The following is a 288,358-nucleotide window of genomic DNA, read 5'->3' on the forward strand; positions in this document are numbered from 1 at the left end:
CTGGAGCCATACCTGATGCAAATTTTCAAAGTCATCTTGGCCTTTAGGATGCTCGGCTTGGGTCACTGTCTGTGCGGAGTTTGCACATTCTCCTTGTATCTGCGTGGGTTTCCTCTGGGTGCTCCGGTTTCCTCCCACAGTCTGAAAAATGTGCTAGTTAGGTACATTGGCCATGCTAAATTCTCCCTTAGTGTATCCAAACAGGTGCTGGAGGTGGTGACTAGGGGATTTTCACAGTAACTTCATTGCAGTGTTAATGTAAGCCTACTTGTGACAGTAATGAATAAACTTAAACTTAAGCATTAGATCAAGCCTGGGAGGGGGTGCCATGCCTCTTCCTGTCAGCTTGCATCTTGTTTGATCAAGCCCAAGATGGGGTGCAATGTTTCATCTTGTCAGTTTGGATTTTGTTTGTAGAATTATAGAATCCCTGCATTGCAGAAGGAGGCCATTTGGCCCATTGTATCTGTACCAACCACAATCCCATGCAGGCCCTATTCTTGGAACCCTCATTTACCCTTCTAATCCCCCTGACACTAGGGTCAACCTAACCCGCACACCTTTGGACTGTGGAAGAAAACTGGAGCACCCGGAGAAAACCCACACAGACATGGGGAGAATGTGCAAACTCCACATAGACAGTGACCTGAGGCCAAAATTGAACCCGGACCTCTGCTACTCTGAGGCAGCAGTGCTAACCATTGCACCACCATGCTGCCCCTGGGGTGGGGATGTGGGGACCATGAATTGGGTTCTTTGGTTGGCATAAACAAACCAAAAGGTATTAAAAAGAACTTTACCTTTAATGAGGTGCTTACTTTTGAAGAGTAGTCACTGCTGTAATGTGAGAAATGTGGCAGTCAGTGTGAGCACAACAAACTCTCACGAAGACAACAACGTGATAATGACCGGTTTATCTGCCTTTTGTTGATTGAAGGATAAATATCGGCCAGAACACCAGAGATAAGTGAACTCAATCAGCAGCCAATGCATAGAGAAACCAACCTCAGATTGAACAAGCAGCTTCTTAGCCTTTGTCAAATCTTAGCCTGTCCTTCAGCGAAACTCCTGGATGTATCCAATTGAACCTTAGGGTTGTGCCGAACCCAGTTGGAAAAACCCAGATACATTGGATAGACGTTCTGGCAAGAGGCCATGAGAATCCAACATAAATCTTCCCCCATGGTGCTCAGGAGACAAGTACAAGATTGTAAAATCTGTACAAATATCCTCTCCCAAATTAAGTTGGAAGCATGACCAATGCCATTGTGGTTTAAGTAATATCAAGGGTTAGGGGAAAAATGGGAGAATGGGATTAAAAAACTTATCAGATATGATTGAATGGTGGAGCAGATTCGATGGGCTGAATGGCCTAATATTGCTGCTATATCTTTTGGTCTAATTTTAAGGTGACCTTGTGGTGTCTCTGAAACAGTTGCTGTCTCCCTTGTATACATTAATGTAAGGTCTAGCATCTTTTTTCTATTCATTTCTGGGACATGGGCATCACTGGCTGGTTCGCATTTATTGCCCATCCCTAGTTGCCTGACAGTAGTTGAGAGTCAATGACATTACTATGGCTCTGGATTCACACTTAGGCCAAACTGGATAAGGATGGTAGATTTCCTTCCTTAAAGGACATTAGCAAACGAAATGGTTTTTTACAACCATCGACAATGGCTTTATGGTCATCGGTAGATTCTTAGTTACAGATGTTTTTTATTGAATTCAAATTCCCCCATCTGCTGTGGCAGGATCCGAACATGGGTCCCCGGATATTAGCTGAGTTCCTGGATTTATAGTCTAGCAATAACACCACTAACTCCCTTACGTGCTCTTCCAAAATGAGGACTGCTTTGCCCAATTTTTGGGTTTCTCTGCAGCCTGCCCAGCAATCCATAAAGAAACTGTTAGAGATTGCTGATAGAATGGTTTAAGTTTTTTTTTAAATGTAGTTTTACACAGAGCTAGTATAAGTACTTCTGCAGGATTGGAATCCAGCAGCATTGCTGCAGGCTACTGTGAGCCCATGCAGATCTCTTCTGTTTACTAACCCTGCCCCCAGCACCACTCTCTGAAACTTACCCCAGTGCCATGGTAATGTTTGCACAGATTGGCATTGAGCAGACTGGCAAGCTGCTTCAGGATGCCCAAATAACTTTTACACCTTGACAAAATAATGGTCTGAGGTTCACATGAGTTAAACCTGAGGCCTCTAACTTTTCATAAGCATATGGAATATATTGCCAGTCTCCTCCCCAAAATGGACCATAATAATATTTCCCATGTTATGGCATTTTCCAGTGGAGCCCTCATCATCTGATGACAAAAAGACAATCTAGTCTCTGTTCGTAGGTGCTGACTGTTGTATATTCTATATTAATGAAGAGATGGCACTAGTTTTTATGTCTGGATCATATTTTTATGGCATACTTGGAAATGTTTATTCCATGCTTCAAGCCCCAGCCTTCCAGCTCGTTCTACTTACTTTTCTCTGAATCCACACCCACGCTTAACCAATCAAGTCAATGAACATCAAAAGAAAACAGACTCACATAATCAAACACAAAACAATTGAACATTACACTAAAAAATGCTTCCAACGTTTTCTATTGTTAACTAAGCTTTAAAGGAAAATAGAAAAATTTGGATTAACCGTACAGACCAAGAATGTTGTTTTTTTTTACATGAATTCATGGAAAATGGACATTGCTGGTCCTGTCCACTCTCTGAGAAATAGAAACATTATAAGATGAATATTGAAGTTTCCTTTCTGCGATCTGGATGAGGAGGAGTGTTCCTTCAGGTCCCACAAAGAAAGTAGGTCTCTGCTTGTCAATAGTCCTCACTTTCTCTCATTGAAACCATGTAACAATCCATTTCTCCACTCCATAATTAACCTGAGTTGTCATGTTGGGAAGATGGAGGTAGAGTGACATAGTCTTGAAGCTGACAATCCCTGAAATCCATTCTCAGCTCAACCCACCATAAATCTACACAAAAACTCAAACATTTGTAATATTACTTACAATTTCTGGGTTTGGATAAATACTTGAAGGGAAAAATAAAAGTGCAGGAGCGTCTGAGAGAGCAAGAGAGTGGGATTAATGGGGTAGCTTTTTTCTCTCACTTTCTATGCCTTTTAGCTTTGACAAAGGGTCACCTGGACTCAAAACGTCAGCTCTTTTCTCTCCTTACAGATGCTGCCAGATCTGCTGAGATCTTCCAGCGTTTTCGCTTTTGATTTTAGCCTTCTCTGAGGTCAGGCAGAGGCACAATGGGCTGAATGGCCTCCTCCTTCTGTGCTGCACGTTCCTCCTGTACATTTCCATCACTGATTAATGGCTATTATCCGTTTTAACAGCACACCAGATTAGTTTTACCGTTTCTAAGCTACAGTAAGAAGCTCAGAGCAAGGTAGTATGAAGAGTTTGTGCTTAAGGGTTACGGCCGGATGAAACAGAGGGAAGTGGAGGGTATATCAGAAAATAAGAGCACTGAATGAGCACTATTCCAAACAGGCACGCAGTGACTGGTTTAATGACTGGTCAACAGGAACAATTTCAGTATTTGTAAAGCCTATGTCCCCATAGTGATAGATAATTATAGCCCTGGTTTCCATGTCAGGATATAATCCAGTTCTAAATACTAAGGGCTGCTGAAAATCTGAGCAGAACGATAATGTGCTAATAGCATTCAATCATTCAGGATCAACTCATTGTTTGTAAGTTTGTATAGTCTCCGCTGCGGGTTTATGGTGCAGCCATCAGACTTCTGTTGGGAATGTGTAATTAAGCATCCCTGGTAGCCGTGTTTTCAACTGCCCTGAGCTGGTATTCACTCCAGTCATTAAACCTTTTCCTCTTTCCAACTCTCCTTCAGTCCTCCTTTAAGACAGCCCTTACAAACTATCTCTTTAACCAGCATTTTTCCAACCTGTCCTCAGACTCCATGTGTATGAGATTGGATTGGTAATTCTTCTGTGAAGCACATTGAGATTCAGTCACAGTAATACAGCATGGAAAACAGACCTTTCAGCCCAACCGCTCCATGCCGACCATGGTGCCCTCCCAGCCTGTCCCAATTGTCCGCGTTTGGCACATATCCCGCTAATCCTTTCCCACCCATGTACTTATCCAAATGCTTTTTAACTGTTGCTATTGAACCTGCCTCAACCACTTCCTCTGGCAGCTCATTCCATATACGCACTACCCTCGGCGTGAAGCAGTTGCCCCTCAGGCCCCTTTTAAATCTTTTCCCTCTCGCCTTAAACCTATGCCTGTTTAAAGGCGTCACATAAATGTATGTTGTCACAGATAGAACTTGAAGGGAGAAGAATAGGCAAGGAAGTTCCTGCAAAGGCTCCAAAAAGGTATCTTAACCCGATGGCAGCCTTTGCCAGGCTGGAGTAAGAAGAGGATTAAGGACCGACAGGTTTAATGATAAAGGGTAAAGAATCTCATTGTGGAAGAATAAGTCTGATGTCAAGTAACAGAGCATACCCGTATCCAGTTTGATTGCTGCTCGATCGATGAAGTGGCTGCATGCTCTTGATTGATTTGATTTGATTTATTATTGTCACCCGTATTAACATACAGTGAAATGTATTGTTTCTTGCATGCTACACAACAAAGCATACCATTCACAGAGAAAGAAACAAAAAAGTACAGAATGTAGTGTTACAGTCATAGCTGGGGTGTAGAGAAAGACCAACTTAATGCAAGGTAAGTCCATTCAAAAGTCTGACAGCAGCAGGGAAGAAGCCGTTCTTGAGTCGGTTGGTTCATGACTTCAGACTTTTGTATCTTTCTCCTGGCAAAAGAAGGTGGAACAGAGAATGTCAGGGGTGTGTGGGGTCTTTAATTATGCTGGCTGTTTTGCCGAGGCAGCAGGAAGTGTAGACAGTGTCAATGGATGGGAGGCTGGTTTGTGTGATGGATTGGGCTACATTCATGACTTTTTGTAGCTTCTTGTGGTCTTGGGCAGAGCAGGATCCATACCAAGCTGTGATACAACCAGAAAGAATGCTTTCTATGGTGCGTCTGTAAAAGTTGGTGAGAGTCGTAGCTGACATGCCAGCGATGCCTTTAGATGCCCTCATTCCATGACACCATCAGCAGGCACAGCAGCATATCAGCACAAAGGCAGCGAAGCAGTGTTAAATCCCACTCATAAAGTGTTCAGAGTTAAAAAGTGATGCTAGCAATTAGACCCTGGAAACTTTCAATGACAGAGCTGAGGGGAGGCCTGTACCATTTACACTGCAAGATCAGAGGCCTGCGCAATCCAGTGGCATCACACATGGCCAACTTAAAATAGCTGGATATAACTGCTGGTGACCTGAGACTGAAATTTAAATCTATGTTCTCTCCTCTTGGCTTCTAATATTGAGACAACATTTAAAATGGGTTTTCTAAAGTTATGCTGTAAAATTAAATATAGGCACATCATAAATAGCCTGCCTTCTTGATTGAGATTGATGGTTTACATTCATACATTCTCCAACAGGAAGGTCATTTACAAATCATAAAGAAGCTAAATGGGGGCGGGAGAGTTAAATAGAGAGTCCAGTGACATAGTGGCACTGTGATCAGTGTTGCCTCACAGTGCCAGGGACCCATGTTCGATTCCCGATTTGGATCATTGTCCGTACGGAGTCTGCACGTTCTCCCCATGTCTACATGGCTTTCCTCTGGGTGCTGCAGTTTTCTCCCACAATCTGAAAGATGTGCTGGTTAGATGCATCGGCCATGCTAAATTCTCCCTCAATGTACCCAAACAGGTGCCGGAGTGTAACTTCATTGTAGTGTTACTGTAGACCTACTTGTGACACTAATAAATAAACTGAAGAGAGAGGGAGACACGCAGGGAGAGAATTAGAGAGATTCATATAGACACTTGAAGGGAATGAATAATACAGGCAAAGGCTGAAAATCAGTGAGTTTGAGATGTTTCCTTTTCAGCCTTTTTATATCATCAAGGAGAATTTGGATGTAGTAGCATGGCTGTGGAAGTGGATGTAATCTGAGGGCCATGTGATCGGCAAGGACTCTATGGATTGCCCCAACAGGAAGCTGAGCCAACCAGCAGGAGGGCATGGACCACATGGCAAGGAGGGACTGGCAGTCAGAACCCGGGAGTCCAGAGGAATAGTCGCACTTGTAGTCTAGTCTTACCTTGTTGTACATGTATATACAAAGACTCTGTTGGCAAAAAAACCTTTATAGTCAAATGTGAATTGAGTTGCCCTCGATCTATTACACAAAAGCTGCATTTTTTTAGCAGTAAGACTTGATTAACAGAAACCTTTATTGGACCAGGCACATTTTTCAGATGTCACAACAGGAACAGTAATTTCCCCAACCCGTGTATCAGATGGTGCTGCTGTAGGAATGAAGATCTCGGGGCTACAGACTGTTCAGATATCAGCTGGATAATCCTTTTATTCAGCAGGCTGTCTGTTCAGAGATGTTAAGTGTGCAGCGAAGGTCCATTTTGTGTGCGTGCCGGCCCATGTTTCGATTTGTTTTGTGAGCTGCATCACGCTGCTATTGGCAAGGCTCAACAATCTGACCACTCTGATCATTCATCACTGCGAACTGTTACTGTAGCAAGGTCAGATGAAGTATTGGTTACCTGATACAATGATGAAAGGGATGTTGGATTAAGTGTCCATCATCGCTTTGCTCTACGCACAGCTCAACAATGAGTTAGGTTTCAAAGGGTTTGGATGGATTGACAACCAAATTAGCACCTGAGGGCTAAAGTGTACAAGCATGCCGGGAGTTTGGACAAGCTGCCAGTCCCGGCAAACACTGTTATGGACCAGATATGTGCATTGTGCAATATGACCAGGGAAGAGACCAGGGATGCCATTGTAATTATAATCCCACAATAGATTTTTGAATGTGTACATTAATATTAGGGGTTTTACTGTTGTTTCAGCACCTTCCCTCAGATCCACGAAGCTGTGCTATTTGGTTACACGCTTGGCAACTTGTCCTGTTACAGAGGGATAGGAATTGAAGAAAGAAAGGACATGAGAGAAAAACAGAGAGAGAGTGAAGAGATACAAGCTCTGAGAAAGAGAAAGAAATGAGTAGGGGATCCAAATGTGCAGTGAAGATGAGATAAACAGGTGGAGGGAGAGACAGTTACTAAGTGAGTTCAGCAGAGATAGGCCTAGACAAAGGAAAATATAAACTGGGAGACATGGAAGATAGTGTAAAAGGTGTCATTAAACAGCAGAAGAATGAAAGAAGGCAACAGAGATTTATAATGAGGGTCAGGGATATAGATTGTAAAGAGAGAGACAGGATAAAATAAGGATGGTACTGGCCAACAGACAAGTAGATGGAACAAAAAGGATTGGCACAGGCAAATACAATCCCTAATGCAGAGGCGCTGAGCATAATTTTCCTGCCGGGCTTCTGTATCCAGAACCTGCAGAATGAATCCCAGGCCCTGATTTTCATGGCTAAAGATTGTTAATTGACTGGAGGGTAGGTTGGGCAGTCAATTAGCAGCTGACGGGGTGGGAATGGAGGGGGAACTGAAAGAAAGTAACCGATTCTATCTAATTTTCATAGAAACATAGTACGAGAAAGCCATTCAGCCCATCATTTCTGCACCAATGCTCCGACAGAGCATCTTTCCCAGGTCCACCATCCCCATCTCTGCAACCCTAAGTGTTTATCCCACCAGACTGCCCTAACCTACTCATCTCAGAACACTATGGGGCAATTTAGCACAGTCAATCCACCTAATCTGCACATCTTTGGGAGGAAACCGGAACATCTAGAGGAGTGCTTTTGAGGTGCCATTGGTTAAAGGTCAAACCAGGGATCTTTGATGTGACAGTTGCATAATGGCCAGAAAAACTGGAAGGTTTGTTGTCTTCAAAAGTGATTTTTGTGGGCCCACTTTAAACATGGATGTTCATTCTCCCAGCTGCATTAAACAGATCCCATTCAAGATGGGCTCCTCCGCCTCACACAATGAGCACCCCTTCCCCAAGTCAATACTCATGGCTCACCTCTGCACCTGAGCTGTTGCATCTCCCACCTCTCAACACTGGTTTGCCATCCATGTTAATATGAGGGCCCACCATTATAATGCCACTAGGTCTTTTGCAAAACCACTTCTCCTCCCACCATCCACACGATATCTGTCCATGGTTAAAATTGGCACCTACGTGTCTCCTGTGCATCCATCCCTTTGGTCTGGCTCATGAAACAAGTATAACACGTTACTTCTTGACGATGATGAGACTACAGAGCTGTGACATGAAAAATGCCCCATTCGATTGAGCCATTGATCCGCTGAGCTTAATAAATAAAACATACTGTGTATACTGACAGCACTCTAGGTGAAGACACTAAGGTCCAGCCAAGAACAATTACTCCCAGTGGGGCCTTTTATTATGTTGCTGTTCATATATTTGAACATATATATTATGAATATTACATGAAAAACCCCATTAGCGGTTCTCACTCTGCCGCTGTGCTACAGGGACTATGAGGTGGACATACTTATATGCCTGTTTTAAGATCATGTGCTGGGTTTGAAAGCAGTAACAGATATGGTGCATTAGCAGATCTCCCGTGGTATACCTCCTGGCAAGTCGATGCTGATACTTTAGCAAGGGTTTCATGTGAAATAATTTGGAAAGAAGATATTGGGAAAGAAAGCAAACATTTTAAGAGATCTCCTTGCATACAATGTTTTTCTGTAGTCCCTGTAAAATACATTGATCCTGAAATCGCAGAGGTTTCTCCTGGTCATTTTTAAATTCACTCTTGAGATGCAGACATTGCTAGTGAGGCTAGCATTATTTATCCATCCTTAATTGCCCTTGAGAATGTACTGGTAAACTGTCCTCTTGAATCGCTGCAGTCCTTGAGGCATGGGCACACCCACAGTGCTGTTAGGGAGAGATTTTGACCCAGCAATAGAGGAGGAATGGCCACATTGGAGTGACACGGTGGCACAGTGGTTAGCACTGCTACCTCACAGCGCCAGGGACCCGGGTTTGATTCCTGGCTTGGGTGACTGTCTGTGCAGATCTGGACATTCTCCCCATGTCTGCGTGGGTTTTTTCTGGTTTGCTCCCACAGTCCAAGAGGCATCCTGGTTAGGTGCATTAGCCATGCTAAATTTTCCCTCAGTGTACCTGAACAGACCACTAGGGGATTTTCAGAGTAACTTCATTGCATCGCTAATGCAAAGCTACTTGTGACGCTAATAAACAAATTATAAACTTTATATATTTCCAAATCAGGATGGTGAGTGGCTTGGATGAAAACTTGCAGGTGATGATGTTCCCATTTATCTGCCACCCTTGCCCTTCTAAATAGCTTTGGCTGTGATTTTGGAAAATGCCGTTGAAGGAGCCTTGATAAATTTCTGCAGCGCATCTTGTAGACGCTGCTGCTACTGTGCATCAGTGGTGGAGGGAATGAATGTTTGTGGATGTGTTGCCAATCAAGCGAGGTGTTTTGTTCTGGATGGTGTCAGCTTCTTGAGTGTTGTTTGAGCTGCACTCATTTAGGCAAGTGGAAAGTATTCCATCAGACTCCTGACTTGTACCTCGTAGATGGTGGACAGGCTTTGGGGAGCCAGGAAATGAGCTACTTGCTGCAGAACTCTTATCCTCTGACCTGCTCTTGTAGCTGCACTGTACATATGGCTAGTCCAGTTCAGTTTCTGGTCAATGGTAACTCCCAGGATGTTGACAGTGGGTGATTCAGTCATGATAATGCTATTGAATGCCAAGTGGCAATGGTTAGCTTCTCTCTTGTTGAAGCTGATCATTGTCTGACACTTGTGTGGCGTGAATGTTACTTGCCACTTGTCATTCCAAGCCTGGATATTGTCCAGGTTGTTGTGTATTGGAGATATGATACGCAGGACAGGTTCTGATTAAAAATGAACAGAGCTTTATTAATTTGTGTGATCTCTTCCATGGCTGCTGCTTCTCTCTCTGTTTCCCATGCTACGTCTATTACATCATTTCCAGCACACACAGCAGAGCTCCAGTGAGCCATTAGAAATTAATACAAGTACAAAGCACAAGCCTTGCTGCATTTGAACATGAACTGCTTCAGTATGTGAGTCATCGCAAATGATGCTGAACCTTGTGCAATCATCAGCAAACATCCTCTTTTCTGACCTTATGATGGAAGGAAGGTCATTGATGAAGCAGCTGAAGACGGTTGGGCCTAGGACGCTGCCCTGAGGAACTCCTGCAGTGATATCCTGGAGCTGAGATGATTGATCTCCAGTATCCAGACCAACTTGCCTTGTACCAGCTTTGACTCCAACTGGTAGAGAGATTTCCCCTGATTCCCATTTATTCCAATTTGCTAGGGCTCCTTGATGCGACACTTGGTCAAATGCTGCCTTGATGTCAAGGGCTGTCACTCTCACCTCACCTCTGGCATTCAGCTCTTTTGCCCATGTTCAAACAAAGGCTGTAATGAGGTCAGGAGCTGAGTGACCCTGGCTAAACCCAAACTGAGCGTCAATGAGCAGGTAAATGTAACTTGATAGTACTATTGATGTCCTTTCAATCATTGCACTGATCATCGAGCATAGACTGATGGGGGGTAATTGGCCAGGTTGGATTTGTCCTGTTTCTTGTGTACAGGACACACGTGGGTGATTTTCCACATTGCCAGGTAGAGGTCAGTGTTGTAGCTGTACTTGAAAAGTTTGGCTCAGGCATGGCAGGTTCAGGAGCACAAGTCTTCAGTGCTTTTGCCAGAATATTGTCAGGGCCCATATTTTTTTGCAGTATCCAGTGCCTTTGGTATCCCTATATCAGCCATTTCTTGCTATCACATTGAGTGGATTGAATTGACTGAAAAATGGTACCTGTGATGCTGGGGACTCCTGACAGAGTCTCAGATGGATCATCCACTTGGCACTTCTGGCTGAAGATTGTTGCAAGCCTTACCCTTTGCACTGAATTCAATAAAAAAAGATCTGGAATTCAGAATGTACTGATGACCATGAAACCATTGTCAGAAAACCCATCTAGTTCACTAATGTCCTTGAGGGAAGAAAATTTGCCATTCTTATCTAGCCTATACATGACTCCAGAGCCACAACAATGTGGTTATCTCTCAACTACCCTCTGAAGTGGCCTAGCAAGCCACTCAGTTTCAAGGGCAGTGAGGGCAATAAATGCTGGCCAGCCAGCAATGTTTATGTCCCGCCAAAGAATAACAAAAACGCAGGGAATATGACAATTGGAGAATCGATCACTTTCCACTTTGGAGATCTAATCAGGAATAATACTGGCAGATACTGAATAAAGCTCTGAAGAAGGGTCATATGGACTGGAAATGTTAACTTTGCTTCTCTCTCTACAAATGCTGCCAAAGCTATATTTTTCATTTTTTTTAATATAGCTACCATAGCGTCAAGGTGTAAATTCTTACGGCCGTTCCCGCCAATGGGATTTTCTGGTCCTACTACAGTGAATGGAGATTTGCCTGGGCACCAAACTCCCCCTCCTCACTTACAGTCGGGTGTAAACAACCAATAAGATAGTACCCATAGAGCTTTACAGCACAGAAAGAGGCCCTTTGGCCCATTGTGTCTGCAATGGCCATCAAACATCTATCCATTCTCATCCCATTTTCCAGCAATGGGTTTGGAGCCTTGTGCGCTATGGGGACGGATTTTCCCATTCCGCCCACCACGGAAATCATAGCGGCTGAAGGGTGGACTATGGGAAGGTCTGTTGACCTCGGGCAGGATTTTCCAGTTTCAGGGCAAGTGTGCCCATAAAATCCTACCCCATGGTCTTCCAAGTGCTGGCTAAATGCTTCTTGAAGATTATGAGGAATTGTTGTCTCTGCCCTAACACTATGCCTCCATCTGAATTCCAACTAAAAAGCCCAACTCCTCCAGCTTGACATGTCTTCCAGTTTCTATACCAGCTACACTCTATCTCCTCTGACTAAGATTATCAATTAGTGCTGGATTAAGGAATGCTCTTTGTTATAAGCCCATGAGTATCAAAAATGATATAGAAGTGTGGCGGCACGGTGGCACAATGGTTAGCATTGCTGCCTCACAGCACCAGGGACCTGGGTTCACGTTCTCCCATATCTGCATGGGTTTCCTTCAGGGGCTCAGGTTCAAAAGTCAGTGGGGCAGAATTTTACAGCTGCATTCGCCCAAGACCAGAAAATCCCTCCCACGGTCAAGGACTTTACAAGGTCCCCCCACCTCCCCTCCACCAGCTATAATTTCCATGGCAGCGGGACGTGAAAGTTCTGCCCATAGTGAATACTAGGTGGAATTCTGAGACTGGACAGAATTTCAGTTTTGGGAGTCAGTTAGCTCACTTGGCTGGATAACTGGTTAGTGATTCAGAGCGACGCCAACAGCGTGGGTTCAATTCCCGCACAGGCTGAAGGTTTTCATGAAAGCCCCACCTTTTCAACCTTGCCCCTTGCCTGAGGTGTGGTGTTCCCCAGGTTAAATCTCCACTAGTCAAATGGTCAGCTGGTCAGCTGGGGGTATGGCAACTTTAGCTTTATCAAAACCAATGCTACTTATGTATATATAGAATCATTACAGTGAAAGGAGAAGGCTTAATTGGAATTAAGAATTGATAGGGAAATCATTTTCAATAGTTTTCTGTCATTATTGAGAAATCTTAGCTTTTTTCAATCGAGATATTTTTCTCATGTTTAGCATCTCAAACCATTTTAGTCAGACACTATATGCTGGCACAGTGGTTAACACTGCTGCTTCACAGTGCCAGGGACCCAGGTTCAATTCCTAGCTCAGGACACTGTCTGTGTGGAGTTTGCACATTCTCCCTGTGTCAGCGCGGGTCTCCTCCAGGTGCTCCGGGTTCCTTCCACAGTCTGAAAGATATGCTGGTTAGGTACAGTGGCCATGTTAATTGCCACTTAGTATCAGGGGGGCTAGCAGGGTAAATATGTGGGGCTACGGGGATAGGGGCTGGGTTGGATTGCTATCAGTGCAGACTCAATAGGCCAAATGCCCTGCTTCTGCACTGTAGGAATTCTAATGTCACCTTCAACAGATTCACATCTAGGTAATTTATAATGTCCATGGATTGAACGCAAAGCCTGTGTCACTGTATTTCTGCTTCTTGTAGCTTCACCTAATTATCTGTGAGTTCAGTAGACAATATGAAAATCTTTTCATTTGACCTAGGTCTAAGTTAAAATTACCAGACAGATCAGTTAAATACACTGTGCATTTACAATCATTTCAATAAGGGCTTTGAAGAAAACCTTTGTGTGGTCATTTCTGTCTGATCCTCTGTGGACTCTCTCATTCCCTTTCTGAAGGTTTCAGACAAACTCCCAATAAACAGACTCAATTCAGTCGGCCTAGAAACACAAACCTACAACATGCAACCCGCGGACCAGATCTAAGCTCTGCAGTCCTGCCACATCCAGTCGTGAATGGTGGTGGACAGTTAAACAACTCACTGGAGGAGGATGCCCCACAAATATCCCCACCCTCAATGATGGAGGAGCACAGCACAGTGTCATGGTCATCAGTACATTCTTAATTCCAGGTTTTTTTTTACTGAATTCAGATTCCACCTCTGCCATGGCGGGATTCAAACCCAGGTTCTCAGAACATTAGGGGACCGTCTGACAAAGAGTCATCCAGAACCAAAATATTGGCTCTGTTCTTGCTCCACAGATGCTGTCAGATCTGCTGAGATTTTCCAGCATTTCCTGTTTTTGTCCCCGGAACATTAGCTGAGTTTCTGTATTAATAGGCGAGAGATAATACCACTAGGCCATGTGATAATCCCTCATTGATCAAACGCAAGCAACAAAAGAGTCGAGCTAAAATGGATATTAAACTAAAAAGGGTCATAAAACAGTCAGTAAATTTTAAAAGTTGCTGCCCAATCTCTCTTGACTTTTTCTGACGAAGCAATATCACAGGTGAACTGCAGAAAGTGTTAGGCTTAGTGATGTAGCCAGAAAGCATTTGGCAAAGTTTTGCATTTTACATAAATTAAGGCAGTGGAGTTTCAAGGTAACAGCTTGAAACATACATGAAGAAGAAAATAGCAGCAAGTGGGAAGTGATGTTGAGTTTGGGGAGAAGCATAATTGGATTGCTTCAGAGATTGGTATTGGTTCACCATTGTCTCTAATCTGCATCAACAATTTAAATTAGGTTAGGTGGATTGACCATATTAAATTGCCATTGGTGTCCCAAGTTGTATAGGATAAGCCATGGTAGTTATGGGGATAGGGTGGGGGAAAGGGCCTGGAAAGACGCTCTGTGAAAAAGGGTCAGTGCAGAATCAATGGGCCGAATGACCTCCTCCTGGACTGTAGGGCTTCTATAAGAATTCAGAAACTCAAAACTAATGACTGTTTAGAGCCACAAAGATACTAAATGAAGGGGACACTATAGTCTGACGAAGATTTTTAAAAAGAAAGAAATGTATAAGTGGGTGAAACAATAGTGGATTAAATTCAACACAGCTAAGTATAAAGAGAAATAATGATGTCCAACCAGCTAAAGTTTGGGAGATCCAGGGTTATGAGGGACACAGGTTCAAACCAGTATTTATTTGTTTATTTCATGTCACATTAACACTGCAATGAAATTCCTGTGAAAATCCCCTAGGCATCCCAGTGCCTGTTTGGGTTCACTGAGGGAGAATTTAGCGCAGCCAATGCATCTAACCAGCATGTCTTCCAAACTGGAGATGAATGGGATCAATGGGGAAAACTGGAGGACCCGAGGAAACCCACACGCACATATGGAGAATGTGCAAGCTCCATACAGACAGTCACCCAAGCCAGGAATTGAACCCAGGCCCCTGGCGCTGTGAGGCAGCAGTGCTAACACAGTGCTGCCACAGAGAAAAGCAAAATTTCAAACTTCAATTGGAAGATTGTACCTCAGGAAAAGAGTAATCAACACTTGAAACACATTTCTGGGTAATTCAGTGGAAGCAAAACTTCCTGTAATTTAAAAGACAGTTGGACACCATCGGATGCGAAGATGAATGAGCTAAGATGCACCAAAGCCTCCCTTCATCCATAATTATTTTTTGACGTATCTAACACAAGTATATTTGGAACTTGCTGTTGTGTTATCAATGAATTATTACATTGCTATATTGGACCATCTGACTTGACGACAGCATAACCATGAGCACAGTGAGTGCAAAGTATGAATCATTTAAACAAGCTGTATTATTAAGGAATTTCCATAATTTATAAACTGGTAGCTAGTGTATAATGTTATTGATAGCAAATGTCTGAACTGTTTCACATTCTCAGAGCGTCTCAGATTATAACTGAGCTTTCTTCAGCTATCTTTCTCTCTGTCTAGCTCTGCGTCTTCACAGAAACATAGAAACATAGGAGTTAGCAGGAAGAGGCTATTCGGCCCTTCAAGCCTGCTCCACCATTCATTATGATCATGGCTGATCATCCAATTCAATAGCCTAATCCTGCTTTTTCCCCATAACCTTTGATTCCATTCCCCCCAAGTGCAACATCCAGCCACCTCTTGAATATATTCAATGTTTTGGTATCAACTACTTCCTGATGCCAATGAATTCCACAGGCCCACCACTCTTTGGATGAAGGAATGTCGCCTCACCTCCATCCTATATGGTCCACCCTGAATGGTCTACCTTCCAAAGACATGCTTGGAGTAAATATTGCTTATTCTTAATGTACCTGCCCCACGTATATGTACACACTCCTGGGGGGGACACATTTTCTCATCCCGCCCACCACGAGAATTGTAGTGGGCTGGACACGGATCATGCAAAGGTCTATTGATCTCAGGCAGGATTTTCCAGTCCTGGGGCAAGTGCGGCTGGAAAAGCCCTCTCCTTCTTTGGTTATGTTGATTGGCCACGTTAAATTAACCCTGGTGTTAGGGGGTTTAGCAGGGAAAATATTAAGGGTTACGGGAAAAGGGCCTGGGTGGGATTGTGATTGGTGCAGACTTGATGAGCTGAATGGTCTCCTTCTCCAGGCGCCACACCTGCGCAAAGATATTTTGGCCTTGGAGGGAGTGCAGAGGTTTACTAGGCTGATACCGGAGTTGAGGGGGTTGAGCTATGAGGAGAGGCTGAATAAACTGGGCTTGTACTCGTTAGAGTTTAGAAGAATGAGGGGAGATCTCATTGAGACATATAAGATGATGAATGGGATGGATAGGATAGAGGTGGAGAGACTCTTCCCGCTCAGAAAGGACAGTAGGACTAGGGGGCACAGCCTCAAGATAAAAGGGGGGCGGTTTAGAACGGAGTTGAGGAGGAACTTCTTCACTCAAAGGGTGGTGAATCTCTGGAATTCTCTGCCCGTTGAAGTGGTGGAGGCTGCCTCGCTAAATATTTTTAAGACGCGGGTTGATGGGTTTTTGATAAGAGAGGGGATTAAGGGTTATGGGGAGAAAGCGGGAAAGTGGAACTGAGCCACGACAGATCAGCCATGATCTTATTGAATGGCGGGGCAGGCTCGAAGGGCTAGATGGCCTACTCCTGCTCCTATTTCTTATGTTCTTTCTTATGTTCCATTGTAGGGACTCTATGGACTCTATAACTTGCCTCTGTTTGGGTAGATGCCTGGGATATTTGTTGCTCACAACAGTACATGCTCTTTGTTGGGATCAATGGATCTTGCTGGCTTGCTGAAGTCCATTCCTAGGATACAATTTTGCAGGCATCAGTAATCATCCAGTATCGTACACAGATGTGTCTTTTTTTTCTTATTCAATTGGGGGACATGGGTGTCACTGGCTGGCCAGCATTTACTGCCCATCCCTAGTTTCCTTCAAGAAGATGGTAGTAGCTGCCTTCTTGAATCGCTGCAGACCATGTGCTGTGGGTTGACCCACAATGACATTAGGGAGGGGATTCAGCATTAATCTCTTCCATTAATCATGTTCCAATCCTACACAGTGAAGATTTGAAATCTGATCTCCGAGCCTTCTAATGGGCTATGGTGGTCTGCATCTTTTAATGGGAATTACACTAGTCATCCAATGACAGGAAACTGGGAAACCACCAAGGAATTTCAGGTTCTGAGTGCCAGTCTGAGGCTGAGGATTTTGAATGCGGGGGAGTGGTGGTAGGGGAGGCAGCACAACCCAACACGTTCTAACCTGGCCCACCATTCTCACACACACGTCTACCCTAGCAGAGGTTAGCCAGTTTTAATAGAAGGCTGACAGTTCCCTTCCCTGTCCTGGGGATGCTATGGGATAGGGATAGCCTCGGGATAGCCCACTGTCTGCCCCACCCTCTCCATCACCATTCCAGCAAACCTCAAATCGAACCTGGGACCTTTCAAGGATTTATGGCTCATTATCTCTAGCACTGTGCCACTGGGGAAGAAGGAGCAAAATTATCTTTCATATGCAGTAGGTTGTTAAATTTCTAAAGAATTGAGAATGTTGATCTCTCCTCTCTAGGCAGCTTCACATTGAATTGCAGAGGTGATGTTTGTGACCTTGCTCGGGGCATGATTTTCACCAGCTCAGCACTGGGGCGCCCAACTCTGAGTTCCTGCAAAAAGGCAGGTCAGGCGGAAAACTACTGTGGTTGGGGAGGATTACATTACAGCAGCTCTGTGGCTCCCAGGAGTTAAAAATTAAAACAAGTTTGTTCATTTTAATGAATATTACGAGTGCAATGAGAAATGACTTAAAGTCACATCGGTGATGTTAATGGAGATTTTTTTTTCTGGATTGACGTGTGTTTCTCGGATGCAGCCCAAAATTTAATTTGACACGCATCGTATTGATCTGATCTTGAATGTGTTTGTGTTCACGTGTGTGTATGCATGTGTGTGTAAATGTGTGCATGTGAGTGTGTGCATGTGTGAGGGTGTGCATGTGTTTTCTTCCTCCCTATCACTATCCACCATCCAGTGATCTGACTGCAACATTCTCATGATACCTCCAGCCTTGGCTATTGCAACACCATTCACAGAATCTGCAGGTTCACCTTGTGTAACACCATGAACATATCCACACGCCACCAGCCTATTGATTTACTGTACATCTTTATCCGACTTATTTTCTGGATCCTTGCTTGCCTTCTTACGTTTGACTGCACTCACTGAACATAGCGCAGTAAATTTAACCAGTTCTCTCTGAGAATTCCTCTCTCCTTCCTCAGATGAGTGATGAAGGAGCAGCACTCTGAAAGCTTGTTGTACCAAATAAACCTGTTGGACTTTAACTTGGTGTTGTGAGTCTTCTTATTATGTCCGCCACAGTCCAACGTCAGCATCCCACCTCATTTCAGGAAGCATAAAAGAGAACATGCCCCTGTCTATATCAACAGGGGCAAAGTAGAAAGGGTCGAGAGCTTCAAGCTTTTAGATGTCCAAATCACCAACAACCTGTCCTGGTCCCCCCCGTGCCACCAATGCCCCTACTTTCCCAGAAGACTAAGGAACTTTGGCATGTCAGCTACAACTCTCACCAACTTTTACAGATGAGCCATAGCAAGCATTCTTTCTGATTGTATCACAACTTGGTATGATTCCTGCTCTGCCCAAGATTGTAAGGAACTACAAAAGGTCGTGAATGTAGCCCAATCCATCACACAAACCAGCCTCCCATCCATTGACTCTGTCTACACTTCCCACTGCCTCGGCAAAGCAGCCAGTATAATTAAAGATCCCATGCACCCCAGACATTCTCTCTTCCACCTTCTTCTGTTGGGAAAAAGATACAAAAGTCTGAGGTCACGTACCAACCGACTCAAGAACAGCTTCTTCCCTGCTGCTGTCAGACTTTTGAGTGGACCTACCTTGCACTAAGTTGATTTTTCTCTACACCCTAGCTATGATGTAACACTACATTATGCACTCTCTCATTTCCTTCCCTATGAACAGTATACTTTGTCGGTAAAGTGCGCAAGAAACAATACATTTCACTGTATGTTAATACATGTGACAATAATAAATCAAATCAGATCAAATCACACTTCAACCTTCAGCCAAAGGGATGATGTGATAGGCGTGCAAGGATCCTGAAAATAATTCAGATAAAGATGTATAGCAAATTGATAGGATGGTGGTGTATGGATGTGTTCACAGTGTTAGAGAAGATGAACCTGCAGATTCTGTGAATGGCAAAGTAATAGCCAAGGCTGGAGTTATCGTGACAATGTTGCAGTAAGATCACTGGATGGTGGGTGTTGCCTCAATTATATATGGGGAAACAGAGGTGGTTTCAGTTGATCTACTTTTGTATTGTTAAATATTAGAAATAATGACAGATGAGGAAGTTATTAGCCTGTGCAATAGTTCATAGTGATGGCATTTAAATCCTTTTGCTCCTTGTCTCTCTCCATTCAGAAAGTATTCTGATTTCTTGTCCTCAGTTCAAAGTGCATTACCCCCCACATTGGCGATGACACCATTAACTTCAATAGCAATGGACAGCTGTTTCCAGAAAGCTGCAGAGAATCATTTGTCCGGAAAAATAAGGAAGACTTACTTAGCTTTTTAAAACACGCCACAGTGACTAACTTTCAATCAGAGCATATGGCCCTGGTATTTACTGGAGCAGGACTTCCCAGCGAGGAGGGAAATGAGGAAGTTGAGGTTTCTCCAGATGACATAAGGTTTTAAATCCATGTAGTGTGTAATTTTTTAAAAACGTTTCCAGTGACATTCTTGCCACACAAGTTCCAGGCAGTGACCATTTCCCACAACAGAGAATCTTACTATCTCCTTCTGAAGTTCAAAGAATTACCATGCTGAATCATGCACCATCAACATCCCCTGGAGGTGACCATGGACCAGAAACTGAACTGGGCTACACAGAGAAATATGGTAACTATCAGACCATAACTCACTTCCTGACTCCTTCCACAATCTACAAGGCACAAATGATATGTATCTTACGTTGCTCGCTCATCTGAATGAATGCTATATGCATCAGCAGGGCCCAAAAATATAATTTGCAGATATCTGATAAAGCATATAAGTCCCTACAATGCAGAAGGAGGCCTTTTGGTCCATCATGCCTACACTGACAATAATCCCATCCAAGTCTTTTCCCTGTAACCCAACATATTTACCCTGCTAGTCCCCCTGACATTAAGGGGCAATTTAGCATGGCCAATAAACCTAACCCACACATCTTTGGACTGTGGGAGGAAACAGGAGCACCCGGAAGAAATTCACACAGAAACGGGGAGAACGTGCAAACTCTGCACAGTCACCCGAGGCCGGAATTGAACCCGTGACCCTGGCACTGTGAGGCAGCAGTGCTAAACACTGTGCCACCGTGACTGTCACATCTGTATCACCTACTGCAGTAACAAAGACTGAAAATATGTTGAAGATCTGAGATTTCAATGAACTTAGACATCGGAGGGAAAAGAAACAATCAACTTCCTGTCAAACTATCAGGATAAAAAGGAGAGATGATTTCCCAATGAGTTTCTGGGAGGACCGTTTACTGTGAACATATCCACTCACCACCATCTTATTGATCCACTGTACATCTTTATCTGATTTATTTTCTGGATCCTTGCACGCTGATCACATTATCCCTTTGGCTGACAGGTTGAAATGTGATTTGATTTAATTTATTATTATCACATATATTAACATACAGTGTTTACTTTCTTCAAGCAGCAGTAAGGCAGCCACAGTTCTCTCTGGATAAGATTGCCCCATTACGGGCAATGGGAAGAATTGCTGAGAATATGGAGATAGGACAGCATCATCTTTTGTAGTGAGGAAGACTTCTTGTGGATAATCACCTTTGGGACAAGACAGCGTCAGATGTGCTAAAGATTCTGCCGTAGCTTCTGTGTTGACCTCCAGTTCTGAAAAAAAGGTAGCCATCGAGCTGGGACTGAGGTATGAGTGGAAATTTACTTTCACTCTGGGAATGTACCATAGAGATAGTCACAGTCTGCTGCAGTGCCTTCTGTATCCTCTAGCCCTGGCCTTAATTCATGAAGGACTGAGGGATTATTTATCTGCCCTGGATCTAGTGGGCAGTGTCTCTGTGAAAGAGAGGGATCTTGCTGTTGATTGTACAAACTTCCTGAGCTTCTGGAGGCACAGTGGTTAGCACTGCTGCATCACAACGCCAGGGACCTGGGTTGAATTCCAGCCTTGGGTCTCCATCTGTGCAGAGTTTGCACATTCTCTCCATGTCTGCGTGGGTCTCCTCCGAGTGCTCCAGTTGCCTCCCACAGTCCAAAGATGTGCAGGTTAGGTTGATTGGCCACGCTAAATTACCCCTTAGAGGAATTAGCAGCTTAAATACATGGGGTTACAGGATTAGGGGCTAGGTGGTATTGCTGTCGGTGCAGCCTTGATGGACTAAATGGCTCCCTTCTGCTCTGTAGGGATTCCGTGATTCTATGATTTCTTTGCTTCTGCATAAAAGGTGGAAGGCTGTTACACCGAGCGTAGTGAATCAGTCAAATGAACAGGAGTGTCTGGTTCAGGATTTCTAGAAATATGCCAACATCACCACTCAATAAAGGCTGTACACTGAACATAGAATCAATGACCTGTCACCCTTTGTATCTAAAGGAGCAATAATTCTACCTTTATTTGGAAGGTAAGTGCTAACTAGATCTTCTAACTTGTTGTCTGATGGATAAAGGGTCATTGACAGAAGCCTGTCCAGGTAATTTCTAATATGTAAACAACTGCTCCAGTATCAATTATAAAATATATATTCAAGTCTCAAACCTGTAACTGACCAGGTCCAAATTCTCCAGCCATTCACAATGCAGGATTCTCTGGTGGTGCTGAATAGTCTGGATTAACTGCCACTCATAACTCTATAGGGCCATTGTTTTCTGCACTTTCTATTTCTCGGCTTGGTTTTAGTTTAATTCTTAGTGTCACAAATAGATTTACATTAACACTGCAATGAAGTTACTGTGAAAATCCCCTCATTGACATACTCCAGCACCTGTTCGGAGAATTTAGCATGGCCGATGCACCTAACCAACACATCTTTGGATTGTGGAGGAAATTGGGACACTCGGACGAAACCCATGCAAACACGGGGAGAATGTGTAAACTCCACTCAGACAATGACCCAAACTGGGAATTGAATCTGGGTCCCTGGTGCTGTGAGGCAGCAGTGCCACCATGCTGCCCAATGAACGAATGTGTTTCATAAATACTTGTTGGTCTTTGATTTTGATTAAAATGGCTGGATGTGCGGAAATGCTGGAAATGTGCAGTTTTGCCACATTGAAACCACACCCAGCTGGGGCGAATATGGTGGATTTTCACATCATGGCACGAGCATCTCATGATGGCAGCTCCTGCCTTGTGTTTTCAGCCCTTTCAGTTTGTTTGATGGTATTTCATATGGACGGGGCTTGGGTCCCATGCCGTTGGGCCTACCCAATTTATGGAGTCATGTGGAAGCATCACTATTACCATGTGTTATGGCCCAGTTAAATGCTCTAATGATACAATCCCAGCTGATGTTAAAATTGGACAAGTCAGATCTCAGAGGGAAACTTGCTTGATAGATTCTAATTTTTTTTTGAAACTGTGTAGTTAAGTTACTGAACAAATTCACAGAAACTTGAAACACACGAAAAAGATAACCAGATAAAAAGGTTGGAAAAATCACAATGTCAACAGAAAAAAAGATTCAAATCACACTATTCATTTACTCCACCAACATCATCAGACAGATAAACAACGTATAATAACTATCTTAAACTTAATATGAGGTACATATAAATTAACAGGTAAGCTGTTACACCACACTCCAAAGTAAATGACAGATGTTGTAGGGAAACCTTAGGGAATATGGGCTGCAGTGGGAGAGGAATGAATGGAGAGGGTTAAACAGACAGTAATATTCACACTCACTGTGGGCAGACACAACAAATTACCATATTCCAGACAGCACTAACACAGTCACCCCCTAGGTGAGATCTTTCCAAGGTTACAGCAACAATAAGAGAATTGATCAAGGCTCCATAATGTCTATAGGAACCATTGTGCCTCTGGAAAACTAATTAAGTATTATCAGCGAGATGGGGCAATTAACACATCAGTTTGACAATAGCAATGCTTTGATATTGTAAATAGAGATTTTGAAAATGATTAAAACTAAAGCACACAGGTCAATGGATTGGTATAATGTGATCAAAAACAGAACTGTAACCAATTCAAAGTAATAGTATAATGACCTAATGTAAATGTAGCAAAAAACTATAACAATATGTAAGAATCAATGATTAGTAGAGTAGCTTGGAAGAAAGCTGGAATTACAGCAATGAGTTCTGCTCTCCCACATACATGTTGAAAAAAGCCATTTTTGTTGAAGTTCTACATGGTCTCTGAATACTCGGTTTGTTCATTCCTTCCAACAGCAGATATTACCAAAGCTGCTCCATGGATTTTTGAACAACCCATCCTGATGTTTGTCAACCTGTGAGCCATCTAGTCTCACTAAAAAAAGTCTTTCTCAAAAGGGTTTCCGATCTCCAATTTGAGGAACTTGCATTGTGATTCACTTCAAGTGTCTCTTTAGCTTTGACGGCTGATGTTGCAGCTTCCATTGCAACTTGCTGCCCTGCAAGCTCAGGTTGCTGCCAGCATGCCTGTGGATTACAGTGTGTGAATCCAAGAGATGACTCTGATTGTTGAGGTACCACACCAGTAGAATGCATCTGTGCTGCATGAATCTATTGCCCTCTCACAGGAAGACAGCATTCATCCTCCCACCTTTCCTGTCTTCAAATGTGCTCATTGCTTGTCAACCAACCAGCCCAGGCTGCTGCCACCCATGCCAAGGTGGTGCAATCTAATTATTTCTAACTAGCTAATAGATTTATAGGAAGAATGTAGTCTTTCAGAGGGTAAGGAATCAGTAAAGAGTTAAATTATTGGGCAAGCTAACACAAACAGCTTACACATATGTGAATGCAGTAAGGGAATCAAAACAAGTAATTATGGTCTTACAACAGATATGCTGATATTTTAAACGTATTCCAAATTCATTGTTCACTTTGGTCAAGTGACCTTACCGAAAGGCATGATGGTAGAAGTCAATAATTTAAAGCCAAAGGCCTGGGGATGGGTTAGTCAGCAAGTCTTTTCAGGTAGCATTGCTAAGAAGGTATACATTATACAACATTATGAATAGATGTATTCATTGCCCAGACACTGGATAGATATGAACCTGGAGGCCAGAACACATATCTAGTCAACTTGGCAGTGAGCCAGTGGAAACGTCCCTTTTGACTTTGCAGCAGTGTCTGCTGTTACCCAGTAACAGAGAGTTAGTTAGTGCCAAAAGGGGAGGCTACATTCGGAATCAATTGAACGAATAAGATATCATCATGCTATTAAATATCTTATGTTTGGCTGAGATAGTTGACAGAGATCTGTATTAATGCATAGCTATTAAATGGAATTGATTTTAAGCTAATGAAAGGTGGGATTATTGATGATGAAAAAGTATAATTGATCTGTATTTGGCCCTGTAATTCAGTTTTTTTCAGAGCAGTTCTGTCGCTCTGTCCGTAGAGCTGTTTAACCCTTCATCAGACTCTGGTCTGCTGTATGATTGTATTGCCTTGTGTTTTTTTTGTCTAATGTTAAATAAATTTGTTACACCTTTGGCACAGAGATATTTGCCTTGCGAGTTTCGAATTGTCTTAAGACGCAGTTGGCCACCTCTTGAAATTTCCCCACAACAAGTATCAAACTAGCACAGTTACTGAAGCACTGCTGAGTTCATGTTATGTGGTTCAGATGGTGGCTTAGTAATTAGCAAAGCAAAATAACAAGGACACTTTCTGTCAGTAAAACAGAGAAAATACACAGATAAGCAGCAGGTTCAATACTGAAGGACAGAAAATAAAAACATACACCTGAACTTTCACCTTTAAATGCTAATCTAAGTATTTATATTATTAAAAAAAAATGTTTTCTTCATAGTGAGAGGATTTCAGAATAGGGATAAGGATGTTTTATTGCAATTGTATAGGGTGTTGGTGAGTCCACACCTGGAGTATTGTGTGCAGTTTTGGTGTCCTTATCTGAGGAAGGATGTGCTTGCTGTAGAAGGAGTGCAGCAAAGTTTTACCAGGCTGATTCCTGGGATGGCAGATCTGTCATATGAGGAGAGACTAAGTCGTTAGGATTATATTCACTAGAGTTTAGAAGAATGAGAGGGGATCTCATAGAAACTGATAAAATACTAACAGGATTAGACAGGGTAGATTCAAAAAGAATGTTCCCAATGGTGGGGGAGTCCAGAACTTGGGGTCACAGTTGAGGATAAGGGGTAAACCTTTTAGAACTAAGGCGAGGAGAAATTACCACAGATTGTAGTTGAGGCCAAGAAGAAATTAGATGTTGCTCTTGGGGCTAAAGGGATCAAGGGATATGGGGGAGGGGGGATCAGGAAATTGAATTTGATGATCAGTCATGATCAAAATAAATGGCGGAGCAAGCTTGAAGGGCCAAATGGCCTATTCCATAAGACCATAAGACATAGGAGCAGAATTAGGCCACTCGGCCCATTGAGTCTGCTCTGCCATTCAATTAAGGCTGATATTTTTCTCATCCTCAGTCTCCTGCCTTTTCCCCATAACCCCTGATCCCCTTATCAATCAGGAACGTATCTATCTCTGTCTTAAAGAAACTCAATGACCTGGCCTCCACAGCCTTCTGTGGCAAAGAGTTCCACAGATTCACCACTCCTGCTTCTAGTTTCTACGTTTATATAAGAACTGCAGTGAGGCGCACCACTAACCTTTCAGGCTGACAATGGTTGAGAAGTTTGTGGGATTGAATGTGGTGGGGGGGGAAGAAAGACAATAAATGGAGCTTTGTCAACATCACCTACACCTTGACAACAAAAATAAAAACACAAACTGGCCATTCACCTCATTTACAGCACGTTCTATCTGACTATCACAATCGCCTGTGTGAAGCTGATTGGGATTTTGAGGCTGTGATATGTCGCTGTTTAAAGGTCAATTCCTTCAATCTTTCAATAATGGGATAATTCCTTTGAGCAAAGAGTCCAACCCACAAAAACATGCCGTTTACTCTTGCTGTGGAAATAAATAGAGTGAAGGCTACAATGTTTAAAGATGGTAAGTTCTGACAATTCAGTGAGATGCAAATCCTCTGCCAGCAACTAGTTTCCAAATTTCCTGCCATCTGCTGTATTCATGAAAATGGAAAACCTGAGGTTTAATGACTTCACAAATGATGATTAATTTAACAGCTAGGTACACTGCCTAAAATCGTGCTGAGTAGTTTATAAAACACCTTGTTGCTGTTACACTGAGATAGCAGCGCTTGAGACATTGTGCTTCTCCCTTCCACAAGTTTTCCTGTGTGACACCAATCCTCCATTGGAGAGCCAACAGAAACGTCTTTCTGAATCTTCAACTTCCCCTCACATAGATGGTAAATGTTGGTCGCTGTAGCAGAAGGACCTGGCACATATCGGGTTAATGTGGGACTGTGCTCAGTACCACCCATACAGCGATGGAAGGGAGCACATGACCCATGCCCAGGATCAGTCTAGTATTGGACAGAGATGTGTGTACCAGCAAGCACGGAGACAGCTCCTAGCTTGTACCCTTCAGTGCATACAGTGTATAGTTCTAAGAGATAATAAAGATTTACTGTTAGTCTATGTATGACTACAAAGCATTCTTTGGACCTACTGAACTATATCCAATATCTAACAACAGTTCCCAAACTCTTAGTGGGACTCGGAGGTTACTTCAGTCATATTGTTTTGTTTTGTACTCCTACCACTGTCAACAAAATTACAGGCACAACCCCCACTGACAAGTTACTGGGATACTAGAGACCCAATCACTTGACTTTTGTCTCCAAAACATACTTGTCCTCTCTTCTCCACCGCCTCAGTTTCTCTTGCTGTTTTCCTATAAGTTTGATTTGATTTGATTTATTGTCACATGTATTGGGATACAGTGAGAAGTATTGTTTCTTGCACTATACAAACAGAACATACCATTCATAGAGTAGATAGGGGAGAAGGGAAGGATAGGATGCAGGGTATGATGTTACAAGTACTGAGAAAATGTACTTTCATCATTGAATACCAAAATCAATCAATTTTGAACCTGGAACTGGAGTTTGTCCAATGTAAATGGGATAAGTGCTGATCCCAGACTGGGTTATATCAAATGGAGCATTTGCAATTCAACCAGAGACCCCTCAATCCCAGCTGTGAGTTCCCAGAGACAAAGAAATTTTTTTTAAAAATTGCGCTACTTAGTCCCTTTCTGTTAGACATTGATTGAAGTTCAAGTCCCAAAAATGTGAAAGTCAAAGTGCGCAAACTCAACATTATACCCAGTCCTATCAAAGAAAGTGAATTGTATTTACCACTTCTTAGACCGGACTCAAACTTTACAACCAAGTGAAAAGGTAGACTGGATTCTCCGGCCGTTCACGCCAGTGGGATTCTCCGGTCCTGCTGGCAGCGCACACTTGCCTGTAGGTTACCTGCAGTGTGGGGTGATGTCAATTCTCATTGGCAGTGGCAGGAACAGAGAATCCCGCTGCTAACCAACTTCGCGCCACCTCCTGCCAGTGGGAAACAAGTGGCTGGGAGGCTGGAGAATCTCACCCAATGTGTCTGATCATCAAGTCCAAGAAATTAAACAGGATCCCTAAAATGAGCGTGATTTTTAACCACAGGATTGTTTCAGTGCAGAAGGAAGCTATATGGCTCACTATGTGTGCACTGGCTCTGTGAATGAGCAACTCACCTAGTCCCATTCACCCGCCTTCTCCTCAAAACCCTGCACACTCTTCCCTTCCAATAACAGTTTAATTCCCTTTTGAATGCTTCAGTTGAACCTGCCTCCCCCGCACTCTCAGGCAGTGCACTCCAGAGCCTAACCACTTCACCATTGCTTCTTTTACAAATTAATTTAAATCTGTGGCCTCTCATTCTCAATTCTGTCATGAGTGGGAACAGAGGCCAGAACTTTGCCGCCCACAGGATTCGGAGCGGGTGAGGGACGGACTATGGAAACGTCCACTGACTTCAGGCGGCATTTTATGGTTTCAGGACGAGTGAGGCCGTAAAGTCTGCCCCAGTTTCTTTCTATCCACTCTGTCCTGACCCCCATGTTTTGAACACCTCTGTCAAATCTCCTCTCAGCCATCTTTTCTCACCGGCCTTTGCATTTCTGGTCTGAATGCAAGATTTAGTGAGAGGAAAGAACTGAGAGAGATCAATATTAGTAGAGAAATGGTGCTGGGAAAATTAGTGAGATTAAAGGCGGATAAATCCCCAGGGCCTGATAATCTACATCCCAGAGTACTTGAGGAAGTGGTTTTAGAAATAGTGGATGCATTGATGGTCATCTTCCAGGATTCTATAGACGCTGGAACAGTCCCTACAGATTGGAGGGTAGTGAATGTCACTCCAATATTCAAAAAAGGAGGCAGAGAGAAAACAGGGAATTAGAGACCAGTAAGCTTAATGTTGATAATGAGGAAAATTCTTGAACCCATTATCAAAGACATTATAGCAGAGCATTTGGAAAGCAGTGGCAGGATCAGACAGAGTCAGCATGGATTTATGAAGGGAAAATCATGCTTGATAAATCTGCTGGAATTCTTTGAAGATGTAACTAGTAGAGTTGACAAGGAGGAACCAGTAGATATAGTATATTTGGACTTTCAGAAAGCTTCTGACAAAATCCTGCACAGGAGATTATCGTGTAAGATTAAAATGCATGGGATTGGGGGAAATGGATTGAGATGGATAGAAAACTGGTTGGCAGAGAGTAGGAATTAATGGATGCTTTTCAAATTGGCAGACAGTCATTAATGGAATGGATTTGATGAAGGAACAAAATGTAACGTCTCAAAGTTTGCAGATGATACCAAGTTGGGTGGGAGCGTGAACTGTGACAAGGGTTCAGAGATCCTTCAGAATGATCTGGACAGATTGGGTAAGTGGACTAATCAATGGCAGATGCAGTATAATTTGGATAACTGTGAGGTTATTCACTTTGGAAGCAAAAATAAGAGGGCAGATAATTACCTGAATGGCTGTAGATTGAGAGAGGAGGGTGTGCAGTGGGACCTGGGTGTCCTTGAGCACTAGTCACTGAAGGTAAGCATGCAGGTAGAGCAGGCAGTACAGAAGGCAAATGTCATGTTGGCCTTCATTGTGAGAGGATTCGATACAGAAGCAGGGATGTGTTATTGCAATTATACAGGGCCTTGGTGAGGCCACAGCTAGAATATTGTGTGCAGTTTTGATCTTCTTTTCTGAGGAAGGATGTTCTTGCTCTCTCAGGAGTGCAGCAAAGGTTTACCAGGCTGATTCCAGGGATGGTTGAACTGATGTATGAGGAGAGGTTAACTGGGTTAGGATTGTTTTCGCTGGAGTTCAGATGAATAAGGGGGGATCTCATAGACTTACAAAATTCTAACAGGATTAAACAAGGTAGATGCAGGGAGGATATTCCCGAAGGTGAGAAAATCCAGAACCAAGGATCACAGTCTGAGGATTTAGGGTAGACCATTTAGGACAGAGGTGAGGAGACATTTCTTCACCCAAAGAATGGTGAGCCTGTGGAATTCATTACCACAGAAAGTAGTTGATGCCAAAACATTGAATGCATTCAAGAGGTGGTTGGATATAACTCTTGGGGTGAATGGGATCAAAGATTATGGGGAAAATGCAGGATTAGGCTATTGAGTTGGATGATCAGCCATGATCGTAATGAATGGCGGAACAGGCTTGAAGGGCCAAATGGCTTCCTCCTGCTCCTATCTTCTATGTTTCCATGTTTCTATGTTTCTACAGTCAAGCTGCCCTTTGTTAAAAGACTTGACAAAGACCACGTAGCCTACAATAACAACACTGTCCTCATTAACTTTCCTTGTTACCTCCCTCAAAAAATTCTATCAATTCGTTCGGCCACGACCTTCTCTTGGTATATCAGTGGTGACTGTCCTTGATTAATCCCTGCCTTTCTCAAATCATAAAATCATGGAATGATCACACCACAAAGGAGGTCATTTGGTCTATCATGTCAACGCTAACTCTCTGCAAGAGTAGCTCAGTTCATCCCACCCCCACCCTTTGCCCGTGGTTCTGCTAGCTTTCCCCCTTCAGATGGTTAGTTTTGAAAACCACAATCGACTGTGCCTCTGTCACTCTCAGGCTCTGCATTCCAGATCATCACCACTCGCATCGACCTGTCGAGTCCTGTTAGACTTTTATAGGTTCCTGTGCGATCCCACCGCTGCCCCACAACCACCCGCCCTTCAACCACACCACCACCTCACCCTTCTGAACTCCAGTGAATACAATCCTGACTGTATCAATCTCTCCTCATCAGTCCCGCCGTCTCAGGAATCAGTCCGGTGTTGATGCCACTCCACCATTTAAAGGACCTGGGGCAGGATTTTATGGCCTCGCTTGTCCCAGGACCGTAAAATCCCACCCCAGGTCAACGGACCATCCCACCCCTCACCCGCTCGGATTCCCTTGGCGGAGCAGGATGATAGAATTCCAGCGCTAGTGTCTAGACGTCATCAGCAGCATTGACGATGAAAAAACAGCTTAACCAAAATTACCGTCAAACATTGTCATTGCCTCAGCTTTATTCACTGCTCAAACTGTAATCTGCTCAGCAAACGCCTGTGGAAAGGGATGGGAGTTGTCTCATCTGGTGTTTAGTAAAGGTCAATAAATAGCAAATAGTTGCAGTGGCTTGTAATGATAATAATATTGGAATAATTAAAGTGCCAGATTTGCAGCTTAAATATATCTGAGTCCCTGCATACAGGCCTTCCAATTCAAGATGCTTTACTTCCCATGATCAAATAATCTCTCAGTTACATTGGTAATGGGCCAGTGTGGACCTTTAAATTGATTGCGTTTAAGCAGCGTGACTAATCTGAAACGTGGCCGCCTTAATCCAGAAAATCCCAGGGTTGGGCTGTGCTACTGCTGTTCAGTGGGAAAAATAGCTGCTAGGGTGAACTCCCTGCTTTCAGAAATTATTCGCCCTAATGGGCATTCAACCTAGTAAATGAATTGCTGAGTTTAAGCATAATAGTTCAAACACATTAACCAGAATTTAAGCCAATAATTAAGAGATGAGGCAGCTTCGAAAGAAGCACAGACAGATTTTTTTTTAACCTATTACACTTGCTTCTGGGGCTCGTTGGTGTCACTATTTAATCGCTCTTTTCCATAAGAGGTACAAATCTGCCACCTTTCTGAAAGAGAAACCCCCCCCATGCGCCAAATAGTGTGCCAGTCTCTGCATGGGTACTGGGTTCAAATGGAGGTATGAACGGGAGTGGAAGGTTGCAGGACTTGATCAGTATTTTGATGCAAAAGGAGCAATTATCAATTAGCAGCACTGTTTCCCCACCTCCAATATTTCCCTGGATTTCTATTAAAATTGGCCCTCGGAATTACTGCACAAAGAATTCTTCAGAATTGGTCCTCAGAAAAATTATACAGTACAAAGCAGCCCTCTTGATTGGCATCCATTCCACAAACATTCACTCCTTCCATCACTGATGCATAGTGGCAGCAGTGTGTACCCCATTTACAAGATGCGCTGCAAGGCTCCTTAAACAGCACCTTCCAATCACACTACTGTTACCATCTAGAAGAGGTAGAGATGCCAGCGTTGGGCTATGGTGGGCACAGTAAGAAGTCCAACAGGTTTATTTGGAATCATGTTCCATCATCAGGTGAGTGGAGAGGTAGGTTTCACAAACACAGCATATATAGACAAAGACTCAATTGCAAGATAATTACAGATTGGAATGTGAAGAATGGTTGGAATGTGAGTCTTTACAGGTAATCAAATCTTTACAGGTATGAATAGTGGGGGGTTGAGCTACAAGGCACACAACAACACAGAATCACCATTTCCTCCCCTCCAACCACACCCCCCTCCCTCCCCCCCGCTAAGCCATTCACCGTCCTGACTTGGAAAATGTATCACTGTTCCTGCACTGTTGCTGGGTCAAAATCCTGGACCTCCCTCCCTAACAGCACTGTGGGTGTACCTATACTATATGGTCTGCAATGGTTCGAGAAGGCAGCTTACCACCACTTTCTCAAGGGCAGCTAGGGATAGGCAATAAATGCTGGCCTAGCCAGTGATGCACACATCCCATAAATTAATTTTAACGTGCTCTTACAGAAAATACGTACGGGCTTGATGGGCTCCTCAATGGCTACAACCTTTCTGGGAATCTATGAAAGATGATAGCTTCATCATTGAGTACGCTTCTTTAATGTATCAATGTCTACACTTTCTACCTCAGAGCAAATGAGATGGTGAATTATTAAACAATTACATTCATTAACAGTGACTGCTGCAATCCTCCAGGAGTGTCACAATTCCTAACTCATCTATATTTGCAAGCAGGTTCCAGGAATTACAATACATCATGTTCTGTGATGTACTTAAAGAAATTGTGGTGAATGTTATACAGAAATTGTACTCAATCTAACCAATTCTATTCCAAAGGAACTAAGCAGATAAATGTCATTTACGTGCCAGAACATTCCAGAAATCAATAGCTCGGGATGAGAGTGGAACCCAGCACAGGCTCCATAATATAGTCCCAAAGTAAGAAGGTTAAAGTCCAACAGGTTTATTTAGTATCAGGAGTTTTCAGAGTGCTGCTCCTTCATCAGGCGAATGGAGAGCTGATTTCACAAACGGGGCGTATATAGACACAGACTCAATTACAAGATAATGATTCTATCTTTTCAGGTAATCTTTTCAGATTACTTTTCAGGCAATCAAGTCTTTACAGATACAGACAATGCGAGTGGAGAGAGGGACGATCACAGGTTAAAGAGGTGTGAATTGTCTCAAGCCAGCACAGTTAGTAGGATTTTGCAAGCCCAGGCCAAATGATGGGAGTTACAGGCAGTGTGACATGAACCCAAGATCCTGGTTAGTGTGCCTAAACTGGACCAGATACTGGGCAAGACGACAGCTCAGTGACTATCGCTGATTGCTGTGCAGACACATGGATTTGGGCCGGTGTCTGTGGGAGTTTGCGCATTCTCCCCGTGCTTGCGTGGGTTTTCTCCGGGTGCTCCGGTTTCCTCCCACACCCCAAAAATGTGCTCTTAGGCTGATTGGCAGGAATAAATTGTCCGTAAATCAGATTCCCTCAATCTGGATGGCCATAAAACATTAGACAGGGGTCGTGGGTGGAGTAGAGGGACTGGTGGTGTTGAGATGGCGGCGCGGGCTCATTGGGCCGAAGGGCCTGTTTCCCGGGCTGATTTTGTTCTTTGTTCCTTGGTTGAGGCTGTCCTCATGCGTGCGGAACTTGGCTACCATAGTTCACATCATAGTCCCAAAGGGCACACATCTCAGTTTAAGGATAGAAGGTTGGTTAGCTAACAGGGAGCAGGAAGTGGGAAAAATGGTCTTTTCCAGTTACGAAAAGAAATGACGAGTGAAGTGCCACAGGGAGGGGTGCTGGGGCCTCAACTTTTTACAATTTATATCAATGACATTATTATATCAATGGATGAAGGGACTGAATGAAAATATAAATTTGATGATGATACTAAGTAGGAAAATCAGTTGCAAAGAGTACATAAGGGCTGCAATTTCATAGCTGTGTTTGCTGTCTGGGAGATTCCTCTGATAAGTTGCATACAAACCTTGAGATTCAAAGTTGCCCCCCACCCCCCACCCACCAACCCCGGCAGTGACATGATCAAGTTCACGCCCAGATATACATACTTTTAAATAAATTATAACATAACTAAAATGTCTGCCTTCAATGCATCTCTCCCACCCCCCACCCCCCAACCCCCAGCAAGGTGGCGTCACACCAGCATGAATCATGATTGGTTTTCAAAATCTGGGATATTAAAAAGCGTGCAATTATGGAAAGGAAAGGTGGAATTCTGGAGTTCTTCATATACTGTGGGGTTTGAAATATGTATTTTAAATACACAGTGTGCCTCCTTATTCACTGACAATTCTACAAACCAGTCAGTTTGATTGGCAGTCTTTGCTTCCAATCAGAATGGAGAATACATCAGAGGCAGTGAGCCCAGTTCATGCCCCCACATCAGGGATCTGATGGTCAACCCTGGGACAGGTTTGATCCCCAATCCATGAAAAATATGGAAATGTTCTCTTCATCCCACTATAATTAGTCCAAGCAACCAAACTGATTTGTATTAATTAGCATTTCACTAACTTTGAAAGCCCAAGTGTGAATGAGGGACCTGTCCTCTCAGCTATGGTTTGGCTACTCCTTCAGAAGTCAAGAAATGGCTTGGGAGTGCCAGAGACATGTCTCCTGATGATCGGACTTGGTTTTACTCCCCCTGGAACCTGTCAGCTATGAGGGTATCACAGCCATGCCTGCCATGTTTCCCCTTCTCCATGACATCATTGCAGACGTGTTGTCCATCAGGAACTCCTGGCATTTCTGCACCTGCCTCATCTTCATCATCCAGGAGGGCTTTTCCTCCTCCCGTTTACCCTCTGGCAGGGACTTATCTCTCTACATAGCCGGATTGTGATAGGCACAGCAAGCTGCTATCATGCAGCCAACCCTCTCCAGTGCATATTGTAAAGAGCCACCTAAGACCATAAGCTCCGGAGTAGGCCATTCAGCCCTTCAAGTCAACTCCACTATTTAATAAGATCATGGCTGATCAAACGCTCACCAAGTCCACTTTCCTGCCTTCTCTCCATAACCCTCAATTCCCCCAATGATTAATAAAAACCTTTCAATCTCAGTTTTGAAAATGTTCAAGGACTCAGCCTCCACAGCTTCCTGGGGTAAAATATTCCAAAGATTCTCTACTCAGAGAAGAATTTCTTCTTCAAATCTGTTGTAAATCACATTCCGTGACTCTGCCCTCTGGTCCTACACTCTAAAACAGTAAAAAGTCTGACAACACCAGGTTTCAGTCCAACCAATATCCTACACTCTCCCATGAGTGGAAACATCCTCCCAAGATCTACCCTGTCTAATCCCCCCAGGAATCTTCTATGTTTCACCTGAGCAGTACTGACATCTGAATCACATCTTCAGCAATCCAATGGTCTGCTGTATGAGAGAATGTGTGGTGATGTGAGCAGCATTGTACCTTCCTCAGCTGGATTCTGAGAGTGAGGTACCAGAGTCAATAGCCACTGTTTATATGGTTTGCCCTGATCCCCCAGCGACCACCCCTCCAGACTTTCTGGCCCCTTGAAAATCCCAGGCACCTGGGAGTGATTGAGGATGTCGGAGTCACGGTGACTCCCAGGGAACCATGCACACACGTGCAGGATGTGCTTCTGATGGTCACACAGCGATTGCATATTGATGGAATGGCAGCAGCCTTTGTTGTTAATGGACATCAAGGGTTGCTGCCAGGGTGCCTATATCTGCATGGGTGCACTCTATTGCTCCCTACACCCAGGGAACCCAGAGATAGCTGAAAAGCCCATGAATCTCTGTGCCTGGCTATCCTCATCCACAGCAAAGTTCACATAATGATGGGCCCTCCCTAAAGGACATTGGTTACCTCCTGAATGCACCGATGTGTTGCTGACTATGAAATGTCGCACAGGTCCCTACTTACTCCTTGGAAAGACCCAGAGGCAAAGAAATTGAGTGTTCCTGTCACTTCAGGCTCACTGCCAGTGAGAAGCCTCCAAACACACATGGTGTCAGGTCTTCTTGGAGCACGGGGTGTATGTGGTGGACCAGATCGCAGAACTATCGCAGCCTTGTTCTGAACTGCCTCTCACTCATTGTAGAAAGGGCATTCGTGAACAATAGACCCACGGTGTTGCCAGTCACCTCTGCAGTCTGGGTCTCTGCCCTGTTGATGCTCACACTCTCCTTGGCTTGGTCTGCCAGGAAGTGCCCTGTGCTGGAGTTGAATGCACAGAATGTTTCCTGCCTTCACCTCCTGCCACGAATGAGGAATCGTATGAAACTTCCTGGATCAATGAGTCTATTTTCATGTCTGAAAAGATGTATTGAAGAGCAGAATGGTTAAGGAGTGCTTAAACCACGGGTGTGAATGAGAGACCTGTGGGAGAAGTTCACACCTTAGATCACATTGTTCCTCGTGCTACCTTCGTCCTGGACTGTAGCACACATTAGGGTGAGCAATAGTCCATTCCACAGACACAACATCTGGAATCCATTGGGGGATAACAAAGGGCAGTGGGGGCAGTGAGATTTTGTGAATTATTTCATTGAACCAATGTGGCTTTGAACTCCACTTATTGAGTTAGCTTCACTATGAGCTTTCATTTGCTCCTGACGAATGAATGGAAACCCATTTGGCCACTGACAAATTACATTAATTGTTAACCTGTGACTCCCCTTCACTGATGGGACGGCGCAATTGATGCAGCTTGGTGCTCCCTTCACTACAGTCTTCACTCTCTGAGGCTGCATTCCTGTCTTCCACACTTTGGCGTGAATCTATTGAGTTCCAAAGCACAAAATTAAAAATCTGGCCTGCTCTTCCTTCCTGGGCAACAAACTCTGTGTCCTGCAGAATTGAACTGGACCCTATCCGCTGTAGTGGCACCAACAAGTGAGAATGCATCCCAAGACGCAACTCCAGAGTCCAGTTTAGCAGTCCTCTCACACTTCATCATACCCCGCCCCCCTCCAAGGAGAACACACATACTTCCAATTTTGAAAGATGGCATTTTAGCTGAGTGTTGGTGTTGCACCTTCATGACAGGATGGAGTTCAACCCTCCCTCCCTCCCTCGTTCACTGTCTGTGTGCCTCTGATTTATCTGGGAACTCATGATGTGCAGGTAGAGATACCGCCTCTGGATTTCCAGCTCTGAAGAACAGTCAAATGGGACTTGAAACATCAAATCTGTTTATCTCTTCACAGATGCTGCCAGGTCTGCTGAGCTTTTCCAGCATTCTGCGTTTTTATTATTAGAGATGTCACCCATTATTCTGCAGACTCTCTCTCTAATACTGGACTCTGTGCTGATGGATATTGACATTCTCTCCCCCACAAGCCCATTCATCCCATGGACCAGTACATCCACCCCATCTGGAATCTTCGTGCACTGTCAGTTACAGGGACCTTCCCCGCCCTAACAGCTTCACATATCTCCCACTGTGTTATCTGTTTCCTCTCTACAGGCTGCATTTTGCCCATCACCACACCCTCTGCTGCCCAGCACAGAGCCCGCCACAACCAGGGACATTGACTATTGACAGTCCCTGCACACCAAGCTGTGTATTTTTACTTTGCAGCACACAGCCCCTGTCCCATTCTGAAGTACACCATGCTCACGATTACTCCTGCTGTATGCCCGCTGCTCTCCTCCACCGTCTCCTAACTCTGACTTCAGATTGTGAAGTCCACATGGCCCCTGGATTGCCTATCATTTGTGACCCCTTTCCATTTTACAGCAGGAATGTCTGCACTCTCCGATTTCTGTCTGCCAACCCCTGAATTGAACAGGAGCTTGGGCATTGTTCCCAGTCCCAAAGAGGACTACACAAACCTTCACAAAGCACTGCAGCCCTGACCTGTTTAGTGTTTGTGTGAAGGACCCTTAATGTGCCACACTAACAGGCTTCCGCCCCATAATCTGCATCCATTGCCTTCCAGTAATACATGTGCCAGCCCTTACACCACATTGCTTGTGAATTTTTCATGCAGCTTGGGTCGGGTCCAGATTCCCACCCCTCCATCTTCCTTCTGCCTTCCATTGTATGTCTTCTTCACCCACCTCCTCGCCCATCTGCCCATTGTGAGCCCTCACCCTTCCCGTTTTGCACAGCCAACCATCTATATTGCCCCTAGTGTTTGCCCTTCCCAACTCCCTCCTTGCACAGACCCCCTCTACATTGCCCTCTAGCCTTCATGAGGACACCACCCACCCCAGCTTCACCCCGCACAGCACCCCTGCCATGGCACCAGAACCTTCAAACTCGCCAGCTGAGGGTAGGCAGACAAATCAGGAATTCTGGGGCTCCAAGTGCAGTATCTGGTACAGGGTACCACCATTCCAGCCAATGTCTGTGGAGTCTGTATGTTCTCTCCGTGTCTGTGTGAGTTTCCTCCCACAGTCCAAAAGGCTAGGTGGTTAGGTGGTTTGACCATGTTGAATTGGTCTTTAAGTGTCCCAAGATGTATAGGTTAGGGGAATTAGCGAGGTAAATACAAGGGGTTATGGGAAAGGACTTGGGTAAGATGCTCTATTGGAGTCGGTGCAGACTCGATGGGCCAAATGGCCTCCTTCTGCACTGTAGGAATTCTACGATTCTATGATTAGCCTCAAAATGGGTAGCACAGTGGTTAGCGCTGATGCCTCACAGCACTAGGGACTGGGTTCAATTCCCGCTTGGGTTACTGTCTGTATGAAGTTTGAATGTTCTCCCCATCTGTGCGTGAGTTTCCTCCAGATCTCCAGTTTCTTCTGACTGTCCAAAAGACATGCTGGTTAGGTACATTAGCCACGCTAAATTCTCCCTCAGTGTACCAGAACAAACACTGGAGTTTGGCGACTCGGGGATTTTCACAGTAACTTCATTGCAGTGTTAATGCAAGTCCACTTGTGAAACTAATAAATAAACTCTAACTTTAAACTTTAAAGGGAGAATTCCAACCACTGTGTGGGAACCAAAATGTGATACTAGATGCACTGGACATAGTGACAGTTTAGCTGTGAGAATAAATGTACTGGGCTTGCCACAAAGGTACATCAAAGATGTCAAAGCAAGTTTGATGGGCAATAATCCTCAATAATGCTCAAATACTAAGGCAAGTGTAGTCAGGAGATTGATGAGACAGAAAAAGACAGCATATTGAGTTCATAATATATAGAGAATGGATGATCATCAAACACTATACCTGGAGTGAACCTTCATTATTCTCCCAGCACATCCTAAGGGGCTTGCAGAACTTTATTACATTTTATGTCTGCAATTTCAAGATTTCAATTTTAAGTATAAATGTATCCAAATGGGATTGGTAAGATATTTTTAAAAAAGGAGTAAATATAGGCATTTCTGTAACAAGTACGGCTTCCTTCTCTTAAACTACAAATTCAACAGATTGATACATATTTAATATAAAAGGAGACATTCATCATGTTTTAATTCACAAACCTAGAGATTTTAAGTTTTCTAGATAACATCGAAGGTTTATTTTATTCATCTCTGATCTTGCGCAACTTCTGAGCAGCAAAGTATAAATAAGATGTGTTTTTACAATCAAAAAATTAACCCTTTATGTGTTTCTTCATTTTTACGAGTTCCACAGCAACCTAACTAAAGCTTAAAGCTTTTTCATTCCTGAGAGCTTTGATGGGGGTGGGGAAATGCTTCATAAGGTAAGTAGTAAAGTCACAGTGGAGGGCCGTGATTTTTTGGAAAAGAGATTGGCATTAATAATTCAGGTTACTTTTACTCATAACGTGACTGTCATGTAGGATGGGAGCATCCGTAATGAATTCTGCTCCTGAGAAATGTGAAACCATTAGGAACACACTTAAAAAAGACAAGATGCTGAATTATTACAAAATTCTAAGTGCTATATCCCGGAGGGATGAGTACACCTTTCAATCTTCTGTTTGTGGTCCCCCAACACCATAGATTTAAGGTTGACATTCTCGTACTTAAACCCTTCTACTGACCTGCCCGTCTCTGGCTATGAATTGGTTAGCCCCCGAAAATGGGCATGAAAATTGGGATGTGTGATTGAGTGGAATACAAGCATCATGCCAACTTCATGCCACCTGCCAATTATATTGATTGCTGCATGTAGCCAGCAGTCCTAATTCATTAGCTACATGCATCAGCAGCAGATGACGGCCGAGTGATATTATCACTAGACTATTAATCCAGAAACTCAGCTAATGTTCTGGGGCACCTGGGTTCAAATCCCACCACTGCAGATAGTGGAATTTGAATTCAATAAAAAAATCTGGAATTAAGAATCTACTGACGACCATGAAACCATTGTCGATTTCGGAAAGACCCATCTGGTTCACTAACGTCCTTTAGAAAAGGAAATCTGCCATCCTTACCCGGTCTGCCTCACAAGTGACTCCAGAGGCATAGCAATGTGGTTGACTCGCAACTGTCCTCCAAGGGCAATTAGGGATGGGTAATAAGTGCGGGCCAGCCAGCGATGTCCATGTCTCATGAATGACTGAGGCTCAATAAGGCTAGGATCATGCCTACTGAACACTACTTAAGAGCTAGAGAATCTCTTAAAGGGGAAGTGAATTGTGGTTGGAGCAGACAAGAGGATTTTGTTCTGCAACTGAATCTGATCTGTGAAAGAGACAAGACTGGCTAACCATAAGAGACAGTAGGCACTAGGTTTTCTGACACCACAATGGGAGTCTCGGTAGAGGTGGTGGAAAGAAGGAGATCATTTTTTAAAAGTTTATTTATTATTGTCACAAGTAGGCTTACGTCAATGCCACAATGAAGTTACTGTGAAAATTCCCTAGTTGCCACACCCAGTGTCTGTTCGGTACACCAAGGGAGAATTTAGCATGGCCAATACACCTAACCAGCACATCTTTCAGACATGTCCTGTTCATCAGTGTGGAAGGAAGCCCTCCAGTCACACAATGAGAAATCAGAGGGTACAGATGACTGTGGAGGTTAATGCCAACCCCCAAGAAACACCATGCTATGCCAGAACCAATTTAATGGCCTCACATGAGTGTTCAAGAAATGGCATGTTCTACCATTTGCACCACTAGGTTACAGCGCACCCATTACTGACTTACTAACAATCATCAGTCAGCATCAATGCTCCCCAGGGTGGTGAAGCTAGAACAAAGGAGCACAGTCTTAGGGTAAGGAGCTGATTATTTAGCACTGAGTAGGGAGAAATTTCTTCACTCAAAGGGTTGTGAATCTTTGGAAATTCTTCACCCAAGAGGGATGTGGATGTGCCATTGTTGAATACATTTAAGGCTAGGATAGTCAGATTTTGGATTACTCAAAGAATCAGGAATATGGGGAGTGGGTGGGAAAGGTGAGTTGAAGCCGAAGTTTAGCCATGATCATATTGAATGGTGAAAGCTCAAGGGGGCTGTATGGTCTCCTCTGCTCCAATTTTTTTAATGTTAGATTCCTTCTAAGCTGTGCAACTATGCAGCAGCCCCAAGGTCCTGGATCATCGCAGACAAGTCAGCACCAATAAGTTGCTGTGTGTGCAAGGCCACATTAAAAAAACCTCAAGTGAATGTTGGTCAGGGCTGGAACTTCCATAATGATCTTTCACCTCACTATCGGCATTGTTCAAGCCTCATGCTCATGTCTCACAGCTTGTGCGCACAGGATGGCCATATCACTCAAACAGATTGTATAATATTCATAGACACATTTCCCCCTCTCTTGCCCACAACTGGAGGCAGCAGGAACTAATGGGTTTGGGAGAGGCAATCTGTGCATTCTAATCCGCATTCTGGCTACTGGGGACACGATGACCACCAGGAGACGTGGAATTCAGTGAAGGACATCCTTACTGTCGTTTTCACATTAACTTAACTCTCTTTTGACTTTCAAGCACTGGATGGTGTTGGAATGCACTTCTTACTTACACTCTTCACCTCACCATAAACCAATCCTTGTCCCGTCTCCACCACTCCTTAAGTGCAAGATTTGTTGATAATTTCAGCCTCAGCATTGGTCCCTGTGCCACCCTACTAGATAGTTTGTCAAACTGAAAATGATCTATTTATCCTGACTCTTTGGCCTGAGGAGATGGCATAGTGGTATTGTCACTGGACTAGTAATCCAGAGGGCCAGGGTAATGCCCTGGAGACCGAGTTCAAATGGGGAAAAGGTGCAGAGGAGATTCACCAGGATGTTGCCTGGGCTGAAGTGTTCCAGCTATGAAGAGAAGCTGGATCGGCTGAGGTTGTTCACCCTAGAGCAGCCATGACTTGGGGGGAATTGATAGAGGTGTACAAAATTATGAGGGACATAGATAGAGTAGATAGAAGCTTTTCCCATTAGTGAAAGGGGCAATAACTAGAGACATGGATTTAAAATAAAGAGCAGGCTATTTTGAGGGGATTTGAGGAAAAATGTTTTCATCCAGAGGGTGGTGGGAATCTGGATCTCACTGCCTGAAGGGGTGGTAGAGGCGGGAACTCTTATAACATTTAGGAAGCATTTTAGATGAGCGCTTGAAATGCCATAGCATACAAGGCTATGGACCAAGTGCTGGAAAAGGGGATTAGAATAGATAGCTGCTTGATGGCTAAAAAAAGTGGAACAAATCCAGTGAGCCTTTCCATACATATAGAGTTCCATTAAACAAAAATCTTCTAGATTCTGCAAAAATAAGCAAGTTCCAGGTTTAAAAAAAGTTCTGCGTCAATAGATTCTGGCTACTAAGTAACATATCCCGGCTCAGAGACTGCAGACTCAGTCAAACCCTGGTAAATACATAACTAATTTGCTGAGGAATGTTATGCTTGGACCAGCCCTATGCCTCAAAAAGAGCTTCTGTATAATATGAGTAAATGGAAATGATACATTGGAATGCTTTCCTGGATCAGGCACACACCAAGTTAAAGCTCACAATCTCTTTACTATTAGCTGACCGTGTCTTTCCATGGGGAATTATTCTGTGTAACATTCCTAAATAACTTTTCAGGTAATATGGAAACTACTTCTTGGGCCAGTAATATTCTGGCTGTGATGAGATGCACATCAACTAGTATAAAAATGGCAGCACCATTAATTAGTGCTGATTTCTGAATGTGATTCGAACATACGAACTAGAAGCAGGAGTAGGCCACTTGGCCCCTCAAGCCTGCTTTGGTATTCAATAACATCATATCTGATCTGATTGTAACCTCAACCCCATTTCCTGCGTACCCCAGATAACCTTTCACCCCCCACTGTAAATCCAGTGTCTTGCTCTGCCTTAAAACTATTTAAAGATTCTGCTTCCACTGCCTTTTGGAGAAGAGCGTTCCAGAGACTCTCTTTCTGAGACAAAGATTTCTCTTCATCTTAGTCACCTTGTTAATGAGAGCAATTTAAAGATGACCTTTAGTCATAAAGCCAAGAATCACTCTTGATGAAAGCCTTATATAATTTTTCAAACAAGCATGTTTGCACAAATCTGTGGTGTAGATCTGCTTCACCTTTTTAAGTAAATAATTTTTAATGGTTGTGCATATTCAGCGATCACCAAATAAATAAAATGAGTAGAAACCAAGAAGGCATCTTAAGGGACAAGTTCTGTAATAGGATATCAACTGACAATGTTTTCAGACCAACAGGCATTAAAATAATGATTTAATCTAGATTTCAATTACACAGAAAAATCTTAAAGTCAGGTAACCTTACTGTAGTTGCTGGCCCCTTAAAGGGGTGGACACTGAGTGGGTCATGTGGCCCGATCATCCAATGGAGAACGAGTGAGGGGATCTGGGTGCAGAGCGCAGGCTTTTGAAGTCACAACTGATCTCAGAGCTGGAAGTATTAACATTGTTAAAGTACTCTGTGTATTTATCTGCTTGTAAATAAACCATTATAGTTTGTCCTAAACTAACTGGTGGTCGCCAATCCTTTCAATTACCACATTAGCGATGTTGTAAATGAGAGCAAGTCTATTTGCAGCAAGGAATTGGAAAAGAATCTCATTGCAAAACTGCAGAATGAATCAGATCAATCAAAGCCTAAGAGGGAGCAGTCATGCCTCTCATTGGGAAGCTCAAAGCCTTTGACTCCCCAGAAGTGTGTTGATTTAGAGGAACAGAGTGCTTTGACTGTGGATAAAAAGATCATTTAAGGCACAAATGTAGAAGCAAGGAGGGCTAGCCCAATACAAGCAGAGTAACTAATTCAGCCCCAGTGCAGTGTGGATGATTGTCCAGTGGGGGAGTGAAATGTTATGTCAATAAGAAATGGTGAAGCGAGTAAGGCAGTCTGTTTCACAGTAGTGTTGTAACAGCTGGCATCTGAACATAGAAGTAGACAGAGGAACATCAGCTACTGTTATGAATGAGCTGACCAACCGGTATCTTAAACAAAGTGTTCAACCCCTGAAGTTGATGAACACTGAAGCAAGACTCACTATGTATACCAGAAAAGCCATGAAGATAGTAGAAACAACTGCAACCCCTGTGAGTTACAGACGGTAGTTGGCACAGCTATCTCTGGTGTCTGGACAAGGACTGAGTTTAATAGGGCGTGACTGGCTCCAGCAAGTTAAGCTGAATTGACTGGAGATCTTTAAGATGAAAGAAGGTGGCAGCACCACAAATTATTTGAAGAGCAACTTGGGAGGAGGATCAAGGGATTGCAAGCTAGGTCATATGTAGGTCCGAAAGTCACAGCAAGATTTTTAGAACAAGATTATGCATTAGTAGGAAAGTAAAGATGGAGCTAAAATGACTGGAAGACTTGGGCGTTATCAACCTGTACAATTTGCAGAGTGGGCAGCACTATTGTGCCAATAGTTAATCCAGACAAGTCCATCCATATCTGCCAGGGCTACAAACTGGATTGATATCCCATTCCCAAGAGAGATCTGTATGCGAAATTGGCCGAGAGTCTGAAAATATGCCAAATTACACATGAGCCACACTTACTAACAGTTAGAACTGGATGAACCATCAAGCGTTAATGCCATTCTAAATACACATAAAGAGCTATATCAATATATAATCTACCATTTAGGGTCTCATTGACTTGTGCCATCTTTCAGCGACTATGGGGAGAGTTTACCCCAGGGTTTGCCCAGAATTGTCATTTATTTGGATGATGTCATAATAACAGGGTCCACCGAAGAGGAACATTAGACAAATTTGGATGAAGTTGGAAAAAAAAGTTCCAGAAAGCCAGAGCATAATCAAAAAGAAGTGCACTTCCCAGGCAGATGAGGTGGCTTATCTTGGTTAACACTGTTCAGGGGTCACACCCAATAGAGGACAAAGTGAAAGCGATTAAAGAGGCACCTGCCCCAGGAACATCTCAGAGGTCAGATCCTTCCTTGGGATGGTCAACTATCATGGGTGGTTCCTGCCAAATTTATCAATATTGAATCATAGAATCCCTAAGGTGCAGAAGGAGGTCATTCGGCCCATCGAGTCTGCACCGACCACAATCCCACCCAGGCCCTATCCCCATACATTTACACTAACTCATCCAACTGACACTAAGGGGCAATTTAGCATGCCCAATCCACATAACCTGCGCATCTTTAGATCATGGGAGAAAAACAGAGCACCCAGAGGAAACCCACGCAGACACAGGAAGAATGTCTGTGTGCAGTTTGCTCAATCACCCGAGCAGGGAATCAAACCCAAGGCCCTGGCATTGTGAGGCAGCAGTGCTAAACACTGTGTCACCATGCCACCCCACCAAAATGTGTTATTAAAGGACATAAGAACATAAGAAATAGGAGCAGGAGTAGGCCATCTAGCCCTTTGAGCCTGCTCCACCATTCAATAAGATTATGGCTGATCACTGTTGCCGTTCCTGGAACTCCTTCCATATCAGCCTGTGGAAATATCTATACCACACAGAAACATAGATGTAGAAAATAGAAGCAAGAGTAGGCTATATGGCCCTTTTGTCCTGTTCCATCATTCATTATGATCATGGCTGATTATCCAACTCAATAGGCTGATCCTACATTCACCCCGTGTACTTTGATTCCTTTAGCCCCAAGAACTATATCGAACTCCTTCTTCAAAGCATATAGGGAATGATTCTCCCAACCCGCTGTGCTGCTTTTGTAGAGCAGTGGGCTGTGAGACTCGAGCAGAGGCCACTTCACAAGCTCCCCTCTGGGTGCCATGGCCTCCTCGAGTCACTGGCAGCTGGATTTCAGTTGTCATCAGCTCCACCCCACAAATAAGCACATAATTGCATCATTTATGCAAATACTTATTCAAATCTAATTTTACATTTAATTAGCGGGCCCGGAACTGAAGTCTCCAAGCCGGCAAGCATCTCCCCCACCCCTGCCAGGAGTGGTTCACGGTGGCAGGGTTTACTATAACTTCTCACTAATGGGGAACTAGTGGCCGAACCCCTGTGGAGTTGTGGGGCAGTTAAGGCTCCCCAGAAGGCCGATGGTAAGGAAACGTGCCCCCTAGGCAATGCCATCTTGGCAGTGCCAGGCTGGCCCTGACACTGCCCAAGGGGCAAAGTGCCAATGCCCAATGGGCTCCTTGTCACTGCCCACCAGGCAGTGCCAAAAAGGTGGGGGAAGGGGCAGGGGGGAATGGAGAGAGGCTGGTGAAGGTCCCACTGCTACTCTACACTAAGCTGAGTGACAGAGGGAGGGTGGCTAGCGATCAGGGCTAGGTGTCAGGGTGGGGCCTGGACATGTTTGAGAAGCAAGCGATCGGGCTGTGGGGAAGTCACAAGGCCAATGGTGGAGGGTTGCGGGGCTTGCTCACAATCCAGCTGCCCAGTGATCATGAGGCCAACAGTACGGGGCTATTGTGTATGTGCTGATCTCAGCACTGACAGATTGGTGCATGCGCAGTGGCCCACTCAGTGCTATGCTGCTGGCCTCTCCAGCAGGCGTAGGCCCGCACCCTGATTTCTGGAGAGATTCATGCTGAGGCACTCTGCAGTGCACAGAATGTGACAGATGCATTTTAAACTCCCGCTGAAAAATCAGTAGGATTTACTCTAATTTTTACGCAAATTCGGCACATAGCTTTTTTTGGGAGAATCGCTCCCATAATGTTTTGGCCTCAACTGCTTTCTGTCTGAGAGAATTCCACAAGTTTACCATTCTCTGGTGGAGAAATTTCTCTTCATCTCAGCCTGCCTTCATAGCGAGGGGAATTGAATATAAAAGTAGGGAGGTCTTGCTGCAGCTGCGTAGGGCATTAATGAGGCCACAGCTGGAGTACTGTGTGCAGTTTTGGTCGCCGCACTTACGCAAGGATATTTTGGCCTTGGAGGGAGTGCAGAGGAGGTTTACTAGGCTGATACCGGAGTTGAGGGGGTTGAGCTGTGAGGAGAGGCTGAATAAACTAGGCTTGTACTCGTTAGAGTTTAGAAGAATGAGGGGAGATCTCATTGAGACATATATGATGAATGGGATGGATAGGATAGAGGTGGAGAGACTCTTCCCGCTCAGAAAGGACAGTAGGGCTAGGGGGCACAGCCTCAAGATAAAGGGGGGGGGGTGCGGTTTAGAACGGAGTTGAGGAGGAACTTCTTCACTCAAAGGGTGGTGAATCTCTGGAATTCTCTGCCCGTTGAAGTGGTGGAGGCTGCTTCGCTAAATATTTTTAAGACGCGGGTTGATGGGTTTTTGATAAGCGAGGGGATTAAGGGTTATGGGGAGAGGGCAGGAATGTGGAACTGAGCCATGACAGATCAGCCATGATCTTATTGAATGGCGGGGCAGGCTCGAAGGGCTAGATGGCCTACTCCTGCTCCCATTTCTTATGTTCTTAAATATCCTTAGAACGTAATTCTTCGTTCTAGACTCCCGGGCGGCACGGTAGCACAGTGCTTCACAGCTCCAGGGACCTGGGTTTGAATCCCGGCTCAGGTCACTGTCTGTGCAGAGTTTGCACATTCTCCCTGTGTCGGCATGGGTTTCCTCCGAGTGTTCCAGTTTCCTCCCACAGTCCAAAGGTGTGCGGGCTAGGTTGATTGGCCATTCTAAATTGCCCCTTAGTGTCCTGGAATGCATAGGGCAGAGGGATTAGTGGGTAAATATGTAGAGATATGGGGATAGGGCCTGGGTGGGATTGTGGTTGTTGCAGATTCAATGAGCCGAATGGCCTCTTTCTGCACTGTAGGATTCTATGATCCAATGGGAACATCATTCCTGCAACTACCCTGAGTAATCCATAAGAACATAAGAAATAGGAGCAGGAGTAGGCCATCTAGCCCTTCGAGCCTGCCCCACCATTCAATAAGATCATGGCTGATCTGTCGTGGCTCAGTTCCACATTCCCGCCCTCTCCCCATAACCCTTAATCCCCTCGCTTATCAAAAACCCATCAACCCGCGTCTTAAAAATAATGAGACTCCCATCATTCCTCTATGCTCCAGTGAATATAATCCTAATTGACTCAATCTATTCTAATATGTCAGCCACACTATTCCAGAAATCAGTCAGGTAAACCTTTGCTGTACTCACTCTATAGCGAGAATATCCTTCCTCAGATTAGGAAACCAAAACTGTACACAACACTCCAGCTCCAGTCTCATCAAGGCCCTGTATAATCGCAGCAAGACATCCCTGCTTGAATCCCAAGTACTTGAATCCTCTCCAACATGAAGGCCAACACACCATTTGCCTTCTTTACTGCTTGTTGCACCTGCATGCTTACCTTCAGCAGCTGGTGTATGAGGATATACCCAGGTGTTGTTGCACATTCTCCTCTCTCAATCTATAGCTATTCAGTTAATAATCTGCCTTCCTGTTTTTGCTACCTCACATTTATCCACATTATAATGCCATGCATTTGCCCACTCACTCAACTTGTCCAAATCAACCATTCAAGAATGTAGCTCGCCACCACCACCTCAAGGACAATTAGGAATGGGCAATAAATGCTGGCCCTATCAATGACACCCATATCCCAAGAACAAATTTTTAAAAATGCTAATTCTTTCATAGAACAACCCAAATATGATCCTGCAATAATCCTGTATAGTTATCAAAGGTCAATACAAGTGTTTTATTTAACTTGCAACCTATAATCTGCAGGCTGTACAGCATCATGAGTGTGAATCATTTGTCAGAAACCTACCTGGTAAAAACAATCATGACCATAGACACCTTCTCACTGTCTCTTGATGGCAAATCCACAACTTGCCCAGAAATAGATTAGCCATGTCAGCTGTGGCTCAGTTGGTAGCATTCTTACATTCAAATCAGAAGATGAGTAAAGGCTAACATTGCAGTACAGTACCGGGAGAGTGCTGCACTCAGAGTTGTTGCCTTTCCAGTCAGACTTTTAACCAAGGCTCTGTCTGTCTTCTAGGGCAGATATAAAAGATCCCATGGTACTATTTTGAAGATGAGCAGGTGGGTTATTCCTAACACCATGGCCAATGTATATCTCTCAGTCAATATCACAAAACCAGATCTGGTCACACTGCTCTTTGTAGGACATTCTTATGCATTAATTGACTGCTGTTTTCTACATTACAACAGTGGCTACACTTCAGAAGTATGTTGTTGGATGTAAGGGACTTTAGGCCCTGGGGTCGTGCAAGCCAGTACTAAAATAGAAGCCTTTTTTTTGAAAAAGAGAGTGCTGCCACTAATCTCTCTCTGCTTTCCAAACAGCAAAGCACATAATGGTCTGACTATTAAAACAGTTGTACCTTTTCAGGTGATTATTTCAATTTATAATTTCACAAATAATTTTTTTACTTGATAATTTCCAATCACATTATATCTGGAATCTCTGCAGTATCGAACAGTAAGAACAAAGAACAATACAGCACAGGAACAGGCCCTTCAGCCTTCCAAGCCTGTGCTGCTTGTGAGCCCAACTAGACCATTCGTTTGTATCCCTCTATTCCCAGTCTGTTCATGTGGCTATCTAGACAAGTCTTAAATGATCCCAGCGTGTCTACCTCAACCACCTAGCTTGGCAGTGCATTCCAGGCCCCCACCACCCTCTGTGTAAAATACGTTCCCCTGACATGTGTTGAACCTTGCCCCCCCTCACCTCGAACTTGTGACCCATTGTATTTGTCGTCTCCGACCTGGGAAAAAGCTTCCCACTGTTCACCCTATCTATGCCCTTCATAATTTTATACACCTCTATTAGGTCTCTCCTCATTCTCTGTCTTTCCAGGGAAAACAACCCCAGCTTACCCAATGTCTCCTCATAGCTAAGTCCATCCATACCAGGTAAACCTTTTCTGTACTCTCTCCAAAGCCTCCACGTCCTTCTGGTAGTGTGGTGACCAGAACTGGACGCAGTATTCCAAATGTGGCCTAACCAACGTTCGATATAGCTGCAACATTATGTGCCAACTTTATACTCTATGCCCCGTCCAATAAAGGCAAGCATGCCATTTGCCTTCTTTACCACCCTCTCCACCTGCGTTGCCACCTTTAAGGATCTGTGGACTTGCACACCCGGGTCCTTCTGTTTGTCTATACTCTTGATGGTTCTACCATTTATTGTATAGCTCCCTCCTTGTAGGTGACAAGGATACATTTGATTATTTAAATATCCAAGTTAGGCACATCACATTACAAAATACACCGAATCATACAGAAGAGGCCCTTCAGCCCATTGAGTTTGCACTGACAAAACTACACTGACTCTACAAGAATTCCACTTTCCAGCAGTTGGCCCATAGCCTTGAATGTTAAGACATCTCAAGTGCTCATCCAAATACTTTATAAAGGTTGTGAGGTTTCCTGCCTCTACTACCTACCCAGGCAGTGTGTTCCAGACTCCCACCACCATCTGGGTAAAAAATGTTTCCTCAGATCCGCTCTAAACCACCTGCCCCTCACCTTAAAATTATGGCACCTCATTAGTGACCCGTTGACTGTTCTAAAACTGGTTTAATTTAATGGTTGCACCACTTCAAGAACAGTACAGCACAGGGATAGGCCCTTTGACACTCCTGGCCTGCACTGATCACGTTGTCCTATCTAGACCAACTGCTTATATCCCTCTATTCCCCATTTGTTCATGTTGATCAAGATAAGTCTTAAATGTGGCTAAGGTATCAAAGGATTGGATAGGGTGGACAGTCACAGCCTTTTTCCTTGGATGGTGATGGCTAACACGAGGGGACATAGCTTTAAATTAAGGGGTGGTAGTTACAGGAGAGATGTCAGAGGTAGGTTCTTTACTCAGAGGGTAGTAAGGGCGTGGAATGCCCTGCCTGCAGCAGTTGTGGACTCGCCAACTTTAAGGGCGTTCAAATGGTCAGTGGATAGGCATATGGATAACATTGGAATAGTTTAGGATAGAGGGTCATTAGACTGGTTCCACTGGTCAGCGCAACATCGAGGGCCGAAGGGCTTGTACTGCGCTGTAATGTTCTATGTTCTACGTAACTGCCTCAATCACCTCACTTGGCAATGCATTCCAGGCTGCCACCACCTTATGTGTAAAAAAACTTCCTTCGCTCATCTGCAGTGAACCTTTCCCTTCTTACCTTGAACTTATGCCCCCATGTATTTGTCATTTCTGCCTGGGAAAAAGCTTGCAATTGTTCACCCTATCTATACCTCTCAATTTTATAAACTTCTATCAGGTCACCCCACAGCCTCCATCTTTCCATGGAGAACAATCCTAGTTTATTCAATCTCTGCTCATAGCTAATACCCTCCATACCTGGCAACATCCTGGTAAACCTTTTCTGTACTCTCTCCAAAGCGTCCACGTCCTTTGGTAGTATGGTGATCAGAATTGGACACAGTATTCCAAATGTGGCCTAACTAACATTTTATACAACTGTAACATAATTTGCCAACTTTTATACTCTATGCCCTATCCAATGAAGGCAAGCATGACAGATGCTTTCTTCACCACTTTTCCACCTATTATCTATGTTTACTCTCTTCCACCTATTCCAACAGAAAAAAGATACAAAATTCTGAAAATACGTACCAACCAACACAAGAATAGCTTCTTCCCTGCTGCCAGACTTTCGAATGGTCCTATCATATACTAAGTTGCTCTTCCTCTTCACCCTATCCGTAGCTGCAGCACTATATTCTGCACCCTATTGTTTTCTTTTCTCCCTATGTACTCTATGAACGGTATGTTTTGCCTGGAGAGCATGCAAAAAACAATACTTTTCACTGTATCCAGGCACATGTGACAATAAATCAAATCAAAATATTCTAGAAATGCAAGAAGAATGGTTGTTGGAACAAGGCTACAGGACCTCAACTGCCTTTACTGAAACTGTATCCAATATCAGTTTGTGCCTTTCAGGAAGGAGAGAACATTGGAAGGGGCAAGGTTGGGTAACGTCAAAATAAGTTAGGACTTAATGCAAAGTGAAATGTATTACATTTTTTAATGTATATGATGCGAATAAAAAATCTTCTATAGGAACTATAATTAAAGATAGGCACTCTTAAGTTTTATTTATAGCTTCTTTTGCCTGACCCTCCAAAAAGATCAATCATCTTCTCAGTTGCAACATTATAAATAATTTTTGGAGGCAGTACTGTATAAATCACCCAAAGGTTAGAACTTTGGTAAAGATGGTCCAATACAGTTCAGTGTTCTTTGTATTTAAAAATATGATAAATTATGAGTTAAAAAATACTGTTTTTCAAAATAGCACACCGAGTTCTCTCAAATACAAGTTAACATAAAATCAGCAGTAACATAAGCGGCAAAAAATGGAATACACATAGTTTTGCCTTGCAAATGATATGCAAGTCCATTCACCAAAGGAGTTTTTTCTTTAAGGATTGGCCATTAGCTTTCATAGTGTTAATATTTCAGAGCTACAAGAAAGTTTGAGACAATCTCCTGAATTTGGGTCAATTATATATAATTGCAGCCCTTCTTCAAATTCAAGTTACTCAAGTCCTTCAAATGAGTAACATATTTAACTGAAAAAAAATACATTAAAGTGCTTTACTATAACTGCAATCCTATGGATCAACAATTCCAAATTATAAACCAAAATGGCACCGACAGCTCACTGTTCTGCAGTTTTACTCATACAGGGCAAGCGGAGAACTATCCGACGCCTATTGCTGTCCACTCGCAGTGCAAGCCATTCCTCCTGATTTACTGCTAAATAAGACTCAGGATGTCCAGTTGCTCTAATTGTGCTCAGTAGATCAGAGCCTGTGGAGGTTTTAGGCTGAAAGCTTGCTCTGTTCCTTTCAGTCCGCAAATCCAGGCTGTCAAGACTGTTTAAGCTCCCGTGACTGAAGTCAACTGTCCTGGTGGAAGAGGAGCCTACAGCAAAGTAAAGAAAATCATATTAGTAGAGTTCTAAGGTCAAAGAATCAAAGGCCAAGCACAACCTGTTCTAGCAAACCCACGAGGGATCAAAAAGAGGTTAAAATGCTTGAACAACAGAGTGTGTTACACAGTAAATATTAATAATAAAGGATCCCAAAGTTTAAAATCAGAATTTAAACATCACCTTTCATTCAAAGATAACACCAATTATTTTACTTCAGACCAAGTAAACTGTCTTTCAAATGTGGCATCAAACAAAAGTAGTAATCGGGAAATTCCTACCAGAGAAATTTCCACTCCCCCCCGCTGTATACTCATCAGCATAAGGAATGTTGAGGGTTTGATGGTTTCTAAAAAGACTATTTTCTTCAAAGAGAACAATATCTGTACATAAGCACACTCTGTATTGAACACCTCCCTTTCAAAAATGCTTTATTCTGTTACCTGTCTCAATGATTTTATTTCAACCTGCAATTGAAGAAGCCCTCCATTGAGATCAAGATAAATTAATTAACAGTAGCACAGGAGAAATGTTATTGGGCTGGTAATCCAGAGGCCTGGATTAATGCTACAGAGTTTAAATCTCACCACAGATTGGGAAGTCCGAAATAAAAAGCCACTATCAGTAATGATGATCATGAAATGACTGTAATTTTGTAAAAACTGATTTGGTTCACAAAGGTCCTTCAGGGAAGGAAATCTACCATACAATCTGGCCCACGTGACTGCATACTCAGCAATTTGGCCTTCCAAAATAGTCTAGCAATCCACTAAGTTGCATCAAACCATTAAAGAATGCAGATGGACCATTGTGCATTGAACTTGGCACATAAGAACATAAGAAATAGGAGCAGGAGTAGGCCAACTAGCCCTTCGAGCCTGCCCCGCCATTCAACCAGAAACATTAAAGGCACACTCAGCCCAGTTAGCCCTGGAAAGTTCTCCTCACTAATGCCAAGGGATGTTAATTGGGAGAGCTGACCCACAGATTAGTCAGTGAAGCAGTCTGTCCAAATGCGCCAAGACCTGGACAATATTCAGGTTTGGGCTGATAAACGGCAAATAACATTTGCACCACACAAGTGCCAGGCAATGACCAACAAGAAAAAAATCAATCCATCTCTCCACAGCATTCAATGGCATTTCGTTGCTGAATCTCCAATATCAACTTCCTACTGAACTGAATTGAACCAGCCATATAAATACTGTGGCTACAGGTCAGAGACTGGAAATTCTGTGGCAAGTCATTCACCTACTGACTTTCCAAAGCCTGTCCACCACCTACAAGGCACAAGTCAAGAGTACAATGATATACTCTCCACTTGTTTGAATGCTACAGCTCCAACAACACCCAAGTAGCTCCACACCTTCCAGGACAAAGCGGACACTTGACTGGCACCCAATCCACTACCTCGAACATCCACTCCCTCCACCAGCACAGCGCATCATCTACAAGGCAATAAGTGCTGCCCAGCCAACAATATCCATGTTCCATGAATGAAAAAAAAGGTACACTGCAGCAACTCTTAAGCCTCCTCTGATGACACCTTCCAACCTGTGACCTCTACCACAAAGAAGAGCAAGGGCAGTTGGTGTTTGGGAACTCCACCATGGAACTTTCCCTCTTAGCTATGCAGCATCTTTATTTGAAATTCTATGAATCCACTGTCGCTGGGTCAAAGCCCTGGAATTCCATTTCTAACAGCGCGGTAGGTGCACCTATGCCATAGATCTTGGTGAGTCAAAAAGATGGCTCACTGTCACCTTTCCAAGGGCAATCAGGATTGGGCAATAACAATTGGGCCTTGCCAGCGATGCCCACCTTCCATTAGAAGATAAAAAAATCTCCAGCATGAGCAGCGATCCACTCCATCGACGGTTAATGGCGGTTTATGTTTTTCCATTAGATATAACAAAGAATGGTCTTTGTTGAGTGGAAACGAAATGTGCTTTGTAATTCTCAGCCTCTCACTATAGAAAGGCACGGGCTGGAGATTGTTTCTTGAAAGGAAGGTTGAAGTTGGAATAACAAATGCAATGAATGGAGTTAATGTCACGGTTTAAAAAATTAACTTGATAGCGTAAAGAATATGTCAACGTTTTCAGGCTAATGCAACAATGGCCTTCTTGTGGATCTCTAATCCAACCCAAAGTTAAACAGAGCAAGCTAAAAACAGCTTCATCAAGAAAGCAGACTGTACAGCAACTCTATGCTGACAGGATAGGGGGAGAGATTTTGCTTCATGCTGTAACCTGAAGAGTTCCAATAATATTTTGGTGGTTGGGATAGAAGCTGTTAGAGTGGAGACTGAAACATTTGCCAAAAAAGTTACCTGCAATAATATTTTAAAATTCTAAATTCCTACAACAAACTTCTACCTTGTGCTAGGCTAAGTATACTGCTGAAAATTTTATTCACAAATCTGTTGCTGCTAGCCCTATTACTCATTTCAATATTCTGTATTCTAACTCGCCTTGTTCTGTTCTCCCATTTCCCAATGTACTCACTGACCTATACTGACTCTCCAAACAGCTATGTCTCAATTTCTATATTCACATTCTTGTTTTTAAATCCTTCCATGGCCTCATCCCGCCTGCCTCATTCCCATAATTCTTCATGCTCCTCAGAATCTCTGATATCCTCAATTTTAACTACTATACCAGTGACAGCAGGATCTTCAGCTGCTTGGTCATCAGCTGGAATTCGCTACCAAACCTCTCTGCCTGTTCAACTTTCTCTCCTTACATATTGTAAGGTGCCACTCGAAAAGAACAAGGTCTCATGGGATTTAGAGTAACATATTAGCACAATAGAGGAATTGTTAAAGGATAAAACTCAGGGGCCTGGATTTTAACTCCTGAGGTGGATGCTTAAAGTTGGGAAATTTTCTGGCTTGCAATAGCCTCCTTGGGAAAATGTGCTTTGAATTGAGAGATCTTCAATCCATCTGACGGAAGTGGTGTTGGATGTGCGTACGGGACAAACGTTTTGGAGGTGGTCTAATTAAAATGTTTGCCTCGGTTCTCTGGGACTTTGTCTCACCTTCTCAAGAGCAATTAGGGATGACAATAAATGCTGGCCCAGCCAGCAATGCCCACATCCTGTACCCTCTTTCACCCTACTCAATGTCCATGTCCTATGACAACTCATGCCCCAACCCAATACCCCAATGATCCCTTATACCCTCCATGCCAACCCAAGCCCAACCATTCATTCCCATGGCTTCTTTTTACCAACTTAGTGCCAACTCTTGACTCTCCACTTTCACCCGTGGCCCTATTGAAGCAGGCAGGCCGCTTTCCCCCAGAAAAATTAAAAGGCAGAGGATCTAAATAACTTGACAGCTTGATGGTTCCAGTCCTTTTACCAGAATTTACATCCACTGTAAAAAAGTCACATATTACAGGATAAGACCCTCACTACAGTGAAATGCATTGAATTCAAACGGTGCTGTTGGGTTGGCATTCCCCCCACATAAGAACCACGTATTGGTGAAAATAGGATCTGTCAGAAATGGGAAATGGAAAATCCTAAGCCTAAGAGTCAGAATAAAGAATGGCAGTGATGGTGGGCAGTAGTCAGGGAAATAGATTCTCTACAGCCATGATCAGGATTTCTAAAAGTTGTATCGCCTGCAGTGTCGGTGTTTAAAACACGAAGGCCAAAATTTTCTGACCATTTCTGTTGGTGAAATCTTTGGGTTCTATTGACAGTGACCCATTGCTATGGGTTCCCTAGTGGCAAAGGGTGCAAACAACAGGAAAACCCATAAACAGTAGCAGGACCAGAACATCCCACTGTCACTTCTGCAAAACATGCCATGGGGGGAGGGGGGCGGAGAGAATCTCACTCCTTCTCGTGCTAAAGACAAATTTGGAATGGGACAGCAAAGAATCCAGCTATCATAGTCCACATAGGAATGGACAATATAGGTAGAACTGTTGAGAGAGTTTGAGGAGTTAAGAGTCCTAATTAAAGGTGGATTGTCGCTGCAGCCACAAGCCAATTGGAACAGCATTAGGCAGATTGAGAATTAAATACGTAACTCAAGGAGTGGTGAAGCAAGAAGCGATTTCAATGGAGGGGGCACTGGCAACAGCACTGTACAAAGAGGGAATAGGCCTTGCTTAAACTGAGCCGGAATCAACATGCTTGCAAATTGGAGATGGCTAGGGGACATAGCTTTTAATTGAGGGGTGATAGATAAAGGACAGATGTCAGAGGTAGGTTCTTTGCTCAGAGAGTAGTAAGAGCATGGAATGACCTGCCTGCAACATTAGTGGATTCACCAACATTAAAGGCATTTAAATGGTCATTGGATAAACATAGTGATGATATTGGAATAATGTAGGTTAGATGGGCTTTAGATTGGTTTCACAGATCGGCTCAACATCGAGGGCTGAAGGACCTGTACTGAGCTGTTATGTCCTATATAGGGCAGTGGATAAGGCTTTAGGCTAAAAGAGGATGCGGCAGGTGAGGGAGAATTAGAAATTTAAAGACAAAAATCAAGGCAATAGAGCAGTGTAACGATCTGGTTAAATACAAGCAGAGTGGGACAGGAAAGGACAGTGACGTTAACTTCAATAGTGCAGCAGTGGATAAAGTTTGTGTAAAGAATATAGCTATAATAACCATTTATATGGTTGCAAGGTGCCCAAGGTTTGGAAATAAATATTCAAGGGTAGACAACAGTTTGGAAGACAAGTGTAATGGAAAGGGAGAAGGAGTACCCATGGCAATAAAGGATGACATAAGGACTGTAGTAAGAAGGGACCTTGGCTTAGAAACTCCAGAATCAGTATCAATGGAGATTAAGAAAAAGTATCAGAAAACACAAATGGCAATAGTTCTAGACCCCTAATAGTTTTATATTATTGGACAGAGTATGATGCAAGAAATAATTGGAGCTTGTGACATAGACTATACAGTAATTGTGAGGACTTTGACCTTCATATAGAATGGGCAAATCATATTAGGAAAGATAGCAAAACGTAGGCAAATGTTTTCATAAGAGCTTCCTAGAACAAAACATTGTAGAACCAAATAGGAACAAAGCTATTTTAGATCTAGTATTATATAATGAGACAGGATCAATTAGTAATCTCAAACATAGTACAAATATCCTCTGGGTAAAATTGGCCACAATACAACTGACTTCCATACTGCAACATACACGAGTCCAAAACAAAACCTTAAACTTTAAATATACCAGTAGCTATAAGGGACAACTGGTCAAGGTTAATTGTGTGAATATGCAATGGGCAATATTTAAAGAAACAATTCAAAGGGTTCAACAAAAGTATGTTTCATTGAAGAACAAAAATGTTGAAATGGAGGACAGTAGCTAAAGAAACATTAGCACCGAAGAGATGGAAACAGGAGATATATCATGAGAATTGAGGTTATGGCAGAGACAATGAACAAATATTTTTTGTTTGTCCTCAAAGTAGAAGTTACCAGAAAGAGAGAGAAATTAATGGGCTAATAACAGCAAGAAATGATAGGAATCTTCAACAGTGCTATGAAATAGCTGTTATACTCTGATAATCCGTTCATTGATGGCTCAGACTTAGCTCAAACATATGAACTGGGAGCAGGAGTCAGCCATATGGCACCTTATGCCTGCTCTGCCATTTGATAAGATCATGGTTAATCCGATTGTAGCCTCAGCTCAACTTTCCTAACTACCCCTTATCAATCAAAAATCTATATAACACAGCCTTAAAAATAATCAATGACCTAACCCTCCACAGCTCCTGTGGGGAAAAGAATTTCACAGTCCAACAAACTTCAGAGAAAACAAAATTCTATCTCTGTCTTAAATGAGAGATCCCTTAATTTTAAACTGTGTCCTCTAGGTCTGTAACTTCCTGGCTCCCTGGATTTGAGGAGTACCCTAAAGATGTGTTGGGGAATCCCTCTTGGAAGTTCCCAGGTCAGGGTTGACGTGGCAATTACCATGGACAATTATACTGCACCGGGCATCAGCTATGGGAAAAGCAATTTAAACCACTAACCTCTGATGGTGCTGCCAGTGCTACACTAATAATTATTTAGAAAAGGATAAAAAAAATTCCGCTAACTTCTGTGTAACTATTTAAATAGACAGACTGATTCTTGCATTAGAACCTTCACCCATGGTATTCTCACCACTTGACACCCACAAGGGATTCCACCCACTCAACCCAACTCTTATCCCCATCCCGACAAGAACCCTTCCCACCTCAAACCCTGTTGGAGACACCCTACACATGCCCCATTTCATCAGTGAGTATCTGCACTTCTGAACTTGTGAATGGAAGGAAGGAAGCATCTGAAGATGTTGGGCCTAAGATGTTGAGGAACGCCTGGAGTGATGTCCTGGAGCTGAGATGATTGACCTCCAACCATAGATCGATACATTTCTGAACAGTAACGGAATTAAGGGTTATGGTGAGCGGGTGGGTGAGTGGAGCTGAGTCCGCAAAAAGATCAGCATGGACTTACTGAATGGCAGAGAGGTTCGAGGGGCCAGATGGCCTACTCCTGCTCCTAGTTCTTATGTTCTTATAACCACCACAAACCATCTTTCTTTGTGGCAGTTATGACTTCAACGAATGGAGAATTTTCCTGAATCCTACTGACACTTTTGCTATGGCTCCTTGATACCACACTAATTTAAATGCTGCTTTGATGTCAAGGCAGTCACTTTTACCTCATCTCGGAAGTTCAGCTTTTTTGCCCATGTTTGAACCAAGGCTGTAAATGAGGTCAGGCCTCTGGGACTCTGGCAAAATTGTGGCATCAACTGAATACCACCCCCCATCGTCACCCATTCCCATCCACATTGCTTCTCAGGTGAAAAACTGAAAGCTGTCAGTTGATAATTACACCTTTTCTTCAACATTTCACATCAAGAAGTGATGTACTGTTACATTTATCAGAGAACTGAAAGATCATTCAGGTGAAGCTGCACGCATCAGCACTAACTTGTTAAGAATTGTACATTGACCGATTCTCTGACTGTCCCCAAAACAACTGAAATATAGAAATCATGGATAAAAGTTTGAGTATCAGCTGGAGTGGGAGATGGATGGAACTAAAATTGCCAAACTGGTCAGTGTGCTAGTATGCTGGCTTCATCCCATCTCTGGGCCATTTTTACAGAGGTGTGACTGGGGGCACAGCAGGGCCACCACAGCTCAGTAAGGTCCTGTTGAGTTCAATTAAAGATGGCTAGCTGAGATTTTCACTCAGTCTTCAGGTTTCTGTCTGTGTTAATAAGCAGTTTACGTGCCTGGAGGATCCTCCTGACAGTATACTAGTGCTACCAAATAAACCTGTTGGACTTTAACCTGGTGTTGTGAGACTTTTTACTGAGAACATTGGGGGCCCAGTACTCCAGACAGGCACAGAAGCCCTCCCTGCCTGCTTGGGTGCAGAAGTAGCTAAAGGAGAGGGCAGCCTCTCAGAGCGAAGAGCTAGCTGCTGGATCCTTTTTTTTATTTAAAATTTTAAGAAGTTAAAGAGGATACCCTCTCCCTTACTTATTCTTTACTGCAGTCTGCTGCTCTTTTCATGCTTGATGCACTCTGATAGCCCTCTAGTTTTGAGATCCTTACTTAGATGCCATGTCCAGGCCAATTCAGGGGATGCCCCTATGAAAATCACAACGAGTGCCCATTCAGCAGACGAAAACCCCTTTTTCCTGTCCCCAAAGTAAAAATCCTAATCCTTGTTTTGTAGAAAGCCATATTGTTAATTGTACATCAATTGGATCTTAATTATGTCCAGCCATTAATTGGACACTGACCTGTTCTTAGCTCTGCAAGTAACAGTTTTTAAATTAATAAAGGTTAAACTCCAATATTCTTCTTTTCAACACTTGGCTGACTGAGATTTGATGCATACAACCCATTTCACCAACATACAAGACTAAATCAGAATTTACAAATAATAGAAAGTTACTTGATACGTACAACAGCTCCTGAATGGCTCCCAGGTGTTTGATGGAAAATAGACCTTCCTAGTAGGTTGCTGAAGGAGGCAGATAATGGCATTGTCCACTTGATGGAAGACCCGGAGAGAAAGAATAGCCTGTCTGACTTCTGATGAGAGTTGCTGTTCGTCAGAACAGATCAAGTCTCTGATTATGTCAAAATCCTGCTTCAGCTGCAAGGCACCCTGGAGGCTAAAGGACACAAATAACAAATTCACAATTTAATAGAACAGTTACATTGAATATTATAACATAGACAGTATGTGTCTTACATACATAATAAAGTGATTAGCAATCTTTAATTAAATAGTTTACAGTAAGGCAATAGAAGTAAATAACCGGAACAGATTCACAGGGTGGAATTTAATGCCCTACCCTGTTGTGTGTTTGGTGGGGAAGGGGCATTTAATCAGATCAGAGGTCGACCAGTGGAGTCCCCGCTGCCTTCCTGCTTCCGTGGCCAATTAAGTCTGTGGTGGGAAGGCCCATGGGTGGCTTTCCCATCCCACTGTCAACTGAGACCTGAAGTAGCCATTTGCAAGAGCTGGAGTGCATGATTCAGCCAGCCCTTCCTCAAAGAGACGATGCAGGGCTTTGCTGGCTCTGTAGCTGGTAGACAAGACCCCAGCAGTGTTCATTAAACACCACCCACAGTGTCTATTTTTATGTATTTCATTAAACACTCAGGTTTAACAACAATTAACAGCTATAATGGTGTTCTAATTACATAATTTAAAGTGAGCTCAAATTTCAGCAAAGCAGTTTGAGGACTTGAATTGACTTTTGAAAATCTGGAAATAAAAAGTTGGTGTCACTAAAAGTGGCCATCATAGCTAATGCATCATCATGAAACCAACAAGTCCACTAATGCACTGCAATATATCAAGGAGGGAAAAGATACCTGGGCACTTTTTACTAGGAGGCAGTCACACCCCTTAGGATAGATGTTCTTACAGCCTGTATGATGAAAGCAGGGGCTTCAAGGTCAATCAACAAACTCACAGAGTTGCTAAAACAGTCTCTAGGGAAGAGTGATCATAACATGCCAGAGTTTTACATCAAGTTTAAGAGTGATGCAGTTCAATATGAAACTAGGCTACAACAAGGGAAAATATTAAGGCATGAGGGCAAATTGAAAACTACATTAAAAAGTATGATTGCAGACAGACAATGGCTAGCATTTAAGTAATTGATTTATGTCTTAAAAGGGAAAGATGATCCGACCACAGTTAACAAGGTTCCATTAAAGGGAGAACAAGTTGGCAAAAAAGTAGTAAGCCTGCAGATTGAAAGTATTTTAGGATTTAGCAAGGAGACCCAAGAAACTATAAACAGGGAAGAAATAGAATATGAACGTAAACAAGTGAGAAACACAAAAATGTGTAGGTCAGGCGGATTAGCCATGGCAAATGTGTGGCGTTACAGAGATACGGTGGTGGGGAGAACATGGATGGGATGCTGTTTCAGAGAACTGGTGTAGACACAATGGGCTGAATGGCCACTTTCTGCACTGTAGAGATTTTGTGGTTTCATGGACTGTAAAAGCTTCTACATCTAAGTTAAAAGGCAAAGAATAGCAAGGACAAATGTGGACCCATTACTTGCAGAGACAGGAGAATTTATAATGAGGAATGAGGAAATAGCAGAGAAACTAAACAAATAATTTCCATCTGTTTTCATAGAAGATGCAAAATATCTTCTAGGAATAGAGAATCAAGGGACTAGCTAGAATGAGGAACTGAAACTGAGGAGGCTATAGAGATAGAAGATGTATTCAAGGTCATCTTCCAAAATTCTAGACATTCTAAGATCATTCCTGCAGATTGGAAGATAGCATGTGTAACTCCATTATTTATGAAAGAAGGGTGAGAGAAAACAAGGAACCACAGACCTCTCAGCCTGAAATCAGTAGTAAGGAAAATGCTAGAATCTATTATAAAGAATGTTCATTATGGAAATAATGGTGGGATTGAGCAATCAACACTGATTTATGAAAGCAAAACCATATTTGACAAACTTGCCATTAGCTAGATATTGCACAGAACTCAAGAGTTTCTGTGAATGTCCCTACTGCAAGTCATCATCATCCTCCTGCAATATAGGGACTACGGGCAACCACTGTATCCCCATAACAGGAGCCTTATCACAGAGAGTGTGCACTGCTGTCAGCCAAGTGGAAGAGCAATGCTCACTGAAGGCATCTGAAGATAATAGGATGTCCTCATTGGGTCTCATCACCCTCCATAAATCTAACAGTGATGAGCATGTCCCAAGCTTGTCTGCCTTGTCAGTATATTGCCATTGCTTCACGGTTGACGCCCTCTCCCTCGAGGGCCTCCTCAGCCTCATCCCCTCCGAAGGAAATGAGCCACTCCTCCATCTCCTCTTCAGGCTGTTCCATCCCCCATTGCAACACCAGGTTGTGTAGCAAGTGACCACGATGTGCAACACCCTCTGCGGATTGTACTGCAAGGCTCCACCAGATGAGTCCAGGCACTGGATCCTCATCTTTAGTATCATTATGGTCTGCTCCAAACAGTTGTAGCATGAGCCTCATTGTATGTTGTCTCAGTTTCACAGGCATCAGCAGCCACATCCTCTGTGAGTAGCCCTTGTCGCCGAGGAGCCAAACTGGCAGTCTCTGTGGACTCTGAAATACGTCAGGGATCTAAGAATGGCTCAGAATATAGGAGTCCTGGAGTCATGCACACTCACTGAGAATTGAGTGCAATATCAACGTTTGGTGCAGTCATAGACCAGCTGAACATTCAGCGAGTGGATGCTCCATGTGATTCACATAGTTAGTTTACTGCTTAATGCCCCAGAGATCTGAATTTGACATGAATGGAGTTGACCGCACCCTACATCTGTGGAAAGTCAGACATTTGCACAAAGCCCATTGCTCTTGCATACTGGCTTGCCTTATCCTGGTCGAATTGTGTCCGTCACTTCCTGGATGCCCTTGTGTGCAGAGGCTTGTAAAATCCTGCAGAGGTCATTTGTGGAGTCCTGGAAGGTGCTATTGATGTAAGACTTGAGCCCTGCTGTACCTTTCAGTGACACTGGCAGTGAGTGCCCTCCAAGTTCTCATGGTGCCAATTCCTGCTAAAGTTGGCAGATGTGACCACGTTTCCCAGTCTTTGTTATAGATCAAAATTAAATTATAAAGAAGCAGTCAGAAAATATTGGCATTGATGACATGATTTCCAATGGCTAAGTATGAAAGGAGAAGTTTAATACCACAGAAAACAAAAATATTCAAACTGCCAGTTTCAGTTTATTTATTTATTAGTCACAAGTAAGGCTTACATTAACACTGCAATGAAGTTACTGTGAGATTCCCCTAGTCGCCACGCTCTGGTGCACCTAACCAGCACATTTTTCCCAGAGCATCCAGAGGAAACCACGCAGACATGGGGGGAACGTGCAATCTCCACACAGACAGTGACCCAAGCCAGAATTGAACCTGGGTCCCTGGCGCTGTGAGGCAGCAGTGCTAACCACTGTGCCACAATGTCACCCACCAGCATGCCATCTATTACAATGTTTTAACATGTGCCCACAAAGCTTATTTCTTTTGTAACATCAGTTGTTATTTTGCTGTATAATAGCGCAAAAGGTTCCATTTAATTGCTTTAAGTTTTAGTAAGAAATGATTAAAAATATTTATTTTGCCAGGATGTGATTTAGTTTTTCCAGATAAAATTGAGCATGGCAGTGGCTGGCTTTGAAGTTTTTCCATGAAATACACAACATATAATAAAATTATGTGGAAGATTACCTAAATTTTATCTTCTGTCTCAGTATATAATCCATCCAGGCCTCCATAAAAGCAGTCAGGGCCTCTGTTAATGGAATAATTTGAGCATCTTCTGGAAGTGGTTGAATTCCCTCCAGAACCTGACCAATCACAGTCTGTGCAGCAACAGTTGCATATTCATTGGGTTTACTGGGGAGCTCAACTGAAATGAGAAAAAAAAATAATATTCACAGTTTATCTGAAAAACAGAACTTAAGCACATCTACTGTTTCTTCAATGAGGACATTTGGAGAATACCTTAATGATGTTAAGTTTGTCCAAATCAGGTGACTTTGTTGGGGGGGGGGGGGGGGGGGAGTTGTGTGGTGGAGGTGGTGGCGAATGTTAAGGGAAAAAAACAAATATGCTTAGCAATTGCTCTAATTAATCATGTTTCATTCATAAATTGTATGACTTTGATTTCTTCAAGAATTCAAGCAAAGAACAAGGAAAATTATAGCGCAGGAAAAGGCCCTTCAGCCCTTCAAGCCTACTCCAACCATGCTGCCTGACATAAGTAAAACTCCCTATCCTTCTGGGGATCATATCCTTCTACTCCCATCCTATTCATGTACTTGTCAAGATGCCCCTTAAAAGTCACTACTGTATCCGCTTCCAGTACCTTCCCCCGGCAACGAGGTCCAGGCACTCACTACTCCCTGTGTAAAAAATCTGCCTCGTACATCTCCTTTAAACCTTGTACCTCGCACCTTAAACCAATGCCCCCTAGTAATTGACTCTTCCACCCTGGGAAAAACCTTCTGACTATCCACTCTGTCCATGCCTCTCATAATCCTGTACATTTCTACAGGTCTCCCCTTTACCTCCATCACTCCAATAAGAACAAACCAAGTGAGATAACATACAGGGTACATGTTTTTGTTTTGCATGATTTAAAAAAGTCAGGGGTAACTCAACTCAGCATTCTTCATAAAAGTCTGACCATCAAATCTTTACTCTCCTGTCTTCCATTGTTTCATTGACCGACTTAAAACCTGTGAATGAAAAAAAAATTATTATTGTACTATATCCATTTACCTTTGCATGGTAAATGGATACGGTACAATAATAACGTTTTTTTTTTCTTTTCATTCACAGGTTTTAAGTCGGTCCGCCTTGCGTCCAACGAGGGGCACGCACGCGATGGGTCGTACTTGGGCTGCTCTTGGTTGTTTGAGATTGGCCTAGTGCTTCATGTCGTTAGTGTGTGCCTAGACTGAACCAGATCCAGGGCAAGACGACAGCTCAGCGACTATCACTGATTGCTGTGCAGACACATGGATTTGGGCCAGTGTCTGTGGGAGTTTGCACATTCTCCCCGTGCTTGCGTGGGTTTTCTCTGGGTGCTCCGGTTTCCTCCCACACCCCAAAGATGTGCTGTTAGGCTGACTGGCAGTAATAAATTGTCCCTAAATTAGTTTCACTCAATGTGGATGGCCATAAAACATTAGACAAGGTTCATGGGTGGAGGGGGGGACTGGTGGTGTTGGGATGGCGGCGTGGGCTCGTTGGGCCGAAGGGCCTGTTTCCGGGGCTGTTTTTGTTCTTTGTTCATGTCTCGTACACACACACACACAAATTTGTCTCTTGTATACACACAAATAAATGTGTGCAGAATGAGTTCATACAAATATTAAGAATAGTAATTTTGGCATAATTATTAATTGAGATGAGGTGTCATGAGTCATTAAATCACAGAAAAAGTCAATAATGGTTTGATATGGCTTATGTAAATTAAGCTACCTTTATTTTATTTTTAGACAAATGGAACAGCGATTTGTTGTGCGAGACTAGAGGATATTTATCTTTCCTAAGGGTTGTCTTATTTGTTGGCTACTGCACTAGGAGTTGTCAGCTATATTTCTAGAGATAAAAAATACTATTAATAGTGGAAATAATGTTGTATTATTGCTTTGGGGAGTGGGGAGCGGGGGTGTCTTTGGAATAGAAAAGGGTGCATGGCATAAGTTGGAGAGATGGTGAATTAGAGTTTAGTTTATCAACCATGTGTGATGTTTGGTGAGCTGCTGAGAAAGTGTAAAATTGCTGCTAAAATCTATAGTGTTGATGCTCCAGTTATGTCCTGGCTTGAAGAAGTGCAAACAACTATTGCCTTGCCTCTGTGGTTCTCCTTGTAGGAACTGAACTCCTGCTTTAGCTTTTTGCTGGAATTAATTATTTTCCAGCTGTCAAATAGTTGTTTTTCATATATTGAATCTGCCACTGGGATTTTGAGTGCAGTGTTTTCTACTTGTAAAGCTTACTTCATATTAAAAGTGGGACTGAATATTTTTACCTTGTGCTCAGTTGAGTACTAAAAGTAAAGCACATGTGAACATATATAAGAATACATTAAACTGGTTGTACACCAATAAAAATCAAGCAAACAAAAAGGGAGAAACATATACCCTGTATGTTCTGCACATGGCTTAAGAAATAAAATTAATGAGTTAGAAGTATAAAGTCAGCATAAAGGATATATATTGATTACTGTATAGATTTAGCAATAAGTTGAGCATGACTGGAAGCTATAGGATCTTTAGAAAGGGAAGTGAAGAAAGGGGAATGAAATTATTGGCAAAAGATGCAATTGCAACAGTAAGGATGATTATTACAATCTCAGTTGAGGTTATAACTGGAAGGAAAATTCCAGAATGGAATGCTGGCTCAAAAGAGTATAACTTTTACTTTTGTTTATAAACTGTGGAGCAACAGAGGACTGCTAATTAAGTTTAATAAGACAAAATATTAAATATGAAAAATTGGGTTACGATAGAATACTCATTTCATCCTGTTACATTGTTTTAAGAATGAGTCACATGACTTAATGGTGATGTCACTGGGGTGTTTCACAGGTTCTTACTTTTACTTTGATTTTCTACTCTGTACAGGCAAGGACATCCAGAATGAATCTGTTGTTAGTTTGAATGTGTGTGTAAACCAGGTCTTTTTCTTTAAAAACTACAATGCCTAACATAGTTAGGACATCACAATTGCACACTCCCTCCCCCTTAGTTTAACAAATATGCACAGATTTTATTACAACAGAGTATATTTTAAACTACAATGGTCTCAGGAACACAAAGTCCCCTTAAGCTGACAGATTGACTGTTGTCAAATACACACTTTGCTCTGAACCCAAGTTAGTGTCTGTGGATTTCTCCTCAGAATTCCCCCAGATGATTGTCACATGAGAGCTTCCAAACTCCAATCCCAAAAATCGTGTTTTAAAATCTTCTCTCAAAATATTGCTTCCCTTAGTGATTTGCATTCCAAAATCCAGTCCAAGTTTTCCAAATGACACTTTGAAACAAAGTTTTCATTATACTTTTAACAGCAAATCCAGTCCTAGATTTACACCACCCCCTTTTAGGATTTCTTTGTCTCGACTGCTGTACAAACAGCTTTCTCTCATATCCTAGACTCTAGCAAAATGGCATCAAACATTTGATATAGCTCTGAAATCTGCATTTCCAGTGGTTGCTGCAATTATTCCTTTAAGTCAGAACCTTATGTTTATTTTTCCTTGATTTAATCTGAATAGTACTTGGTCTCTGTTCCCTTAACTCCAGTCATCTAAAAATACTCTTTCAGTCTCAATTCCCTGGTTATCTGGACAGCAATTGGTTCTTTAGAAAGCCTGCCTCTTTGCAGCTCTCATGCTGTCCACAGTTTCTTCTGGCAGAGTTGAGAAATGTTCAGTCCCTGATGTCATGTCTTCAACATAACTACCTAAAACTGAAACTTAAAACTTTCCCTTTATTTATTTCATTTTTTCCATTGATTCATTTTTCAATCCCTTCTTTTTATATCCCGCTTTCTAGCTTTTTCCCCTTATTATTATCGCCCCTTCCCCTACCCCACAGGGTCATCTGTTACTTGGCCCAGGTTGTCCTTTGACACGCTGCTCACCTTTGTTCCGCCATTAACACATTCTGATTTCTTAATATGCCACTAGTGGCACCCTTCTTACACATGATCACCATCATTTACATTCCCTACGTCTTGATGTCGATGACATCTTTGTAAATCTTCCCCTTGTCTCCACGTGCTGCTGACCCTGTATATGGCTCCCCCCCCGACCCTCACCACAACAGTATAAATCCCAACCTATTTTCAATTGATTTCAGCTCTGATGGAGGGGAGAACGTGCAAACAGTCGTTCAAGGCCAGAATTGAACCCAGGTTCGTGGCGCTGTGAAGCAGTAGTGCTAACCACTGCTTTTTTTAAAAGTTCATTCATGGGACATGGGCAGCACTGGATGGCCAGAATTTATTGCCCATCCCTGGTTGCCCTTGGAGGGCAGTTGAGAGTCAACCACATTGCTGTGGTTTTGGAGTCACATGTAGGCCAGACCAGGTAAGGACAGCAGACTTCCTTCCCTAAAGGACATTAGTAAACCAGATGGGTTTTTACGACAATCAACAATGGTTTCATGGTCATCAGTAGATTCTGAATTCCAGATTTTTTTAAATCAAATTCAAATTCCACCATCTGACATGGCACGATTCAAACCGGGTTCCCAGAATATTAGCTGAGTTTCTGAATTAATAGTGTAGTGATAATACCACTGTGCCATAGCCACCCCACCTGCCACCCTCTTTGAAACATTAGTTCTGTTCTCTCTCCACTAATGCTATCAAACTTGCTGAGGTTTTACAGTATTTTCTGTTTTTGTTAAAAGCTTTCCTACTTTACAAGAGCCCCCAGTTGCTAAGTAACCACCGTTAACACTACGTATTCTTCATGTCATAACCCTCTCTAAGCACAACAGAATCATAGATGGAATTGAAACCAATCTCCACATACACAAACACCTTTGCCCAGCTTAAATCTAACGACATACTAAATCTACTACTCTTAGGCACAGAAACTTTAGTTTTAATTATGTTTAATTTAATTTATCTCATTTCTAACATTTACCAATACAAATATAAATCCCTTAAAACGACATTTGTTTTCCAAACAATGATTGAAAAGTCGGAAACATTACAGGGTAGATATTTAATTGTGCTATACTATAAAGTGAGTGATAGTGAATCAGCAGCCCATTCTAAATCATACTCGATTTTTATTTCCATTGACTTCAACAAAATCAAAATTTATGGGTAGAATTAAATATCAGAAAATGATGAAAACAAAATTAAAGACATGCGTGTTTTTCATGACTTCAGGGCATCCCACAATGTTTACAGTTAGTGATGTATATTGTTTTTGGAAGTATACTAACTGTTGTGATGTAATGAACTATGGCTTCCAATTTGTGTTGCGTAAGGTCCTAGGAACAACAATAAAATACATGATCAGACAATCAATTCTGGTGATGTTGTTTGAGGGATAATACTTGGCTATGACATTGGACATGACTCCCCTGCTCTTCTGTAAACAGTGCCATGGGCTTTTTAGGAATGAAAACAGGAAGCACTTCCTTACATAAAGCGTGGATTTTGACCCAGCAACCGTGAAGGAATGGTGATATAATTCCAAGTCAGGATGGTGTTTAGTTTGGAAGGGAACAAGCTATTGGTGGTGTTCCTACGTATTTGCTTTTCATGTTCTTCTAGGTGACTATGGATAAACGTCAGGAGATATATAGAGATGAAAAAGAAAATAAACTTTCTACAATCTAATAGAGGCATCAGTCATTGAGAGTGAAAAAACTCCCATTCATGAAATCTAATTTAAAGCTTTAAAATTCCTTCACATGGTTAATTTTTTATAAAAACAAAAACTTCTATTCAGACCCTACATTAAAGAGAGCTAATGCTTTAGTAGCCCCTTCAAACTGTTAAACAAACTGAACTGAGAAGCCCTGCTGGTATAATTGTAGATTTTGAAACTCAGCCAAGTATTCAAAGCCATATTAATAGTGCTTGGGAAATGTTAACAAAGACCTCTATTAAACTACAAACAAAGATTTGTTTTTGTCAAACAAAGCAGTTCAAAGATTTATCTTAACTCGCACGGAAAACTTGAGTCTATTCCTTTCTCATGTTTTAAAGAGCGGGGGATTTTAAAAAATTCAGCACTTCCATCTTTAAGAGTATTTACGTGTACTCTATCAATTTTTGACTCCTGCACTGCAGTTTAAGGCTCTTGAATAATTGAAAATGGTGTCTATTTGAACTCAGTACGAAGTTCATATGTCCCTGCTGTAATTGGTTTCCTGCTTGTGTGAGTCACATCCTGACCCGTTCCCCACGCTGGCAAAAATTTGATCTGTCAGAAATGGGGGGCAGAACTTCTGCGTTTGGGTCCGCCTGCAATTTTTGAAGTTCAGCAGACTCTTCTCAACTCTGTGAGAATCTGGTCCTTAAACTTGAGGCATCATTCTGATAAATCAGTGCAACACTTCCTCCAAAACCAATATATCCCTTCTGAAGTATGATGCTTAGAACAGTTCACAATACTCCAGCTGTGGTCCAACTAAGGATACAGATTTAAAGTGATTGGCAAAAGAGTCATTGGGGGCACAAGGAAACTTTTTTTTTTAAACAAGTTGTTGAGATTTGTAAAATACTACCTGGAAGGGTGATGGTAGTAGATTCAATAGTAACTTTCAAAAGGGAGTTGGTTAAATGCTTGAAGAGGGAAAAAAGGGCTATGGGGAAGGAGCAAGTAGTGGGATTTATTGGATTGCCCTACCAAAGAGTAGATACAATGAGCTGAAGGTATTCATTTTCTGTTGTATTGTTCTATACTTCTAGGATTTGCCTGCACAAAAGGTATATATCACTTTAACAATGCTAAGTAACAAATATTACAATCAATGTCACAACAAGGCATTTTTGAAAGAATGAGGAATCTAATTACCTGATCGATAATTTACCCTCCACTCTCTTCCCACAGGCATTGTCTGCTCAAATATATCAATAGCCATCCTTTTACAGCTAGTTGAAAATACTGTTAGTGCTTTTACTGAGAATGTCTGTAAAAGGAACATAATTTGAAGTGATATTTTCAGTTTGGCATCTGCATGCACACATGCATAGCTTTTATTGTACAACTAATGGATCTTCTCGAGTGTTGCGCATGGTAAATGCTTTATAGGGAATATATAACACCACATTGTTGCCAAGGTGAATCAGTGATCTTTTAAGGACAAAAGTTTAATTACTGTTAAAGGAGGTTACATTTTAATTGGGCTTCAGGCGACAGTTCATATCCATGGATTTTTTTTTGGGTGTATTAATTAGCTTTCAAGTTACATGCGTTCTAGCATCTGTCATAGAATCCCTACAGTGCACCAGTAGGTCTTTGGTCCACTGAATCTGCACTGACCCTGTCCAAAATAGCATCTCAACCAGACCCTATCTCTGTAACCCCAAATATTTATGCCAATAATCCCCCTAACCTACACATCTTGGGGCACTAAGAGGCAATTTAGTTTGGCCAATGAACCTACCCTGCACATCCATGGACTGTGGGGAAAACACCAGAGCACCTGGAGGAAACCCATGCAAACAAGGGGAGAATGTGCAAACAGTCATCCAAGGCTGGGATTGAATCCGGGTCCCTGGCTCCGAGGCAGCAGTGCTAACTACTGTCACACAATCTCTAACGTGGCAGTTAACGTGTGAAGAAAAGAACAAGTAAACTATATATTACGAGTACATCTCCGAAGGTTTTTCACAGTGAGGCTGAGAGTTTGTAAGGGCAGATTACTATGCTATTTGGCATTACCAGAGACAGGTTTTTCAACCTTTGAGAATATTCCAGGGGTTGGAACACACTGGAGGTGGGTCTCAGGTTCCAGCACTATTAGACATGGTCCCAGGATCTGGGAACACATGTAAGTAGCAGGCAGGGGTGGGTGTGTGCTAAGAACACTAGAGATGGGAGTTCTAAGAAATCTGGTACATGAATACTAGATCATTAGTACAGGGTTCCAGAGATCTAGGAGAGTTAGGGTGGGTTGTCTCAACATTGGAGGTTGAATAGATTCAGGGAAATTAGGTCTCGAGATTTTAAAAAATGATTTTCATGGATGTGAGAATCATTGGCAAGGCCAGCACTGTTACCCATTCCTAACTGCCCTTGAAAAGCTGATGGTTAGCTGCCTCCTGGACTGCAAAGGGTAATGATTAGAAGTGGCTTTTAGCCTATTAAGCAGATCCCAGTTGTCCTGTATATCAACTGTAAATTCTAAAAACACACCTGGTAATTGTGCAAAAGTAAACTGCAGAATCATGAATCATTCAGATCACAAACCTATCAGTCCAGGACAGAATGTATACATATACGTTTTGTAATGTGTCAACGAGTTAAGGTCAAATATTAATACTACTTCCATTTGTTGAAAAACATGTCTGTTTGGAGGAAGTATAATAGGATCATTTTGGTTCACTTTTGTCTAAAACAGAGGAATGTTAATATGAAAATCCATTATAAACCTCTGTGTATGGCTGGTTCTCTTATCAAAATATTTTTCAATTGATTAGACCCATCTAATGAAAGCCCTACACATATTAGTAACTATGTTATATGGGGGGGGAAAATGTACAAAAACACAAAACAGTATTAGAATGACAGCACTCAAAAATACCTACAGCAAAATATGTTTAAAAGGGAATGTATCAGGTTAGGGATAAACAATTGCTCAGTTCACTACATGTGGCAACATATTGGTCTGCAGTTTTCTATAAATTCGTGCCAAAAACCGCTTAATTTTAAGCAATTAATTTATGGAATATGGGATTAGCTGGCTAGACCAGTTTTACTACCCATCCCTAGTTGCCCTTCAGAAGGTGGTGGTGAACTGATGCAGTCCATATGGCGTAGGTACATCCATTGTCCTGTTAGGGAGTGAGTTCCAAGATTTTGACCCAGCGACATTAAAGGAATGATGCTACACTTGCAAGTCAGGATGATGAGTGACTTGGAAGGGACTCTCCAGGTGATGGTGTTCCCAGGGGTCCGCTGTTCTTATCCTTCTAGATGATAATGGTTGTGGGTTTGGAAGGTGCTGCCTAAGGAATCTTGTTGAGTTCTTGTACATGGTACACACAGCTGCCACTGTTTGTTGGTGGTGGAGGGATTAATTGTGGCACAACATCCATGTTCAGTTGATTGGTAAACTGCTAATGTGTAAGTTTAACAGCATTCTGTTTTACAAAGCAATGAACTGTTTGTGTTTCCTTTTATAAAGGAGCACTTTTTCACAACCCCCAAATACAACAAAGCATTTCACAACAAATTAGTTACATTTGCTATGAAGGCAATCACTTTTTACATAAGGTTCCACCAACAACTTTTTTTGGTGCAATTGGTTGAGGACCAAATAATGACCAGCATGCCAGGAAAATTACAATGGAATTTTTTTTACATCCATTTCAGCTTCAACGCAGCCTCAATTTCACATCAAAGGCTGGCTTTTATTGACTGCATATCTCCCCTCACACCCAAGGCTCAAACGCCAGCAGGGAGTCTGCCAATAGAAGAATGGCTACGCACTGACATTTTACAGACAACAGGACGTTAATAGGCTGGAGATGGGATCTTTGCCCTTCAGGGACAGAAAGTCCTGATTCAGATTGGGCAATCTAACGTCGGCAGCTCTTCATGCTACCAACACCAGGCAGAGCAATGGCAGCTGGTGACAATGCAACTACCATGATTGCCAAGGATGTATGAAAAGGCAGGATGGGATCATGGGGTGGAAGTCACAGGACAGATGAAGCAGGGAGTTGCTTTCAGCCACACCCCCCTTCCCGATGCTGAGTCCCTTGATCAAGCACACATTGCCTGACTAGGAGAAAGCCCCCCCCTCCACTCTCCTACACCCAGCCCCGCACACCTCCCACTCCACCAGGAAGCTGTAGGCAAACCCAACAGTTTGCTTGGTGGCCTTCAGAAGATGCGCAAAACAGTGCAGCCTCGTAGCCACCATTAAATTGCAGTGGCCTCAAGAGATAATGGGTGTCCAGCGGCTTATTAATGAGCCTAACTGACATCCTGCTGATGGTGACTGGGAATCCCGTGTCAACCATCCTGCCCTCAGACTTAATCGGGGGGGAGACTTTGCCGGGAGTCCCGGGATTAAGTAGCTATTTTTCTCTCAGTGCTGGGCTGTATTAAACCCAGCCTAATAAGTCCGGGAAAATGATATTGACCATGGATTTCAAATTTAACTCCAGTTGGTCAGGTTTCCTGTGCTTTGCAAACTCTGGTAGCTGGATCCATCAGTAAGCGGTTTTCTATTTACCTGAATCCAGCCTACTACCACAGCTTCCACCTCCAATCTCTATTATAAGGCCTTTCAACTCCCTTACAGGGCCTTCGATTTCATGCTCCAGGCCTCCAAACTCCCACTGGTCTCCAATTCTGTAGGCTACCTATCTCTCTCATGATGACCTCACAATTTTCCAATCTTCAGTTTCCTCACCACTCCCCAGTTGTACCAGCCTCTCAGTCTGACATTGATCATGTCCTGCTGTTAAATTTGACAGGACCTTTGGGATAGCTGTCAATATTCCCGTTCCCTCCCCACCTCAGGCTACAAGTACAATCCAAAGTCTTTTTGTGGTATCTTGTCACTCTAATCTTAAGTTTGTTATGTAAGAATATTTATGTAAGAATTTTGTCATTTGTGTAGATTGGACAGTCAAACAAGCATTTTGCTGTATCAATTCATCCAGTGCAAAATTGAAGTTAAGTTTGAAGAATTAAATGCATGATTCCTTACATTGCAGATGGCTGCAACACAGCTGAGTTCTTTCACTAGTGTAGTTACTTGAGCCAAAAGCAAAGTCTCCTGGATTCCTTGGCTACTCTTTTCTTCAAAGCATAAAGTTTCTGCAAGCTGCAACATCTTCGATGCCATAATCCTGAGAAGCTAAGTTAGGAAAGAAAAAAATTATTAGCAACCTAAAAACTTTTTAGGTCTTTTCCAGAAAAATGTAAACCAGGCTGAGGACCCCATAATGTCCGTGAAACATAAGCATTCAGCATATTAAAAAATACAAAGGACAACTGGTACTTGTGCCAGAAATAAAGTGAATATAAATCCGAGCCAATTTTGGTTAGTCAAACCAAGCCAGTCTTGTTAAATTAGAGCATTCTTTGCTGAACAATAATTTACACCCAAATTAATGATAATTGGGACTATGCTGTGATTGATACCACTGAATTTAAACAATTATTTTAGTTATTTAAATGATGCTAAGAGTTCACTTTGAGTAAGATTTCTCTTCACTGTGTCTGTCCATCACAGTGTTCATTTACATATGTTCTGTTCACACCTTGATGAGCAGCTTACACATACAGGCCTCAATGCAGAGGAAAATGTCAGGTCTTGCAGCTTAGCTGCAGCATGCAGATGTGACCTTTTCCTTGGACCTCTGTGTGGATGTGCCAAGCTCCCCTGCCTTGCTGTAACATAGCAGGTCATTGAACGTTTTCCAGCAGTGAATCCATGAGCTCTCATGGGTATCCTGCTGTGCTCACTACAGCTATAATCTGAATCCAGTTCTTCTTGATTGTCACAGGTACATTGGGCTAGTCAATAGGATACAGGACTACTCTCCTCTATTGGACCTTTTCAACAAAACCTGAAGGTCCTAATGAGAGAAATGTGGATCAGCTGGACTCATCCCTTTCTCACATTTCCTTGTGTGATATTCTATGAAAAAAAATGTAAGGCAAAAAGAGTCACTCAGGTTATAATGCTCTCATTCACATTTGTACGTTTGCATGCACTAACCATTTTCATCATATCATCAATAATTACTGTAAATGGTGTGGAGGAGAAAATGGCTCTGCACAAATACTTGATGCCATGTGTGTTATGTTTGTCACTCCAAGCTAGCATTCGGTGCTCTGTGACCACTGATCCCTGTAAACCCCTACTGGTTTACTCCCTCACAGTCACACTGTTGTTCCATGACAGTGTGTAGCTATGAGGGACCAGAACAAAGGTCAACTGTGTGGGTGCATCCTGATAGTGGCAAGAGGGGAATTGAATGGGATAATGAACATCGTTCACTCACCCACTGAAATTTGGTAACTAACTACATGACTGCAGAATATCTGGTAGTGGTGACTAGATGATGCCATCTCCGTGTAGTAGTGTTATATGAATTTCAGCATCAGTGTGATGCCAGGTATAAAGGCTATATGTCCCAATGACTGGTCATAGAGGTTTAGAGCATGGAAACAGGCCCTTCAGCCCACCTTGTCTATGTCACCCTTTCTTTTTGAAACCCCTAAACTAATCCCACATTTGCCAATATCCCTCTATACCCATCGTACCAATGTAACTATCTAAATGCTTTTTAAAAGATAAAATTGTACCCGCCTCTACTATCATCTCTGGCAGCTTGTTCCAGTCACTTACCATCCTCTGTGTGAAAAAAAATTGCCCCTCTGGACACTTTTCTATCTCTCCCCTCACCTTAAACCTATGCCCTCTAGTTTTAGACCCCCCTACCTTTGGGAAGATATTGACCTTGTCTATGCCCCTCATTATTTTATAGACCTCTATAAGGTCACCCCCTCAGCCTCCTTCGCTCCAGAGAACAAAGTCCCAGTCTATTCAGCCTCTCCTTATAACTCAATCCACCAAGTCCCAGTAGCATCCTAGTTTAATAATATCCTTTCTATAATATGATGAGCAGAATTGCATACAGTATTCCAAGTGTGGCCATACCAATATCTTGTACAACTTTAACAAGACGTCCCAACTCCTGTATTCAACGTTCTGACCAATGAAACCAAGCATACTGAATACCTTCTTCACCACTCTGTCCACCTATGATTCCACTTTCAAGGAGTTACGAACACGTACCCCTAGATCTCTTTGTTCCATAACTCTCCCCGACGTCCTACCATTAACTGAGTAAGTCCTGCCCTGGTTCAGTCTACCAAAATGCATTACTTCGCATTTGTCAAAATTAAACTCCGTCTGCCATCTGTCAGCCCACTGGCCCAATTGGTCAAGATCCCGTTGCAACTGGAGCTAACTTTTTTCTCTGTCCATTATGCCAACAACCTTATTGTCATCTGCAAACTTACTAACCATGCTCCCTATATTCTCATCCAAATCATGAATATAAATGACAAATAATAGTGGGCCCTGCACTGATTGCTGAGGCATACCACTTTCACAGGCCTCCAGTTTGAAAAACAACTCTCTACAACCACCTGACAGAAGCCAATTTTGTATCCATTTAAATACCTCACCCTGGATCCTGTGAGATTTAATTTTATGCAACAACCTACCATGTGGCCTTGCTAATGTCCATGTAGACAACACCAACTGCACTGCCCTCATTCACCTTGTTGGTTACCCTTCAAAAAACTCAATTAAATTTGTAGACATGATTTTTCATGCTGTCACAAAGCCATGCTGACTGTCCCTAATCAGTCCTTGCAGCTCTAAATGCCTGTAGATCCTTTCTCTCAGAATACCTTCCAACAATTTACCCACCACAGATGTGAGGCTCACTGACCTGTAGTTCCCAGGCTTTTTCCTACAGCCCTTTTTAAACAAAGGCATAACATTTGCCGCTCTCCAATCTTCAGGCACTTCACCTGAGACTATCGATGATTCAGATATCTCGGCTAGGGGACCCGCAATTTCCTCCCTAGCCTACCACAACATCCTGGGATATATCTCATCAGGTCCTGCAGATTTATCTGCCTTGATGTGCTTTAAGACTTCCAGTACCTCCTTCTCTGCATTATATACACTCCTCAAGACATCACTATTTATTTCCCCACATTTTCTAACATCCATGCTTTTCTCAACACTAAATACTGATGAGAAATATTCATTTAGGAACTCACCCATCTCTTGTGGATTCACACATAGATTACCTTGTTGATCCTTAAGAGGCCCTACTCTCTTCCTTGTTACTCTTGTCCCCTTTATGTATTTGTCGAAGGTCTTTGGATTCTCCTTCGCCTTATCTGCCAAAACAATTTCAAGAGCCCTTTTTCCCCTCCTGATTTCTCTCTTAATTCTACTCCTACACCCCCTATACTTTTCAAGAGATTCTCTTGATCCCAGCTGCCTATGCACATCATGTGCCTCTTTCTTCTTCCTGACTAGTGGATCATAGCAAACAGCACATCGCTTTGGCTGTCTGCAACGGATGGAATACTGATCCTACCCAACAAGTCCATGCTTGCAAAACTCAAACTACAGTGCCACACATTAGATCCTGTGATTGCACAGCAATTGTTAAGCAATCCTGATTGTACTAATGTAATGTCCTATGTAGTCTGCACTGCACAGAGCACAAACTGAAAGTAAAACAGCGGACTCTGCAAACCCTAATGATATTACCATCAAATCATGTGATCAGCTCTTAAAACAACCTGCAACCCTTTTAAATATATAACATTGCTCCCCCTTTACTTCTATGGTCAATAATACCGTAGCCACAATACTATGCATCATTAAACAAAGTCACTTAGAAAGTCAATTGGAAGGATATCTATACCTCTTTGACCGTATACAATGTCCGAGAATTTGGTTGTCCTTGACCCTAGAAATATGATTTGGAACTTCAGTAGATACTTCTCTTGGAACTAATTCTGAGTCATCCTCTCAAGGTATAGTAGCATTGACACAAACAGGCAACTCAGATTCAACTGAGTCTCCTGTAGAAGTACTCAACATGAGGGACTTAAGAAGTTGATAATTCTGGAGAGAATTCTGAGAAATCATTTTAAAATGACATTAATTGGTCAGCATGGTGTTGCCAAATTAGTTCATCTTCAGTTTGAACCATGTCAGAAATTGGACCTGTTCTTGCTAAAACTATGGCTGATACCCATTTTTCACTTGTGGTACATTTACACGTTAAACACTCGATCTCCTTGTTGAAATTAGTGTTTTGCCATCCAGTCCCATCTAGCAACTTGAGATTGTTGATGACACTCTAATGTTTCTGAAGTTTCTGGAGGTAATAACAAATCAAATGTGGTTCTCAACTTCCTCTTTAAGAGTGGTAACATTTGGGGCATTCGCAGGAGTAGTATTTCTCCAAGATGTGCACATGCTAGTCACACAATGTGATAATGAACATTACTCTTTTGAAGCTTTCAAAGAACGTTTCAAGGATTGTACAAATCTTTCAGCCAAATCACTGGTTGACGGATGATAAGGTGCAGGTTTTTTATGCTGAAAACCATTTGCTTTGAGATTGTCCTCAAACTCTTGGGACGTAAATTATGAACAATCCGCTCCAGTTTACTTGCAAATATTTTATTGAGTTTTTCAATGTTTGAACAGATATAGTAGATGCCACGACAATCATTTCTGGCTACTTTGAGTGTGCATCATTCATGACTAAGAACAGCAAACCCTCAACAGACCAACAAAATCTACATGTAATCATTGCCTTGGCATTTCAGGTTACTCTCAAGGGTGCAAAAGATATAACGGAGGTGTATTTCTTATTTATGTAGAGGACTGTCCCACTTCTTCAATCTAGCATCCTGATCCAGCCACCAAAAATAACAACATTAAAGACCAAATGAAGGAATTACAATGTAGTTGTTCAGCCACACAGACTAGAAAGAATGATCACTTGGATTCCCCACAACAGGCACTCATCTTGGACAGCCCACTCAAGCTTTCTCGACACAAGCTTTTTAGATTAGTAATGTGGACCAAATGCTATTGTTCCTTCCAATATCATATCCATCATCTTCCCTCAGTAAACTCTGTAAGATCCTAATGACATCACCATCAAATCATGTTATCAGCTCTTAAAGCAACTTGCAACCCTTTTAAATATATAATATGAATTGCATAGATAACAGATATAAGTGCGGTTCACTTATACACGCTGGAAGCTTCAAATATTCACACACAGCACCCTTCGTATTTGCGGACAGAGGAGCACATCCAAGCATTGCACCTTTCTCAATTAAACAAAAGCTTGGGGGCCTGCCATTTTCTGGTTCACTCCCCATGGCAAATCCTTTACCAGAGTCAACCTGCTTGGTTTGAAATGAAAAGGTTGGCGGTTAAGTGTTCCCTGGTGTGGCTGCATGGTGGCACTGCGGTTAGCACTGCTGCCTCTCAGCGCCAGAGACCCGGGTTCTATTCCAGCCTTAGGTGATCGTCTCTGTGAAGTTTGCACATTCTCCCCTTGCCTGTGTGGGTCTTCTCTGGTGCTCTGGCTTCCTCCCATAATTCAAAAATATGCAGGTTAGGTGGATTGACCACACTAAATTGCCCAAGCGTCCCATGATGTGTAGGTCAGGGAGATTACTGAGGTAAAGGCAGGGGGTGGATCTGGGTAAAATGCTCTGACAGACAGTCAGTGCAGATTTGATTGGCCGAATGGCCTCCTTCGGCACTGTAGGGATTCGATGATTCTAACTAATCATCCGATTGCTAACTGCTGCTTTTCTTGTATTCACATGAAATCCCAATTACGTCTCGAAGGCTTGCTCCCTCCTTTATGTCTTCATAGTGCCAGCAGAGTGATGACTCCCTGTGCTGCCCATACACCTACTCTCCCCTTTGCTGACTCAATGATACCCTTGTGTGCCATCAGACAAGTTCTTCTCTACGCTGTTCTCCCTTTCATAGGATCCACCTGATTCATTGAGCACCCATGAATAGCACTGTGTTGCTGCCTCCACACACCTGATCTGCCTCAGATCTAGTTGGGTTGAATTTACCTGCTGTGGCCAGAAAACCAGTGACATCTCCACCGTGACTATTTTTGGGGGCCCCAAATGGATTAAATGTCACTTAGGAACCTGCTGTTGGGGTTACTGTGCCTTTAAAGGCAAAGATCTTGTCTCTAAGCACTGCCAGGCAGAAGACTGATATCTTCTCAGCCCCAGCAAAGCCACTGGGCATGGTGGCCACTATTGGAACTGCAGGAAGCCTGGATCAGCAGCCATTTAGGAGGCCCTAGAAAAGCTGAGTGGGGCAGGATCACGAGGCCAGTCTGACTCTCTTTCAGCAAGGATGGTTCTTGCTTGAACAAGATATCCTACCCCTTCCACCACTGCAGTAGAATAGCAGCAGTGATGGGATAACCTTCTTTCCCCATCATAAGAAATTAGACCCAAGGCGAGTTTGGAAGGTGATGGAGCTCTCACGCTGTGCTTTCCCACCTGATTATATGGCTCCCCTCAGCTACACCTCCCATTCCACTCCTAGGGGCAATAATTAAATTCTACCTACCATGCCTTCCACTGTAACATAATTCATTTGCCCTCAATTCATAACTTCATATTGGCCTGACTACTGTTGCATTGTAGGGAATATACTGATCTAAAAATGAGCAAAAGGCAATGTCAAAGACCCAGGATGTGGTTGTTTCCATCTGCTAGCTTCTCTCATATGGGCTATAACTGCAAGAATTCTGGAGGAGTAATGCGGAGTGCCTGGCCTACACTGAGTGAACAGCTGTCCAGGTGCTGTTTAATTATGGTGCCAAGACTTTCAACCATGAGGTAAGAGAGTGGTGGACAACTTTCTGCCCAACTTTCCACGAGATTGGCTGTGCTCCTTGCTGATGCATAATTAATAAACTGAACAGCGGAGGATCGCATGTGTTCAGTTGTCCTGCTGCCCAGTGGGAATCACGTTGATCTTCCCGCCTGCCACTGGACTTGCCCTATATTGCTGTTCCTTCATTGACTGCTGGGTCAGAACCCTGGAACTCCCTTCCTAACAGCACTGTGGGTGTAATTGCAGCAAATAGACTGCAGCAGTTCAAGAAGACTGCTCACCATCAGCGTCGCAAGGGCTATTAGGGATGGGCAAAGAATGCTGACCCCCCTCAATTACATTTTTCTAGTGTTTTAATGGTTCTTTGATCAATATAGCAATCCCCCCAATTCCCACTTTTTCCCTTCCCTTCCATAATGCCTTCTTGCCAGGAATATTAAATTTCCAATCTTACATTTTTTGAGTCAGTCTATTATTTACCAGTAGATCATAGATTCATATGACAACTTGCGCCCACAACCTTCTTTCCCACACTCCATTCATTGCATTCATGCATTCCAACCTTCACCTAGACAGATTCGTATTTGCCTCCGAATCCTTCCAATTTCTGAACTATAAAACGAATCATAGGAAAACTTTATTGAAAATAGCTTATTGCAAGGAAAATCTTGAATTGGAGAATTTTTGAGCTAGGCTCAAAAAATATAGGCAACAAGTCTGTAATAAGAGTATGTCTGCTAACAATGTTGCTGCTAATTATGATGTTTAGTATAAATACTGCTGTTGATAGCTATATAGAAGCTTTAATTGCAGAATATCATTGGCTTCTGAGTTTTTAACCTCTGTAAATTAACATTTTATGCAGCTCATTGGAAACCTCTGATCTGATTAATGGCTTTTCTCTTCTTGGTTTCAAGGTCATTCCAGCAACTACAGTTAATAATTACAGCTGAAGTGTAAGGGTGAAAAGGTCACAGAATTCTTAATTATTATTGACTACATTTAATAGTAGGTAGGACAGCACAGTTACAAGTAGATCAAAGTAGGTTTTAGAATTTACACCATGCGTGCCAATAATAGTTGATTTTTAAGCAGGGAGTGCCAGTTGAGTTCATAAATGTAAATTGAGTGATAGTTTAATCTGGTTGTTCACATTGTCCCACTATCCCTGATGGCTTTATTAATGCATCAGTTTGGCAGCAAATCAATCCTGATAGGATTCAATTCAGGCTTCTACCAAGAGATTTTGAATAGAGGCATAAGGACATAATTAAACATCACACAACCATTCGAAAACAACTGCAAAATCATTTAGTATTCTGGATGGAGATTAATGCTGGGGGCTTTTTATTAACCTAGTACTACAGTCTACACATAGATCCTTTTGAATTTTAAGTTAGAAGTTCAATGAATCAATACATTTCTCATTTATCTATCATATAAATCATATATGATAAACTCATGTATAAATTTAGGTTTTTGTATATGTAAATAAAAAAGCCACAAGAAAATAAATGACCTAGTTCGGGCACCAAGGGTAAATGTCCATCTCATCCTGATCCCCTCCTCACCCTGCTGGCTCAAATTCAAAATTAATTTCCACTCGGCAGGGGGGTATTTGCACCAGGTCCGGCAAAGTGATAAAATCCCACCCTGTATCTGCCAAGCTTGCTGGCAAGAAACAACACGAAATGTTCTCTTCCTGTTGGGGAACACTTCAGCAGTCACGGGCGTTCGGCCTCTGATGTTCAGGTAAGTGTTCTCCAAGGCGGCCTTCATGACACATGACAGCACAGTGTCGCTGATCAGAGACTGGTAGCTAAGTTCCGCATACGTGAGGACAGCCTCAAACAGGATCTTGGGTTCATGTCACACTATCTGTAACCCCCCACAACTTGCCTGGGTTTGCAAAATCTCACTAGCTGTCCTGGCTGGAGACAATACACATCTCTTTAATCTGTGCTTAACGCTCTCTCCACTCACATTATCTGTACCTTTAAGACTTGATTACTTGTAAAGACTCGTATTCCAACCATTATTTTGTAAATTGAGTTTGTGTCTTTATATGCCCTGTTTGTGAACTGAAATCCCACTCACTTGATGAAGAACAAGTGAGCGCTCCGAAAGCTAGTGGCTTTTGCTGTCAAATAAACCTGTTGGACTTTAACCTGGTGTTGAGAGGCTTCTTACTAAGAAGTAACACAAGCAGGGCAATTTTCAAATAGAACATACAGTTCATGGAGTTTCCTTCTCAAACTATGACAGATATAATGGAATTGCATAATATCAAAATTCAAAAAATATAAAAATACAATTTTTAAAATACCATAAATTGAGAAAGTTTATAATTTTAAGTGTATAAAAGAGTAGTATGCTTGAACACCTATGTTGACTATCTGAGTGGGGCTATTTGAAGCAATGTACATGGTAAAGATGCACCAGCTCCCCCAAAAGGAAAAATAATGAAAAGCTGACACATCAAGGAGAGTGTTTGTATATTTCAAAGCAGCACTGGCACAGGCTAATTTTTAGATAGCCTGTCTACTCTCGTTTGTTTTAAACTATAGAGAAGTAAATAAGGAAAACAAGAATAGGTTAAATGCAAAAATCCCTTTTTAATTATTATATTTTAAAAGCTAGGAAGTCATCATGCATTTTTGGTTGACTTAATGTACAATATAATGTCAAAACTAAAGTTTGTACCAATGTGTTAACATATCAGAACAGCCATGTTCTGATATACCCGCAACAGGTCCACAGCAGATGCCATCTTCCTGGAACACCTGGATAACAAGGACACCTATGTCAGACTCCTATTTATTGACTACAGCTCAGCCTTCACCACTACTATTCCCACAAAATTCATCTCCAAACACCATGGCCTGGGCCTCAGCACCTCCTTCTGTGACTGGATCCTGAACTTCCCAACTCAGATCACAATCAGTAAGGATAGACAACACCTCCTCCATGATCATCCTCAACACCTGTGGCCCACAAGGCTGTGTTCTCAGCCCCCAACTATACTCCTTATATACCTACGACTGTGTGGCCAAATTCCCCCCCAATTCGATTTTCAAGTTTGCTGACGACACCACCATAGTGGTTCGGACCTTAAACAACGATGAGACAGAGTACAGGAACGAGACAGAGAATCTGGTGAACTGGTGAGGCAACAATAATCTCTCCCTCAATGTCATCAAAACGAAGGAGATTGTCATCAAATTCAGGAAGCGTAAAGGAGAACATGCCCTGTCTACATCAATAGGGATGAAGTAGAAATGGTCCCGAACTTCAAGTTTTTAGGTGTCCAGATCACCAACAACACGTCCTGATCCCCCCATGCCAACATTACAATGAAGAAAGTCCACCAATGCCTCTACTTTCTGCTTGTGTCACAGCTTGGTATGAGTTCTGCTCTGACCAAGATACAATGAACCACAAAAGACTGTGAATGTAGCCCAATCCATCACACAAACCAGCCTCCCATCCATCGACTCTGTCAACATTTCTCGCTGCCCTGCAAATCAGCCAGTATAATTAAGGACCCCACACACCCCAGACATTCTCTCTTCCACCTTCTTCCGTCAGGGGAAAAGATACAAAAATCTGAGGTCACATTCCAACAGACTCAAGAACAGCTTCTTCCCTGCTGCTGTCAGACTTTTAAATGGACTTACCTTGCATTAAGTTGATCTTTCCCTACACCCTAGCTATGACTGTAATAATACATTCTGCACTCTTTCACTTCCCTCTCAATGAACGGTATGCTTTATCTGTTTCGCATGCAAGAAATAATACTTTTCACTGTATGCTAATATATGTGACAATACTAAATCAAATCAAATCATGGAGTTGAGGTGAAAGTGGCATACAGCCATTATCTAACACCCAAGATAGGATGCGGTAAACAGTGACAAATGATATCCATTGGGGAGTAGGGCAGCAACAAGAAGGCACAAATTTAAGATAATCACAAAGAACTAAACAGGAGGTTAAGAAAGTAGAATACTATGTTACAAACAGATGTTGAAGCACAATTCATAAATTCTGAAGAGAATTAGACAATTACCTGAAAATAAGAATATTAAAGGATATCAGGAACAAAAGTTAAGTGAAATAAACCAGGTGACTTGTGACAAAGAATGTTGCTGCAAAATCAATAGATAAATCTATTTTTTGGACTACTGCTGGTGGACAATATCATGCAATCTATCAATAAGCCATGACTAACTCACTTATTAGACAATGAATGAAACTATATAATATAATTTGATACTGAATTATAGAGGAATATCATAACTTTTATGTATTTTGTTATGTTACCATGTTTAAATATTTTTGAGTATTTTAGTGATAGCGGTTAAAAGATGACGGCTTTTATTGACATTGCTGTTTGTCATCTGCGATTGAGGGAAATAGAAGTAGGTGCCATCAAATTAAATACGGACCCTCACCTTGTTTCTATGGATTACATTGCCATGTTCAGTGTTCCTTTTTTTGTTTCATCTTGTTGGTCTTCATCCTATTCCTTTCTTTATCCCTGGCCATGATAAATTGATGTGGAGATGCTGGCGTTGGACTGGGGTAAGCACAGTAATAAGTCTCACAACACCAGGTTAAAGTCCAACAGGTTTATTTGGTAGCAAATGCCACTAGCTTTTGGAACACTGCCCCTTCATCAGGTGAGTGGGAGTTGTGTTCACAAACAGGACATATTTAGACACAAACTCAATTTACAAGGTTATGGTTGGAATGCGAGTCTTTACAGGTAATCAAGTCTTAAAGGTACAATGTGAATGGAGAGAGGGTTAAGCACAGGTTAAAGAGGTATGTATTGTCTCCAGCCAGGACAGTTGGTGAGATTTTGCAAGTCCAGGCAAATCGTGGGGGGTTACAGATAGTGTGACATGAACTCAAGATCCTGGTTGGAGCTGTCCTCATGTGTTATTTTCAGGCTATCAGTTTCTGCCCAGCAATTCTGCGTTGTTGTGTGACATGAAGGCTACCTTGGAGAGCCCGAAGATCAGAGGCTGAATGCCTGTGACTGCTGAAGTGTCCCCCAACAGGAAGAGAACACTCCTGCCTGGTGATTGTTGAGTGGTGTTCATTTGTCCGTTGTCGTAGTGTCTGCATGGTCTTCCCAATGTACCACGCCTTGGGACATCCTTTCCTAAATTAACCTTAGTGTCAGGAGATTAACAGGGTAAGTATGTGGGATACAGGAATACGGCCACTGGAAACTCAAGGTCAGGCTTGCAGACTGAAAGCTATTTCACAAAACACAATTTCACAAGTCACTCGTTCTGCATTTGATCTCTCCAGTGTATAGAAGACCACATTGTGACCAGCAAATATAGCATATTTAATTGAAAAAAGTGCAAATAAATCACTTGCTGGAGTATTTTATTCTGACTCTCGATGTCACCGTTTAAGAAACATGTCAGAGCCTTTGGAGAAGGTGCATGGAGACTTACTAGCATGGCATCAGAGATGACTGACTTCAGCTACATCGAGAGATTAATTGTCATTAGAGCAGAGATGATTAAGATGAGATTTGATAGAAATGTGCAAAATCATGAATAACTTTAATAGAGCAAATAAAGACAAACTGTTTACAGTTGCAGGAGGGTCAGTAAGTATCTTAAGTGACTGGCTAAAGAACCAGAGAACATTTTTTCACACAGTAACTGTTGAGACCTGAATGCATTTGGCCCACTGCGTCTACACCAGCTCTCAAATGAGCATCATGGTTTAATGCTATTCCGTGCCGTTTCCCTGTAACACTGCACACTGCCTAAAAGGGTGGTGGAAGCAGATTCAATAGTAACATTTCAAAGAAAATTGCATAAACACTTAAAGTATGCATGGTTATAGGAAAAATGCAGAACAGTATAATTAATTGGATAGTTGTACTAAAGGGCCAGCATAGGCACAATGGGACAAATAGCCTCCTTTTGGGCTGTATCATTCTACAGTTCTGTCTTTCAATAACAAAATGCAAAACTCCTTAAAATGCCATGCTTACTTTCAGGCTGAAAATTGGTTACTTTGGCAATTTAACAATCTCTCGATTTATGTGAGCAACTAAATGAATATTTGGATGGATTAACATAGAACATAGAACACTACAGCACAAACAGGCCCTTCGGCCCACGAGTTGCGCCGATCACATCAACACCTATCTATAACCCCCAATCCCATAAAACCCCATATACTCATCCAGAAGTCTTTTAAAAGACCCCAGCGAGTTCGCCTCCACCACCACTGACGGCAGCCGATTCCACTCACTCACCACCCTCTGAGTGAAAAACTTACCCCTAACATCACTTCTGTACTTTCCTCCCCGCACCTTAAATCTGTGTCCTCTCGTAGCGACCATTTCAACCCGGGGAAATAGCCTCTGAGAATCCACCCTATCCATTCCTCTCAACATTTTATAAACCTCTATCAGGTCGCCTCTCAACCTTCGTCTCTCCAGGGAAAAGAGACCCAGCTCCCTCAACCTAACTTCATAAGGCATGCCTCCCAGTCCAGGCAACATCTGGTAAAGATAGGTAAAGAGCACATCATTACAAAATTCCCATGATGATAGCATCTGGAGCTAAACATATTAACCAAATGAAGATCTCACAAATCCCTGTTTCTATGTATATAAGTAAAACAAGGAAGACATAGTCTGAGAAATACCTGATCTTACACGTTCACTGTGAGAATCATGGCTATCTCCATGCCAAACCTGCCCTTGAACACAAGCTAAATTTATTTCCTTACATAGGAAGGCTGTTGCAATGGGTGGTCATGTGGCAGATGAAATTTAATGCAGTGAAGTGTTTTGTGATAACCTTTAAAGGAAGGAGGGGAAAGGCAATAAAACACAAGAGTACAATTCTTAGTGGGGGTGGGGGGGGTGTGTGGAGAAAGGGTTCTAAAACAAGAGTCCTTGGTATATGTGCACAAGTACTTGATGGTGGCCATGTAAATGACTCTCCCTTTCTCACACGGCCACTCGCACTCACCTATTCAATCATTCACTCAGGCTAAGAAAGGTATATGGGATCCTGAGCTTTATAAATAGGGGCATCAAGTACAAAAGCAAGGAAAATAGGGTAAATCTTTACAAAACACTGGCTCTGCCTTAATTGAAGTACTATATGCAATTTTTGGTGTTGCACTGTAGGAATAATCTGACAGTTTTAGAGAGGACGCAGAAAAGATTTACAAGAACATTTCCATGGATGAGAGGCTTCTGTTGCATGGGTAGATTGAAGAAGCTATGGCTATTATCCTTAGAGAAAAGAAAGTCAAGAGAAAATTGATAAGACATATTCAAAATCGCGAGGGATGTAGAGAGAAATAGCTCCCTTTTGTGCAAAGGTTGAGACCAGAGGACAGTGATTTTAAGATGATTGAGAAAAGAACATGGGTAGTATTTAGGATCTGAAATACACTACCTAGAGTGCGGTGGAAATAAATTCAATTGGGAGTGGGATAGCTTGATCTTGGGTTCGGACACAGCTCAGCACAATATCGAGGGCTGAAGGGCCTGTACTGTGCTGTACTGTTCTATGTTTTAATTGTGATTTTCAAAAAAAGGATTGGACAAACACCTGAAGAGAGAAAATTTGCAGAACTACCGACAAAGTGCAGAAGAAGCTAAATTGTACTTGTAAGGAGTTGGCACAGGCCCGATGAGCAGAATAGCCTCCTTCTATGCTGTAATCATTCTATTGCTGGCATCAAGCAGCTATAGGAAAGTGCACCTTCTAGCCAGTGCACCATAAATACACAGGGATCTCTCAATGAGCTATGAAACCCACTGGGAAGCTATCAGGTTTCATGTGAGGTCTCCTCACATGACAGAGGGGCCCCCCAGAGTTGACAAAATGCTTGTAGGAACAGGAGTTGGCCATTAATTTGCTATTTAATTGGCACAATTAGCCACATTGTTGAGGTTCCAGCCACTAGTCGCAGGCTTTTTCGTGTTTCTATTTTCGCGGGCTTTTTAGTGTTTAGTAAGAACTTACCTTGTAGAACTGTTAGATTCATTTAAAAGCATTTTCGCGGGCTTTTTGTGTTTACCGCTTTAAGAATTCAAAGGGAGTGGATAGCAGGGATTTGCGGGTAAGCAGTCTTTTAAACAGCGCTAGGTTTAAAAGGAGGCCTGGTGTAGACAGCGGGCAGCAGAGTGAGCTGCTAGGGCTTAGGATCTAAGGGCTGGGGAGAAAAGGGCCAGGTAAGTTTGCGTTGAAATCAGTGCTCAGTAGTACTACAGGGAATAATGGAGGGGCACGTGATGTGCTGTTTCTGTATGATGTGGGAGCTGGTGGACCCCAGGGTCCTTCCCAGTGACCATGTCTGCAGTAAGTGCAGGTAGCTGGAGGAGCTCCAGCTCAAGGTAGATGAGCTGGCCTCTGAGCTACAGACACTGAGTCTCATCAGGGGGAGGGAGGGTGGCATTGATAATGGGGTGCAAGAGACATCCACACCCCCTAGACTGGCTAACTCTAAGGGTCAGGAGGGTGGGGACCGGAGGAAGGAGGGTGGGGACCAAATGCCCCAGCCTCTCAATCTGCATAACAGGTTTGAGGTTCTTGCTTCCAGTGTGGACGAGAACGAGGGCTGTGAGGTTGGTGAGCAAACTGCACACGGTACAGTGATGCAGACACAGGACACAGACAAAGAGAAGGTGAAAAGGAATGTAGTGGTAATTGGGGATAGTGTGGTTAAGGGTATTGACACTGTCCTTTGTCACAATGACAAAGAGCACAGAAGGGTGTGTTGTCTGCCTGGTGCCTGGGTCCAGGATGTCGCATCTGGGCTGCAGAGGAACCTGGAGTGGGAGGGTGAGAACCCAGTCGTTGTGGTACATGTGGGTGCCAACGACTTAGGCAAAATGCGAACTGAGGATCTGGGGAGGGAGTATGAAAAGCTGGGAACGGAATTAAAAAGTAGAACCGACAAGGTGGTTATCTCTGGACTGCTGCCTGAACCGTGTGCAGACGGGCGTAGGGTTGATAAGATTAAGGAAGTGAATGAGTGGCTCAGGGATTGGTGTGGGAGGAATGGGTTTGAATTTATGGGGCATTGGCACCAGTATTGGGGTAGGTGGGACCTGTTCAGGTGGGATGGGGTTGGTCTGAACCGTGCTGGGACCAGAGTCCTGGCGAATTGTGTAGATAAGACTGTAGATAGGGCTTTAAACTAATTGCGGGGGGGGGTGGTGGTGGTGGTGGTGGTGGTGCGAGGGTAGGTGAAATTACAGGGTCGAAAGTAAAGGGGAGGGTACGGGTACGGGAAGAGGCCACGGATATCCCAATAATAAAGGGAGTAAGGGGCGTGCGTAAGGTTGGTGACGTTCCCACAAATAGGGTACAGGTGAAGGCTGGGATGAAGGCACTTTATCTGAATGCACAAAGCATTCGGAATAAGTGAATGAGCTGGTGGTGCAGATCAGCACAAATGGATATGATCTGGTCGCCATTACGGAGACATGGCTGCAAGGTGACAGGGACTGGGAGCTGAATGTACAGGGGTATCAAGTGTTTAGGAAGGATAGGTGGGAGGAAAAAGGCGGGGGGGCGTAGCTCTGCTGATTAAGGATAGCATCAGGGTGGTAGTAAGGGATGATGTAGAAGCCAAAGAGCAGAAAGTGGAATCGTTGTGGGTGGAGATTAGGAACAGCAAAGGGAGGAAGACGCTGGTGGGTGTCGTCTATAGGCCCCCAAATAATGATCTGGAGGTGGGGCGGGCTATTAACACGCAAATAAATGTGGCGTGCAGGAATGGAACGGCGATAATTATGGGGGATTTCAATCTGCATATTGATTGGTCGACCCATGTTGGACGCGGTAGGCTTGAGGAAGAGTTCTTGGAATGCTGCCGGGATAGTTTCCTTGAACAGTGTGTGTTGGAGCCAGCGAGGGAGCGAGCTATCTTGGATCTGGTGTTATGTAACGAGGCAGGTAGAATTAGGGACCTTGTGGTGAAGGATCCTCTTGGGAAGAGTGATCATTGTATGGTGGAGTTTCTGATGCAGATGGAGGAGGAGAAAGTGGGTTCCCGGACATGTGCCCTTTGTTTGAACAGAGGGGAGTACGATAGGATGAGAGAGGAATTGGCGAATGTTGATTGGGGGAGCGCATTGGAAGGTAGGTCTGCTGAGGAACAGTGGAGGATCTTTAAGGAAATCTTTCTTGGTGCTTAGCAGAAATTTATTCCGATGGTTAAAAAGGATCGTAGGAGGAGAGATGATCAGCCGTAGATAACGAAGGAGGTAAAGGAAAGTATTAAATTAAAAGCGGATGCGTTTAGAGTAGCTAAGAGTAGTGGACGAGAAGAGGATTGGGGGAGGTTGATATGACGAAGAAGTTGATAAAGAAGGGTAGGAGAAACTATGAAGCTGGGCTAGCGCTTAATATAAAAAAGGATAGTAAGAGCTTTTATAAATATATAAAAAGGAAGAGGCTGACTAGGGTGAATGTTGGGCCCTTAGAGGATGAGAGAGGGGACTTAGTGGTAGGGGATGGGGAAATGGCTGAGGCCTTGAATAACTTTTTTATTTCAGTCTTCACGGAGGAGGATGTGAATAGTTTGCCGGGTGTTAACGATGGAAAGATGGTAGGAGTGGGGGGCCTGAATGACATTATTGTTACTAGAGAGGCAGTGCTCGAAAGACTGGAGGGACTGATTGTGGACAAGTCCCCAGGACTGGATGGAATGCATCCAAGGGTTCTGAAAGAAATGGCGGAGGTGATAGTGGATGCCCTGATAATTATTTTCCAAACGTCGCTGGATTCTGGGGAAGTGCTGGAAGATTGGAAAACGGCTAATGTTACACCGTTGTTTAAGAAGGGTGGCAGGCAAAAGGCAGGGAATTATAGGCTGGTTAGTTTAACATCTGTTGTAGGTAAAATGTTAGAATCCGTGATCAAGGAGAAAATAGCGAGGCATCTTGAGGAGAATTGTTTGATAGAGCAGACGCAGCACGGTTTCGTTAAGGGGAAGTCATGTCTGACGAATTTATTGGAGTTCTATGAGGATGTGTCTAGGGCGGTGTTTAGAGGAGAGCCGGTGGATGTGGTCTTTCTTGATTTTCAGAAGGCATTTGATAAGGTGCCGCACAAGAGGTTATTACAGAAGGTTAGGGGGCATGGAGTTGGGGGTAGGGTGTTAGCGTGGATAGGGGATTGGCTGTCAAATAGGAGGCAAAGAGTGGGGGTCAATGGGTGTTATTCGGATTGGCGGATGGTGACTAGTGGAGTGCCCCAGGGGTCGGTGCTGGGGCCTCAGCTATTTACCATTTATATAGATGATCTAGAGAAGGGAACCGAGTGTATGGTGTCGAAATTTGCTGATGACACCAAGATTGGTGGAACGGCAAATTGTGCGGAGGGTGTGGAAAGTCTGCAGAAGGATCTAGATAGGCTGGGTGAATGGGCCAGGAACTGGCAAATGGAATTTAATGTTGGCAAGTGTGAAGTTGTCCACTTTGGTAGGAATAATGGTAGGAAGAACTATTACCTACATGGCGAAAAACTGCAGCATGCAACGGTGCAGAGGGACCTCGGGGTCCTTGTGCATGAGTCGCAAAAACCCAGCCTGCAGGTGCAGCAGGTGGTCAGGAAGGCAAATGGGATGCTGGCCTTTATAGAGAGGGGGGATTGAATATAAAGGTAGGGAGGTCTTGCTGCAACTGTACAGGGCACTGGTGAGGCCGCAGCTGGAGTACTGTGTGCAGTTTTGGTTGCCGCACTTACACAAGGATATTTTGGCCTTGGAGGGAGTGCAGAGGAGGTTTACTAGGCTGATACCGGAGTTGAGGGGGTTGAACTATGAGGAGAGGCTGAATAAACTAGGCTTGTACTTGTTAGAGTTTAGAAGAATGAGGGGAGATCTCATTGAGACATATAAGATGATGAATGGGATGGATAGGATAGAGGTGGAGAGGCTCTTCCCGCTCAGAAAGGACAGTAGGACTAGAGGGCACAGCCTCAAGATAAAGGGGGGGCGGTTTAGAACAGAGTTGAGGAGGAACTTCTTCACTCAAAGGGTGGTGAATCTCTGGAATTCTCTGCCCGTTGAAGTGGTGGAGGCTGCCTCGCTAAATATTTTTAAGACGCGGGTTGATGGGTTTTTGATAAGAGAGGGGATTAAGGGTTATGGGGAGAAAGCGGGAAAGTGGAACTGAGCAGCGACAGATCAGCCATGATCTTATTGAATGGCGGGGCAGGCTCGAAGGGCTGGATGGCCTACTCCTGCTCCTATTTCTTATGTTCTTATGTAGAAGTTTAAAAATGTTGCATGCAATTGCTACTTAAATGGTCAATGTGGCCCACTCAATAAAATACCAGCCACAATTAAAAAAGGTTCAGTACAATATTGCAGATGAACTTTCTCTCTTGTTGGCAGCATAACAAATGTGATCAAATAGTCTCATGCTCTAGAAAAAAGATTGGACAAAATGGCTTCAACAGCACTCACTTACTTAGAAATAAGTGGTTATAATTAGAATCAAAACAGCACTCACTTTTAGATCCGCTTGAGTTACCAGCAGAAACTGATTCATGGACCAAGAAGAAAGAAATTGGAAACCTTTCATCACAAGCCAATGGGATGATGTTTGCACTGTTGTGATGCAATGACTCATTGTCCGCAACAAGATTGATGGCACTACCAACTTTTGAACTACTCCAGTTCTGGCACCTGCAACCAGGAACACACAAAGTCCACGTTTAATATAAGCGTGAGAAAAGGCCAATCGTGCCTTCAAGCCTCTGCACAATCTATATTTTTATGGATTGTATCCCAACAATTCAATCTCTGCATATTATTATATAATAATCATATTGTAGCAAGTGGTATAATTAGTTGAGATTCTTAGAAAGTATTTGTTCAGGAAATAATCTACAGTATAAACAATCTTGTTAATAAGAAAGTCTCATGACATGTATTTATTTCATGTGATCTTGGAAATTTGAATGATTAAAAAATAAGTTTCAATTCAATTTCGTTCAGAAGTTGGAGTTCATAAGAGATTTGGAAGTTTGGCAAAATGTGTGACGAACTCTGAAGCACAACTTTTCTGGACTATAATTGGGATATTATTGAAGTCCATAGCTTTTGCTGAATCAAGTGTCTTCGGGAACTATTTCACTGAATGTGAATTGAGTTGGCTGAAAGCTGGCTTTAGTGACAGGGTCCTCAGGAAAGGCCAAGATGGATCACCCACATGACACTTTAGGCAAAAGATGGTTGCAAATGTTTCTTTCTTGTTCTTTGCATTGATGTGCTGAGTTCCACCATTTCTAAGGATGGAAATGTTCACAAAACCTTCTTCCTCTTAATTGTCCACCACCATTCACAGCTGATTGTGGCAGGTCTGAAGGGCTTTGATCTGAGTTTGTTATGGAATCGCTTAGCTCAGTCTATAACATGCCCCTGCTGTTTAGCATGTTTGTATTCCAGTATTGTAGCTTCACCAGACTGATACCTCATTTTTAGGTTCTGTTTTTGTCATGCTCTCATACACTCCTCATTAAACAGATATTAAACAAATGAATATCCGCTTACTAAATTAGGTAACAGGAAACATGCTAATGATTCACAACTGCTTTATGTATAGCTCAGTACAAACAAGAAGATCCACTGTTGTTGTCTGGATCCTCTTCCTATTCAGAAACACTCTACACCTGCGGAGAAACTCAGCTTTTAAGTACAAGTTTCAATGAGATCACCTGCTCTCCATTCATTCTGAAGCAAGTCTTAAAGGGACTTACATTTTTAACATTGTTAGATTCCCTTTCCAAGAAAAAAGATTAGATAACAGCACACAGACATAAATACAGAAAAAAACCTAAAATCAGATTCTCCACTTACATCATGAGACATCCTACTTCTCGAACCTTTAGAGCAATCCAATAGCTGATGATTGGTATCAATCCACCTTAGCTCAGAGATTTCTCTTCTCTCCAACATCTGCTTTTAACTTCAATGTCTATGCTAAGCATTTATTCATTTTCACTTGTTGCAGAATATATGTTACCCCACAAAGATCATTTATCTCTGTAACATTGGTATTGTTCTTTCAGTCTGTTTTTGTACATCTTTTCCTCCAAGATCTTGGATATATCAACAGTATCAACAAGAACAAGAGATTCAATGTCTAGTGTGCTCTTTACAATTCCCCTTATTTTCTTTGCCTCTCGTGCTGAGGACAACTTTTCCCATTCTCTCTCACAAGAAGTATCACAAATCCTCTTGCGTGTGGGAAAACACTTTGCCAAGGTTTGCATAAGAGGTAGTCCTAAAAAATGATTAATTGCATGTTACTGGGGTCACCCAAAGCTGGGAGCTTTCAGCACACACCTCTCTGTTTTTATTTAAACGTGTTCACTTTAAAGATGTCCTCCACCTTCAGATTTTTTTACATTAAGACCAAGTTCCAGTACATCAAGACTTGCAACTGGTATTATTTGTGCGCCTAACAAATCGAGCTGTCCAATGAGACTCCTCAGCTGTTCTGGCTCATCCTGGTGGCATTTGCATCTTAATGTCTGGACCTGGTATGACTAATGGTAGCGGGGCTAAATATCGAAGTAAGATGTTGATGTAAATTACATCTTACTCACCCTGCTTAATCTCCAAACCCACATATTTGAAGACCCCGGAAGCTTGCATACCAATCTTAAATTCCTTCCTAGTTTGATTAGCAACATTTTCTTCAATGTCACTAGCGCCCCCCACAAAAAAAAAACAAACATCATAAAGGTGCTCGCATGTCTCTCTTGTGTTTTGTGATATTAGAGTTTAGTACAAGCATTGGTTTCTACTCTTCCCTTCTAGATCTCTCCCTGTTGAGAAGCACCTCCCAACTGGGGAAAAACTCAGCTCTTAAATACAAGCTTCACTGAGCATCAGTCCGAAGCAAGAACAGGTTCACTCTCAAAGGGACTTACTTTTCTAATATTGTCAGTTGGTCCCTTAACTTAATGGTTTTGATTTGATTTATTATTGTCACACGTATTCAGTGAAAAAGTATTGTTTCTTGCGTGCTGTACAGGCAAATCATACCGTTTAGAGAAGGAAACGAGAGTGCAAAATGTAGTGTTACAGTCATAGCTAGGGTATAGAGAAAGATTCAAAAATGATGGCAGCAGGGAAGAAGCTGTTTTTGAGTCAGTTGGTACGTGACCTCAGACTTTCCCAATGGAAAAAGGTGGAAGAGAGAATGTCCGGGGTGCATGGGGTCCTTAATTAAGATGTTTGCAGGCAGAGTCAATGGACAGGAGGCTGGTTTGCATGACGGATTGAGCTATGTTCATGATCTTTTGTGATTTCTTGCAGTTCTGGCAGAGCAGGAGCCATACCAAGCTGTGATACAACCAAAATAATGCTTTCTGTGCTGCATCTGTAAAAGTTGGTGAGAGTTGTAGCTGATATGCCAAATTCCCTTAGTCTCCTGGGGAAGTAGAAACATTGGTGGGTTTTCTTAACTATAATGTTGGCAATGGGGGAGAACCAGGACAGGTTGTTGGTGATCTGGACACCTAAAAACATGAAGCTTTCGACCACGTCTATTTTGTCCCTATTGATGAAGGTACGGGCATATTCTCCACTACGAGGGAGAGATTGTCATCAAACCAGTTCACCAGATATTCTATCTCATTCCTGTACTCTGTCACATCGTTGTTTGACATCTGACCCACAATAGTGGTGTCATCAGCAAACTTGAAAATCGAGTTGGAGGGCAGAGGGGAGTTTGGCCACACACTCATAGATATACAAGGACTATAGTAGGATATATAGTCAATGGAAGCATGAGTGATATCAGATTGTGGTTAATATAGTTCTGCTGCTGTTGAAGGCAGACAACACTTGCAGGAAATTATTTGCCTGCGCCTTGGTGTAAAACTGTGCCAGGAAGCCAAATTGACAATCTGGAGAACGAGTAAAATTTGTTCCTTTTTACACAATAATACAAATAAGACGATTCTAATAATTATTCAGTGAAAATTAGTTACTCTGTGAAGAAGAAAGAAGCAAAACCAATGAAATAGCTCTAAATATATATTAAAATCCTTTCAAATCAGTAACTGCCATTTGACTAAGCTGAAGAATTATCACTGGAAATAAAATTATCATCATGTAATTAGTGTTTAACTATCTACTTGCAATAGGTAAGGAAAACTAAATACTTTTTAAGAACTAAGGAATTATCTTACACACCTCTTTCCAAATTCTGTTAGTGGAACATTGCAACCCACCCCCCATTTCTCCCCCCAACTTCCAAATGCAATATTTAAGTATATCTGAAAATGAGAAATGCCATTAAAGGTCAAAAACAGACATCCACAAAATAAAATACTATATCTAAAAAAAACTACCAATTTCAATGCACTCCTATAAACCTCGGTTAACACCATTCTGCTACATAATACTAGGCTGCAGGTAACTGTGATCATGATTACTTTTACATTTCCCTTTTCTATTTATTGAGAAGCCAAAATGCAAAGCCAAGTTCTACAATGTAAGTACCATAAAGGTTGGAGAATATGGGAGAAAAAAAATGAGCTCAATCAGAAAATGATAAGCTAAACGAACCATACTCCATGTCATTCCATTTCTGAGAAGGAACTTCTTCAGCAGAGAGTACTGAATCTGTGGAACTCCTTGCCGCAGAAGGCTGTGGAGTCCAGATCATAGAGTGTCTTTAAGACAGAGAGAGATAGGTTCTTGATTAATAAAGGGATGAGGGATTATGGGAAAAAGGCAGGAGAATGGGGATGAGAAAATATCAGCCATGATTGAATAGCAGAGCAGACTTGATGGGCCAAGTGGCCTAATTCTGCTTCTATATTTTATGGTCTTTATGTGGGAAATTCTGCCATTATGAACAACTAACAAATTAATTTACATTTAAACAAGCGCTAATGAAAAATTGTGCAATGTTTTAGAATATAAATGGACCATATCCCAAATAATTCTTAACTAAAGAATCTTTTGCATACAGACATACAATTTTAATTTCTGGTGCTATTTGAAAAAGTTATGGCGTTAATTTCCATCTGCTAAATTTCTACTTGCAGCAAAACCCACCTTAGACATGCTTCAAATTCTTCTATACGAGAAAGATGAGTACAAAGAGAAAAATGCAAGATTCCCTGTTGTCAAAGCAGAAATCTTTGTGATGTCATTCTGTGTAATTAACTTTATGTTGCTGACTTATTCATTGTGGTGCCATTCCTTTAATTCTTTTAGTCATTTGGCTGGGGAAGCACTTACCATCAATGTTGTGATTAACAATCCATTCAAGTGGCTTCATTTGATTCAGTGTGAATAACTGTGATGCCACCAGGAATGGGTCTCTCAGAACAGAGCAGAAGTTCAATATGTGGACTGCTTTGGATAGCCAGTTTGAGCATGTGTAAGGTGATTGTGCTGCAAATAGAAATGGGCAGCACAGTGAGATAATAGTTAGCAGTGCTGCCTCACAGTGCCTGGGACCAGGGTTCGATTCCTGGCTTGGGTCAGCGTCTGTGTGGAGGCTGCACACTCTCTTCTTGTCTGCGTGGGCTTCCTTCAGATGCTCTGGCTTACTCCAACAGTTTGAAAGATATGCCGGTTAGGTGCACTAGCTATGCTAAATTCTCCCTCAGTGTACCTGAACAGGCGCTGGAGTGTGATGACTAGGGGAGTTTCACAGTAACTGCAATGCAGTGTTAATGTAAGCCTATTTGTGACACTAATAAATAAACTTGAACAAAAAAAAATGTATGCTATAAATTCTTCGGCTGTTGTCTATAGACAGTAAATACTGGAGAGCTCAAGACAAAGCAAACCAAAGAATAATCATTTGATATTAAAAATGTAGGGTATTTTTATGTAGGATATTAAATGTATAGCATATTAGATACCAAAAAGTTAGATATACAAAAGCACCAATTGTAGCCCTAACTGCATACATGTCTATCACTAAAATTCTGATCAAAATCGTTTTAATGCAAATTAAGATTAGGTTTTCATTCACAATCTATTTAGTGAATTATTTGTCACAGCGTAACTATTTCAAATGCATTTTAATGAGTCACAGTAAGGACGGATGGAAACAAAAGAAAAAAAATCAACCCAAGATAAACTAGTATTTTTCATAAAAGTTGCATATATAGTAAATTGGGAGTTTTGCCCAGACACACCTGTTCAGAGATATCTACAGTTACATTCAGTGCTTGTGCATTTGGTTTATTTTCACTTGACTTGATTTGCTCTATTTCCCAATCCATAAAGACTGGGTTGATGTGTGGTGAAGTCAGATGGATGTTACCAGTAACTAAAGTAAAAAAAAGGCTGAAGAAAAGTCATAACAATAAAATTACCTCCTCATTAAAATGCAAAGCCTTGGCCCAAACTAACTGTCCTGTTAGAACATAAGAACATAAGAAATAGGAGCAGGAGTAGGCCATCTAGCCCTTCGAGCCTGCCCCGCCATTCAATAAGATCATGGCTGATCTGTCGCTGCTCAGTTCCACTTTCCCGCTTTCTCCCCATAACTCTTAATCCCCTCTCTTATCAAAAACCCATCAACCCACGTCTTAAAAATATTTAGCGAGGCAGCCTCCACCACTTCAACGGGCAGAGAATTCCAGAGATTCACCACCCTTTGAGTGAAGAAGTTCCTCCTCAACTCTGTTCTAAACCGCCCCCCTTTTATCTTGAGGCTGTGCCCCCTAGTCCTACTGTCTTTTTTGAGCAGGAAGAGTCTCTCCACCTCTATCCTATCCATCCCATTCATCATCTTATACGTCTCAATGAGATCTCCCCTCATTCTTCTAAACTCTAACGAGTACAAGCCCAGTTTATTCAGCCTCTCCTCATAGCTCAACCCCCTCAACTCCGGTATCAGCCTAGTAAACCTCCTCTGCCCTCCCTCCAAGGCCAAAATATCTTTGCGCAGGTGCGGCGCCCAAAACTGCACACAGTACTCCAGCTGCGGCCTCACCAATGCCCTATACAGCTGCAGCAAGACCTCCCTACTTTTATATTCAATCCCCCTCGCTATGAAGGCCAGCATCCCATTTGCCTTCCTGACCACCTGCTGCACCTGCAAGCTGGGTTTTTGCGACTCATGCACAAGGACCCCGAGGTCCCTCTGCACCGTCGCCTGCTGCAGTTTTTCGCCTCGTAAGTAATAGTCCTTCCTACCATTCTTCCCACCAAAGTGGACCACTTCACACTTGCCAACATTAAATTCCATTTGCCATTTCCTGGCCCATTCGCCCAGCCTATCTAGATCCTTCTGCAGACTCTCCACACCCTCCGCACAATTTGCCGTTCCCCCAATCTTGGTGTCATCAGCAAATTTCGACACCCTACACTCGGTTCCCTCCTCCAGATCATCTATATAAATGGTAAAAAGCTGAGGCCCCAGCACCAACCCCTGGGGCACTCCACTAGTCACCATCCGCCAATCCGAATAGCACCCGTTGACCCCCACTCTCTGCCTCCTATTTGACAGCCAATCCTCTATCCACGCTAACACCCTACCCCCAACTCCATGTCCCTCGACCTTCTGCAATAACCTCTTGTGAGGTACTTTGTCAAACGCCTTCTGAAAATCTAGAAAGACCACATCCACCGGCTCTCCTCTATCCACCGCCCTAGACACATCCTCATAGAACTCCAGTAAATTTGTCAGACACGACTTCCCTTTCATGAAACCGTGCTGCGTCTGCTCTATCAAGCAATTCCCTTCAAGGTGCCTCGCAATTTCCTCCTTAATGACAGATTCTAACATTTTACCTACCACAGACGTTAAGCTAACCGGCCTATAATTCCCCGCCTTTTGCCTGGCACCCTTCTTAAACAACGGCGTAACATTAGCCATTTTCCAATCATCTGGCACTTCCCCGGAATCCAGCGACGTCTGGAAAATAACCACCAAGGCATCCACTATCACCTCCGCCATTTCTTTCAGAACCCTCGGATGCATTCCATCCGGTCCTGGGGACTTGTCCACAAACAGTCCCTCCAGTCTGTCAAGCACCGCCTCTCTAGTAACAGTAATGTCATTAAGACCCTCCAGTCCTACCACCTTTCCATCGCTAACACCCGGCAAATTATTCACGTCCTCCTCCGTGAAGACAGAAACAAAAAAGTTATTCAATACCTTAGCAACAGATCAAATTTGGCAATACAAGTTAAAGAAGATCCCAGGAGTCCCAATTTATTAGTAATATTTTATTTTAATCAATGAGTCAAAGGTTCATTCCATAAAGTATTTCCTCTGCCTAACAACATTTTTCTCAACTAAATTTAACTGCTCTGGACTGCGCAGACTGTAGGCAAATTCTTCTGGACTTAAAGCATCAGACAATAGAAAAGAACCTTCTGACACCAAAGAATGGCTTTTTAGTTTATGGCTGGCATCCTGATGTCTGTCCAATTCCAGGACCTTACTCTATTCCAAGGGTGAAGCAATCACATGATGCAATTTTCCTAAAGATTGGTGCCAACTGGCTGGAAAGTGAGTTTGGCAGCCAATTAAAAGCAGCAGGCAAGGTGAGTAAAGTGCAACGCCCAGATGACAAGCCTCCAGGACTAAAAGCACCAGCTGAGTCGTTTGTGGGCAGATGGTGTCCCTGACATGGGAGAAGGATAATTACTGACCTGTGAACAAGACCCAATTCCTTAATGCTGCTGAGCAGCTAGCATCTGAGATGCATGCAGCACCACGTTTAAATAAGCTGCACTTCTCCCTGTGCAACAGTGTGCCAAAACTTCAGTTGCATTGGAAAGCTTCAGTTCTGCAGAGATATCTTTTGTTAGAGGTGAGTTATTATGATCTTCTTATGTCTCCCACAGGGCTAGTTGTGGAGAAGGGAGCATACCAATGCCATGGCAACATCACTGGTGTCCACTAGTGAGATGAAAGCTATAGGCCAACAGTACCATATCATTCAAGCATGTCATTCATCAGCGCCAATGCACTCATAATGGTGATGCTCAAGCATGGTTAAAAAGAGTGGCACTGAAAAGTATGCCATGAGCAAGCAGGAGGTGAGAATGGCAGAATCAGCAGAGGGCAGCCTCCATCAGAGGATGGAGGCCAGACACAGTCATGCTTAGCTGAGCACAAATGCACACCCTCAGCAGTCACAAGCAAGGTGGTCTACTTTAACCAGCATTGTACCCGTATGTTGGTCTTCCCGGAGATTGAAAATGGAGGAGTCCATTCAGTGCATTGCCATGGTTCAGGGGTTCAAACACATGGTCGCCTCCTTGCAGGCCACCTCATGGAAAGCCATATGCTGCAACACACTGACTGTTGCAGAAACAGTGCACTAATATGCATAAAATGCATACTACACTCAGTAGTACTGACTCACAACATCAGGTTAAAATCCAATAGGTTTATTTGGTAGCACAAGCTTGATGGAGGATCAGCACTCCGCAAGCTTGTGCTATCAAATAAACCTGTTGGGCTTTAACCTGGTGTTGTGAGACTTCTTACTGTACCCACCCCGGCATCTCCACATCATAGTATTGACAGGTTAGTGGTGACGATGGCACAAAGATACATGGAGTGGATGCCAGTTTCACCCCAGCTAGTGGTCTACACTAGCAATCCAAGGTGCCATCAAATGGCTGAGGCAGTCACCAATGAGTGTAAGGATGCCACCCTTCATGTGGTGCCATCATCATCATTAGCCCCCTTGGTCCCTGTGACTGAGTGACCATCTATGCAACCCCACTGACACCTCCAAGATAAGGACAACAACCATGAAGATCTCGGGGCGAGCACACACATACACGAGCAAACTGCCTGCACTTCACTGGCTACCACAAAGGCTCACCATATAGAAATGGTTAAGAGCGAAGGCCACTGCGTCATTTATTGCTCTGATCAATTCACTTGCGTGACTTTCATTTGTGGTTGTGTAAATTTTAAATTCGTAAATTACTTTGGTGATATTGTGCCCTGATGGCAAAACTGCAAAAGTCAGAAGATGTGCTGAGTCATTGAATCCCTATTATGCAGGAGGCCATTCAGCCCATGAGTCTGCACCAATTTTCTGACAGACCATCTTGCTCAGGCCCCATCCCTGTAACTCCCCATATTTACCCCACTAACCTAATCGCCCTAACCCATGTATCTTGGGACACTAAGGGGTAAATTTAGCACGGCCAATCCACGTCTTCGGAGTGAGAGGGGAAACAGGAGCACCCAAAGAATACCCATGCAGACGCGAAGAGAATCTGTAAACTCCACACACAGACTTACCCAAGGTCGGAATTGAATTCGGGGGCCCTGGCGCTGTGAGGCAGCAGAGCTAACCCCTGTGCCACCGTGCCACCCATAACGAAAGCAAAAGACTTTGAATGAGGATATTGAGACCATTTGAGAGATGTGTACCATGCAATGTTAGTAAAAATGGCACTACATCCCCTGTATTAAAAGTTGTGTGTTTAGTGGATGTGTTGTCACCAGAGCAAAGCCATGCCAGAGCATGCAGTTCTGCTGGAATGTGTCTGGTTCAGATGTGCCTTAGCATTCATGTTGCCTTGTTGACTCTTAAAACATTTCCAGTCACCTGCCCATGCAACATAGGCACTGCTCCGCATCCTTCTCCTCTGATGAGTTCTGTTAAGCTAGCACTTCAGGTTCGCACCTCTCTGGAGAGTCATGTTATGAAGAGCGCAGAAATCATCACAATGCATGATATCCTTGTAACAGTGTACAGTAGGGTGCCACGTGAATGGTCTATGCACCAGAACCACATGTTCAGAAATCCAATGGACTAGTCAAAGCAGTCTTTTTAAGCGAAGTACTTTCGTTATATCTCTGTGCCTCAGTTTCAAGATCATGTAAAGGTGTGAGATGCCCTCTCTTCAAGGGATACCCCTTGTGCCCTAGAAGCCATCTATTAAGTTTTGATAGTGACATGAAGAACAGCAGCACTGGTAACATAATTACATTTAGACCTTTTAGGGAAGATTCACTTGACTAATTCTTGGGATGAAGGAGTTAGCATATGAGAAAAGGTTGAGCAAGTTGGGCCTTGAGTTTAGAAGTATGAGTAGTGAACTGATTGAAACATACAGGATCGTGAAGTGATTTGATAGGTGGATGCTGAGAGAATGTTTCTCTTTGTGGAAGAGTCTAGAACTAGGAAACACAGTTTAAAAATGAGATATTTCTCATTTAAGACAAAGACAAGAGCATTTTCTTTCTCTTAGAGAATTGCTAGTCTGTGAAATTCTCTTTCCCAGAGAGCAATGGAGGCTGGGTTATTAAATATATTCAAGGTTGCATTAGATAGATTTCTGACTGACAAGGAAATCAAGGGTTATGTGGGGCAGACAGGAAGGTTGAGTTGAGACCACAATCAAATGAGCTATGAGCGGACTCGAGGGGCTTATGCCCTATTCCTGCTCCTAATTCTTGTGTTCTTCCTGTTGAGGAATCACACTGGCTGCTCATTCTATGCCTTGATGGCCACAGAGGTATAATCGATACTCTGAGGGAATCTAATTTTGGAGGGTGAATCTCATTGCTCTTTGTGCCTACAAGAGCCCATTGGTTTGAAATTGAATGTACTGCCATATGAGAGACACCACCAAGGTTCACTACTGATCGCTGGAACAAGCCAAAAGGTGAGCAAGTTGAAGGCTACAGTGACTTTAACAGCTACTGGCAGAGCAGGATGACCAGTCCAGCAAAATCTGAGGTTTTCTTCAATAAGGGCATAAATTTTAGATATTATTTGCATAACAAGACAGTTTCCTGTAGCACTGATTCTCTGACATGTCTAACAAGCTTCCCTAGCTCACCTCTAGATGAACATCCCTCTCAACCTTGCATTCTTTTATGAACCCCATCTCTAGTAATGACATGGCTATGACTGGTTCCTTGCTACATTGCACGAGATCCTTGCAGAAAGTAGGTTGCCACTGAAATGGTCAAGGCCACCTTCTACTTGATGTGTTCCAGATCCAGTGCCTTCCACAAAAATACAGACTAGTCCTTAACAAGTTCCAAGTCTGACTGGTCAGAATCAGGCAGGCTGCCAGGAGACATCTGCCTCCTTTATCTCAAAAATCCATCAGAACGGCATTGGGATGTGGCACATCAGCATGCCTCAATTCCCACTCCTGTTTGGCCACCAAACCCCTGCCCCAGAAATTAATAAACAAATCAAATAAACCAATCCTACTGACTAAAACTTGTCTTAGAAAATCAAGAGAGCATCAAATCATCTCATGAGCCTTTCTTAATTTGTTGAGTAGAAATTTCAGGATTAATGTCATCACTAAAACAGCAGACAAATCTGACACAAACACTTTAGTGTTTATAAAATAACATTAATGACAGTAATTCTATCTTTAAAATATTTAAGGGAAACCCATTCTAGGTAAGGGTTTCATCATTACACTGGGAGCAACGGCAAGAATTACAAGACAGTATAATCAATTATCAACAGAGCTTATGAAATCCATATACCTTTCTAATAATCAGAGCAAATACTTTCCCATGAGCATTAAATCACAAAACATGTGTTTTGCCATTGCCAGAGAGCACCAGGTACATGTTTCTGTTAATTCTCACCAGTTCATTCCATATTTTATAAAACATGGTCAGTCGAGTCTCCCTCCTTTGCTGGAGTGACTCTCATTACAAATCTTTGATCAAGAATGTGACACTTCTTTATTTCCCATGCCAATTCACGCAGAATTGTGCATCATGTCTTTGGTTGCTTCAACCTCTTTTATATCTCATGCCACGTAATGGTCTCGCACACAACTTGCATATTCCCATGACTGGACAAATGTTAGGTGAGTTATAATTCTGACATTTTTGTTGCAATACCAAAGATTTCTCCTCAGAAATCCAAAAGCCCCGTTTGCTTTAGATGTTACCTACGGAAATATGGAATCTTCATTGAAGATTGTTTTTAAAATTAACCCCCAAGTTGTGTATCTATCTGTAGGAGAATTTGAATACAGAAATCAAAGTTGTGTTGGTGGTTCATAAGAACATAAGAAATAGGAGCAGGAGTAGGCCATCTGGCCCTTCGAGCCTGCCCTGCCATTCAATAAGATCATGGCTGATCTGTCGTGGCTCAGTTCCACATAAGAACATAAGAAATAGGAGCAGGGGTAGGCCAACTAGCCCTTCGAGCCTGCCCCGCCATTCAATAAGATCATGGCTGATCTGTCATGGCTCAGTTCCACATTCCCGCCCTCTCCCCATAACCCTTAATCCCCTCTCTTATCAAAGACCCATCAACCCGCTTCTTAAAAATATTTAGCGAGGTAGCCTCCACCACTTCAACTGGCAGAGAATTCCAGAGATTCACTACCCTTTGAGTGAAGAAGTTCCTCCTCAACTCCGTTCTAAACCGCCCCCCCTTTATCTTGAGGCTGTGTCCCCTAGTCCTACTATCCTTTCTGAGCGGGAAGAGTCTCTCCACCTCTATCCTATCCATCCCATTCATTATCTTATACGTCTCAATGAGATCTCCCCTCATTCTTCTAAACTCTAACGAGTACAAGCCTAATTTATTCAGCCTCTCCTCATAGCTCAACCCCCTCAACTCCGGCATCAGCCTAGTAAACCTCCTCTGCACTCCCTCCAAGGCCAAAATATCCTTGCGTAAGTACGGCGCCCAAAACTGCACACAGTACTCCAGCTGTGGCCTCAACAATGCCCTATACAGCCGCAGCAAGACCTCCCTACTTTTATATTCAATCCCCCTCGCTATGAAGGCCAGCATCCCATTCGCCTTCCTGACCACCTGCTGCACCTGCAGGCTGGGTGTTTGCGACTCATGCACAAGGACCCCGAGGTCCCTCTGCACCGTCGCCTGCTGCAGTTTTTCTCCACGTAAGTAATAATCCTTCCTACCATTATTCCTACCAAAGTGGACCACCTCGCACTTGCCAACATTAAATTCCATTTGCCATTTCTTGGCCCATTCGCCCAGCCTATCTAGATCCTTCTGTAGACTCTCCACACCCTCCGCACAATTTGCCTTTCCACCAATTTTGGTGTCATCAGCAAATTTCGACACCCTACACTCGGTTCCCTCCTCCAGATCATCTATATAAATGGTAAATAGCTGAGGCCCCAGCACCGACCCCTGGGGCACTCCACTAGTCACCATCCGCCAATCCGAATAGCACCCATTGACCCCGACTCTCTGTCTCCTATTTGACAACCAGTCCTCTATCCACACTAACACCCTACCCCCAACTCCATGCCCCCTGACCTTCTGCAATAACCTCCTGTGAGGTACCTTGTCAAACGCCTTCTGAAAATCAAGAAAGACCACATCCACCGGCTCTCCTCTATCCACCACCCTAGATACATCCTCATAGAACTCCAGTAAATTTGTCAGACACGACTTCCCTTTAACGAAACCATGCTGCGTCTGCTCTATCAAGCAGTTCCCCTCAAGATGCCTTGCTATTTCCTCCTTGAAGACGGATTCTAACATTTTACCTACAACAGACGTTAAACTAACAGGCCTATAATTCCCCGCCTTTTGCCTGGCACCCTTCTTAAACAACGGCGTAACATTAGCCATTTTCCAATCTTCCGGCACTTCCCCAGAATCCAGCGACGTCTGGAAAATAACCACCAAGGCATCCACTATCACCTCCACCATTTCTTTCAGGACCCTCGGATGCATTCCAAATTGACCCCTGAATCTGGCTAAGTCAGGGGTTCTATTTGTAGATACGCAGGGTAGAATCGGTGTAGGGTGATGCGGCGGCGCAGGCTTGTTGGGCCGAAGGGCCTGTTTCCCGTGCTGGGTTGTTCTTTGTTCATTCCATCCGGTCCTGGGGACTTGTCCACAATCAGCCCCTCCAGTCTGTCGAGCACCACCTCTCTAGTAACAGTAATGTCATCGAGACCCTCCAGTCCTACCACCTTTCCATCTCTAACATCCGGCAAATTATTCACGTCCTCCTCCGTGAAGACGGAAACAAAAAAGGTATTCAAGGCCTCAGCCATATTCCCATCCCCTACCACTAAGTCCCCCTTCTCATCCTCTAAGGGACCAACGTTCACCCTAGCCAGCCTCTTCCTTTTTATATATTTATAAAAACTCTTGCTATCCTTTTTTATATTAAGCGCTAGCCCAGCTTCATAGTTTCTCCTACCCTTCTTTATCAACTTCTTTGCATTCCTGCCCTCTCCCCATAACCCTTAATCCCCTCTCTTATCAAAAACCCATCAACCCGCGTCTTAAAAATATTTAGCGAGGTAGCCTCCACCACTTCAACGGGCAGAGAATTCCAGAGATTCACCACCCTTTGAGTGAAGAAGTTCTTCCTCAACTCCGTTCTAAACTGCCCCCCCTTTATCTTGAGGCTGTGCCCCCTAGTCCTACTGTCCTTTCTGAGCGGGAAGAGTCTTTCCACCTCTATCCTATCCATCCCATTCATCATCTTATACGTCTCAATGAGATCTCCCCTCATTCTTCTTTCATGACAGCACTGTTGGCATTGAATGCCATTTCATATTGGTTCTGCTATTTCTGACATTCCAGAAGGTTTTCCATCCCTTTCCACGAGCAGGATATTTTAGTCCCGCCAAAGTCAACCCCCACGGTGGGTTCCCTGGTGGCGCAGCCAGCAAGCAACGCAAATGACCATTGATTTCTACAAGACTGTAAGATCCTGCCAATAGCAAGCTACCTCCGATGCCAGAAAATCCCTAATATCTGCAGCCAGTAAAATTATGGCCTTTTCTCAGTAAGGAACAGAAACACAGTTATAAACATCATCTACCCATCCTGGGGCAAGATGGAACATGTCTGGGCAAGTACTCTCTTGTTTTCCATTCAAATGCTTTCATAAGTCATTCTAATTCATTTCCTGCTTGACTGGTCGGAGGGGGTGGGTGGAGGGAGAGACAGCTGGAATTCAGCTGCCGTCCCGCCAGTGAGGATAGAGAATCTCTGCCAAATCTCTGTTCACTGTAGTGGAATGGGAGAATCCCGGCTGCAAGCAAGATCGGAGAATTCGGCTCATCCTCTCTACATCTACCTTGTCAATCCCCTTTAGCATCTTACATACCTCATTAAATCTTCCCTCGTTCTTCTAAACTCTAGAGTCAAAGTCTAAACTGCTCAAGCTCTCTTCATAAGACAAACCCGTCATCTGTGGAATCAATTTAGTGAACCTTCTCTGAACTGCTTCCAATGCAACTATATCCTTCCGCAAGTAAGGGGACTAAAATTGTGCACAGTACATAAGAACATAAGAAATAGGAGCAGGAGTAGGCCATCTAGCCCTTCGAGCCTGCCCCGCCATTCAATAAGATCATGGCTGATCTGTCGTGGCTCAGTTCCACATTCCCGCCCTCTCCCCATAACCCTTAATCCTCTCTCTTATCAAAAACCCATCAACCCGCGTCTTAAAAATATTGAGCGAGGCAGCCTCCACCACTTCAACGGGCAGAGAATTCCAGAGATTCACCACCCTTTGAGTGAAGAAGTTCCTCCTCAACTCCATTCTAAACCGCCCCCCTTTTATCTTGAGGCTGTGCCCCCTAGTCCTACTGTCTTTTTTGAGCGGGAAGAGTCTCTCCACCTCTATCCAGGTGTAGTCTTATTTGTGCCTTTTACAGCTGTCCTGGAGATATCTATAATTCTAGGTGGATTCAAAACATGAAGAATGGAACATCAGTTGGAATCAAGTCAGAGACAGAGACAGTTGCTGAAGGAGGTAGTATGTTGTGATGGTAAGTTTTGGTAAACACCTTGTCAAGCACCAGGAGGGAAATGGAAAGCAACGAAGATGGATACAATAAAAGCAACAAACGGAAATTCCATCAGAGAGAAGAGCAGTACTTCTTTAAAGTAGGCATTCCTGGAAGAGAAGTGGCAGTGAATTAAACTCTAAGATGAAAGCAAATTACTGTGGATGCTAGAATCTGAAACAAGAACAGAAAATGCTGGAAATCTTAACAGGTCCGACAGCATCTGTGGAGAAAGAATAGAGCCAACGTTTCGAGTCTAGATGACTCTTCGTCAGAACTGAAGACAAAGGAAATAGGGCGAGATTTATACTATAAGGGTGAGAGTTGGGTTTGCGTAATTGACCAAGCTGTCAGAGATAAAAAGACAAATAGAATGTTCAAGGTGGTGATAACGGCTGAGCATAGTACTAATAGCATGCAATAAGAGATTGGAATGTGTGAATGGCAGAAGAAAGGTGCACAGTGTCAAAGGACAACCTGAGGCATGTGGCAGATGGCCCTGCTGGGGTGGAAGGGTTTGTGCAATTGAGCAATCTGGGGGCCCTGGGTTCAAATTCTATCACAACAGATGATGATATTTGAATTCAATAAAAAAATCTGGAATTAAAAGTCTAATATGACCATGAAACCCTTGTTGTTATAAAACCTGTCTTTTAGAGAAGAAAATCATGAATGTCTTTTAGAGAAGAAAATCTGCCATTTTTACTTGGTTTGATTTACACGTGACTCTAGATCTACAGCAATGTGGTTGACTTTCCAATGCCCTCTGAAATGGAGGGCAATTAGAGATGGGCAGTAAATGCTGACCCAGCCAGTAGCACTCACACCCTGTAAATGAATAATAAAAAAAAATCCTGCAAAAGAAGGCCAACATTCTATTTGCCTTCTTAATTACTTACTGTGCGTACATGCTAGCTTTCAGGGACACAGGCACAAAAAAAAATCAACAATTTCTAATCTCTCACCATAACAGTACTAATGCTTGCCCCACTACCACCTGCCACAAACTAATCTCCAGTTAAAATACTACCAATCTCTCATATCGTAACTAATATATTTTTCTTCAATACAAGCAAAAACCAATCATTCTTCTTGCTACTTATGGGATGTCATGGCAGAGGCATTTTTTCTGCATTAAATAAAGTCCTACACTTCAAAATAATTAATTGTGTAAAACACTGAACATTACAATGTTTTGAAATCTCTCTTTTTTATTAACTCATTGGGCTATGAATTACCATCTCCCACACTGTCAACAGCTATGCAACATCAGAACATGAAGTGGATATAGCAAATTATCTTTATGTAAAACATTCCTTGATTAGTATAGGATGATAGCCAATTCCTTTGGTGTTGCATCTCAGCAATAATGAGATTTCCAAAATTGTGTTTTCTAAATACGACAGAAGCTCAGACATTTCCTGTACTAATCCCCCATCTGTAATTTACTGTGGTCTAAAAGAAAACTAAAAACAGACCTACAATTAAAAGTATTACAAAAACAATGTCAAGAGAGGCCTGAAGGCCAATTAGCTGTCATTATTAAAGAACATGATGACCTGCTTCACGCTAATATGAGTAATTATATGGCAGATAGAAACAAAAGTTATTGCAGTATTGAGACCAGCGTAGGCAGACAGCAATGGATATTTAGCACCAAACACAAGGCAGCAATAAACTGAAAGATTATGATAGCACAATTTTATAACAACTATTTGCATTCCATTGACTAGGTTGTGAAAAATACCAGCTGATGTGCAATGGGTTATAATAAACCACTTTTAGAGTTTGGAATGGCATCTAGTTGCTAGAATCAGGTGCACTACAGCCTGTTAATGATAGATTACAGATTATCTGCGAATGAACATCCATTTTTTGAAAGCAGAAAGCTTTGCAATGAAACATAGACAATTACCCCAGTACCTCATTCAAGTAGCCGCTCTTCAGTGAATGTAGGAGTCAATATTAGTAACATATTCTCCAAAACAGTCGTGACCCAGAATTCAAGCCTGGAAAAACTCAGAAGAAACCACTATACAGCTTTCTTGTAAGTGAACCTTGGCTCAATTAAAGCATAATTGTCATATGCTGGAAGGTCTTGCATTCAAGCCTAACCTCCAAAGGCGTGAACTCAGACTGACATTTTATTGCGAAACCGAGGGAATGCTGCATTGTTGGAAGAGGTATTAAACCAAGTACCTTCTGCCCTCTCATGTGACATTTGATTTGATTTATTGTCACATGTATACAATGAAAAGTATTGTTTCTTGCATGCTATACAAAGCATACCTTAAGTAGAGGAGAGGGTGCAGAATGTAGTGTTACAGTCATAGCTACAGCATAGAGAAAGATCAACTCTACAAGAGGTAGCTCAATTCAAAAGTCTAATGGTTTAGTTGACAACACTCCAGACACTTAAGTGCAAAACCCTAGACTTATCCCCCGTGCAAAATACTGCACAGTTGAACACGTTAACTGAATGTTAAAGCAAGACTCCGTCTTATCTCTCGGAAGGCTATAAAAGGTCTTGTGCTATTATTTCAAACCATAGCTGGCTATTATCACATTGCTGTTTGTGGGTCTGGCTGTGTGCAAATTAGCACACAGTAGCAGGGAAGAAGCTGTTCTCGAGTTGGTTGGTATGTGACCTCAGATTTTTGTATCTTTTTCCTAATGGAAGAAGGTGGAAGAGACTATGTCCGGTGTGCCTGGGACCCTTGGTTATGCTGGCTGCTTTTCCGAGGCAGCAGGGAAATGTAGACAGAATCAATGGATGGAAGGGTGGATTGCGTGGGGGACTGGACTTCGTTCATGACCCTTTGTAACTTCTTGCGATCTTGCACAGAGCAGGAACCATACCAAGCTGTGATTCAACCAGAAGGAATGTTTTCTATGATAAAAGTGAGAGTCATAGCGGACTTGCCAAATTTCCTTAGCCTCCTGAGAAAGTAAAGATGCTGGTGGGCTTGCTGAACTATAGTGTCAGCATGGAGGGAGCAGGATAGGTTGTCCATGATCTGGATACCCAGAATCCAGAAGCCCTCCACCATTTCCACTTTGTCCCCATTGATATAGACAGGGGCACGCCCTCCACTGCACTTCATGAAGTCAATGACTATCTCTTCTGTTTTGCTGACACTGAGGGTGAGATTATTGTTGTTGCACCAGTTCACATAAAGGATCCCATAGCAGTATTCAATCAGGGGCAGAAGAGTTCTCCCGGTATGGACAACGTTAATCAACTACATTTTTAGCTGTCTCAGCTATCTCTGGGACCTTGCTGTGTACAATGTGGTTGATAATTTTCCTTAAATTGTAACAATAACTATACCTTGAAAATTACTTCAATAATTGTGAATACTTTGGTTTCTGAGATTGTGAATAACTATGTAAAATTATATTAATTTGCAAGATGTCAGTGTCATGAACAACACCTGCATAGATTGGACATCCTTAGTTGCCCTGAGATGAAGGCACATGGCTTTTTTTTGAACCACTGCAATTATTTGTCGTGGTCTGATACAGCTGAGTATCTGCTGAGGCTTTCTAGGCTACTTCAGAGGGCATTTAAGAATTAACCACATTGATGCAAGACCCTTTTCACACAGAGGCCAGATGGCAAAAGGACAGCATACTCTCTCTTCCCCAAAGTGCAATAATAAACCACTTGTGGTTTTTATGATTATCTAATAGCTTCATGGTCACTTGTACTGTAATTATTGTGTTTTCACTTCTAGGTTTATTTTTTAAGCTGAATTCAACATTAGCTTCTTTCCTACTGCCATCAAACTTTTGAATGGACCTACCTTGCATTAAGCTGATCTTTCTCTACACTCTAGCCATGACTGTAACACTACATACTGCACTCTCTCGTTTCCTTCTCTATGAACAGTGTGCTTTGTCGGAACAGGGTGCAAGAAACAATATTTCTCTGGATTACTAGTCCAGTAACACAACCACTACACAATCGTACCTGTCCAAGCAGTCCTTTAATCTCTTTAAAAATAAATCAGGTGTATTGGAATTTGCTTCTTCTCTTGGGTGTGTGATTTCTTTTCTGTTAGCATTACCATTAGAGTTTAAATTGCAGAACATTGATTTGCTTTAAATCTAAGGTTAAAAAAATTCAGTAAAGAGAAAAAAATATTTTTATCAAAACTATTGTATTCCCCTTTACTAGGTTAGAATATATGTATTCAGTCCATGCTTTAGTATCTTTGTTGCACCATTTTTTGTACATGTTCATAATGAATAATAACAAAAGCTTATTACATTCCAACAGCAAATGGACATGAAGTACAATTTTACTGCATAGTAGTTCACGGGATTTCATTGCCATGTATCATGTTAAAATCACAATTATTCAGCAGTTCAAATTAATTCAATAAAAATGCTACTGAAATCCAATTACTGTTTGGACAATAACATTTCATTTTAAACTATGTAAACTTCATGCAGAATCCAAGGTGAAAGTCCAAGGTCATTGTATGGTCAACATAAAGGTTTCTTTAAGCTACATCAAGGTGTGATCAGAGATAGTGCTCTAAAAGCCAAATTATTGTAGGGGAAGAAAAGACAGGAAAGTAAAACATTCTTCTTAAGGTCTTGGAAATTAATTAAAAGCAGAGGATATTGTGATGATTTGCAAAAATGACTATTATGCTAAAAGGTATATTTGATTTGATTTATTATCACATGTATTAACATATAGTGAAAAGTATTCTTTCTTGTGCTCCATACAGATGAAACATACTGTTCATAGAGAAGGAAACAAGAGAGTGCAGAATGTAGTACTACAGTCATAGCTAGGGTGTAAATCAACTTAATGCAAGATAAGTCCATTCAAACGTCTGACAGCAGCAGGGAAGAAGCTGTTCTTGAGTCGGTTGGTATATGACCTGACTTTTGCATCTTTTTCCTGAAGGAAGGTGTTGGAAGAGAGAATGTCTGGGGTGCGTCAGGTCCTTAATTATGCTGGCTGCTTCGCTGAGACAGCAGGAAGTGTAGACAGAGTCAATGGCTGGGAGGCTGGTTTGCGTGATGGGTTGGGCTACATTCATGACCTTTTGTAGTTCAGTGTGGTCTTGGGCAGAATAGGAGCCATACCAAGCTGTGATACAACCAGAAAGAATACTTTCAGTGGTGCATCTGTCAAAGTTGGTGAGAGTCATAGCTGACCTGTCAAATTTCCTCAGTCTTCTGAAAAAGCAGAGTAGTTGGTGGGCTTTCTGAATAGTAGTATCAGCATGGGGGGACCAGGACAGGTTATTGGTTATCTGGACACCTAAAAACCAAAAGCTCTCGACCCTTTCTACTTCATCCTCGTTGATGTAGACAAGGGCATGTTTCCCTTTATACTTCCTGAAGTCGATGACAATCTTCTGCGTTTTAACATTGAGGGAGCGATTATTGTTGCTGCACCAGTTCACCAGATTCTCTAAATCATTCCTGTACTCTGTCCCATCATTGTTTGAGATCTGACCCACTACAGTGGTATCATCAGCAAACTTGAAAATCGAATTGGAGGGGAATTAATACCATTATTATCATTTGTATATATATTTGCACAATGGTGGACCACGTTCAGAGCAAACAAAAACAGAAAATGCTGGAAAAACCCAGCAGGTTTGGCAGCATCTGTAGATAGAGAAAAACAAGGTCCAATTTGACTCTTCTTTGGAAATTGAAAGAGATAGAAATGTGATGGGTTTTTTGGTTGTTGAAATGGGGAGGTGTTGGTAGATCAAAATAGAAGATCCAGGGTAGTTTAGAAGGCAGGAAAAATTAAACAACAAAGATGATGTGGAACACAAGACAAAAGGTGTGGTAATAATAGTATTAAAGACTAAAGTTTTGTTCCAGAGTGGGGTTAATAGCAGAATAGCACTGAAGTTCAGAGCAACTCCGATGAAAGTAATACTCATAAAATAATAACAAAGCTCCAATCCCTAACCTTGAAATAAATCTTTCACAGACAGATGGCCTACAGTAAGATATCCTTGCATTCTTTGAGATGCAAAAAAGCCTCCACAGGTTTCGGAGCAGTCAGTATGGAAGTCTTGAACAGTTAAAAACTGTTAAGAGGAAATTAAATGCATAGCAAGAAACAGAACTCTCAGAATTTAGTAGGCAGCTTTAAAAACAAGAAGTTCTAGCATTTTTGTTTAAGATTAGAGGAGATACCAAGGCAAAGAATGTCAAAAGATGAATGGTGAAATGCTGAAAAGTAATAGGTGCTGCTGGCTAGAGTTACTAGTGGTGTAAAAAATTGCATGTTTGAAGAACAAAGAACACAGAAAATTACAGCACAGCAACAGGCTCTTCAGACCTCCAAGCCAGCACTGATCATGCTGTCCGACTGAACTAAAATCCCTTCCAGGGACCATATATCTCTCTATTCCCATCCTATTCATCTATTTGTCAAGAGCTGAAAGAAATTATGGTTGGAATTTAACATGGGTGATGGGGTTTCACCCACCAGCCATATGTATATTTAAGGCTGAGATAGAATTTTGATTACTGAAGAAATCAAGGGTTACTGGGAAAGAACAGAAAGTGGACATGAGGAATGTTGGATCAGCTGTGATCCTATTGAACGGCGGAGCAGGCTCAAGGAACTGAGTGGCCTACTCTGCTCCTATTTCTCATGGTTTTATAAGATAATTGGCAGAAGAAGCAAAGGCAACATGAGGAAAACCATTTTCATGTGGCAAGTGGTTAGGATCTGGAACACATTGCCTGAAATTATGGTGGAGGCAGGTTCAACTGAGGCTTTTAAAAGGGAATTATCAGAAAAGGGAACATTTGCAGGGTTATAGAAAAGGGCTGGGGAATGGCACTGGGCAAATTACTCTTTAGAGGGTCAGCATGGACACCATGGTCTAAATGACTGCCTTCTGTGCTACAATCATTCTATGAATTACAATCTTTGATCATAAAAAATGTCTATGAACTATTGTCATTTCGCCAGATAAGTGATCGCTTCAAACTTCATGTTTCTAGCACCTTAATTTGAAGCAATATAATTCTCGATCTCCCAAATGTTCATGAATTTTTAAATATGTATTATGTTTATTAGCTATTTAATTATTTAAATAATCATTCTGCGGACATCAGTATTTACAGCATGATGTTAGCTATGCATGGTTCATTGAGCAGATGTCCAGTTTAATCAAGTACTTTTGAAAAGATTATCTCATTTAATGAGCTACAGAGATGGCAATTCTAAACTGAAAAAAAAACCTATGCTAATATTCCAAATTGCAGAAGGTTATTTTAATATAATTTTTATTTGTATTAACTCAGGATTTTATAGTTCCTTTCTGTTTGATTTTCCTGATTTTTTTGACAAAAGTAACAGTGAAATTGCTTGCAAAAGTGATTAAGCATTATTGTATTAAAGACTAGATCAGAAACCCCAAGGTATGTTATGAAGTTAGACTAGGCCCCAACTATGTTTTGGATTTTAGCATTACTGTGAGGATAAGGTGTTTCACTCCAGGTGTAACTGACACGCGAAGAAGCTTCTATCAAAACAAACTCTATTTCATAATGAATGAACTGGCTTAACTTGTACCAATTTTTTTTTTACCAATTAAAATACTTAAACAGTCCAAAGATGTGCAGGCATAGATTTCATTTTTAAAACTGCACATTTTGATGTTCAGCCAGCATTTCTTTGTCTTCATTACAGATAAATAAGTATCATAATAAAAATATATTTACAGAACAGGTATGGTCTGCAAAAATAGAATAATTTTACTGTGAATAAATTTTACAGATTACCAAAATTAATTAGATTTTAAAAAATTTATGAATGAACAATATATGTAAATGTATTTTATCTTGTTGCAAACAGCATATTGGCTCTGCTTCATATGGAAACAGGTTGACCAGATTTGGGATATTTTGTTTACTGATATAAACATGTGAAGTAACAAAACTTATCAACAAAGAAGTGTGAACCTCAACACCGGCGCCCCACAAGGCTGTGTCCTCAGCCCCTTACTATATTCCTTATACACCTATGGCTCTGTGACCAAATTCCCCTCCCACCTCGATTTTCAAGTTTGCTGACGACACCACTATACTGGGTCTGATCTCAAACAATGATGAGACAGGAAAAGAGACAGAGAGTTTGGTGAACTGGTGGAACGGCAATAGAGAGAGTCATTGACTTCAGGAAGCGTAATGGAGGACATGCCTCTGTCTACATCAGTGGGGACAAAGTGGAAATGGTGGAGAGCTTCAAGTTTCTAGGTATCCAGATCACCAACCTGTCCTGGTCCTCCATGCCGACACTATAGTTAAGAAAGCCCATCAACATCTCTAATTTCAGTATGTCTACTATGCCTCTTACCAACTATTACAGATGCACCAAAGAAAGCATCCTTGGTATGACTCCTCCTCTGACCAAGACCACAAGAAACTACAAAGAGTTGTGAACGAAGCCCAGTCCATCACACAAACCAGTCTCCCATCTATTGACTGTCTACACTTTCCGCTGCCTTGGAAAAGCAGTCAGCATAATTAAGGACCCCACACACCCCAGACATACTCTCTTCTATCTTCTTCCGTCAGGAAAAAGATATAGAAGTCTGAGATCACCTGCCAACCGAAGAACAGCTTCTTCTTTGCTGTCATCAAACTTTTGAATGGACCTACCTCGTATTAAGTTGATGTTTCTTTACACCCTAGCTGCGACTGTAACACTATATTCTGCAATCCCTCCTTTGCTTTTCTATGCATGTTATGCTTTGTCTGTATAGCATGCAAGAAACAATACTTTTCACTGAATTATAATACATGTGACAATAATAAATCAAATATGTTACAGGATATCAAGGAAAAGTCCAGGATGAGCCTTTATGAAAAGATACAGAGATTAGTGCTTATCCAGCTTCAAGCACTGACCATGTGTTAATGATTTGCATTGACATCTATCATACACATTTTCTGATCTCTGGAGTGCTCAATATCAATTGACAAGAAGGGGTGGGCGGGCCTCTTCCTTGAACCACCATAGTTTCTGGGTATATGGTGTCCTTCACAACGATCTTACGTAAGGACTGAATGATGATGGCAAAAGACAGCAAATCTTCAGGTCTGGGTTGGGTATGGACCTAAGCTATTGTTCCCATGTGATGCTACATCAGTTTGACAGAGATTTACACACACATTCTAGACTGACACTCAAGGTAGGACTGAAGAGAGTTTTTCAATTGACATATTAAAACAAGACCCCCATTTGTTCTTTTAGGGGCACCATCTTGGACAATATTTATCTTTTAATCAATGCCAACAGGAATGCTGAGTTGCCATTCCAGCCATGTTTCAGTAATAGCTACGATACCTTACTTTGAAATGGTTATGCTAGGATTGTCCGGTCCTGTTACTGGTGGGTAGTAATGTTGGAGGGGGCGGTGAATCCAATGAATCTAAACGTGGGACATAATATAATTAGGGAGCTTCCCTATTATTAAAATGTATGGCGATGGGGTTTCCGACCTTTCACGGCACAAATCCCATTATGCCACTGGTGGGTGGTAGACAGGGAAACCCCAACAGCACGAAAGCCGAGAACTCCCACTGGATTCACCACTCCTTTTGTGGTACTGAATTCCACAGATTCACCACTCTCTGGGTGAAGAAATTTCTCCTTACTTCAATTCTAAACGGTTTATCCCTTATCCTCAAATTATGACCCCTAGTTCTGGACTCCCGCACCACTGGGAACATTCTTTCTGAATCTACCCTGTCTAATCCTGTTGAAATTTTATAAGTTTCTGATGAGATCCCCTCTCATTCTTCTAAATACCAATGAATATAATCTGAACCTAATCTCTCCTCAAATGATAGTCCTGCCATCTGAGGAATCAGCCTGGTATGCCTTCACTGCACAACCTCTATGGTAAGGATATATTTGTCAGATAAGGAGACCAAAACTGCACACAATACTCTAGGTTTGGCGTCATTAATGCTCTAGACAATTGCAATAAAACTTCCTACTCCTATGCTCAAATCCTCTCACTATAAAGGCCAACATACCATCTGCCTTTACTGCTGCCTCACAGCGCTAGAGTCCCAGGTTCGATCTGAGGCTTGGATCACTGATTTGTGTGAAGTTTGCACATTCTCCCCATATTTGCATGGTTTCGTCTGGGTGCTTCGGTTTCCTCCCACAGTCTGAAAGACATGCTGGTTGGTGCACTGACCCAAATAGGTGCTGGAATGTAGCAACAATGGGATTTTCACAGTAACTTCATTGTAGTGTTAATGTAAGCCTTACTTGTGACTAATAAATAAACAAACTTTTCACTTCTTTACTGCCTGTCGTATCTGCATGCTTACTTTCAGCAACTGATGCACAAGGACACCAAGTTTTGCTAACTGTCCACCTCTCTCAATTTACACCCATTCAAATAATGATCTGTCTTCCTATTATTGCTACCAAAGTGGATAACCTCACATTTATGCACACTATACTGTATCTGCGCATGTCCACTCACTCAGCCTGTCCAAATCACGCTGAAGCAGCTCTGTATCCTCCTCATAGTTCACCTTCCCCCCCAACTTTGCAAATCTGGAGATAGATTTAGTTCCTGCGCCCAAATGATTAATATATAATGTGAACAGTTGTGGTCCTAGCACAGACCCCTGCCACCCCCAATTTCTTCTTCCTCCCACCACATGCAGAGACACTGCCAACTGGGGTCTTTGTTTGCCAGTAAGAAGTCGAGATTATTTTTTTACTTGCCCTTATCGTTTACTGGCACCCTTGACACTGTCAAGTTGGTCCCTGTCATGGATCCTATCCAACCTCTAGAATTCTTGTCTTTATTTTTAAAAACAAAAAGAAATTCTGTTTCTTTTCTTCTTTGTGATTTGTTGATCCCACCTTGCCGCCAACTAAATTGTTGTATTATCCATGACCGGACAACGCAAAGACCGGTTCTATATAGGAGGCCCATGAAAGTTTGAAGTGAAAAAGCAGACAACTTTATTATTAGGGGTGCATCGTACTTGAATTTTCCAACTGCCAACCACCTGGGAAAACGCTGATAATGTCACAGAGTGATCATGTGACCATCGAACTTAACTTAAATGTTTAACTTTAAACCTAACTTCTCTATCCCTCCTTGCGGTCTAATATCACTTTGCGATTCTTTTCCTGCTGTGTTGCTAATCTCTTTCTCCTGGTGGTTTGTTGTGTTTCTGTTTAAATCCTTTGAGCTGTTTTGGCAGTGCTCCTTGCACTCCCAACTCTCTACAGCTGCTTCGCCTCTGTTTTAATTCTCAGGATCGGTCCTGTGGTTCTGCTCATTCTCCTGTCTCTGCTTTGCTGCTCTGTCACAATTCTGTTTTGTCACTTGCTACTACAGGTCTTAATTATTGCTGAAAAGAGAGAAATGCTTTTGGAGCTTATCATCTTGTGCTCATCAGGACAAACATAAATTTCAAACAGTTACACATGGAAAATAGAAGCAGGAGTAAGCCATTCAGGCCTTTGAACTGGCTCCGCCATTCAACATGATTATGGCTAGTCTTCTATCTCACATCAGCACTCTCATCATACCCCTCGACATCACTGGAGAGATCTATCTATTTGCTTCTTAAATATATTCAGTGATTTGGCCTCCGCATCCTTCTGTGGTAAAAAATTCCATAAGTTCACCATCCGACAGCAAGGTGGCACAGTGGTTAGCACTGCTGCCTCACAGCTCTAGAGACCCAGGTTCAACTCCCAGTTTGGGTCACTATCAGTACAGAATCTGCACGTTCTCCCTGTGTCTGCATGGGATTCCTCCTGTTGCTGGTTAGGTGCATTTGCCATGCTAAAAATTCTTCCTTAATGTACCAGAAGAGATGCTGGACTATGGGAACTAAGGGATTTTCTCAGTAACTGCATTGCAATGTTAATGCAAGCCTACTCTCACACTAAAACAAACTAAACAAAATACCAAGTGAAGAAATTTCTCCTCATGATCTAATCCGCATCCTGAGATTGTGGCCCGTTGATCTAGACCCACCAGCTAGAGGAAATAACATCCCAGCAATCAGTCTGTCCAGCTCTGTCAGATTTTATATACGTTTCAATCAGATCCCCTCTCATTTTTCTAAATCCCAGTCAATATGAGCCCAATCTTTCCCCATCCAACAATACTGCCTTCCCAGGAATCAATCTGGTGAACATTCATTGTACTCCCTCTATAGTGAGTATATCCTTTCTTAGATAAGAAGGCCAAAATTGCACACAATACTTCAGATGAGGTCTCACCAAGGCCCTGTAGAGCTGTAGTAAGGTTTGCTCCTACACTCAAGTCCTCTTACAATGAAGGCCAACATACAATTTGCCTTCCTAAACTGCTTCTTGTCTTCACCCAGGTCCCTTTGTATTTCAACATTTCCCAATCTATCACCATTTAAGTGGATACCACAGGGGAAAAAGGGTGTTATTTGGTTGGCAAATTGACTCTGATTGGCTGAGATGTTAGCTGAAAGATCCTATTAGTGAAAAATACCACTCACATCACCACTATACAGAGCAGCGTGGAACTGCTTGAAAACCTGTTGTTCATTTATTTTCAGTCAAGCTCATTATGTGGCTCATTTAAGCTTGTTGGAAGTGACATATTAATGTGCAGGGACCTACATATATTAATATATAAGTGACATATGTTAATGCACAAATCAGATGCACCTTTCTCTGATTTGATTTATTGTCACATGTATTAACATACAGTGAAAAGTATTGTTTCTTGAGCGCTATATAGACAAAGCATACTGTTCACAGAGAAGGAAACAAGAGAGTGCAGAATGTAGTGTTACAGTCATAGCTAGGGTGTGGAAAAAGCTCAACGTAATGTAAGGTAAGTTCATTCAAAAGTCTGACAGCAGCAGGGAGAAGCTGTTCTTGAGTTGGTTGGTACGTGACCTCAGACTTTTGTATCTTTTTCCCCCAGAGGAAAAAGGTGAAGGAGAGAATGTCCAGCATGCGTGGTATCCTTAATTATGCTGGCTGCTTTGCTGAAGCAGCAGCAAGTGTAGACAGAATCAATGGATGGGAGGCTGGTTTGCGTGATGGATTGGACTACATTCACAACCTTTTGTAGTTCCTTGTGGTCTAGAATAGAAGCTATACCAAGCTGTGATTTTACCAGAAAGGATGCTTTCTATGGTGCATCTCTAAAAGTTGGTGAGAGTCATAGCTGACATGCCAAATTTCCTTAGTCTTCTGGGACAGTAGAGGCGTTTGGTTGGCTTTTTTACCTATAGTGTTGGCATGGAGGGACCGGGACAGGTTGTTGGTGACCTGGACATCTAAAAACTTGAAGATCTCGACCCTTTCTACTTCGTCTCCATTGAGGAGACAGGGACATGTTCTCCTTTATGCTCCCTGAAGTCGATAACAATCTTCTTCACTTTGTTGACATTGAGCGAAAGATTATTGTTGCTGCACCAGTTCACCAAATTCTCTATCTCATTCCTGTACTCTGCCTTGTCATTGTTTTGATATCCGACCCACCACAGTGGTGTGTTGAAAATCAAATTGGAGGGGAATTTGGCCACACACAGTCATAGGTGCATAAGGAGTACAAGTTGAAATGGGGAACCGATAGGTCCCTGTTGCTTTCTCCACTGCAATGCCTCAAGCAATAAATTCAACTCGCCAACCCATTAGCATCCCTCTTCTCCTGTAGTATAAACTACTGTGATCATCTGAAATTTGACATTCTTGTGCTTGCCTTGATGTGTGCAAGATGAAAAGCTTTAGCAACATGTCTCTTTTCCGCAATATTCAGTTTAAATCCTTAAAGTTGCTCCCATGGTTTGGCTTGGCAATTTCTTGCAAGGGAAAAGCATCAAATATAACAGTATTAACTGGCAACATCTTTTTTGATGTACATTCCGCCAGACAGACAGTATGGTAAATTTTCATTTTCACGACTTGGAAGGTAATCTGATGCAGCAGATTCAGTCTGACTTTCATTTTAATAATTTCAGTCACTGATCAGGAAAAAGAAAATTACCCCATACAATTGTAATATAGTATTTTCTGATTGATAAGGTCTACACTCAAAAGTTTTGTAACACATACATGTCAGAAAATATATTTAAAGCTAGAAGAGATAAATCATAAACAAGGTCCTGCAAGGAATAGCAATTTATTCAAAATTTATTTGCTGACCGTTATTTTGAGCTTGCTCCATGTTCAACCAGGTCAGCATCACACAGAGTGGGTGAAAGAGTTCCAGGAAAAGCCCAGCTGTCCTGCTTCTCACTGTACCTCCCTTCCTCTCAGGATCAGGAAAACATTTATCCTTCAACGTTGATCCCAAGGCACTGCAGAAAACTAAAGGAAACATTAAAAAAAATGTAATGGCAACTTTGTGGTTCCTTTAGTTTCAACTGATGAACTCATAGTTTCTTGTTTTATTTGCAAATTTGAATTATTTCAAGTATTTACAAATAACCTGAACTGAAGCAATATGCTCTATTATTCAGATAGTGTTAGGGTCAGTTTGTGGGGAAAAGACTTCCTGAAGAAGGGCAAAAAAATCAATAATAACTGGAATTTATGTAATGTCTTCAATGTAGAAAAACATCCAAAGTTGCTCCAGGGAACCACAATCAGACAAAGCTGAATGCTGTGTCAAAGAAAAATAAACTAAAAGAGATGACTAAAGACTTGGTCGGACAGGACAGTTTTTTGAAAATGTACTGCTTGATTTCAAAACAATTTGTTTAAAAAGTAACTTTGTCAGATAACACCACAAGGAAATTTGAGGGTCAAAATGTAAATGTTAACTTAATAAATACAAAATCTAAAGACATTCACAAGCTTTGCTATCACCACTACCCCACAGGAAAGTCACTGGAGAATATTGTGGACATCATTGAAATATCACTATTTTCATGTTTTATTGGCTTAAAACATATTCAAGTTACTTTAGTAGGCTTATGAAATATCTTTCTTCAGTTTGTACATTTATTTCCCATTTAAAGTTGTAGGTTTTGATTTCTTTCTCCTGCCCAAATTACAGATAGGACATGCCAGCAACCTGCTCATTGCTTTTCTCCAAATACACTTGCCTACAGCCCACCGTTAACACACACAGTTCTCATTTCTTTCTTCTCATGATTCTGTGTTGCTGAAGAATGAAAGATATACAAGCCCCTGGAAGCTATGTACCATAACAAATATAATTTCCCAAATTATCACATTTCATGTGCACCCTGCCAGAAAATGAAATATATATTTATTCATAAAATATGGGCAAAACACCCTTACATTGTCATTATGACATCCAATGCTTTTTATTTTTTTTACATCAGCTTGCTTCACTAATGCTTTGGAAGTGAATATGTTGCATTCGACTAAGTCAGAAATGTGAAGGCCCACGTATGACTTTTGATGCATGTTAAATTAAAGACCTAATCTTACCTTTGATAAGAGTGGAAATTTACATTTACCTCAGTGTCTCCAAATAAGGAAAAGGAAAAATCAATCAGAGCTCTTGTTCTGATCTTTCCCAGGACCTTACATGTGTCAAGTGACAACAGGATAAAGTCAACAGCCAAAACAACATTCAATATCTGTTAACTCACATATGTAAAACGGCCAGTTAGATGGGATACAGAGGGCTTTCAACACCCACAGAACCATTCCCTTGAATCATATCTTTGGAGAAGACCGAGAGTGAGAACAAAAACTGGAAAACCTAACTGTGTACCATAACAGTCTCCGCTGTTAATACTAATTGTGTAAAAACAAACAAAAAATACTGAAAAAGAATTGAGTAATCTAAAAAGACTTACTTTACCCACTAAGGCCCAGTTAAATTGCACTGCTCTTAATTATCGTTCCTAGTGTTGAGAAGAGGCTAAATGTTAGCCTTCATGCCCTTTTGTATGAAACCTATCACACAAAATTGTAGCTTTGGTTAAAAGCAAGCCTTTAAAATATCTCTATTATATACCAACACTGTTTTACTGAATTGCCACCATTCATAATGCCATATAAGCTGTTAAAATGCTGCCCTCTGCTGATAAACTTTGTTAATAGATGACTTGTCCTTTTTATTTAGATACCTTGATCCCAGTGAACGAGAGCAATCCGTGAAAACATATAGTGGCAAAGATCCTTTACAAATGGCTCAGAATCTCTTGGCAGTAACCCTGAAAAGAAAGAAAACCAACATTTAAATGTAAACATTTAGACACAGGAAAAAAAATTGTAATAGGGGCAGCAAGCTTCCACTCCCAAACAAGATCACGACTGGTCTGCAATCTCAACTCCGCCTTCAAACACTATCCTGATATCTCTTGATTCCCCTCATATCATAAGCATCCACAGTATTCTAGGGTAAATAATCATGAAGATTCAGAAATTTCTTCTCACCTCAGTCCTAAATGGCCAACCCTTCATCCTGAGACTGCGATCCCCAGTTCTAAGATCCCCATGTTCCCAACATTCCAAAAATAACTACATGTTTCAATGAGATTACCTCTCCCTTTTCCAGCAAGCTGAGAATACAGACCTAATAAGAACATAAGAAATAGGAGCAGGAGTAGGCCATCTAAGCCCTTCGAGCCTGCCCCGCCATTCAATAAGATCATGGCTGATCTGTCGTGGCTCAGTTCCACATTCCCGCCCTCTCCCCATAACCCTTAATCCCCTCTCTTATCAAAAACCCATCAACCCGCGTCTTAAAAATATTTAGCGAGGTAGCCTCCACCACTTCAACGGGCAGAGAATTCCAGAGATTCACCACCCTTTGAGTGAAGAAGTTCCTCCTCAACTCCGTTCTAAACCGCCCCCCCCTTTATCTTGAGGCTGTGCCCCCTAGTCCTACTATCCTTTCTGAGCGGGAAGAGTCTCTCCACCTCTATCCTATCCATCCCATTCATCATCTTATACGTCTCAATGAGATCTCCCCTCATTCTTCTAAACTCTAACGAGTACAAGCCTAGTTTATTCAGCCTCTCCTCACAGCTCAACCCCCTCAACTCCGGAATCAGTCTAGTAAACCTCCTCTGCACTCCCTCCAAGGCCAAAATATCCTTGCGTAAGTATGGCGCCCAAAACTGCACACAGTAGAAGTGGATTATGGAGATCTGAAATAAAAATAGAAAATGCTGGAAAATCTCAGCCGATCTGGCAACATCTGTGGAGAGACAAATGGAGTTCCAAGAGTCACACTGGACTCTGTTTCTCTCTAATTCTCCTATCAAACTGCATAACTCTACCCTACTTCACATTATATTTCATCTGTCACCTATTTGTCCAATCACCTAACCAATTTAAATCCTTTCACAACCTCCTTGCATCCTTCGCACAGCGTACTTTCCCACCTAACTTTGTATTGTCAGCAATCTTGGACACAGTAGTCAGTCCTTCATACAAGTCATTGTTAAATATTGTCATAGCCGAACATCGTCATATCTGAGACCCTAAGCAATTATCCTTCCAGTATCTAACTGATATTTCAATGTTTAGAATCCAATGGTGAAATCATGCAAAGTTTTAGAGGATTTTGTATATTTGAATTTTATAAATCAATTACCTCCTATTCTTTAAAAGTTATTCTCTTTGTGTAATGCACCATATCTGAATTAAGATGGTAAACTGGTCTCCCTATTATCATTCCTGAGTTAGCTGCTAGATGGTGCGCATCTGATTTCCTGTTCCTGGAGGGAGCTGTGGGGCATTTGCTCGCCATTCATTATGTACAGAAATCGATAAAAGTGTCTCAGAACTATAATCACATAACTGCAAAAACTCTATGAAAATGTCAATTAATTCAAGGTAATTTACAGAAATTCAATATTAAAGAACTGCAGATTGAATACCTGAAACTGCCAGTCCAATCTTTGTCAATATTACTGCTTGCATTTTTATTCAAAAGCATTACATATATTGAACACAACTTTAGATCTCCAATGCACTTAAAATACTGATAATTAGAACTCCTTCAGTGTTTGGAAAGGGAAAGGCTTGAAAGGACGTCACAAAGCACCTGCGGCGTAATGGTTAGCACTGCTGCCTCACAACACCAGGGACCTGGGTTCGGCTCTTGGGGCTTGCCAATGACTGAATGCTGAACTGGACTAGCCATATACATACTGTGACTACAAGAGCAGGTCACAGACTAGGAATCCTGCAGCGAATAAATCGCCTCATGACTCCCCAAAGCCTGTTCACCATCTACCAGGCACAAGTCAAAGATGTGTTGGAATACTTTCTGCTTACCTAAGTGCAACTCCAACATTCAAGAAGCTCAACACCATCCAGGACAAAGTAGCCTACTTAACTCTTTCCACAAAGATTTATTCTCTCTACCACTATCTATTAAGGTAGCAGTAGGTAAGAGCACTAGTTCAGGTAAGAATAGGCAGCATGGGAATACGCAGGGGTGATTAGTTAACTTTTATATGTAATATAGCATGGCTAATTTATAAAATGGGTTTTATTTAATGGCGCTCTTATTGTTTCATTATCTCCAAGCAGTATCTGTAATGGCCAATGATGGAAGGGAAGTAAGACATTTTTTATTCTATGGCGAAAGATGAATTGCTGAATCATACCTGGATGAATTCTTCACAAGGGCAGAAAGGAACTGTCTGGGTTACTTCACTTTTTCTTTCTGCTCACTGTGGGCATTGGTTTAGCTGCTGATTCAAAGTGCTAAGATTATGCAGAAGGTAGCAGACCAGCAAAAATCGTGATGCCAATTCTGCTGAGTGAATGTTGCAGTGTGCCTCCAAAGTGGCAATGGAAACACTTTTAGTATGTCAATGGTGTGGTTCTATCACATTTTGTGTGACAGCATAACTTTTACTCAACGCATGCTGCACAATTGAATGTGGATATCACACCAGTCATTATCCATGTCTTCAGTGAACAACCAGTGCCAGCCAGTAACCCCTCTTGGTTTGCCGTGATGTTTCAAATACAGCAGGCATGTTGCAGAACGAAAGGAATCTTGATTGCTCTGAGGATACTAGAGTTTGATGTGCATAATTTGCCTCTTAGGAGCATTTCAGGAGTGGGAACCTTTTTGGTTCCATGTTAAGCAGAACTGGCATGAGAAGCTCAAAGTAATGTGAGTGCGGTCACTGGCAACCTGCACAAAGGGAAAGTCTGCAATTCTATCGAAACCTCATGCTTGCTCTGGCAATAAAGAATGTAATATTGTTGGTTCTCATTGAAGAGTTTCAGCGCACTCCCTTAAACAAGCGTGGATGTCAAAGTTCAAGATGCTGCAAATATATCAAGCTCCTGCCGAGTTGTAGTTATACAAAAGTTCATCACCATGGTTACTTTAACAGCATTGTGGACCTTGCCCCACTGAGATTGCAACTATGGTTGCAGCAAATGGCAGAATTCAGTGAGGATTTAATTAATCTCACACATTGTTCCTCACTAACGATCAGATGGAATGAATGCTCACAAAGCACCTTAGGCAGGTATGATCCTCTACTGAAAGCCGCACACACACCCCCCCCGCCCCATGCTTACATATGCAAGGTTAAGACATAGCATTAGCTGGAACATTGAGCTCCAAAATGGCAACACAAGTATCAAATCAGATTGCAGCACATTACTGTGCAGACTAACTGCACATTTTCAGTGTGTGGCTGGACCCTGTCCTTTGCAGACAGAAGGAGCATGTTCACACAAAGAACAAAGAAAATTACAGCACAGGAACAGACCCTTCGGCCCTCCAATCCTGCACCGACCATGCTGCCTGACTTAACTAAAACCCCCTATCCTTCTGGAGACCATATCCCTCTGTTCCCATCCCATTCATGTGCTTGGCAAGATGCCCCTTAAAAGTCACAACCATAACCACTTCCACTACCTCCACCGGCAATGAGTTTCAGGCATCCACCACCTTCTGTGTAAAAAATCTGCCTCGTATATCTCCTTTAAACCTTGCCCTTCACACCTTAAACCTATGCCCCCTCATAATTGACTCTTCCACCCTGGGAAAAAGCTTCTGACTATCCACTCTTCCATGCCTCTCATCATCTTGTAAACTTCTATCACGTCTCCCCTCAACCTCCGTCGCTCCAGTGAGAATAAACCAAGTTTCTCCAACCTCTCATAGAACATAGAGCATTACAGCGCAGTACAGGCCCTTCAGCCCTTGATGTTGCGCCGACCAGTGGAACCAATCTAATGACCCTCTAACCTAAACTATTCCAATATTATCCATATGCCTATCCAATGACCATTTGAATGCCCTTAAAGTTGGCGAGTCCACAACTGCTGCAGGCAGGGCATTCCACGCCCTTACTACCCTCTGAGTAAAGAACCTACCTCTGACATCCGTCCTATATTTGTCACCCCTCAATTTAAAGCTATGTCCCCTCGTGTTAGCCATCACCATCCAAGGAAAAAGGCTCTCACTGTCCACCCTATCTAATCCTCTGATCATATTGTATGCCTCAATTAGGTCACCTCTTAACCTTCTTCTAACAAAAACAACCTCAAGTCCTTTAGCCTTTCCTCATAAGACCTTCCCACTGTACCAGGCAACATCCTGGTAAACCTTCACTGCACCCTTTCCAATGCTTCCACATCTTTCCTATAATGCGGCAACCAGAACTGTACGCAATACTCCAAGTGCGGCAGCACCAGAGTTTTGTACAGCTGCAACATGATCTCACGGCTCTGAAATTCAATCCCTCTACCAATAAAAGCTAACATACTGTACGCCTTCTTAACAACCTTATCAACCTGGGTGCCAACTTTCAGGGATCTATGCACATGTACACCGAGAACTCTCTGCTCATCCACACTACCGAGAGTCCTTCCATTAGCCCAATACTCTGTAATCCTGTTATTCCTTCCAAAGTGAATCACCTCACACTTTCCCCCATTAAACTCCATTTGCCACCTCTCAGCCCAGCTCTGCAGCTTATCTATGTCCCTCTGCAAACTGTAACATCCATCCTCATTGTCTACAACTCCTCCGACTTTAGTATCATCCGCAAATTTACCAACCCATCCTTCTACACCCTCATCTAAGTCATTTATAAAAATGACAAACAACAGTGGCCCCAAAACAGATCCCTGCAGTACACTACTAGTAACTGAACTCCAGGTTGAATATTTCCCATCAACCACCAACCTCTGTCTTCTATCAGCTAGCCAATTCCTGATCCAAACCGCTAAATCACCCTCAATCCCATGCATCCATATTTCCTGCAGCAACTTACCACGGGGAACCTTATCAAACGCTGTGCTGAAATCCATATACACCACGTCAACTGCTTTACCCTTATCCATCTCTTTGGTCACCTTCTCAAAGAACTTAATAAGGTTTGTGAGACACAGCCTACCGTTCACAAAACCGTGTTGCCTATCCCTAATGAACCTATTTCTCTCTAGATGATTATAAATCCTATTTCTTATAATCCTTTCCAAAACTTTGACCACAACAGAAGTAAGGCTCACCGGTCTATAATTTCTAGGATGGTCTCTACTCCCCTTCTTGAACAAGGGGACAACTTTTGCCATCCTCCAGTCTTCCAGCACTATACCTGTAGCCAATGATGACATAAAGATCATAGCCAAAGGTTCTGCAATCTTCTCCCTAGCCTTGCAGAGAATCCCAAGATAAATCCCATCCGGCCCAGAGGACTTACCTATTTTCATACTTTCAAGAATAGCTAACACCTCCTCCTTATGTACCTCAGTCCCGTCTAGTCTAAAAGCCTGTATCTCAGTATTCTCCTCAACTACATTGACTTTTTCCTGCGTGAATACTGATGAAAAATATTCATTTAGTGCCTCTCCTATCTCTTCAGGCTCCGCGCACAACTTTCCACTACTGTCCCTGACTGGCCCTAATTTTGCCCTACTCAATCTTTTATTCCTGACATACCTATAGAAAGCTTTAGGGTTCTCCTTGGTCCTACCTGCCAAAGTCTTCTCATGTCCTCTTCTGGCTCTTCTTAACTCTCTCCTTAGTTCCTTCCTGGCTCATTTGTAACTCTCCAGTGCCCTAACTGAGCCTTCATGTCTCATCTTTACATAAGTCTCCTTCTTCCTCTTCAACAGAGATTCAACTTCCTTAGTAAATCACTGTTCCCTTGCTCGACCACTTCCTCCTTGCCTGACAGGTACATATTTATCAAGGACTCACTGTAGCTGCTCCTTGAACAAGCTCCACATTTCAATTGTTCCAATCCCCTGTAGTTTCCTATTCCAACCTACGTATCCTAGATCTCACCTAATCGCCTCATAATTTCCTTTCCCCCAGCTATAACTTCTGCCCTTCAGTATATACCTATTCCTTTCCATCACTAAGGTAAACTTAACTGAACTGTGGTCCCTATCACCAAAGTGCTCACCTACCTCCAAGTCTAACACCTGGTCTGGTTCATTACCCAGTACCAAATCCAATGTGGTCTTGCCTCTTGTTGGCCTATCTACACACTGTGTCAGGAAACCTTCCTGCACACACTGGACAAAAACAGACCCCTCTAATGTACTTGAACACAGCTTTTCCAATGAATATTTGTAAAGTTAAAGTCCCCCATAACAACTACCCTGATACTTTCGCTCCTATCCAGGATCATCTTTGCAATCCTTTCCTCTACATCTCTGTAATTTTTTGGAGGCCTATAAAAAACTCCCAGCAGGGTGACTTCTCCTTTCCTATTTCTAATCTCAGCAATGGGATGGATAGGATAGAGGTGGAGAGACTCTTCCCGCTCAAAAAAGACAGTAGGACTAGGGGGCACAGCCTCAAGATAAAAGGGGGGGCGGTTTAGAACGGAGTTGAGGAGGAACTTTTTCACTCAAAGGGTGGTGAATCTCTGGAATTCTCTGCCCGTTGAAGTGGTGGAGGCTGCCTCGCTAAATATTTTTAAGACGCGGGTTGATGGGTTTTTGATAAGAGAGGGGATTAAGGGTTATGGGGAGAAAGCGGGAAAGTGGAACTGAGCAGCGACAGATCAGCCATGATCTTATTGAATGGCGGGGCAGGCTCGAAGGGCTAGATGGCCTACTCCTGCTCCTATTTCTTATGTTCTTATGTTCAGCCCATACTACCTCAATAGATGAGTCCTCGTCAAACATCCTTTCTGCCACCATAATACTGTCCTTGACTAACAATGCCACGCCTCCCCCTCTTCTACCACCTTCCCTGCTCTGACTGAAACATCTAAACTCTGTAACCTGCAACAACCATTCCTGTCCCTGCTCTATCCATGTCTCCGAAATGGCCACAACATCAAAGTCCCAGGTACCAATCCAGGCTGCAAGTTCATCCACCTTATTCTGTATGCTCCTAGCATTAAAGCACCCTTCAAACCACCCTCTCGCCTGCCAATACACTGCTGCGACCTTGAAACCTTATCCATGTCCTCCCTATTCTCAACCTCCTGTACATTGGAGCTACAGTTCAGGTTCCCATCCCCCTCTGAATCAGTTTAAACTCTCCCGAAGAGCACTGGCAAATTTTCCCCCCAAGATATTGGTATCCCTCTGGTTCATGTGTAGGCCATCCCTTTTGTAGAGGTCCCACCTACCCCAGAATGAGACCCAATTGTCTAGGAATCTGAAACCCTCCCTCCTGCACCATCCCTTTAGCCACGAGTTCAAACGCTCTCTCTCTATTCTCCTCGCGATCCTGTGGCACGTGTAACAAACCAGAGATAACAACTCTGTTTGTTTTAGCCCTAAGCCTCCACCTTAACTCCCTGAATTTCTGTCTTACAACCCCATCCCTTTTCCTACCAATGTCACGAGTACCTATGTGAACCACGACTTGGGGCTGGTTCCCCTCCCACTTAAGGATCTCGAACACACGATCGGAGACATCATGGACCCTGGCACCTGGGAGGCAACATACCAACCGCGAGTCTCGCTCGTTCCCACAGAACCTCCCATCTGTCCCCTTAGCCAATCACTAATCCTGTACTCTTCTTCCCCCTTCCCATCTGAGCATCAAGGACAGGCTCTGCTCCCGAGACCTGTACCCCATGGCTTACCCCCGTTGAGTCGTCCTCCCATAATAGTATCCAAATCAAAGTACTTGTCTTGCAGAAGAACAGCCAGAGGGGATCGCTGCTCTGACTGCTTCTTAGCCCTTCTAGCAGTCACCCACGTATCACTTTTAGGAGTAACTATTTCCCTGTAGCTTTTATCAATAACTGCCTCTGCTTCCCGAATGATCCTTTGTTCTCCAGTTCCAGCTCCAGGTCCCTAATGTGGTCCTCAATGAGCTGGAATTGGATGCACTTCCTGCAGGTGTACTCAGCCGGGACACTACTGGTGTCCCTCCCTCAAACATCCCACAGGAGGAACATTGCACTGCCTACAGTGACATCCCTGTTACATCCCTTACCAAGAAACAAAGAGAAAAGGAGAAAAAAATTTATCTGCTCTCACTCCGAGTCCTTTTTTTCAGGTTGGGGGGGGGGGGGGGATACTCTACACGAGTAGAGTATCGGGATTCCTCAGCATTCCAATTTATGACGCGGGGGGGGGGGGGGGGGGGAGAACACCTTCCCAGGCCTCCCCGCAAACTCCTTCCGGTTTAAACTTTAACAAAAAAACTCCACTAAAAAAAAGTTAGTTAAAAAAAAAATCAATCTAGCTTACTCTCAGCACTCCTCTCACGAATCGCTCCCTCTCTGCTGTGCTCTGATGGAACAACTCCTCATAGCTAATGCCTTTCATACCAGGCAACATCCTGGTAAATCTTTTCTGTACCCTCTCCTCTCCAAAGCCTCCACATCTTTCTGGTAGGGTGGCGACCAGAATTGAACACTATATTCCAAGTGGGGCCTAACTAAGGTTCTATAGAGCTGCAACATGACTTGCCAATTGTTAAATTCAATACCCCAGCCCATGAAGAAAAGCAAGTCATATGCCTTCTCGACTACCTTCTCCACCTGCATTGCCACTTTCACTAACCTGCGTACCTGAATACCCAGAATCCTTTGCCAATCAATACTCTTATGGGTTCTGCCATTTACTGTATATTTCCTATCTCTATTAGGCCTTCCAAAATGTATTACCTCACATTTGCCTGGATTAAACTCCATCTGCCCAAGTCTCCAACTGATCTATATCCTGCTGTATTCTCTGATGGTTCTCATCGCTATCCGCAAATCCACCAACCTTTGTGTTGTCTGCAAACTTACTAATCAATCCAGTTACATTTTCCTCCAAATCATTTATATATATTACAAACAGCAAAGGTCTCAGTACTGATCCCTGAGGAACACCACTTGTCATAGCCCTCCATTCAAAAATGCATCCTTCCACAGCTATGCCTTTTCAGCTTAATAATAGCTTGAGGTGAAGTTATAGAATCATACAATGCAGAAGAGGCCCTTTGGTCCATCGAGCCTGCCCTGACCTATTAGAACTGAACTCCTCCCTAATATATATATGATACAGCAGGATATAGATCATTGACCAGCATTGTGAAAGTGGAAAAATGGAAGTATCCGAGTACCTTAGGTACATTCGCGTACCTTATCCAACGGATAAAGTGTCCAGCTGCATAAAACAAACAGTATGAATATTTAGATTTGACTGTGTCAGTCATTCCATCTTTGAATTGATTGACAGATCTGACATCTGTTCCCCTGCTTTTAAGTTTGATCAGATGGTTGAGGTCTTTCACTGACATTAAAAGTTTTAATATATTCAGATCTGGACACTCTGTTTATATAGCTGTGTCATCAAAGTGTATTATGCATTCTTAGCTGAGCTCCAAACCCCACCAATGGATTCAGCTCAACAGAGGTAGCTGACACAGCTGTAAAAGAGACTGCTAGCTTGCCAGCTTTATAACCATTTTATAGAATAATACATTTTTAAAGTGCTTTCTGAATGACTATTTACTTTGGCAGTTTATGACCATCGCAACAACTTTCCAATATTACTGTAGTGCTCAGGAGTTATGTACATAGTGAATACTCGATAAATGGACATGGTGAGGGAGGCTACCAGACTTGAGGGACATGGAGGGGCTTAGGGGTGATGGGGTGGGCGAAAGGGTCAGGGGCCTCACACCCATCTGTACAGCTGGGGTGACAAATCAACAAACGGAGGTGGGCCTTCTAGCCTGGCTGTCTCGTTAGCCGACAGCATCTTTGCCCTTCAGAGTACAGGAATGAGATAGAGAATCTGGTGAACTGGTGCGGCGACAATAATCTCTCCCTCAATATTAACAAAACAAAGAAGATTGTCATCGACTTCAGAAAGCTTAGTAGAGAACATACCCCTGTATACATCAATGGGGACGAAGTAGAAACGGTCAAAAGCTTCAAATTTTTAAGGAGTCCAGGTCACCAACAACTGTCCCGATCCATCCCATGCCGACATTATAATTAAGAAAGCCACCAACACCTCTACTTTCTCAGAAGACTAAGGAAATTTGGCATGTCAGCTACAATTCTCACCAACTTTTACAGATGCACCATAGAAAGCATTCCTTTTGGTTGTATCACAGCTGGTATGGCTTCTGCTCTGCCCAAGACCGCAAGGAACTACAAAAGGTTGTGAATGTAGTCCAATCCATCATTCAAACCAGCCTCCCATCCATTGACACTGTCTCTACGCCCTGCTGCCCCAGCAAAGCAACCAGCATAACTAGGGATTTATCCTGGACATTTTCTATTCCACCATCTTCCACCAGGAAAAAGACAGAAATTGCATTAAGTTGATCTTTCTCTACACCCTAGCTATGACTGTAACATTATTTTCTGTACTCTCTTGTTTCCCTCTCTATGAATGGTATACTTTGTCTGTATAGTGCACAAGAAATAATACTTTTCACTATATACTAACACATGTGACAATAATAAATCAAATCCTTCAGGAGACCATAGACACCCAATTGCAGGCTGCCTTCATCACTGAAGGAGAAAAATTCAGCGGATGGGCAAAGCCATTTAGGGATTGGGATCACAAAACTTGAGAAATGCCCTGACTTGCAAATCCCTCTCAAAAGGGGAAAATGGCCCCATAGAGTAGAAAAGCAAAGGAGTTATGGTGAATCTTTATAAATCACCAGTTCAGCTTCAACTGGAATACTGCATCCAATCCTGGAAGTGAATTGCAGGAAGTGGGTAAAAGCAGGAGAGAAAACATGGTTCCAAGGATGATGGAGTTCAGTCACAGGATAGATTAGAGAAGTTAGAGCCAATCTCCTTCAGAAAGAAAAGTTTAAGGGTGAGATTTAAGAACATAAGAACTTGAGAAATAGGAGCAAGAGTAGGCCATCTGGCTCCTCGAACCTGCCCCACCATTCAATAAGATCATGCTGATCTGGTAGTGGTTCAGTACCACTAACCCACCTGCTCCCCATAACCCTTAATTCCCTTATTGGTCAAAAATCTATCTGTGACTTAAATACATTTAACGAGGTAGCCTCCGCTGCTTCAATGGGCAGAGAATTCCAAAGAAGTTCCTCCTCAACTCTGTTCTAAATTGACTCCCCTCTATTTTGAGGCTGTGCCCTCTAGTTCTTGTTTCCATTTTAAGTGGAAATAATCTCTCTGCTTCTACCCTGTCTGGCCCCTTCATTATCTTATATGTCTCTACAAGATCTCCCCTCAGCCTTGGAAACTCCAACGAGTACAGGGCCAGTCTACTCAATCTCTCCTCATAAGCTAACCCCCTCATCTCCGGAATCAACCTGGTGAGCCTTCTCTGCACTCCCTCCAAGGCTAATATATCCTTTCACAAATAAGGGGACCAAAATTGCACACAGTACTCTAGTTGCGGCCTCACCAGTACCTTGTACAATTGCAGCAATATCTCCCTGCTTTTATACGCCATCCCTCTCGTGATAAAGGCCAACATTCCATTTGCCTTCTTAATCACCTGCTGCACCTGCAAACCGAGTTTTTGTGATTCATGCACAAGGACACCCAGGTCCCTCTGCACAGTAGCATGTTGTAATTTTTCACCATTTAAATAATAGTCCATTTTACTATTATTCCTTCCAAAGTGGATAACCTCACACTTGCCAACGTTATACTCCATCTGCCAGATCCTTGCCACTCACTTAGCCTGTCCAAATCTCTCTGCAGACTTTGTGTTCTCCACACAATTTGCTTTCCCACTCATCTTTGTGTCATCCGCAAACTTTGTCACCCTACACTCGGTCCCCTCCTCCAGGTCGTCTATGTATATGGTAAACAGTTGAGGCCCCAGCACCGATCCCTGCAGCACGCCACTAGTCAGTACCACAATGGGGCTAGACAGAGTTGATACGGAGAGTCTACCATCAGTGACAAAAGGGTTAGGAATAAGAGAATGTGGATCTAAAACAGATGGCAAAGGGATCAAACTGACATTAGTAAAAACACTTTTATGCAGCGTGTGGTTAGGATCTACACTGTGCTACCTGAGAATATGTTAGAGGTCGACATGACAGGCATAGACAGGATGGCCTCCTTCTGCGTTGTAATCAGTGGTCCGCTGAGCTATTGTTTAGAACCACAGAAAAGTTAGTGCAATAGGAGGCCAATTGGCCCATCTTGTCCATGCCATCCCAAGGACATCGAGGTGCCCTTTCTAATCTCACCTTCGCGCATCCAGCCCATAGCCTTATCGTTTACAGCATTTAAGGTGCAGATCCAGATACTTTAATACTTTACCATCCCTGCCACAATCACCAACTTAAACAGCGAATTCCAGACAAGAACTAACCTCTGTGCAAAATAATTCTTCCTCTTGTTATCTCAACACTTTCTACCACTTGATGAACGCAAATTACTGCGGATGCTACCCACTTTCTATGCCTCTTAGCTATGATAAAGGGGCATTGTATTCGAAATTTCAGCTCTTTTCTTTCCTTACAGATGTTGCCAGACCTGCTGAGATTTTCCAGCATTTTCTCTTTTGACATTCTGCCACTTATCTTGAATCTATGTCCCTGGTTCTAGAATTCTCCATCCAAGAAAATAATCTTTATCTTGTCCAATCTACCTCTTCGTAAGGGACACCTATGTGCACCTGAATCAAGTCAACCTTCAGCCTTCTTTGTTCCAAGGAAAATAACCCTAAACTAACCAATCTCACCTTGTAGTTACACTTTTCTTACCCTGGCAACACTCCTGTAAGAAGTCTCACAACACCAGGTTAAAGTCCAACCAGTTTATTTGATAGTAAACCCACAAGCTTTTAGGGTTTGCCGCTTCGTCAGGTGAGTGGAGAGGTCTGGTCTACCAGAACTCTCCATTCACCCGACGAAGGGGCAAACCCCAAAAGCTTGTGGGTTTATTATGAAATAAACTAGTCGGACCTTAGCCTGGTGCTGTGAGATTTGTTACTGTGTTTACTCCAGTCCAACACCAGCATCTCCACATCATGAACACTCTTGTAAACCAGCCCTGCACTCTCACCAGAGCAATTACATCCTTCCTGTATTATGGTGGACAGAACTGTACACACTACTTCAGTTGTGGCCTTACCAATGTATTATATAATTCCGACATTATAATCATGCACCACTGCCAATGAAGGAAGCATTCAATATGCCTTCTTCCCAACTTGTCTACTTGAACTGCTGCCTTTAGGGACTTGTGTACTTGAGTGCCAAGATCTCTCACTTCATCTACCCCTCTTAGGATATTCCCATTGATGTGTACTCCCTCTAACTGTTTGACTTCCCTAAATGCATTATCTCACAATTCTCTGCGTTAAAATCCACCTGCCATTTTACCACCCACTCCACCAACCAATCTAAATTGTTTCAGAGATTATAGCTATCTTCTACACTATCCACTTCTTTGTGTCTATAGAATCATATAATCCCTCCAGTGCAGAAGGAGGCCATTCAGCCTATCAAGCCTGCACTGACAACAATAACACCCTATTCCCATAACCTCACGTATTTAGTATGCTAATCCCCCAACACTAAGGGGCAATTTAGCATGACCAATCCACCTAACCCGCACACCTTTGGAGTGAGATGGGAAACTGGAGCATGGAGACATGGGGAGAACATGCAAACTCCACACAAACATACAGTGGCCTAAGGCCAGATTGAATCTGGGTCCCCTCTACTGCGAGGCAACAATGCTAACCACTGTGCTGAGTCGTCTGCAAATTTCCCAATCATGTTCCCCACTTTCACATCCAAATCGTTAATATATAAGACAAACGGTTAGGGTCCCAACAACAAGCCCTATGGAATACCACTTGAAACAACTTTCCATTCACAAGGGCATCCACCAATCATTCCCATTTGTTTCCTGTTACTAAGACAGTTTTTTATCTGGTTTGCCATCTTATCTTGTATCCCACGAGGTTTTACTTTTTTGACCAATCTACCATGTGGGACTTTGTCAAACACTTTGCTAAAATACATGTACACAACATCTCCTGCGCTACCTTTATCAATCCATCTTATTACCTCCTTAAATAATTTTCCTATATTAAAACAGCGAATACACTCCAACAGTACTTCACCAGCTGGACAGAGCTTTGGGATGCAAGATGGTCATGAATGACACTATATTAAAGGCAAGTCCTTTTTTTTTTCAATATTTTGCAGACAAGCTTACCTTTGTAACATGCTTCATGCAATACCTGAATAAGTAATGCAGTAATTTGGGCTTTGCACTGGTCTAGCTTTCCAACAGAATGTTTAGAGGTTGCATAAGAAAGACATGGTTGGAAGTAAAACCGATCACTCAGGTGAGTGGCAAAGGCTTTCCACATCATGGTTTTGTATTTAGAATACAGCGCAACTTTTCCTTCATTGTGCGAAGAATCCTGCCAGTGCACAGATTTTCTTCTGACAGGGGGGACAAAAGGATGTTGACTGTGTTTTTTGGCTTCCAAATCTCGTTGAGGGCTATTTTCTGCTGAGAAGAAACTCTGCTGCAATTGCAAATCTTGAGCTTTAGCTTTCTGTGGTTTATCAGACATGGGTCTATTGAGAACATGTTGCCACAGCATGTTGGACGTAGCAAGACCATCAACAATACGGTTCAGAAGCACTTCATCTTCTATGCAGAATTCTTGGATGGACCTTTTACAGGTACATGGTTCTAATTCTTGGTGATTGTCCTCTAATTTTGGTCTACATAGGCTAGTTTGTATATCTTCATCACAAAAAATATTATGACTTTTTGTAAAACTCTGAAGAAGAGACATTTTTATATTTTCCCAATCCAAAGCTGGGAGGTTATTATCTCTCGCAGTTGAAAGAAATGTTCTGTTTGTTGTGATGACTTCATAGAAACATTGGGATGCTATTCTTCCTCTTTCATTGGCTAAAACACCCAATACCCTTTCTACTAGGAATGGTTCAATTTTTGAGTTCCAGCTCTTTCTACATAATGTTACTTCCAATCTTTGAGACAGTAAATCAGATTCATTTATATTAATTTCTTCAATGCCATTCTTCAGTTCAAGGTATGACTGATGCATATTAGATTCTGAAACAATGCTATTGAATATTTCCAGACCACGGAAAAATTCCCACAGTGATTCTGAGGGAAGAATATATGGTTTAGCATATGCCAAAGTACAAAGTACTGTGGAAATATATTGTTCCATGAGGAAAACAGCAGATATGCCCAACAATGTCAAAGCCCGCTTCATACGATTAAAGGTTTCATTAATATGTATCAGCTGACAATTTAACCAAGGATCATTCTTAATTTTTTCACTAAGGCATTTCCAGTGGCTTGTATGGTATCTCAGTTCTTCACACAGACGTCCAAGTCTCTTGACAGATATGCCACTTGAATGATCCTTGCCCAAATTTAATTTTTTGGACATTTCTTGCTCTTCAGTCAACAATTCTGTCAGTTTTTTAATAAATTTAGAAGCTCCATTTACACTCATGGCATATGCTTTATTAAGAAGAATACAAGATCTACGTTCTAACAGTTTCTGAAGTCTTGCGTAATTGTTCGCTAAACTTGAAATGGTCCGATGATAATGGAAATCAGTAGTGCCCAGAATATCTGAGGGCAATGATTTTACATGACCGTGAAAAAAGCCTCCTTTGAGACTTTGTTGCAGCTGGCAACATTTACCTAGGTCAAAGGCAATCTGTTCCGCTTCCGCCAGTCTCCCTGAAAGAAATCTATTATCCAAATCGGGAGATAGCAATGAATCATCACTGTCTGTATCTGAACAGCTGTCTTCTGCTTGGTGTTTAGTCATTAGCCATTTCCATCCAGGTTGAAGCTGATTCCACAGTAGAGTTTCAGCTTGCTGCAGAGATTTTGCAAAACTGCTTGGTAATCCTAAACATAGAAATATAAAATTAATTAATATAATCTGAAACATTTTTAATAAGATAAAGTTTGATGTACATAGCTAAAAATAATCTGTATATAATTAACCCGCACCACAGTTACATTCCCTGATGCAGTAAGGTTGTTTATATTGTTGAAATTCATCCAGCTGTGGTACTCTTTGATTTGCACTGAAAAAATATCTAAAAACAAACTTGTATGAGGTCAAGTCATCCTTCAGTATTCTAACCGGTCGAACTGCCTTTTCCCAGCAAAATGAAAGGTCAGTGCAAAGCAGTGTAGAAATTCAACAGAGTTTCAAAGCTTTTAAAAAGAACAATAAAAGGGATACAAAGGAAAGAAATGGGAAGAAAAAGGAATAGAAAAAAACTGCAAGGGAATGAATAGCAAAGTTTTAATAAACGTATTAAGAGTGCGGTAATGGAAATACAGTTGAGTTTGGTTGAGGCTCTTTTGCCAATTGCCTTTAACCTGTCCTTTGGTTTCTGGTCCTTCTGTCACTGTAAACAATTTCTCCTTATTTATTCTGTCAAATCCCTTCAGAATTTTAAACACATTCATTAAACTTGTATTCACATGAGAGCAAAGCCAGCTTCTCTACTCTGCATACATAACTGAAGTCTATCGTCACTGATACCATTCTAGTAAATCTCTCCTCTCTAAAATTCTATTGGACTTCCTGAAGTGAAGTCAGTCAGAATTGGTCAGGCTACTTTAGCAAGGGCCTAACCTATGTTTTATAAAGATTTAGCATAACTTAATTGTTCTTGTACTCTATGACTTGACTTCTAAAACCGAGTAGCCTAAATGTTAACAGCCTGCTCAACTTATGTCCGTAAGTTGGGGTGGCATGGTAGCACAGTGGTTAGCACTGCTGTCTCACAGGGACTTGGATTCGATTCCCGGCTTGGATCACTGTCTGTATGGAACTTGCACGTTCTCTCCATGTCTGCGTGGGTTTCCTCCGGGTGCTCTGGTTTCCTCTCACATTCTGAAAGACATGCTGGTTCGATGCATTGACACCAGACTGTGGCAATTAGGGGAATTTCACAGTAACTTTGTTGCAGTGTGATGTAAGCCTTACTTGTGACTAATAAATAAACTTTAAGTCCTAGGTCTCTCTGTTCTTGTGCCTTTAAGTGGTTCCGTTTTGTGTATAATGCCTCTCCTCATTCTTCCCGCACTAAAATTGATCACATCATATTTCTGTGTTAAATTTTATCTTCCAGACTGCTCTTGAGGAGGACTAGCCCTGACACAATGGGCCAAATGGCCTTCTTCCACGCTGTAATTATTCTCTGTCCTGACGATGGTGTAGGAGGAAGCGGACGTAAAACCCATTCCTGCCCATGACCATATTGTTAATGCAACATTACACTGGGTGGCCAATTAATGGCCATCTAATGTACAACACACCATATGATAGGCTGAGCACTGTCAGGGAGGACAGGAAGAAGGTGGGCACTGAGAAAAGGGAATGTACAACCTGGTAGATCACTCAGAATGACAGTCTGAAGGAGTTGCAGATCTGTAAGAATTATCAACGGATAGACTGTGCTACAAGTCTCTACGCAATCGTACACAGACGTATTTCCCAGGGGCCTTTGTTAATTTTATTGAGCCCTAAATTTCATCCTGCCCTCGATTGAGAGTGGAGCCAATCGGTCCATCCACCAACCATAAAGGCAGATCGCAATGTAAAATTACAGTAAATTGTTGTTTAATTAACTTAACTCGGTTTCTTGATTATCAACGGACTACTTCTGACCTGAATACACGTGCGCTGACCGAAACATTATGATAGGGTGTGATGACACATTGAGACACATGCCTGACACATTTTTGCATCATTTCATTCACTTCTATATCCAGCACATGCAACACAAAATTCTGGCCCATGATGTTACGTACCTGTCATAGTCTCAAAGGTTTACAGCATGGAAACAGGCCTTTTGGCCCAACTTGTCCACGCTGCCCCCTTTTTATTAAACCCCTAAGCTAATCCCAATTGCCCGCATTTGGCCCATGTCCCTCTATATCCATCTTAGCCACGTAACTATCTAAATGCTTTTTAAAAGAGAAAATTGTACCTGCCTCTACCACTACCTCTGGCAGCTTGTTCCAGACACTAACTACCCTCCGAGTGAAAAAATTGCCCCTCTGGACACTTTTGTATCTCTCCACTCTCACCATAAACCTATGCCTTCTAGTTTTAGACACCCCTTCCTTTGGGAAAAGATATTGATCTATATAGCTGATCTATGTCGCTCATTATTTTATAGACCTCCATAAGGTCACCCCTCAGCCTTCTACGCTCCCTAGAAAAAAGTATCAGTCTATTCAGCCTCCCCTTATAACTCAAACCATCAAGTCCCAGTGGCATCCTAGTAAATCTTTTCTGCACTCTTTTCAGTTTAGTAATATCTTCCTATATTAGGTGACCAGAACAATACACAGTATTCCAAGTGTGGCCTTACCAATGTCTTGTACAACTTCATCATGACGTCCCAACTCCTGTATTCAATGTTCTGACCAATGAAACCAAGCATGTTGAATGCCTTCTTCACCACTCTCTCCACCTGTCACTCTACTTTCAAGTATCTACGAACATGTACCCCTAGATCTCTTTGTTCTGTAACTCTCCCCAACGCCCTATTAATTGAATAAATCCTGCTCTAATTCAATTGACCAAAATGCATCACCGTGCATTTATCTAAATTAAACTCTATCTGCCATTCATCAGCCCCACTGGCCCAATTAATCAAGATCCCATTGCATTGGAGATAACTTTCTTCACTTCCACTATGCCACCAAATCTTGGTGTCATCCGCAAACTACTAACCACGCCTCCTATATTCTCATCCAAATCATTAATATAAATGACAAAGAACAGTGGACCCAGAATTGATCCCTGAAGCACACTGCTGGTCACAGACCTCCAGTTTGAAAAATAACTCTCTACAACCACCCGCTGGCTTCTGCCAAGAAGCCAATTTTGTACCCATTTAGATACCTCACCCTGGATGCGTGAGATTTAACCTTCTGCAACAACCTACCATGTGGGACCTTGTCAAAAGCCTTGTTAAAGTCCATGTAGACAACACCAACTGCACTGCCCTCAATTACCTTGCTTACCCCTTCAGAAAACTCAATCAAATTTGTGAGACATGATTTTCCACTCACAAAGCCATGCTGACTTTCCCTAATCAGTATTTGCATCTCTAAATGCCTGTAGATCCTGTCTCCCAAAATACTTTCCAACAACTTACCCACCACAAATGTGAGGTGCACTAACCTGTAGTTCCCATGCTTTTCCTTGCAGCCCTTTTTAAACAAAGGCACAACATTTGCCACTCTCCAATCTACAGGCACCTCACCCATGACTAACCATGATTCAAATATCTCTGCTAGGGGATCTGCAATTTCCTCCCTAGCCTCCCACAGTGTCCTGGAATACACTTCAAGTCCCAGGGATTTATCTACCCTGATGCGCTTTAAGACTTCCAGCACCTCTTTCTTTGTAATATGTCCACTCCTTAAGACATCACTACTTATTTCCCCAAGTTCCCATCTGTATGTCCTTGTTAAGTTTATCTCTTCCCTCTTCACTGTTTATTACATTTCTGAGTTTTGACACATCTGCAAATTTTGACATTATGTTTGTATATCCAGGTCACAATGTATAAGCGAGAAAAAATTTTTAAGTTGCATTTGTAAATCAAACCACAACCATTAGCAGACATTAATGAATTCTGATTTTCACTTCACAAAGGTTTTAATTTTGGAAAATACAAAACCAAAAATCTAGAATGGTATTAAATAGTTCACAACTTTTGATATCCAAAATTAATGCGTACTATTTTCAACTCACCTTTAATTAATATCTCCAAATATTGTAAATGTACATTTATTTTAAATTTAACCATTCTATACCTGAGAATTCTTGTGGTTGATACTGGATACAAAGAAAGTGTTATCTATACAGAGTGCTATCTGAAACCTGTACAATAGAAAATATTGCACAGAATCACCACCCATTCATAGATAGGATTCTCAAAGCAAAGAAGTTTGTATATAAAACTCCTTTTTAATGTGGGATAATTTCAAAAATGGAATTTAAGCAGAGATGTGAAATACTTAGTGAAACTACTGACAATCACTGAGGAGCCCGTGGTGAAGATTATTTTATTTTCTGTGCTGCCAATAAACTAAGGCATTATGATTTCTTTCAAAATTTAGCAACATCAAACATTCTCAAGTCAGATAACAGGATACAGTGTTGGTCAATTTTAAAATGGGGTTCCCTCATCTGCTCCCATCCATACCAGCAAAACACTCGATCCTTTACGACAGGAATGTTTTTGTTTCTGACAAAATCATCTTTGTGGTCTAAGCGAGCAAATTTAGAGGTTGGGAGCAGGTGAGAGAGCAAAGATAAAGTATGTTGATTTACTTCAAAAAAACGTGCACAAATTTCTCAATATCCCATTAAAGCGAACATTTTTCATTTTAACTAAATTACCTGATCCAGTTAAATAATCAAGTTTTTCTTTTTGTGTAGATTCCTTTGATGGAATAGATGTTAGAAGGCTAAATGAGGATTGTGATCTGTTGTCCTCTGTGACTGCAGTATTCTGGAATAAATAGATTAGAATGTAAAGATAAGTTACAACTTTCATTTTAAAAATAGTAATGCAAAGAACAGGGAAAGAGTAGAACGTTAAGTGTTTTTAATGGATTCCAGGATTGAAAGAAATTGCAAAAATTAAAGTCCTATATTGAAAAATGCACTGAAATCATTTTAAATGAGTAAAGTACTGAAACTGATCAGAGGATTACAAGAGAAATTTTAAACAGGCAATTTGTATAATTTCATTCCATGCATGTTTAAAATTCTTCAAAATGAACCTCAATTCCTGTACCCAAATCATAGGTAATGCTCAAATGAAAACAGAAGATGCTGGAATAACTCAGCAAGTCTGGCAGCAGCTGTGGAGACAGAAACAGAGTTAACGTTTTAAGTTTGTATAATTATTCTTCATGCCGGCATCTGCCGGTAATTTACTTATATCAAAGATAAGTTTGAGTCACTGGAAGGCACAGGAAAACAAAATAGGTGAATCACCTTTCAATTTTCTTCCTTTCCATTTACTTTCCTGAAGTCAATAATTTATATGATGGGAAGAGTGTCAGCAAGGTAGAAATTACTCATTTTCAAATCTAGCTGTTGAGTGTTACAGAACCGATTTACCCCATGAGGCACTACAAGAAAGCCTAATCTTGATTCTGTCCAAAATACATGCTTCTAGTATAGATAACTGAATGATTATCAGGGTGAGAGCTCTGTCCACTTCTCGCTGTTTCATATAGAAGCATTTAAACCAACTGTAGCATTTCTATTAATTCTCTGTGAATTGCACCTAACATAGTCCAATGATTGAAACCATGCCGCAGAGCTCAAATACTCACTGCATTTCTGAACATGCCAACTGATCTTCCAACTCTTAGTTCTTGCTCAGCTAAAATTGTTAAGATCAGCAACACAGCACAAGGAAAAATCACTGTGGTGAACCTGTGTATCAGCATTCCACAATGCAGTGCATTAGCATAAACTAAAAGGTCAAGTCACCATAGTACCAGATGACCACAGGTCTGAAATAGAGGGCAGTTAGAGATGGGCAATAAATGCTGGCCCAATCAGTAATGCCCACATCCCATAAATAAATTTGTACACAATATTATACTATTGGATCATGGTAATATTTGGAACAGCCAGTTTTAGTGTTGGCCTTCCGAGTTCCAACAGTGAATCTCCTTTACAATCTTAGCAAAGCCATAAATAGAATATTGTGCTTTGTGGCCAACGGAAGGAAGTGGGACAACTACAGTCAATCAGAACCAGATCAATAAAAACTGATAGAAACATGATTGGCCAGCACTTCACCAACCAGCAAGGGAAAAAAGATTCTAAACACAATATCACATACCCATGCAATATGTGCTCTTTAAAATTGTTAAAGGCATAGGACCATTAGCTTACTTTGCATCTCCTGATAGCCATTTTATGAAGATCAACTTGCATTTAAATAAAAATCTTATTATCCTATGAATCAAAATTTATCAAACACAAGGAGACAAGCTACCAAAAGCTTTGTCAAAAAGGTAGGTTTTCAGGGACATCTTGAAGAAGGAAAGAGAAACAGAGGGGTTTAGGGAGGCAACTCAAGATCTTAGGACCAAGGCAGGTGCGAATGGTAGAACAATTAAAATTGGTGATGAGACCAGAAGTGGGTGAGCATAGAAATCTTAGAGGGTTCTAGAGCTTGAGGAGGCAACAGAGATTGTGAAGGGCAAGGCCATGGAGGAATCTGAAAAAAGGAACAGCTCATGTTCACGGAGGGTGAAAAATGGGAGGCTGGACAGGACAGTATTGGAAATACTCATCTACAGGTAAAAGAGGCATTGCTGACAGTCTCAGCAGTAGATGGGCTGAGGCAGGCATACAGACAGATGATGTTACAGAGTTAGAAGTAGGCAGTTTTGGTACTGAAACACACATGAGCTTGGAAGTTCATCTCTTGTTCGAATATGATCTCATGGTTGTAAGCAATGAGGTCCTGCCTCAGAAAATGGTGAGGATGATGGCTGGAGCTATGGCTAGGGAACAGAGTTCATGATGAAGACAATGGCTTTGGTTTTCTTAATATTAAGGTAGAGGAAATTTTCACTACTGAACGCTAGACAGCAATAAAATCAGAGACAACGGAAAAATCAAGAGAGGTGGTGATAAGGTAAGTTTGTTGATGATGGTACAGGTGGAACCTGACGTTGGATTTTCAGGTGATGTTGCAGAAGAACAGCACTTAGATAACAACAGATCAAATACCTTGGACAAAAGTGACCAGCCACTCACCTATATAACACTGACAAACAAGGGAGACCAGAAGAGGAAAAGGGAGAGGGAAATATTGAAGAAACTGAATAGAGTATTGCTTAATAAGGTAAATTTTGTATGACACTGCCCACTGATGCAAAAGGGTCTCCCAAAACTTACCCTTATGTGCAACAGAGGCCAGCAAAGTGTTCACTTTCAACACATTATTTAAATAAATTATTTTTATCAAGCTTACTTTATCTTCAGCTGAGGAAGTCATTGCCAATTCCAGTGTCTTTTGAAATGATTCTTCCTTACCTAAGTAAAAGAAACTCAAAATTATCTTCATCACTTATTTCAGTACATGCCAGACAAGCTTTGAGTCTGCATTTTGTTGAATAAGGTGGTACTGCTTTTCATGACCAGAGACCATCATAAAACATTTTACTGCTGAGTACTTAATTTTTGAGGTGGAGTTACTGCTGTAATATAATGTGCAATGTTGCACAAACATATGCAATAAATTATCACCTCATTCTTTCATGGATGCTGGTTGAGGAAATACATTAGGTAGGACATCAGGAAGAAAATAGTGGTGTGGGATTTGTTATGCGACGGAAATAGAGCCTGGGTTTAACATCACATTTGAAAGACACTTGTTCCAAGATTGCATTGCGTGCTGACGTGCCATCAAATTTCTAGGCAAAAGCATGATAGAATAAGGCATGGCAGAATACAAATTGTGTACTTTCGGTTTTTATACCTCAGAAATGGGTATAAAGGAAATGAAGTTTACTGAAACTTAACATAATCAAGCTTTGATGGCATCCCTCCAATGATGACTGCAAGGGAAGCTACAAATAAGAGTGGTCATAATTTTCTAAAATTCTTGGAAAGGAAAATTTCAGAGGAATGGCAAATGTGATATCATCTTCAAAAGAAAAGGAGACAGCGATTAAGCAGCAAGTTAAAGGCCTAACAGCCTTCCTTCATATATTGGTAAACTGTGTGAATCTGGAACTATTGAATGAAATTACTGAGTGCTAGGGGGAATGTGAGTTGAGGGCACTCAGCCCTTTAGACGTGTTTTTAAAGACAGCTGGATGAAGACATGATCTAGAAGTATAGAAGAACAGTACCGCTGGGGAACAAAGTTGTTTTACTTGCAAAGTTGCAAAATGCTAATAAAAATGCATATATACTACACAATATATATTATGTAATTCTAGTTAGCTCCCTTCCATGGCTGAAGAAGGAACGTTCTGCTGGTTATACCTCAAAATTCTCTGGCACCAGGCAGCTGCTCTTATGGCCCTTCTCTGCACAGTCTTGAGACTTTGGAAGTTTGTTTTATTCTTTGGCAATCAGAACTAGTATTTGAGGGGGCATCTGCACAGAACACTCTATTAATTTCTACCTAGGTAAACTTCCAGTGGTATGTGAAATCTTAAATGAGAAAACAATTACTAGGGAGTAATCTGAATTGGGGAGGTGGTGGCACAGTGGTAATGTCACTGGACTAGTAAACCAGAGGCCCAGGGAAATGGTCTAGGGAACATGGGTTCAAACCCTCCACAACAAACTGGTGGAATTTAAATTCAATGATTATATCTGGAATTGAAAGCTAGTCTCAATAATGGTGACAATGAAAATATTGTTGATTACCATAAACATCCATCTGGTTCACGAATGTCCTTTAGGGAAGGAAATCTGCCATCCTTACTTGGTCTGGCTCCAGATCCTCACCAATTTGGCTGACTTCATACTGGCTTACTACTGCCCTTCAGAGAGCACTCAGCTCAAGAGCAATTAGGGATGTGCAATGAATGCTGGCCTCATTAGCAATGCCCAAATCCCATGAAAGAGTTTGAGAAAGTCTTAGAAAAACTGTATGAAGGTATTCACTCAAAATTCTCAAACTCATCTGAAGGGCCAAAGTCATCTAAAACAAATAAAACAACATGCAGTTGTGTTTACATACAAACATATTTCTTAGAATGTACTGATCGATCTACTTTGGTTAAGGAATTTTGACTTCAAATTGGCTATCAGTAAAGTAAAAACTTTGCCTTGTGGCTCCTTACTTGACTGTGAGAAATCTTCAATATTTTTGCTCTCTGTTTCAGCTGGAGAAACACGTTTTTGTCCCAAAGGGCCCAAAGGGAGCAGAAAGCCTCCAGATGCCTGTGACATTCTCCCAATTGTGAAGATGCTAGAATTCAACCATAAACGTTCTTTATCAGCTCCCTGAAAAAAATAAAGGAAAACACAGAATATTTCAACATAACAAAAAAAAAACAACTTGAATATATATATGGTGCCTTTAATGTAATAAAGCATCTAGGGGCTTCACTTGGCTGAGTTGAGAATACCCAAAACTCAGTGCACATCACCTTGTTAAGAGTTAAAGAGATGATCAAAGAACAATACAACACAGGAACAGACCCTTCAGTCTGCCAAGCCTGTGCTGATACGTGGTTTCTATCTCTCTATCTGCCTCTGAGTGTTTTATTGTTATGTCAGTTTTCACAGCATAGTAAGACAAAATAAACAAATAAACTTTATCTAAAATAATACAATCCTTATTTGCAGTGGAGGAAACAACATGATGTGGCATATAAGGCAAATAAGTTTGATTTGATTTGATTTATAACTGTCACATGTATTAACATACAGTAAAAAGTATGTTTCTTGCATGCTATACAGACAAAACATTCCATTCATAGAGAAGGAAACACAAAGAGTGCAGAATGTAATGTTACAGTCATAGCTAGGTGTAGAGAAAGGTCAACTTAATGCAAAAGTCTGACAGCAGCAGGGAAGAAGCTGCTCGAGTCAGTTGGTACGTGACCTCAGACTTTTGCATCTTTTTCCCGAAGGAAGAAGGTGGAAGAGAGAATGTCTGGGATGCGCGAGGTCTTTAATTATGCTGAATGCTTTGCCAAGGCAGCGGGAAGTGTAGACAAAGTCAATGGTCGGGAGGCGGGTTTGTGCGTGGATTGGGCTACATTCACAACCTTTCGTAGTTCCTTGTGATCTTGAGCAGAGCAGGAGCCATATCAAGCCATAATACAACCAGAAAGAATGCTTTCAATGGTGCAACTGTAAAAGTTGGTGAGAGTCGTAGCTGACATGCCAAATTTCCTTAGTCTTCTGGGAGAGTAGAGGTATTGGTAGGCTTTCTTAACTATAGTTAAGAACTGGGGGACCAGGACAGGTTGTTGGTGATCTGGACACCTGAAAGCTTCAAGCTTTTGACCCTTTCTACTTTGTCCCCGTTGATTTAGACAGAGGTATGTTCTCCCTTCTGCTTCCTGAAGTTGATGACTATCTCCTTCATTTTGTTGACATTGAGGGAGAGATTATTGTTGCCACACCAGATAGATTCTCTATCTCATCATTTTTGAGATCCGACCCACTATGGTGGTGTCGTCAGCAAACTTGAAAATCAAATTGGAGGGGAATTTGGCCACACAGTCATAGGTGCATAAGGAGTACAAGTTGAAATGAGGAACCTATAGTTCCCTGTTGCTTTCTCCGTTGCAATGCCTCAGGCAATAAGAATCAACTTGCCAACCCATCAGCATCCCTTTTCTCCAGTAGTATAAATGCTTGATCGTCTGAAATTTGGCTTTCCATGAGCTGACCTTCAACAAAGCTGCTCTGACATCTGCAATGGTGACCCCAGACACAGGTTCATCCAAATTGGAGGGCATGCTCTCTTTGACCTCTTGCTCAAATGGGTGTAGAATGTATTGAGCTTATCAGGGAGGCATGCATTGGAGCCGGCAATTTTACATGCCTTCATCTTGTAGCCTATTATGTCTTACAGATCTGGCCATAGTCGGCGGGGGTCTGGGACTCTAGCTTGGTTTGTCTTTTGGCATCTTTGATGGATCTCCTTAGACCGTATCTGGCTTCCTTGTATAAGTCAGTGTCGCCTGACTTGAATACCTCAGACCTGAACTTCAGCAAGCAGTGGATATCTCTGTACATCCATGGTTTCCACTTGGAGAACATGTGGATTTGCTTCTTTGGCACACAGTCTTCTACACACTTACTAATGAAGTCAGTTACTGTAGTGGTGTACTCATTTCAGCACAGAAATAGGTTCTATGCACAGGCAGTACCTCGAAAGACATCAGCTGCATTTTGTACATTGCACATAAACTTTCAAATTCTGTTTTCAGGCCTTCAGAAAATCATAATTGCTACACCTCTTGTATCAAGTATAGAAAAAGGAAATCAATAGCTTAATGCAATGAAGAGCAAATTAAAACACAAAGGGAAAGTGAGAGTAATACACTGTGGAGTTTGCAAGATTGTGTGTGCTATAGCTTTGTGGAATGGTACCTTCACTATTAGAGGCACCATCTTTCAAATGCAATATTAAACTTCTCAGGTAGATGTAAAAGATTCCATGGCAATCTTTGACAACAACTCATATTGATAGTGTTTTTAACATGGGAATGCGGTACTTTAGAGCCTGTCTACCATTCAATAAGATCGTGGCTGATCCACTTTCCTGTCTGTCCGGCATAAACCTTCGCTTTTTTGTCCATCAAAAATCTATCTAACTCAGCCAATGACCCATGAATCAGAAGCCAACCCAGCAGGAACATGGTGTGGAACCAGTGGTTGAAACATTTTTGCATGGTGGCACAGTGGTTAGCTTCGCTGCCTCTCAGCTCAGGTTCCCAGTTGGGTCACTGTCTGTGTGGAGTTTGCACGTTCTCCCCAGGTCTACGTGAGTTTCGTCCGGGTGCCCTGACTTCCTCCCACAGTAAAAATTCTGACAACACCAGGTTTAAGTCCAACCGATTTATTTGATAGTACACTCACTAGCTTTCGGGTTAGTCCCTTTGTCAGGGGAATGGAGAGTTCTGGCCTCAGACAGAGCATATAAAGCACAGACAGTTTACAGATTACTGATTAGAATGCGAATCTTTACACCTAACCTGCTGTTCAAGTCTTAAAGTGGCCGACAATGTGAGTGGAAGGAGCACTGATCACAGGTTAAAGAGATGTGTATTGTCTCCAGACAGTACAGTGAGTGAGGTTTTGCAAACCCAGGCAAGTCACGGGGGTTACAGTTAGTGCGACATGAACCCAAGATCCTTGTTGAGACCGTCCTCACGTGTGCGGAACTTGGCTATCAGTCTCTGCTCAGCGACTCTGCGCTGTCGTGTGTCGTGAAGGCTGCCTTGGAGAATGCTTACCCGAAGGTCAGAGGCTGAATGCCTGTAACCACTGAAGTGTTCGCCAACAGGAAGGGAACAGTCTTGCCTGGTGACTGTCGAGCGATGTTCATTCATCCGTCGTCATAGCGTCTGCATGGTCTCCCCAATGTACCATGCTTCGGGACATCCTTTCTTGCAACGTATCAGTTAGACAACGTTGGCCAAGTTGCAGGAGTATTTACCGTGTACCTGGTGGATGGTATTCTCACGTGTAATGACGTCATCCGTGTTGATGATCCGGCACGTCTTGCAGAGGTTGCTGTGGCAGGGTTGTGTGGTATTGTGGTCACTGTTCTCCTGAAGGCTGGGTAGTTTGCTGCGAACAATGGTCTGTTTGAGGTTGCGTGGTTGTCTGAAAGCAAGAAGTGGGGGTATGGGGATGGCGCTGGCAAGATGTTCGTCTTCATCAATGATATGTTGAAGACTCTGGAGAAGATGTCGTAGCTTCTCTGCTCCGGGGAAGTACTGGACGACGAAGGGTACTCTGTCCACCGTGTCCCGTGTTTGTCTTCTGAGGAGATCGGTGCAGTTTTTTGCTGTGGTGCATCGGAACTGTTGATCTATGAGTCGAGCGCCATATCCTGTTCTTATGAGGACATCTTTCAGCGTCTGGAGGTATCTGTCACGATCTTCCTCATCTGAGCAAATCCTGTGTATACGGAGGGCTTGTCCATAGGGGATGTCTCGGCGCTCTACACCAACATCCCCCACAACAATGGCATTGCTGCGACTGCCTCAGTACTCAATGCCGACACCTGCCAGTTTCCAGATGCAATTTTGCAACTCATCCACTTTATCCTGGACCACAATGTCTTCACCTTCAACAACCAGTTTTTCATTCAGACACACGGAACAGCCATGGGGACCAAATTCGCACCTCAATATGCCAACATCTTCATGTACAGGTTCGAACAAGACTTCTTCACCGCACAGAGTCTTCAACCGATGCTATACACTAGATACATCGATGACATTTTCTTCCTTTGGCCTCATGGAGAACAATCACTGAAACAACTATATGAGGACATCAACAAGTTCCATCCCACCATCAGACTCACCATGGACTATTCCCCAGAATCAGTTGCATTCTTGGACACATGCATCTCCATCAAGGATGGTCACCTCAGCACCTCACTGTACCGCAAGCCCACAGACAATCTCACAATGCTCCACTTCGCCAGCTTCCACCCTAAACATGTTAAAGAAGCCATCCCCTATGGACAAGCCCTCCATATATGCAGGATTTGCTCAGAAGAGGAAGGTCGTGACAGATACCTCCAGACGCTGAAAGATGCCCTCATAAGAACAGGATATGGCGCTCGATTCATAGATCAACAGTTCCAATGTACCACAGCAAAAAGCCGCACCGATCTCCTCAGAAGACGAACACAGGATATGGTGGACAGAGTACCCTTCGTCGTCCAGTACTTCCCCGGAGCGGAGAAGCTACGACATCTTCTCCGGAGTCTTCAACATATCATTGATGAAGACGAACATCTCGCCAGGGCCATCCCCATACCCCCACTTCTTGCTTTCAGACAACCACGCAACCTCAAACAGACAATTGTTCGCAGCAAACTACCCAGCCTTCAGGAGAACAGTGATCACAATACCACACAACCCTGCCACAGCAACCTCTGCAAGACATGCCGGATCATCGACACGGATGACATCATCACACGTGAGAATACCATCCACCAGGTACACGGTAAATACTCCTGCAACTCGGCCAACGTTGTCTACCTGATACGCTGCAAGAAAGGATGTCCCGAAGCATGGTACATTGGGGAGACCATGAAGACGCTACGACGACGGATGAATGAACATCGCTCGACAATCACCAGGCAAGACTGTTCCCTTCCTGTTGGCGAACACTTCAGCGGTCACAGGCATTCAGCCTCTGACCTTCGGGTAAGCATTCTCCAAGGCAGCCTTCACGACACACGACAGCGCAGAGTCGCTGAGCAGAGACTGATAGCCAAGTTCCGCACACGTGAGGATGGTCTCAACAAGGATCTTGGGTTCATGTCGCACTATCTGTAACCCCCGTGACTTGCCTGGGTTTGCAAAACCTCACTCACTGTACTGTCTGGAGACAATACACATCTCTTTAACCTGTGATCAGTGCTCTTTCCACTCACATCATCAGCCACTTTAAGACTTAAACAGCAGGTTAGGTGTAAAGATTCGCATTCTAATCAGTAATCTGTAAACTGTCTGTGCTTTATATGCTCTGTCTGAGGCCAGAACTCTCCATTCACCTGACGAAGGGACTAACCCGAAAGCTAGTGAGTGTACTATCAAATAAATCGGTTGGACTTAAACCTGGTGTTGTCAGACTTTTTACTGTGTTTACCCCAGTCCAACACCGGTATATCCACATCATTCCTCCCACAGTCCAAAGATGTGCGGGTTAAGTGCATTGACCATGTTAATTTGCCCCTCAGTGTCCCGGGATGTATAGATCACAGGGTTTAGCTGGGTAAATACGTGGGAATATAGGGATAGTGCCTGGGTGGGATTGTTGTCGGTGTGGACTCGATAGGTCGAATGGCCTCCCTCTGCAGTGTAGGGATTCTATGATTCTAAATGCCACACATAGAATGGGAAAAGCCACCACTGCCATCAGCAAACAGAACTTTTTGCCAACCATCAAGCATTGTTGATTTCTGGGAAAATCTCACCCTATATACTCACCTTTGCCCTTTAGCAGCTTCCATTAATAAAACTTCATCAATTTCAAACTTCTCCTGCCTGAAATTGCTCTTGCCATCCTGCTATGCAAATGATTAACTGAAATGAACCCCAATGTGTTTCAAAACATCATTTCCTTATTTTCAATAAATGGGATTGGAGAATCTCCAAGGCTGTCCAATGGATAGGAGGGCAGATCGAGCCTAAATGTTCACTTCAATTGTAGCACCTCTGCTTGAGCAACTAAACTGCTATGGACAAGAAATCAAACTTGTATCTTCTTGATCCATTGGCTCAACTATTACTGACCTTAGCCAGCTGTCAAAAGACATTCTAGTTGATTGACAGTACAGTAGGATCCTTGGTGCTTTAATAACAGAGGGATTTCTAATAGCCACGGTGTGGAATAATTCCTCTTCTCGATTTGTTAACACTACATGGTTTGTAACCTTGTCAATAATTATGTTAATTGTATACTGAATACTGTAGATTACAGCATATAAATCAATTTTTCCAATTTATATGTAGATTAAATTCACCCATGATTGTTGCTGTCCCTTTATCACAAGCACCTAACATTTTTTCTTATATATTTTGTCCTACATTGAGTTTACCCTAATATTCTTCATCTCTACCTCAAACCAATTCTACGTCTTGATCTCCTGAACCAATGTCATCTCCATTCACTGCACCAACACCATCTTTGACTGGCAGTGTTACCCCTCCAACTTTACCTCGCTTCCTAAACTTCTTGAATGTCATATAACCATCCATATTTAGGGCCCAATTCTTAACATCCTGAAGCCAATAGCTATCAGATTTTATTTATGATGTTGAGTTGCCGGCGTTGGACTGGGTTAGGCACAGTAAGTAGTCTCACAACACCAGGTTAAAGTTCAACAGGTTTATCTGGTAGCATGAGTTTTCGGAGTGTTATCCTTTCATCAGGTGAGTCTCCGAAAGCTTGTGTTAACAAATAAACCTGTTGGACTTTAACCTGGTGTTGTGAGACTACTTACAGATTTTATTTATTTACTTCAACATGTGGTATCAATTCATTGACTTAGTAATAAAAGCTACATTAATCATATACAGAGTAGAGAAATGCAGGGTGATACATTTTAGTAGGAAGAACATAGAAGGACAGTACAAAATAAATGGTACTACTCTAAAGGCGGTTGGGAGAAGCAGGACCTCAGTGTATCTGCCCATCAGTCATTAAAGATGACACAGCAAGTTGATAGAGCAGTTAATAAAGCATACAGTATCATAGAATCCTACAGTCCATCGAATCTGCACTGACCACAATCCCACACCAGGCCTGAACCCCATAATCCCACGCATTTACCCTTGCTTGCCCCCTGACACTAAGGGGCAACTTAGCGTGGCCAATCCACCTAACCCGAACATCTTTAGACTGTGGGAGGAAACTGGAGCACTCGGATAAAACCCGCGCAGACATGGGGAGAAAATGCAAACTCTACAGAGACAGTGACCCAAGCCAGGAATCGAACCCAGATCCCTAGTGCTGTGAGGCACAGCGCTAACCACTGTGCCATCATGTTGCCCCAATATCCCAAGTTATATAAGTAGGGATAGAGGACAAGAACAGGGAGACTATCTTGAACTTGTATATGAAATTAGTTAGACCTCAACTGGTGTATTGCACACAGTTCTGGATGCTGAAAGCATAGGAAAAAGTGCAGAAGATTATAAGAATGGTTCCAGGGATAAGGAACTTCAGGTCTGATTTTCTGGTCTATTCATTATACAATTAACTTAATTATTGACAAGGTTACAAACCATGCAGTCTTGATAAAATTGGAGAAGTTAGGACTGTTTTCCTTCAAAAAAAGAATGCTGAGAGGAGATTTGACAGAGGTATTCAAAATCATGAGGGGGTTCAGCAGAACTGATAGGGAGAAATTGTTCCCACTCATGCAAGGATTAAGAACAAGAGGAAACAACTCTAAAGTAATTATCAAAGAGAAGCAAAATTGATACAAGAAAAATGTAGCCCAATCCATCACGCAAATCAGCCTCCCATCCATTGACTGTATACATTTCCCACTACCTTGGCAAAGCAGCCAGCATAATTAAGGCCCCCACACCGCCTGGATATTCTTTCTTCCACCTTCTTCCTTTGGGAAAAAGATACAAAAGTCTGATGTCACATACCAACTGCCTCAAGAACAGCTTCTTCCCTGCAGCTGTCAGACTTTTGAATGGACTTACCATGCATTAAGTTGATCTTTCTCTACACCTTAGCTATGGCTGTAACATTACATTCTGCACTCTCGTTTCCTTCTCTATGTACGGTATGTTTTGTCTGTATAGCGTGCAAGAAACAATACTTTTCACTGTATGTTAATGCGTGTGATAATAATAAATCAAATCAAAATCAAATCAAATACAGTGAGTGGTTAGGATTTGGAATACACTGCCTGAAAGTGTAGTGGAGGAAAGTTTGATCAAGGCTTTCAAGAGAGCATTAGATTCTTACTTGATAATAAACAGGATTACAGGGACAATGCAGGAGAATAGAACTCGATGAAATGTTCAGACAGCCAGTGCAAACATAATAATGCAGAGACCATTCAGCTATCACAATTCTGTGATTCCTCAAGAACTGTCTAAATTACAAAATATTTGAAAAAATGCATGATTTGTTAAAGCAACCCAATTTTCAAAGCAATAAGTAGTGACAAATGGCACAGAATCAACACAATCAAAAGATATACATTTAATTATTTCTTTAAACTCAGTAAATTTGACTTGTTGGTATCTTACCTCTGTGCTGGGTTTTCCCTCAGTCCTATGCAGTGTGTTTATTCCTGCCATGATGCACCACAAACTGCCAGCAATGAACTAGCAGAGATACTTGTAGGCTATTTATAAATAATTTAATTGGATACAACAACTGGATGATAGTGTCTACTTAATAATCTGCGCCTCTGTAATCCATATCCAATTAGTTCATATGAAGGCTGAAACTATGATCTAAAGCACGGCCTCCGTTTTGCTTCAATGAGGGAGGAATAATATTCAGGAATTTTAAGAGGAAAGTGAAATCCAAGAGTAGCTGCAGCAGGAGGAGGGGTGTGTTGGGCACTGGTCAGAAGGAAATGGCTGAGCCTAAGACACTACCCTGTAAAACTCCTACAGCAGTGTTCTGGGATTGAGATGACTGATTTCCAACAATAACAACCATCTTCCTTGGTGCTTGGTATGACTCCAAACAATGGAGAGTTTCCTCCCTAATTCCTATTAACACCAGTTTTGCTCAGGTTCCTTGATGCCGTATTCAGTCACATGCTGCCTTGATGTCAAAGGCAGTCACTCTCACCTCATCTCAAGTTCATTTTTTTGAACCAAGGCTGTAATGAGGTCAGTGGCTGTGTGGCTCTCGCAGAGCCCAAACTGAGCATGAGATAAAGACATTACTGAGTAGACACTGATTGTAATTAATCAGATTAGAATTTTTTTTTTGTAGACAGCACATACCTGGGCAGTTTTGGGTGAACCTGGGTGGAGGATGTTGCATGCAGCAGTCCCATAACAATTCGAGGATGCATCAGTTCAGACTCAAAAGATAACTGCCCTTTTTGCATTCTTATGAAGTCCATGGGCCACATTTATATATGGTGCTTTAGCCTACACTCCCTTTCCACTTGTTTAAAAAATCTTTTGTAGTCTTGTTTGCATTCTGGCCCCATGTTTCTGATCCACAGGCACTGGTGCAGAGGAGACGGGAAGGGATGCCTTATCTGTATAACATGTTCAGCATGACTTCAGAATGCATCACATTTCATACTGACCTTTTTTCTTTAATTTACTAATTAATAACTAATTTACTGAAGCAGAACTTTGCCAGTTTGACATTTTTTTTGGAGAGACCACCGCAGTGAACTTGCTTCTGGGCCTGGCCAAGCTTGTCATCAATAGATCCAGGCAACGGGTGATCAAGAGGATCATTCAAACTGACTGTTTGCCCCTCTACCATGACATGCTGAGTGTCCCTGGAGAGGGAGCACGCGGTGTACATGGGCACCAGAGACTTTCTGTTCCCATTGGGCACCACAGAGTCTGCAGTGCCTTATCAATGCTGTTGATCACATTTTGGTTTAATATTTTAAGTTTTGTTTGTGATTTGTTCCTGTTTCAGGTGGTTCGCCTTTAAGGAGCCGCCCCTTTTATTTTGGCTCTCAGTTCATGTAATTTAGTTTAATTGCTTAACTCAAAAGAGTTTCAGGCCTTTAGAACACTCATTGCCACACTGGGGAATCTCCCTACGAAAACACTAGGCCTGTCCTGTGCCTTCTGAGTAGATGTCCCTTGCCCCAAATTGTCCAAAAGTCCTAAATGACTCCCTCGTGCACCATGCTTCAAGCCATGCACTGATCTTCCTTGTCTTCCTATTTCTACTCTCTCGGTTGCACAATACTGGGAATAATCCAGGGCATTACTACCTTTGAGGTTCTACTTCAAGTTCCTCTTTTATTCCAGAGGATCTGACCACGAGATCTCAATCAATGCCCTATGTTGCAGGTATCAATGCGTACATCTGGTTCACTCTCTTGCTTCTCATATTAATAAACGACATGAGTTTTTAATGAAAATCCAGCTGTGATAAAGATTAATAAGACTCGAATTTAATTTCAGTTTTATTAACTAATCCGATGCAATTTCCCCCAGATATCATGATGCGATTTGATCTCATGTCACTGGCATATTTGTCCAAACGTGCAGATTACTACTTCAGTAACACTGCCACCATGCTATTGTTCAGAAGCGGTCAGTCAAAATCCTACTTGATTTTAAATATAGCTATCAAATCTCCCATTGTGTGCCTCAGGGATCTGTTTTGGGGCCACTGTTGTTTGTAATTTTTATTAATGATCTGGATGAGGGTATAGTTGGGTGGATTAGTAAATTTGCTGATGACACCAAAGTTGGAGGTGTGGTAGATTGTGAGGAAGGGTGTCATAGTCTGCAGGGAGACTTAGATAGGTTGCAGAGCTGGGCCGAGAGGTGGCGGATGGAATTTAATGCGGAGAAGTGTGAGGTAATTCACTTTGGTAGGAACAACAGATGTGTCGAGTATAGGGCTAACGGGAGGACTTTGAATAGTGTGGATGAACAGAGGGATCTAGGTGTGTGTGTACATAGATCCCTGAAAGTTGGGAATCAAGTAGATAAGGTTGTTAAGAAGGCGTACGGTGTCTTGGCGTTTATTGGTAGGGGGATTGAATTTAGGAGTCGCAGTGTAATGTTGCAACTGTACACTACTCTAGTGCGGCCGCACTTGGAGTACTGTGTGCAGTTCTGGTCCCCGCATTACAAGAAGGATGTGGAGGTGTTGGAGAGGGTGCAGAGGAGGTTTACTAGGATGTTGCCTGGTATGGTGGGGAGGTCCTATGAGGAGAGACTGAGGGATTTAGGGTTGTTTTCGTTGGAAAGAAGGCGGCTAAGAGGGGATCTTATTGAAACATATAAGATGATTAGAGGTTTAGATAGGGTGGATAGTGATAGCCTTTTTCCTCGGATGGAGAAAGCTAGCACGAGGGGGCATGGCTTTAAATTAAGGGGGGGTAGCTACAGGACGGATGTCAGGGGTAGGTTCTTTACCCAGCGGGTGGTGAGGGATTGGAATGCCCTGCCTGCTGCAGTTGTAAATGCGTCTAGTTTGGGGGCGTTTAAGAGATCTCTGGATAGGTTTATGGACGAAAAGGGATTGGTATAGGCTAGTGGGTCATTGTTTTTGTAACTGGTCGGCGCAACATCGTGGGCCGAAGGGCCTGTTCTGCACTGTAATGTTCTATGTTCTATGTTCTATTATCCGCTTTTCTAAGGAGAACAAGTTTCTTTTGCCTCCCCATGTAAATGAAGCCTTTCATCCTTGGTACCAGTCTAGAAGATCTAGTACAACACTTTTAAGACCTTGACAGCAGAAGATGGATCATCTGCTAAAACAAAGGACCCACAATATTCCTTTCAATTCTTAATGGCTGAGACATTTAACAGTCTTTGGAATTCAGACAAAGGATACACATCCTTGGTGGAGAGGTGTGAATCATGTGTCATGGGTCTCTGGCTTGTTAAGTAAAATTGCCTTGCTGAACTGAAAGACTAAGTCTGCTGTTTACTGTCTAGCAGATAAAGAGCTCTGCCCAGGTGGAACACCTGGTCCCCACCTACACTGCTTCTGCTGGAACTTCGCTATCATCACCTACAAGACTGATATAGCTCAGCATGCCTATCTCATCGCAGGAAGCCACCACCACCATCAAAAGTGAATTATCCAGCATCAGTACTTAGTCCACTGATTTTCCTGAAGGAATGCCTCATTGGACTTTGATTCTGATCTCTGGAATTCACATGACTCAATATTTAGTATCTGTACTTTAAAACCTTCTCTTCTCTATCCCTCTCTTTACTGTCTGAGTATGAAGGTAACATTGCGATCCATCCTTTCATGGGTTGAATGTATGCATTAACCAACCCACTAAGTTCATCTTATCTTGAGTTTGCTATGTGGTTATAGAAAATTGGATCACACAATAATTGAGTTGGGAAATATGCAACTGCTTATAAAGAGGGTAACAACTCCAAACACCTTTATGAAATCTGTTACTATCCTAATTTCATGTCATCTACAAAATTTAAAGTTATGTTTGATATATCAAGGAAGGAAAACAGAAGTAAGTCATTTGGTCCATTGAGTCTGCTCCACCATTCAATGAGATCATAATTGATTTGATGTGATAATCCTCATCTTATCCCCATAACCATTAATTCTTTTACCAGCTAAAAATCTATCTCAGCTTTACCTGAAAAAACAAAACGACCCAGCATCTCAGCTAAAGAATTCCACAGATTCACTACTATCATCTTTGTTTTAAATGGGAGACTCCTAACTCTGAGATTATGCCCTTTGGTCCTAGACTCTCCCACAAGGGAAAACAACCTCTCAGCATCTACCCTATCTAGCTCTCTGTGAATCTTATGTGTCTCAATTAGGTCGCCTCTCATTCTTCTAAATCCCAATGAGTAAAGCACAGCCCAATCAACCTCTCCTCATAAAAAAAATCCCTCCATACCCAGGATCGGTCCAGTGAACCTTCTCTGGATTGCCTCCAATGCCGGTATTATCTTTCCTTGGGTGAAGGGACCAAATCTGTTCACAGTTTTCCAGGTGTGGTCTAACTGGTGTTGTGTATAAAGTAAAAGTAAGTTTATTTATTAGTCACAAGTAACACTGCAAAGAAGTTACTGTGAAATTCCTCAGTCACCACATATGGGGAGGTGATGGCCTAGCGGTATTATCGATAGACTTTTAATCTAGAAACTCAGCTAATATTTGGATGACAGATTTCCTTCCCTAAAGGACATTAGTAAGCCAGATCAGTTTTTCCGACAATGGTTTCATGGTTATCAGTAGATTCTTAATTCTAGATCTGTCTCCAAGCCACTCAGCATCCTGCCTTGTTGCTGGGTCAAAATCCTGTAATTTTCATCCTAATGGCATTATGGGTCAACCCACAGCACGTGGCCTGCAGCATTTCAAGAAGGCAGTTCACCACCACCTAAAGGGCAACCAGGGATAGTCAGCCAGCGATGCCCATGTCTCACAAGTGAATAAAAAAATTTCAAACATTAACATTACAGTTTGTGGGTCTACCTACAAGTCCTACTAACTTTTTTTGCCCCTTAGTGTTTCTCAGCTCTACCCAGAGTCCATATTGTTGGAGTTAATATCTTTGCTGTAATTCCATCTAGGGGAAGTTCATTTGATTTGATTTATTATTGTCACATGTATTGGTATACAGTGAAAAGTACTGTTTCTTGCACATTATACAAAGCATATCATACATCAGGAAGGAAAGGAAAAGAGAGTGTAGAATGTAGTGTTACAGTCATAGCTAGAGTGTAGAGAAAGATCAACAAATGTGAGGTAGATCCATTCAAAGAATGATGGCAGCGGGGAAGAAATTATACTTAGTTGGTCGGTATGTGATCTCAGATTTTTGTATCTTTTCCCTGACAGAAGAAGGTGGAAGAGAGAATGCCCAGGGTGCATGGGACCTTGATTATGCTGGCTGCTTTTCTGAGGCAGTGGGAAGTGTAGACAGTGTCAATGGATGGGAGGCTGGTTTGAGTAATGGACTGGGCTTCATTCACCACCCTTTGTAGTTTCTTGTGGTCTTGGATAGAGCAGGAGCCATACCAAGCTAAAAGGATGCTTTCAATGGTGCATTTGTAGAAATTGGTAGGAGTAGCAGACATGCCCAATTTCTTTAGTCTTCTGAGAAAGTAGAGGCACTGGTGGCGTTTCTTAACCCATAGCATTGGCGTGGAGGGACCAGATCAGGTTGTTCGTGATCTGGACACCTAAAATCTTGAAGCTCTCGACCATTTCTACTTAGTCCCCATTGATGTAGACAGGGACATATTGTCCAATACATTTCCTGAAGTTGATGACAATCTCCTTCGTTTTGTTGACATTGAGAGATTATTGTCGTCACACCAGTTCACCAGATTCTCTATCTCATTCCTGTACTCCATCTCATCATCATCATTGTTGTTTAAGACCTAACCCACTATGGCGGTGTCATCAGTAAGCTTGAAAATCAAATTCAAGGGGAATTTTTGTTCCAGGTACCTACACAGAGAGTGGTAGGCACCTGGAACGTGCTGCCAGAAGGGGTGGTGCTGGAGGCAGATATGATAGAGGCATTTATGGGGCTTTTAGGTAAGCACGTGAATGTGCAAAAAAGAGAGAGATGGACCAAGGGCAGGCAGAATGGGTTAGTTTAATGTGGAGTCATGTTTGGTACAACATTGTGGGCCGAACAGCCTGTGCTGTACTGTTTACATTGTTGTACTAGTTGGGGGGGGGGGGGGGGGGGGGTGCCTTCACCTTATTCTCCTAGACAACCAAGCCCGGGTTCCAGGTCAGAGTGGAGAAGTTGCTGGGCATGTCTGATAGCACATACTGTAAGACGTCACACAACACCAGGTTGAAGTCCAACAGGTTTATTTGGTAGCAAAAGCTTTTGGAGCACTGCTCCTTTGTCAAGTGAGCGGGAGTTCTGTTCACAAACAGGACATATAAAGACACAAACTCAATTTACAAAACATGGTTGGAATGCGAGTCTTTCCAGGTAATCAAGTCTTATAGGTACAGACGACGTGAGTGGAGCGAGGGTTAAGCACAGGTTAAAGAAATGTGTATTGTCTCCAGCCGGGACAGTTAGTGGGATTTTGCAAACACACACAAGTCATGGGGGTTACAGGTAGTGTGACATAAACCCAAGATCCCGGTTGAGGCCGTCTTCACATGTGCAGAACTTGAAACATACTGTACCATACCCCACCCAGGCTTATAGCCTGTGTTTACATCACATGATTCGCCAGCTTCTTTTCAATTAGCAACTAAGCCATCATCACTTACCTAAAAGGGGCCGGAGGCCTGGGCCCGGTGCGGTCCCCATGGGCCCTCAGTCAGTAACCGGCCACCGCCAACCGGCCGCTCGCGCATTCGCTTCAAACCTCCCCCACAGCCCCGCGCACCGCCCACCAACCGCTGACAGAATCTCCCATAGGCCGCACGGCGCAGTAAAGCGCAATCCCATAGGCCGCGCGGCGCAGCAAAGCGAAATCCCATTGGCCTCTGGCCGCGTAGCAACCGGAGCGTCGCCTCGCGCGGACAAAAGCAGGCTGTGATTGGACAGCAGCGAGTCGGTGTGTGCTGGAGATGCTGAGAGTGTGGGCCATACGCAGACACACTCATTGCGGGGTATACTCAGTTACACTATTAGGCATTCTCATCGTGGAGTATTCTCTGTATGAGACATACCCACTTAGGGATATACTCTGTGAGGCATTCTTACTGTAGGATATACTGTTATACTCTATGAGGCACACCCACTTAGGGATATACTATATGTGAAGCACCTTCACTATGGGGTATGCTCTGTGTCAGGCGTTCTGATTATGGGACATCCTGAGACACCACTGCTTCTTAATTAAGCAGCCTTGAGCTAATTTGTAGTCCTCCTTTCCATCGGAAAATCACACTAGTTGGGTCAATAGACTTGTCAGCAGTTGCCAACCTAACTAGGCAGACTAAATTCACATACTACACTGGGTGGGCTTTGAACCACACAATCCCTACAGTGCAAAAAGGGGCAGTTTGGCCCACTAGTCTGTACTGACTCTCCCATTCAGCCCTGCCCTCCATCACCACAATCCCACACATTTACTATGGCTAATCCACCTAACCTACACATCTATGCCAGATTAAAGTCCAACACTCACCTGATGAAGGAGCAGTGCTCCAAAAGCTTGTGATTTGACATAAATCTATTGGACTTTAACCTGGTGTCATGAGACTTCTTACTGTGCCCAACCAGTCTGAAGCGAGCATCTCCACCTCATACATGTCTGTGGAAGGAAACTGATGCACCTGGAGGAAAGCGACAACATGCAAACTTCACACAGGAAGTCATCTGTGGCCAAAATTGAACCCAGGTCCCTGGCACTGAGGCAGCCATGTTAACTATTTTGCCACCCTTCTACCAAACTCATTTTCATATAATCACAAAGAATGGTGAGAGGATATTTAGCCATTTGCATGTGTTGGCCTTCTGAAGGAGCAATTCCCCAATGCCACTCTACCTTTTCATTAAAAAACCTGCAGTTTTCTTCCTTCAAATGATTTCATTAAGGCCTCCATTGAACCTAGCTGCACCCACCACATAAGCAGTGCACTCCTGCTCCTAATTGTAGGAAAAACCTTCCTCATACCACCATCACTACTTTCAGCACCATCCTTTGGTTCTCCTCCTTTCCAAGCCTCAAGTTTTTGAATGTATCTATCAAATCACCCCTCCAAGCAAACAGCCCCAGCTTTTCCAATTGATCCATATAATGTCATAAAGACGAAGGAGCTTTGAGCCTGCTCCACTATTCATTTTGATCATTAATTCAATATTTTGATCTCCTACTCTTCCCCCCCCTCCCCCCCAATCCCACAAACAATATCACTTTATCCCTTTAGTACCTAGCACTATTTCTCATCTCTTCTGGAGATCTGCCATTTTAGTCTCAACTATGGTGGTAATGAATTTGATACATTCAGTCTCAGTGAAGAAGTGCCTCCTCACCTCAGTTTTAATGTAAGCCTACTTATGACTAATAAATAAACTTTATAACTTGAGTAACTGAAGTTGCTCATTTGTTTTTCACATTTGAGGGAGAGATTGACAATTAGGACCACTGCCCTTTTTGATACATTAATATAACCTTAGGCACAGTTGGATTTACAGGACAAAATGTAATGAGGATAATGACACTTCAGAAGGATATAAGCTGATGTGAAATTAAAACAATAGATGAAATTTAAAGCAGAGAAATATGAAGTGATATATTTGAGGGAAGTGATACACGTTTGTAGGAAGGAGAATGATGGAGAATGCAGGAAGAGACCTGGAAGAATATGTATGTACACAAGACAATGAGATAAATTTAATTTTTGAAGAGTGCGATCCTTGGTTTTATAACTAGAAGCAAAGTACATGAAACATTACTTCATTAAATTATTGGTCCACATTGCTTAGATTAAAAACGTGAAAATACTGATGAATGGCAGGATGGACAAGTTACCATATCAAATAGCTTTTCATTGGTTCTGCATTGTGCCACAGGGCTCACTTCAGGATTGGAGCATGTGGCCAGATTTCCCTCCAATGCAGTTTCAAAGGAACTTCTGCATTGATGTTGTTCTCAGGAATTAAAATTCCCTGTTCCAGTGGGCATTAAAGACAAGACATACAGCACCATCCTTGATGGAAGTTCTGCCAAGTGACCTTTTTGCTCATTAAGCATCCTGTTGCCTCTGGGATTTTTCTGTACGTGTTTTTGTACTTGCCTATAAAAGTAACTCATTGTTTCTTGGTGCTTCCTATATAATGGACCATATAAATAACCATGTATTTGCAAGATTTCTCAAATATAGTGTTATATATTTCACCCTAGAATACTTATATGCTAATGTGGACTGTGGTATAATAATTTGCAGTTATCTAATTAAGAGATTCATTGAGTCAAGTTATTGGTTTCCTATTCTTAAGGAATCAAACTACATGGTCGTTGAGTGAAAATATTTTAGTACTTGCCACATTAGTATCAAATATTTGGCTTGTTTTACAAGATTTCACCATTTCAAACTGATCAGATTTTATATACAAGACTTCCAGTAATAAATAATGTATGTAATTTGAAGCCAGCAGTCAATATTTCTAAGTGTAATTAGAACAGCTACAGACTACTAAATAGACAATCCAAAGTTTATTGTACAGCTGCAGATTTACAAAATAACTAGAAATATTAAAAATGCTTGAGTTCAACAATTTATATTTCAATAGCAAATAATTTCAGATGTTTATCATCAAACTGGAGTCTGGCCACATGCAAGACAAGTTGCTTTAAATACAAAGTAAAAACATTACAAAATTGTGTTTATTACAGTTTTCCATTAGGAAATCAGACTTTATACCAATGGATTACATTTATGCAGATTTGTTAAATCAAAAACACACCAGTATTTCTAAAATTCACAGGTCAAACATTAAGATACAAAAAAAGTATTAACTTTATTCAATCTCAAATGGGAGACAGTAGCAATTAGCATCAGATATAGCATCTGATTTTGATGAGGACACTTGACACTGCTCCAGGAATAGAACACTGAAAACATAACAAGTAATCTAGCAACTACAGGACAAAACAGTCCACTCTAGTTTTTCCATTCTCACCTGCATATTAACCCAATACAAAAAAGAAAGGACTCAAATTCCCCCAACTACACCCCAGTCCCCAGAGATGTTCGAAAATAAACCAAGTTTTGTTACAAAGCACTGTTAAAGCCCATGTTTGAAATAGGATCTTCTGTCAATCTGGTGCCATAACTTCCTCAAAGAGGGTGCGATTCATAGCTTGTTAAAGAGTATGCGTGTAGTGGATTTGGGGATGGTGGTGGAAGTCAACCCAACTTAGGGACAAGATTTAACATTGCATTTTGGACATAATCTTGTCCATAACACTTAGTTGAAAAATTTTGTATTTTGGAGGTAGCCAAAAAGCTATTACATTAATGCATTTGCTGGACTGAACATTATAGACAAATCTACACAATATGTCATACATTGTAAAAAAAACACTAAGCCCCTTTAAGTTTGAGATCACCACAGCAACTGTAGACCTGTTCCAACCTAGGCAAACCACCTTTAGTTTAACCAAGAGCTGACTTCATTGGTTTCAGCCAAACAAGCTTGCAAATCAAACTCTTTGCCCACATGAGGATATACCAATTCTCTTGGAGTTGAGCAAGGTATCTAAAGAAAATTGAAATATCAAAACATTAGATAAATTGCAAATTGTTAGTGACTCAGAACTGAAAAACATGTCTCAGTAATATCACAAAGAACCAAAAGCCTGATAACGTTGTCCACCCTAACTTAGTTTTTTAAAAAGGGCTATCTAAGATGGATATATCAGATTAGTAAACACAATCACCACACCTGAAGTCTGTGGCCAAGAAATCTGACCTGTCTTCAAAATGGATGCAAGTTAATGGAGTACCTGCTTCCTGCCAGTTTTTAACCAGAACACCACCTAAGTTTGGGCTTTAGAATGCTGTAGCTCATCAATTGTAGAAAGGTCAGAAATCTAAGTTCCTATATAAAGCCACTTTGGTAGGTCAAGTCAGGATGCAAGAAAACCTTGAACAGGCGAGCTGCATGATTTTTTTGTAATGTAGGAGCCAATAGCACACCTGTTTTTGTGAGCCTACAGATATAAAACTTATCTGGGTATTTTGGAAGCAGGCTCCAATTGTCCAATTAAGATTATTGGTCAGGCTAAATTCTGAAAGCCAGCAAAAGAAAAACAAATTCTGGAATTAGGGGGTGGCACAGTGGCAGTGGTTAGTATTGCTGCCTCCAGCACCAGGGACCTGGGTTAAATCAGCCTTGGGCAACTGTCTGTGTGGAGTTTGTAGGTTCTCCCCATGTCTGTGTGGGTTTCCTGTGCTCATTTCCTTCCACAATCCAAAGATGTGCATGTTAGGTTGATTGCCCATGCTAAATTGCCCCTTAGTGTCAGAGAATTACGAAGATAAACATGTGGGGTTATGGGTACAAGGCCTGGATGGGATTGTTGGTGGTGCAGGCTCAATGGGCTGAATAGCTTCCTTCTGTACTGTAAGGATTCTATGATAAGAATCACACTGTTCTCTGGAAATTTGGCCAGTATTGCTTTAAGCAAAGGAGTACAGGATACAAATTCAAACACAAGAATGTAGGGAAATTAATCTACTTATCTAGAGTTTGAAATGCATTAGTTGCATAATTATGTACTGTTCATCACTATAACATAGTTTTTAAAGGTCAAGTTGCAGACCTGAGGAGATGGTGCACGTGTATTGCTTGGTGTGCATCCTCTCTCATCATGGAGACTTGTTCGACTTCCACTTGAGCTGTTCACAGATTCTGTTTCCATATCAAAATCAAACTCCGTGCTGAAAAACATAGCAAATTTTTTTTGTTGACATTTTTGTTTTATGTTAAAAGCTCCACTGATGTTAAATGCAAGTGTCCCGCAAAACATGGAAGGGAAATGTGGAACACTGGTTCTTAGTGGTACATATTTCAATTTGGTATAATGCAAGGGAAGATGTGCAAACCAGTGAGCAGTCAGGCTTGTTGCAATCAATTGGTAAAATATTAAAAAAGAAAACACAACTGAATTACAATGTTGGCCACACATTAGTTAACCCTTGTTCCCAACAACCAATGTATTCAAGAGGTGGCTAGATATAGCACTTGGCAAATGGGATTAAGGTTAATGGGGAGGAAGCAGGATTAGGCTATTGAGTTGGATGAGCCACGGTCGTAATGAATGGCACAGCAGGCTTGAAGAGCCAAATGTCATCCTCCTACTCCCATCTTCTATGTTTCCTGAACTCAGATGCCCCCGTTCCAAAACATCCAGTAAGTTTTGGTGGCACAGTGGTTAGCACTGCTGCTTCACAGCTCCAGGGATCTGGATTCAATTCCCAGCTTAGGTCATTGTGCAAACTCCATACACATTCTCCTCATGTCTGCGCGGGTTTCCTCCCACAGTCCAAAGATTAGGTTGATCGGCTATGCTAAAAATTGCCCCTTAGAGTCATGAGGTGTTATGGGTAGAGGGATTAGTAGGTGAATATGGGGGTAGGGCCTGGGTGGGACTGTGGTCGGTGCAGACTCAATGGGCCGAATGGCCTCCTTCTGCACTGCAGGATTTCTATGATTCTATCCAATACTATACAAGCTAGATCCAGCATGGTTATCATCCACAGCTTATTTTCTAGGTTTGGTTCTTAGTTTTTTCCTAAAAACAGCAGCTTTTAGGCAACAATATTTTCAGGAAAACCTGCTTTCTTTAGCTGGGTAGAGGATATGACAGCTGCCTCTCCTCTGGTGTACTCAGCTATCTTCCTTAGGTTTACACTGTATTTTCCCTTCAGCATTATGCTATCTTCTAACACCTTGGACCAAGCTTTTAGCATATAGGTTAAAAGTTGTATTTTGATTTTTGCTCATTTTCCATTTTCCTCAAATCACTTGGGTAAACACTCATTTTTCTATCACTATGCTAATTCACACATCAAAAACACCTCTTCAGACAGCTGCACTCAGTCCTTTTATTCAGTTTTTATTTTATCCCAAATTCATTTTTATTCTTGATTTTACTCAATTCTTAGTCTTCTTTTACTCTAGTATCTTAACAATTACAACTAGTGAAACATTCCTTTAATGCAGAGATAACATTTTACTCCTTATTTCAAAACAAATAATTCATACTAGCTGGAATTAAAGAGAAGTGCACAATTTAACTGCATTCTCATCACAAACATATTGCACTCTAGTCACACCAATACCCAGTAATTTGAACATACACTGCCTGTAAATCACTGCCTTCTTCTGCTGGTGGATCCCAAGCATGCAGTGCAATTCGCCACAACCTAATTTGCTGGTCCCAGGATCTACGGCTGAACTTCTTGAACTTGTTTGGAGTCCTTGGATGAACACCTGGCTTCCGAAGATGTCTGAAAGAAAGTATTCAATGCACGCATTCAGAAGTTAGTGTGTTTTAAAGTATATTATCTAGTATCAATAACATGTTCTGCATCCATCCAGCTAAAAACTAACCAAAGTCAAACAACCAAGCAGAACAACGATTTGTAAATTGTTTATGGTACCCAGACTGGTTAACTTCAAATTGTTTATAACAAGTGATTTTAGTTCCTTTTGTTCAGCAGTTAGTAGCAATCTTGTCCTATTAGACAATTGTGGGTGCAGTTCTAGCCCTCACCTAGATGCTGACTCATGGCAGCAAACTATTTCATATGCTTGCCAAAGATGCACCACTTCTCTCGCCCTTGCACTAACTGCGCTATCAGGTTACTTACTCAACATGCAGTCCTGGATGATGCAAAATTTCCACAAGTTTGGTCCAAGAGTGAAGCCCACCATCTTTGGCTCCCATTACAAGCTCTGCACCCTTGCCTCAATAGCCAAAGATAAGAATCTGTCAGGTTCAATTTAATACAATTTCTACCTTGTATCCACTCAAGGTTGCTGAATTACATCAACAGTCCTTCTATACTGTAATTACACTGATTCTCTGCATGGGTTTCCTCTCAGTCCAAAAGATATGCTGGTTAAATGCATTGGCCATGCTAAATTGTCCCTCAGTGCACCTGAACAGAGTGTGTCAACTAGGGATTTTCACAGGAACTTCATTGCAGTGTTAATGTAAGCCTACTTGTGACACTAATTAACTTTAATTTCAGTTAATCCAAAATATACCCTAATTTGCATCAGGTTCTGCTCACCCACTTAACCATCGTCTCCTGATCTCCAATCTCATTTAAAAACACCAACATGACTGTGTTCCTTGTTACCAGGCTACGCTTTTGAAAAAAGCTACTTCAATTTTTTGCTTTACATTAGCCTGAAACTTCACAAATATTGGAGGCATCAAAATGCAATTACTTTCTAAAATAATGACTAGAGCAAATAGAGCAATAGAATTTTTCTGGAAGATGAAGACAGCAGGGTACATAAAAGATAAGAATGCTACATTGAAACAGGCTAAAGATATTTTCTCTTCCAAGTATTAAGCCCTGAGCAAAGCAATTATTCAGAGAAGAAAATCCACAACAAACATCCAGGAAGACAACTGAATACAACAGCCACAATGTGGAATCACTGCATCAAGACAAGCCAAGGAACTAACTGTATACTGTTTGTTTTATCTTCACAAATTATAAAAAATCCTTAAGTCTATCCTCTTATGTTTCCATTTATACTGGTTACATGAGAGTCCAGGCACGTGTTACAATGTGATTTGCCTAGCTCTTTAAGTTGGGAAATGGTTTTAAAACTCATCTTGCTTTAACCAAGGAAAGCCTGTTCATCTAAATTCACAGTGAGGACATTTACATTGTGTCTCTTGCAGCATTGGCAAAGCTCATCCTCTTTAAACTCAGAAAAACCCTGTTATGGTCAGACCTGGAGTCATTTTTACCCCCACATAATTGTGACATCCTCTGCATCAGCACACTTCTAAAGGTATACAAGCCCTCTCCAAACACTATTGTTTGGAACATACCCCCTTTAAAATCCACATCTTCCACTCAGCTTTCAATTATCTCATCTCCCTAAAGCAGCTTGTGATGCTTGTCTATATTGCAGGCATTACATAACAGTGGAAATTTCATAAAATGTAGAGGTCAAGCATATCAAGAACATAAATGATTCCATTCAGGAAATGCCAAAATCTTGTTAGGCTCCTTCCTGTAACATTTATTCTTCCTTCCACTGAGGGCAACTCCAGTTTGAGGCTGAACTGGAGCCATATCATCACAAATAATAGAAATAGGATAATATTATACAAATATCAGGCACCATATTTCACACCTAACCAATTGTAACAAATTGAGCAAAAACATCTGTGCGTAAGAACAATCAGATCTGTGTCCTTGCTGATTTCAGACAGTATAGACCAGCTTATGCCTAATGCCAAAAATATTTTCTATTTAACTACAGGCAGTCAGTACCACGTAAAGTTATCCAATATAGGCTTAATCACCCCCACCCCAAACCTAGCACAAAATAAATTGTGTTATTAAGACAAAAATAAAACATTTGCAACCTTACTTAGGAACTTCCTGAATGAATCGATCATATGCAATGGTATTCTTTCCATAGTTGATCTGCTTCTGTCTTCTCATCAATACCACTTCATCAGTTTCAAGTTCTGAAGGTGCTAATGATTCTCTGGAGCCACTCGAACTGAAATTTAACAATCAGATGTTTAAAAGAATTCTCCAATCCTCAAATTTCTAAGAATGAATAAGCAAGAAACCATACATTCGTTAGTGCATTAATATGCTACAACCCTAAGTTACAAGGGACCATTATAAATTCAAACTCTCAGCATCCAAAAATGCCACAGTGCAAAATGGCACAAAAGCAGATTTAAACCTTTGGTGTATAAATTCCAAACATGTTGCAGGAGACACAACAGAACTAAGAAGAAAATCAAGCCACACTGACAGCTGGCAATACTGGCTGGCATTACCCACAGCTAGGTAAAGGGAGGAATCTGTGCCAGAAAAGATCCAGAACAGTTTATGATTACCTAGGTCAGTCTCAAACTCTCCCTCCTCATTTCTCCCCACCATCACAGATTCTTATGGAGACTGAGAATTTAGTTTAACAATTGATGTAATTTCAATACAAAGAGGAAAGGCTTTGCATAATGCAGAAGTGCAATACTACATCAGCAAGCATTTATTCATGATTTGTATAAATATTTTAGCAATACCTTTCAGAAGAATAATCCTTTTCATGATCATTGAAGTCATTCAGCAAAAGTCGTCTTTTGTATCTGGAAGAAAAGTGAAAATTTGGGAGGATTTTAACAAAGTACTTAAAGTCTACAGAAAGGAGATGGTGTATAACACTGGGCTAGTAACCTAGAGCCTCAGGCTATTTCTCCATGGGCCTGGGTTCAAACCTCACAGGCAATGGAACTTAAATTCCATTAACACATCTGGAATGATAAACTATTTCAGTAATGGTGACCATGAAAGTATCACTGATTGTTGAAGATTCATCTGGCTCACTATATTCTTTATAAAACAAAAATTTGCTTTTTTCAATTGGTCTGGCCTACATGCAACTCCAGGCCCACAGCAATGCAGTTGACTCAAATGCCCTCGCAAGTCACTTAGTTCAAGGGCAATTAGGGATAGGCAACAAATGTTGGCCTTGCCAGTAACACCCACATCCCGTGTAAGAAAAATGTAATAGTCAGCCAATTTTAAAAACTAAATACAAATACCATAGTTGTCAAGTAACAAAAATAGAATCAGTTCACCAACTACGACACACACACTTCAGAGTTGCTAATTTAAAAATATGGGGTGGCACAGTGGCTAGCACTGCTGCTTCACAGTGCCAGGGACTGGGTTCGATTGCCGACTTGGGTCACTGTGTGGAGTTTGCACATTCTCCCCGTATCTGCATCAGTTTCCTCTGGGTGCTCCTGTTTCCCCCACAGTTTGAAAGATGTGCTGGATAGGTGCATTGACTCGAACAGGCACCGGAGTGTGGCAACTAGGGAAATTTCACAGTAACTTCATTGTAACGTTAATGTAAGCCTTAGTTGTGGCTAATAAATAAGCTTTAAAACTTTTAACTGAGGGAGCGACAAAGGGACATGTTCAAACCACTAAAGAGCAACTCTAGAAACCAGTCATTTTTTAAAAAATAGCACTCAGCATTTGTGCATGAATTGCAAAAAAACTAGCACAACTACAGCAGGTGATTAGGAAAGCAAATAGAAAAGTTATGCTTTGGTTGCAAGGGGCACTGGTGAGATCATATCTGGATTACTGGTCTCTTTAGGGACATATGCAAATGCATTGAATGAATTTGTTTATTAAAAAATTCATTCAATGCATTTACATCCTTTTTTAAAAAAAAATCAGATTTACTGGACAAATCATGGAATGAGCTGGTGATCTCATACCAAGACAGGCTGGATAGGTTAGGCTGGTGTCTGCCAGGATTTAGAAGTGTAAGGAGCGACTTGATTGAAACATATGAAATGCACAAAATCCTGAGCAGATTTGACAGGGTCTCAGCCCTCAAATGCAGATCCAATAGCATTGTACTCTCCATTCTAGAGAGAGTGATGCTTCCTTTGGAAATGCAGCCAGAGCCAGATCCACAACATTCAGGGGTTCACCTGCACAAAGGGCAGGAGGAAGACGTGGAAAGCAGTGATAGGATGTCAGTGAGCCAATGTGATTTTAGGATCATCAGTTTCTTCCATGGTGTCAGGTCAAGGATGAGCAACTGCAGAGCATGGAGGGTGAAAAACCAGCATCCACGACCCATATCAATACCATGACATTAGCCAGAAAGAGGAATTGGGTCCTGAAGGCAGATTTTAATGGGATTATTAAGCAGAACCTCAAAGATGAGATAGAATAAATGGGAATACAGAAATTGATTGCATGGCTGGAGAACTGGTGAGGTTCTAGACTCTACAGAACTTAGGACTATATCTGGGAAAAGCTGGATTTGCAGATTGGTACCAAAATCCTGGTGGGATGATTTGAAAATCAGAAAAAGTTACAGCACAGAAAGGCCATTCAGCCCATAGTGTCTGCACTAGCAAAAGAAAAAAGTTGCCCACCATTCTAATCCCACCTTCAAACATCTAGTCCATACCCTGCAAGTTACAGCATTTCAGGTGCAGATCCAGGTAACTCGATTGCACCACCAAACCAGACAACAAATTATGAGAAACTTACTATCCTCTAGGTGAAGTTTCTCATGTCCCCTCTGGTATACAGCTATTACTGTTTGTCAGTGGTGGAGGGATTGAATGTTTGTCGAAAGCATAGCAATCAAGTGTGCTGCTTTGTCCAAGATGGTGTCAAGTTTCTTGCATCATTGGAGCTGCACTCATCCAGAGAAGTGGAGTATGGGGAGGCCAGTGGTATTGTCACTGGACTAGCAATCCAGAGACCCAGGCAATGCTCTTGGAATCCTGTTTCAAATCACATCATGGCAAAATTTGAATTTAATAAAAATCTGGAATTAAAGTCTAATGATGACCTTGAAACCATTTTTAAAACTTTTATCCAGTTTGCTCATGTCCTTTAGGAAAGAAATTTGCCATCCTTACTTGTCAGGCCTACGTGACTCTAGATGCACAGCAACACAGCTGACTATTAAATGTCCTCAGGGAGAGGCAATAAATGTTGGCTCATGCATGAAAAAAATCACAGTCCAAGGTTTGAGTCAGGAGGTTACTCCCTGCAGGACTCCTAGCCTCTGACCTGCTCTGGTAGCCAGTTTTACGTGGCTAGTACAAATCAGCTTCTGGTCAATGGTAACCCCAAGATGTTGATAAGTCCTTCTACCAATCACCTTAAATCTCTGCCCCCGGTAATTGGCCTGCCTGCAGGAAAAAAAAACAGGTCTTTTGTTTCAACCATGTCAAGGCTCAAGCCAGTCACTCCCCAGTATCCTGTAAGAAAAACAGCCCTAGCTTGTCCAATCTTTCCTCGTGGTTGCAATCTTCAAGCCCTGGCAACATTCTCGTAAATCTCCTCTGCACTCTTGCCAAAGAAATCACGTCCTTCCTGTAATGTGGCAGCCAGAACAATATTTGAAATTTCAGCTTCAACTTACATTTTATACAGTTCCAATAGCATTAGTACATCTGCTTTTATATTTTATAACTTACATAATAAAAATGCAGCATTTTTTCTGCATGTCACTGGTTCTGCAACCTTCAGGGACTTTTAGACATGCATTCCAAGGTCTCTCACTTTCTCTACCTCTCTAAACATCCATTTCTTCCTTTGCTTTGTTTGGCCTCCCCAAATGCATTCTCTCATTTCTCTAAATGGAATTCCATTAGCTTCTTTACAACTCTCAACAAAACCATCGAGATCATTCTGGAATTGACAGCCATCTTCACGACCACACAGTGTCATCTGCAAACTTCCCAATCATCGCGCAACACTTGAGCACCTATGGAATACCACTGGAAACGGCTTTCCATTCACAAATCACCTATCAACTCCCTTTGTTTCCTGTCACTTAGCCAATTTTGGCTCTAACTCACTACATTCTTCTGTATCCCATGGGCATTTACTTATTTTAACCAATCTGCCACACGGGGCCTTGTCAAACGTCTTACTAAAATCTATGCAGACAACATTCACTACACCACCCTCAATCCTCCTTGTTACTGTGAACAAAATTATGCTGACTATCCCCAATCAATCCATTCCTTTCAATGGAAACTGTCACTTAAAATAAATTTTTTCACCGCTGACTGACCAGCTTATATTTATTTGGCCTATCCTATCCTTCACACCCTTTCAAATAATAGTAAGACAATCACTGACCTCTAAAAGCTCACCTGTATCTTGTGAGAATTGGTAAACAATCCTCAGAGCATTGGCACTTTCCTCCCGGGCTTTCTTTGATATCCTGGGTAACAAACCGTCTGGCCCTAGTAATTTATCCACCTTCATGGATGACACTCCTTCCAGCACTTCCCCTCTCATTATGCTTATTGTATCTAATATTTCATGCTACGCTCATTAAATAGAATGTCTGCATTATTCCTCCTTCCTGAGGGCACAAGTACTCATTAAAAATACTGCCCACATCATTTGCATCCACAGTTATCTTGTATGTTTAATAGGCCCTGCCCTCTAATTATCCTCTTGCTTTTAAATATATTGATATTCAATCTTCCTTGATTTTAGCTGTCAATTTTTTTTCATTCCTTCTTTGGCCAATGCTAAGGGTTTAAAATTATAGTGGCTAGGAACACAGGTATAGCATCAGAAAGGAGCAACAAGGCACAAAGAATCAGGCAGCCATTCATGATACAGATGGCAAGAAGGAATGCAACAATGTCCAAATTAGGTTGATGGAAGGGAGCATGAAGGTGGCAGTATTATACTCTGAGCACAGAAGTAAATCTATTCACTTAGAGCCTATAGAAACAAGGGGGAGGATGTCTTTATGGGTTCCCTCTGCAGTCTAATGCTGTCCAAGTTAGATGGATTGGCCATGCCTCAAGTACCCAAAGGTAATGGGGGGATTGGTGGAGCAAATACGTAGGGTTACAGAGATAGGACCTAGGTAAGACACTGTCCGAATTGGTGCAGACTCATTGAGCCGAATGTCCTCCTCCTGCACTGCAGGGATTCTAGTTGACCAAAATGTTCAATCTCCCTTCCAAATAGGGGCCGTACCCTTATTCTAAAAAGGGCATGAAGATTAACCCCAGCAACTACAGAATGGTAGAGTATTATTAAACAATGATAGCTTGGGAAATGTGAACGTACAAAGAGACCTAGGTATCTTTGTACAGTGAAAGCAAGCATGCAGATGCAGCAAGCAGTTAGAGATAAGTGGTATATTGGTCTTCATTGCAAGAAAACTTTGGTGAGACCACACCTAGAGTATTGCACACAGGTTTGGTGTCCTTGCCCAAGGTAAAGATATACTTACCATATAGAGGATTCAGCAAAGATTTACTAGACTGATTCCTGCGATGGCAGCATTGTTATTTGAGAAGAGATGGATTGACTAGACCTGTAATCACTGCGGTTAATGAGGGGGATCTCATTAAATGTACAAAATATGACAGGGACAGAAACTGGACACACGATGCTACCTTGGCTTGGCAGAGGTGGTGGATCTAGAATGAGATCACAGGGAAGGCCAATTAGAATGGGGGGGGGGGTATGGAAACAGACCCTTCGGCCCAACTTGTCCATGCCGCTCAATTTTAACCATTAAGCTAGTCCCAATTGCCTGCGTTTGGCCCATATCCCTCTATACCGAGGGGTGATAATTATAGGACGGATGTCAGAGGTAGGTTCATTACTCAGAGGGTAGTAAGGGCGTGGGATGCCCTGCCTGCAACAGTTGTGGAATTGCCAAATTTAAGGGCATTCAAATGGTCAGTGGATAGGCATATGGATAACATTGGAATAGTTTAGGTTAGAGGGTCATTAGATTTGTTCACTGGTTGGCGCAACATCGAGGGCCGAAGGGCCTGTACTGCACTGTAATGTTCTATGCCCATAGAACTGTTGAAATAAAAGGGTGAGCATTACATCATGCACATTCAACTGTAAACTTCATTTTAAAAACTTATTCGTGAGACCAGCATTTATCAGCAATTCTGAATTGCTCTAGATAAGGTAATGGTGAGTCACCTTCTTGAACCACTGTTGTGTTTACACTGCTGTTAGAGAGGGAATTCCAAAAACAGCGATATTTCTCCAAGGATGGTCTGGGGCTTGGAGGTGAATTTGAAGAGGACAGTGTTTCCAGGCATCTACTGCCCTTCTTGGTAGAAGTTGGAGAGTTGGAATGTGTTATGAAAGAATCATTGGTGTGTTGTTGCACGCCATCTTGTAAAATGGTACACACTGCTGCCATCGGTGCTAATGGCAGAAGAAATATTGAAGGTGATGGATGGGATGCCTGTCAGTTCAGTTTCTGGTCAATGGTAATTCCCAGGATCTTACTAGTGGAAGATACAGCAATGAATAATGTTGTACAACTATGGTTGGATTCTCTCTTGTTTGAGATAGCATTTGCTAGGCAATGACCATCACATGGACACAGACTGCTTCTGTATCAAGCTACGAATGCCACTAAACATCCCACTTCTTACTTACGGAGGGAAGATCAGTGATCAAGTAGCTGAAGATTGTTTAGGGTCAGACACCACAAATTCGTGCAATGATATCCCAGAGCTGAGGTGAGTCAGACTTCCAACCAAAGATTTTTCTGCCCGACTCAGTGATTCCAGTTTCATCAAGGCCCTTGGTACTATACTCATTGCCATCTGGGATTAAGGGTAGTCACTTTCACCTCGCATCTAGAGTTCAGCTAGTTCTGGAGCAGACTGAAAATGCAGGTCACGTATTTACTCATTATAGCAATTCAGGATTCTTATACCATTACTGCAGGAGCATTTTATAATGGACTTTCAGATTGTGGAAATCGTTGAAGCAATGAAACATTTAAAAATATATTTTAAGACACAGGAACCAAGAAGGAACGAGTCTGTGGACAATGACATGCCATGGGATCTCCAATAAAAAAAAAGCAAAAATCCAAGCCAAAAAAAAAATCAGTTACTGGAACCCAGAGATAATGTGGCTGCATGTTCCACAGAAACCAACATGTACGTAATACATTCATCCAAACTGACTCCCTTTAAGATTTGTTTTCCTTCTCACCCAGCAACATTTATTGCAATTTCACTAAAAAGATACACCTTTTATAGTAAAAACAGGGCTGAATTTGATCAGGAATTTAATAAAATGCACAAGGCTCCATTGAATATCTCAAACACGCATTTACTCTGTAGGTTACAGCTGAAAGCACACTTGTAAAGAAAGCAATTATGCCAGTACTATTGGAAACAGGATCTCAAAATGCCATATGGTGCATTGTCAGCAATAGCTAAGAAAATTGGTCACCAGCTACACCAAGGTCAGGTGAGCTTTAATAGGCCAAAATACCTACCGTTGCTGAATCTGCTCTATTATATAAAGTGCAGGATATAACAACAACAAGGAAACCAAGGATTACAAAAAACCTTCAAGTGATACACAACATGGATCACCCCAGCAGCACTTCACAAAAATGCATATTAACATTTTTGGTTGTCTACAGGCATTAGTAGTACACAAGATCCCACAGAAGCAAAGATTAACAAGGCGTAGAACAACAACATTTTATACAAGTTGATTGCAGCATTTGATATTCCTTCCAAAGGTCATTTGCAAAATGAAAGCATACAAACCTCTTCAAATCCCGATAAACAATTTGTCTTGTTTCTTCATCTTCTACTGCAGTGCCCCAATCTGCTGAACCACATCTGGGGATCATTCCATCACCTTCTGGTGTTGTGAAACTGGAAGAGATCAATTTTAACATGGTTAATTTTAAATTATCAACCTTATTTTTCTTCTTGCAACATGTACCTAGCTGCAAATTAGTGATCCAGCATTTGAGAAAAAAAACAGGAGAAATTATCAGATAAAGCAAATGCTATATGGCATTTTGCATTATATTTTTGGCATTATGGCCATATCAGCACAATTTTAAAATTGACCCAAGAAATACATTTTATGCCAAGTGCTTTTACACCCAACATAAATATGGGACTTTTTCTAAGTTGAGGAAATTGATCACATTATGCCACAACATAAAGTTAAGTTGATATGAACCGCTCGTCCCATTCCTCTAGGATGTGATCCAGTCTCCAATTTAACAGTAAGCGCTGAGGCCAAAAAGGTCAATAAAGGAATGAGCTGATAAAGGATAGCATTTAAACAAAAACTTCCCTCTATTGCAGTTATGTCAAGATTTTTTAAAAACAGGTGGTCCATTTTTAAAGACAAAATTACTTCATGTTTACACAGAGCACATGCAAGCATAACAAATTACCAAAACATTACAAATTCTATCCAATAGCTAACAAGTTAAACAACAAGTCAAAGTTGGACATGAAGTTCTTTTTTATGTTGAAGTCAATCCCACAGAATGATGCTTATGATGAGCCACAGTTCCACACTTAACTATGGGAAAACCAAACATGTTGATGGTTGGCACACAGTCATGTCAAGCTGAGTGTTAGAGCCAGAGAGGTTTACAGCATGGAGTGGCATTATAGCACAAGCTCAAAATCATGGTGTGCTGGGCAAGTCATCATTTGATATAGTGAGAGGACTTGCCAAGCTTACAAGTATGGTTGTTTTTGACAAACTGTGTTTGTTTGGCATAGCATGTTATATTGAAATGCATTGAGAATTGGGCCTCCTCAGCTATCAAAGCTTTGTTCAACAGGAATTTGTTGACAGATTTGACAATTGACATTTTACTGTCTAATTACTATGAATAAATACAATATGCCCATTACCACAGCTATTTATGCTTTACACTCAGGAGTACTGCCAAAATAGTCTAAAAATCTTACACATCTGCAAATTCACATTTTTTTCCCAACCTGGAGATCTAGCACATCCCATAGATAATGAACAGTAAGCATTCATTAAAAATTATGTGGGGCAGCAATTGTTAAAAACACTAATTTTACTTTGCATCTTAAGATTAGTTGCACAAGAAGCACTTCTTTCCTTTAAGTACAATTTAACCATGAAGCAAATAATCTCAGTATATTCACCGCAGAAAGGCCATTACTCTCAGCAGTTGTGCAAAACAGAGTTAGAGTACCAAGTGCAATTCTCAAAGGCACACTAAAGCATCAATCACACTTCAGATTCTCCAGGTTGATGCCAGAGACTGGATATATAAAAGACAAGAGATAACATTACTGGTGCAATTGCAGAGGACTAAAGTAATTTCTTAAATATTAATGCCACATTTCAGTTAAAATGGAAAGTATTTCTTCCAGCCTTGGGAGTCAATGGTAGATATTGACAAAATTATTAGGGCAGGCCACGACATCTTTAAAATGCAACTTTTAAACAGAGGATACAGGGTTAAGAGAGACATCAATTGGATTAATTTTGATCATTCTAGCAGACTCAGCACAGGTACACACAGTATCACTCTATTCTGTGAAGTCATTAATTTCATATTCTCAAACAATGCAAGTTCACAAGTGCAAGCAAAATTCCTACCATTTCAGCTATCTTTGAATGCAGCTTAAAATGACCCAGCTACATGTACACCCTTTCATCGATACAAGTGTCATTATGGTATTGCAACCCAAGTCAAATGGGTTAAGAACAACTGCCTTAGAACAGTCTCAGAGGAACAACCATTAAGCCAAACCCATGTGACAAGACTATCATGTATTGTCCTACATTCATCTGCATCCTTACTGATTTACAACTAATTTTCACATTGCAACACTGAAATTGAGGAAGCAGAATTCAGAATTATACTTTGTTACAAATAGCCCAGCAAGCCTGCTTTTACGCTCCCACGTCACTTAAATCCCACTCTCCTCAAACATTCTGCAGTCATTAAATAATGACTGAATTTTATTTTTCCAACTTCTTTAATTCTTGGTAATGTTACCTATCTGTTCGCTTCACAATGCTTTGGATTTTTTTATACATTAAGGACATTGACAGAAAAAATACTTAGTTAAATAACCACCCTTTATCTTCATAACTTGTTATTCAAGTTAACAGCTTTAATAACAAAGCCCCAATTTCGCAAATCACTTTACTGTAGTCCCATCCGACATTTTAAATCCAACTGCACCATGTGTTTTGTATAGCAGTTACAATGAATAAAGTAACATGGAACTATACACAGAAATAATGAGACTTTAAAATACCCAAGTTTTAGATTTTTAATGGACGCATCCTGAAGATGGCAGAGATATAATTAGCTATTGTCAGGAATAGCTGCAGTGTTTCTCTAATAGACAATGGAACTTTGCGCAGTGCTTCCATAAACTGCTTAACATCTCCAGTAAAGACAAAGGCATGTAATGGCTAAGGGTGTAATTGCCTTCCTAGGCTGACTAGTGGATTTCAGATCCAGTAGAATTAAAAAAAAGAGGGTTAAAAGCTAGCTGAAAGCGCTGCACCAAGTTTGCCTGTCTGCACCTGCCCTGTCAGTCTACGAGCTGTGACGAAAAGCAGCTGGAAAACTTCACATTCTGAAAGCTGATTAGCAAGCAAAGAATAGCAGCTAAAAAAACTGAAATAGCTCTACCAAACCATCGACACCTGAATCCAAGAGCCAACTACTCACCTTCAGAAGTCAACTCTACTGAAATCAATTCCTAACGACCGCAATGCTTCATCATCTACTCCTCGCAACTCAGAAGGACAGTTCTGCAACTTATTTATATTTACTATTGCACTCAATTTTAGTTAATAAACTGAATATCTTAACTCAAGAAAACCTGGTTAAATTGGCTTTTTTTTAAAACAGAACTATTGGATCTAGAAAAGGTATCCAAGGGAAAGAGAACCCTTGTTAGATTGAACCTTGTTGCTACTAGAGTAGGCTGCATAAAGACATGAAGCCAGACATCCCTCCTCACTGGGTTTCTAACAATTTGTGGGTAGCCCAACCAACCAGATGGTGACAAATTGAGGGACCTTGCCCAGATCAACTACTTTTAGAGAACTTCACATGGGGATGGTCATACCAATATCCTTCCACGCAGATCATGCCTGTAGCAACATTCCTCCAAGGCCTATGATGAATTCAACGCTACTGGATTTTGTATGCTGTGGTAAAGTAAGTATTGAGTTTGCATTTATGGCACATACTTATTTTACTCCTCTCAGTTTATGCAGATCTTCTGCTCCCATTTAAAATTTACTACTTGACGATGTACTCTTTCCAACCATCATCGACTTCTACTGGTTAAGTGAAAATTTTAAACTTTAAAAATCTATTCTTTGGATTTGATTATTACCAGAAAGGCCAGCATTTATTGTTCATCGTCTACCTCACCAAGCCAGCAAAAAAACTAAAGCCATCAATTAGGTGGCCTACATTTGAAGGTGTCCTATTTACAAACTAGTTAATTTACAGTAAGCCTGATGAGCCAAATATTCCAAGATTGGCGACATCTCTTGCAGCATTGCTCATTTACATCATTTCCTAGGATTGGAGCTCCATCAGAAAGATGTGATCAGTTTGAGCACATTGCCATCCCATAGTCATTTTCCATAAGGGAAGGATGTTCGGATCTTGACATTTATGATATTGGAAACCTACATAGGAGAAGATGGGAGAATCAGTGCTCAAAAACCCTAAACTGGTAGGAGTGTGCTGCAGCTCATGCTTTGGAAGTGTTAGAGAGCTGGTTGGGATATGCTGGATGCTCACTGGTAGAGATTAGTTGCCAAATATCCAATATGACCACATGATGGCAGACCAAATGACTTCACTAAATTTTATGGAGTTTAACCACAAGGGTTGCACCCATGTTGAGAACTATTTTACACCAGCATCTGCTGAGAAATTCCAAGAACCTGGAACCCACCTCAGAGGGGAAACCTGTCTTCCATCTCCACCTCCCAGCACTCATTCTGGAGTCTCCCCCCCATCCAGTGAGAACCTTGATGCTATGCTTAGCCAGTTTTAAGGCACTTCACATGCGTGTAATGGAGATCTTTTACCTAGTGCTCATAATTGGACAGAACCCTCCTTCCCTGTGGTAGAGCTGTGCATTCAATACTAAGTCTGACAACACCAGGTTTAAGTCCAACCAATTTATTTGATAGTACACTCACTGTGTACTATCAAATAAATTGGTTGGACCTAAACCTGGTGTTGTCAGACTTTTTACTGTGTTTACCCCAGTCCAACACCGGCATATCCACATCATTCAATACTAGACAGAGGCATACTGAATTAAAAACCAACACAAAAGTTTCTTTCCACGTACTGCTAGCTTACCAGCCAGCGTTTTTATTGCAAGTAGTATATTGAAGGTTGTGGCTTTTAAACTCGAGAACATATGTAGTTTCAAGGAGCAGCTTTTGTCTATTATACAAGCTATTCACAGCATTACCTCCCGACTCCTAAACTCAATCCCTCGATTAACGAAGGCCAGTACACCATACGCCGCCTTGACCACATCCTCCACCTGCGAAACCAATTTTAAGTGTCCTATAGACCCTGACCCCAAGATCCTTCTGCTTTTCAACCCAGCTAAGACTCCTACCCTTGATATTGTACTCCTGCATCCCGTTGGTCCTGCCAAAATGGACCACTACACATTTATCCTCCGGGAAGGGGGGCTTTGGTGCTAATGAGCAAGAAACCTAATTGAAAGGATTCAGAATGGGACAAATAAAGGTGATAACGTGCAAAAACAGGGATGAGGAATAGACGTAGGACAATGAATCAATACTGCATGATGAACACCATTTGGTGGAAGCACTGAGGGGCAGGGTAAGGTTTCATTGTACTGCATGTGAACTGCCAGTCCTGCTTGCACAATCACGATTACATTTCTCAATTGTGCTTGGTTTCAATCTGAAAAATTTAAGAAACAGGCTGACCTACAAATAGCATCATTGGTCTAAGATAGTACTTCGAGAGTTCATGTTCTTCATATTTGCAGAATATGAAGCAAAGAATTTAGGCTGATGTGATAATATAGTACAGTAAGAAGTCTCAACACCAGGTTAAAGTCCAACAGGTTTATTTGGTATCAAGCTTTTGGAGTGTTGCTCCTTCATCAGGTGAGTCATTCTCCTGAGCAGATAGTGGTAAGGTAGGCAATGAACAATAATTGCTGACCTTTTCAGTAATAATCAAATCCAAATAGCTCACCTGAAGAAGCAGCACTGAAGCTTGTGATACCAAATAAACCTGTTGGACTTAGTGTTGAGAGACTTCTCACTGTGCCCACCCCAGTCCAATGCTGGCATTGCCACATTATGTCTATAATATATAGGATGCACTATTACTAAAAGGTCAGATGAGGTAACAAAGGCTTGTTGATGCTAAGGACAGGAGCATCTTGGCCAATATTGTTCAAGCCTCAAAAACACTCCATAGGTACTGTCCGTCAGACCTTGTCTTGTGAAACTGGATGCCCCATTTATATTGAAATCTACAGTGCAGAAATAGGTCATTCAGCATTACCAGGCTATGCTAGTGTTTATGCTCCCATGAACTCCTCCTCATTTTTTCCATTGAAAATATATCAAGAAAAGCCTGAATGCATTGGAGGCAGGGGAGGTGATGGCCTAATGATATCATGAAACTATTAATCCAGAAACTCAGCTAATGTTCTGGGGACCTGGTGTTCTACATGCCATGGCAGATGGTAGCATTTGAATTCAATAAAAATATCTGGAAGAATCTACGGATGACCAAAAACAATTGTTAATTGTTGTAAAAACCCATCTGGTTCACTAGTGTCCTTTAGGGAAGGAAATCTCCTGTCCTTACCCAGTCAACTGCCCTCTGAAATGGCCTAGCAAGCTCCTCAGTTTCAAAGACAACTAGAGGTGGGCAATAAATACTGGCCAGCCAGCAATGCCCATGTCCCATGAATGACTTTAAAAATACAGGAAAGGCTAATGGGCCCCAACATCCTAGCTATAATGGATGCTGAATACAGAGGTATTGTTCGGTTTGAAATCTTTCCTATTTAGTACAGTAGTAGCACACACAGAGGGTATGATGACAGGACGTCATGGTGCTAACTCCTACCAATACGGTCATAGACAGATGCATCTGCTATCGGTAGCATGGCAAGGAAGACGTCAAGCAGGTTTTGGTCTCATTAGTTGCCTCACTACCTGCAGCATGTTCTTTAAGACTCAGCCAGTTTGGTTGGTAGTGGTGACACCAAGCTATTCTTGGTGCTGGAAGAGAAAAGAATATACATAAGGAGAATATTTACTCACTTGAAGTCCTCCACCCAGAGTATATTCTGTGCCCCTGCCCCTCAGTGCTTCCACCAAATGGTGTTCATCATGCAGTACTGATTCATTGTCTTACGTCTATTCCTCAACCCCATTTTTGCACATTATCACCTTTATTTGTCCCATTCTGAATCCTTTCAATTAGGTTTCTTGCCTATTAGCACCAAAACCCCTGTTCCCAGGGGATAAATGTGTAGTGGTCCATCTTGGCAGGACCAACGGGATGCAGGAGTACAATATCAAGGGTAGAAGTCTTAGCTGGGTTGAAAAGCAGAAGGATCTTGGGGTCTGGGTCTATAGGACTCAAAATCAGCCTCGCAGGATGTGGTCAAGGCGGCGTATGGTGTACTGACCTTCATTAATCGAGGGATTGAGCTTAGGAGTCGGGAGGTAATGTTGCAACTTTATAAGACCCTTGTCAGACCTCACTTGGAGTACTGTGTGCAGTTCTGGTCACCTCACTACAGGAAGGACGTGGAAGCTATTGAGAGGGTGCAGAGGAGGTTTACAAGGATGTTGCCTGGATTGGGAGGCATGCCTTATGAAGATAAGTTGAGGGAGCTAGGTCTCTTCTCCCTGGAGAGACAAAGGTTGAGAGGCGACCTGATAGAGGTTTATAAAATGTTGAGGAATAGATAGGGTGGATTCTCAGAGGCTATTTCCCAGGGCTGAAATGGTCACTACAAAAGGACACAGGGTTAAGGTGCTGGGGAGCAAGTACAGAGACGTTTGAGTGAAAAACTTTCCCAAGGGTGGTGAGTGAGTGGAATCGGCTGCCGTCAGTGGTGGTAGAGGCAAACTCGCTGGGGTCTTTTAAAAGACTTCTGGATGAGTATATGGGATCTAATGGGATTGGGAGTTACAGATAGTTCTATGGCTTGGTAGGTATAGATGTGATCGGTGCAACTTGTGGGTCGAAGGGCCTGTTTGTGCTGTAGTGTTCTATGTTACCCCCCCACCACTTAAATTGTACACTATCTCTTTGTACCTGCTGCTGCATTCACCAGTTAACTACACCATCTCCCTCCACTGTTCAGTTTAGAGGCACTGCCTTCATTTGGTTTCAGATTTATCTATCTGATAAGCACAGCATCCATATCTTCCCTAAGGAATATATGCTTCCATTCTTGACTTTTTCCAACTACATGTTGGCCTTCAGTCAAATCATACAAGTCCCCAGTATCCATCTATATCCAGCTTGATCTCATAACTTCTCTCCTTTGGTAAGTCAGCTGCTCCAACCTCAGTCATGAACAATTCACAAATCCCAACAGAAGTCAACATGGTGATTCCTGGCATCACAGGCCAAGGTAGATGGCTCCTAACCTTGGCACCCAATTTGTCCCAAGTTCAACTTCAGATTCCATAAAAGAAATTTGCGATCTTTGCTGTGGGTCTGGACTTGTATATCAGGCAATGTATTGATTATTAACATTCATGCCACAAACAAGTGCTAATGACCATTTTCAACAAGAGAATTTAACCATTTCTCCATGACACTCAATGGTATTACCATCACTGAATCCCTCACTAACAATATGCTGAGTTGACCAGAATTGGACTAACCATATATGGTGGCTACAAGGGCAGGTCAGAGGCTAGGGATCATGTGATGAGTAGCTCACTACCCAACTCCAGTTCACAAGGCACAAGTGAGTAAATATTCTCCTTGTGTATTCTTTTCCCTTCCAAGCACATTTTCCCCTCATTAAAAAGTTATAAATCTGTGTATATTTGTTTAAAAGGTGAATATCGATCACTGAAATAAATCCCCTTTCCCTCCATTATCCAGGGATACAGCTGAGGTTCCGTGCTCAGCTCCCGTGCTCTGAGCCATAAGCACCCCCCGCCTCTGATTCATCCTCTCTCAAACTTTGGCCTTTTGTCCCTTGTTCTGCGTTGGGGGATTTAATCCCCATTTCTCCCCCCCCCTTATCCAGGGCTGAGGTCTCGGTCCGAGCCACAGGCACTTCCCTCTCTGATCCATCATCTCCCTTTCTCTCTCTCGCTGTCTGGACGAGTGCAGCTCCAAGAAGCTTGACATCATCCAGGTCAAAGCAGCCCACTTGATTGGCACTCCACCCACAAACATTCACTTTTTTTTGCAATGCATTTGGTAGATCGCATACAATACTACCACTTACCAAGGTTCCTTAGGCAACACCTTCCAAGCCCACGACCACTAACATCTAGAAGGACAAGGGAAATAGACACAGGGGAACACCACCTGACGATTCCCCTCCAAGTCACTTGCTATCCCAACTTGCAAATATATCTCTATTCCCTCAGTATTGGGTCAAAATCTTGGAGCTCCTTAATAGTACTGTGGGCGTACCTAAACCACACAGACAGCAACAGTTTAAGGGAATACCTCACCGCTCTTTTCAAAAGGTAAAGAGAGAAAGGCCTAGCCAGCAACATCCACATTCCATAAATTAATTTTAAATTATCCTCTGAAATGTCCCAGTAAGCCATTCAGTTCAGTTAGGGGTGAGCAACAAACGCTAGCCTTGTCAACAGCACCCACACCCCGTAGGAAAAAAATGTTTCCCTAGAGTTTGCCAAATTCCAACCCTATCTCACAGGATCTGCTCCTTATCCCTTTGGCCTTGGAGGGAGTGCAGAGGAGGTTTACTAGGCTGATACCGGAGTTGAGGGGGTTGAGCTATGAGGAGAGGCTGAATAAACTAGGCTTGTACTCGTTAGAGTTTAGAAGAATGAGGGGAGATCTCATTGAGACGTATAAGATGATGAATGGGATGGATAGGATAGAGGTGGAGAGACTCTTCCCGCTCAAAAAAGACAGTAGGACTAGGGGGCACAGCCTCAAGATAAAGGGGAGGCGATTTTGAACGGAGTTGAGGAGGAACTTCTTCACTCAAAGGGTGGTGAATCTCCGGAATTCTCTGCCCGTTGAAGTGGTGGAGGCTGCCTCACTAAATATTTTTAAGAAGCGGGTTGATGGGTTCTTGATAAGAGAGGGGATTAAGGGTTATGGGGAGAGGGCGGGAAAGTGGAACTGAGCCACGACAGATCAGCCATGATCTTATTGAATGGCGGGGCAGGCTCGAGGGGCTGGATGGCCTACTCCTGCTCCTATTTCTTATGTTCACCCTCATCTCCCAAATGTAAAATTCTTAATATTTCTTCTGTACAACTCCCCCCACCCCCATGATTAGCTTAGTCTAATTTATTAGCGTCGCAAGTAGGCTTACATTAACACTGCAATGAAGTTGCTGTGAAAATCCCCTCTACCTCCTCAACTTAACAAACCATGCAATTTGGATTACACTCGCAATCACACCAGTCAACGTGTGTACAGCACATTCTCCAGAGAGAAAATTATATGAATAGCGTCAGGTTTTGCAATACAGACTGGGAGTAGCAACCACACCCAGTGGATGGGGAAGAATGCACTAACCTTGTACTTCAGACGTTTTGGTGCAGGATATACAGGCTATATAAAGTCGTTCGGGAAGCCAATTCCTCCTGAGGGCACTTAACCCCAACCCCGCCCCGCCAGGATTAAATCTCTCACCTGGAGACCCTGCCGTCTGACCAGGAAGGAGCTTCATCCCAATCCTTCTCATCCTCGAAGACGGTGGAGTCCGAGTCGCCCATCCTCCGCAATTTGCCATCGGCTCCTCGCTTCCTGCCCATGGACCAGCGACATGGCGGCGGCTTCCTCCTGCCGAGGGGGGATGGGGACGGAGAGAGGAAAACACAAATACCAGAATCAGGGAGCAGACAACACAGGGAAAGCAAAAACAGCGAGGAGAGAGAGAGAGTGAAAGGCCAGGGACCGAGAGAGAGAGAAAGGAAATGATGGGATCAGAGGCGGGAGTGCCTGTGGCTCAGACCGATCCGGGACCTCAGCCCTGGATACGGGGGGGGGGGGGGGGGGGCGGGTGGAGAGGAATGGGGATTTAATCCAAAAGCAGAGCGAGGGATAAAAGGCCAAGGTCCGAGGAGGAGGAGAAAGAGGGAGAGGAAGGATGGGTCAGAGCGAGTGTGGCTCGGAACGGGGGAGGTGAGCCCTCAACTCCCGCCCTGGATAATGGAAGGAAGGGGCGGAATTTAATCCAAACGCAGTGAGATTTAATTCAGTGATCGACATTCACCTTATATACGCATAAGCAACATCCGTGTATACAAACATACACATTTATAAAACTTCTAACGAGGGAAAACGTGCTTGGAAGGGAATAGACATGAGGAGTGTTAACAGGGAGATAGAGATGTGTGCGGGGTATTGCAGACTCCCGGGCAGAGTGGAGGGTGCGGGAGATCGCGGGGTCGCTGCGCCTTTTCCCGCCACTGCCGATCCGCGCGACACATTCAAACCCGCTGCGAGTAACGGCCGCCTCCTCGCGCCCTTCCTTCCTCTCCCTCGCGCTCTTAATGGCGGGCGAGCAGGCAGGCGGCAGAATCAGGGACTGCGCTGCTGCTCTCTCTCGCTCACTCGATTACAGGACTCACTCTGTTTTTAACGCTGCTTCATATTACTCTTTCCTCCTCCCCCTGTTTTTTTGGTTCTCTTTTCCCCCGTCCCCAGTATTGAAAACGTACCTGGAGCGCTCGTTTCCCTGACAGGCTGACACTGGACTATTATGAGCCATTCACCAAACCCGGTCACTTCAGTCACTCTCCTCTCCCGGACACTGAGTGCACTCCGGCTCCGCCTTTCTGCATAAACGCCCGGCCCCGACCAGGCCAGGCCAGACCGCGCCAACCCCCAGAGAAAAGGGAGGGGGGGGGGTGACAGAGAGTGCTACAGAAAGAAAATAAATAACCTACATGCGAAATACCGTGAGTCAATGGAGCTGTAGAAAAACAATGATATTATATATATTGTGAATTAGATAGCATCTGCTAATTCCATATTAAGCCTCTGCTATTCCTCAGATGATATGTTCCCCCCTACATTTGAGAATGGTTTCTTCCTTTCTGCTCACAAACCTGCTGAAATTTTATTTTTCCATTTGATTATTTGAGTCAATCTGTTAGATTTCTAGATTTTTCTCTTTTTATTTCAGATTTCAGCCTTTGTGATTTTTCTATATTTCAGTTCCCTGCCTCTGGGTTGGCGCAGTTGGTGCTGTTATTCTGATTGGGTAACCTGACTGATTGACAGGTTTTCACCCAAAAATTGAAAGTAAAACACTGGGGCCGCTGGAAAACTGAAATGGGGACAGGAACTGCTGCGAAAGTTTATGTGTTAGTGTCACAAGTAGACTACATTAACCCTACAATAAAGTGAAAATCCCCTGGTTGCCACACTCCAGCACCTGTTCGGGTACTCTGAGGGGGGAATTTAGCATGGCCAACGCACCTAACAGTCTTTCAGAAAGTGGGAGGAAACCGGAACGTCCGGAGGAAACACATGCAGACACGGTGAGAACATGCAGACGCCGCACAGACACTGACCCAAGCCGGGAATCAAACCCAGGTCCCCGGCGCTGTGAGGCAGCAGTGCTAACCACTGTGCCACCCAGTACTGCTGCAGGTGCAGCAGCATCTGTGGAGAGATGAGCGCAGTTAATGGGCAAAAGTTTCCAGCCATTCATGCCAGCGGGATTTTCCACTCCGGTTGACGGCACACACACACACACACCACCACCCTGCCCCCCACCCCCCCAACACAGGTTTCCATTGACAATGGCAGGACCAGAAGATATCGTCATTGGCCAATGGTGGGATGCCTCCGCCTCTGTGAAACACACAGCGAGGGGGTGTGGAAAATCCCATCCCATATTTCAAGAGCGTTATGACTTCTGCAGAGCTAGACAGGGATAGAAATGGAATGGATTTTTTGCTGTTGATGTTTATGCTCATGTTAATAATGGAGCTCAAATACAAAATATATAAAAGGAAATTTAAAAAGTTAAATCATAATGGGTAGTACGGTGGCACAGTGATTAGCACTGCTGTCTCACAGCGCCAGGAACCCGGGTTTGATTTTTGGGTCACTGTCTGTGTGGAGTCGTACATTCTGCTTGTGTCTGCATGAGTTTCCTCCAGGTGCTCTGGTTTCCTCCCACAGTCCAAAAGGTGGATTGGTCATGCTAAATTCACCCTCAGTGTACCCAAATAGGCAATGGAGTGTGGTGAATAGGGGATTTTTGCAGTAACTTCATTGCAGTGTTAATGCAAGTATGGCAGCTTATCTGCCATACTAATTAATTAACTTTAAATAATGTAATAAATTAGCTTAATTTTTATTCTTGTTCAGACACACTGTTGCTTGAAATGTCCACACATGCAGGAGGCTTTTTCAGAGAAGAATGATTCCTCACTAAGCTTACAAGCAAATGTTGTTTTTAACAGTCTTTTGCAGGTAAAGGCTGAATTATGACACCTATTGCCAACAAATCAAAGTACTGCACCAATGTTTGAGTGTAGCAAGACTAGAAGAAATTTCTGATGAGCTTGCAGTCACAAGATGACTGTAATGTCTACACAATCATAGAAACCATACAGTGCAGGAGAAGGGCATTCGGCTTATCAAGTCTGCACTGACAAAAATCTCACCTCAGACGCTATCCCCCTGACCCTACACATTTACCCCACTAATCTCTCTAACCTACACATCCCAGGACATTAAGGGGCAATTTTGCATGGCCAATCAACCTAACCCACATATTTTTGGACTATGGGAGGAAACTGGAGCATCCGGAGGAAATCCACATAGACATGTGCAAACATCACATAGACAGTGACCCAAGCCAGGGATCGAACCCAGGTCCCTGGAGCTATGAGGCAGCAGTGCTAACCACTATGCCACTGTATTGCTCAAGGATTATATTCATTGGAGTTTAGAAGAGCGTGAGGGGACCTCATAGAAACTTATGAAATTCTAACAACATTAGACAGGGTAGATTCAGAAGAATTTTCTCAAATGGTGTGGGAGTCCAGAACTAGGGGTTATAGTTTGAGGGTATGAGGTAAACCTTTTACAACTGAAGTGAGGAGAAATTTCTTCACCCAGGGGGTGCTGAATGTGTGGAATTCACCACCACAGATTGCAGTTGAGGCCAAAACATTGTCTGATTTCAAGAAGAAATTAGTTATAGCTCAGGGGCTAAAGGGATCAGATCAGGGGATATGGGAGGAAAGGAGGAGGAATCAGGATATTGAATTTGATGATCAGCCATGATCAAAATGAAGGGCAGAGCAGGCTCGAAGGGCCAAATGGCCTATTTCTGCTTCTAGTTTCTATGTTTCTACTTGCCACTTCTATGTAATACAATAGATTTAAAAAAATCTATTGTATACGTGACAATATCAAATGTGTTGAAGTCATCAAGGGGGGAACTGTAAGGATAATGTAATACCACCATTGATTTTATATTGTAGTGATGTTGGCTTTTAACCTTTGTTAAATTGAGATGGTATCATTCATATATTGTAATATTTTATAATTGTTACACATGGTAGATGAAAGCAAAATACTGCAGATGCTGGAATCTGAAACAAAATCAGAAAATGCTCAAAGTTTTCAGCAGGCATGATAACACCTGTGGAGAGAAAATTGACCCAACATTTTGAGTCTGGATGATCCTTCCACACTTCAAACGTTAGCTGTATCCTCTCTCTAGACCTGCTGAATTCTAAGATGGTGACCTTTGAATTGAGACCTACCCTTACAGCACTGGTAGAAAATAATATGAAGTAACTATCATAACTATCAGCTTAAGGAAAGAAGTTAATTCAAAACCTACCATTTCATGTTTATAAGTCTCAGGGAGCTTATTCAGTAATGTGGGTGCAAAGGTTCAAAGGCAAAAGTTATTACTGCAAAAAGAAAAGTGCAGGTAAAATAAATTTTTTCTTCTGATTCTGTAAAATGGGGGAAATAGTGCTAACTCGTGCAGAATCAAAAGTAAGTTCTTCCAGAGCAGGCACAAAATTGATGCAGAATAAAATTTCAGTGTCAGGTTTGTTCATTTGACCTCTGCTAACAAGTTGTGTATTCAAGACTCAGTCCAGAATTTGATAAAGTAATCGTGTTTGATGTGTCTGTGCATTGATGCCAAGATGCTGCCTTGTCGGAGATGTTATCTTTTGGATGAGATGTTAAATCGAGATTCTGAACAGATGGACAAATAAGATCTGAAAGGGTTTTTATTTGGATAAAAGCAGAAAGTTCTTCTGGTGGCCTGGCAAACAGTCATTCTCCAAACTAGTCCTTTATCTCACTTACATCTGTGGAATCTTGTTGTGCTTTATTTGATGACTTAATAGCAGGTAGTGCACTTCAAAATTAATTTATCAACTGTGAAGCACTTTGGGATTTCCTGATTTGATGAAAGTTTCTATATAGTTGCACGTTTTTTCTTTCTCTTTCCATCCCAGCCTAAGGAACTCCCAATGTGTCCTTGTTTTACGTTAATGAAATGTTAGTTCATGGTAAATGAAGAGCATATTTAGGCTGTGGGCTGATGGTCATTAGAAATTCAGATGAGAAACAGAGGGAAATAAATTCAAGTTCACCCATTTTTGGGAGCAAGATTCAGGATTTGGGATTACCTCACACTTATAGAGTCAGAGAGTGGTACAGCACAGAAACGGCAGTTCAGCCCATCAAGTCTGCACTGACAATAACTACCACTAATTACTATCACTAGGCATTAATCCCACTTTCCAGCACTTGTCCCTTATCCTTGCTTCATTCCCATTGAAGTCATGATTTTAGAGTGAAGCCCAGTGCTGATGTGCAGCAGGATGACCTCATTAGCAACAGGGGAGCAAACAGCATGATAAGGCTAGCCTGCAACTCTGAAAGACAGCCTGTTCTTCTTGAGTGAGACCTATTCTCATTATATTGTGATCTATGGCTACAAAGAGCATAGGAAAGAGAATGGGCTTCTGGGTTTTCACATGCAGTAATGGAGGCATTAGCATAGAAAGTAGAATGGCAGAGAGAATCAATGATTCCACAGGTTGCATGGAAGCCCTCAAGGATTATCCTCAGAGGAGTAGATGGTCAGAGAGTTAATTCCCAGAGTCTGACCCAAGAACCTGGCAGCAGTACCACAAGAATTTTAAAGACTTCAGCTAGGTCATCAAGGTCAATGAACACACCTTCAAAGGAAATTTCTCACCCACTATACCATCAACTAACGCTCAATGCACCACAATCCCATCACTCACCCATCAGCAGTCAAGACTCACACCTAACATCCACTCACCTCATCTTCACACACCTTCCAATGTGCCAGCCTCACACCTATCACTCCCTGTTTCCACATTCAAATATAGCAACACGTTACCCAAACACATGGCTACACATCAATGACCTTGTTCCCTCTCTGTTGCAGGATAAGATGGCCTAAAAATTGAACAAGCAGAGCCAGAGGGGGATAGCTATATCTGCATCATCTAATCTATCTGGAAGAGGCAATGCTTAGCATCACCAAGATGACTGTGACGGGGCCCATTGTATCCAGTTGAGAATGTTCAAAACAGCAATTTGCTGCCATATATGCCCCTTCTCAAGTACCATCTCACTCTCATCTCTTATCTGGCATGCTGAAGATGGATGTGATCTTGCCATCCCATCTTCATTTGCTCATCGTATCTGTCCACTTCTAATTTTTTAATTAGTCAGGGTTCACACATGGTGAGTCACTGAACATAAGTGGGTGATAGAAAGGGCTGGGAAAAAGAACAGTTTCTGTGTTAGTTCTGTGGAGGAAGAGGTCACAAACAAGTTCTACTTCAGGTGACTCAGCTCAGAATTCTTTTGGGAAGGCATACAGGAGAGCATTCAAGTACACACACATTGAAACTCTTGGTATATTGGCTGGCCAGACAGACAGCCTATTGTTACCGCCAAAGACCATGAAGGAATATGTTTCCAACATTGCATAGAGCATTAATTTTGAGCTGTTCCTTTTCAATGTGGAAGTCGTGGCCAACCTACATAGAGCACTTGCAGGTCTACCCATGATGCAACACCTGATCTCTCAACATCCATTGCAGCTTATGTGGACAGTCACCCAATGTTTCAGTACAGCAGTGGAAAATCAGACTAAGAAGATGGCATCCCTGCTTAGTGCCATGCAGACTCAGACTTCTGCCATCGTGGCAACTGTACAGGTGTTTAAAGGTATAATATACTTAAGTAGTTGCATGATTGCTTTAAGAGTCAGCCACATGATTTGATGGCGATGTCATTGAGGTGTTCCACAGGCCTGCCTCAGTTTTATTTTGTGCTTTGTACAGGCAACAGCTCCTGCAATAAATTGTTGTTGTTATTTCAAATCTACGCATGCAAACCACATCTTTTTCTTATTAATTAAAACATGCAACTCCTAATGTAATTAGGACATTATGAAAAGAAAATTGATGATGAGGATGAGATTTTATTTTCATCAAGAACATCGTAAATAGATTCTAAGTAGAAAAAATACTGTGGATCCTCACACTTCAAATATTAGAAGACTGGGGCAACTCAACAACAGGGTTAAAGACTGAAGTGTCAGTGAAGGGAGACCAAGTAAAAAAAAAATTGCTTTTCCTATCAGAGCAAAACAGGTAGACTCCTCCAAGCTGCATGCCTGTGCACATGTTGCAGTATGTGTAGCAGCAGAGCTGGAAATGCCCTATGCAGGTGAAAAAAGGTGCAAATTCTATGTTTAGTTTTAAAAAAGAGGTTTTTCTAAGCAGAGAAAGGTGAGATTCCAGGCAGTATCTGGCATATTTGAAAAGAAGGGATGTTTCAAAGATTGCATCAAGGTAGTGGTCTACATGGTAAAAAAGCAGAATACTAGGAAGACAGTAAAAAATATATACTGAGCAGCTTCAAGTTTCTAGTGGTTGTAGAAGAAATGGTGGGTCAATTAGGCATCAGAGGTCCTTTCAATGAAGAAAATGAATCATGGGATTCCTGTGCAGAATAGGTTCAGTACTTTGTACAAGTGGGTAAAATTGCAAACGAGTTGCTTGTATCAGTTTTTCTCAGTACAATAGGAAGTAAAACCTTCAATTTGCTCCATTGCTTGGTTTATTCACCAAAACTTATGATGACCTCATGGCAGAAGGTGGAAGAGAGAATGCCAGGGTGCGTGGGGTCCTTAATTATGCTGGCTGCTTTGCTGAGGCAGCGACAAGTGTAGACAGAGTCAATGGCTGGGAGACTGGTTTGCACGATGGATTGGGCTACATTCATGACATTTCGTAGTTCCTTGAGCCATACCAAGCTGTGATACAACCAGAAAAAATGCTTTCTATGGTGCATCTCTAAAAGTTGGTGAGAGTGATAGCTGACATGCCAAATTTCCTTAGTCTTCTGAGAAAGTAGAGGCATTGGTAGGCTTTCTTAACTATAGTGTTAGCATGAGGGGACCAGGACATGTTGTTGGTGATATGGACACCTAAAAACTTGAAGCTCTTGACTCTTTCTACTTTGTCCCCGTTGATGTAGACAGGGGCATGTTCTCCTTTACACTTCCAGAAGTCAATGACAATCTCCTTCGTTTTGTTGACGTTGAAGGAGAAATTATTGTTGCCACAACTGTTCACTAGATTCTCTATCTCATTCCTGTATTTTGTCTCATCATTGTTTGAGATCTGACCCACTACGGTGGTGTCGTCAGCAAACTTGAAAATCAAATTGGAGGGGAATTTGGCCGCATAGTCATAGGTGTATAAGGAATATAGTAGGGGGCTGGGAACACAGTCTTGTGGGGCACCAATGTTGAGGGTGATCATTGAAGAGGTGTTGTTGTCTATCCTTACAGATTGTGGTCTGTGAATTAGGAAGTTCAGGATCTAGTCACATAGGGAGGCGCCGAGGCCCAGGCCACGGAGTTTGGAGATGAGTTTCATGGAAATAATGGTGTTGAATAATACTAGCTGTTCCTGATGTTCCCTAGAGAGATTAGAGAGTATTAGGAACAATTAGTATTTATTTTATTTAAGTCAAGGAATTGTGGGGTTGATAGTCATTGTTTTTGTATTATTATGCAGACATAAATTGTACTTTTCAAATTACAGAAGTGCAGCTGCAACGGCTTTTCTGTATTTTCAACATTCTTGTTCAAGGATCAGCTATAGAAGACAATTTACTGCAAGATAAAATAACTTATTGATTTCTGCAGGTTTTGTATAATCAAATGTTTATTTGGCCTTCATTCAGAGAGATGGAAGAGCTTTAATGTGAAAACATAAATATCTTGGACAAATTACTGTGGAATGCTACTGCTACAATCCTCGATTAATCCAATAAACATATGTCAGCATGTGTCACCCCATGAAAGTAACATCTCTGATAGTTTACAGGTGTAACTGAGTTCAGTGAACCAGAGGAGATATTTCAACCACATCAGAATTTGAAATACCTAAAACAAATTATAGTTTCATTTTGCTCAAGTGTATTCAGTTGCATTTGAGCCAGGCTCTAAATCCTCAGCCAACAGCCTTCGAAATACAATGAACCAGTTCCTGACACGCAGCATCACTCTGCAATTGATAGAGTGGCTGACGTACTCCTGTAATTTGACTGTGGCAACCCAAATATTTATCCAAGATCTGCATTATGCTACGGAAAATCCAGGAAATAACAGAGGGAGCCATGTAATGAGTTAAATAGCTACTTTTCATATTAATATTCACTTGGTAGTTCAGAACTTGAGTATTGCTGAAAAAAGTCATTTTATCAAAGTTTTTTTTATCTTGCACTTATCAGGACAATTGCAAGAATACCAATGTCAGGGCAAACAACAACTTTACACTGTATGAGAAGAGAGTGCTAATTGGTTGGCAAGTAGACTCTGGTTGGTAAAGGCTGTAGCCAAACAGGCCATCTAAGATGGTGTTTTGTAAAGCACTCTGGGACAACTGGGCAAGAAACTAAACTGACATGCTGCAGTTTAAAGACAGACAAACAGGCTGCAACCCTGATGAGTGAATACACAGGATATGGGCCATCTCCAGGATGAAAGAGACTTTCTGGTCACGCTGGGTTGTGTGCCAGACGTAAAGGCACTGTGAATCCTTATGTAGGAGGAAGGTATGTGACCTATGTGCCTACAACACGTACAGGCATGGCCGCCGGGGACACACCCAGAGATCGGTGTGGTAGCACCTGATTGGACTCTTATCGATCAGGGTGATCAAGTCCTGATCGATTGATTGGCAATGGCCAAAAAAAGGGCGTGAAACCAAAGGGGCTATAAAGGATGCTGCACAACCAGGAATCTCTCTCTCTCTGACCCCACGAACGAGCTACAACAATGGTGAACATCGCCAGCAAGAGGAGAGCCACCACACCCGAGAAGGAAGAAAGAAAGACTACAGCCAGAATGCCTGACCAGACCAAAGGACCAAACTACGCAGACAACTACCAAGACCAGTGCAGAGATAAAGGCCAATATCTGTTTGGGTACTTGTCAGTCACGCAAAGTTAAGTCAAGGTCTTGTACTGTACTTGAATTCTAGTATTTTCTGTAAGATAACTTATTGTTGGTCGGGTGGGTGCTTATTGATTGTGTGGGTTTAAATAAATATTGTTTGTACTAATAAGACGTCTACTCAAAGTTATTTGTCCATCGTATAAGGGTTAAAACAGACTGATTTTTACAACAAGGCCATGGAGAACACACCAGAATGCCCTGTTCATTCGACAGGAAGAACATGCCGCTGCATATAAACACAGAAACATAGAAACTCGATGCAGGAATAGGCCATTTAGCCCTTTGAGCCTGCTCTGCCATTCATTTTGTTCATGGCTGATCATCAAATTCAATATCCTGATTCCCCCCTTCCCTCTCCCACACCCCCTGCCCCCCCACCCACCACATCCCTTGATCCTTTTAGCTCCTCGAGCTATATCTAATTTCTTCTTGAAATCAGACAATGTTTTGGCCTCAACTACTTTCTGTGGTAATGAATTCAACAAATTCACCACCCTCTGAGTTAAGACATTTCTCCTCACCTCAGTTCTAAACAGTTTATCCCTTATCCTCAAACTATGACCCGTAGTTTTGGGACTCCCGTGCCATTGGGAACATTCTTTTTGAATCTACCCTGTCTAATCCTGTTAGAATTTTATAAGTTTCTATGAGATGCCCTCTCAATCTTCTAAACTCCAGTGAATATAATCCTAACTTCAGCTAAACAAAATTAGATGATAGCCATTTGCTGGTCCAATCCTCAGAACAACGCGCAGACCAATCCAAGTCTGGCTGCCTGGTTCAAAGTTGAAACAATGCTTCGCAGTTAACTACATAAGAAGTCACACAACACCAGGCTAGAGTCTAACAGATTTATTTGGTAGCACCAAATAAACCTGTTGGACTTTAATCTGGTATTCTGAGACTTTTTACTGTGCCTGTCCCAGTCCAACGCTGGCATCTTCACATTATGGCAGTTAATTGGCAGTCATCTTCTCAGTTTAATGTCCTTTAGGAAAGGAAATCTGCCATCCTTACCTGGTCTGGCCTACATGTAGTGATGGCATGTAGTGCAGTGGTTAGTATTGCTGCCTCACAGCACCAGGGACCCCGGTTCAATTCTGGCCTTGGGTGACTGTGTGGAGTTTGCACATTCTCCCCGTGTTTGTGTGGTTTCCTCCAGATGCTCCGGTTTTCTCCCACAATCTAAAAATGTGCAGGTTTGATTGATTGGCCATGGTAAATTGCCCTTTCAAATCAAGGGGACTAAAAGTGTAAGTATGTGGGGTTATGGGGATAGGACCTAGGTGGATTTATAGGCTGTACAGACTCGATGGGCCATTTTGCCTCTCTGCACTGTAGGGATTCTATGTTTCTATGAATTGTCTTCCATAAAATATCTGAGATGCCAATATGGACACTTAGTTTATGTATTCTAACTTTTGAACAATTAAAAAGATGAGCAAGCTACAAAACCCAAATATTTTACTGAATTACTTTGGTATTTTCACCAGGATGTGAAGAACACTTCTTCTGCCCAAAATACTTAGTGTCACAACGTTGAAAAACCGGAGCAGTCCACACTGCAATTGTCACACACTTCGTACAGTGAATCAATCCCCCATGTTATCAGAGGTAGTAGTAGAGGTGGTACAGTTTTATCTTTGAAAAAGCATTTAGATAGTTACATGGGTATGATGGGTATAAAGGGATATGGGCCAAATGTGAACAATTGGGATTAGTTTAGGGGTTTTTAAAAAAAGGGCGGCATGGACAAGTTGGGCTGAAGGATTTGTTTCCATGCTGTAAACCTCTATGACTCTATGTGAAACATGTCTGTATGGAGTCCCCAGGCTTGAGTATTGCCTGAACTGGCTGCTTGTTATGCACTGTCAACAAGGGGGTATTCCCGAGTTGTGATGCCTGACCCCATCAAGGAGTGTGCGATGGAGCTCACAGTGGATGCACCCAAGTGAGCAATGAATGCTTGTGAGGTCTGCATGTGCCACAGATGTAAGGATCCACAAGATCTCCACATGACCTGTCTCAAGTAAGTTCCAAGCTGCCCAGATACTTGTCCCCACCTTGCAGTGAACCATGTGTCTTGTTTGGCAGCAGCAACACCTGATGAGGCCAGATCCTCAGGAGTTGGTGTCGCCCCTGCCACCCCACCAACACCTCAGAGGAAAGCTCCTGGATGTTTGCCCGAGTAGAGACTAATGAGGAACTGATTTGAGGTCCTATGCTATTTTCTGGGATCGGCGCAATCTGCACCAGATGCAGCGAGGCTGGAAAATCATCCCCTTTATGTTTTGTGTATGAATCTAAAAGTATGAATAACTTTAAATTAACTGTAGAAAATAACACAATCAGGTAACCTATTTAATAGAACGGGGATTTCATAATAGTGCCACCAAAAGAGAAGACAATAAATGGCTTTCATCATGTCTATAAATCAGTAGAACCTTTAACCAATGTGAACTGGCCAAATCAAATCTAAATTTTTGATTCTTTTGCCTTTCAATTTACATCTGTAATTTCTTCCTCAGCTTTTTGTCTAAATTATGTTGACTTGTTAATACTGATTTTAGTGCTTGTCATACTTTTCTTGACTCATTTAATTTGGACTTATTGCTGAATGTATGGGCCTAGGAATTTTTCCTCCATTTAGATGCAGAATTATTGTAATTATAATCTTGGAGAGAGGGAATTGGGATTTCTACACCTTGGTAGGGTTGCCAGATGGACATTGCCCAAATATGTCCCTGACTGCCTGAGGGCTTCAATGGCCTCTGAGCCCTCCCAAGGTGGCCAGTAGTGATTCTCGCTGGGGTCCCACTGGGTCAAAGTATCCTAAGACTATTGCTAATCTGGTCTCTAAACGGACAAAGCATGTTTAAATGCCTATTTAAATGTACTAATCTGGTTCCTGCCTTCACTGGGCTGGAACCAGGTTGCTCCTGGGGATGGTGGTTGGGAGAATTGCAATGGGGTTTTGCGCCAGCACTGTATGCACTAGATCACTCACCTGTGATTCTCCAACCCCTCACCACCCCAACATAATCTGCACCAGGCACGGTCGTTGCCAGAAAATTTCAGTGTTTGGATCAGGTTGAGAGCAAACAGGTAGATTGAAGCCCCAACCTGCTGTACTTCCAATGACAGAGTGAACTCTTTCAAAATGTTAAGACCTGTACTACACCAAACCCATCTGATGCCTTGATAAAATGTTCATCTTTGTTCATAATTTCCATGCACTAGATATGGTCACAAGAAAGTGAGCACGTGTTTGCCATGCTTCCCTTGCTTTTTAAAGTTAAACCCTGCCACTAACTTCCCTACTACTTAACTGCTACATCAGTGGTGATGTCTGCTCACTATCTAGAGCAACTTTCTTCTCCCTCTTTTACTTGTTAGGGTATGAGATCAGAAACCCTGAGGTATATTATGAATGATGTGGAGATGCCAGCATTCGACTGGGGTAAACACAGTAAGAAGTCTCACAACACCAGGTTAAAGTCCAACAGGTTTATTTGATAGTAAACACCACAAGCTTTTGGAACACTGTTCCTTTGTCAGGTGAGTGGAACAGCGTTCCGAAAACTTGTGGCGTTCACTATCAAATAAAGCTGTTGGACTTTAACCTGGTTTTGTAAGACTTCTTATTGTATATTATGAAGTCAGACTAGACCCCAAAAATTTTCTATTTTAGAATTAGTGTGAGGGTATGATGTTTCACTACCAGCATGCTTTTATTGATATACTGGAAAGCTTTTAGCATACAAACTTTATTTAATAATACAGTTTAACTATAACAAATGAAAACATGACAAGATATAATTCTTAATTGCTAGCACATCCCTATGAGTTCCAATTGAAGCAATATTCTTTTTACAGACTTAAAACCCCTCTTCAAAATCAGTGAACTAAACATAGGCTTGTCGTTAGATTGCCAGTCCTTGAGTTCTCAGATCACTTCTGGAGAGAGAGAGAGAGAGAGACAGAGACAGAAACATGTCTTGCTTCTTTCAGAATCAGATGGCAAACTGCTTCTTTTTAAAAATGAAGGAGAAACTGGGTATTTTCACTGCAAGCTTAATTCCTCCCATAAGCACATGACTTGGTCCTTGTCAATCAACCTAATCAAAACCTACTCAAACCTCAGGGGGAAAAAAACCAATTAAACACAAATGCATTAACTCTGTTTAGACAAACATGTCATTGGATAAACTGAGTTATCCTGCATTCTCAGTATGGAACTGTATGTTCTTTCAGACAAATCATCTCTTCGCAACTAAACATTGCCTCTTACAAGAAACATGATATAAACATATTTCTTGAAGGCACAGTGTCACCACTTACTGATCAGGCTGCATTGATGCTTGGATTTCCTGATTAACATGCTGCACAAAATGTGAAGGTTTCCTAGCCCATGTCTGTCCAAGATGTGACTACTGGTTTTCGATTTTGTTTATGGGTTTTGGACATTGTTGGCAAGACCAGTATTGCTCATTCCTCAGCGCCCTTGAGAAGGTGGTGATTCCTGATCCGCTGCAGCCCTTGTGGAGTTACTTCCAAGGTGCTGTTAGTCAGAGAATTCAGGTTTTTGACCCAGCAACAGCAAAATATTTCCAACTTAGGATGGGAACTTGGAGGGATTCGTGTTTCCATCTGCCTGTTCTCTTTGTTCTTCTGGGCAATAGAGATTGTGGGTTTAGGAGGCGCTGTCAAAGAAACCTTGATGAGTTCCCCTGGTGCATCCTGTGAATGGGACATATTGAAGCTACGGTGCACTGGAGGTAGAGGGAGTGAATGTTTAAGGTAGAATATCAAATGGCTGTTTTGTTCTGAGTGGTATCAGGCTTCTCAGTGTGGGAAGTGCACTGATCCAAGCAAGTGGAGAGTATTATATCACATTCCCAAACCATGTCCCATAGATAGTAGAACAGTCTTCGGGAGTCAAGAGTTGAATTACTTGCCACAGAATTTCCAGCTTGCTCTTGGAGTCACCTTATTTGTATGGATAGTCCAGTTCAGTTTCTGGTCAGTCATGACCCTGAGGTGTTAATGGATTGGAGTTTTGATAATGCCAAGGGGAGGTGGGTGGATTACCTTTTTGGAGACATTCCTTTCCTGGCACTTGTATAATATGAATGTTAGTTGCCATCTATCAACCCAACCTTTGTGTTTTCATGTTTTGCTGCGTATGAACACAGACTGTGTCAGTATCTAAGGAGTTGTGAATGAAACTGAATGCTGTGCACTCACCAAGGAGCATCTCCACTTTTGACTTTAGGATTAAGGGAATCTTAATCATTATGTCTCTTCCTTGCATCCATACTATTAAAATCAAGATGCATCAGTCACTCTAATTCAGTCCTCTCAAGCAGCAGAAAACTTGCTTTCCTCATCCTCTGCTTTTTTACATTCTGCATGCCTTTAAACCCAAACTTGGTCCCACCTAACTCCTGCTATTTGATTTTGTTGATCTTCTGTATTAATTTTATTTAATCTTGTTGGTAACCGTGGGGTTTGGCAGTATCTTCCCAGCAGTATCAATTTTATATCCAAAAGCTATTTAATCAGACTGGGCCTATGTTTCTACATTAAAATACACAACACACACAATTGAATCACATCTGCAAATTATAGTTATTTAAGCCTGCACAATTTGGAAGATTTATACATTTTGATATATTTCAGAAGAGGATCTCTCTTCTATCACCTTGCTCATTGGTTGATTTTTCTTCTGTTGTGTGCGCAATTTGTAGATGTTAGCTAGAAAGCAAAATAGCAAAAATAAAATAATTTTATTTAGATCAAAGGTAGATCAATAGCATATCATGTACAGATCTTCAATAAGAAGATGATTTTCAAACTCATCTGGTATCTTAAGCTACCTTACTCAATTTTGTTTTTAAGTTTCTAGTCACTGTGGAAGGTGAGGAGAGGGGACATCCATAATCTGCCTGAGTACTTCTTGAGGGACAGCTCACCTGGGAGAACCAGCAGTGGCCATGTCTCTGGAGCAGAGTCCAGCCCTGTAACTCAGGGCGCTAAGGAAATGAGGAAGGCAGTATTAATTGGGGATTCTACAGTGAGGGAATCGGACAGGAGATTTTGCAGAGGCAGATGGGAGTCTTGGATGGTGGTTTGCCTCCCTGGTGCCTGGATCCAGGATATCTCTGGTCACGTTCCAGAATTCCTGAGGTGGGAGGGAGAGGAGCCAGAGGTAGTGGTACATATTGGTACAGCTGACATAGGTAGAAAGAGGGAAGGAGTCATGAAAAGAGAATATAGGGAGTTAGGTAGACAGTTGAGAAGGAGGAACGCAAAGGTAGGAATCTCGGGATTGCTGCCTGTGCCATGGGAAAGTGAGAGCAGGAGTGGAATGAGGTGGAGGATGAAAGCGTGGCTGAGGGACTGGAACAGGGGGCAGGGATTCAGGTTCTTGGATCATTGGGACCTCTTTTGGGGCAGGTGTGACCTGTACAAAAAAGACAGGGACCATATCCTGGCAGGAAGGTTGGCTAAGGCTACTGGGGAGACTTTAAACTGGAAAGGTTGGGGGGAGGGAATCGAGATGAGGTGACTGGGAGCGAGGAGGTTAGCTTGCAAATAGAGAAGGATAGTAGACAATATAAGAGGGAGGATAGACGGGTGATGGAGAAGGGGAGTGCTCAGACTGAAGGTTTGAGATGTGTCTATTTTAACGTCAGGAGTGTGGTGAATAAAGTGGATGAGCTTAGAGCATGGATTGCTGCTTGGAAATGTGATGTGGTGACCATTACAGAGACTTGGATGTCTCAGGGACAGGACTGGATACTTCTGGTGCCGGGTTTCAGATGTTTCAGAAAGGACAGGGAGGGAGGTAAAAAAGCAGGGGAGAGTGGCACTATTGATCAGGGAGTGTCACGGCTGTAGCGAAGGTGGAGGCAGTGGAGGGATTGTCTACGGCGTCTCTGTGGGTGGAAGTTCAGAACAGGAAAGGGTCGATAACTTTGTTGGGTATTTTCTATAGGCCGCCCAATAGTAACAGAGATGTTGAGGAGCAGATAGGGAAACAGATCCTGGAGAGATGTAGTAATAACAGAGTTGTCATGATGGGAGACTTTAAATTCCCAAACGTTGATTGGAATATCCCTAGGGTAAGGGGTTTGGACGGGGAGGAGTTTGTTAGGTGTGTTCAGGAGGGTTTCCTGACACAGTATGTGGATAAGCCTACAAGAGGAGAAGCTGTACTAGATCTGGTACTGACTAATGAACCTGGACAGGTTTCAGATCTCTCAGTGGGAGAACATCTTGAGGATAATGATCATAACTCCATCTCCTTTACACTACATTGGAAAGAGATAGGATCAGGCAAGTTAGGAAAGTGTTTATCTGGAGTAAGTGGAACTATGAAGCCAGCAGGAAGGAAATTAGATGAGTAAATTGGAAGGAGGTGTTCTCGGGAAAAAGTACTGAAGTAAGGTGGCAGATTTTCAAGGAATGTTTGTCTAGAGTTCTGCACGACAATGTTCCGATGAGACAGGGAGGTTTTGGTAGGTTACGGGAGCCATGGTGCATGAAAGTTGTAACGAACCTAGTCAGAAAGAAAAATAAAGCGTTCAGAGAGCTAGGAGATGTTAGGGATCTAAAGACTGTATGGCTTGTAGGAAGGAACTTAAAAAGGAAATTAGGAGAGCCAGAAGGGGTCATGAGAAGGCCTTGGCAGGTAAGATTAAGGAGAACCCTAAGGCGTTCTAGAAATATGTGAAGAGTAAAAGGATGAGATGTGAAGGAATAGGAACTATAAAATGTGAAGGTGGGAAAGTTTGTACAGAACCGGTAGAAATAGCAGGAGTGCTTAATGAATACTTTACCTCGGTATTCACGGTAGAAAATGATCTGGGTGGTTGTACTGCAGGCTTCTGGCAGACTGAAAAGATTGAGTATGTGGGCATTAAGAAAGAGGATGTGTTGGATGTTTTGAATAGCATCAAGATAGGTAAATCGCTGGGACCAGATCGGATGTACCCCAGGTTACTGTGGGAGGCCAGGGAAGAGATTGCAGAACCTCTGGCGATGATCTTTGCGTCGTTGATGGAGACGGGAGAGTTTGGACCTCTGCTATTTGTGAGATATATAAATGATCTGGAAGAAGGCGTAACTGGGGTTATTAGTAAGTTTGCGGATGACACGAAGATGGCTGGACTTGCGGATAGCTATGAACATTGTCGGACAATACAGCAGGATATAGATAGGCTGGAAAATTGGGCAGAGAAATGGCAAATGGAATTTAATCCAGATAAATGCGTTGTGATGCTTTTTGGAAGAACTAATGTAGCAGGGAGCTATACAATAAACGGCAGGGTCATCAAGAGTATAGAAACACAGAGGGACCTAGGTGTGCAAATCCACAAATCCCTGAAGGTGGCAGCACAGATGGAGAAGGTGGTGAAGGAGGCATATGGTATGCTTGCCTTTATAGGACGGGGTATAGAGTACAAAAGCTGGAGTCTGATGTTGCAGCTGTATAGAACGTTGGTTAGGCCACATTTGGAGTACTGCTTCCAATTCTGGTCGCCGCACTACCAGAAGGACATGGAGGCTTTAGAGAGAGTGCAGAGAAGGTTTACCAGGATGTTGCCTGGTATGGATGGTCTTAGCTATGAGGAGAGATTGGATAGACTGGGGTTGTTCTCCCTGGAAAGACGGAGAATGAGGAGAGACCTAATAGAGGTGTACAGAATTATGAAGGGTATAGATAGGGTGTATAGTGGGAAGCTTTTTCCCAGGTCGGAGGTGACGATCACGAGGGGCCACAGGCTCAAGGTGAGAGGGGCGAGGTATAACTCTGATATCAGAGGGACGTTTTTTACACAGAGGGTGGTGGGGGACTGGAATGCGCTGCCAAGTAGGGTGGAGGAGGCAGACTTGCTGGCATCATTTAAGAATTACCTGGATAGTCACATCACATGAGCAGCCTGGGAATGGAGGGATACAAACGAATGGTCTAGTTGGACCAATGCGCAGCACAGGCTTGGAGGGCAGAAGGCCTGTTTCCTGTGCTATACTGTTCTTTGTTCTTTGTTGTTTTTTGTTCCGGAGGATTGGAGGATAGCGAATGTCGTTCCTATATTCAAGAAAGGGATAGCTCAGGAAATTACCGACCGGTGACTCTAACCTCAGTGGTTGGTAAGTTGATGGAAGAGATTCTGAGGGACAGGATTTATGAACATTTAGAGAAGTTTAGTATGCTCAAAAGTAGTCAGCACAGCTTTGTCAAAGGCAGATTGTGTCTTATGAGCCTGGTTGAGTTCTTTGAAAATGTGACTAAATACATTGGTGAAGGAAGAGCGGTAGATGTGATTTAAATAGACTTTAGCAAGGCGTTCGATAAGGTCCCCCATGCAACACTTCTTGAGAAAGTGAGAGGGCATGGGGTCCAAGGGGCTGTTGCCTTGTGGAACCAGAACTGGCTTGCCCACAGAAGGCAGAGAGTGGTTGTAGATGGGTCTTTTTCTGCATGGAGATCGGTCACCAGTGGAGTGCCTCAAGGATCGGTTCTGGGATCCTTGCTGTTTATAATTTTTATTAATGACCTGGATGAGGAAGTGGAGGGATGGGTTGGTAAGTTTGCTGATGACACGAAGGTTGGTGGTGTTGTGGATAGTTTGGAGGGATGTCAGAAGTTGCAGCGTGACATAGATAGGATGCAAAGTTGGGCAGAGAAGTGGCAGATGAACTTCAACCTGGATAAATGTGTAGTGGTCCATTTTGTCAGGTCAGATGGGATGAAGGAGTATAATATCTCTTAGCAGTGTAGAGGATCAGAAGGATCTTGGGGTCCGGGTCCACAGGACTCTTAAATCGGCCTCGCAAGTAGAGGATGTGGTTAAGAAGGCGTATGGTGTACTGGCCTTCCTCCGTCGAGGGATTGAGTTTAGGGATCTGGAGATAATGTTGCAGCTTTATAAGACCCTAGTCAGACCTCTCTTGGAATACTGTGCTCAGTTCTGGTTGCCTCAATACAGGTGGTATGTGGAAGCCATTGAAAGGGTGCAGAGGAGATTTACAAGGATGTTGCCTGGATTGGGTGACATGCCTTATGAGGATAGGTTGAGGGAGCTTGGTCTTTTCTCCTTAGAGAGACGAAAGATGAGAGGTGACCTGATAGAAGTGTATAAGATGTTGAGAGGTATAGATTGGGTGGATTCTCAAAGACTTTTCCCAGGGTTGGAATGGTTGCTACGAGAGGGCTCAGGTTTAAGGTGCTGGGGAATAGGTACAGAGGAGATATCAGGGGTAAGTTTTTTACTCAGAGGGTAGTGGGGGAGTGGAATTGGCTGCCGTCAGTTGTGGTGGAGACAAATTCGATAGGGTCTTTTAAGAGACTTCTGGGTGAGTACATGGAACTTAATAGAATTGAGAGTTATAGGTAAGCATAGTAGGTAGGGATATCATTGGCACAACTTGCGGGCCGAAGGGCCTGTTTGTGCTGTAGTTTTTCTATGTTTTATATTTACTGCTGAAGACAACTGTACAGCTATATATAATACACAGATTATATTAGTGATCATTAGGAAGACTCAGAGGAATTGCGCCCGGCGATTGCATGGGTGGAGGCCTTTGGATGCCACAGAAAATGGTTAACTACAGCAAATAGGGAAGAATCTACCCAGATTCCAGTAAAAATAACGGTGACATTACACATCTGTATGTATCACATCTAATTTTTTTTTAAGTTTATTTATTAGTGTCACTAGTAGGCATATATTAATGATGCAATAAGGTTACTGTGAAAATCCCCTAGTTTCCACACTCCCCGCTTGTACGGGTACACTAAGGGAGAATTTAGCATGGCTGATGCACCTAACCAGCACGTCTTTCAAACTGTGGGAGGAAACCAGAGCACTCAAAGGAAACCCACGTAAACACAGGGAGAACGTGCAGATTCCACAAAGACAGTGAGCGGGATCAGACCAGAGTCTGTTAATTGATAGGAAACAGAGAGTGAGGATAAGGGGTTCTTTTTCTGGTTGGCTCTGGTTCCACAGGGATTAATGCTAGGACCACAACTGTTTACAATGTATGTTAATGATTTGGAGTAAAGAAGCAAATGTACTGTAGCCAAATGTGCAAATGACACAAAAATAGGTATTAAAGGCAAATTGCGAGAGATTTACAAATAGATTGATAGGATAAGTAAGTGGGCAAAAAGTTGGCACAGCATAAAGGGGGGGGGGGCAGTTTAGAACGGAGTTGAGGAGGAACTTCTTCACTCAAAGGGTGGTGAATCTCTGGAATTCTCTGACCGTTGAAGTGGTGGAGGCTACCTCGCTAAATATATTTAAGTCACGGTTTTTGACAGACAAGGGAATTAAGGGTTATGGGGAGAAAGTGGGAAAGTGGAACTGATCCACTTCAGATCAGCCATGATCTTGTTGAATGGCGGGGCAGGCTTGAAGGGCTAGATCGCCTACTTCTGCTCCTATTTCTTATGTTCTTATGTAATAGCACAGAACGACCTGGGGATACTTGTGTACGAAACACAGAAAGCTAGCTCACAGATGCAGCAGGTAATCAGGAAGGCTAATGGAATGTTGGTCCTTATTTGACAGAGTTCAGAGTATAAGAGTCGGAAAGCCTTACTGGTCCAGAGACCACATCTGGAGTACTGTGAGCAGTTGGAAAGATTATTTAATTGGAGGCAGTTCAGAGAAGGTTTATTAGCATGAACCCCAGTACAGAGGGATTATATTTTTATAAGGATTTTACCTAATTAAGAGATAAATGTTACAATTTAGCATTTTGAGTTCAGAGGCTTGTGGACAAGAACACATATTGAGTTATTCTGACATATAAGTCAATACACCCACATAATATATTATTCACGCGTCCTGGTTGGTCGCCACTTAATAGCTGTACTACACTCTCCAATCATATGAACGTTTGTGCTAAATCCTAAAATGATGCCCAAATTCTGCGAAAGACACTGGCTGTGTGTTTTGAGTGAGCACATAATATTCTTACCTGATTTATCATGAATTTTCTGCTGAGAAAGGCTAAGTTCTGCACAATTTACATAAAATTGAGAACTGCAATAGAGATTTTGGAACAGAAATTTAATATTTGGATTAATCAATGCATTTTGACTGAATATAAACAGTGATACAAAAACATTCAAACAACTGTCTGTTGCAACTTATCTGCTATTTACCCCTGTTGCTTTTCAATAATAACATCAACATAAGCCATGGAATCAGAAAGGGGCATTCAGCCCATTTTGCTTGTCTTTTCCTCATTCTGCCCTATCCCTGTCATAGATGCAATTTAATCCATTTAACTTGCTACGAAAACATCTTCAAAATTTTCACCTATCTTGACAAAATAGATCATGCAACACTCTAAAATATTATCTTCATCAATGTTTTTATAGAACACAATAGCCTTGAATTTTCTGGTAACTCTAGTCTCACTGTAATGGTAAATCAATGTTGCAGCACACAATTTATGGCTCAAATGTCCCAGTTTATCATGGCAGTAGTACCTTCAGCCATTGTTGCATCATTTGAGTTTAGAAACAAGAATTAGCCCCTTGAGGCTGTGCCACCACTAAACCAAATCGTGATTAACCTGTGGATTCCCACCATATATCTCAATATATTTGGTCATCAAAAATCCATCACCCTCCAAATAAAAATTAACTATTGATTCAGCCTTTTGCTGAGGAAAATTCCAAACTTCCAACATCTTTTAAATGAAGAGGTTTTTCCTAATTTCACACTTGAAAAATCAGGTTCTAACTTTTAAATTGTGTCCTCAGTCCTAAATTCCCCAGAATAGAATAAATAGTTTCTCCCAATCTATCTATCCTATCTGATCCCTTTAATATCTTGAAATCTTCAATCAAATCACTTTTGAGCACCTTAAATTCAAGAGAATAGAACCTTAGCTTGTAGTTTACTCCAGATATTATTCTAGTAAATCTGCACTATACACTCTACAAGGCCAATATATTCTTCCTAAGATGTGCCTGGAACTACTCACAGTTCACCAGGTGTGCTGTTTCATTGTCTCCCTCACTCAAACAATCACAGTGTGTCTTGGGAATTGGTAACTAATTTAGTGGAGTTCTTTGAAAAAGTAACATATTGTGAGGTTAAAGGGGAACAATTGGATATACAGTGTTTAGATTTCCAAAAGGCATTTGATAAGGTGCCAAATCAAAGGTTTTTGCGAAAAATAAATGGTCCTCCTGTTGGGAGTAACATGTTGGCATGGATAGAAGATTGACTAACTAATTAGGAAAGGCAGTGGCCTGCTAGTATTGTCACTGGACTCATAATCAAGAGACCCGGGATAATGTTCTGGGGACCTAGGTTTGAAACCCATCATGGTAAATGGTAAAATTTGAATTCAATAAAAATCTGTAATTAAAAATTTAGTATTGACCATGAAACCATTGTTGATTGTTGTTAAAACCTCGCCTGTTTATTAATATCCTTTAGGGAAGGAAACCTGCTGTCCTTATCTGGTGCGGCCTGCATGTGACACCAGATCCATAGCAATGGACAATTAGGGATGGGCAATGCTGACCCAGCCAGGGATGCCTAAATCCCATAATATAAACAGGAAACAGACAGTAGGCATGATTGGATCTTTTTCTGTTTGGCAAGATATAACCAGTGCTGTGCTGGGCCTCAACATTTTGCGATTTATATAATTAACCTGCATGAAAGGACCAAAGGTATGGTTAATAAATTTCCTGATGACACAAAGATAGGTAATGTAAGATGTGAAGGGGACATAAGGAGGCTACAAAGGGATATAGATAGGTTAAGTAAATGGACGAAGACCTAGAAGATAGGGTATAATGTGGAAAACTATGAAACTATCCATTTTGGCAGGAAAAATAAAAAAGATATATAGAGAGATTGCAAAGTTCTGAGGCACAGAGGGATCTATGAGTTCTAGTGTATGAATCACAAATGGTTATTATGCAAGTATTTAGGAAAGCTAATAGAATGTTAATTGTTAAACATTCTATTAGAATGTTAAACAAGCTAATTGTTTGTTGTGAGGAGAATTGAATACAAAAGTAGGGAGATTATGCTTCAATTCTGCAGGTGAGATCTCATTTAGACTTGTATCTGCTGGAATTTAGAAAAGCAGTAGGTGAGTTGATTGAAACACAAAGTCTTGAGTGGCCTTGACAGAGGCGACGTGGGGAGGTTGTTTCCTCCTGTGGGAAAATCTGGTATTAATGGCCACTGTTTAAAAATAAAGTGTCAATCATTTAAGACAAAGATGACGAGAGTTTTCCTCTTTCAGAGGTTTGAGGGTCTTTCGAACTCTCTTCTCAAAAGTTGATGGAAGCAGAGTTTGAGTATTTGTAAGGCAGAGGTAGATAGAGTCTTAATTAAGAAGGGGGTGAAGATTATAAAGGGTAGACAAATGTGAGTTCCTGGTTACAATCAGACCATGATCTTATAGTATGGTGAGCAGGCTCAAAGAGCCAACTGGCCTACCCTGCTCCTACTTCAATTGTTTGTATGTTTATGCAAAAATCAAAAAAGAAAATTAATTCTTAGCTATTCTTTGTTGTGCGATCATATTTTAATTATTTCACCAGTACCTTTAGATTTTTCACTGAAGAATCAGGGAGCACAGTGCTCTAAATATAAGGAGTGTATCGCCAACACAGCAAATTTGGGTGCTCATGTCAATAAAATCAGACCCAATCTCTCCAGGATTCAGATTAATCTGTATTTATTTGGTTTGTAAAAATACTGCCAGGTGTGGCACTGACCAAACAGGTTTCAGCATTGACATTCATGCTATTTGTCTTCAGTCTCTTAGGTAGAAAATGTAGAAGAATCACAGCAAGTCATTTATATTAATGATTTGGGTTCAGAGAGGTAATTTTTTCACACAAAGGGTAGTGACTGTCTGTAACAAGCTGCCAGAGATAGTAGTAGAGGAGGGTACAATCTTGTATTTTAAAAAATGTTTAGACAGTTACATGAGTAAGATTATATAGAAGGATATGGGCAAAATGCAGGCAATTGGGACTAGCTTAGGAGTTTAAAAAGGGTGGCATTGCCAAATTGGGCCGAAGGGCCTGTTTCCATGCTGTAAACCTCTTTGACTCTGTGTTGCTACTCCTGGTACCTGGTACTTGCTGTGAGTTACGGCTAGCAGAATTTTGCATAACCTCAAGTTTGCAGAGAATAAAATAAGGGAGATGAGCTAGGAATGCATTAGAATAGTTGGGTGTGGAGTTAATGAATGGTATGAGCAACTGATGAGCTGCCCTCTAATGTCCTCTTAAGGAAAGAAGATGAGATTAACTGTGATGCTCCCAGTCAACATACCTGGGGGGTGAATTTTAGCAGGCGAGGGGCGGACCATGGAAAGGTCCGGGATTTTCTGGCTTCTGGGTGAGCACGGCTGGAAAATCCCACCCATGTTATGGGCTCACAAATGGCAAACTGAGTCTCAGGATGGGGAGAATAGGGGGCTGGTGTTGTTATTCACGGAAATGTATTGCAGCCATAGTTTTCAAAACAGGAACACGAGAAAATTGATAACAACAACAAATATTTATATTGTGCTTTTAACATAATGAAACATCACAAGGCAGTCTCAGAAACATTATAAAACAAAGTATGGCATTGAGCCACATAGGGAGATATCAAGGCATATTAACAAAAGTTTGGTCAAAAAGGAATGTTTTAAGGAGTGCTTTAAAGGAAAAAAGTGAGGTAGAGAGGCAGAGAGACATAGGAAGGGAGACAGGGCCCAAGGTGGCTGATGCTCCAAATGGTGGTGTGATTAATACTGGAGATGATCAAGAGGTCAGAATTAAGCCTAATTGTCTCAGAGGGTTGTGGAACTAGAGGAGATTTCAGGGATGGAGAAGGGCGAGGCCATAGAAACAAAGCTGAACATTTTAAAATCAAAGCATTGCTCACATGGCTGGGAGCTAGTGTAGCTCAGCAAGCACAAGTGTGGTAGAGGAATGGTACTTGCTGTGAGTTACGGCTAGCAGAATTTTGCATAACCTCAAGTTTGCAGAGAATAAAATAAGGGAGATGAGCTAGGAATGCATTAGAATAGTTGGGTGTGGAGTTAATGAATGGTATGAGCAACTGATGAGCTGAGACAATCAAAATTGAGCAATGTTATTTTATAGTCAGTTTGAGGGAGAGAAAGGTGGGTCTGAGACTATGGGGTAATTTTCCCATTCCATGGAAAGATTCGTTGGCCTCAGGTGGGATTTCCCTGTTTTGGAGCGAGCGAGGCCAGAAAATCCCACTGTATGTTTTTCAACTTAAATAAGGTCAATTATAAGGACATGAAAGCTGATCTGGCTAAAGCAAATTGGTAAATTAGCTTAAGAAATAAGTCAATAGAGATTTAGTGGCAATCATTTAAGGGGATATTTCAGAATGCACAGAACAGGTAGATTCCAATGAGTAAGAAAAAAGTTCGAAGAATAGACTCGTCAAGCATGGTTAACTAGAAAGATTAAGGATAGTATCAAACTGAAAAACCTGGTGTTGTGAGGCTACTTACCAAACTGAAAGAAACAGTGTGTAATTGTGCAAAGACGTGTAATTGTGTGAGGTCAGAAGATTGGATAGGATATAAGGAACAGCAAAGAATTATTAAAAGATTAATAAGGAGGGAGTATCAGAGAAAGCTAGCCAGGATTATAAAAACAGACAGTAAAAGTTTTATAAATATTAAAAAATAAGTTAACAAAGTGAGCACTGGTCCTATAGAAAGTGAGTCAGGAGAATTGATAATGGAAAACAAAGAGATGGCAGATGCATTCAAGAGGTATTTTGCATCATTCTGTCTTGTAAAGCAGTGGTCCTCAAATAGTCAATCATGATTGACAGGTCAATCCTGGAGTCTCGAAAAGTTGATTGTTGTTGGCTGCCAAACAGCTGTTGAAAATGCACACAAGTTGGACTTCTCATGATGACAAAGGAATCAGCTCATTGACTGCCGAATCCAAAAACCGACCTTTTCCACCAGGAATGGGAAGTGAACTTCTTTTTACAAATGTCAAGTGCAAGCCCATTTGTCTCATTTGTCAACAGAGTGTCGCTTTGAGTAAGAGATAAATAGTGATTTTCCCTGAAAAATTCTAAGTTTGAATTTGTATAAAAACTGGAGTAAATCACACTGTTTTTTTTTTCAGTGGAGTTTAAAAAAGAATCCCCTGCACTCTGTGCACTGCTGAGTGCACTAGCATAAATCCTATTGAAAATCAGGGTGTGGAGCCTATCCCCGCAGAAGAGGCCAGCAGCATAGTGCTGAGAGGGCCACTGTGTATACTCCTATCTATCAGCGCCAAAATTGGTGCATGCACAGAGGCCTCTGTCTGCTGGCCTTCCGATTGCTGACCAATTCGATTGTTGGCCAGTGTCGCAATCTCCGCATCACCAGCCCTCCACGCCCCCACGGCCTGATCGCTGGCCCTCCAAGCGTGCCCAGACCAGCCTCACCACCCACACGCCCCTCCCCCTGCCCCGCTCCACCCCAGCCTGCCTCAATCATTCCCCTCGCACCCCCAGCCCCAATCTCCTGATAACTGCCCCCCCCACGATCTCCACTTGCCCCCCACCATTCCACTGGGAGTCCCGGTCCTTCTGAACCTCCCTCCCCCATCCCCTGGCAGCTCTGACCACCGCCCCCACCCCCCCAAGCAGGCCAAACCCCACTCCAATGATCACTGCCTTGATCACTGGCCTCCCTCTTTCAGCCCAATTGCAGAATGGCATGGGGACCCTCCACCCCCACCCACGTTAAGCTCCACCCCTTGACTCTTCTCCGTGCCTGGTAGACATGAGCACTTGGCTCCTTCGGCAGTACCGGGGGCCCAGGCTGGCACTGCCAAGATGCCAATGCCCAGGTGGCACCAACCTCCCAGTGCCCGACCCTCTGGGGGCCTCAGTTGCCCCCCTTTCATTCCAGCGCGGTCAGACGACCAGCTTCCCATAACTGGGGAGCTACTATTAACCCCACTGCAATGAAATACTCCTGGTGGGGTGGGAGAGGTTAGCGTACCCGGAGACTTCAGTCCCGGGTCCGCTGATTACATTATAATTAAATTCAAATTAGAAGCTGCATATATAATGCAACTCCATTCCTATTTCCAGTGCGGGGTTGACACACTGGAAATCCGACACTGGGAGACGCGCTCGGGCCCAGGCACTAGCTCAGATCGCTCTAATCTGGCGCTGGCCTGCTGCATTAAAAAATCAGCAGAGCGAGAAGGGAGAATCACCCCCATAATTTGGAACAGCATCACAAGGCAATGCATGCAAAAAATTCAAGAAAATTTCCCTTTAAACAACACTATTTGGACAGAGAAAAGTTGGGCTGTTAAAAGGAATGTTGCAAACTCAGCAGTCGTTCTTTTCAAAACCTGCAGCTGTAGGCAAGGCTGGCAAAAAGGCATTTTTTCACATTAGCCATCTGCTCGCAAAATATAAGAAACTGTTAACCAATGACAAAGTGATTAAGAAGGCAATAATGGTTGTTGCTGCCACCTTGTTCAAAGATTTTAAAAACAAAGATGAAATTACAACAGCCATCAAGAGCATGCCACTTGGTGCTTTAACAGTAGCCAGGAGGGTGAAATTGTTGTCCGTGGATGTGTCGCAGCAAATACACCAAGACACATCAGGCTGTGAATGTTTCTCACTGCAGTTTTATGCGCCAGCAGATATGATGGATACGGCCCAGCTGAACGTTTTCGTTCACATGGCATTCAAAGATGCGACAATACAGGAGGATTTCCTCTCTTACTATTCATAAAAGGCAAGAGGCAAGGATGTCTACAACAAATTTGAAAGGAATGTGACTGAGAAAAACAAGAAACTGGTTTCAATCACAACTGATGGTGCACTGCCAACGCTGGGTGTCAATGCATCTTTTGTTGCACTTTGCAGAAATGATCCTGAATTCTCCTCCTTTGTCAACTGTGATATCCACCACCTCGTGCTAGCGAGTAAGGTTATTGGCTTTTCTCATTTAATGATAGTTGTCAAAGTCGTCAACTCAATTCGTGCCAGGGCGCTGCAACATTGCTTGTTCAAATCGTTATCCAATGAGCTTAATGCCACCCACAGTAGGCTGATCCTTGATGCAGATGTAAGGTGGTTAAGTTGAGGAAAAGTCTTCCACAGATTTTTTGAAATTGTCACCTTTCTTGAATCAAGAAATGAGGTGTATAGCAGGCTGTTAGATAATGCATGACTGCTAGACTTTCTTATGGACATAAGTGCAAAATTGAATGAGCTGAATTGTGAACTGCAGGAGAGGGACAGAGACTTGTTATCTGATCAATGAATGTATTCAAGTTGAAACTGGGCCTGTAGTCCACCCAGTTAAAGAACAAAATTAATGTGCACTTCCCAAATCTGGAGAAAATTCAAATACAGGTCAAACAGAAAGATTTTATCCAAACAAATTCTGTGGCCATCTGAACAAATTGGAAAAGAAATTGAACAGAATTCAATTTCAGGAGTTAGACAAGATGAAACAAATCATTCTGTTTATCTCAAATCCTTTTTTTCAAGTGGACATTGAAGAATTGACAGCAAATTTAAATGGACTTGACATGGAAATGATCACCATGCAAAATGACATAGAACTGAAAGCTAGGTTAAGGGACAAAGACTTGGGGACTTGTAAAAGGAGAGAAATATTCTCTTCTGACCTTGTGTACACTGAAGGTAAAGGCTACTTCGGCTCCACAAAGATACTTAGGAAAATAAGTTTTAGAGAAGACATAATAAGGGCACAAATGGATTTAGACAGGATTGATGTATGGGCATAGATCTGGAAAACGGAGTATAATTTGGGACAATGTAAAATTCTCCATTTTGTCTCAATGCTGAGAAATTGCAGAGCTCTGAGATGCAGAGGGATCTAGGTGTCCTAATGCACAAATCACAAAAACATAGAACATTACAGCGCAGTACAGTCCCTTCAGCCCTCCATGTTGCGCCGACCAGTGGAACCAATCTAATGACCCTCTAACTTAAACTATTCCAATGTTATCCATATGCCTATCCACTGACCATTTGAATGCCCTTAAAGTTGGCGAGTCCACAACTGCTGCAGGCAGTGCATTCCACGCCCTTACTACCCTCTGAGTAAAGAACGTACCGCTGACATCCGTCCTATAATTACCACACCTTAATTTAAAACTATGTCCCCTCGTGTTAGCCATCACCATCTGCGGAAAAAGGGTCTCACTGTCCACCCTATCTAACCCTCTGATCATCTTGTATGCCTCAATTAGGTCACCTCTCAACCTTCTTCTTTCTAACGAAAACAACCTCAAGTCCCTCAGCCTTTCCTCATAAGACCTTCCCACCATACCAGGCAACATCCTGGTAAACCTCCTCTGCACCCTTTCCAATGCCTCCATATCCTTCTTATAATGCGGCGACCAGAACTGTACGCAATACTCCAAGTGCGGCCGCACCAGAATTTTGTACAGATGCAACATGACTTCACGATTCTGACATTCAATCCCTCTACCAATAAAAGCTAACACACCGTATGCCTTCTTAACAACCTCATCAACCTGGGTGCCAACTTTCAGGGATCTATGCACATGTACACTGAGATCTCTCTGCTCGTCGACACTACTAAGAGTCCTTCCATTAGCCCTATATTCTGTACTCCTGTTACTCTTAACAAAGTGAATCACCTCACACTTTTCTGCATTAAACTCCATTTGCCAGCTCTCGGCCCAGCTCTGCAGCTTATCTATGTCCCTCTGCAAACTGTAACATCCATCCTCACTGTCTACAACTCTTCTGACTTTGGTGTCATCAGCAAATTTACTAACCCATCCTTCTACACCCTCATCTAGGTCATTTCTAAAAATGACAAACATCAGTGGCCCCAAAACAGATCCCTGAGGTACACCACTTGTAACTGAACTCCAGGTTGAATATTTCCCATCAACCACCACCCTCTGTCTTCTATCAGCTAGCTAATGCCTGATCCAAAGTGCTAAACCACCCTCAATCCCATGCATCTGCATTTTCTGCAGTAGCCTACCATGGGGAACCTTATCAAACGCTTTACTAAAATCCATATACACCACATCAACTGCCTTACCCTTATCCACCTCTTTGATCACCTTTTCAAAAAACTCGATAAGGTTTGTGAGGCACAACCTACCCTTCACAAAACCACATTGACTATCCCTAATCAATTTATTTCTCTCTAGATGATTATAAATCCTATCCCTTATAATTCTTTCCAAAACTTTGCCAACAACAGAAGTAAGGCTCACTGGTCTGTAATTCCCAGGATGGTCTCTACTCCCCTTCTTGATCAAGGGGACAATATTTGCTATCCTCCAGTCTTCTGGCACTATACCTGTAGCTAATGACGACATGAAAATCAAAGCCAAAGGCTCTGCAATCTCTTCCCTAGCCTCCCAGAGAATCCTAGGGTAAATCCCATCCGGCCCAGGGGACTTATCTATTTTCATATTCTCAAGAATTGCTAACACTTCCTCCTTAAGTACCTCAATCCCGTCTAGTCTAAAAGACTGTATCTCAGTATTCTCCTTGACTACATTGACTTTTTCCTGCATGAATACTGACGAAAAATATTCATTTAGTGCCTCTCCTATCTCTTCTGGCTCCACACACAACTTCCCACTACTGTCTCTGACTGGCCCTAATCTTGCCCTAACCAATCTTTTATTCTTGACATACCTATGGAAAGCTTTAGAGTTCTTCTTGATCCTATCCGCCAAAGTCTTCTCATGTCCTCTTCTAGCTCTTCTTAACACTCTCTTTAGCTCCTTCCTGGCTAATTTGTAAATCTCCAGTGCCCTAACTGAGCCTTCATGTCTCATTTTTACATAAGCCTCCTTCTTCCTCTTCACCAGAGATTCAATTTCTTTAGTACACCACGGTTCCCTCGCTTGACCACTACCTTCCTGTCTGACAGTTACATATTTATCAAGGACTTGCAGTAGCAGTTCCTTGAATAAGCTCCACATTTCAATTGTTCCCAGCCCCTGCAGTTTCCTACTCCAACCTACGTATTTTAAATCTTGCCTAATAGCCTCATAATTACCTTTCCCCCAGCTATAACTTCTGCCCTTTGGTATATACCTATCCCTTTCCATCACTGAGGTAAAAGTAACCGAATTGTGGTCAGTATCACCAAAGTGCTCACCTACCTCCAAGTCTAACACCTGGTCTCGTTCATTACCCAGTACTAAATCCAATGTGGCCTTGCCTCTTGTTGGCCTATCTACATACTGTGTCAGGAAACCTTCCTGTACACATTGGACAAAAACAGACCCCTCTAATGTGCTTGAGCTATAGCTTTTCCAATTGATATTTTTGAAGTTAAAGTCCCCCATGACAACTACCCTGTTATTCTCGTACCTATCCAGGATCATCTTTGCAATCCTTTCCTCTACATCTCTGGAACTTTTTGGAGGCCTATAAAAAACTCCCAGCAGGGTGACCTCTCCTTTCTTGTTTCTAATCTCAGCCCATACTACCTCAATAGACAGGTCCACATCAAACGTCCTTTCTGCCACCGTAATACAGTCCTTGACTAACAATGCCACTCCTCCCCCTCTTCTACCACCTTCTCTGCTCTGACTGAAACATCTGAACCCCGGAACCTGCAACAACCATTCCTGTCCCTGCTCTATCCATGTCTCTGAAATGGCCACAACATCGAAGTCCCAAAAAGTTCTCAAAAAGGTAGTATACAGCACAACAAGTAATTAGAAAAGCTGATAAAATGTTATCATTTATTGCAGGGAATTGAATATCAAACTGGGCAAGTTATGCTTCAGTTGTACAGGGCACAAGTGCAACCAAATTTGGAGTACAGAGTACAATATTGGTCACCTTATTTAAGGAAGGATGTAAATGCATTGGAAGCAGTTCAGAGAAGGTTTGTCAGACTAATACTTGGAATAGGTGCACTGTCATATCAGAAAAGATTGGACAGGTTAAGCTTGTATCTGCTGGAGTTTAGAGGAATAAGAAGTAACTTGTTTAAAACATATAAGATCCCTTATCCCTGGACAGGTGTCAGATCTCTCGGTGGGAGAGCATCTCGGTGATGGCGATCATAAATCTATCTCCTTCATGATAGCATTGGAAAGAGATAGGATCAGGCAGGCTAGGAAGGTGTTTATCTGGAGTAAGGGGAAATATGAAGACATCAGGCAGAAAATTGGACAAGTAAACTGGAAGGAGGTGCTCTTGGGAAAAGTACTGAAGGAAGGTGGCGGATTTTCAAGGAATGTTTGTCTGGAGCTCTGCACGACAATGTTCCGATGAGACAGGGAGGTTTTGGGAGGTTGCCGGAACCGTGGTGCATGAAGGTAATGATGAACCTCGTCAGGAAGAAAAGAAAGGCGTACAGAAGGTTTAGAGAGCTAGGTGATGTTAAGGATCTAGAGGAGTATGTGGGTTGTAGGAAGGAGCTTAAAAAGGAAATTAGGAGAGCCAGAAGAGGTCATGAGAGGGCATTGGCGGGTAAGATTAAGGAGAATCCCAAGGCCTTCCACAAATATATGAAGAGTAAAAGGATGAGATGTGAAGGGATAGGACCTATAAAAGGTGAAGGGGGAAATGTCTGTGTGGATCTGGAAGAAATGGCAGAGGTGCTTAATGAGTACTTTGCCTTGGTATTCACGGTGGAAAATGATCTGGTAGGTTGTACTGCAGGTTTGCTGCGGACTGAAAAGATTGAGTATGTGGACGTTAAGAAGGAGGGTGTGTTGGAACTTTTAAATTCTATCAAGATAGATAAGTCACCGGGACCAGTTAGGATGTACCCCAGGTTACTATGGGAAGTGAGAGAAGAGATTGCAGAGCCCATGGCGATGATCTTTGTGTCGTTGATGGAAACAGGAGAGGTTCCACAGGATTGGAAGATTGCGGATGTGGTTCCTATTTTCAAGAAAGTGAACAGGGATAGCCCGGGAAATTACCGACTGGTGAGTCTGACCTCAGTAGTTTGTAAGTTGATGGAGAGGACACTGAGGGACAGGATTTATAGAACATAGAACATAGAACATAGAACACTACAGCACAAACAGGCCCTTCGGCCCACAAGTTGCGCCGATCACATCATCACCTACCAACCTACAGACCTATCTATAACCCTCAATCTCATTAAACCCCATATACTCATCCAGAAGTCTTTTAAAAGACCCCAGCGAGTTCGCCTCCACCACCACTGACGGCAGCCGATTCCATTCACTCACCACCCTCTGAGTGAAAAACTTACCCCTAGCATCACTTCTGAACCTCCCTCCCCGCACCTTAAATCTGTGTCCTCTCGTAGCGACCATTTCAAACCGGGGAAATAGCCTCTGAGAGTCCACCCTATCTATTCCTCTCAACATTTTGTAAACTTCTATCAGGTCACCTCTCAACCTTCGTCTCTCCAGGGAAAAGAGTCCCAGCTCCCTCAACCTAACTTCATAAGGCATGCCTCCCAGTCCAGGCAACATCCTTGTAAATCTCCTCTGCACCCTTTCAATAGCTTCTACATCCTTCCTATAGTGAGGAGACCAGAACTGCGCACAATACTCCAAATGAGGCCTGACAAGGGTCTTATAAAGTTCCAGCATTACCTCCCGACTCCTAAACTCAATCCCTCGATTAATGAAGGCCAGTACACCATACGCCTTCTTGACCACCTCCTCCACCTGCGAGGCCGATTTAAGAGTCCTGTGGACCCGGACCCCAAGATCCTTCTGCTCCTCAACACTACTCAGACTTCTGCCCTTGATAGTGTACTCGTTCATCCCGTTGGTTCTGCCAAAATGGACGACTACACATTTATCCGCATTGAAGTCCATCTGCCACTTCTCCGCCCAGTCCTGCATCCTATCTATGTCCTGCTGCAACTTTTGCCATCCTTCCAGATCATCCACAACACCACCGACCTTCGTGTCATCAGCGAACTTACTTACCCATCCCTCCACTTCCTCATCCAGGTCATTTATGAAAATGACAAACAACAAGGGTCCCAGAACAGATCCTTGAGGCACTCCGCTGGTGACTGACCTCCATTCAGAAAAAGCCCCATCCACAACCACTCTCTGCCTTCTGCAGGCAAGCCAGTTCTGGATCCACAAGGCCAAAGGCCCTTGGATCCCATGCCCTCTCACCTTCTCAAGAAGTCTTGCATGGGGGACCTTATCAAACGCCTTGCTGAAGTCCATGTACACTACGTCCACGGCACTTCCTTCGTCAATGTGTTCAGTCACATTATCGAAGAACTCAACTAGGCTTGTAAGGCACGACCTTCCCTTGACAAATCCATGCTGACTATTCCTGATCATGTCAAACCTCTCCAAATGTTCGTAAATCTTGTCCCTCAGAAGCCTCTCCATCAGCTTACCAACCACTGAGGTCAGACTCACCGGTCGGTAATTTCCCGGGCTATCTCTGTTCCCTTTCTTAAAAATAGGAACTACATCCGCAATCCTCCAATCCTCTGGAACCTCTCCCGTCTCCATTGACGACGCAAAGATCATCGCCAGGGGCTCTGCAATCTCTTCCCTCGCCTCCCACAGTATCCTGGGGTACATCCCATCTGGTCCCGGCGACTTATCTACCTTTATAGAATTCAAAAGTTCCAACACATCCTCCTCCTTAATATTCACGTACTCAATCCTTTCCATCTGCTGCAAATCCATAACAAAATCTCCCAGATCTCCCAGATGAACATTTAGAGAAGTTTAGTATGATCGGAAATAGTCAGCACGGCTTTGTCAAGGGCAGGTCGTGCCTTACGAGCCTAGTTGAGTTCTTTGAAAATGTGACTGAACGCATTGATGAAGGAGGAGCGGTGGATGTGGTTTACATGGACTTCAGCAAAGCATTTGATAAGGTCCTCCATGCAAGACTTCTTGAGGAGGTGAGAGGGCATGGGATCCAAGGGGCTGTTGCTTTATGGATCCAGAACTGGCTTGCCTGCAGAAGGCAGAGAGTGGTTGTGGATGGGTCTTTTTCTGCATGGAGGTCGGTCACCAATGGAGTGCCCCAGGGATGTGTTCTAGGACCCTTGCTATTTGTAATTTTCATAAATGACCTGGATGAGGAAGTGGAGGGATGGGTTAATAAGTTTGCCGACGACACAAAGGTTGGTGGTGTTGTGGATAGTCTGGAGGGATGTCAGAAGTTGCAGTGAGACATAGATAGGATGCAAGACTGGGTGGAGAAGTGGCAGATGGACTTCAAAGCGGATAAATGTGTAGTGGTCCATTTTGGCAGGTCCAATGGGATGAAGGAGTACAATATCAAGGGTAGGACTCTTAGCAGTGTTGGGGAGCAGAAAGACCTTGGGGTCTGGGTCCATAGGACTCTTAAATCGGCCTCGCAGGTGGAGGATGTGGTGAAGAATGTGTATGGTGGGCTAGCCTTCATTAATCGAGGGATTGAGTTTCGGAGTCGGGAGGTAATGCTGTAACTTTATAAGACCCTTGTCAAACCCCGCTTGGAGTACTGTGCGCAGTTCTGGTCGCCTCACTACAAGAAGGATGTGGAAGCTATTAAGAGAGTGCAGAGGAGATTTACAAGGATGTTGCCTGGAATGGGAGGCACGCCTTATGAGGATAGGTTGAGGAAGCTAGGTCTCTTCTCCCTGGAGAGACGAAGATTGAGAGGTGACCTGATAGAGGTTTATAAGATGTTGAGAGGCATAGATAGGGTGGATTCTCGGAGGATATTTCTCAGGGCTGAAATGGTCGCTACGAGAGGACACAGGCTTAAGGTGCTGGGGAGCAAGTACAGAGGAGATGTCAGGGGTAAGTTTTTCACTCAGAGGGTGGTGAGTGAGTAGAATCGGCTGCCGTCGGTGGTGGTAGAGGCGAACTCGCTGGGGTCTTTTAAGAGACTTCTGGATGAGTACATGGGATTTAATGGGATTGAGAGTTATAGATAGGCCTGGTAGGTATGGATTTGATCGGCGCAACTTGTGGGCCAAAGGGCCTGTTTGTGCTGCAGTGTTCTATGTGCTATGTTCTATCCCAAATTACACTCCATTTTCCAGATCTATGCTCACACATCAGTCCTATCTAAATCTATTTGTGCCCTCATTATGTCCGATCTAAAACTTATTTTCCTAAGTATCTTGACAGGGTGGTTGTGGAGAGAATGTTTCCTGTTGTCGGAGAATCTAGAACTTGGGATCACTGTTTCAAAAAAGGGATAGCCCATTTAAAAATTCTTCTGTCAGAGCATTATGAATCTCTGGAACTCTTCCTGAAAATGAGGTGGAAGCAGAGAGTGTGAATATTTTTAAAGCAGAGGTGGATAGATTCATGGTAACCAAGGAGGTGACAGGTTATTGGAGAAGGTGGAATGAAGATCTGAGGTTACAATCAGATCAGCTATGATCTTATTAAATGGCAGTGCAAGCATGAGGGGCTGAATGGCCTACTACTGCTCTTTGTTTGTATGTATACATGTTCATACGTTATGGAGGGAGAACTAGACAGTCTCAGTGATAGCATGAACATGAAGTTGGAAACTTAACCGGGGGTCAAGTGTGACATCAGGATGGTGAATAGATGGTGTCTGTAGCTAAGAAATGGAATTTGGAGCAAGGGCCACAAATAACGGCTTTTGTTTTCCCAATATTTAAGTGCAGGGAATTTCTGGTCATCCAGTACTGGATATCAGATAAGCAGTCTGACAATTTGGCAAAAGGAGAGGAGTTGAGAGAGGTTGTGGCAATACGTACATATGAAATACTGTACCTTTGGATGATGTCACCAACTGGCAACATGTAGGTGAGAAATAGGAGGACAAGGATAGACCCTTGGATCAATACCAGCAGCATTGGTGCAGGCGCAGGAAGAGAAGCCATTGCAAGTGATCCTCTGGCTACAGTTATATAGATAAGAATGATACCATATGAGAACAGTCACACCCAGCTGGTACTGTGACGATGAGGAGGATGTGATGCGGTCAATCATGTGAAAGGGTTGACGGCCTAATTCTGCTCCTACATCTTATGGTCTTAGAGGTGCAGACAGGCACAGAAGGACGAGGAGGGATAGTTTACCTTTGTCACACATTTTTAAAAAATGGATGCATACAGACTGACAGCAAATATTTGTCAGAGTATTAGCAGCAGAATTAGCTGTGCTGACTGGGGCCTTTTCTTCAGTATATAACAAAGAATTATTCACCTTTTCTCTATCTTCTGTTGAAGTGCTTCTTTCTTTATTGTGGAAGTGTTTTCATACACAGAACTGGCTGCACAGGAAATATCAAATGACAGTATTATTATAAATATCAGGCTGCAGTCAATTGATAAGATATTATGAAGTTCACGTTCAGCTGAAAATAGCGCAAATAGAATATAGAAAATGTTTGCCTGGATTTCTCAGTATATATAAAATTTTTGACAATCTGTATAGTCATTGAGGTTTACAGCATGGAAATAGGCCCTTCGGCCCGACTTGTCCGTGCTACCCAGTTTTTACCACTAAGCTAACCTCAACTGTCCGCATTTGGCCCATATTCCTCCATACCCATTTTACCCATTTAACTGTCTAAATGCTTTTTAAAAGACGGTAGAGTCTACTACTGCCTCTGACAGCTCATTCCAGACACTCACCACCCTCTGCGTGAAAAAATTGCCCCTCAGTCTGGTACAAGTTAAGTAGAAGCAGCATTGGATCCCAAGTTACATATCTAAGGAGCCTCCCATACCTGAAAATTGCACCAGGTGAATTTGGGTGTTTAAGGGGCAACCAAGGTGTTACTCTGCCCCCAGAAATTTCAACTGTCCATTTTTCAAGCTTAACTCTAACCATAAAGGAATAAAACAGAATTTCACAAGTATAACAATTTTGTATTCTACACAAGCAGCTATGGTATAAGAACATAAGAACATAAGAAATAGGAGCAGGAGTAGGCCAGCTAGCCCTTCGAGCCTGCCCCGCCATTCAATAAGATCATGGCTGATCTGTCGTGGCTCAGTTCCACATTCCCGCCCTCTCCCCATAACCCTTAATCCCCTCTCTTATCAAAAACCCATCAACCCGCTTCTTAAAAATATTGGGATTACCAATAAATGCTACAAGCAGCACAAATTAGGCACTGGATTCGAACTGCCTAATTCATAGCATGAGTAGTCATTCTGCGACTGGACTATTAGTCCAGAGGCTTAGGCTTATGGTCCAAAAAATTTAAGTTCAAATTCTACCCTGGCATTTTAAGATTTTGAATCCAATTCAACAACTTAGCAAACAAAGAACTGTTATTAATAAAATAGAGTATTCATGAGGTTGTCATTAAACAGTTCATTAGCGATTCATGTCCTCTATGGAACTTGAAGCTTAAGTGTACTCTGAAGTGGCCTAGCAAGCTACTTAGTTGTATAATTTAGTTAAAAAAAAACTGCTAAGAAGGCAGACAACAACCACCTTCTCTTGGCATCTAGTGCTTGGCAATGATGCCAACCTTCAGGGCTTTGCCAACAATGCTGACATCCTGTGAAGGAATGAAAAAGACATTTCATCGCTGTTGCAGCAGGGAAACCTGGCTTTTATCTGTGCTTGACTTCAGCCAGGTTCCATGGATAAAAGGTCCATGGATACTAGTACTTTGCTGCATATAGCTCTATTACTAAAAGATGTGCTGAAAATATCTGTGGATTGCTGGTAGTAAATTATTGCTTCTTTCACTTTTCTCCCAATAGATAGAAGATTTACCTGGGTCTATTCCTAGTACATTGAATAACATTGGCTCACGTGGATACTGAAAAACCAGGTGGCCTTTCTGGCTGGACTCCAATTTTCTTATATTCAAAGTGCTCAGACGTCCAGTCTGATTGTTACAGACCCAGGAAAGTGTCCTTTTGTCACAAAATGACAAAAGATTTGATGAGAGGTCACAGACTTAGAACATAGAAAAACTACAGTACAAACAGGCCCTTTGGCCCACAAGTTGCGCCAATCATATCCCTACCTACTAGGCTTACCTATAACCCTCAATCCTATTAAGTCCCATGTACTCATCCAGAAGTCTCTTAAAAGACCCTATTGAATTTGCCTCCACCACCACTGACGGCAGCCGATTCCACTCACCCACCACCCCCTGAGTGAAAAACTTACCCCTGACATCTCGTCTGTACCTACTCCCCAGCACCTTAAACCTGTGTCCTCTCATAGCAACCATTTCAGCTCTGGGAAAAAGCCTCTGAGAGTCCACCCGATCAATACCTCTCAACATCTTATACACCTCTATCAGGTCACCTCTCATCCTTCATCTCTCCAAGGAGAAAAGACCGTGCTCCCTCAACCTATCCTCATAAGGCATGCCACCCAAACCAGGCAACATCTTTGTAAATCTCCTCTGCACCCTTTCAATAGCTTCCACATCCTTCCTGTAATGAGGTGACCAGAACTGAGCACGGTACTCCATGTGGGGTCTGACAAGGGTCTTATAAAGCTGCAGCATTATTGCCCAACTCCTAAACTCAATCCCTTGATTGATGAAGGCCAGTACACCATACGCTTTCTTAACCACATCCTCTACCTGCGAGGCCGATTTAAGAGCCCGATGGACCCGGACCCCAAGGTCCTGATCCTCTACACTGCGAAGAGTCTTACCCTTGATATTATACTCCTTCATCCCATTTGACCTCCAAAATGGACCACTACACATTTATCTGTGTTGAAGTCCATCTACCACTTCTCTGCCCAGTCTTGCATTCTATCTATATCATGCTGCAACTTCTGACATCCCTCCAAACTATCCACAACACCACCAACCTTCGTGTCGTCGGCAAACTTACCAACCCATCCCTCCACTTCCTCATCCAGGTCATTTATGAAAATTACAAACAGCAAGGGTCCCAGAACAGATCCCTGGGGCACTCCACTGGTGACCGACCTCCTTGCAGAAAAAGACCCATCTACAACCACTCTCTGCCTTCTGTGGGCAGTTCTGGATCCACAAGGCAACAGCCCCTTGGATCCCATGCCCTCTCACTTTCTCAAGAAGTCTTGCATGAGGGACCTTATCGAACACCTTGCTAAAGTCCATATAAACCACATCTACTGCTCTTCCTTTGTCAATGTGTTTAGTCATGTTTTCAAAGAACTCAACCAGGCTCATAAGGCACGATCTGCCTTTGACAAAGCCGTGCTGGCTACTTTAAACTTCTCTAAATGTTCATAAATCCTGTCCCTCAGAATCTTCTCCATCTGCTTACCAACCACTGAGGTTAGACTCAATTTCCTGGGTATCCCTATTCCCTTTCTTGAATATAGGAACCATATCCGCAATCCTCCAATCCTTCGGAACCTCTCCCATCTCCATCGACAACGCAAAGGTCATCTCCAAAGGCTCTGCAATCACTTCCCTCACCTCCCACAGTAACCTGGGGTACATCCCACCTGGTCCCGGTGACTTATCTACCTTGATGCTATTCAAAATTTTCAACATATCCTCTTTCTTAATGTCCACATACTCAATCTTTTCAGTCCATCGCAAGCCTGCAGTACAACCTCCCAGATCTTTTTCCACTGTGAATACTGAGGTAAAGTATTCATTAAGCACCTCTGCTATTTCTACCGGTTCTGTACAAACTTTCCCACCTTTACATTTTATAGGTCCTATTCCTTCACATCTCATTCTTTTACTCTTTTACTCTTTGTATATTTGTAGAATGCCTTAGGGTTCTCCTTAATCTTACCTGCCAAGGCCACCTCATGACCCCTTCTGGCTCTCCTAATTTCCTTCTTATGTTCCTTCCTACAAGCCATATACTCCTCTAGACCCCAAACATCGCCTAGCTCTCTGAACCTTTTGTAGGCTTTCCTTTTCTTTTTGACTAGGTTCATTACAACTTTCATGCACCATGGTTCCCGTAACCTACCAAAAGCTCCCTGTCTCATCGGAAAGTTGTCATGCAGAAGTCCAGACAAACATTCCTTGAAAGTCTGCCACTGTACTTCGGTACTGTTCCCTGAGAATACCTCCTTCCAATTTACTTGTTTAATTTCCTGCCTGATGGCTTCATATTTCCCCTTACTCCAGATAAACACTTTCCTAACTTGCCTGACCCTATCTCTTTCCAATGCTTGTGTAAAAGAGATAGAATTATGATCACTATAAGAACATAAGAAATAGGAGCAGGAGTAGGCCATCTAGCCCTTCGAGCCTGCCCTGCCATTCAATAAGATCATGGGTGATCTGTCGTGGCTCAGTTCCACATTCCCGCCCTCTCCCCATAACCCTTAATCCCCTTGCCTATCAAAAACCCATCAACCCGCGTCTTAAAAATATTTTGCGAGGCAGCCTCCATCACTTCAACGGGTAGAGAATTCCAGAGATTCACCACCCTTTGAGTGAAGAAGTTCCTCCTCAATTCCGTTCTAAACCGCCCCCCCCCCCCTTATCCTGAGGCTGTGCCCTCTAGTCCTACTGTCCTTTCTGAGCGGGAAGAGCCTCTCCACCTCTATCCTATCCATCCCATTCAACATCTTATACGTCTCAATGAGATCTCCCCTCATTCTTCTAAACTCTAACGAGTACAAGCCTAGTTTATTCAGCCTCTCCTCATAGTTCAACCCCCTCAACTCCGGAATCAGCCTAGTAAACTTCCTCTGCACTCCCTCCAAGGCCAAAATATCCTTGCGTAAGTGCAGCGACCAAAACTGCACACAGTACTCCAGCTGCAGCCTCACCAATGCCCTGTACAGTTGCAGCAAGACCTCCCTACTTTTATATTCAATCCCCCTCGCTATGAAGGCCAGCATCCCATTCGCCTTCCTGACCACCTGCTGCACCTGCAGGCTGGGTTTTTGCGACTCACGCACAAGGACCCCGAGGTCCCTCTGCACCGTCACATGCTATAGTTTTTCGTCACGTAAGTAATAGTCTTTCCTACCATTATTCCTACCAAAGTGGACAACCTCACATTTGCCAACATTAAATTCCATTTGCCAGTTCCTGGCCCATTCACCCAGCCTATCTAGATCCTTCTGCAGACTCTCTACACCCTCCGCGCAATTTGCCGTTCCACCAATCTTGGTGTCATCAGCAAATTTCGACACCATACACTCGGTTCCCTCCTCCAGATCATCTATATAAATGGTGAATAGCTGAGGCCCCAGCACCGACCCCTGGGGCACTCCACTAGTCACCAACCGCCAATCCGAATAGCACCCATTGACTCCCACTCTCTGCCTCCTATTTGACAGCCAATCCTCTATCCACACTAACACCCTACCCCCAACTCCATGCCCCCTGACCTTCTGCAATAGCCTCTTGTGAGGCACCTTGTCAAACACCTTCTGAAAATCAAGAAAGACCACATCCACCGGCTCTCCTCTATCCACCGCCCTAGACACATCCTCATAGAACTCCAATAAATTCGTCAGACACGACTTCCCCTTAAAGAAACCATGCTGCGTCTGCTCTACCAAACAATTCTCCTCAAGATGCCTCGCTATTTTCTCCTTGATCACGGATTCTAACATTTTTCCTACAACAGACGTTAAACTAACCGGCCTATAATTCCCCGCCTTTTGCCTGCCACCCTTCTTAAACAACGGTGTAACATTAGCCGTTTTCCAATCTTCCGGCACTTCCCCGGAATCCAGCGACGTTTGGAAAATAATCACCAAGGCATCCACTATCACCTCCGCCATTTCCTTCAGAACCCTTGGATGCATTCCATCCGGTCCTGGGGACTTGTCCACAATCAGCCCCTCCAGTCTGTCGAGCACCGCCTCTCTAGTAACAATAATGTCATTCAGGCCCTCCACTCCTACCATCTTTCCATCGCTAACACCCGGCAAATTAATCACGTCCTCCTCCGTGAAGACCGAAACAAAAAAGTTATTCAGGGCCTCAGCCATTTCCCCATCCCCTACCACTAAGTCCCCCCTCTCATCTTTTAAGGGTCCAACGTTCACCCTAGCCAGCCTCTTCCTTTTTATGTATTTATAAAAACAGGCTCGAAGGGCTAGATGGCCTACTCCTGCTCCTATTTCTTATGTTCTTACGTTCTTATCCTTTTTTATATTAAGCGCTAGCCCAGCTTCATAGTTTATCCTACCCTTCTTTATCAATTTCTTTGTCAATCTTTGTTGACATTTAAACCTCTCCCAATCCTCTTCTCGCCCACTACTCTTAGCTACTCTAAACGCATCCGCTTTTAATTTAACACTTTCCTTCACCTCCTTCGTTATCCACGGCTGATTACCTCTCCTCCTCCGATCCTTTTTAACCATCGGAATAAATTTCTGCTGAGCACCAAGAAAGATCTCCTTAAAGACTATCCCCAAGATGTTCTCCCACTGAGAGATCCGACGCCTGTCCAGGTTCATTAGCCAATACCAGATCGAGTACAGCCTTTCCTCTTGTAGGTTTATCCACATACTGTGTCAGGAATCCCTCCTGAACACACCTAACAAACTCCTCCCCATCCAAACCCCTTACCCTAGGGATATTCCAATCAATGTTTGGGAATTTAAAGTCTCCCATCACAACAACTCTGTTATTACTACATCTCTCCAGGATCTGTTTCCCTATCTGCTCCTCAACATCCCTGTTACTATTGGGCAGCCTATAGAAAACACCCAGCAAAGTCATCGACCCCTTCCTGTTCCGAATTTCCACCCACAGAGACTCCGTAGACAATCCCTCCACGGTGTCCATCTTCTCTAAAGCCGTGATACCATCCCTGATCAATAGTGCCACTCCCCTCCACTTTTGCCTCCCTCCCTGTCCTTTCTGAAACCCGGCACCTGAAGTATCCAGTCCTGTCCCTGAGACATCCAAGTCTCTGTAATGGCCACCACATCACATTTCCAAGCAGTAATCCACACTCTAAGCTCATCCACTTTATTCACCACACTCCTGGCATTAAAATAGACACATCTCAAACCTTTGGTCTGAGCGCTCCCCTTCTCCATCACCCGTCTATCCTCCCTCTTACACTGTCTACAATCCTTCTCTATTTGTGAGCTGACCTCCTTGCTCCCAGTCACCTCACCTCGATTCCCTCCCCCCAACCTTTCTAGCTTAAAGTCTCCCCAGTAGCCTTAGCCAACCTTCCCGCCAGGATATTGGGCCCCCTGGGATTCAAGTGCCACCTGACTTAGAACATAAGAACATAAGAAATAGGAGCAGGAGTAGGCCATCTCGCCCTTTGAGCCTGCCCCGCCATTCAATAAGATCATGGCTGATCTGTCGTGGCTCAGTTCCACATTCCCACCCTCTCCCCATAACCCTTAATCCCCTCTCTTATCAAAAACCCATCAACCCGCGTCTTAAAAATATTTAGTGAGGCAGCCTCCACCACTTCAACGGGCAGAGAATTCCAGAGATTCACCACCCTTTGAGTGAAGAAGTTCCTCCTCATGAAACATTAAACTCTGTTTCTCTCTCCACAGATGCTGCCAGAGCTACTGAATATTTCCAGCATTTTCTGTTTTTATCTCTAATGCTATACAGTTGTGTAGTTCAGATGTGTTTTGTCAATGATAGCAGTAGGGTGGCCCGTAACCCAACGACTGGTGCAGGCAAATCATTTGATGCAGGTCCCCAGCCCAGATAAATGGGAAGAATTAATTGCAGGAAGGACATATGGCTGCAACACCACCTGACAAATCCACATGATGATTCATATGAATGGAATTGGCACCCATATTATGGCTTATCCTACAAACGACAGGCAGGATCCCTATGAGGAATCAGCAAGGGTTACTTTCCAATGAGCATGGAAGGCTAAAGAAGAAAGCCTGAAGGAGAAATAAAAAGATGACTTAACTGAAAAACAGTAAGTCCAAATGCCAGTAGCCTGACAAAGAGAAGCAGTGAAGGAATTGACCTGATGGTAGGAAAAGCTTACAAATCATGGATCTCCAGAAAACAAAGTGAAAGGCAGCAAATCAGGAGAAATTGGAAGTAGATATAACTATTACTACCAAGGACAAGATAGGAAACATAGGAATAGAAGCAGAAATAGACAAATTCAGCCTTTCAAGCCTGCTCCGCCATTTAATCAGATCATGGCTGATCTCTCCCTGATCTCAAATCCACCTCCCCACCAGTTTTCCATATCCCCTTATCCCTTTTTTATTAGAAATATATTTATCTCCTTCTTGAAACCATTCAACAATTCAGCCTCCACTGCACTACAGGGCAGCAAGTTCCACAAATTCACCATCCTCTGTGAGAAGTAGTTTCTCTTCGTCTCAGTTTTAAATCTACTATTCCTAGCGATAATTTAATTCACTACTGTTTTATGAAACAACTGTCGAATTTATTGCTGAAAAAAGACAAAGCTTTTTGTCTTGCACTCATCAGAATAGCTCACAAGAATTTTCCAATTGTAATGGGGAAACAACAATTTATACTGCATGAGAAGAGAATGCTGATTGGTTGGCAAGTGGACTCTGATTGGTACAGTAAGAAGTCTGACAACACCAGGTTTAAGTCCAAACGATTTATTTGATAGTAAACTCGCAAGCTTTTGGGGTTTGCCCCTTCGTCAGGTGAATGGAGAGTTCAGGCCTCAGACAGAGCATATAACAACACAAACAGTTTACAGATTACTGATTAGAATGCGAGTCTTTACACCTAGCCTGCTATTCAAGTCTTAAAGAGGCCAACAATGTGAGTGGAAGGAGCTTTAAGCCCAGGTTGAAGAGATGTGTATTGTCTCCAGACAGCACAGCAAGTGAGGTTTAGCAAACCCAGGCAAGTCATGGGAGTTACAGGTAGTGCGACATGAACCCAAGATCCCTGTTGACACCGTCCTCATGTGTGCGGAACTTGGCTATCAGTCTCTGCTCAGCATCTCTGCGCTGTTGTGTGTCGCCTTGGAGAATGCTTACTCGAAGGTCAGAGGCCGAATGCCTGTGACCACTGAAGTGTTCGCCAACAGGAAGGGAACAGTCTTGCCTGCTGATTGTCGAGTGATGTTCATTCATCCGTTGTCATAGCATCAAATCGGTTGGACTTAAACCTGGTGTTGTCAGACTTCTTACTGTGTTTACCCCAGTCCAACACTGGCATCTCCACATCATGGTACAGATGTTGCCATAGTGAATGTAGCATGGAACTATTAACTGCCCAGCTTTGTTGAAGTGAGTTTGGGGAATTAGTAATGGCATATAAGGAGATGGCAAATGAATTGAACAGGTATTTTGCACCCGTCTTCACTAAAGAGGACACAAGTAGCATTCCGGAAATAGCTGTAAATCAGGAAATGAAAGAGAGGGAAGAACTCAAGAAAATTACAACCATCAGGGAACTGGCACTGAGTAAATGGTTGGAACTGTGGGTTAACAAGTCCCCAGATCCCAAAGGGCTTCATCCTAGGATATTAAAAAAATGACTAGTGAGATATTTTCCAAAATTGCGAGATTTGGTGAAGGTTCCATTAGATTGGGAAATTGAGAATGTAACTCATTTTTCCAAAAAAAGGAGTCAGAAAGCAAGGCCTGTTAGCTTAACATCTGCAATAGGGAAAATGTTAGAAGCTATTATTAAATAAGTTTTATAGCAGAGCGCTTGGATGAATTCAAAGTAATCGAGCAGAGTCAACATGGTTTTGTGAGTGGGAAATCATGTTTACCTAATTTACTGGAGTTCTATGAAGATTTAACATGTGCTAGGGATAAAAGGGAAAGAATGTACTGTACTTGGAAATCCAGAAAGCATTTGATAATATGTCAGATCCAAAGTTATTGTGGAAAATAAAAGCTCACTGTGTAGGGGGTAACATATTAACACTGATAAAGGACTACAGGAAACTGAGTGTAAGTATAATTGGGTCTTTTTCTGGTTGGCATGATGTAACAAGTGTTGTGCCATAGGGATCTGTGCTAGAGCCTCAATGTTTTACAACCATATAAATGACTTGGATGAAGAGATTGGAGATTGCAAATGATACAAAGTTAGGTAGGAAAGTAAAGTGTGAGATGGACGTAAGGAGGCTACAAAGAGATATGGCTAAGTTAAAATGAAACATATTATCTAAATGATGAGAGATTACAGAGCTCTGAGATATAGAAGGATCGGGGTGTCCTCGTGCATGAATCACAAGAAGTTAGTGTGTAGGTACAGCAGATAACTAGGAAAGCTAATAGAATATTATCATTTATTGTGAGGGGAGTTGAACACAAAAGAAGGATGGTTATGCTTTAGTGTTATTGGTGAGGCCACATCTGAAGTACCCTGTGCAGTATTTCTTCCTTTATTTAGGGAAGGATATAAATGCATTGAAAACAATTCAGAGAATGTTAAATATGCTAATATCTGGAATGAGTGTGTTGTCTTACAAAGAAAGGTTGGACAGGGGTCCAAGAGGACAGGAATTTAGAAAAGTTGACATGATTGAAACAGGTAGGATCTAGAGCGGTCTTGCCAGGGTGGATGCAGAAGAATTTGGGACAGGGGGTCACTGTTTAAAAATATGGAGTCACCCATTAAAGACAAAGATGAGGAGAATTTATTTTTTCTCAAAGGGTCATGAGTGTTTGGAACTATTTTCCTCAAAAGTTTGTGGAAGCAGAGTTTTTGAGTATTTGTAAGGTGGATTCAGATAGATAATTGATAAGCAAGCAGTTGAAAGGTTGTTCAATTGAATCAACTGATTGTGGACAAGTCCCCAGGACCGGATGGAATGCATCTGAGGGTTCTGAAAGAAATGGCGGAGGTGATAATGGATGCCTTGGTGGTTATTTTCCAGACGTCGCTGGATTCCAGGGAAGTGCCGGAAGATTGGAAAACGGCTAATGTTACGCCGTTGTTTAAGAAGGGTGCCAGGCAAAAGGCAGGGAATTATAGGCTGGTTAGTTTAATGTCTGTTGTAGGTAAAATGTTAGAATCCGTCATCAAGGAGGAAATAGCGAGGCATCTTGAGGGGAATTGCTTGATAGAGCAGACGCAGCACGGTTTCGTTAACGGGAAGTCGTGTCTGACAAATTTACTGGAGTTCTATGAGGATGTGTCTAGGGCGGTGGATAAAGGAGAGCTGGTGGATGTGGTCTTTCTTGATTTTCAGAAGGCATTTGACAAGGTACCTCACAAAATGTTATTGCAGAAGGTCAGGGGACATGGAGTTGGGGATAGGGTCTTAGCGTGGATGGAGGATTGGTTGTCAAATAGGAGGCAGAGAGTGGGGGTCAATGGGTGCTATTCGGATTGGCGGTTGGTGACTAGTGGAGTGCCCCAGGGGTCGGTGCTGGGGCCTCAGCTATTTACCATTCATATAGATGATCTGGAGGAGGGAACCGAGTGTATGGTGTCAAAATTTGCTGATGACACCAAGATTGGTGGAAGGGCAAATTGTGCGGAGGGTGTGGAGAGTCTACAGAAGGATCTAGATAGGCTGGGTGAATGGGCCAGGAACTGGCAAATGGAATTTAATGTTGGCAAGTGCGAGGTGGTCCACTTTGGTAGGAATAATGGTAGGAAGGATTATTACTTACGTGGAGAAAAACTGCAGCAGGTGATGGTGCAGAGGGACCTCGGGGCCCTTGTGCATGAGTCGCAAAAACCCAGCTTGCAGGTGCAGCAGGTGGTCAGGAAGGCGAATAGGATGCTGGCCTTCATAGCGAGGGGGATTGAATATAAAAGTAGGGAGGTCTTGCTGCGGCTGTATAGGGCATTGGTGAGGCCGCAGCTGGAGTATTGTGTGCAGTTTTGGGCGCCGTACTTACGCAAGGATATTTTGGCCTTGGAGGGAGTGCAGAGGAGATTTACTAGGCTGATGCCGGAGTTGAGGGGGGTTGAGCTATGAGGAGAGGCTGAATAAACTAGGCTTGTACTCGTTAGAGTTTAGAAGAATGAGGGGAGATCTCATTGAGATGTATAAGATGATGAATGGGATGGATAGGATAGAGGTGGAGAGACTCTTCCCGCTCAGAAAGGACAGTAGGACTATGGGGCACAGCCTCAAGATAAAAGGGGGGCGGTTTAGAACGGAGTTGAGGAGGAACTTCTTCACTCAAAGGGTGGTGAATCTCTGGAATTCTCTGCCCGTTGAAGTGGTAGAGGCTACCTCGCTAAATATTTTTAAGATGCGGGTTGATGGGTTTTTGATAAGAGAGGGGATTAAGGGTTATGGGGAGAGGGCGGGAAAGTGGAACTGAGCCACGACAGATCAGCCATGATCTTATTGAATGGCGGGGCAGGCTCGAAGGGCTAGTTGGCCTACTCCTGCTCCTATTTCTTATGTTCAACCATCGTCTTATTGAATGGCAGAGCACGTTCGAGGGCCCGTGTGGCCTACTCCGGCCCCTAATTTGTATATCATATGATGATCTGATCAGGGTCATTCCACAGGATGGCTTTAATGTGCTTTATTTCTTCTTCAGGCTTACATGGTGAGTAAATGGCTTGGGCCCTATTTGCAAGGCTCAGAATAAGGTCAATATTCAAGTTCTGTACTACCAAACAATTATTTGTCTAATTTATATTCTCAAGTGAGGCTAATTTGATAGTCACATTTGAAGAGTCCAGTGATTTGTGTGTGCTGCCCTGTGCATGGTGAATCAGTAAATGATATGAGAGTAAAAGCTGAGCAGATGCAAAGGGGTAGGTCTTATCTTAGTTTGATAGTGAGAAATGAGTCTGAGAAAGTCAGTTTTGTATCTTTAATCAGGAGAGATGTACAATGGGCAGTCACACGCAATCACCTGCTTTACATGATTGCACAGACAAGATCTACCCTAAAGAGTTTTGTTGTCTTATTTACCTTTTGTTTGTGATATTTTCCTCATATTTTAGTTAGCTCTGCAGAAATTGCATGTGATCTAAAACTATGAAGAGTAAGAAGACAACTGAGATATTATTCTAGCTCATAAATGAGCAAAGTGTGCCCTGTAACTAATGTTAATCTTATTCAGAACAGAAAAGCGGTATGTTTAAATGCAAAAGGGAAAAGTTATTATCCTTCAAATCTTTCCTTCAATTTCCACTTTTGATTTAAATTCACCAAGTTGGCAGGCCAACTACATTGCTACTTTTTGTGGTGGTCTAATGAGACCATATTATAAAAATGAGTAACAAAATTCAAAGTTCTTTTTCATCCTAAATTTTGTTATCTATTAATTATTTTGGACTCCTGTCTTCCTATACGAGTTCATGTTATGTTAATTGTAAGATGGGTGGAGGGTATTGATTGATTAAGTATCTTCAGTACAGATTAAAAGGGAACTGCATCCCTCTAAAGGGCTGGTAATTAGTTCATTTTTTGATTTGATTTTTTACTCCAAAGATTATGAAGAAGGATTAGGCCCACACAGTATGTGGTTGCAACCTGATTGTCTACCTCTCTTCTGTGATTATACCTGTGCCTGGGTGTCCTTGGAGACACAGTAAAAAGTCTGACGACACCAGGTTTTAGTCCAACCTATTTATTTACTAAATTTATTAATTTACTATTTACTAAAACCTGGTGTTGTCAGACTTTTTACTGTGTTTACACCAGTCCAACGCCGGCATACCCACATCATGTCCTTGGAGAGAGAGAGAGAGAGAGAGAGAGAGAGAGAGCTTGGCTGATTGGTGCCCCAGGAATGATATTTTAACCTAAGATTGAGAAGTTTTCTTAAGATATTTGTTTTCTGTTAAAATGCCCTTTTAGGAGTGGTTCTTTGGTTAATTATTTAATTTATTTCTTTGATTTACACAAAAGAGTATAAAAATTATTTTTAAAAAACTGACTACTGGGACATTGTGTTAGTTGGTAAGTAGGAAACAATGATATATAATGCCGCAGTTTACAAATAAATTTACTGTCGTGAAAAAAATTTGTATCTGGATTTGTACTTCACCATCTGACTTGGCATTCATTTAGCAGTATGTGTTCTTTTTAAAATTCCTTTATCATCTTTGCCCTAAATATGTTCTTTGCTGCTCTTACCTCTTCTTTAGCATGTGGGAAAAATACTTGGAAATGTGACCATGGTTTTTAGTCATTAATTATGGTGAGTGAAGGCATAGTTCTGAGCCAACAGATCAGAAAACTCCCAGCTTTCAACACATGGATCTCTGCCCTAAAGAAGTCAAGTCTCAGATGAGATAATAGCAGGGGAGAATAGAAACTATAAATGCCTTCAAAAATCAAAGGTTAGAGACTTGTAAAATCAGTTTCAGTATGACTCAACATGCTTTGTCTGTCCAAAATGATGAATCCCTCCAGAATTTATAATCCTTTGTGTGACCAACAGGGTGCAGGAGTGGTTTTCCAAGAAGGTTCGAGCCTTTACTGTATCTCCCTCAATGTTCCCCCAGAATCTTCAACCTACAGGCTCCACTGCTAACCAGCCAGAGTTCCTGGAGTCCGAAAGCCACTTTCCTCCACCCTGTCTGTTCTAGGCCCAGCTCAAAATTCCCTAGCCTCCTACTGCCCCAGTCTGTCAGGAAGCAGAACAGAATGGGTGGTCTGGTGACACAATGCTTAAAACTGCTGCTTCACCGCACCAAGGACCTGAGTTTGATTCCAACCTTGGGTGACTGTCTGTGTGGAGCTTGCAGATTCTCCCTGTGCCTGTGTGGATTTTCTCTGGGTGCTCCAGTTTCCTCCCACAGTCCAAAGATGTGCCAGTGAAGTGAATTGGCCATGATAAATTGCCCCTTAGTGTCCAAAGATATGTAGGTTAGCAGAGCCTGTAGGTAGAAGATTCTGGGGGGAAATTGAGGGAGATACAGTGAAGGCTCAAACCTTCTTGGAAAACCACTCCTGCACCCTGTTGATCATTAGCAGAGGAGATGCGTGGGGTTACGGGAATAGAGCTGGGTTGGGCCTTGGTAAGATGCTCGGCCATTGAATTGATGCGTACTTAATGGGCTGAATGGGCTCCTCCTGCACTGTACGGATTCTACGAAAACCAGCAGTGTCCCACTGGAAGCCCTCTAGCAGTTAACAGCCCCTCCCCATTCTAAATTTTAATGTCATACAGGGTACATCTCGGGATAAATTGGCTCATTCAATACTTCAAGATCAGCAGCCCTACTGATATAGAACCTCAGATCAAGAGTTTGCAGCCAATTTGGATTAATAAAACTAAATAGATAAATAAAGAAAGTGAATGGATTCTGGGTCACTAAAACTTTTAAGTCTAGACAGAAATCCAACATAGCAAAATTTCTGTATTTGTCCTGGCAGTTTTCAGAAAATCCAATGTTTAAGTCCTAGCTTTAGTGGAAGTGTAAACCTGGGGATTGATGCATTGCTATGAGGCCACTGTTTTAGATTATGAATGCAGTTTTTTCGCCATAGTGATGTGTTTTCTGGGAACCTTGTTTCACAAGTGATAATCACCAGATTAGCTGAACGTAAAGAGTACAAGGTCAGATAACACATTGGCTGTAGGAAACAATCTGCTGTTCTGGACATTGTTTTGAAAGGGAGCGTCTAGAGTGAGGCAGGTCCAGGTGAGTAAACTTCAAAGCTGAAAGCTGGAATTCAGTTTGGATGTAACTGCATTTATTATAAAGGGGAAGCAGTGGTGTAGCTGGGGAGGCAGGGGTTAGTGATCCAGAGCCTGAGGGCAAGATCTGGGGACCTAGGTTCACAATCCCAACATTGCAGATTTGAATTCAATAAAAATATGGAAGTCGAATGGTAACTATGAAACTATTGTTGATTGACATAACACTAGCCCACTAATTTCCTTTAAGGAAGGAAATCTGTCGTCCTTGCCTGGTCTGGCCCACGTGTGACACCAGATGCACAGCAATGTGGTTAATTCTCAAATGCACTCTGAAATGATGGATACTTAAGGAGGGGCAATAAATTCTGGCCCAGACAAGATCTCATAAATGAATTTTTAAAAAATTGTTTTTATATAATTTTCTTTCTTTATCTTTAACGTAATGACATACAGAAATAGATTTGTACTGCAGTTGCTTGATACTTACCTCCTCCTCATTTCCTAAAACAAACAATAAAAGAATATAAATACATTTATATAAATGTAAGTCTATGTCTGGGGGAAAAATAGTGTGTGAAATACATATCTCTCACCATTCTGTCTTCTGTTCTTCACGTTTCTGTAGCAACAGTATAAAGCTACAATTACAATCAGCATTACGGGACTGATTGCTGCCAACAGCCAAATAATCAGATTGGTCTTTTGAAATGCTGTATTAAAAAACAAGACACATAATGTTAAGGGGACTTTAGTTACACAAATATTCACTTTTGAGATATGGGCATCACCAGCAACCCTTATATGAAGCATCCTTGGTTCTTTTTGAGAATTATAGAATCCCTACATTACAGCAAAAGGCCATTTGGCCCATCAAGTCTGTACTGACCAAATCCTGACCGGCCCTATGCCTGAAAACACCCCCCACATTTATCTTGCTAATCCTCTGGACACTAGGATCAAGTTAGCATGGCCAATCCACCTAACCCGCACATTTTTGGACTCTGGGAGGAACCTGGAGCATCCGGAAGAAACCAAAACAGTAATGGGGAGAACATGTAAACTCCACACAGACAGTGACCCGAGGCTGGAATTGAACCCGGGTTCCTGGCGCTGTGAGCAGCAGTGCTAACCACTGTGTCACCATGCTGCCCGAATGGGTAGTGGACCTTCTTGAACAATAACTTATATTTACCCTAGTATTACTTCGCCTCAGTATTCACAGTGGAAGCTGATCTGGGAGATTTTGTTATGGATTTGCAGCAGATGGAAAAGATTGAGTACGTGAATATTAAGGAGGAGGATGTGTTGGAACTTTTGAATTCTATCAAGGTAGATAAGTCGCCTGGACCAGATGGGATGTACCCCAGGATACTGTGGGAGGCGAGGGAAGAGATTGCAGAGCCCCTGGCGATGATCTTTGCGTCGTCAATGGAGACGGGAGAGGTTCCGGAGGATTGGAGGATTGCGGATGTAGTTCCTATTTTCAAGAAAGGGAACAGAGATAGCCCGGGAAATTACCGACCGGTGAGTCTGACCTCAGTAGTTGGTAAGCTGATGGAGAGGCTTCTGAGGGACAAGATTTACGAACATTTGGAGAGGTTTGACATGATCAGGAATAGTCAGCATGGATTTGTCAAGGGCAGGTCGTGCCTTACAAGCCTAGTTGAGTTCTTCGATAATGTGACTGAACACATTGACGAAGGAAATGCCGTGGACGTAGTGTACATGGACTTCAGCAAGGCGTTTGATAAGGTCCCCCATGCAAGACTTCTTGAGAAGGTGAGAGGGCATGGGATCCAAGGGCCTTTGGCCTTGTGGATCCAGAATTGGCTTGCCTGCAGAAGGCAGAGAGTGGTTGTGGATGGGGCTTTTTCTGAATGGAGGTCAGTCACCAGCGGAGTGCCTCAAGGATCTGTTCTGGGACCCTTGTTGTTTGTCATTTTCATAAATGACCTGGATGAGGAAGTGGAGGGATGGGTAAGTAAGTTCGCTGATGACACTAAGGTCGGTGGTGTTGTGGATGGTCTGGAAGGATGGCAAAAGTTGCAGCAGGACATAGATAGGATGCAGGACTGGGCGGAGAAGTGGCAGATGGACTTCAACGCGGATAAATGTGTAGTCGTCCATTTTGGCAGAACCAACGGGATGAACGAGTACACTATCAAGGGCAGAAGTCTGAGTAGTGTTGAAGAGCAGAAGGATCTAGGGGTCTGGGTCCACAGGACTCTTAAATCGGCCTCACAGGTGGAGGATGTGGTCAAGAAGGTGTATGGTGTACTGGCCTTCATTAATCGAGGGATTGAGTTTAGGAGTCGGGAGGTAATGCTGCAACTTTATAAGACCCTTGTCAGGCCTCATTTAGAGTATTGTGCGCAGTTCTGGTCGCCTCACTATAGGAAAGATGTAGAAGCTATTGAGAGGGTACAGAGGAGATTTACAAGGATGTTGCCTGGACTGGGAGGCATGCCTTATGAAGTTAGGTTGAGGGAGCTGGGACTCTTTTCCCTGGAGAGACAAAGGTTGAGAGGCGACCTGATAGAAGTTTACGAAATGTTGAGAGGAATAGATAGGGTGGACTCTCAGAGGCTATTTCCCCGGGTTGAAATGGTTGCTACGAGAGGACACAGATTTAAGGTGCAAGGAGGGAAGTTCAGAAGTGATGTTAGGGGTAAGTTTTTCACTCAGAGGGTGGTGAGTGAATGGAATCGGCTGCCGTCAGTGGTGGTGGAGGCGAACTCGCTGGGGTCTTTTAAAAGACTTCTGGATGAGTATATGGGGTTTAATGAGATTGAGACTTATAGATAGGTCTGTAGGTTGGTAGGTGTTGATGTGATCGGCGCAACTCGTGGGCCGAAGGGCCTGTTTGTGCTGTAGTGTTCTATGTTCTATGTTCTATTATAGAACAGAATATTATACTTAGCCAAATAAGGAAATATTAGATCAGGTGACCAAAAGCTTGAGCAAAGAACCAAATTTTAAGAAGTGTTTTAATGGAGGAAAGTAAGGTAGCGAAGTTTAGGTACATGTTCCAGAGCTTAGAACCAAAGCAACTTGAAAGTACAGCCATAAATGAAGGAATGATTAAAATCAGAGATGCTCAGGATTAGAATGCAGATGTCTTGACAGATTATGGGGCTGGAGGAGATTACAGAGATAGTCAAGTCTCTAGGTAACTAAGCAATGAATGAGGGTATTAGTGGCAGATGAGCTGAAGTAGGGGCGAAGTTTGACAATATAATGGAGGTGGAATAAGTGGGTTTTAATGACAGCACAGATACATGGTCAGAAGCTCAGTGAGGGTCAAGAATAACATCAAAGTTGTGAACAGATTGGTTTAGTCTCAGATAATGCCAGGGAGAAAGATGGAATCCATAAGTAGGAAATGAAGTTTGCCATGGTAACTGAAAACAATGCCTACACTATCCCCAATATTTAATTCAAGAAAATTTCTTCTCATCCAATTCTGGATGTTGGAGCTTCCTACAGTAGAGTAAGGTGGTCGTGAGAGAGAGTTGGGTGTAACCAGTGTATACATGAAAACTAATGCTGCACATCTGGATGATGCCGGGTGGGGTGGGGACAGCATGTAAAAGGAGCCCAAAGAAGAGAAGCTGCTGCAAGTGATCCTCCAGCTATAATTAGATGAGTAAGAGTGAAACCAGGTGAAAGAAGGTCCACCCAGCTGGAAGACAATGGAGTGGTGTTGGGCGAAGGTGGTGAGGCCAACTGTGTCAAAGGCTGCAGGCAGGTCGAGAAAGACGAGGAAGTAAATTTTATCTTAGTCACAATCACATAGGATATTGTTTGTGACTACGATAGGAGTCATTTTGGTACCATAGCTAGAGCAAAATCTGATTGGTGGGATAACTGTTGGGAATCTGCAGGCAGACAAGACTTGTCAATGTAAGCTGCAACCAGACTGCAAGCCTGCAACTGTGTATATATTCTGTTATTAATAAATTTAATCTACAATAATTATATTGATTATCCTGCAACATAAAAACACATATAGATCAGAAGCTAAGCTTCATAGAGAACACCCACTGTACTTTTAAAAAGACTAGTCAGCATCTGTTTTTAATCGGAAAACTGGAAGGGTTTGGAAAGAAAAAAGATGGTTTAGAGAGGGTGTAGGTAGGGAGCATCCTAACATTCAACATAACAGTCTGGTATCTTAACGTGAATGTGAAATGCAATAGTAAGCTGGCCAGCATTGTCAACACTGCAGGTAAAATCATTGGTAGACAGCAGACACAGCTCGATAACCTATTTAACAACACAGTCAAGAGAAAAGCTCAGGCCATCATTTGTGATCCCTCTCATTCTTTATATCCTCAATTTGGTGAATCTGTGGAACTCTTTGCTGCAGAAGGCTGTGGAGGCCAGGTCATTAAATGTCTTTAAGACAGAGATAGATAGGTTCTTGATTAATAAGGGTGTCAGGGGTTATGGGGAAAAGGCAGGAGAATGGGGATGAGAGAAATATCAGCCGTGATTGAATGGCGGAGCAGACTCAATAGGCTGAGTGGCTTAATTTTGCTCCTATGTCTTATGGTCTTATGGTCTAATTTGGGTCAGTTTTTTAAAATGCCTATAGATGGGAAAATCTGTTCAAGAGATCTTTTGTTTCCAGTGCCATAAGCTTACTAAATAACATAATGGAAACTCAATCCACTGTTTTTATTTATTTTGTTTGTTCAACTGCAGTAAGTGATTTAATGGCAGAATGCAATATGTTATGTTTGAATGGTATAAGAACATAAGAAATAGGAGCAGGAGTAGGCCATCTAGCCCTTCGAGCCTGCCCCGCCATTCAATAAGATCATGGCTGATCTGTTGTGGCTCAGTTCTACTTTCCCGCCCTCTCCCCATAACCCTTAATCCCCTTGCCTATCGAAAACCTATCAAGCCGCGTCTTAAATATATTTAGCGAGGCAGCCTCCACCACTTCAACGGGCAGAGAATTCCAGAGATTCACCACCCTTTGAGTGAAGAAGTTCCTCCTCAACTCCGTTCTAAACCGCACCCCCTTTATCTTGAGGCTGTGCCCTCTAGTCCTACTGTCCTTTCTGAGCAGGAAGAGCCTCTCCACCTCTATCCTATCCATCCCATTCATCATCTTATACGTCTCAATGAGATCTCCCCTCATTCTTCTAAACTCTAACAAGTACAAGCCTAGTTTATTCAGCCTCTCCTCATAGTTCAACCCCCTCAACTCCGGTATCAGCCTAGTAAACCTCCTCTGCACTCCCTCCAAGGCCAAAATATCCTTGCGTAAGTGCGGCGACCAAAACTGCACACAGTACTCCAGCTGCAGCCTCACCAGTGCCCTGTACAGTTGCAGCAAGACCTCCCTACTTTTATATTCAATCCCCCTCGCTATGAAGGCCAGCATCCCATTCGCCTTCCTGACCACCTGCTGCACCTGCAGGCTGGGTTTTTACGACTCATGCACAAGGACCCCGAGGTCCCTCTGCACCGTTGCATGCTGCAGTTTTTCGCCATGTAAGTAACAGTTTTTCCTACCTTTATTTATGCTATATATGCACAAATGTATGAATAGAGATATACATGAAATATTCATTGTTTTTAAACTTACGATTATATGATTAAATGTTATATTGCAGGTGAATCCAAAGACATGTTTCCACTTTTGTGTTGACAATAAAGTTCTATTCTATTCTATTGGAATGAATGGATATTCTACTATTCACAATGAGACATGGGCTGAAAAAGGTTGAAAGGCCATATACCTAGCCTCCAGAATCTTTATTATAACAGTTGAATTTAGAAGTCCTGCACTTTCCATAGCACCAATTTAGATTTTATTAAAACTGTATTTTATAAGCTTAGCAAACTGGAAGCTGAACTTATTTTCACTTGGTTACTTTATTCCGAGTTTGAACTAAAGCCTTAAAACATTCAAATGGATCTAAAATAATCAATGGAAACAGTGTACCCTACTGTGCATGGCCATGGCCCTAGGTTTACTACCCATCTTCCTGCAGTAAGTAATTAGTCGCGTATAATCCTGGTCTATAAGTGCTACATGAGCAGGATATAACATGACCTGAAACTGTCCTCACCCAAGGTGCAAGTATACACACTTCCAGCAGAGGTCACTAGAAAGCAGCACTCTGTGGGAATCTAGGGACCAGATTTTCCAATCCAGCAATCAGAGAATCTCACAATGCAGAAGGAGGCCATTCAGCCCACAGAGTCTGCACCGACTCTCCAAATGAGCATCTTATCCAGTTCCACACAACCCCACCATCTCCCTGTAACCCCACATATTTACGCTGCTAATCTCCCAACCTACACACTTGTCAGGGAATTATAGGCCGGTTAGCTTAACGTCTGTTGTAGGTAAAATGTTAGAATCCGTGATCAAGGAGAAAATAGCGAGGCATCTTGAGGAGAATTGTTTGATAGAGCAGACGCAGCACGGTTTCATTAAGGGGAAGTTGTGACTGAAGAATTTATTGGAGTTCTATGAGGATGTGTCTAAGGCGGTGGATAGAGGAGAGCCAGTGGACGTGGTGTTTCTTGATTTTCAGAAGGCGTTTGATAAGGTGCCGCACAAGAGGTTATTACAGAAGGTCAGGGGGCGTGGAGTTGGGGGTAGGGTGTTAGCGTGGATAGGGGATTGGCTGTCAAATAGGAGGCAGAGAGTGGGGGTCAATGGGTGCTATTCGGATTGGTGGTTGGTGACTAGTGGAGTGCCCCAGGGGTCGGTGCTGGGGCCTCAGCTTTTTACCATTTATATAGATGATCTGGAGGAGGGAACCGAGTGTATGGTGTTGAAATTTGCTGATGACACCAAGGTTGGTGGAACAGCAAATTGTGCGGAAGGTGTGGAAAGTCTGCAGAAGGATCTAGATAGGCTGGGCGAATGGGCCAGGAACTGGCAAATGGAATTTAATGTTGGCAAGTGTGAAGTTGTCCACTGTGGTAGGAATAATGGTAGGAAGGACAATTACTTACATGGCGAGAAACTGCAGCATGTGACGGTGCAGAGGGACCTCGGGGTCCTTGTGCATGAGTCGTAAAATCCCAGCCTGCAGGTGCAGCAGGTGGTCAGGAAGGCGAATGGGATGCTGGCCTTCATAGTGAGGGGGATTGAATATAAAAGTAGGGAGGTCTTGCTGCGGCTGTATAGGGCATTATAGGGCTGTATAGGGCTGCAGCTGGAGTACTGTGTGCAGTTTTGGTTGCTGCACTTACACAAGGATATTTTGGCCTTGGAGGGAGTGCAGAGGAGGTTTACTAGGCTGATACCGGCGTTGAGGGGGTTGAGCTATGAGGAGAGGCTGAATAAACTAGGCTTGTACTCGTTAGAGTTTAGAAGAATGAGGGGAGATCTCATTGAGACATATAAGATGATGAATGGGATGGATAGGATAGAGGTGGAGAGGCTCTTCCTGCTCAGAAAGGACAGTAGGACTTGAGGGCACAGCCTCAAGATAAAGGGGGTGCGGTTTAGAACGGAGTTGAGGAGGAACTTCTTCACTCAAAGGGTGGTGAATCTCTGGAATTCTCTGCCCGTTGAAGTGGTGGAGGCTGCCTCGCTAAATATTTTTAAGACGCGGGTTGATGGGTTTTTGATAAGCGAGGGGATTAAGGGTTATGGGGAGAGGGCGGGAAGGTGGAACTGAGACACGACAGATCAGCCATGAGCTTATTGATTGGCGGGGCAGGCTCGAAGGGCTAGATGGCCTACTCCTGCTCCTATTTCTTATGTTCTTATGACACTAAGGGGCAACTTAGCATGGCCAATCCACCTAACCTGCACATCCTTGGAAGTGAGATGGGAAAAAAAGAGGGTTCAAGTAGCCTGTAATACCAACATTTTGTCTATTCCTGACTTTCCCGAACACAGAGGAGTGAGTGAGGAAGTGGGAGTGGGGACAAGAGGAAAACTGAAGCCGCCCCACTGCCTTGTTAGTTAAAGCAGGTTAAGGACATGAGGGAGCTGAAATGTTCATAGGGGTGGATGGCCATTAAGAGCTCTCTGGAGTTGCAGCCTGACAGGAATAGGGGTGGCTGCACTGAAACAGTTTCATTGTTGATGCAAAATAAATAAAAGTTTGGACAAAAAACTCTGAGCAGCAATTAAATTTTACTGAGTTCCAACTCTCCATTTGCCCTTGGTCACTTGAAGGTCCGCTCATTGTTCTAAGGCCATTTGGCTAATTGGTTGATGAAACAGGCCAGAACGTGTCCTTCCATTCCCTGCTCCCTCAATTCCCCCTGCCTGCCAGCCCTGTCTCAAGAGTCATCAAGACACTGAGCCCATGTAAATCCCACATCACGGCAGGCAGGAGACAGAAGCAGGCAGGCAACATGGGATCAGTCTCATCTCCTGACTCCCACCTGGTCCCTCATGAAATCAGTTAACTCGCTACGGCCCGATTTCAGGTGTTTCCACCACTCAGTTACACTGTCTTTTTTTAACCAACTAAGTTACTGGAGTTGCTGAAAGATTTTAAAGCTGTATTTTGATTTGTTAAAAATCTTTACCCGATGTTTTATGTCACAAAAGAAGGCCCCTTTTCATAACAAGAAAGTGTAGATAAGGTTAGACATTCCATTAAGCCTGTTCAAGAGTATTGCTCATGTGCAGATGAGGTTCTGATCTTGTGTGACAAAGAGAGATGTATAACTGAAGTGGCTTATAAAATGGTAAAAGTTTATTTCTCTCCCCTTATTTCCATAATTGTGATGTATCTTGTTGAACAATTCAGAAACCAAGGGGTATTTTAGGATCACCATCTGATTACTTCACCAATCGCAATAATAAGCAATGGTGCTGAGATTAAAAGAGAAGTAAGGTCTAGTTCTCACTGTCTGCTGAGTTGGTCAGTCAAGGTTGTTGCTCCTGATCCTCATCCAGCAGCTCTGAGAGTATAAAGATATGCTTACCGTGTGTGTGAGGACTGAATATGAGGGAGTAGGGAACAGTTAGTTATGGTGGTAGATTTGGGATCAGGGAAGGCTTGAGTGAAGATAAATGGCCAAGAATGGCCATTTCTTAGGAGATTCTGCCAGTCCCCAGACAAAGTTGCAGCAGGAGAACTCTTACAGAAGCCCAGTTTCTGTAGCTGTGTTTGTATACATGTGTGAGGTGTGAGAGGGTGAAACTATATGCAAACATTAGTTAGCAAATTTAAGAGAAAAATAAGTTAAAAACAAAGGAAGAAAGTATCTTTTTATTTAAGCACAGTATATTGGCATGGCTTTACTAGGTTATAATCTTTTTGTTAACCACCTAGGTAGAATCAGCTCTCCATTAGAACAGAGAATGACAATCAAGATTTACCTGGATGGGAACTACACAAGTAGAACCCTGCTGCTTGTATATATCAGTTAAATATGAAAAATCATTGGCTCTGAAAGTAACTTACCAATGACATTTATCAATGTTCCTTCGCCACTTGCTCGACGGACTGGTGGTGGTATTTCCACAAACACTTCACAATGATATAGCCCTGAGTCATTTAGAACAGTATTAGGAATGGTTAGATTTGAGTAGTTCTCTTCGATAATGTATTCTCTTCCATCAGGTTTATAGTTTCCTTTGCCAACTTCTGAAAAAATCATAATCTTGTCCTTTGACCAGTTCACTCTAACACGCTCGCTGTGCCTGATGTTCCATGAACATGTCATTGTGACACTACTTCCCTCTGAAATATTGGCTGCTTGGGGGATCTGTCTGATTTCTAGGTCCTCTGTTTTAACTGTGAAGAAAAACAAGACAATGGGCAGAGTTAAATGTTGGTGTTATAGGTAAAATAATACCTCGAAGACTGTTGGTGAATCAAAATACAGTTGTTTTTATTCCAAAGTTTTGGGGACAAACTGGTTCTGATTAAGGCTTACCAGACTTCTCATAGAGCACAAACACAAGTGGACATTTATACATTATGGGCTCCAACAGGAATCACGATTCAAAGTTCCAATTCCTGCCAGACCTCCAGTTCTTCCTTCCTGGGTCATGATGCAGCCCCCGAGTTAATCAGGAATTACAGTCCTGCAGTCAGGACACAGGAATCTCTTCTGCAGCAGTACCGGCATCCCTGTCTTTAAAGTTATTTGTGTGATCGCGGCTGCCCCAGCAGGACTCTTCCTGTTAAAAGCTGGTACCGTGATCTCCCACCAGCAGCTGTTAAAAGCCAGTATCGTAAACTACCATCTGTGTAGCGATGTCCCACTAATGCAAACAGGTAAGATTTGCAAAGTCTACAAAATAACAGTCACATTTAACAATCAGCTGTTATAAAAATGAGAGTTAAAGTATGTGAAACATGAACAAATAACTTATATTACTGCCAGGAACAGTATAAGCAGTATAAGCTTGAGAAGAACAGTCGTAATGAAGGGTTATGTTTGTGACATATTCTAGGTAGAAAATCCATTAACCCTTTCCCTTCAGATACAAAATGCATTCAGCTTTTCCCTACTTCACTGGCAACAGAAGTCATGCTCTGGCTGGTTGGTTTGCTTTTTCAGCTTTCTGTGTGGCAATTCCGCTACTTGCTTCTGCTGGTGTACCAGCAATGGCAGCCTGAGACCCTTAAGTTGGCGTGAATTGCCCAGATTCATGAACCTTCCCATGTGATGATTTAAACAGGCAGAAAGGTGCCAGGATTTCCAGCCCACACCCTTCTGCATGATTAAGTGCATTCCCCACCTCAAAATTCACTATCAGAGATATTAAATCCCACCTAATATTTGCATAGTCTTAGTGAACTAGAAAGACTCCCATCAGTGCTGTCTCTACAGAAAACTTGGGAGAATGTATATTTTCTAGTATATGGCATTTGTCTCCCCTACCTTCCCCGATTCACAATATTCTGCGCTGCATTGCCATTTTGCACCATAGAATAAAGCACCAATGAAATTGATGTTTTCCTGTGGTAACTTAAAAGAAATATTAGTCATCTCCCAATGTGTCCGCTTTGGCTTAGTGATATCTATCGTTCATGTTTTTGCATCAGATAATTGTAGGCCTAAGTCCTATTCCAGGATTTAGAATGATTTAGATGGGTAGCACGGTGACACAGTGGTTAACACTACTGCCTCACAGCGCCAGGGACTCTGGTTTGATTCTCGGCTGGGGTCACTGTCTGTGTGGAGTTTGCATATTCTCCCCGTGTCTGCATGGGTTTCCTCCGGGTGCTCCGGTTTCCATCCACAGTCTGAAAGACATGCTGCTTAGGTACATTGACCCGAACAGGCGCTAAACTATAGCAACCAGGGGAATTTCACAGTAACTTCAATGCAGTGTTAATGTAAGCCTTACTTGTGACTAATAAATAAACTTTGAAGCTTTAGCATCATAGATCCTTACAGTGCAGAAGGAGGCCATTCAGCCCATCGAGTCTGCACCAACCACAATCCCACCCAAGCTCTATCCCTGTAACCCCATTCTTTTACCTTAGCTAGTCCTCCTGACACTAAAGAGCAATTTAGCATGACCAATTGACCTAATCTTCACATTTGTGGGAGAAAATCAGAGCACCCAGAGGAAACCCACGCAGACACGGGGAGAATGTGCAAACTCCACACAGACAGAAACTGAAGCCGGGAATCGAACCCGGGTCCCTCGTGCTGTGAGGCAGCAGTGCTAACCACTGTGTCGGTTTACCTTGCAGTGCAGTACCAAAGGAGTGCTGCATTGTTGGAGGGGCACTAAACTATCCCACAACACTAGTTTTAAAGGCAGGGATTTTCTCCCAAGTGTCTGTGTTAATATTTTCCCTTCAAACAACATCACTAAAGTGATCTCCATTGTTATTTTTTCTCAAGCAAGGAATGATGATTTGATAGACTGTTGTATATTAAATAATATCCTGAAAGATCCATTGCTTTCAGAAGAGTGGAGCAAATTGTTAAGGTGGTGTTGGCAATCAAATTGCAGGCTGCTATGAACATAATCTTCTCAATAATGAGAGAAAATGTTTACACATATCCCCCTTTATTCTTTCATGGGATGTAAGTGTCGATGACAAAGCCAGCATTTGTTGCCCATTGCTATTTTTTACAATTCTTGCATGGAACTGTACGTCACTGACTAGATTAGCATTTGTTGTCCATACTTAATTGCTCTCGAGAAGGTGGTGATGAACTACTACAGTCCATATATAGCCCAAGGAGCATCCACAGTATTATTAAGAAGTGGGTTCCACAATTTTGGCTCAGTGATTATAATTACCCATGAATTGAATGATTTGCTAGGCCTTTTCAGAGGGCAGTTAAGGACCAATCACATTGCTGCGGGGCTCTGGAGTCACATGTTGGTCTGACTAGATGAGGATGGCAGACTTCTTCCTGATGAAGGAGCAGTGCTCCAAAAACTTGTGATTCCAAATAAACCTGTTAGACTTTAACCTGGTGTTGTGAGTCTTCTTACTGAATATTATCTTGGGAGGGGAAGTTAAATGAATAGAAAAAACACTTGGATTTATAAAGTGCTTTTCATGGCTTCAGGATGCCCCAAAATACTTTTCTATCAATGAAGTATTTTGTGAGGTGGAGTCACTAATGTTGGAAATGCAACTGCTATGATGAACACAGCAACAAACAATGTTAAAATGACCAAATAATCTGTTTCTCATGATGAGGATTGAGGGATAATTATTGATCAGGATAAGTCTTGTGCCTTGCTTTGAAAAAGTGCCACTTTGCCTTTAATATCCACCTGAGAGACAGAGCAGGCGGAGCTTTGGTTTTAAAATGGCATCCAAAAGACACTTACAAATGGAACCAAGTCTCCATTGAAACATGTTTGCCTGAAAAATGTTGAATTAATCTGTTGAAAATGAAAACTGTTTTACAGGATTTCCATGAGTAGTTGGGATTAAATCCATACCTCATGTGTGCACAGGAAAAAACATTTGATAGGAAAATCACACAACAACTTTTGGGGAAGGAATGAGCATCAGGTGCACATTACTGATATCAGGACCTGCATTTAAAATGGCCAGAAGGCGAGTTATCCTATCAAACTGAACAGCCAAATTAAAACCTTTCCTTCATAGCGAGAAATTAAGTTCCCACCGCATGAAGAAGCAACCTCTTTTGGCCATTGTCCTAAGCAGCAGACATTGCATGCAATCTCTCTAACCATCAGTTTGGTCAGTAGTTGTACAAAGGTTCCACAGGAAGAGGTTAGCCACAAGGATTGATACTTGAAAATTTGTTATGGCTGTAATCATTAATGATCTTGATGTACGTGTCAAAAGAGTGATTCTTACGTTTATAAATTGCACCAAGGACTTGGGCAGTAATGGATGCTTAACCACTGTGAGAGCATCTCAATTTATTACAGAAATGAGTTCATTTATGGTAATTTAGCTGACCAACATAGAAACATAGAAAGTAGGTCCAGAAGTAGGCCATTCAGCCCTTTGAGCCTGCACCGCCATTCAATATGATCATGGCTGATCATGCACTTTCAGTATCCCACTCCCACTTTCTTTCCATACCCTTTGATCCCTTTAGCCACAAAGGCCATGTCCAGCTCCCTCTTGAACATACTTAACAAACTGGGCCCAGCAGATTGGCAGAAAATTCCACAGGTTCACAATTCTCTGAGTGAAGAAGTTCTTCCTCATCTCAGTCCTGAATGGCTTACCTCTTATTCTTAGCCTCTCACCCCTAGTTTTGGACTTCCCAACATCGGGAACATTCTTCCCACATCTAATCTGAGGATTGTATATGTTTCTATGAGACCCCCTTTCATTCTTCTAAATTTCAGTGAGTACAAGCCCATCCAATTCAGTCTCTCTTCATATGTCAGTCCTGCCATTCTAGGAATCAATTTGGTGAACAGTCGCTGGACTGCCTCAATAGCAAGAATTTCCTTCTCAGAGTAGGAGACCAAAACTGCAACAATACTCAAGGTGTAGCCTCACTAAGACCAGTATAACTGCAGCAAGACATCTTTACAGTTATACCCAAATCCTCTTGCTATGAAGGCCAGCATGCCATTAGCTTTCCTCATCGCCTGCTGTACCTGCTTGCCAATCTTCAGCGACTGTTGCACTTCGCCTTTTCCAAAACTGCCACCATTCAGATAATAATCTTCCTTCTTGTTTTTGCCACCAAAGTGCATAACCTCACATTTATCCACATTATATTGCACCTGCCAAGTATTTGCCCAGTCAGCCAGCCTGTCCAAGTCACCCTACAGCCTCTTAGCATTCTTCTCACAACACACATTGCCATCCACCTTAGTGTTGTCTGCAAATTTGGAGATATTGCATTCAATTCCTTTGTCCAAATCATTAATGTATATTGTGAATAGCTGGGGTCCCAGCACTGAACCCTGTGGCACACCACTAGTCGCTGCCTGCCCCACTCTGAAAAGGACCCGTTTATTCCCACCCTCTGCTTCCTGTCTGCCAATCAGTTCTCTATCCATGTCAATACATTACTCCCAATACCATAAGCTTTAATATTACTCACTAATCTCTTGTGTGGGATCTTGTCAAAAGCCTTTTGAAAGCCCAGATACACAACATCCACTGGTTCATCCTTGTCCACTCTACTGGTCACATCCTCAAAAATTCCAGCAGATTTGTCAAGCACGATTGCCCTTTAGTGAATCTGTGCTCATTTGGACTCATAGAACATAGAACATAGAACACTACAGCACAAACAGGCCCTTTGGCCCACAAGTTACGCCAATCATATCCATACCGACCAGGCCATAGATCTATCTGTAACTCCCAATCTCATTCAATCCCATGTACTCATCCAGAAGCCTTTTAAAAAACCCCAGCGAGTTTGCCTCTACCACCACTGATGGCAGCCGATTCCACTCACTCACCAGCCTCTGAGTGAAAAACTGATACCTAACATCTCCTCTGTACTTGCCTCCCAGCACCTTAAACTGGTGTCCTCTCGTAGCGACCATTTCAGCCCTGGGAAATAGCTTCCGAGAATCCACCCTATCTATTCCTCTCAACATTTTATAAACCTCTATCAGGTCGCCTCTCAACCTTCGTCTCTCCAGGGAGAAGAGACCTAGCTCCCTCAACCTATCTTCATAAGGCATGCCTCCCAATCCAGGCAACATCCTTGTAAATCTCCTCTGTACCCTATCAATAGCTTCCACATCCTTCCTGTAGTGAGGCGACCAGAACTGCGCACAGTACTCCAAGTGAGGTCTGACAAGGGTCTTATAAATCTGCAGCATCACCTCCCGACTCCTAAACTCAATCCCTTGATTAATGAAGGTCAGCACGCCATATGGTCTCTTGACCACATCCTCCACCTGTGAGGCCGATTTAAGAGTCCTATGGATCCGGACCCCAAGATCCCTCTGCTCCTCAACACTGCTAAGACTCCTACCCTTGATATTGTACTCCATCCCATTGGTCCTGCCAAAATGGATCATTACACATTTAAGAACATAAGAACATAAGAAATAGGAGCAGGAGTAGGCCATCTAGCCCTTCGAGCCTGCCCCACCATTCAATAAGATCATGGCTGATCTGAAGTGGATCAGTTTCACTTTCCCACTTTCTCCCCATAACCCTTAATTCCCTTGTCTGTCAAAAACCTATCTACCCGTGACTTAAATATATTTAGTGAGGTAGCCTCCACCACTTCAACGGGCAGAGAATTCCAGAGATTCACCACCCTTTGAGTGAAGAAGTTCCTCCTCAACTCCGTTCTAAACTGCCCCCCCCCCTTATCTTGAGGCTGTGCCCTCCAGTCCTGCTGTCCTTGCCGAGCGGGAAGAATCTCTCTACCTCTACATTATCCATCCCTTTCATTACCTTATACGTCTCTATAAGATCTCCCCTCATCCTTCTAAACTTCAACAAGTACAGACCCAGTCTATTCAGTCTCTCTTCATAGTCTAACCCCCTCACCTCCGGTATCAGCCTAGTGAACCTCCTCTGTACTCCCTCCAAGGCCAAAATATCCTTGCACAAGTGCGGCGACCAAAACTGCACACAGTACTCCGGCTGCGGCCTCACCAGTGCCCTGTACAGTTGCAGCAAGACCTCCCTGCTTTTATATTCTATCCGCGTTGAAGTCCATCTGCCACTTCTCTGCCCAGTCTTGCATCCTATCTATGTCACGCTGCAACTTCTGACATCCCTCCAGACTATCCACAATACCACCAACCTTCGTATTGTTGGCGAACTTACTAACCCATCCCTCCACTTCCTCATCCAGGTCATTTATGAAAATGACAAACAGCAAGGGTCCTAGAACACGTCCCTGGGGCACTCCATTGGTGACCGACCTCCATGCAGAAAAAGACCCATCCACAACCACTCTCTGCCTTCTGCAGGCAAGCCAGTTCTGGATCCACAAGACCAAAGCCCCTTGGATCCCATGCCCTCTCACCTCCTCAAGAAGTCTTGCATGGGGGACCTTATCAAACGCCTTGCTGAAGACCATGTAAACCACATCCACCGCTCTTCCTTCGTCAATGTGTTCAGTCACATTTTCAAAGAACTCAACTAGGCTCGTAAGGCATGACCTGCCCTTGACAAAGCCGTGCTGACTATGTCTGATCATACTAAACTTCTCTAAATGCTCATAAATCCTGTCCCTCAGAATCCGCTCCATCAGCTTACCAACCACTGAGGTCAGACTCACCAGTCGGTAATTTCCCGGGCTATCCCTGTTCCCTTTCTTGAAAATAGGAACCACATCCGCAATCCTCCAATCCTCCGGAACCTCTCCCGTCTCCATCAACGATGCAAAGATCATCGCCAGGGGCTCTGCAATCACTTCCCTCACCTCCGACAGTAAGCTGGGGTACATCCCATCCGGTCCCGGTGACTTAGCTATCTTGATAGAATTTAAAAGTTCCAACACATCCTCTTTCTTAATGTCCACATACTCAATCTTTTCAGTCCGCCGCAAACCTGTAGTACAACCTCCCAGATCACTTTCCACCATGAATACCAAGGCAAAGTACTCATCAAGCACCTCTGCCATTTCTTCCGGTTCCACACAGACTTATCCCCCTTCACCTTTTATAGGTCCTATCCCTTCACTTCTCATACTTTTACTCTTCACATATTTGTAGAACGCTTTGGGGTTCTCCTTAACCTTACCCGCCAAGGCCTTCTCATGACCCCTTCTGGCTCTCCTAATTTCCTTTTTAAGCTCCTTTCTACAAGCCTTATACTCCTCTAGATCCTTAAGATCGCCTAGCTCTTTGAACCTTTTGTGCGCCTTTCTTTTCTTCCTGACTAGGTTCATCACAACCTTCGTGCACCACGGTTCCCGCGACCTACCAAAACCTCCTTGTCTCATCGGAACGTTGTCGTGCAGAGCTCCAAACATTCCTTGAAAATCTGCCACCTTCCTTCAGTACTTTTCCCCAAGAACACCTCCTTCCAGTTTACTCGTCCAATTTTCTGCCTAATGTCTTCATATTTCCCCTTACTCCAGATAAACATCTTCCTAGCCTGCCTGATCCTATCTCTTTCCAATGTTATCGTGAAGGAGATAGAATTATGATCTCCATCACCGAGATGCTCTCCCACCGAGAGATCCGACACCTGTCCTGGTTCATTAGCCAGCACCAGGTCAAGTACAGCCTCCCCTCTCGTAGGCTTATCCACGTACTGTGTCAGGAAACCCTCCTGAACACACCTAACAAACTCCACCCCATCCAAACCCCTTACCCTAGGGATATTCCAGTTGATGTTTGGGAAATTAAGGTCTCCCATCACGACAACTCTGTTATTACTAAATCTCTCGAGGATCTGTTTCCCTATCTGCACCTCAACTTCCCTGTCACTATTGGACGGCCTATAGAAAACACCCAGCAAAGTTATCGACCCTTTGCTGTTCCTAACTTCCACCCACAGAGACTCTGTAGACAGTCCCGCCACAGCTTCCACCTTCTCTATAGCCATGACACTGTCCCTGATCAACAGTGCCACTCTGCCATCTCTTTTGCCTCCCTCCCTGTCCTTCCTGAAACATCTGAATTCTGGCACCTGAAGTACCCAGTCCTGTCCCTGAGACATCCAAGTCTCCGTAATGGCCACCACATCACATTCCCAAGCATCAATCCACTCCCTAAGTTCATTCACTTTATTCACTACACACCTGGCGTTAAAATAGACACACCTCAGACCCTCGGTCTGGGCACTTCCCTTCTCCATCACCCGTCTAACCTCCCTCTCATACTGTCTACAGTCCTTCTCTACTTGGGAGCTAACCTCCTCGCTCTCAGTCACCTCATCTCGATTCCCTCCCCCCAACCTTTCTAGTTTAAAGTTCCCCCAGATCCTGTCACTGCTTTCCAAATGCTCAGTTATTGCGTCCTTAATAATTGACTCCAGCATTTTCTCCACTACCAATGTCAGGCTAACTGGTCTATAATTCCTGGTTTTCTCCCTCCTTTTTAAAAAAGTAGCATTACATTAGCTATCCTCCAATCCACTGGAACACTTCCAGAATCTATATAGAATGCTGGAAAATGATCATCAGTGCGTCTACTATGTCTAGGGTCACTTCCTTGAGTACTTTGGGCTGCAGAGCATCAGGCCTTGGGGACTTATCAGGTTTTAATCCCAGTAATTTGCTGATGACACCAAGATTGGGGGAACGGCAAATTGTGCGGAGGGTGTGGAGAGTCTGCAGAAGGATCTAGATAGGCTGGGCGAATGGGCCAGGAAATGGCAAATGGAATTTAATGTTGGCAAGTGTGAGGTGGTCCACTTTGGTAGGAAGAATGGTAGGAAGGACTATTACTTACGTGGCGAAAAACTGCAGCAGGCGACGGTGCAGAGGGACCTCGGGGTCCTTGTGCATGAATCGCAAAAACCCAGCTTGCAGGTGCAGCAGGTGGTCAGGAAGGCGAATGGGATGCTGGCCTTCATAGCGAGGGGGATTGAATATAAAAGTAGGGAGGTCTTGCTGCAGCTGTATAGGGCATTGGTGAGGCCGCAGCTGGAGTACTATGTGCAGTTTTGGGCGCCGCACCTGCGCAAGGATATTTTGGCCCTGGAGGGAGTGCAGAAGAGGTTTACTAGGCTGATACCGGAGTTGAGGGGATTGAGCTATGAGGAGAGGCTGAATAAACTAGGCTTGTACTCGTTAGAGTTTAGAAGAATGAGGGGAGATCTCATTGAGACGTATAAGATGATGAATGGGATGGATAGGATAGAGGTGGAGAGACTCTTCCCGCTCAAAAAAGACAGTAGGACTAGGGGGCACAGCCTCAAGATAAAGGGGAGGCGGTTTAGAACGGAGTTGAGGAGGAACTTCTTCACTCAAAGGGTGGTGAATCTCTGGAATTCTCTGCCCGTTGAAGTGGTGGAGGCTGCCTCGCTAAATATTTTTAAGAAGCGGGTTGATGGGTTTTTGATAAGAGAAGGGATTAAGGGTTATGGGGAGAGGGCGGGAAAGTGGAACTGAGCCACGACAGATCAGCCATGATCTTATTGAATGGCGGGGCAGGCTCGAAGGGCTAGATGGCCTACTCCTGCTCCTATTTCTTATGTTCTTATGTTCTTATGTTAATTTTCCCAATAATATTTCCTGATTAATAAGGATTTATTTTAGTCCCTCCTTCATGCTAGACCGTCTGTCCCCTTGTATTCCTGGAAGGTTATTTGTATCCTCCTTAGTGAAGACAGATCCAAAGTATTTGTTCAACTGGTCTGCCATCTCCTTTTTGCCCATTATGAATTCACCTGATTCTAACTGTAAGGGACCTACATTTGTCTTCACCAGTCTATAACTTATCACATATCTATAGTAGGTTTTGCAGTCAGTTTTTATGTTTTCTGCAAGCCCATTCTTGTACTCTATTTTTCCCTTCCAAATTTGTCCTCCTCTGCTGGATTTAAAATTTTTCCTCAGGTTTGCTGCTTTTTCTGGCCAATTTATATGTTTCCTCTTTGGCTTTAACACTATCCTGATTTTCCTTGTTAGCCATGGATGAGCCACCTTCCCCATTTCAGTCTTACGCCAGACAGGAAAGTACAGTTGTTGAAGTTCATCATGTTTTTTTCAAATGTCTGGCATTGTCCATCCACGGTCACCCGTCAAGTATCCTTGCCATATACACCTCATACTATCAAAGTTAGCTTTCCTCAAGTTCAGGACCTTAGTCTTAGACTTAACTGTGTCACTCTCCATTTTAATGAAGAATTCAACCATATTAAGGTCACTCTTCTTGAAAGGATTTGCAACACAAAGTTGCTAATTAATCCTCTGTCATTACACAGTACCAGGTCTAGGATGGCCTGCTCTCTAGTTGGTTCCTCAACATATTGGTTGAGAAAACCATCCCTTATATATTTCAAGAAATCCTCCTCCATCACATTGCCTCCAGTTTGTTGAGCCCAGTCAAATGCAAGTTGAAGTCACCTATAATAACTGTTATACCCTGTCTGCATGCACTTCTAATTTCCTGCTTGATGCCATCCACAACTTCACAACTACTGTCTGGTGTCTGTGTAGGAAGTTCGCTAGTGCTACTCGGTAGGCTTTAAACTAAAGTACCAGGGAACCACAGCAGCAGGTCAGCAAGTGGAGAGATTGAGGAGAAAGTAGATGTTTGGACCAGGAAGTCTAAAAGGAAAAACAGGTAGAGACAGATTAATAAACATGATGGGACTAATGGGCTGAAGTGTTTTTATTTCAATGCAAGGAGTATTATGGGTAAGGTGGATGAGCTTAGAGCATAGATCAGTACATGGGACTACAATGTTGTGGCCATTTCAGAAACTTGGTTGACAGGGACTGGACTGGCTGCACAACATTCCAGAGGTTTAATGCTTTAGCTGAGATAGAAAGGAAGGTAAAAGAGGTGAAGGGGTTGCATTACCAATCAAGAAGAACATCACATCTGCACTGAGAGGACATACTGGAGGGCTTATCCACTGAAGTAATATGGGTAGATCTTAAAAATAAGAAGGATGCAGTCACTCTGGTAGGATTATACAATAGGCCCCCCTAACAGCAATTGGGACATTGAGGAACAAATATATAGGCAGATTTTGGAAAGATGCAATAACAACAGGGTTGTGATAGTAGGTGACTTTAACTTACCCAATATTGACTGGAACTTCCTTATAGCAAAAGGCTTAGACAGGGCAGAATTTGTTAGGTGCATCCAAGAGGATTTCTTGAAATAGTATGTGAATAGTCCATCTAGAGGAGGGACCATACTGCTCCTTGTATTGGCAAATGAGCCTGGCCAGGTGAATGACCTTTCAGGGGAGAGCATTCTGAAAACAGTGATCACAATCCCTTAAGTTTTAAGATAGCTATGAATAAGGATAAGTCAGGATCTTGTGGGAAGGTACTAAATTGGGGGGAGGGCAAATTGTGACAATATTAGACAGGAGCTAGGGAGAGTTCATTGGGAACAGCTGATATTGGATAAGTCCACATTTGACATGTGGGAGTTGTTTAAAGACCTACTGATCCAAGTTCAGGACCGTTATGTTCTGGTCAGGAGGAAGGACAGGATGGTTAGGTAAGCAACCCTGAGATAACAAGAGAGGTTGTGAATTTAGTAAATAGGGAAGAATGTACCTAAGTTGGACAGGGCCTGTGAGGAGTATATAAAAAAAGCAGAAAAGAACTCAAGCATGGAATTAGGAAAGCAAGGAGGGGCCATGAAGTGACCTTGGCAATGGGGTTCAAGAGTATCAGACATTTTATACGTGTATTAAAAACAAGTGGATAACTGGGGAGAGGGTAGAACCACTCAAGGATAAAGGAGGGAACTTGTGCTTGGAGGCAGGGGCTGTGGACAAGATCCTAAATTAGTACATTGTGGTGGTATTAACCAAGGAGAAGGACATGGAGGATAGTGAGATTAGTGTGGAGCATGCTAATATGCTAGGTATTTTGAGATCAAAAAAAAAAGTGGTGTTGGATCTCTTGAAGAGCATTAAGGTGGATAAGTCCCCAAGGCCGATGGGATCTACCCCAGGTTATTCAGAGAAGCAAGAGAGGAGATTGATGGGATCCTGATAAAGACGTGTGTATTGTCGTTAGCTACTGGAAAGGTCCTGGAGGACCAGCAAAGATCTAATGTTGCCCCTCTGTTCAAGGAAAGAAAAAGGGATAATCTAGGAAATTATAGACTGGTGAGTACCAATATGTTGCCTGGTATGGAGAGCATTAGCCATGAGGAGAGGTTGGAGAAACTTGGTTTGTTCTCACTGGAATGACAGAGGTTGCGGGGCGACCTGATAGAAGTCGACAAAATTATGAGGGGCATGGATAGAGTGGATAGTCAGAAGCTTTTTCCCAGGGTGGATGAGTCAATTACTAGGGGTTTAGGTTTAAGGTGCGAGGGGCAATATTTAAAGGAAATGTACAAGGCAAGTTTTTTTACACAAAGGATGTGGGTGCCTAGAACTCGCTTCAGGAGGAGATAGTGGAAATAGATACGATAGTGAGTTTTAAGGGCTGTCTGGACAAATACATGAATAGGATGGGAATAGAGAGATATGGTCCCTGGAAGGGTAAGGGGTTTTAGTACAGTCAGATAGCATGGTTGGTGCAGGCTTGGAGGGCCGAAGGGCCTGTTCCTGTTCTGCAATTTTCTGTGTTCTTTGAGAATGGTGGTTGAGAATCTATTGGAGAAAATTCTTAGGGATAGAATTTCTGCACATTTGGAAGAGCATGGCCTAATTAGGGAAAGACAGCATGGCTTTGTGTAGGACAGGTCACGTCTTATTAACGTGATTGATTTCTTCAAGTAGGTGGCAAAGTTGATCGATGAGGGTAGAGCAGTAGATGTTGTCTACATTAATTTTAGTAAGGCTTTTGACAAGGTCCCTCATGGTAGGCTCATCCAGAAGATTCATAGGATCCAAGGTGACTTAGCCACTTGGATTCAGAATTGGCTTGCCCATAGAAGCCAGGGAGTAGTGGTGGAAGGGTGTTTGTCTAGCTGGTGTTCCACAGGGTTCTGTACTGGGACTTCTGCTGTTTGTGATATATATAAATGACTTGGATGAAAATGTAGATAGATGGTTAGTAAATTTACAGATGACATAAAGATAGGTGGAGTTGTGGATAGTGTAGAAGGTTGTCAAAGGACACAGTGGGATATAGATCAGTTACAGATATGAGTGGAGAAATGACAGATGGAATTTAATCTGGGCAAGTGTAAGGTGCTGCACTTTGGGAGATCAAATGTCAAGGGTAGGACCCTGAACAGCATTGATATACAAAGGGATCTTGAGGATTAAGTCCAAAGCTCCATGAAAGTGTCCACACAATAGATAGGTTGATAAAGAAGGCATATTGCATGCTTACTTTTATTGGTCGGGACACTGAGTACAAGAGTTAGGGTGTCATGCTGCAGCTTACAAAATTTTGGTTAAGCTTACCTAGAATATTGCATTCAATTCTGGTCTCCACATTATAGTAAGGATGTGGCCATTTTGGAGAGAGTGCGAAAGAGAATTACCAAGACGCTGCCTGGATTAGAGGGTCTGAGCTATAAGGAGAGACTGGACAAACTAGGGTTGTTTTCTCTGTAGCAGCAGAGGCTGAGAGGAGACCTGATAGAAGTATAGAATTATGAGAGGCATTGATAAGGTTGACAATCAGAATCCTTTTCAGAGTTGAAATGTCTAATACTAGGGGCCATGCACCTAAGGTGAGAGGGGCAAGATTTTTTATACAGAGAGTGATTGATATCTGGAATGTTCTGCCAGGGGTGGTGGTGAAGGCAAGTATGAAAGGGCTGTTTAAAGGGCTTCCAGAGAAGCACATGAATGTGCAAAGAATAGAGGGATATGGACCAATGGCAGGCAGAAAGGATTAGTTTAATTTGGCGTCATGTTAGCCACAATATCGTGGGCTAAAGGGTCTGTTTCTGTGCTGTGCTGTTCTATGTTCTGTGTTCTATTTAATACATTGTAGCATTTGTTACTCATTCAATTAAAGAAAGCCAACATGGAGTTGTTAAAGGCAAATCAAATTTAACTAGCTTGGTTGAATTCTTTGATAAGGTAACAGAGAAGGTTGATAAAGGTAATGTGGTTGATGTGGTAGTATATCAATTTCTTAAAGTTTGATAAAATGCCACATTATAGAGAGAAATGGTCTGAAAAAGTTGAGGACAAGCAGACACCAATTTAAGGTGAATGGCAAAAAAACCAAAGGTGACATGAGCAAAATTGATTTTATGCAAATACAATTTGAAGTGCACAGTTGGATGGCAGCAGCAGATTCAGTTGTGGCTTTCAATAGGAAATTGGTTAAGCGTCAGAAGGCGAAAATTTGCAGGGTCACAGTGAAAGGGTGGGGGAGTAGGACAAGCTAAATTATTCTCACAGGTTGCTAGCATGGACTTTCATATGCATGTATAGCGAGCAATTGGGAATACAAATAGTACATTTATTGCAAAGAGGATGAATCCTAAGAGGGAGGAAATCTTTGTTGTAATATTTTAAAATTAATTTAAGATACTTGGGTATTGTTGGCTAGGTCAGCATTTATTGCACATTCTAAATTTCCCTTGAGAAGGCGGTGGTGGTGAGCTGCCTTCTTGTACCGCTGCAGTCCACACAGTGTAGCTACACCCACAGGGATGAAGTTCCAGAATTTTGGCCCAGAGTCAGTGAAGGAACTGTGATATAGTTACAAGTCAGGATGGTGGATGTTTTGGAGGGGAACTTCCAAGTGATGATATTCCCATATGTCTGCTGCCCTTGTCCTTCCAGATGGTAGTGGCCGTGGACCTTAGTGAGTTCCTGCAATGTAGATGGTGTATACGCCTGCTACTATGCATCGGTGGTGGAAGGAGTGAATGTTTAAGGATGGGGTGCCAATCAAGTGAGCTGCTTTGTCCTGGATGGTGTTGAGTTTCATAGAATCATAGAATCCCTACAGTGCAGATGGAGGCCATTCAGCCCATCGAATCTGCACAAATGTTTGAGTGTTTTTGGAACTGCACTCATCCAGGTAAGTGGAGAATATTCCTTCACACTCCTGACTTGCACTTTGTAGCTTTGGGGAGTCAGGAAATGAATTTCTCTTTGCAGGATTCCTCTGACCACATCAGGAATACTGTGTACAGTTTTGATCTCCTTACTGAAGGAAGGATTTCTCACTTTAAAGAGGATACAACAAAAATTAATTTCAAGGGTGAATGGATTATGTTATCAGGGGAGATTGAGTAGAATAGGCCTAAATTCTCTGGAGTTTACGAAGTGATCTCATTGAGACATATAAGATTCTTAATAGGCCTGACAGGGTAGTTGCTGGGATGCCGCTTCCAAGACTAGAGAGTCTAGAATTGGAAATCACGATCCTCAGATAAGGTTTTGGCTATTTAAACCGAGATGAAGAGCAATGTTTTCACTCCAGAGGTTTCAGAGTCCTTTCATAGGATCCCTACGGAGGCCATTCGGCCCATCATGTCTGCACTGACAACAATCCCACCCATGCCCTATTCCCATAACCTTCCATAATTACCCTGACACCAAGGGGCAATTTAGCATGGCCAATTAACCTAACCTGTACATGTTTAGACTGTGGGAGGAAACCGGAGCATCCGGAGGAAACCCACTCAAACATGGAGAGAACGTGCAAACTCCTCACAGGCAGTGACCCGAGGCCGAAATTGAACCCAAGCACCTGGCACTGTGAGGCAGCAGTGCTGCCACTGTGCCGCCCCATTGAATCATCTCTCTTAGATGCTCAAGGACTATAGATTCAAGACTGAGACTAATTGACTTCTGAGCACTAAGAGATAACGGGAAAAGAGTGGGACTGTGAAGGTGATGTCGGTGATCAACATGACCTTATTGAATGGTGGAGCAGGCTGAAGAAGCCACAAGGCCTCCTCCTTCTATTTCTGATGATCTTAGCAAAGAATAGTTTTCATTAAATGCTTTCAGAAAGTAGTGGTTGTTTAATTTCAGAATCACAGAATTATTATATCACAGAAGGAGGCCATTCATCTTTTCATGTTCTTCCTACAAAATGAACCACTTCACACTTCTCAGTATTCAACTTCATCTGTGACCCATCCTCCCATTCCAGCAATTTGCTGAATGTCTTTTTGAAGTTTTATTCTTTCCTCACAGTACTTACACGTCTTATATCATCTGCATATTTTTAGATTGTTTCCTGTACACCAAAGACTAGGTCATTAATTATGTATCCGAGAAAGCAAGAGTCCCAATACCCACGTATGGGGAACTCCTCTATCTTTCTCCAGTCTGGAAAACATGACCGCAGCACCATTTTCCTGACACTCTAAAATTAGTATCCATGTTGTTACTGTTACATTTATTGCAGGAGCTATAACTTTGCACACAAGTTTGTTGTGCGGCTCTGTGTCGAATACCTTGCTGAAGTCCATGTACACCATGGATAGCATTACCTTCATCAACCCTCTCTGTTACCACTTCAAATTTTTCTGAGTCCGTCCTCCCATTTCCTGATTTACAGCTATTTCTGGGATGTTACTTGTAATGTCTATTGTGAAGACAGATGCAAAATATCTGTTAAATTCACCTGTCATCCATTATCAATTTTTATATGAACAGTATTCACTTTGTTCATTCTTTTCTTATTTAAATATTGATAGACTATTATCTTTATATTTCTAGCTATCATTCTCTTGTATTTTTAAGTTTTTCCTTTTTTTTAATCTTTGTCATTCTTCATTATTTTTTATATTCTGTCCAATATCCTGACTTACAATATCCAGTTTTTACACAATTATGTGCTTTTTCATTAAGTGTGATATTGTTTTTAATATTTTTAGTTAATCATGGATGGTGGGTCCTCCCCTTGGAATCTTTTTCTCATTGATATGTATCTATTCTAAATACTGTGATGATAGCCATGATGTGAAGATACCAGCACTTTCGGAGTGCTGCTCCTTCGTCACCTGATGATTCCAAGTAAACCTGTTGGAATTTAACTTGGTGTTGTGAAACTTCTTACTGTGTATTCTGAAGTTTCCTTTAAATGTTTGCCACTGCATCTCTATTGACCTGTCCCTCATCTTCATTTGCCAATTCACACTAGCTAGCTCCATTTCCATGCCCTCATACTTGTCCTTATTTAAGTTTAAAATACTGATCTTCAATGCACTCCCTCAAACTGAGTGTAAAATTCAATCATATTATGGTGGCTGCTACCATAGGGGAGCCTTCAAGATGAGGTTATCAATTAATGCTATCTTGTTGCACAGTGCTAGGTGTAGTACCACCATCTTTCTGGTTAGCTCAGACGTGCTATTTATTCTAGGCTACCTTTTCCAATCTGACTTTTGCAGTCTATATATTGCAGTCATGTTGCAACTGTACAAAGCTCTGGTGTGGCCGCACTTGGAGTATTGCGTACAGTTCTGGTCGCCGCATTATAAGAAAGATGTGGAAGCATTGGAAAGGGTGCAGAGGAGGTTTACCAGGATGTTGCCTGGTATGGTGGGAAGGTCTTATGAGGAAAGGCTGAGGGACTTGAGGTTGTTTTCATTAGAGAGAAGAAGGTTACGAGGTGACCTAATTGAGGCATACAAGATGATCAGAGGATTAGATAGGGTGGACAGTGAGATCCTTTTTCCTTGGATGGTAACGGCTAACGCGAGGGGACAAAGCTTTAAATTAAGGGGTGGTAATTATAGGACGGATGTCAGAGGTAGGTTCTACTCAGAGGGTAGTAAGGGCTTGGAATGCCCTGCCTGCAGCAGTTGTGGACTCGCCAACTTTAAGGGCGTTCAAATGGTCAGTGGATAGGCATATGCATAACATTGGAATAGTTTAGGTTAGAGGGTCATTAGATTGGTTCCACTGGTCAGCGCAACATCGAGGGCCGAAGGGCCTGTATTGCGCTGTAATTTTCTATGTTTCATATATACATTGGGGCCACAAGTGGCTTCATCATTTCTCATTTCAACCCAAACAGCTTCCATATGCTGAACTGTTTTCCTGAACTTAGCTCATTCTTAGCTACTCTTATGTGCTAATGCCCATCATTAATTAACAGAGCCACCCTTCCATCATTTCCTAACTCCTCGTCCTTCCAAAATGTCATGTACCCTTCAATATTCAGATCCTAATCTCTGCCAAACTGTAGCCAAGTCTCTAATGGCTAAAAGACTATACTTATTAATTTCTATTTGCACTAACAGTTTGTCTCTTTTGTTTCACATGCTATTAGCATTTAGAAACCGAGCCTTTCCTTTTGTCCTTTTACTACTTTTGTAGCGTCTAGCCTTATCTGTTAATTTATTCTTAGATGTGTACTGTCTGTCCTTTCTTGTCATGCACAGTCTGTTTATTTTTTCTCATATTAGCACCTTTCTTTCTTGTCTTGTCTCTGCTCTTTGGTTTACTCATCTTCCTAAATTTGATCCCTCCCTCATATTTAGTTTTAAACCCTCTCTACTTCCCTAGTTATAAGAACATAAGAAATAGGAGCAGGACTGGGCCATCTAGCCCCTCAAGCCTGCCCCGCCATTCAATAAGATCATGGCTGATCTTGTAGTGATTCAGTTCCACTTACCTGCCCGGTCCCCATAACCCTTAATTCCCTTATTGGTTAAAAATCTATCTACCTGTGACTTAAACACATTTAATGAGGTAGCCTCTACTGCTTCATTGGGCAGAGAATTCCAAAGAATCACTACCCTCTGGGAGAAGAAGTTCCTCCCCAGCTCTGTTCTAAATTGACTCCCCCGTATTTTGAGGTTATGCTCCATAGTTCTTGTTTCCATTGTAAGTGGAAATAATCTCTCTGCTTCTACCCTGTCTGGCCCCTTCATTATCTTATGTCTCTATAAGATCTCCCCACAGCCTTCTAAACTCCAATGAGTACAAGCTCAGTCTACTCTATCTCTCCTCACAAGCTAACCCCCTCATCTCCGGAATCAACCTGCTGAACCTTCTCTGCACCCCCTCCAAAGTTGATATATCCTTTCTTAAATAAGGGGACCAAAATTGGACACAGTCTTAAATAAGGGGACCAAAATTGTACACAGTCTTAAATAAGGGGACCAAAATTGGACACAGTAGTAGCAGCAAGCTAGAACACCAGCCCCAGTATGGTTCAGGTGTAGACTGCCCCAGTGGTACAGATCACACTTTCCTCAATATTGCTGCCAGTGCCCCATGAATTGGAACACATATCTCCACACTTGTCTTTGATCCACACATTTGATTCTCTAATCTTATTTGTTCTCCACCTGTTTACACCTGGCTCCGGTATTCATTCAGAAATTATTACTTTCAAGATTCTGCTTCTTAATTTGTGGCCTCACTCCTTGTACAGACTGTGCAGAACTTCCTTTTTCATCCTGCCTTCATCATTTATTGTCCCTTCATTTTATTTAAGTTTCAGGTGCTCCCAATTAGGTTTGTACTGATTGGAGATACTTTTCAAAAGAAGTTATTTTTTAATGTTACAAGTATTCTGTGGCAATAGGCTGCCTAACCGACAGAAAGGTATTGGTTCAACTAGAAAACAAAATGACCGTGAACACAATAACATTTCAGCTTCTACAATTTAAAAAACAAACTCTCAATGAATTTAGTTGCTTTGGGTCAGTGTATTCAACATATAAATTTCTCATTGCTTCAGTTTGCTTCTTTTGTGATTCATTTATAGTTTGAATTATCATTATTTGTCATTTTCAAATTAATTGCATGTTTGTGTGAAAAATATGACCCAAAGGAACATTCACATGTTGCCATTTTAATGTTTTAACAGGGGCAATAATTTCAGTATTATGTGGAGATTCTTACAATAAATTCAAATGTTCAAATATGCAAATTGTTGATTTGATTTGATTTATTATTGTCACATGTATTAGTAGACAGTGAAAAGCATTGTTTCTTGCGCACATACAGACTATTTGCCTGTCTTAATTGTAATCTGTAAGTCCAAAGTATGGATTCAAAGTGATTACATTTTAATGAATATTTGTTTTTGTATCCTCGTTTATTTAACTTGCATGTTGCTCCTTTTTCATGATGAGAATAAAAACAAAAAAGAAAGCTATTTGAACTATCTAATATTTCCTACCATAGAAAATTATGTTCCTTTATCAGAGCATAATTACCCCTTGAATAATTCCAGAGTCTTTGCCATTCTAAACTTGCCCTTTCCTACTTTTTAACTACATCCCAATTGGAAATAAAACCTGAAGTGATACTCTGATTTAACATTTTAAGGTTTGGGTTAATAACGTAACCTCTAAACAGACCTGTTTCATTTATATCCTTTCAAGCATGAAGAGTATAAGATTTTCCTTGCAACTCAGAACTCTAACACTAAAGATTAGTCTCTCAGCCCTTTTTCGTACTATCTGTGGGGCTCAGACTTTCCTTCTCTGACCAGAACTAAATGCCATATTTGGCCTGACCAAAGCACAACATATGTCTAGCATGACTTTCACACATTTGCACTCTACTGAATTGTCAATCTAGCTCAGCATTTGACTTGCTTTGTTGATATTGCCCTGCAATGGTTGAATATGTATTTATAATCTGGCTGCTTCATCGGACTCCACTCTGAAATCATTTGCATATTTGACCAACTAATTTTTGAACGAAAAGCAGAAAGAGTAGAATCAAGCTTCAATTATACAGCAGTCCATTCTGCATTTTTCCTCAGCTATCACTTCTCTGACTAGTACCTGTTGTGTTTTTTTTTTAGCCAGTTGCTTATTAACCTGCGCTACAACAAATATATTAAGGTACAGTACAGCGCGTTCAGTGTACAGCGAACACATTGTGTTCAGTCTCCATTTGACATGGTATCACAAGTTAGAAAAGTCAGCAAGGCAGAGTTCACCTCTACTAACCCATGTTGATGCTTTAAAATTTCATTCTTTTCTCCTTAGTGGAAATAAATATTTCTAGAGTAATATTCTAAAACTTAAGAAGAAAACTGAAAACATTTGATTCTTACTTGCACTAGCCAGATGAGGCAGAAGGAGAATTGGTTGAATGATGAGAAAGAATCCTTTGCAAAGACTGAGGCTTCTCATCTCCATAACTGTCAGGATTAAAAACTATGTGAACTGAAACATGCTGTTCCTTCTGTTTCAAGTCGTAACTTCAACTTCTTTGTACAGCATCCTGTTTAAATAATGGGTCTAATATAGGTAAAGAGACATCGGTTGTTACTAGCCACAAGCTTCCTGCTTATAACTCAAACACCAGTTCTGGTGACCTGCAAATTGAGTTTGCTGGTAAGTGGAAAAGACAGGCTATACTAGGAACAAAGAGGACGTAGATTGCCTCAAAATATAAAGCAATGGGAAAAAAAATTTATAAAGAATTATTTTATTTTGTGAGGGACTAAGACTTCTCATTGTATACTGTACATTACAATGGGTTTCATGGTTATTTCTAAAAATTTTTAAACTAAACAAAGATAAGGCTTAAAATGGCTGAAATTGGTGGCGATTCTCCGGGGCCATTAGCCCCAGCAGGAAATCCCGATGCCCCATTGATTTGGGCAAGGGGACCAAATCGGGATTTTGGCTGGGCATCCAATCCACTGTGGGTCCCCCAGCCCACTGTGCCTGCTCCACTCAGGTTCTCGCCCCTTCATTTAATCCGAATTGCCAGGTTTGAGGCTGGATGCTCCTGCCTCCTGTTTCTACCCCACCCCTACATCATGATTACAGGGTGTCACTACCAGGGTGCAGTTGCTAGGATGACAGGGAGCAGGCCTAGTTGGGGGTGGGGGATGCTGAAGGGAACATGGCCTGAAGAAGATCAAGGCTGTTGTTGCCCCTATAACGGAGTATCTCTCTTGTGGGGGTGAGGGGTAAGGTCTCTGAATGGGGTTGCAGGTGAAATCTCTGAGGGGGGTGGGCAGGATTGGGTCACCATCATGCCTGCATTGTGTGGGGGTGGGATAGGGTGTGACCCGAACATTTAGTGGTGGGGGAAGTTTGCCCCTCTGTGGTAAAGGTTGTCGGAGCTCCCCCTGTCAGGGGTTGCAATGTCTGGGGGAAGGTCAACACAGGATAAACATCCTTTGTTGAAGCCATCGAGGAGAGGTAAAATCACATGACATAGGCCTCTCTCTTGCTGTTAAACGAGTAATATTGCCTTGCTGGTCTTAATCAGTCAGTCTGCTTTTTCTAGCGTCTGAGTAGCAGCCTCGTGGACAAGGAGCCGTGGTCTAGGTTGGATACCTGGCCCCACGTATTCTGCTGAGGCCTCACATTTGTACCATTGCCAACATGCCTGATTCATCTCTGCATGCCCATCCTATCATATGAAGCCATTGCCGCCAGAAATATGAGTTGTCCTAGATAAGTTTTCAGCCCACCGATCTTCATGAAGGAATAGTCGGAAGCTAGACTCTGGAACCTATTTGAAGCAATGCTTCTTTTCTTCATTTTGTCTAATTATTTTGACAATTGCCCACTCATCTGATGAAGGAGCAGCGCTCCGAAAGCTTGTGGCTTTTGCTACCAAATAAACCAGTTGGACTTTAACCTGGTGTTGTGAGACTTCTTACTGTGTTTACCCCAGTCCAACGCCGGCATCTCCACATCGACACCGCAAACTGCCGGCTCCAAGTGGAGAGGATCTCCAAGAAGATTGCACATATCGAAACAGATGTCAAGTTTCTACAAAGATGCAAGAAAGCAGACAAGATACCGAAAATTATTTTGTAAATTGAGTTTGTGACTTTATATGCCCTGTTTGTGAACAGAACTCCCACTTACCTGATGGAGGAACAGCTCTCCGAAAGCCAGTGGCTTTTGCAACCAAATAAACCTTGTTGGATTTTAACCTGGTGTTGTGAGACTTCTTGCTGTGTTTACCCCAGTCCAACGCTAGCATCTCAACATCATCCCAATCACTGAGGCCCTCATCCACCCCCCTCCCCATCAGCACACCAGCAAGTGTTCACTTGCCTCCCCTCAATGCTAACAAGCAAACTGCATGGAACTTGCTGGAATGCTCTGCCAAATTGCGTGTACCAGATCTGCCCTAACGAGGGACAGCTTTATTAAAAACTCAAGAATGGACAGGCAGCAGGCATTCCTGGACAATGTGCACAGCACCACCCCTCCTCCCCCCCCCTCCGATTTTCTGAGGGCAACCTGGGGATGCAGCAGGGGTGAGGCAGGACAACCTCTTACCCGCAGGAGGATCAGACCCGGGGCTGATGGCAATGTGGCCCAGGAGGCATTTGCTGCCCCTATCAGTGCCGGGGGACTGGCCCATTCTGAACTGGGAAGCAGTGCTGGAAAAAGGTCAATGACCTCATCGGGGCAGCAAGAGTGAGTGCAGAACCTCATCTAGCATCTTCCCCCAGATCCTCCCATCTCCAGCATCCTGCGTGTCTCCACCCCCGACCCCCAAGCATCTCCTCCCTATCCCCCTCAAGAGCCCCACCGCACTTGCCCTTTAAGGGCCACCACCTGGTACTCTGCAAAATCACACCATAATTTCTTTCATGGATCCTTCTGTCTCCACAGGAGAAAACCAACAAGAAAACCAGAGAGAGGGCGAAGACAGGGGGTGGTGAGCCAGACCTCTGGGCCTCACCCCCTCTGAAGAGCAGGCTTGGAGCTCTGTAGGGAAGGAGAGATGTGGGCTGTCAGCGACAGAATTGTCGGGCTGCCATCAAGACGTGTGAACTTGTCAATCCTCCACTCACTTTGAGGCAACTTCTCGGGGGCATGAGTTTTGGGTGCAAGGGGCAAGGAGACTACGAGATATGCTTATTTGCACAGAGAGGGTAGTGGGTGCCTGGAACTTGCTGCCGGAGGAGGTCGTGGAGGCAGATACGATAGTGACCTTCAAGGGGTGTCTTTACAGCTACGTGAATGGGATGGGAATAGCGGCAAGATGGTCCCAGAAGGGTAGGGGGTTACAAATCAGATGGACAGCCTGGTTGCTGCAGGCTTGGAAGGCTGAAGGGCCTGTTCCTGTGATATAATTTTCCTTGTGCTTTGTTCTATGTTCAATGGAGAAATATGAATCATGGGTTTGGCATCCTGGATTCCTCCCCCTCCCTTGCACTTAACCTCGTATCCTGTGTTGCAGGGACAGAACTGCCATTCATGGTGAGGATCCCTGCCCCAGGCTACCAGCTGCAGATGCCACCTTTGCAGTGTTGGTCTGGGAACCATGCAAGACAGGCAAAAGGTGATCCTCCCAATAGCCTCACAGTTGGTCCAATGTGTCTGTCAGTCCCTCCTGCATTCCCTGACTCTGTTGCTGCATCTCCAGCAGTTGAGGGAGAAGTGATCTCAGAGGACCAGCATGTAGCCTGGGGCCGTAGTACCATAGAAAATTTACAGCTCAGAAATAGGCCTTTTGGCCCTTCTTGTCTGTGCTGAACCATTTTTTGACTAGTCCCACTGACCTGCACTTGAACCATGTCCCTCCACACCCCTCTCATCCATGAACCCGTCCAAGTTTTTCTTAAATGTTAACGGTGACCCCACATTTGCCTCTTTATCCGACAGCTCATCCCACACTCCCACCCCTCTCTGTGTGAAAAAGCCCCCCCTAATATTTCCTTTAAACTTTTCTCCTTTAACCCTTAACCCATGCCCTCTGGTTTTTTTCCCCTAGCCTCAGTGGAAAAAGCCTGCTGCATTCACTCTATCTATACCCATCAAAATCTTATACACCTCTATCAAATCTCCCCTCATTCTTGTACACTGCAGGGAATAAAGTCCTAACCTATTCAATCTCTCTCTATAACTCAGCTTCTCTAGTGCTGGCAACATCCTCATGAACCTTCTCTGCACTCTTTCAACTTTATTTACATCCTTCCTGTAACTAGGTGACTAAAACTGTGCACAATACTCTAAATTCGACCTCACCAATGCCTTATACAAGCTTACCATTGCACTCCAACTTTTATACTCGATACTCCAATTTACAAAGGCCAATGTACCAAAAGCACTCTTTACGACCCTATCCACCTGTGACATCACTTTTAGGGAATTCTGTACCTGTATTCCCAGATCCCTCTGTTCAACTGCACTCTTCAGAGTCCTACCATTTGCCCTGTACATTCTACTTTGGTTTGTCCTTCCAAAGTGCAATACCTCACAATTGGCTGCGTTAAATTCCATTTGCCATTTTTGAGCCCATTTTTCCAAATCCCTCTGCAAGCTTTGAAAACCTTCCTCACTGTCCACTGCACCTCTAATCTTTGTATCATCAGCAAATTTGCTGATCCAATTTACCACATTATCATCCAGATCATTGATATATGACAAACAACAATAGACCCAACACTGATCCCTGTGGCACACCACTAGTCATGATGTGGGTATGCCGGCGTTGGACTGGCGTAAACACAGTAAAAAGTCTGACAACACCAGGTTTTAGTCCAACCTATTTATTTGATAATATACTCACTAGCTTTCGGGGTTACCCCCTTCGTCAGGTGAATGGAGAGTTCTGGCCTCAGACAGAGCATATAAAGCACAGACAGTTTAGAGATTACTGATTAAAATGCGAATCCTTACACCTAACCTGCTGTTCAAGACCTGAAGTGGCTGATAATGTGAGTGGAAGGAGCACTGATCACAGTTTAAAGAGATGTGTATTGTCTCCAGACAGTACAGTAAGTGAGGTTTTGCAAACCCAGGCAAGTCATGGGGGTTACAGATAGTGCGACATGAACCCAAGATCCCTGTTGAGACCGTCCTCATGTGTGCGGAACTTGGCTATCAGTCTCTGCTCAGCGACTCTGCGCTGTCGTGTGTCGTGAAGGCCGCCTTGGAGAATGCTTACCCGAAGGTCAGAGGCTGAATGCCCGTGACCACTGAAGTGTTCGCCAACAGGAAGGGAACAGTCTTGCCTGGTGACTGTCGAGCGATGTTCATTCATCCGTTGTCGTAGCGTCTGCATGGTCTCCCCAATGTACCATGCTTCGGGACATCCTTTCTTGCAACGTATCAGGTAGACAATGTTGGCCGAGTTGCAAGAGTATTTACCATGTACCTGGTGGATGGTATTCTCACGTGTGATGATGGTATCCATGTCGATGATCCGGCATGTCTTGCAGAGGTTGCTGTGACAGGGTTGTGTGGTATTGTGGTCACTGTTCTCCTGAAGGCTGGGTAGTTTGCTGCGAACAATGGTCTGTTTGAGGTTGTGTGGTTGTCTGAAAGCAAGAAGTGGGGGTGTGGGGATAGCCCTGGCGAGATGTTCGTCTTCATCAATGATATGTTGAAGACTCCGGAGAAGATGTCGTAGCTTCTCCGCTCCGGGGAAGTACTGGACGACGAAGGGTACTCTGTCCACTGTGTCCCGTGTTTGCCTTCTGAGGAGATCGGTGCGGTTTTTCGCTGTGGCGCATCGGAACTGCCGATCTATGAGTCGAGCACCATATCCTGTTCTTACGAGGGCATCTTTCAGGGTCTGGAGGTGTCTGTCACGATCCTCCTCATCTGAGCAAATCCTGTGTATACGGAGGGCTTGTCCATAGGGAATGGCTTCTTTAACATGTTTGGGGTGGAAACTGGAGAAGTGGAGCATTGTGAGATTGTCTGTGGGCTTGCGGTACAGTGAGGTGCTGAGGTGACCGTCCTTAATGGAGATGCGTGTGTCCAAGAATGCAACTGATTCTGGGGAATAGTCCATGGTGAGTCTGATGGTGGGGTGGAATTTGTTGATATCATCATATAGTTGTTTCAGTGATTGTTCACCATGAGGCCAAAGGAAGAAAATGTCATCGATGTATCTAGTGTATAGCATCGGTTGAAGATTCTGTGCAGTGAAGAAGTCTTGTTCGAACCTGTGCATGAAGATGTTGGCATATTGAGGTGCAAATTTGGGTAACCCCGAAAGCTAGTGAGTATATTATCAAATAAATAGGTTGGACTAAAACCTGGTGTTGTCAGACTTTTTACTGTGCACACCACTAGTCACAGGTCTCCACTCAGAGAAGCAATCCTTCACAACCACTCTCTAGCTTCTTCCATTGAGCCAGTGTCTAATCCAATTTACTACCTCCCTGTGTATACCTATCCTATCTGGACTCCAGGCCCCTACTGCAGCTCCAACCCACACTGGTCAGGACAACTCAGACGAATCCTCGGAGGATATGGCTGAAGGGCAGTTTTGGCGTCAGCTCCCACCTCACAACTCACCATCCTAGATACTGACATGTTGGTGAGTCCAGTTAGTGGTGAGCCTGTGGGTCATTCTCTTGTGACCACCAGAGCACCAGTTCCCTCCTCCACCTGATGTACAACTCAGACGAATCCTCGGAGAATATGGCCTCTGGCATGTGGGGGCCTGCCGGAAGTGAGGACTCAGCTGGCCCCAGGCTACGTGCTTTTCTCCTTTCTCCCTCACTTCTCCCTCAACTGCTGGAGATGCAGCAACAGAGTCAGGGAATGCAGGAGGCACTGACAGACACATTGGACCAACTGCAAGGTTAGTGGGAGGAGTCCCAAAGCTTTCAGGCGGACCACCTTTTGCCTGTCTTGCATGGTTCCCAGACCAACACTGCAAAGGTGGCATCTGCAGTGGGTAGCCTGGGGCAGGGATCCTCACCATGAGTGGCAGACTCCAAGCGATGGCCAAGTCACAGCAGGCGACAGCAGAGTCACAGCGGGCCACAGCTGAGGGACTAAACAGGCTTCTTGAGATTCTGCAACCCATGGCTGAGAGACTTGAGAGCTTGCAGGGGACCCAGCAGGACAGTGCTGAGACACAGCAGATTACGGCAGCAGCCCTTGAGAACGTAGCCCAGTCACAGAGGGCCACGGCTGAGGGGTTGCAGAGCATGGCCTGGTCTCAGAGGGCACTTGCGGTGGCCATTGACAAATGGCCCCTGACTCAGGTGGCAATGATGTGGGTATGCCGGCGTTGGACTGGCGTAAACACAGTAAAAAGTCTGACAACACCAGGTTTTAGTCCAACCGATTTATTTGATAGTACACTCACAAGCTTTCGAGGTTTCCCTCTTCGTCAGGTGAATGGAGAGTTCTGGCCTCAGACACAGCATATAAAGCACAGACAGTTTACAGATTACTGATTAGCATTCTAATCAGTAATCTCTAATCTCTAATTAGTAATTCTGATCAGAAGAGGGAAACCTCAAAAGCTTGTGAGTCTATTATCAAATAAATCGGTTGGACTAAAACCTGGTGTTGTCAAACTTTTTACTCAGGTGGCAATCACAGAGGGCTCAACTACCATGGATAGGACGCAGGTGGTCCTCCAGAACTGGCAGGGTCAGGTGACACTGGAGCTTCTGGAACTCGCTGCAGAAGCACCGCCGCCTTTATTGCAATTATTAAATGTTTTTTCACCATCCACTTGTGACTAATTTGTTTCAGACTTGTCTCAAATAGGAATCCTTTTCCACTGATGATCGCCGGAGGGATGCTTCATATTGATGGCAGTTGGAGAGGCCCTTCAATGCTGTGTCACTGAGAAGAGGAAGCCACTGGTTCCCCAGAACCCATGAACGATTCCCTCCCCTCCCCTATCCCATTCGCCCCAGAGCCCTGTATGGGGGGTGGGGTTCAGATCCCTTACCCACTACACAGAAATGGGCTTCAAGTGCCAGCGTGCATGCAGAGTTCAGGTAGCAGTCAGACTAATTTGCACAAAGGCTTCTTTGTAATAGTGCTTAGCGAGTTGTCATCACCATCCTGCCTGCCAAAAAACTCACCAACGTGGAGTACCCAGCCCACCACTCTGGTGTGACAATGTTGCAGGAGGTGGAAGGACATTGGGGGAGGGGTGATGGAACCTGTAAACACAAACCCCTAGTGACTGAACCACCTGATGATCAGGGCCTCCCCAGCTACCCTCACTTGCCTCATTTGAGCTGCCAGTCCTCCAGCACCTTGGTGATGTTCCTTGGCGTGCTCTTCCTCTTCCTCCTCCTCCTCCTCTTCCTACTGGTCATCCTCTCCAACACGGCCAGCTGGTCAGCTTCCATGTCCTCCTCCTCCTCCTCACTGCAGAGCCAGCTTGTGCAAGGCACAGCACACCACCACTACGCGGGAAGAAATCACAGGGCTGTATTGGGGGACCCCGCCAGAGTCCAGGCATCAGAACCTCATTTTATGAATCCAAAGCACCTCTCCACTATTGCAAAGGTGGTCACATGGGCCTCATTATCGCAGGTCTCCGCCTCAGTCACAGGTCTCCATGCAAGCGTCATCAGCCATGTCCGAAGCAGGTAACACATATCACCCACGAGTCACCCCTCTCCGCAGCCTGAACTCCTCCTCAAATGCCTCTGGGATGTCAGAGCTCCTGATAATGAAGTTGTCGTGCACACTCCCTGGATGTCTTGTGTAGATGTGCACAATACATATCATGTCACACACCAGTTGCACATTCAGGGAGTGGAACTCCTTTCTGTTGATGAATCTTCATGGATTCTGTAGGGGGGCCTCGGGGCAAAATGTGTGCAGTGGATGGCCCCTGTACATTAGGCATTCCCACAATCGCTGCGAATCCTGCAGCCTGGTCTTCCTGATGGGCTTGGTGCAGGTTAAGTTTGATGTACTGCCCAGCCCCCGGAATACAGGGTCTCTGTGACCTGCTTGACCAAGGTGTGCACAGCTGACTGGGAAATGCCACAAACATCTCCGCTGGGAGTCTGGAAGGATCAGTCACATTAAAGTTCAGAGCAGCTGTCGCCTTGACAACCACCTAGAGTGGATGCCTCCTCTGCCCCTAGGTGTAAGGTCCTGCAACAGGTTGTACAGGTGTTGCACTGTCTCCTTTCGGAGACAGAGATGTTGGCGGCACACAGTGTTCGACATCTGTTCAAATAGCATTTGTGCACAGAACTGCTGGGGTCTCTGGTCCCTCCTTCTCCTGTGCACCCCCGCCCCCCTCTCCTGGGTGAATGGTGTTTGTCTCCCTCTACTCCTGCAAGTGGTAAGGACTGGGCTTCCTGTGCCTGCCATTTTCCCTCCTACTCCTCCTCCTCAGCTCCAGCAGCAACCAAAAGAATAGCAAGGTCAATTGGTTGCATCGCAAAAGCCACCTCGTCAATCTGAGTTGAGGGGGGAGGGGTGTTGGTGATGGAGAGGAACATATGTAAAGGTTAAGGAACACTACTTGATCCTAGCCCATCAACAGTCACTGTCCATACTGCCCAATTTCCCCAGTCACTTACTCTCCAAAGTCATAGCCACCCCCATTCCCCCAGCCACGTGCTCCCCACAATCACAACATCCCCAATTCCCCCAGCCACGTGCTCCCCACAATCACAACATCCCCAATTCCCCCAGCCACGTGCTCCCCACAATCACAACACCCCCAATTTCCCCAGCCACACACTCCCCACAATCACAGACCCCCCAATTCCCCCAGCCACACACTCCCCACAATCACAACACCCCCAATTCCCCCAGCCACGTGCTCCCCACAATCACAACATCCCCAATTCCCCCAGCCACGTGCTCCCCACAATCACAACACCCCCAATTCCCCCAGCCACATGCTCCCCACAATCACAACACCCCCAATTCCCCCAGCCACGTGCTCCCCACAATCACAACACCCCCAATTCCCCCAGCCACATGCTCCCCACAATCACAACACCCCCAATTCCCCCAGCCACATGCTCCCCACAATCACAGCTCTCAACTTTTCAAGGACAAGTTAGGGACAAGCAGTGTTCCTAAACCTTGACACATGTCCCTCTCCGCAACCAACACCCCTCCCCCCCAACTTCAGATTGGCTTTTGCGATGCAACCACTTACCTCCTCACTAACTGTCACTGATCAAGAGCCCGAATCAGATTTTTATGGCACATACCTATTTTGTGTCGATTTCGGATTGGCAAATGTGGTGGTAAAGGGAGAAGTGCTGTTAAAGTTGGGCTTGCAGCCCATTCATTCAATTGAACTGCATGCAAATACATTTAAATGGCCGTCACAGCTGTTTCAGATGCACTCCTGATCGCATCCATTTTCAGGCCTTGGTAAAGGGGGAATGGGCGCTGAGGCAGGCTTGGATCGCACTACTCATCTCACGCCCAATTTTACCAAGTTTTCACACCCAA

General features: G+C 42.7%; 3 protein-coding genes across 4 annotated transcripts; all 3 read right to left on the reverse strand.

Annotated features, from left to right (window-relative positions):
* Nucleotides 1-52,043: 52,043 nt before the first annotated feature.
* ccdc142 (coiled-coil domain containing 142) lies at nt 52,044-167,529 on the reverse strand. Of its 2 annotated transcripts, none has more exons than XM_080200586.1 (13): nt 160,761-160,823; nt 152,121-152,283; nt 150,293-150,354; nt 147,685-147,796; nt 141,453-143,150; nt 126,993-127,079; nt 125,089-125,253; nt 94,662-94,837; nt 75,395-75,544; nt 71,524-71,638; nt 64,692-64,872; nt 60,891-61,102; nt 52,044-52,922 (listed from the first exon to the last, which is right to left on the reverse strand). In XM_080200586.1, exons 1-13 carry the CDS (start codon nt 160,809-160,811, stop codon nt 52,657-52,659), a joined length of 3,438 nt encoding a protein of 1,145 aa, XP_080056712.1. In that variant the 5' UTR covers nt 160,812-160,823; the 3' UTR covers nt 52,044-52,656. The 2 variants fall into 2 exon arrangements, with proteins under 2 accessions (XP_080056712.1, XP_080056782.1); XM_080200656.1 differs by lacking the exon at nt 160,761-160,823 and adding an exon at nt 167,425-167,529 and having other exon boundaries at nt 52,045-52,922.
* Nucleotides 167,530-170,302: 2,773 nt separating this feature from the next.
* On the reverse strand, nt 170,303-195,237 carry slbp (stem-loop histone mRNA binding protein). The gene is made up of 8 exons (XM_080201039.1): nt 195,109-195,237; nt 194,078-194,227; nt 183,957-184,067; nt 176,910-176,972; nt 176,240-176,374; nt 173,974-174,123; nt 172,434-172,551; nt 170,303-171,367 (listed from the first exon to the last, which is right to left on the reverse strand). The coding sequence occupies exons 1-8, from the start codon at nt 195,156-195,158 to the stop codon at nt 171,260-171,262; spliced, it is 885 nt and encodes a 294-aa protein (XP_080057165.1). The 5' UTR covers nt 195,159-195,237; the 3' UTR covers nt 170,303-171,259.
* Nucleotides 195,238-209,616: 14,379 nt separating this feature from the next.
* LOC145348702 (cytotoxic T-lymphocyte protein 4-like) lies at nt 209,617-257,308 on the reverse strand. The gene is made up of 6 exons (XM_080196860.1): nt 257,266-257,308; nt 256,791-257,123; nt 247,980-248,096; nt 232,162-232,228; nt 215,955-216,019; nt 209,617-209,714 (listed from the first exon to the last, which is right to left on the reverse strand). The coding sequence occupies exons 1-6, from the start codon at nt 257,306-257,308 to the stop codon at nt 209,617-209,619; spliced, it is 723 nt and encodes a 240-aa protein (XP_080052986.1).
* Nucleotides 257,309-288,358: the final 31,050 nt, after the last annotated feature.

Source organism: Carcharhinus amblyrhynchos, chromosome 1 (assembly GCF_965287045.1).
Source record: "Carcharhinus amblyrhynchos chromosome 1, sCarAmb.v2.hapA, whole genome shotgun sequence".
NCBI classification, from domain to species: Eukaryota; Metazoa; Chordata; class Chondrichthyes; order Carcharhiniformes; family Carcharhinidae; genus Carcharhinus; species Carcharhinus amblyrhynchos.

Excerpts from the sequence above, each read along its gene's own strand:
- ccdc142 (XM_080200586.1), bottom strand. The coding sequence starts at position 160,811 with ATGGCAGGAATAAACACACTGCATAGGACTGAGGGAAAACCCAGCACA. Across the intron at positions 150,355-152,120 it reads TGAAGATTTCTCACAGTCAA|GTAAGGAAGAATCATTTCAA; the intron begins GTAAGGAGCCAC and ends TCTTTTACTTAG. Across the intron at positions 147,797-150,292 it reads CTTCCTCAGCTGAAGATAAA|AATACTGCAGTCACAGAGGA; the intron begins GTAAGCTTGATA and ends TATTTATTCCAG.
- slbp (XM_080201039.1), bottom strand. The coding sequence starts at position 195,158 with ATGGCTCATAATAGTCCAGTGTCAGCCTGTCAGGGAAACGAGCGCTCC. Across the intron at positions 184,068-194,077 it reads TCAGACGGCAGGGTCTCCAG|TTTCACAACACCAGAAGGTG; the intron begins GTGAGAGATTTA and ends GATCTCTTCCAG. Across the intron at positions 176,973-183,956 it reads GTTTATCGGGATTTGAAGAG|ATACAAAAGACGACTTTTGC; the intron begins GTTTGTATGCTT and ends CTTTTCTTCCAG.
- LOC145348702 (XM_080196860.1), bottom strand. The coding sequence starts at position 257,308 with ATGTATAAATGTCCACTTGTGTTTGTGCTCTATGAGAAGTCTG. Across the intron at positions 248,097-256,790 it reads AACATTGATAAATGTCATTG|CATTTCAAAAGACCAATCTG; the intron begins GTAAGTTACTTT and ends TTTTTAATACAG. Across the intron at positions 216,020-232,161 it reads CAACAGAAGATAGAGAAAAG|TTCTCAATTTTATGTAAATT; the intron begins GTGAATAATTCT and ends TCTCTATTGCAG.